This window comes from Vombatus ursinus, unplaced genomic scaffold, assembly GCF_900497805.2.
Source record: "Vombatus ursinus unplaced genomic scaffold, bare-nosed wombat genome assembly UNPS02014807.1, whole genome shotgun sequence".
NCBI lineage: Eukaryota > Metazoa > Chordata > Mammalia > Diprotodontia > Vombatidae > Vombatus > Vombatus ursinus.
Window position 1 is genome coordinate 34,775,238 of NW_020954585.1, and position 282,955 is coordinate 35,058,192.

The 282,955-nt window shown below is 36.5% G+C and overlaps 1 protein-coding gene and 1 non-coding gene across 5 annotated transcripts; one reads left to right on the top strand and one right to left on the bottom strand.

Moving 5' to 3' along the window:
• Window positions 1-13,014: 13,014 nt before the first annotated feature.
• On the bottom strand, window positions 13,015-13,120 carry LOC114052513. The gene has a single exon (XR_003570255.1). It is a non-coding gene; the product is annotated as a U6 spliceosomal RNA (small nuclear RNA).
• Window positions 13,121-98,046: 84,926 nt separating this feature from the next.
• SPIN1 (spindlin 1) lies at window positions 98,047-224,244 on the top strand. Of its 4 annotated transcripts, XM_027874848.1 has the most exons (8): window positions 98,047-98,184; window positions 167,898-168,104; window positions 173,974-174,074; window positions 192,696-192,744; window positions 201,698-201,736; window positions 209,071-209,324; window positions 211,692-211,925; window positions 220,492-224,244. In XM_027874848.1, the coding sequence occupies exons 4-8, from the start codon at window positions 192,719-192,721 to the stop codon at window positions 220,689-220,691; spliced, it is 753 nt and encodes a 250-aa protein (XP_027730649.1). In that variant the 5' UTR covers window positions 98,047-98,184; window positions 167,898-168,104; window positions 173,974-174,074; window positions 192,696-192,718; the 3' UTR covers window positions 220,692-224,244. The 4 variants fall into 4 exon arrangements, with proteins under 4 accessions (XP_027730649.1, XP_027730647.1, XP_027730650.1 ...); XM_027874846.1 differs by lacking the exon at window positions 173,974-174,074; XM_027874849.1 differs by lacking the exon at window positions 201,698-201,736 and having other exon boundaries at window positions 98,049-98,184.
• Window positions 224,245-282,955: the final 58,711 nt, after the last annotated feature.

The window sequence follows — 282,955 nt, forward strand, 5'->3', positions numbered from 1 at the left end:
CTTAACAGAAAACTTTTGGAACAAACAGACATCATTCCACCAAGGAACAATGAAGGCTAACAATAAGTAAGACAATATTGGACTTGTTAAATGTAGCTAAAAGTAGTTTACCCTTGGATGGAGACTAAACAATGGTTCAAAAGTTTTTAGAAAAGGAAGAGCCTATAATGACAATTCTAGATCAGATTATTACCACCAGAAATTATAGCAGGATTATTCTTAAGAAGGCCATGCTTATTGATCCAAGCAGGTTACACACTCAAATAGTGCAAATATTGCAACACATTAGTGAAAGTTCCAAAAATTTAGTGCCTACCAAATACCTAGAAAGAAATTACCTGATAGCTAGAATTATAAATTCTATAAATATAAATGAGATCATGTAACATAAATTTATAGTGGACCCAATCTGCACGTTTTCATCATTTTCTCTAGTTTCACTGAGCACCACATAGATAAGAGCAATGGCAGCAGATAATCCAAATAATCCAAGGGAGTAATCCAAGGCTGAGACTTGGAAGGGCAAAATTGGTGATGAAATAATGGAACAATAGTCTCAAGAGAAGAGGCTACTATAGGATCAAATTAGTTTACAAAGGGGTCAATCTGAGGAAGGGAGGAGAATGTAGCCAGGACAGGGTGATGGCCTGGAAAAGAATTGACAAGTGAAGGATTGGTGATTGCCTTGAGAATGAAGTACATGGTTAAGGGTTGTTGATGTTGTTTGTCCTTTGTTTTTGAAGAAGACCAATGACATCACAAAATGATGTCTTGACCTGCACTTGAGTTGGGTTTAAGTGAGGCAGAGTTGTACAAGTCATCCGCCTCATTCTCTCTTCCAGAATCATCAAAGTCCAGTGACAAGACAAGAGTCAAAATGACTGGTCATGGCACAGGATGCAGTGGAAGACCCCGGCATCTTTGACATCTGACCAAGCTCTAAGTGCTCCACAGTTCCTGCTTTAGCCACTCTGATGGCCATTGGAACAAATTTTTCTCCTTCATGCATTCCACCAGGAGAAGTCTTCACATGCTTGGAGTTGGCATCCCCCTAACTCACCGATAAATTTGAGGACATTGACTACCATCAACCTGGTTTAGCCTCTCTGCCAAAATGGTATTACAGGGGTGTAATAGAACATCACTTTATCAGTTGTATGGAGGATGGAGGAGAGGTTTGAGGCAGGAAGAGATCAATTAGGAAACTATTACAATATTTCAGGTGAAAGGTAATGAGAACCTGAACCAGGGCAATTTTCATGAAATCTCAAAAAAGGCAATATAGAAACATGTTATGCTAGAAACAAATGCCAGAATTTGGTGATTTATTAGATCTGTGGGATTAATAGGAGAGAGTTGTTAAACTATGAATTTGTGAGTATGGGTGACTAGGAGACTGGTGGTATCTTCAACATTAATTGACAAGCTAAGAGCAATAGGTTCTCTGGAAAGATAATGTGTTTCTCTCTCGTATGTTGAGTTGGCTATGAGATATCTAGTTCAAAATGTCAAACAGATTGTTGTTGTAGCTCAAGAGATAGAATGGGGCTCAGAATATAGATCTAAGAATCATCTGCAGAGTTAATAATCCTAAGAGCAGATGAGATCACCAAGTAAGGAAATAGAAGATTACTTCTTCTTGGGGATAGAGCCTTGGGGAAAATCAAATTAGTGAGAGTAACCTGAATGAAGATCCAGCAAAAGAGCCTAAGGAATGATCAAACAAAGGGGAGGAGAATCAGGCATGAACAATGTCACAAAAACCCATGGAATAGAGAAAGTGGCCAGGAGGAGAAAAGAGTCAACAATGTTTAGAAAAATAAAGAAGTATGAAAAAAAGGCTATTCAATTTGGCAATTAAGGATCATTAATTACTTAAGATTGCAAAATGTCAGCTAAATTATGAAATTGGAAGTCAGATTAAAGATGACTTAGTTGAGAGTGAGAGGAGAAAAAATGGAGACACCGAGAATAGTTGACTTTTTCAAGGAGTTTAGCTGAGAACAAAGGAAAGATATAGGTTAATCATTAACAGGGATGGTAATATTTAGTAATATTTTTTTAAGAATGAGAGAAACTTGGCATGTACATATGTAACAGGGAAGGAACCATAAAATAGAGATTAGCAATTAGAAAGAATGAGGATGATAGAGGGGCTAATCTGCTGAAGAAGAAAAGAGATGGGTCACAATTATAGGTAGAGGTGTTGGCTTTGGCAAAAAGAAGGGTCACCTCTTTTTAGAGACTATAATAAATGAGAAGCTAGTGGGCCATACATCAGATATGAGAAGGAAAGAGAAGAGAACTCTTGGCAAAATAATTCAATTTGGGGGATTGTTTATCTTATTAAGGAAAGGTTCATTTAATCCTATACTGTTCAATATTTTTAACATAAAGAGTATTACCCTTTGTCTTAAGATTTTTCTACATCTATTCACTTAATCATTTAATTTATTCATTTAATTTTATTTTGTTATTATTTTAGTAAATATTACGCTATATTAAACCATCGAGTATTACCTGCAAATATTAAACCAACCTTATATTCCTGATATAAACCTAATCATAGTGTATAATGTTTTGTTTTGGTTTTTTGGGGGAGGCAATTGGGGTTAAGTGACTTGCCCAGAGTCACACAGTTTGTATAATGTTTTAATATATTGTTCTTTGCTAATACAGGATGTTTACAAAGTGTTTGAAACTCTTATTTGTTTTAAAATATTATGGCATGGGGGCAGCTAGGTGGCGCAGTGGATAGAGCACTGGCCCTGGATTCAGGAGGACCTGAGTCCAAATCCGGCCTCAGACACAAAACACTCACTAACTGTGTGACCCTGGACAAGTCACTTAACTCCATTGCCTAGCCAAAAAAAAATTTTTTTTAATTACAAAAATTAAATATTATGGCATAAACTACACTAAGATTTTTGGGATATCTTGTATTTTTTTCAGTATTTCTTTGCATCAGTTTTCATTAATGATATTGATTTATCATTTTCTATCTCTGTTTTATCTCTCCCTGTCTTAGTACCAGAAATACATCTACCCCCTCAAAAGATTTTGATAGTGTGCTTCATTTCCAATTTTTTCAAATAATTTATTTAATATTAGAATTAATTCTTCTTTGAATTAATTTGATGGAATTCATTTGCAAATCCATCTGGTTCAGGTTATTTTTTTTCCTTTGGGAGTTCTTTATTGGCTTATTAAATTTCCTTGTCTGAGACTGGATTATTATTTAGATCTCTATTTCTGGATCTGCCAATGTATTTTTTTGCATCTTCATTTACTTCACTTCAAAAATTTCATTTTTCATTTTAAAAATTTTGACCATTTATTTTCCTTCTCTCTTGTTATCAAACTAGTTAACAGATTCTTTATTTTACTAGTTTTCTAAAAACTCCTTGTTTTATTTACCAATTTAATGAATTTTTTGTTGTTCTTATTTTAGTCTATCATTTCTTTGATTTTCTTTTTTTGTGTGTGTTTAGCTGGACTTTTTCCATTTGTTACTTTTTTAGGCCTTTTTTCAGTTGCATTGGCAACTCATTGATCTGTTCTTTCTTACTTTCATTAATGAAAATCTTTAAAGATATAAAATTTCCCCTAAAGACTGCTTTGGCTACATCCCAAAAGTGTTATTTGGTTGTTGTCATTTTCTATGATGGCATTAACTACTATTCCTATGATTAATTTTGTAACCGACCAATTCTTTTTTGAAGTTTTAATATTTTTTTTTTCCGATTACCTGTAAAGACAATTTTAACTTTTGTTTTTTACAATTTTGTGCTCCAAATTCTCTTCCATACTCCCTCCCCTGCTCTCTCCTTGAAAAAGCAAGTAATTTGACAAAGGTTACATATGTGCAGTTATGCAAAATATATTTCCATATTAGTCTTGTTGTGAAAGAAAATAGACAAAAAAAAACAAGAAAAATAAAGAAAAATTTTAAAACAGAAGGATTTGATCTACATTCAGATTCCATCAGTTCTTTCTCTGAAGATGAATAGGATTTTTCATCATATATCCTTCAGAATTGTCTTGGATCTTTGTATTGCTGAGAATAGCTAAACCATTCACAGTTGATCATTGTACAATATTACTATTTGTACAATGTTCTCCTGGTTCTACTCACTTCACTTTGCATCAGTTCATGTAAGTCTTTCCAGTTTTTTTTCTGCAATCATCCTACTCATCATTTCTTATCACACAATAGCATTCCAGCATAATCATGTACCACAACTTGTTCTGGTATTCCCCAATTAATGGGTTTCCCCTCAATTTCCAATTCTTTGCCACTACAAAAAGAGGTGCTATAAATACTTTATACAAATAAGTCCTTTTCCCTTTTTAAAAAATCTCTTTGGGATATAAACCTAATAGTGGTATTACTGAGTCAAAGGGTATGCACAGTTTGATAGCCCTTTAGGCATAGTTCCAATTGTTTTCCAAAAGGTTTGGATCAGTTCACAACTCAAACAACAATGTATCAGTATCCCAATTTTCCCACATCCCATCCAATGTTTGTCATTTTCCTTTTCTGTAATATTAGCTAATTTAATAGGTGTGAGGCGGTACCGCAGAGTTGTTTTAATTTGTATTTCTCTAATCAATAGTAATTTAGAGCATTTTTTCATATGTCTATAGATAGCTTTGGTTTCTTCATCCAAAAACTGCCTGTTCATATCCTTTGATCACTTATCACTTGGGAAATGATTCATATTCTTATAAATTTGACTTATTTCTCTCTATGTTGGAGAGATGAAACCTTTATCAGAGAAATTTGCTGTAAAATTTTTTTTTCACAGTTTTCTGCTTTCCTTCAATCTTGACTATATTGGTTTTGCTTGTTCAAAACCTTTATAATTTAATGTAATCAAAGTTATCCATTTTATAACCCATAATGTTCTCTATCTCTTTTTTGGTAAGAACTTCTTCTATCCATAACTTTGACAGGTAAACTATTCCACATTCCCCTAGTTTGCTTATAATATCACCCTTTATTTCTAAATCATGTACCCAATTTGACTTTATTTTGATATGCTATATGAGGTATTGTATGGGTGGTCTATACTTATTTTCTGCAAAATTGCTTTATGATTTTCCCAACAGTTTTTGTCAAATCATGAATTCTTGTTTCAAAAGTTTGGGTCTTAAAACCAAGAATTACCTACCCAGCAACACTGAGTGTAATCAATGAGGGGGGGGGGATTGATATTCAATGATGTAGAAGAATTTAATGCATTCTTGAAAAGCCAGAGCTAAATAGAAAGTCTGACTTTCAAATACAAGACTCAAGAGAAGCACGAAAAGGTGAACAGGAAAGATAAATCACAATGAACTTATTAAAGTTGAACTGTTTACATTCTGATGTGGAAAGATTTTTGTAATTCATGAGACCTTTCTCATTATTAGGGTAGTTGGAGGGAATATATATAGACAGAGGGCACAGGATGAGTTGAATATGAAGGGATGATATCTAAAAAATAAAATTAAGGGGTGAGAGAGGAATGTACTAGAAGAAGGAGAAAGGGAGAGGTAGAATGGGGTAAATTATCTCACATAAAAGAGGCAAGAAAAAGCTTTTACAGCAGAGGGGAAGAGGGGGGAGGTAAGAGAGAATGAATGAACCTTACTCTCATTAGATTTGACTTAAGGAGGGAATAGCATACACACTCAATTGGGTATGGAAATCTATCTTACCCTACAGGAAAGTAGGGGGAAAAGGGATAAGGGGGGGTAACAGAAGGGAGGGTTGATTTGGGGGAAGGAGTAATCAGAAGCAAACACTTTTGAGGAGGGACAATGTCAAAGGAGAGAATAGAATAAATGGGAGACAAGATAGGATGGAGAGAAATATAGTCTTTCACAACATGACATTTTGCATGACTACACATGTATAACTTGTATTGAATTGCTTACCTTTGGGGCAGCAAGGTGGTGCAGTAGATAGAAAACTGGCCCTGGAGTCATGAGGACTTGAATTCAAATCCAACTTCAGACACATAATACTATCTGTGTGACTCTAGGCAAGTCACTTCAACCCAATTGCCTCAGGGGGAAAAAAAAGAATTACTAACCTTCTTAATGAGGGTGGGTGGGGAGGGAAGAAGGGAGAGAATTTGGAACTCAAAGTTTTAAAAATGAATGTTATAAATTGTTTTTACATGCAACTGAGAAATAAGATACACAGGCAGTGGGCATAGAAATCTATCTTACCCTACAGGAAAATAAAAGGGGAAGGGGATAAGAGAAAGGGGGGTGGTGATAAAAGGGAGGACAGAGGGGTAATCAGAATGTATGCTGTCTTGGGGCAGAGTAGGGGAGAGATGGGGAGAAAATTTGGAACTCAAATTCTTGCGGAAGTGAATGTTGAAAACCAAAAATAAATTAATTTAAAAAAATCATTCTGTTTATCAAATACAAGATTACTATGGTCATTCCCTAATGCATATTGCGTACTTAATCTATTCCACTAACCCACCAATCTATTTCTTAGCCAGTAAGAGATTGCTTTATCACCACTTTATTATACAGTTTAAAATTTGGTACAGGAAGGAAGCCTTCCTTCATATTTTTTTTATTAATTCCCTCAATATTTGTGATCTTTTGTTCTTCCAAATGAATTTTGTTATTTTTCTAGTGCTATAAAACAATTTTAGGTAGTTAGATTGATATGTCTATGAATAAATATAGTAATTGAGGTGGAATTGTTATTTTTATTATATTGGTTCAGCCTACCCATGAGCAATTAATATTTTTCCAGTTGTTTAGATCTGACTTTATTTGTTTGGTAAGTGTTTTGTAATTGACCTCACATAATTTTTGTGTTTGTCTTGGCAGGTAAACTCCCAAATATTTTATATTGCCCACAGTTATTCTAAATGAAATTTCTCTTTCAATCTCTTACTGCTGGATTTTGTTGGTAATATATAGAAATGCTAATGATTTGTGTCGGTTTATTTTATATCCTATGATTTTGCTGAAGTTGTTAAATCTTTCAACTGGTTTTTTAGTTGATTCCCTGGGATTCTCCAAGTATATTATCATATCATCTGCAAAGAGTGATAGTGTTGTTTCCTCATTACCTATTCTAATTCCTTCAATTTCTTTTTCTTCTTTTATTGCTATAGCTAGCATTTCTAGTACAATATTGAATAATAGTTGTGATAACAAGCATCTTTGCTTCAGCCCTGATCTAACTGAAAAGGCTCCTAGCTTATCCCTGCTACAAATAATATTTGCTGTTGGTTTTAGGTAAATATTACTTATCATTTTAAGGAAAGCTACATTTATTCCTATGCTTTCTAGAGTTTTTAATAGCAATGAGGAGTGTATTTTGTCAATTTTTTTCCTCATCTATTAAGATAATCATATGATTTTTGTTGGTTTTGTTGTTGATATGGTCAATTATGCTGATGCTTTTTCTAATATTGAACCAACCTTGCATTCCTAGTATAAATTCCACTTGTTCATAGTGTATGGTCTTTGTGATAAAATGCTGTAATCTCCTTGCTGGTATTTTATTTAAAATTTTTGCATCAATATTCATTTGAAAAATTGATCTATAGTTTCTTTCTCTGTTTTCACTCTTCCAGGTTTAGGTATCAGCACCATATTTGTGTCATAAAAGGAATTTGGTAGGACTCCTTTGCCTATTTTCACAAATTATAGATATAATATTGGAATTAATTGCTCTTTAAATGTTTGGTAGAATTCACTTGTGAATCCATTTGGTCTTTGGGAATTTTTCTTAGGTAGTCCATTGATGGATTTTTCAATCTCTTTTTCTAAAATAGGGTTGTTTAAACACTCTACTTCCTCCTCTGTTAACCTGGGCAACTTATATTTTTGTAAATATTCATCCATTTCACTTATATTATCAGATTTATTGGCATATAAATGAACAAAATAGATTCTAATAACTGCTTTAATTTCCTCTTCATTGGTAATAGATTCATACTTTTCATTTTTTGAAACTGGAAATTTGGTTTTCTTCTTTCTTTTTTAAATCAAATTAGCCAATTTTTTATCTGTTTTTATTGTTTTTTCCCACAAAACCAACTCCTAGTTTTATTTATTAATTCAATGATGCCCTTACTTTCAATTTTACTAATCTTTCTTTTGATTTTCAGGATTTCCAATTTGATGTTTAATTGGAGATTTTAATTTTTTTCTAATTTTTTAACTGCATGCACAATTAATTGGTCTGCTCTTTCTCTATTTTGTTGATTTAAGTGTTTAGAGATATAAAATTTCCCCTAAGTACTGCTTTGGTTGCATCCCATAAATTTTGGAATGTTGTGTCATTTTTGTCATTCTCTTTAATTAAATTACTTATCATTTCTATAATTTGTACTTTGACCCACTTATTCTTTAGGATTAGATTATTTAGTTTCCAATTAATTTTCTATCTATGTTTCTACAGCCCTTTATTGAATTTTATTTTTATTGCTTTATAACCAGAAAAGGATTAATTTAAAATTTCTACTTTTCTGTGTTTGGCTGTGAAGTTTTTATACCTTAATACATGGTCAATTTTTGTGTTATGTTCCATGTACCACTGAGAAAAAAAAATATTCATTTCTATTTCCATTCAATTTTCTCCAGAGACATAACTTTTCTAAAATTCTATTTATCTGCTTCACTTCTTTCTTTTTTATTTTTTGGTTAGATTTATCTGCTTCTGAGAAGGAAAAGTTGATGCCCCCCACTAGTATAATTTATTGTCTCTTTCATCCTACAACTCATTTAACTTTTCCTTTAAGAATCTGGATGCTGTGCCATTTGGTGCATATATGTTTAATATTAACATTACTTCATTGTTTATGATACATTTTAGTAAGATGTAATTTACTTCCTTATCTCTTTTTTTACTTTTACTCTGTGTGTATCTCTCTGCTTCAAGTGTGTTTCTTATAAACAATATATTGTGGGATTCTGATTTTTAATCCACTCTGCTGTTTGATTCTGTTTTATGGATGAGTTCATCTCATTCACATTCACAATTTGATTATTAACTGAATATTTCCTTCTATCCTTTTACCCCCCCTTGTTTATCCTACTCTCTCTCTCCTTTCACCCTGTCCATCCTCAAAAGTGTTTTGCTTCTGACATTGCCTCTCCTAATCCACCCTCCCCTTCATCAACCAACCCCTTTTGTTGTCCCCATCCCCTCCTACTTCCCTATAGAGTAAATAAGGTTTCTATACCCAACTGATTGTGAATGTTACTCCTTCTTTCAACTAATTCTGATAAGAGTGAGGTTCAAGGCTTGCCCACCCCCCCTTATCATCCCCTCCACTGTAAAAGCTCTTTCATGCCTCTTTTATATGAGATAATTTATGTCATTCCACCTCTCTCTTCTCCCTTCTCCCATGCATCTCTTTATATCATCCCATTATAATCAATTCATACCTGTGTCCTCTGTCTATGTATACTCCTTTTAACTGTCCTAATAATGAGAAAGTTCTTAGAAATTACACATATCATCTTCCCATATAGGAATGTAAACAGTTTAACTCTATTGAGTCCCTTATGATTACTCTTTCTTGTTTACCTTTTTATGATTTTCCTGAGTCTTATATCTGAAAGTCAAATTTTCTATTCAGCACTGGTCTTTTATTAGGAATGTTTATAAGTTCTCTATTTCACTAAATATCCATTTTCCTGCTAAAGGATTATACTTAGTTTTGTTGGGATCTCACTGCTGGCTTGTGCCGTGGCCTGGGGTCTTGCTGTTGATTTGCCAGGTGCAGTGTGTGTGTTGGACTGTGTTCCTCTCTTGCCCTAGTGAGACAGACCTTCCTGACCAAACCTCTAATTTGTCTTGGGTTGGAGTGTTGTTTCGCCAGACTTTTTGTTGATTTTGCCACTCCAGAATTCATTTTGAGGTGTTATTTTAAAGTTGTTTGAAGGGGAATTTGTGAGAGGTCAGGTGAGTCCCTGACTTTACTCTGCTATCTTGGCTCCACCAACCCACTAATTCTTTAGGAGGTAATTATTGAGTCTACATTTAAGATTGAATCCTTTCCTCAAATTCCACTTATTGTTTATAAATTTCACATTATCTTGTGATATGTATAGGATGTATTTAAATTTTACATCTTCCTACATTTATTAATAGGTTTTTATATACTAGCACATGGTTAATTTTTTAAAGGTGCTTTGCACAGCTGAAAAAAAAATGTACACATTTGATTCTTATTCAGTAATTGCCAGAGATCTATAATATATAACTTTTTTCTAAAATTTGATTCATGTACTTAACTCTTTTTGTTAGATTTGTCTACTTCTGTGGTTGTACCATCTCACAGGAACTGTGAGTCTCTAGGGCCTCTGTTTAAAAAGGTGTTCCAGAACAGTCTTCTCTGCATTTCCTACCAGATAAATTTTTGGGGGGCTTCTCCATCATGCCATTTTTATGGGCATCTTCTTTCCCCACTTCCAGCTTTTCTGCTGTCTTTTGTTTGTTGTATTCCCTCATTTCATTGGAAATTTCTTGACAGCAGGCACTGTTTTTCTTCTTATTTTTATTTGCATTCCAAGCACTTAGCACATTGCCTGACAAATAGTACGTACTTAAAAAAATGTTTATTGATTGATTGAGTTCTGAAAAGGAGACAATGATGTTCCCAATTATCATATTTTTGTGTGCTAATTTCTCTTGGTAATTAAATTATGTTTTCTTTGAAGTACTTAAAAACTATGCCAAGTATTGACATTATTCCATTATCTATAGTAAGGATAATATAGTTTCCCTTTTTATTTCTTTTAACCATGTTTAATTTTATTATTGTCTTTCTAGATCATTAATGCTACACTTATCTTTTTAATTCACCTAAGGCATAATAAATTCCTCTCCAACACTTTATTTTAACTTCATGAATGTTTGTGTTTCAAATATGTTCTTTTAAACAATTGTTGGATTCTACTTTCTAATTCATTCTGCTAAACTCTTCTATTTTATAGTGGGACCCACACCATTCACACTTTATGATTGTCAATTGAGTTTTTCCTTTCATAATATCCTCTTATACTCTATTCTTTTTGCCTTGATTTCCCTCTTTTCCAAGATGAAAAAGGTTGTGAAAGAAAATAAATGTGATTAACACTAGTAATCTATAATTGAATTGCCTTTTCCTATCCTTGTGCCCCTTCTCTTTTCACTTAGATCAAACCCTAATCATTGGTTCTTATTTCTTTCTCTCCTCTTAATCCCACTTTTCTGACCAGCTTTTGAAGTTGAAGGCTGTTTTACTTGTGACTATTCCCTCCCAAACTCTACCTTTCTTCTTAAATCCCTCTTTCTCTTTCCCTCTTGCTTCATCAGTTGAATGCTATATATGTATATATATATATAGATATAAATAAAGATGTATATACATATATGTACTATGTATGTGTATATCTGTGTGTATATATCTATATCTATTTATCTATCTATGATCTGTCTATCTATCTATCTTTGTGTATATATGTTTAACCTACCTTTTCCCTAGTTCAGATAAGAATGAAGTTCAGGATGTGCCCCTTCCCCAACCCATCTTCCATATTTTATATAATCTTCTTATGTTCTCCAATTATGAAAAAATAATTTCCTCTCCTTTCTTTTTCTTTATTCCTTTGTATATTCCTTTCTCTTTCCCTTTTCTCTAATAAAGGGCACAAGATATTAAAAAAAAAAAACACCATCCAGGTCCTGTGTTTTACTTTATTTTCTCCCTGTCTGACCTTTAAAAACAGTAGGATTCAGAAGCACCACTTATCTATTCACTCCCATTAGAATATAATCACTTGATCATCATTTAGCTCCTTCTAATTGCTCAAATGTATTCATCTTCCTAGATTTCTTTTATGCTGTATTTGCATTTCAAAAACTATACTCAGTTCTGATATTTTAATCAAAAATGCTCAAAAGTTTTCTCTTCTACATATTAAAGGTACATTTTTTTCTTTGTAATATTATACTCAGCATTACTAGATAAGTGATTCTTAGCTGGAACCTTGTTTCTTTTTACTTCAGGTAAATCATATTTCAAATATTTCTTTTTCTTTTTAGTAGTTGTACTATGGTATTGTACAATCCGTACTGTGATTCCTTGGTATATAACCACTTTCTTACTAGCTGCTTGTAGTATTTTTTTTTCTTTGATCTGGAAGTTCTGGATTTTGGCTATGCTATTTCAGGGCATTTTCAAATTAAGGTTTATTTCAGAGATGACAGGTGACTACTTTCAATTTTCACTTTTCCCTAGATCAAACTAGTTTTATTACATGATTTCTTTAAATATGGCTACCTATTTTTTTTTGTTTGATCACAGTTTTCAGGAAATCAAATGAATTTTAAGTTCTCTTTCTTCAACCTGTTTTCCAGTTCAATGGTTTTAAAATAGATGCCTTGGGTTTTTTTTATTTTCCATCTATTTTTTCTAATATTTCTTGTTGTATCATGTTTGCTTTATTCCACTTTTCAAGGAAGTCCACTATTTTGATAAGTTTTCTACCTTTTTTCTAAGCTATTTATTCTCATTTTTCCCTCGAAAGCTCTAATTTCATTTTTTTATTTATTACTTCATTTCTTTTATCTATTTTTGAGATCCTTGTTATTTTATCAGAAGCTCTACTTGTGCTTGTGGAAATACTATGGAATTACTAACTTCTGAGTTTATGTTTTGGACTTTTCTTAATGCATAACACTGTGACAACAGAAAAAAAAAGGTCACTGTATAATTCTCTTTATTATTTCTTTTTTGCACTGAATGTGGTGCCTTTATTGATGATACCCAACATAGGACTCTAGGCTTCTCCCAACTACAGGTGCTTTGGGACAAGGATGTGAATGGGATATGGGATTCCCAGTATAGGAACATAGGTTAGGAATGAAGGCTCCCCAGTGGTGGAACTCCTTTTTTGGCTGGGGATGAAGGTCCATAGCTTTCCACTTTACTCCTTGGAGGCCATGTAGGTCACAAGGTCCATTACATGGTTGCTATAACAAAACTCATTGTCATAAAAAATATGGAACACTTCATGAATTGGCGTGTCATCCTTGTGCAAGGGCCATGCTATCTTCTCTGTATCATTCCAATTTTAGTATAGGTGCTGCCGAAGCAAGCACTATATTTCTCTTTCTTGACATTAATGATGGCTTTTTTTAGTTTCAATCTAAGTGAGCAGTCACAGCTAATCCTATATTTCGCCTTCTTTACTGTAGTTCTTTTGTACTGTATCAGTCCATCAAAAAATAAATAAATAACTGTCTCAGGTCCTTGAGGCCAACATCAGATTATCAGATTAATTATCTCTGTATTGTCTCCCTGAAATATAACCATTTTCCTCAAGGCCAGTGACTTACTGATAGTGAAGCCAGCATGACTATGTGTTATCTGTATGTGTTAACTACCTGCGGGAAATGATACATATAAAGAAGCCTATTTGGCCCATACTGTGAATTTCTCTTTCTCCTCCCTTCCTATGTGTATAACACTGTCTTGAATATACTTTTTTTTTCTTATTTCTGTGTTCTAATTTATAATTATGTGGGTTTTCTCATCACTACAGTTTGTTATTAGAGTTTAGATATCTTGAACACAGAGAGGCTTGAATTTCCCCTGTTTGTTTATGCTTTTCACATAAGTAAAAACCTTAACTTCCATTATTCTGTTTATGTTCTAAGTCTGGCTGACTCAAGGACTTTTCTGTTTTGTGCCAGCAAGAGTTTGGGATCTTGTAAGAAGGAAATCTAGCTTATCACCTCTTTTAACTGTTGCATGAGGATTGGCATGCTTAATTACCAGTCTATCCTCAGACTATGCACATAGGTTTCTTTCAAGTTGGAAAATAGCTGCACACTGTTGCAGACATTCTGGCAAGAATGAGTCCATTGTTTATCTCTTCCCCTTTTTTTCCTTGTGTGTCTCTGGGTTTACCTTATCAGCTGAACCATCCCACCTGTTATAGGAATAACCACTCTCACAATCCCAACAGACGTGGCTACAAGTCTCTTACATATATGTATACACACACACATATATGTATCTATCTTCTTTGTATGAGTCTATGAAGGGGACAAATCTGTTTAAGTAAATTCCAGTCAGAGAACTCCAGGACCTATGTGATTTATTATTCCCTTGAGATTTAACTGGTATTATAATAGACATAAACAGAAAAAGAAATGGAGATTGGCAAATATGATAGAGTAAGAGGAAGCAGTACAATACCCCACAACTACTTCAACAAAGATTGAAAAAAGATCACTAGATGGAGTTGTTCTTGAAAGACAGAAGTAACCATAATGGGGCATTTCTTCCAGCCCATTTCAGCACAGAGATAGAGCCAGAGACATGCAAGTACTAGAAAGGGGACCCAGCAAAGAAGGTACAATGCAGAGCTTTCTAGCAAAATGACTAGTCTGGGGCCTCCAGTTCTATATAGGATAAGGAGTAGTAATAGCAAAAGGCCAGCAACTAGAGCAGGATCACAAATTCAAACCATAGACCTAGTCTGGGGACTAAAGCCCCAAGTCAAGGAATTTGGATCAAGGACAAACTTATAGTGCTATCATTCTGACCACATTCTAATCACAGAGCAAGACTGTGAATTAAAACTCACAGACCTGGGCTAGAACCTGCAGCTGAATAATCAGGGTAGGAGGGCAGACCAGAGACATAAATTGCAATTCTGTCACTCTAAACCCACACAGCCTTTCAACTAGCTGATAAGGTCTGAGCCAGGAACTGTCTACTGGGGCTCCAATGATGGGCAATCCATCAGTTGTGCTGCCTAGACAAAAAATAGAGTCGGAAACCTTCAAAGCTCAGAGCAGAAGGGTTATTCTATAGATTAGATCATTCTATAGATCAGATTGTTTAGGATGTGCTAAAAGTTTGAAACTCCCTGCCTTGATCTGCAGATCCTTGACTAACATAGCATTCAAAACCAATTGAAAGCCATGAGAGGATCTCAGATAACACAGATAAGAACACATAAAGACCCAATATTTCTTCCAGGAATGTATAGGACCTAACTCTAACATAAAATTCCAGTTTAAAAAGGCTGGAAAATTGAGTAAACAAAAATAAGACACCAACATTATTTTTGTTCCTCAAAAGCTATATTTTCACTTTTTATTTATTACTTTACTTCTTTTATCTATTCTTGGGGTTTTTGCCATTATTTTATCAGAAACCCTACTTGTGCTTGTGGAGTTATTATGAAATTACTATCTTCTGAGTTTAACTTTTGGTTATAATGTAATAATATACAATAAAATATTTAAAGGCCTATTAAAAATAGATCTCTGCAGACAGATGTCTTCAGAACTAACTGCAAGAGTCTATGGGAAATGCGGTCCAGTGTTATTTCTATGAATAGTATGCTACATTGGGAACGGCCTACAGAAGATTGATCTCTGCAGGTAGAAGTTCTTTAGGAACAAGCTGTGAGAGCTTGTGGGAAACGTAGTTCAATGTTGTTTCTTCCTGTTTTGGGAGGGACTGAGACTATCAAGAGCTCTGAAAGGAGTGCCCAGTGGCTTCATAAGTTTCATTTTCATTTTCTTATCCATTTGAAAGGATGAAACAAGGAAAGTTGAGCAAATGAAAGTGAGGAGACAAATGAAAGCTGGATCAAAGATTAGAGATTGATGTTACTGAGGACCCAGATGGATGTGGCTACACTATTTTTTTTTTTTGCTTTTTGGTGAAGCAATCAGGGTTAAGTGACTTGCCTAGTCACGCAGCTAGTATGTGTCAAGTGTCTGAGGCCAGATTTGAACTCAGGTCCCCCGACTCCAAGGCCGGAGCTCTATCTACTGCGCCACGTAGCTGCCCCTAAACTATTTCTCTTTAGGAAAATATAAAGGAGGTGACATGATTTCTTCTCCCCTCTCTCTTCCTCTACCCAGGATAAATAGAGATTTGCTTTTAAATTTCTCTTAAGATTTGCTCATAACTATGGATTATTGTATTACTTTTAAAACCAGTTTCTTATAGATAAAATCTGACCTATTTTAATTGCTTTTGATTAGTGTATGTTCTTAATTGCAAACAAAATTTGTAAGAGGGAGAAAAAAGCTTTGGTATTGGTATATATAGAGTGGTAGAGAACAGATACTTTATCTGGATTGTTGGGGCAGTAAATGACACCTATTTCCAAACTCTACCTAACTGGGGATATGAGCCATATGAAAAAGAATCTTGTAGTTTTATTAATAACTTATATAACCCTCTCAATAGTAGAGAAAAAATAAATCATATAACTCAGGACTATCAGCCTAGATACTCACTTTTCTCTATGTTTTCATAATACTGCTCTGTCCTTTTTCTCTTACTTATGTACCTGCTCCTTCTCAGTCTTCTTTGCTATATCTTCATCCAGGTCATTCCTGGATGACTTTGGGTGTCTCCCAAGGCTCTGCCTTAGGCCCTCTTCTCCTTCTATACTATTTCACTTGGTGAAATAGTTCCCTTTGGATCTGTTCTCTTTGGATGCAACTATCATCTCTATGCAAATGATTCTGAGATTTATATGTCCAGCCTTAACATCTCTGCTGACCTCCAGCTTCACATCTCCAATTGCCTAATGGATATTTCAAACTGAATGTCTAATAGGCATCTTAAACTCAACATGTCCAAAAGTGAATTGATCATGTTTTCCCTAAACCCTCTCCTCTTCCTTCTTTCTGAAACCTTAAGCCCAAATTGTTTGGTCAACAATAGGTCCCAGCCCAAGCCTCGCTTGGTCATTGTTTGGGCCCTGATGGCTCAGAGTTGAGTGTAAATAGCAATTTTTTTCTGTTTTGGCCAGCAACTCTGGGATCTTCCCCTCTCAGATTGATTTTTTTTAAAAAGTAGGTAAAATAAGCCTTTCTTTGCCTCATTTCTTACCAAGCCTTAATCATTGAATTGGCCTTGCCTTAGCCAAACAGAGACCAGGGAAATACCTTAACTTAAAAAGCCCAAGGTCTCCCCACTCCATCTGGAGCATCTCCAATTATCCTGATCTATATCTTGCTACCGGACCCAGATGGCTCTGGAGGAAAGAGTGAGACTTGTGACTTTGCACGGCTCTCCCTCACTTCAATCCAATTCACTTGCAAGTCATGGCACCACCTTCCTAATGTAACGGTCCTCTTCAAGAAGGAAGGAAAAGCAACAACAGTTCCTCTTCCTAATTTCCCTATTACTGTGGCCAATTGCCATCCTCCCAAGCACCCAGGCTCAGAAACTTGGTGACACCCTCCTCTTCACTCTCTCACACTCCTTCATATCCAATCTGTTGCCAAGTCCTGTCATTTTTACCTTCAGGACATCTCTTGCATACACCCTACCTCTCTTCTAACACTGCCAAACCATCAGTACAGACCCTTATTACCTTACAACTGGACTATTGCAATAATCTCCTGATGAGTCTCACTCCCCCAAGTCTCTTCCTATTCAGAAGAGATTCCCTGTTGTAGTTCAAACAGACCCTAATCACATTTTGATGAGCAAACTCTTCTCGGGTCTCCTGCAAAGCTCCCTGGCAAATGGACCAGTTGTTGAGCCAACTCTATCTCTGGCAGTAGATTCAAGGTGTGCATTGGCCAATTCTGCCTCCCTGTACAGCATAAAGATCTGGTTCTACTTCCTGTATCTATTCACATAGGCCAGAGCCAAGATCCCATTGGTTTCAGGTCCCATTTAGAAGAGCTCACATTGATAGTGTCCCCAGCTCATAATGTATTAGTCCCAGAATCCCTGTTTTCTGGAGCTAATGTTGGCTTCTGTCTCCCCTGGCTTGATCCTTCTTTGAGTTTGCTTTGGCTTGTGGTTATCATCTTGTGCAGTCCTGAACTTCTTGCTGTTTCTCTTTGGATTTCTTGATCACTATTCCATCTGATTCCCCTTTAGAATTTTGCTGAGGTTTTTTTTATGGGAAACTTGGGCTCCTTTAAAAACTTTTTCACATCACCATCTTTAACCAGATAGCTACCAATATATACATTTTGAAGGCTTTTAATTGACATTCACTTTGGGCTTAAAATCTTCAGTGTTTTCACAGAATCTCAGAGTTGGGAGGGACCTCAAAAAACATTCACCTTCACATATTCTAAGCCACATTGCTCTCTACAATACAACTGACAAGAAGTTGCACAACCTTTTCTTTAAGACCTCCATCATACAGCCCATTTCACTTTTGAAAAGTTCTGTTAGGAAGTTTTCCTTGCCTCATGCCTGAATTTTCTCTTTCTAACTGCCACCTATTTTTATCTCATGCTGCCCTCTGTATCCAAGCAGAACAACAATAATGATAGCTAACATTTATTAAATACCTACTGTGTGCAAATCAGTGTGCTAATCACTAAGGATAAAAAAAGAAGCAAAAGACTTCCCTCAAAGAGCTTACAATCTGAAAGAGGTGACATGCTAATAAATATATGCAAAGCAAACTATATACAGGATAAATGGGAAATAACAGAGAAAAGGCACTAGAATTAGGGAAAGCTTCCTGTAGAAGGTGGAATTTTAAATAAAACTTAAAGGAAGCCAGGGAGGTCAGAGGGAGAGCATCCCAAGCAGGAGGGACAGCCAGAGAAAATATCTGAAGACAAAAGATGGAGTGCCCTCTTCATGAAATAACTAAGTGGCTACTGTCATTGGATCTAAGAGTTTGCAGTGGGGAATAAGGTATAAAAAAGACTGGAGAGATCTATGGCCTAGGTTATGAAGAATTTGGAATGTAAATAGAGTATTTTGTATTTGATCCTGGAGGTATCTGGGAATCACTGAAGTTTATTGAGTAGAGGGAGACATGATCAGATCTGTACTTTAGAAAATCACTTTAGAGACTGAATGGAGGAAGGATTGAGTGGGGAGAGAGTTGAGAAAGGCAGGGCAATAGTAGATTATTGCAATAGTTGAGGCATGAGGTGATAAGGGCCTGTACAAGAGCTTTGGTGGTATCATGATAGTATTGGAGAGATATTGCAGATACAGGCTTATAATTAAATTATGTGTGATGAGTTTGGATCCAAGGATATAGCCTCCCAGTTTCTTTTTGAATCTGACTCTGTCATCCAGTGTCTTTATTTTTCTATTTCTCCCAGGTCTGTGTCAATTTCATAAGCAATTCAGTTTCAGAAAAAGATTCTATTTTGTTGCATTTGAAATGTTGCATGAAAACAGAATTGCTAACTAATGTCATACCTATGCTATTCAAAGTTATTTCCAAAATAAATTTCGGGGCAGCTAGGTGGTGTGGTGGATAGAGCACTGGCCCTGGAGTCAGGAGGACCTGAGTTCAAATCTGACCTCAGACACATAACACTCACTAGCTGTGTGACCCTGGGCAAGTCACTTAACCCCATTGCCTAACAAAAAACAAAAACAAACAAACAAACAAAAATAAATCTCAATGAATTCATTCTGTGGTATACTGAAATGTCTAAATGTAAAATTATAAGGCCCTAAACCACACCTAAATATCTTTGCACAGAATCTAACATAATGCTTAGGAAAGATGAACACTTGATACTTAGGAATGGAAATTATATAATATGCTAATTAGAATAGAAGCCAGAAGACCTGAATTCTAATTGTGGCACTGATACTAACTTTGTGTAGCTAGTCACTAAATCTCTGGACCTCAGTTTCCTCAGTGGTAAAATAAAGAAGATAGATTATGATTTCTCAGGTCCACCCCAATTCTAAAATTCTGTGAATATGCAACCATCAGAGGAAACTAATGGAAAATATGTTTGTTAGTAAAGAGAAATAGTCTGTAGTTACATCACTTTATGAGAATAAAAATTGAATGATATATTAAAGAAGATGCTCTTTAGAGCTATATCACCTAAAAATTGGTGATTTCTCAAATCTGGAGCATATTTGAAGGGTAACAAAACATAGAACCACATTGAAAGTAAAACATTTGTCAGAATGTTCACTGGTCCCAATAGGACATTAACTTTAGTGTCAATATATAATAGACAAAAAGATTCTTTGTTTCTTTGTCTCTCTGTCTGTTTCTGTCTCTGTTTTTCTTTGTCTAAAAATGAATCACCTAAGTGCTTTTATGTAAATTTAATATAACATGAGAAAATTATTTTTCTTTTCAGGTTCTTTAAGTCAACAAACTCACTACTTAGTAAGGAATGCCAATACTGTGTAAATTAGATAAAAGTTGCCAACATGGGATTTCTCTTTAATAGAAATTGGGCCATAGAAGAAATAGCTAAATTAAAAGTAATGCAAGTCCTTAGTCTCCTTCTTGTGGCCAGTCAGACCTACACATATACGTCTTTTGGTTTAACCCTGGGACCAATATATCAGAAGTAAGGTGGGGCTTGACTCCACTTACAGTAATGTGGTTCTTTCTATATATGGGTGATATGGTAATCCATCTGGGAGATAACAAAGATACTCCCCACTCTTTTTCCTGACTACAACATTTTATGACTTCACAGGGCTTCAACACTTGATCTTATTTCAAATGTAATGAGTCTTTCTCCCAGGTTCAAGTAACTATCATAGATTTCCTTTTTTTTATTATTCATTTTTAATTTAAATACAAAAAAGGAAAAAAAAGAGAATATTTCCATGCACACAGCACAGCATAAAAAGAGGATTCAATATAAACCATGACTTTTAATTTCACATTATTTACTTCAAAAAAAAACACTGTGTAATAAATACTATACATCATTTTCAAAACTACCTTGTTTTTCTGTTCCTCTTCAGTTTTCTTTTGCTCTCTGCTGTGCACTTTTTTTTTCTCCCTCCCTCCCACCTCACCCTAAAGAAGGCTACCGTTAGATACATATAGGTACACACACACACACACTCACACACACACACATATATGTAAAACCATACTATACATACTTGTATTTATCGGTTCTTTCTCTGAACATACATAGCATTTTCCTTATTGGTCCTTTGAGGTTGATTTGAATATTTATGTCATTTAAGTAATTTCAAAATGATTGAGTCGGGGCAGCTAGGTGGAGCAGTGGATAGAACACAGGTCCTGGAGTCAGGAGGACCTGAGTTCAGTCAGACACTTGACACTTAATAGCTGTGTGACCCTGGGCAAGTCACTTAACCCCAATTGCCTCACCAAAAAGCAAAAAACAAAAAAAAACAAAAAAACCCAACAACAACAAAATGACTGAGTCATTCAGAGGTGTTCTTAGAACAATATTGCTGTTACTGTATACAAAGTTCTCTTGGTTCTGCTCATTTATCTCTTTATTATTTCATGCAAATCTTTCCATGTTTTTCCAAAATCAACCAGCTCATCATTTCTTATAGCACAGTTGTATTCCATCACAATCATATACCACAATTTGTTTACCCATTCCCCAATTGATGGGCATCTTCTCAATTTCCAGTTCTTTGCCACCACAAAAAGAGCTGCTTTAAATATTTTAGAACATATAAGTTCTATATGTTCCTTTTTCCATAATCACTTTGGGAAACAGACCTAATAGTGGTATTGCTGAGCCAAAAGATATACAGTTTTATAACTCTTTGGGCACAATTCCAGATCGCTCTTCAAAATAGTTGGATCAGTTCTAAGTTCCACTAACAGTAAATTAGTGTCCTCATTTTTCCACATTTCCACATCTTCCAACATTTGTCACTTTCCTCTTCTATCATTTGAGCCAATCTGATAGGTGCAAGAGGGTATCTCAAAGTTGTTTTAATTTGCATTTCTCTAATCAATAGTGATTTAGAGCATTTTTTCATCTGACTATATATAGTTTTGATTTCTTTATTGAAAAACTGCCTATTCATATCTTTTGATCATTCATCAATTGGGAAATGATTCATATTCTTATAAATTTGACAAAGTCCTTTATGTATTTGAGATATGGATCTTTTATCTGAAAAACTGTCTATAAAAATTTCCTCCCAATTTTGTTTCCCTTCTAATCTTGGCTACACTGGTTTTATTTGTACAAAACCTTTTTAATTTAATGTAATCAAAATTATCCATTTTATACCTCACAATGCTCTCTATCTTTTGTTTTTTCATAAATTATTCTCCTATCCATAAGTCTGATATATGTTACATGAAATGTTCCATGTTTTTCTAATTTTCTTATGCTATCTCTGTCATACATCCATTTTGACCTTATCTTGGTAAATTGTGATAGTGGTTTATGCCCAATTTCTGTTAGACTGCTTTCTAGCTTTCTCAACAATTTTTGCCAAATAAAGAATTCTTATCCCAAAAGCTTAAATTTTTACCTTTGTCAAAGACAGGATTATTATAACATTTGCTATTGTATATTGCATGTTCTGTTCTACAAATCTACCTTTCTATTTCTTAGCCAGTACCAGACAGTTCTAATAATTACTCCCTTATTGTATAATTTAAGATATGGTACTGGTAAACCTCCTTCTTTTACATTTTTAAAAATTAATTCCTTTAATATTCTTGACCTTTTCCTCCAAATAAATTTTGTTGTTTTTTTTCTAGTTCACTAAAATAATTTTTTGGTAATTTAATTAGGATAACATTGAAACAACAGATTAGATTAAGTAGAATTGTCATTTTTATTGTATTGGCCTTGCCCACTCATGAATAATTAATATTTTTCCAATTATTTAAATCTGACTTTATTTGTATAAAAAGTGTTTTATAATTATGTTCATGTAGTTCCTAGTTTGGTAGGTATACTCCCAGGTATTTTATATTGTCTACAATTATTTTAAATGGGGTATCTCTTACTATCTCTTCTTGAAGGGTTTTGTTTGTGATATATAGGAATGCTAATGATTTATGTAGGTTTATTTTATATTCTGCTACCTTGCTAAAATTATTCATTGTTTCTACTAACTTTAGAGTTGAATATTTAGGATTTTCCAAGTATGTCATCATATAATCTGCAAAAAGAGATAGTTTTATTACCTCATTGCCAATTCTGATTTCTTCAATTTCTTTTTCTTCACTTATTGCTATTACTAGCATTTCTAATACAATAAGGAGTAACATTGGTGACAATGGGCATCCTTGTTTCACTCCTGATCTTATTGGAAAGACTTTTAGTTTATCCCCATTATAAATAATGCTTCCTGGTAGTCTTTGGTAGATGCTTCTTATCATTTTAAGGAAAAATCCCTTTATACCTGTGCTTTCAAATGTTTTTTAATAGGAATGAGTGTTGTATTTGGTCAAAAACTTTTTCTGCATCTATAGATATAATCATGTGTTTTTTGCTACTTTTGTTATTGATATAATCAATTATGTTAATAGTTAAACAATCCCTGCATTTCTGGTATAAATTCCACATAGTCACAACGTATAATCTTTGTAATATATTGTTGTAGTCTTCTGGACAGTATTTTATTTAGAATGTTTGCATCCATATTCATTAATGAAATTGGCCTATGATTTTCTTTCTCTGTTTTTGTTCTTCCTGGTTTAGATATCAGTACCATATTTGTTTCATAAAAGGAGTTTGGTAGGACCCCTTTGCCTATTATTCCAAATAATTTATTTAATATTGGAATTAGTTGATCTTTAAATGTTTGGTAGAATTCACTTGTAAATCCATCTGATTCTGATGCTTTTTTTTTGGAGAGGCAATTGGGATTAAGTGACTTGCCCAGGGTCACACAGTTAGTAAGTGTCAAGTGTCTGAGGTAGGATTTGAAGTCAGGTCCTCCTGACTCCAGGGCTGATGCTCTATCCATTGCACCACCTAGCTGCCTCTGATGCTTTTCTTTCTTTTTTTTTTTTTTTTTGTTTGTTTGTTTGTTTTTGCTTTTTGGCTAGGCAATGGGGTAAAGTGGCTTGCCCAGGGTCACACAGCTAGTAAGTGTCAAGTGTCTGAGGTCAGATTTGAAGTCAGGTCCTCCTGACTCCAAGGCTGGAGCTCTATCCACTGTGTCACCTAGCTGCCCCTCCTCTGATGCTTTTCTTAAGAAGCTCATTGATAGCCTATTCAATTTCTTTTTCTAAAATAGGTTTATTTAGATACTCTATTTCCTCTTCTGTTCATCAGGGCAGTTTATGTTTTTGTAAGAATTCTTCCATATCACTTAATTTGTTAAATTTATTGGCATATAATTGAGCAAAATGGCTGCTAATAATCGCTTTAATTTCATCTTCACTAATAGTATATTCACCCTTCTCATTTTTAATACTGGTGATTTGGCTTTCTTCTCCCTTTTTTAAAAATCATACAAACCAATGGTGTGTCTATTTTATTTTTTTATAAAACCAACTCCTAGTTTTATTTATTAATTCAATGGTTTTCTTATATTCAATTTTATTACTCTTACCTTTAATTTTCAGGATTTTCAATTTTGTGTTTAATTGGGGATTTTTAATTTGTTCTTTTCTAGTTTTTTTAATTGCATACTAATTCTTTGATCTGCTTGTTCTCTCTCTCTTTTTATAAGCATTTAGAAATATAAATTTTTTTGATTGCCACTTTTGTTACTTCCCGTAAGTTTTGATATGTTCCTATTATTGTCAATCTTTTTAATGAAATTATTGATTGTTTCCATGATTTGTTCTTTAACCCACTCATTCTTTAAGACTAAGTTGTTTAGTCTCCAGTTAGTGTTTAATCTGTGTTTCCATGGTCCTTTATTGAATATAATTTTATTGCATTATGATCTGAAAGGGGCTCATTTAATATTTATGCCTTTCTACATTTAACTCTAAAGCTTTTATACCCTAACATATGGTCAATTTTTGTAAAGGCACCCTGTACCTCTGAGAGAAAGGTATATTCCTTTCTAGTCTCATTCAATTCTCTCCAGATGTGTACCGTATCAAGCTTAACTAAGATTATATTCATCTCTTTAACTTTTTTATTTATTTTTTGGTTAGATTCATCTAATTCTGAGAGGGCAAGGTTAAAGTCCCCCACTATTATAGTATTACTATCTATTTCCACTATTTAAATAATTAAAAGTTAAAAGTTCTGGTGTTTTTGTCACAAATAGTCACTAATAGTCTTTCAATTCACTATCCATTTTTTTTTTCATTCAGGATTATACTCAGCTTTGCTGGATAAGTCATTCTTGGTTGCAAATCCAGCTTATTTGGTCTTTGAAATAAAGCCTTTTGGTCTTTTAATGTTGAAACTGCTAAATCTTGTGTTTTCCTAACTCTAGCTCCACAGTATTTAAATTGTTTTATTTTCTTCTTATTTGTGGTATTTTCTCCTTAACCTAGGAGATTCAAAACTCAGCTAGACGTTCCTATGAATTTTCATCTTGGGATCTCTTTCCGGTGATTGATGGATTTTTTCTATATCTATTTTACCCTCTTGTTCTAGAACTTTATGGCAATTTTCCTTAATAATGTCTTGTAATATCGTATCTAGACTTTTTATCACAAATTTTGGGTAGTCCAACAATTCTTATATTGTCTCTTCTCAATCTTTTCTCTAGATCAATTGATTTTCTAATGAGATGTCACATTCTCTTCTATTTTTTCATTCTTTTGATTTTGTTTTTATTATTTTTGGTGTCTTATAACATCATTAGCTTCCATTTGCTTAATTCTAGTTTTTAAGGAGTTATTTTCTTCCTCAAGTTTTTAAAACTCTTTCTCCAATTGGATGACTTTGTTCTCATAATTTTCTTGATTTTCTTGAATAGCTCCCATTTTTTTTTTCCCTCAATCTCTCTTATTTGATTTTTAAAGTCCTTTCTAAGCTGTTTCAAGAACGTTTTTTGGACTTGTGACCATTTGACATTCTTCTTTGAAATAGGAGTGGCTTTTTAACTTCAATATCTTCTGAATATGAACCTAAATATTCTCTATCCACATAGTAACTATCTATGGGCAGGTTCTTTCTCCTTTGCTTATTCATTATTTTCCTTTAGTGGCTTATTATTATAGTCAGGTTCTGCTCTCAAGGTATGGGAGATGATGCCTCAGGCTTCAAGTCTTTTACACTGTTGTTTCTTGAAATCTGTCTGGAGGCTTGATCTTGGACATTTCTCTCTGCCCCTGACCCACAGGTAGCCAAAATAAATAAACCAAAAAAGGAAATTAAGTTCATCTGTCAAGACAGAAGCCATCTTTTTAAATATCAGTTTTAATCTTGTTCAGATATTCCCCAGGGGTTCCTTCATGATTACAGAATTTGGTGTTTTGGTTAATCAAAATTCAGTTTAGAGGAATTTTTACATATGTATCACAATACTTCATCTATTTTCAAAATCAGCCAGTCAATAAGTATTTATTAAGTGCCTACTTTGTTCCAGGCATTGTGCTAAGCATTGGGGATCTAAAGAAAGGCAAAAGACAGTACCTGACCTCAAATATAATGGATATTATAAATATTATGAGAGCAGCTAGGTGGCACAGTGGGTATAGTGGCAGGCCTGGAGTCAAGAAGATTCATCTTCCTAAGTTCAAATCTGGCCTCAGACACTTAGTAGCTGTGTGACCCTGGGCAAGTCACTTAACCCTCCTTGCCTCAGTTTCCTTATCTGTAAAAAGAACTGGAGAAGAAAATAGTAAATCCCTCCAGTATCTTTGCCAAGGCATGACTGAAACAACTGAGTATTATAAAAAATATAATCTAAATATTATAAAGAATATTATTAACATATATTAATTATGTACATCTTATTAATTAATTTTACATTAGTAATAATAATTAATTATATACTATTAACATATATTAATTTTCAAATCATTTATCATGAACTTGATACTAAAAATAACTATACCTTACTTTTCTGAATTGAAAGACCTTTCAGCATTTTGTAGTGACTCATCATTATAATTTTGAATAAGTACCCCACCCAAGTCACCCAGGCTCATGATGTAGGATTATCTTCAACTCTTCCGCTCTTTCTCTTACCTCCCCTATTCAATCTATTGCCAAGTGTTGTTAATTCTACCTTCACAACAATCCTTTTTCTCCTCTGATACTACCACCACCCTTGTGTAGGCCCTTATTACCTTATATCTGGATTATCACAATAGTCTTCTTTTGGGCCTCCCTGCCTCAAGTTTCTCCTCACTCCCATCTAACTTCCACTTAGCTATCAAAGAATCTTCCAAAAGTGCAAGTCTAACCATATAACATCCCTCTCTCTCCTCCCTTCTGCCCTCGGCCTCAGTACTCAGTAAACCCTTGTGACTCCATATTGGTTCCAGGACCCAAAAAAAATCTTCTATTTGGCTGTTAAAATCCTTCACGATCTGTTCCCTTCTTACCTTCCCAATCTTGTTAAATCTCATTCACCTCTATGTACTCTATAATCCAATGACTGGCCTCCTTGCTTTTCCTAAAAACAAACAAACAAACAAAAAAACCACTCCATCTCCTGTGCATTTTTAATGGTTGTCCTTCATGCCTAAAATTCTCTTCCTCTTCACCTTTACCTCCTGACTTCCCAGGTTTCCTTCAAGTTTCAGCTAAAATCACACCTCCTGAAAGAATCTCTTCTCAACCCTATTAAAAGTTAGTGCTTCCTGTTTGAAATTATCTCCAATTTAACTTGCATATATTTTATGTGTACACAGTTGTTTGCAGAATATTGTCTCCCATTTGATTATTAGCTCTTTGAAAGCAAAGATTGGTGGTTGTTGTTTTCTTTGAACCCTGGTGCTTAGAGCAATGTCTGGTATCATGATTTGATTTGTATTATCTATGTACTAGTTATTTGAATTTTCCATTTGATAGAATGCCAGATAAATCAAATTTGACTTACACTCAGCAAAATTGTCTTAGATGACAAAAAATGGAAATAGCTTTGGAGGAACTTCAGGAAGATACTGTTCATGGAGCTGTGAAATAGTCTAACCAAACTGGAAAGCAAATTTGAAATTATATTAAAAATGTTACTAAAATGTCCTCAGAATGGGACCCACAAATCCCATTGCAAGACATATATTCCAACAGGATCAAAGACAGAAAAGTCTTTTACATACCAAAATATTCATAATTGCACTTTTATTATAGTAAAAAACTAGAAACAGGTTGCTATAGATGCTTATCAATTGGGCTGGGCAGGGAGGGAGATACATATACATGAATTGTAGTACATGAATCTAATGAAATATTTCTGTTCTATAAGAAAAATAACTTGAAGAATTAAGAAAAACATGGAAAAAATTATGAACTAATGCAGAGATAAGAAGAACTAGGAAACAAATATATACAGTGGCTACAACAATGTGCAGCTAGGTGCAGATTAGTATGAATAATAAATCTCTTTAAGTGGTAATATGCATTCAATTTTGAAATTTTAATTTTAAAATTAAATTTTTTAAAAAGTATTTGGTTCCAGCTTAATAGAAATATATAGTGCAAATTCAAATAATGTGACCACTTCTGGAGATATATTATTCATACTACTTGAAACCTAGCTATAAACATAAAGGGGGAAAAAAACAATAAAATTAAACAGGATGTTCTGCAATTATAAGGTCCAAGCTTGATCCTAGAGAATCAATTAATTAATCAAAATGCATTTATTTAAGTGTTTCATATATGTGGGGAGGAAGGAACTGGAAGTAATGAAGAAGTAAAAAACAGGTTCAGGAGAGGTGAGACATAGAGAGAAATATAATAAGAGGAGTTTATGGTCACATGGACACATGTCAGAGTTTTTATTAAGAAAGTTGAACACTTAGAAGTAATTGTGAAATTCAGGCCATGATCAGCCCCATATGTGGCTGTGGTTGAATGGATTTGGGTAATGGGATTTAAGGAGACTAAGGAGTTCAGTGATTGGGAAGTTTGAAGGAACATTATTATGACTATTTAGAGAGGAGAGGAAAATGGTTAAGCAGGTACTGAATACTTTGAGAAAAGCAGTATATCCTGGGAGCCAGTATATAGCAACCAACATAATTTGGATTGAGTGGAAAATTTTAAATGAGTGAACTTCACAGGAGAAGTTGCTTAATGATTGCAGTAAGGTAAGAGTCTGGACATAGGAGTGGGGAGCAGAGTATTCTGATTCCCCCTTGAGGACCAGTGTGTCAAATGTGAGTAAAAATACAGTTAGTGCTGGACAGGATGGCTAAGGGTATATTGCTGTCAGGATTGAGTTATGTCTCAGTGAGGAATAGTAGGTAGTAGTGTAAGAGGAAAAGGTACCTAATGAAGGGAAGTTTGTTTACTGTGGAATGGGAATTCCAAATGGCATAGTGGAAGGGTTGGGCAGGATTGAAGTGAGACATAAGTAGAGTAGGGTTAAGGAAGATGGAGATGAAAGACTAGGAAGTGGGGGTTGGGAATAATTTGTTCTTTTGTGTCCAGTGATTCAGTAATACAAGGATAAGGAGAGAAACAGATGGTGGAAGATTGTTAGACATAGATGTAGTAGTGGTTAGAAGATAGATAATAATGCCCAATCTTGAAGGGACATTTTTGCTGGGCAAAGGCCAAGCATATGTGATCTTTGTTACTCTCACCTGGTCCCCCTGCATGGTTTTGGAGGGTAAGCATGGGGAACAGGGGGTACTGCAATTGGGTCTCCTCAGCTTGGCAGAGGGCTCTAGGCAGAACTTAGATATGAATCATCACCAGCTTGCTTCTCTTCTCATTCCTACTAATTTGCATATTTGTTTTACTGTTCTTTCCTTTCTGTCATTTGTTTAAAACATTGCTTTATTGGTATAATATTGAAATTTGATTTTGATTCTATATTGTGGTTTATTGAATACTATTATCATGGATCAATTATTCAAACTGATGAGGTGTAATTTGCTTGAAAAATGTAAGAAGATGTTGGACACATGGGTTCCACAGTGGACAAGAACTCCTCAATGTTTGTCTACTTGAGCCCCTGGGGAATGTTACTAGAAGGTTAGGCTTTTTCCATCCTAAGAGAGGAAAAAGTACCACTACATAAGTGAGAACCAAAGGAATAGATCTGGAATAAAGACAGGACTCCTAGATGGAGCAAAGAGAAGAGAAAGACACCAGCAGCCTAGACAGCCTGGGTGTGGGACTGTTATCCTACCGCAACCACACTCTCAGCCATACCGCAACCACACTCTCAGCCACAGCCACTAATATTGCTGCTGCTGCTACCTCTACCCCAAGTAAACTGGCAGGGAAGTGAGTGCTGAGATGTTAAGAGTTTGTGGGACAATTACAGTGTTGTTGGAGCCATTCATGACGCTCAGAATAGAACCGATGAATTTGTACTTTGCAGTCCTTTGCTTTACTCTCACGATTATTCTCTTTGGAGAGAAATATATTAGCTTCTTGATCCTTGTTTCTTGGGGGCTTTTTTTTTCTTTCTGTTTCATAGTTACTCTAAAATAAAGTGGTTAACTATAACTATTGCATTGTTAATATATGTGCTAATCTATCCTGGGCAAATGTTAGCAAAATAAGAGGTAATAGGGTAAAGTATCCAGGATAAAGAGAGAATGATTGTTTTTTATAACTGTTAGCAGCTTTCCTGCCACAATGGCATCTCAGAGCTACACAGAAAAAAAAAAGAGCTTTTATTGATTCATATTTTATAGCTTCCCCAAAGCAGAGAAATAGAAAGTAGAAGCTGACCAGCCCTATCTAGACACAAAATGCTTAAATATGGATTGGGGTGGGGGTATAGGGAGGATGTAGGGAGATTATAAGATCCTGGAGTTGGTATTTCTGAAACACTAGCCTCAGCACCTCCTACTGCTCCTCCCAAAGCAGGTTTGAAAGGAAATCCCCCAAATTATGGAGCCAAGGAGCTTGACTAGGGAGAAAGTCACACCTAAGGAGAAGAGCTAGGAACTGGTGGTGCTGTCCACACAAGGGCAGGGCCCAGAGAGACAGAGGGAGTAACTAGACTTCTGCTCACTAGCCTAGTGTCCCCAACTATACACAGTAGTGCTAGCATAGTTAAACCAGTATCGTGACACTTATTAACCAGAAATGCATAGGAGTCTCTATGTTAAAAGTAGACCCAGATATTAAATTGGGGACATTGTAAAAAATGGAAAGAACTGGGAGATTACAATGTAGTTTATAATAGGGTCAGTGCTGGGGAAACTCTATATTATTATCTAATCCATTTGATCATTCAGAATTGCCAGATATAAAGACAGAAATACTGAAAACTGAGCTACTTACGCCATGCTGAGTAAGAGGCATTTGTCAAGAGAGAAGTTGGGTACATAAGTAAATATATATATATAATTTACCTGAGAATAAAGCAGAGAATACAATAGGTTCCCTGTGCCAGAAAAAAACAGTTCACTTCTGGGTAGGTCTGAAACTAGGTCTCCTAAACCAGACCGAGAAACTGCCTGAGGGAAAGACCAAGGTTTGATATCTCAGAGCAGAGTGATGTTAATGGACTAAGTTGGGAATCCTCACCAGATAGGAACCATGTCCTCCTGAGAATTTACCCTGGGAAACTCGTATTACCCATGTGTCAGAATCATTATATAATTAGTGTTATATAATGCCAATGATATTTCTGACCTAGAAAGAAAAAAAATTAATGGAAAGCTTCAGAGAATTGGCTTTGAGATTTGTACAGGGCCTGAATGCTGCCAAGTCTAAAATCATATGACAGATTGGTTTTCAGAAATCAGAAAGGCACTTTGGTGGCAACGAGATACCATGCCAAGCATATGCTACATTCACTGACTTTTCACTGTAGTACAGTAGGGAAAAAGTCCTCCAAATTTGTAATTTATGTGATCTCCATATTACAGACACTGAAAGAGATAGATTCAGTAAGTCCTAAAAAAAAGACCATGGTCAAATTGGACCTACTGCACAGTGGCATAATACATAACCAAATTTTTTTTAACAGCTTAAGTAGTTGAGACCTTCTACAGAATCTATCAGATTTCAGTGAGTTGATGGAAACAGTATGGTTATGGAAAACAATCAGAAAGCTTCTAAAAAGGGATCTCATTGTGAAGGCCCAACTGCAAATAACTCTGCAACATCTTCTGGTGTATGGGCCATGGGAAAAAGCAAGAAAGGCATATTGGAGATGCAGCTTCGAAGGCAGAAGCTCTTGGGAAACATTCTGAGAAGAGAATGATGGAAAATTAATAGGAAAAGGAAATGAGAATCACATTAGCTCACCAGTAAAGGCAGAGAAGTTGGATACTCCTTGTCCCCCATTGCAACTCCCGGGTTCTCCCCCACCACAGTCACTTTCTTCCTTTGAGATTTACACAGTTCACATCTTCCATGCAATCAAAGTCCTGGCAGTTCTTGTTTACTCACCTGCAGAACACTCCCTTGAGTTCCTCAAGGAGATCAGTACCTGGCTTATAATCTTTCCCTCCTCCCCAACTCCTGCCCTCATAATAGGGGACTTCAATAACTATATTGACACTCTCTCTAACACCCTAACCATGCAGTTCCACAAACTACTCACTTCCCATGAACCATTCCTCCATCCCACAAAGATGATTATACTCTTGATTTTACATCACCCACAAATACACCACCTCCATGTTCAAGAACTCTAAAATCCCCTTATCTGACCATAATCTATTGACTTTCCACCTCTCCCTCTTCCTTCTCATACCAAATCTTCTTCATCCACTCTGGTGACTCTCTATCACTTCCAGGATTCAAATGCAAAATTGTCTGTTTGGTGTTCAAAGTCTGTACACAACCTCCGTCCTCACCCCTTTTCAGTCTTTTTATTCCTTACTCCTCTACACATACTTTTCAGTCTAGACACTGGCCTCCTTGCTGTACCATGAGTAAGATACTCAACTCTAGGCTCTGGGCAGTTTCTCTAACCGTGTCCCATTCCTGGAATGCTCTGCTTCTTCATCTCTGCCTTCTGGTTTCCCTGGCTTCCTTCAAGTCCCAACTAAAATCTCACCTTCAACAACAAGCTTTTCTGAAACCCTCCTATTTCTGGTGCTTTCCCTCCTTTAATCATTTCTTATTTATCCTTTAGATTGTTTGTACATATATATATTTGGTTTTTGGTTCCCCTATTAGACTGTGAAATCCTTGAGGACAGGGATTGTGTTTTGCCTCTTCTTGTATCCCCAGTGCCTAACACAGTAAGCACTTAATAAATGCTTGTTGACTGACTGACTGATACACAAATATAGCCATAGAGACAATCAGAAAGGCATATCTAGCTTCTGTTGCAACTCCAAATGATATGGCCATTTGCAGGTTAGATGTGCTCCTAAGAAGGGTGTTTGTTGGTGTTTTCTTGCTGCAAAAGCTGAGGTTTATAAGAACAGCATCAGGAAAAAGAGATAGGGTCAGGGAAGATTTTCCTAGACCCTGAAAACAATATGGATTACTTTGGATGGATTCATTGTTTATGGATCCCATCCCATCTAGAATCATGGGACTCCACAAAGAAATAATAGTAAAAATGGAGAATGTGGAATATGCTGCTGTCTTAGACAGTGGATCAAAAGTTACCGTCATATTTCAGCCATTCCATCAGAGATCTCTGAAGCAAATACTTTTATAGCCTATTAAATGGATATTAAATGGATAGAACTTAGTGGACTGAGGAACAAAGACTACTTATATCTGGGATACAGAATAAATTTGAACTTTTCTAAAGTAGTTTCTTTTTTCTGTTGTTGTTGTTTTTTTGCTTTTTGATAAGGCAATTGGGGTTAAGTGACTTGCCCAGTGTCAGAAAGCTAGTAAGTGTCAAGTGGTGTCTGAGGCTGGATTTGAACTCAGGTCCTTCTGACTCCAAGGCGGGGGCTCCATCCACTGTGCCACCTTGCTGCCCCTGTAGTTAGTTTCAACAGGAAGGTCAACTAGAGTGTGTTGTGCAGGCCTGACTGAGACCAATATCTTGATAGTTTAGGTCTGATACTGAAACAAAATGAGATTATCATAGGCCATTCAACAATTAACAAGAGGAGGCCATAACATGGCTTAACCATAACATAGAAAGGACTCTCAAAAAGGATATAACACTTGGATTGTAGCCTTCCTCACCTCAATATGAAAATGGTCAACAGGGCAGGGTGTAGTTATTTGTAAGACCTTAGGAGGTCTTAGACCACCAAGACTGAAAGGCCATAGTCCCATGTGGTTCACCCTTTTTTTGCCCTTAAGTGACCAGGAAACTATGTCATTTAGGCCTGAGGCCACCAGGAAGTTAAATGTTGAAGTGACTGGAGCCTTGGTCCTCTGGCTTTTCCCAATAAAGTTTTGGGATCTTTTAGGGGAAGAACTAGTCTAACTACCCTAATATACATAGGGAGGAGAAAGGACAAATATGGTAGTTATTGAACCAATCACATTGTGGATCTAGTATGTTTAGATTCACCAGTTATTTCTGGAGTGTCAGCACTGATTGGAACTATGTCTAGTCTATTCAGAATTCTAGCAGTAAGCAACAAACTGGGACCCAATACCTACACATTTTAACCATCCATAAAGTCAGTGCAGAAGCTTACAGGAGCATTGAGAGAAGTAAATCATGAAATCACTATCCTCCTAAACTCAGAAGTGCATCCCAAGAAGTTCGACTTTGGTGACTCTCCGGTATGGATCGTTTGAAGAAGAAACTTAGCAAGAGGACAAGATTTTTAGTACTCTCACTGCAGAAGTGAGATATTGGATGTGCCTGGGGAGCAACCTACAGAACTCTTCAACTCATTGACTTTCAGTCATTCTGGGAATGTTCTTGGGAGATTCCTTTATCCATAATGGAACACTTCAGAAGAAATCTCAAAGTATTGCTGGCAAATAGCATCATCAGCAACCTATATCTATAACCCATAATAGTAGTACCAAAGAAGAGTGAAAAAATGCAATTGTGTGCAGACTACCAAACCTTGGACAAAATGAATTAAAATATACAATTCAAAGAATTCAACATGCCCCAGACTGCTAAGCAGACAGTAGTTCTCAATGTTGGATTTATGCTATGGCTACTGCCAGATTCTTATGACAGAGAAAGAAAAGTAGAAAACTGCTATCATCTGCCCAGCTGAATTTTAATACTTGTGTACATGCCACAAGACATTTCAGAGGTACTACTTTCCAACAGCTGATAAAGAATATATTTGGAGACATAAACTATCTGGAAGCATTGGTATACCTTGATGGCCTCGTTATCTTTGGGAAGACTCTGGAATAACATGTGAAGATATTCATTAAAGTGTTGAATGTGCTAGATAAAAATGTATGTATCTTTCAATTGACAATTGCCAGTTTTGTAGAGCCTTGTCCAGTATATGAGTCACACAATATTTCAACAAGGTGTGAGCACTGACTCAAAGAATAGAGAAGTACTCCTGACTTGACCACATTCCTATAATCTTCAAGATCTAAAATCTTTTTTAGGACTTGGTAATTATTATTATTGCACATATTGGCTTACACAGATCCAAGCAAATCTTTTGTTCTGCATCCTAATGTTAGCTTGGAGAGCTTATAAGTACCAAGTACCAAGAGAGTGATTGTCCCCAGAAAGTAGTTGCATTTGTGAGCAGAGAGCTTACTGAGGCTCATTTTCCTTACATAAGCTAGACTTCTAAGCTTTGAAGTGAGCAGTCACTGAGAAGTTCAAAGACTATATGCACAGAGGAAAGTTTTAATTGTGAATTGACAACAATCCATGGACATATTCTGACAAGGTGCCAAGATATATACTGTTTACCAAAGATGGGAAATAGCACTAGTCATGTTTGAATTCAGCATATACTACCTGCAAGAGCGATACCTAAGGAAGGAGTGAAGGGTATATGTGAAACCCATGAAGCAAGGCTATAAGCAAATAGTGGTATAGCTGAGAGTTGAGACTTCAACCAGACAACACACTAGTAACATATTTAAACCTTTTTTTCCTCACTAAACCAACCCTCTTTGCTCAAATTGTCTCTGGATGACTGGCAATCAAAGCGCACGACTGTTGAAGGATTATAAGAAGTGGTACAAGCCAAAAATCAACACAGTGATGCTAAGAGACTCAAGTTTCAGTTCCTAGAAGGCATCATATTTTGAGACATTGGAAGAAATTACAGTTATATAATGGAGTTCTGTAGTTGTAATTGATCCCACATAAGGTATCAGAAAGCAACACTTTACTCTATGGCCATGAAAGCTTTGTATGATGGCTTTTGACATAAGGATAAAGATAGGATCTTAGAGATAGTAAGAAAGATTTTACTGGTCCCAGATGGTTATAGATATCACTAAAAGGTATCAGACATGCTCATTGTGTGCAAAGAAGCATATTTCCAACTCATGCTGAATATTTGAATACTATAGGCACTAGAAAACCTTTGGAACTTTCCTACATTGACTCTAGAAAGAGATAGTAAAAACATAAACCATAGCTTGGTGGCAAATGACTATCTCATCTGGTATACACAAACTTCCTCAACTAGAAGCAACAAAGTTCCATAAGGTCAAAGATAGAAAGAAAAGTTATAAATAGAGAGAGAGAGAGAGAGAGATACACTATATACTAATAACAGCACTTTTTGATAGCAAAGAACTAGAAACAGAGTAGATGCTAATAGAATGGGAATGTGTAAGCAAATTAAAGTACGTGAATCTAATGTAATAGGACTGGCCTATAGGAAACAACAAATAGGAAGTCTTCAAAGAAACAAGATAAGATTTATATGAACTGATATAAAGTAAAATAAGCAGAGCCAAGAACCCAATACACACAATATCTATAATGTGTAAGGTATTGACCCTTTAGTATGTCAATAGTTTGGTTGTTGAAGTGGACAGAAAAATAACTTTTGTGTATGAAAAATTGATAAAATTTATGTATGAGGAAACAGTTTCTCCAATAAAATGTCAAGGAGAAAAACAGACTAGAAAACCATATAGAGAACTGCCGCTCATATGAATGTACTGAGAGAACTTGTATGAGGGTAGAGAAATGAGTGGGGCAATAATTAATGTCAGCTCATATGCAGTAACTGATTCTAGAGTTTGAAAAGTTAAAGCTGACAAAATGATAACTCAGGTAACTAGAGACTGTAAGATTAAATAAGAACTGTTATGTTCATAACTGACAGAAAAGTGAATTTCATGAGTTTTATCTCATAAGGAACAGATGAATCACTGACTGCCAGCAGGCTCTGATTTGAGGCATGAGAGGGAGTTAACAATGTAGCAGGAGTGGTTCAGAAGCCAGCAGGAGCAGTCAGCTAACAAGAGTGCTTCAGCCACTGTGCCAGAACCTGTTGATTGGAAGAGAGATATTAATTTGTGAATTGGTTAAAGACTGAGAGTCTGCTGATTAGAAGAAAGCTGAATTATGCTCCAGTTTGAGCTATTGCCTTCCAGTGCCACCTATACCTTGAGAGAGGAAGCCTCTCAGTGGTGCCTGGTTGCTCTCTATTATCCTCTTTTGACAGATGGGCTCTAAGGGGTTAAGTGACTTGCCCAGGATCTCATAGCAAGTAAGTGTCTGAAATCAGATTTTTAACTCTGGTCTTTCTGAATCTAAGCCCAGTGCTCTACCCACTGTGCCACTTAGCTGCCCCATATTGAATAACTATTATGTTATAATTAATCTATTTTTGCCTTATGTTTAAGCAAATATTTTATATTTAAGAGTTAATAGTGTAATGGAGACTTTTTTTGTGTAAATTGGAAACACACCCATGGAGACTCAAGAATTATAAAAATAAGTAGTAGGATATATGTCCTCACAACAGAGGGTTACCCTAGAACTCAGAGAGCTTGAGTCATAGGCACAACATGGTGGTTTTTCTCCGGGAACCTTATACCTGCTGGTGTGAAAAAAGATTGAGTTAGCAAGCCAGCCCAGAAAGTGATCATGTAAGTCACTACATTTCTGAGTATGGTGCTACAAATGTAAGCAGAACAGACAATAAAATGAAGGCACACCCAGCCCACACTCTTATATGTTTATGGCTAGACAGTTTATGGCTAGTTAGGCTCCAGTTGTTAGCGGCCTTCCCTTCATTATGGTTTTGTTGTTGTTGTTGTTGTTGTTGTTGTTGTTGTATAAATCCTGTATTTACTTGTCTCTGAGCCATATTATATCCCCCTGGTAAAATATAAATTCCTTAAGGTTGGGAACTCTTTCCATTTTGTGTTTTATACAAAATGTACTGTCCCCAGTTTCTAGAACATAATAGGCACTTAACATATACAAATGAGGTGACTGATTGATTACTTACTCTTAATTATATTAATTATATAGATATATAATTTTAAAGCAGCATTTTTTATCATCTTATTAAAGCATGTATATTTTTACTAGTTAATATTAGATAAGAAGGAGATAGTTAAAGGATAATAAAGAGAGTAGCAATTGATAAAATCAGTCAAGGAGTCAATACTCTCTATATCTTCAACAATTCTCCAACAAAACCTTAACAAAGGAGGCAATCTGTGCTAATAGAAAGAGTAAAGGACTATTAGTTAAACAATCTAGGTTTGAGTCCTGACTTTCGATATAGAAATGCATTCAGATTTAACTCATTCATGTATATTTTTTTGCCTACCTTCTAGCTTACTTTCTAGCTTTAGTTCATTTTGTAGTTCACTTACCCTCCCTAAGCTTCCATTCTCTCATGCACGAAAAGAAAATATTTGCAGTGCCTAGCTCATAGGGTTGTTCTAATTAAAGAGCTATTTAGTAGTGATAAATGACATCATGGGTTTTATGAATCAGATGAGTTTGCCTACTCTACCTCTTGAGCTCTTTCTCTTGTTCTTTCCCAAACTTCAAGATCAAATTACTTCAGTGCATCATTTGTACTGTGTTAATTTAGGCTGGTTTCTTTGTTCTTTTTTCGTATGTTCTTTTTCTTCTAGTTTCCTTGAAGGTGAGAAATATATATATCCTTAAAGTGCATTTTATAGTATTATGCACATAGTAGCTGTTCAACAATTGTTACTGATTTTAGTATAGACCTGAAAGTGGAGAATCAGTATTGCCTTACTGGGGCATGCATATGGGATGTAGAAACTCTATTAAAACATCAAACTTATTTGTTAATATTATTTATGCTGGGATAATTGGATTTCAGAGAATGTAAGCTCCTTGAGGTCAAGGGATATTTTGTTTTTTCTGTGTCTTTGTTTCCTTAGTGATTTTTACAGTGGGTACTTAATAAATTTTTTAAGTTAAAAAAATCATATGGTGTTATATGAACATCAGCTGTTATTAATATAGAACATTAGATACTTCTATGTATTGAAGATTTCAGCTGTTTGTACTCCCTCTGCTGGTGGACATCACACCTCCATATGTGACTTCTCACCTTGTGTAATTATTGCTCATACCCTTTAACTGATTTTCCATAAAGGATTACTGGGCTGTCCTCCTGAGTCTTTTCACATTTCAAATGTTCTAGTAGTCTCCCTGTGGAATATTTAATATTTTGAAGCTAATGGTGCATCACTTCTATGCAGCTGTTGCCTCTTACCATTGCTAAATGATCTGCCCATACCCTTTTCTGGTCATATATATCCTTGATGTCTTTTATGCATCATCTTGCAGGCCTTAGTTCATCCTCTTTCTTCCCCACATTTATTACAATCAGTCCTATAAGTAATTTATCATACTCCATCTCCTGGGAACCTCTCTATTCACCTTTTACCCCATGCAAAGGTTTAAAATTTTTCTTAAATATATGGCCATTTTGCCACCTGGGGTGTTTTTCCTGCTGCTTGTACATTTCTAGCCCTTGGAACTATGGGAATACATTAGCGTGGTAGGGCTTAGAGAATTCCCTACAAATACCCTGAGAAAAACTCTAAAAATGCCACTAAAGGAATAAGATAAAAAAGAAAGAGACAGAGGGACAGAGACAGAGACAGAGACAGAGACAGAGAGAGAGAGCACTATTTGATCCTTCATGCAGACTCGGATTGCACAAAAAGACTGCCAAAATCCTGCAGAAGCTCTTTGAAGAGACAAGCCCAGGGAGACAGAGGCCAAGGCATGGACCCAAAGGAATCAGGGTCATATCAACACCCAGGTAACTCATTGCCTAGGCATATCAGTACCTAGGCAACCTGCCAACAATGACACAAAAATATTAAACAAATTATTAGCAAAGGGGTTACAATGACATATTTTTTAAAATTATGTGTTTTGATCAAGTTGGATTTAGATCAGAAACACTGGGTAGATTCAGTAGAGTTATGACTATAAATATAGAGAACACATTAATAACAAAAATAAAACCACAAGATTACATTAATAGATGATGAAAAAGATTTTGACAAAACCCATCTTCCATTTCTGTTTAAAAAAAAACAATAGAAAGCATAGAAATAAATAGACTTTTCCTTACTAAAATCAAGAGGAAGCATTGTTATATTATATGTTATATTATATGTTATATTATATGTAAAAGCTAGAGATCTTTCTGGTAAGGTTAAGGGTAAAGCAAGCATGTCTTTTATCATCACTACTATTTAAGATGGTACTCGAAATGCTAGCTATAACAATAAGACAAAAAAAATCATGTTAATAAACACAGGCAAAGAGCTAACAGAACTATCATGTTTGGCAAATCATATTATGGTTTATCTAGAGTTTCCCAAATAGTTGACTAAAAATTAGTTGAAACAAGAATTTGAGCAAATATACTGAAATAAATAAATGATCAGCATTCTTTAAATGACCAGCAAAACCCAACAGGTAGAGATTGAAAGAGAAATCCATTCAAAATAACTGCAAAATGTATTTTTTAAAATAGGATTTTATCTACCAAGACACACATATTAATTATTTTAATACAACTAACTACTATTTACAGAAATAAAGACAGACTTAAATAATTGGAGAAATACTAATTGTCCAGGAATAGGTCATTCTAGCTTAATAAAAATGACAATGTTACCTAAATCAATTTACTTATTCTGTATTATGCCAAACTACCAAAGAATTATTTTATAGAACCAGAAAAAAAATTAAATGTTTTGATCTTACTCTCATTGCAATTTTCAAATGCATATTTAAAAAGTTAGTGCCTGAATTTTTCTTATCTTGGGGAGAGGAGTTTTTATCTCTTTTTCTAAGTCTACATATGGTATGTGGCAAAAAAAAAATCCAAGCATTTTGCAATCAAGATTAGGAGGGAAGCAGAAAACTGGGAAAGAATTTTTACAACCAGTGTCTCTGATAATGGCCTCATTTCTAAAATATATAGAGAACTAAGTCAAATTTATAAGATTACAAGTCATTCCCCAATTGATAAATGGTCAAAGGATATGAACAGGCAGTTTTCAGATGAAGAAATTAAATCTATCTATAGTCATATGGAAAAAATGCTCGAAATCACTATTGATTAGAGAAGTACAAATCAATACAACTCTGAGGTACCACATCACACTTATCAGATTAGCTAACATGACAAAACAGGAAAATTATTAATGTTGGAGAAGATTTGGGAAAATTGGAACACTAATGCATTGTTGGTGGATCCAACCATTTTGGAGAGCAATTTGAAACTATGCCCAAATAAAAAATGTGCATACTCTTTGACCCAGCAATAGCATTTCTAAGTCTGTATCCCAAAGAGATCATTAAAATGAGGAAAGGACCCACATGTACAAAAATATTTATAGCAGCTTTTTTTGTGGTGGCAAAGAATTGGAAATTGAGGGGATGCCCATCAATTGGGGAATGGCTGAACAAGTTGTAGCATATGAATATAATGGAATATTATTGGGCTAAAAGAAATGATAAGCAAGTGGACTTCAGAAAAACCTAGAAAGACTTGTATGGACTGATACTGAGTGAAGTGAGCAGAACCAGGAGAAGATTGTACACAGTAACAGGCATGTTGTGTGATGACTGACTTGGATAGACTTGGCTCTTCTCAGCAATGCAAGGATCTAAGACATCTCCAAAAGTTTCATGATGGAAAATGCTATCCACATCCAGAGGAAGAACTATGGAGTTTGAATGTAGATTGAAGCATATTATTTGCTCTTTTTTTAATTCTGTTTTGTTTTGTTTCTTCTTTCTTGTGGTGCCTCCTAAAGGTTCTAATTCTTCTTTACAACATGACTAAGGTGAAAATATGTTTCAGAAGAATGTAGATGTAGAACCTATATCACATTGCATGCTGTCTTGGGAGGGAGATGAGGAGGGAGGGGGAGAAAATTTAAAACTCAAAATCTTATGGAAGTGAATGTTGAAAACTAAAAATTAATTAATTAATTAAAAAATAAAAATAAAATTAAAATATGTACTTCAAAAAAAATCCAAGCATTTAAAAAAAAAAGCTATCTTTTTTCCAAATTCTTCTTCAAAAGGAAATTTAGGATGAACATTTTCCCCAGTTAGCAAAGGTCATTTATGAGCAGGATGATAGATGCAAATTATTTGAAGAATATGCACCTGTTATATACCTATTAATTGGAGAATACGATGAAAGTTTCACTGACTTTGAGAATCATGACATCACACTCAAATTAACATTTCAGCCTCACCTAGTTGATATCCTCAAGGCACCTAAAGAACTACAGATGGAATTGATTGAGATCTCAATAGATGACATTTTAAAGTCATTGTTTGATGCTAAAAAAGATCCAACTGAAATATGGAAAAATGCAGTAGAACACCCATGCCTTTGGCAACATGCCCAAAAAATGCTTTTCATCCACTTATTGCTGTGTGGCAATTCTCCTCCCTAACCCAAATCAAGATGCCCTTAATGTCACAAATGACTAATACCCAGCTAGAAAATCAACTGAAACGGCTGACCTCTTTGTTGCAACCAAATATTCAAATGCTTTCCAACAAAAAGCAGACAGAACAAAGTCATTAAAAGGTTAGTTAACTTTAAAATTAACAAATAGCTTTCACTTTTTGAAATTAAGTACATAGTAGTTGGATTTTTAAAAATAATGTATATTTTGAAGTATATCTAATTGAAATTTCTTGAATGCAGCCTTATTTGATTACAACTAAATATTAGTGCAGCCTTCCAACATGAAAACGTTCTCTACCCATGGTATAAGTTGACCATTGTCATCATTATAGATTTGTTTCTCTACATCTGAACTTATAGCAGTCAGATTAACTGTCAGCATTTTGTGCTCTATAGCAATGGCGTCAAAACTCAAGTAGAAGTGGGAACCACTAATCCATGCACTAGGATCCCTGCAGGTCTTATACTGACTTAGTTTTAAAATGTAATATTATCTATGTTTTATTATTTATTTTTTAAATATTTCCCAATGACATTTTAATCTGAGTCAGGCCACACTTGGGTGTGTTGTGGGATGCATATTTGACACCTCTGTTCTATGGGTTGTGTTTGTATCCTAGGAATCTCTAGTTGGGGCAGCTAGGTGGCCCAGTAGATAGAGTGCTGGGCCGGGAGTCAGGAAGACTCATTTTCCTGAGTTCAAGTCTGGCCTCAATCACTTACTAGCTATGCAGCCCTTGTCAAGTCACTTACCCTGTTTGCTTTAGTTTCCTCATGTCTAAAAAGAGCTGGAGAAGGAAATGGCAAACAACTCCAATATAATTGCCAAAGGGAAAAAAACCTAATAGGTTCATTAAGAGTCAGACACAACTGAAACAACTGAACAACACCTACAACAAAAAGTCTCTAGGTGGGGCAGCTACATGGTGCAGTAGATAGAGCACCAGCCCTGAAGCCAGAAGGACCTGAGTTCAAATCTGGCCTCAGACCAAACACTTGACACTTTCTAGCTGTGTGACCCTGGGCAAGTCACTTAACCCCAGTTGCCTAAAAAAGAAAGAAAGAAAAAAAAAATGTTTCTAGGTGCTGGTCTCAGCAAGAATAGTTTCTTTTGGGTTTGGTTCTCCTGCTCTGTCTGAACTGAGTTTGGGAAAATAGTAATCAATAACTCCTTTACTGGAAATGTCATTTTCAGAGTCCATATATAGCTCAGATATCATTTGGGCAACTGGTAGAAAGTCTCTTTTACTCAGCATTTGCTGAATTAAGTGTTCATCACTTCTCTCCCCCTGTTTATCAGGAAGTCCAACTAACTCTCCTAAGAACAATAAGTTTTGGTGAAGTGTTTTAATAGGGCCCCCTCCACTTTCTGGGGCTATTTCATAAACCGACAAGTTACCTAGTCTCTCAACAACATTGTATGTTATAGCTTTCCAATGATCAGCTAACTTAAGAGGTCTTTGAACATCAAGACTTCTTAACAGAATTTGATTGCATGTTGAAAGTCTTGACAATGTACTCTCACATTATATCATCTTTTATTTCTGTCATAGTTCTTCTGAGATGAAGTATGGACAATTGGTAAGCTTTCAGTTTCTCTCATAGCTGAGAGATATACAGATTGGGAGTATTTTTGCATCACCTGCTACCTCTGAAATTCCAAAACACAAATCAATAGAAAAGCAAGGCTCTTGCCCACAAGTATGGTATAAAGCCTATAGCATCATTCCTTGTGGAACAAGAAATGGTACACGTTGAATCTGCTTAGATTTTTGTTCGTGTCTCAGAGTTCCCAATATGTTCAATAGCTTCAGGCTATGGCTTGACTTGCAAATGATCAGACATAGCTCTTTATATGGGCTAAAGCCAACATTTCTCAGAGTATTTTGCTCTCAAAGTCTCTACCTGTGGATCCTGAGAGGGAATCAATCACCAAGAAATCCTTTTCCCATGATAGTTTAGCAACCATGGATGCTTTCTGGTTTCTGGAAGGGTATACTTGCTTATACCCAGTGAAACGATCACCACTAAGAGATGATTTATGTTTACTATGTCTTTCCTTCCAGAGATAAAAAGTCAATAAAGACAAGTTCCAAAGGTGGTGGTGGTTGTTGTTGTCGTGTCATTTCAGTCATGTCTGAATCTCTGTGACTCCATTCGAGATTTTCTTGGCAAAGATACTGCAGTATTTTGCATTTCTTCTCCAGCTCATTTTACAGATGAGGAATTAAAGTCAACAGAGTTTAGTGATTTTCCCAGGGTCACACAGTTAGTAAGTGTCTGAGGACAGATTTGAACTCAGGAAAATGAGTCCTCCTGACTCCAGGCCTGACATTCCATCTACTGTGCCTCTAAGTGGCCAACTCCAAAGGCTTACTGGGACTTAAATTCTCCAAATATGTGGCACAAGTTGGTAATGTTTTTATTTGCACACACCAGGCATAAGTTTCATATTTTAGTGACATCTGTAGTCATTTTGGACAAGTAAAATCTGTTTCTTACTCAATATTGAATCCTTTCTTGACTCTTTCTTCACATTTTATGTCCAAAGTCTCTTGTAGAACTTTCATGGCCATGGAGCTATATGCTCTGGTAGTACCAACCACTTCCTGATTCCATGTGTGGGATCAGTCACAGTCTGGTACAGTACTCCATTACAAAACTCCAACTTCTGTCATTGTTGTCATACAACAGGAAAATACCTTCTACTCATTGGAACATGAGTCTTTCTGCATCACTTCCTTGTTTAGTTTTTCCTTTTCTTTGTTCTTCAGCTATCTGATCTTGTTGCCTGTCATCCAGAGACAACTGTGGAAAGTAAGATTCAGTGAAATAAGGTTCATATATGCACCTAGCATGACATCTGATGGAAGGCCCAAACTCTCAGATATACTTCCATTTTATTATTGTCCAGATCCCTGGATATCACATATACTTCCCAAACCTTCACTATCATTATAGTTTTGTTGTTCTGGGACCTTCAAGATAAAGCATCTGGGGGCAGCTAGGTGGCACAGTGGATAGAGCACTGGCCTGGGATTCAGGAGGACCTGAGTTCAAATCCGGTCTCAGACACATAACACTAACTAGCTGTGTGACCCTGGGCAAGTCACTTAACCCCATTGCCTAGCCAAAAAAAAAAAAAAAGACAAGGCATCTGCATCCTTGTGACTCTTTATTGGCCTATAGTGTATGCTGAAATCATAATCTAGAAATTTAGATAGTATTGCTATCCATTTCTGGCATGCAGCATCCAACTTGGCACTAGTCGAAATATGTCAATGAATTGTCAGTACACACTTGGAATTTTGCTCCATACAGTCTTTGACTTTTCAGAGACAGGTCCCTTGAAAGCCAAGAACTTGAGCTCATGGATGGGGTAATGAGTCTTACTGTCAAACCTCTGCTGATGAATGAAATTGGTCATTAAGGTCTTTGACCTCTTGGAACAAGACCATTGCCTTACCTGCCAACTGCGCAAAGCATAAAAGGATTACTTAAATCTGCAGGGGTCAACACTAGTCCATGTGTAAAGCAATTGATTAAGTGTGAAGTTTTCCACATTTGTCCATCTCAGGGTCCTTTGGGCTTTGTGGGTTTTAAGTCAATTTTGCATTTCTTACCTAGTTTTGAATTTTTAATTATATATGCTTTATTCAAATACAATAGACCTCTGAATAAAGATCAAAAGGAGTAAACATATGTCTCAGCTGACCACAACAGCTTTACAAACTTTGACATGGGCTAGAGAAGAAAAACTCATAAACATAGAAAAATAGAAATATTAAACACCTGTTTTGCTAAACCACAACACTAATTAAATTATAATCAATAAAAAATATTTAAAGTAAGGATTCAAACTAAATGATATAATGCAAAGAGGTATGTCTCAACACAATAAATAATTTTATTGAAGAAAATGATAATAAGACAATATACTAAAACTTTGAGGATACAGCCAAAGCTGTCTGCCTACTTTCCCTTCTAAGTCATTAATGTGATAAAAATTTTATTAAGAAAATTTCTGTTGTATCTTTACTGGATATTCATGCATACAAGGAATCCTAAAGTCTCAGTAAAGGTTTAAATTTTAATAAGCTTAAAATCTGCACTAAGACTTTTGGGACACCCTACACATATATGGTGAATGGGAGAGAGCTGAACCAGGAAACTGTAACCAACAGTGAGAGGACTGGTGTTAAATTGTCATTAATCTGACAAAAAGTCTTGAAAATATCTGAACCTGAACTATCCCTAGATATCTGCCTAGTCTTTATTTGAACAAAGGAGATTATGAGATGGCTACAGCTGAAAGGCTGGAAATGAACTTTTGGTCTCAAAGGCACCGGTTGCTTATTCGTTTTCCAGGCTTCTAATTGCACTTCATGAAACAGAAGACAAGTGAGTTCTCAAGGTATGCCAAGAAGGCCCCAGTCTCTGGAGTAATTGACATCTGGCCAACTTTGTTTTCCCATACCACCTGTTGTGTTTTTTTTTTGTTTCGTTTTTAACATTTACTTCATTTTTAGTGGGATATGTAGTGTAGTAATAACCAAGAATATCTCACTTTGCAAAAGTATTCCTTCTTTCATTTTTCTTCTTTCTAATTTGAGCAGAATAGTAGCCCAGCATTTCTAGATGTCTTTTAGAAGAATGTTTTCTCTTCCACCTCCTCCAACCCCACTTCCTCTTTCTACTTTCTTCAAACAGTCATATTTTTTTAAACTCCATTTTTAACCACCAAATTTTTTCAGGTCTTAAAATTTTCAAAATAATTATTCTATTTTTATTTTGAATTTTGTCTCTATTATTGTTTCATTTTTCTTTAATTTTGACATTTTAAATCCCATTTAAAATTTTGCTTTGTTTTAGTCTCTGTAAGTTGATTCTCTCTTTCTTTGATGAGAAATCTACTACATTCATAAACTGCTTATACCTGCAAAGTACCTGATTTCAGTGCTGCTAAACAAAGCTAGAGAAAATCACAAAACTGTGCTGATTGGGTTCACTACAAATTAATGTTATCAAATATCAACAGGGCTCCCACAGCAAAAAGGCAATCATCCTACTCCTCCCTAATTGACTCATTATCTCATCTTCCGTAGGAACTGTTCTAAATTTTCTCACCTCTCCTCAAACCTTGAATAGCATCCTCTCTCCTCCCCTCCTACCTTTGCTGAGGACCTCACCTCATACTTCATTCAAAAAGATTTAGCCTATTCACCAAAAGGTCTGTCTTCTTCCTTCTTCCTCATCTCACATCACTCTGACATCTTATCCTAAAATATTTTCTTTCACTCCAATCTCAGATGAAGAGTCAGTCAGTCAATAGGTAATAAACACTTCATGCCCATCCCATGCCAGGCATTATGCTAAGTTCCCGAGGCTCCAAAAAAAAAAAGGCAAAAGGCTGCTCCTCCTCTTAAGGATCTCTCAATCCAATGGGGGAGAAAACATGCAAACAACCATGTACAAAGAAGATACATGCAGAATATATTGGAGATAATCAACAAAGAATGGTCCTTTAGGGAGATCAGGAAAGGCTTCTTGTAAAACATGGGATTTTAGCTGGAATTTGAAGGAAGTCAGGAAAGCTAGGAGGTGGAAATGAGGAGGGAGAGAATTCCAGTCATGGAGGATAGCTAGTGAAAAAGACCAGAGTAGGGAGATGGAGAATTCTATTTGAGGAATGGGCCAGTGTCACTAGATTGTAGAGTACATGGAAAGGAGTAAGGTGTAGGAACACTTCAAAGGTGATGAAATATTTATAGCAGCTCTTTTTGTGGTGGCAAAGATTTGGAAATCTTATCAACTGGGGAATGGCTGACCAAGATGTGGCATATGATTGTGATGGAGTACTATTGTGCTTTGGAAAATGACAAGAGAGTAATTTCAGAAAAACATGGCAACACCTATATGAACTGATGCAAAGTGAAATGAGAAGAACTGTAAGCTCCTTGTGCACAATGTTGTAATGATGATTAATTGTGAAAGACTTGGCTACTCTGATTGATACAATGATCCAAAACAGGACTTATGTTAAAAAAAAAAAAATTATCCACCTCCAGAGAAGGAATTGATGAACTCTGAGTGCAAACTGAAGTATAATTTTCTCAATTTCTTTATTTTTCTTGCTTTTAAAAAATATATAGTAAATCTATAAATATATTTTACATGATTTCACATGTATAATTGATACCATATTGCTTGGCTTCTCAGTATGAGAGGGAAAGAAAATTTGGAACTCAAATTTTCAGAAGAAAAGAATGCTAAAATAAATAATAAATTAAAATTATTTTTTTAAAAAATATTATCTCCAGTTTAGCTTGTATGTAAATTGTTTTACATAGTTATTTCCAAGTTGTTCCCCACCCTCCCATCAGACTGTGAATTCCTTGAGAGCAGCGACTGGTTTTGCCTTTTTTTCCTCAGCATTTAGCACAATGCCTGGCACATCTTAGACATTTAATAAATGCTTGTTGACTTGACTTTACAATGCATTTGCATATTCATTAGTGATATTCATATATAGTTCTCTTTCCCTGTAATGTTCTTCAGTGATATCAGCCTATGTTTTTTCCCCCCTGCTTGTTGTAGGATCATAGGATAATACATTTAGAGTTTGGAGAGGTCACAGATATCACTGAGTCTAATTTCTTTATTTTATAGAGGAGGAACCTGAAGCCGAGAAAGGGTAAATGACTTATTCTGAATCATCTTCTACATCCAATAACTTACCAAGACACTTTGATAGCTCTTACACTTTTCCCCTTATTTCTATTTACACCACAAATACAATGGTTTAGACCCTCATCAACTCTCACCTGGACTATTGCAATAGCATCCTAATTTTATCTGGTATCTATCCTTACAATCTGTCCTCCATGCTGCTGCCAAATTGATATTCCTAAAATACAAGATTAACCATGTCACTCCTCTATTCAAGAACCTTCAGTGGCTCCACATTGCCATTATGAAAAAGTGTAAACTTCTCTCTTTGGCATTTGAAGCCCTTCATAAAATGTCTGTAGTCTAAAATTTTCAGGATAATTACATATTCCTTCCCCTAATGTACTCTTTGCCTGAACTAAACTGGTCTGCTTGCTATTTACTGTATATAGTTCTCCATCTACTTCCATGTCTTTGTACATGTCTTTCATGCCTGGAATGCTTTGCCACCTGACTCCTACCTTTTAGAAACCCTAAACTCAACTCCAGTATCACCTCCTTTAGAGAGCCTTTTCAGTTTCCACCAGATGTTAATCTCTCCTGACCAATTTTTTTTTTAAATTCTTTAATCCTTTAGTAGTGAAAATGCATCCCTCTCCATTAGAATATAAGCCCCTTGGGGCAGCTAGGTGGCACAGTGGATAGAGCACTGGCCAGGGAGTCAGGAGGAGGACCTGAGTTCAAATCCGGCCTCAGACACTTGACACATACTAGCTGTGTGATGCTGAGCAAGTCACTTAACTCCATTGCTTAGCAAAAATTAAAAAAAAAATTATATATATATAAGCTCCTTGAAGGCAAGAATTGTCTCCTTTTTTTTATTTGTATCTTCAGTGACTCGAAAAATATTGGTACTTTAAAAATGGTTGATGATTGATTGACCTATAATTGAGTGCAGCTGCTTCAGAAAATTTTTCTTCATTTCCTCTATTCATTGTAAATTATTTTTCATATTTATTTTTAAATTTTAGCATTGTGGCTTCATTCTCTTTTGATCAAATTAGTTAATTTTTTAGTGTTTTAAAAGAAATCAATTTTAAATACTTACAGTGGCAGAACTACAAGTTAGGGTATAGCAGCAATAGCAGTGGCAAGACAAAATTGCTAGAGTAAAGATGAGGATGAATGGTGCCATGGAGGGCAGAGCTGTGTGGATTATCTGATCCCCTTTCATAAACTTTACTGATAGATGTTCTCTCTGTTCTCTTAATGATATGCAAGCAAAACGAATCTTCTAGAATATAATATGGACTCTTCCTTTACTTGGCTCAGATAAGAAGTGGTTCCAGATTCCTCCTGCTCCCTCCTCCCCTTTCTTTGAAAGGGATTCATCAGTGAAACTCCATTTCCAGAAATGTTAATTCTTTTTTTTTTTTTTGTCTAGGCAATAAGGTTAAGTGACTTGCCCAGGGTCACACAGCTACTAAGTGTCTGAGGCCAAATTTCAACTCAGGTCCGATGCTCTATCCACTATGCCACCTAGCTGCCCTTAGAAATGTTAATTCTTGAAGGAGGTGTCCAGAAACAGGAGATTCTGGCTAAATCCAGGTTCTACTATTCATCACTTTTTTTATTCTTGCCAAGAGGAATTTCCATCCCCTGGGTATATTCCACCTCCTGATTCCCCCACCCCAGTCTCCCTAGGGGCAAAATAAAAAGTTTGAACCAATAATTTTCAGAGTCCTCTCCTCCATTCTCCCCTACTGATACAATCTCATAATCTTATTCTCTTATTAACTTTTTTTTCCCATTTCCAACCTTTTTGTTGGAATGAGTCTCAAAATCAGCACTCCATCCCAGGAAAATGAAATTTTAATTTTCTTTTTATGCTTCCCTTCCCCTTTCTCTCTATTAAAGAGAAACACCCTGTTATAACAATTAGTTCAATTTAAGCCTGGGGGGACAATTTAATCATCCCTAAGGTCCACTTGTTTTTTTTTTTTCTTTTCGGCTTCAGCCACAATCACTTCATATCCCCTAGTTAGAAAAAGTTCCTAACATTTAGACCTCTGCCTGAATTGAATTCTCTAACCTTACATTTATGTCTTCTAGTTAACCCTGGGCCTCACTGTGGTTGAGGCAAAATTCAGTTTATTGGAAACATTCAGTTAATGAAACAGCAGATTATATTATGGTGTCCATGGATAGAGAGGCACTAGGATGAGGAAAGAGCTGAATTTTTTTATTGGATCTTCCTTAATCTGAGTCTTGCTCTCTGTGATGGCCGTAGAGACAAGTATTCTCCTCAATATTTGTCTTCTCTGCCACAACTTAGTCCTCTCTTTCTCCATTCTTGCTTCAACCTACCAAACCCAAATGTTCAGAATCTCTCCTTTCCCCCACTCTGAGACAAAACCACCCTATTACACAAAATGCTCAGAGCATTATCTAGTCTCTCTCACAATGGTTTTGATTGATTAAGGTAGTGTCCAGGCCCTGCTTGTTCTCAGTTGGGATTCAATTTTTTTAAAAGTGTTCCTAGTAAAAGCATCAGAGCTAAATGGGGTGGTTTTGACCTCACCCTTATACTCCCCCTCCCCAGTTTTAATATTTATTGTTCTCAACATTTGTTGCTTTAGAGTTTGTTTGGCAGAGGTCAAATCTTGGATAGCTCTTTAATAACTAGACAAAGTTATGAAACGTCTTCCCTCTCCAGAAAATATCAAACTCTCACTGCTGCAGAAAATTCTTCTCTCTAGTTTGTATCCCAAAACAGCTTTCTCTTTTCCTGAGCTCAGAAGAAACATAACTCCCAGGTTCTTCAGTGATAGCCCTTCCTCTCAAGGCGGCCTTGTTGCATGCCACATAAAATGACCGGATTAATTTACTAACAACAAATTAAGCATAAATAACAAGTTACAATGCATGCATGATGCTAATATAAAACAAATAAACAATAAAGAAAAATAACAAAACAAAAGCATGTATTAATGTGTACATCAGTGAATACATTTTCATGCATGATGCCCATCACATGGGTAGGCATTGGCATTATCATCAAGCATGTATAACTGTTTCCCAAATTTCACCCCGGACATCCTAAGTTATTTTGATTACTGGTGGGGTATTCTTTGCTCTTCTGTAGCCTGCTGACCTATCTACCCCTATACCAGTTTTAGTTAATGGTATCAGTTGATTATCATCCTACATGATTATCAGAACTATAGTCCTAAAATTGAGTTTATAGAGGGATCAGTCTGCTTAACACTGTTATTAGTTCTTTATTTAGTTCATTTGAAATATCTGTTTCTGAACCACTGTCTGAGTCAGGGAAATTTTGTGTGACTGGAAGACAGTCTCTGGTTTGGAGTCAGCCAAGACAAATGGCCATTAGTCTTAACATGCTCATCAGAAACTCCAACTAACTCACCTATTAGCAATAAGTGACTGTGATGGATCATCTTTGTAAGGACCCCAGCAGACTCTGGGACTATTTTGTAAATAGGCAAATTGCCCATTCTCTCTACTGCCAAGTACAGAATAGCTTTCCAGTGATCTGCTAACTTGGGCATCATGACCACTGAGATTTCTTAGTAGAACTTTACTGCTTTGTTGAAGATCTTCACAATGTATTCAGGCATCATTTTATTTCTTTCCAATTTCTTATTGACTGAAATAGTAGCTACACAGGCAGCTAGGTGGCCCAGTGAATAGATTGTCAGATCCAAAGTCAGGAAGATTCATCTTCCTGGGTTCAAATCTGGCCTTAGTGTGAGCCTGGGCAAGTCACTTAAACCTGTTTGCTTCAGTTCCTTATCTATAAAATGAACTGGAGAAGGAAATAGCAAATCACTCCAGTGTCTTTGCCAAGAAAATCCCAAATGGGATCACAAAAAGTCAGACACCTTAAACAACTGAATAATAAAAGTACTGACGTAATGAGCTTCTTTTAGCTTTTCTCTTGTTTGAAAGGCATACTGGGTGTGGGATTCTGCAGTGTCTTCATCTCCAAAGGCTCCAAAGCACAAATCAATAGGTAGGCATAGCTCATATCCAACCATCAGTAAATAGAATATAAAGTAAATGGTCTCATTACTGGTGGAATTACATGCATGTACTAGAAAAGTCACATGTTAACTCCACTGATATTTTTGTTCTTTCTCAATATACCTAACATGTTTGTTGGTGTGCAGTTCAAATGTTCAAGTTGTGGGTCTCCTACAGAATGGTAAACCATTGTTCTGTACTTCTTTATGCCAGCCAAAGTTAACAAAAAGAAATGTTGAAAGAAGAGCAGGATACCTTCAAAACCTCTTCCATGGTCCTAGTGGGACCTAGCAGGAAATACATATATGAAGAAGTGCTTTTCCCACAATAAGTTAGTAACTGTTGAAGTTTTCTGGTTCCTGATTGGGTACACCCATGCATACCTTGAGAACTGGTCAGTCATCAATAATATGTGATGTGTTCTTGCTCTCTCCTAGCAGAGATGAAAAAGTCAATCAATTCTGAAATTTTACCAGTGCTAATATTCTCCAAATATGCAGGATGAATTAGTAATACTTTTCTTTGCACACATTGAACAAATGTCTCACTCTACTTGGTGATATCTATAGTCATCTTGGGCCAGTAAAATCTGATCCTTAACAACTCTAGGCTCCTTTCTTGAGCCATACATCCAGAGTCATTGTGTAAAATCTTGATGATCACAGAGAAATATGTTTTGGTCAGTGCCAACAGCTTTTTCCTACTTTGTGTGGGATCAGTGATGGCCCAATATAGATTTCTATTGCACAACTCCAACTTCTACCATTGTCTTAAAAATCAAGTGTCTTCAAGGGATTGGCATTTGAGCCACATAATTCCCGGGACTTTCAGCCAGTCTTTGGCCTGATGGAGGCTGTGAGATATGATCTTTCAATTAACATCTACCTGGGTATAGAGATGATAAAATCTAGTCCTATGAATATGCTAATTGCAGTTAAGCAATAGTTTTTGTCGAATTTGTCAATAAGTGGGTCAATATAATCTATCTGCCAGGCTTTTTCTGGGGTCCAGCCTTTAGTGATGATGGATTTCAGTATCAGTTTCAATAATGGTCTAGCCTTTAGGCAAATGGGGCAAAGTAGTATCATGAATCATATGATTTTCTCTTATTTTCAGTCCCACTTTATCCTCAATCCAAGATTTGTTGGGCTGAAGGCCCAAATGTTCAATTTTCTCATGTGTCCATTTTACTTTAACTCAGTGTCTTTCCCTATCTTCCTTGACCTCTGTCTTTCTCAATTTACTAACCACCTTCTCATTCCATTTTACCTCTTCTCATTTCCCTTTAGTGTGTGCTGAGACATGTCTAATCTTAATATCTTAAAATATGAATTAGTTTTTTTGTCTTATACCTCCTTGCCCCAACTGCTTCAAGCAAGGTCCTTTGAAGCAACTGCCTTAACTTGCCCCACTGTTATGTCCAGTTGCCATTTCTCTACTTAGCTGACCATATTACTAGTTCATTAGCTATTGCTAAAGGTTTTCTCTAGCAGCCTTAGTGACAACTAGCTACATTATCCTTAATTCAATTGGGCCAACATTTTATTCCCCTCCCTCCCTTTTTTTTTTACAATTTGGTCACAGGTGTATGGGCTGAGAATGGCCATTCACCATTTTATGCCCTAAAAGCTGAGAATAGTACTTCCATCCCTGAGCAATTTTATCTTGCAGCCCTTCCCATGTTTGAGACTATTCTACAAGGGTGAAATTCCTTTCCGGTAGTTTGGGTGTCATGTCTACACTCTATCTGCTATCTCATCATGAAGATAGCTCGCCCCTGTTTCTGTGGCATTGGTTTTGTTGGTTATAAGCCATCTTCACTTCAGTACCAACTGAACTGTAGCATTTTTAACATGGAGTAATTTTGACACATGCCAATATAGGACTCATTGTTTATAGGGTCAGTAGTGGGCATTCAATTAAATCTTCAGTTTCTATAATAGCATGATGTACCACTAGGATCATTTCCCACCTACCCATCCCCATAATAGTATATCTAATCTAAGGGCTAGTCATCTTTTTGTACCAAAACTGTGCTAGCATGTAAGCTTTCTCATACCTATTTGGCTTGGCCTGCAAGGACCAAATCATAAAATATCCTTCATAACTTACTTCTAGCCTACAAAATGGGTCTGAGACATAGCATGCTGCACTGATTCTTTTACTTGTTCTAATGCATGCTGCTGGGTCAAGTCCTATCTAAAGTTTTTTTTTTCCTTGTGACCTCATATTTTGGTGCTAGCATCATACATAAATAAGAATGTGGTTTCTCCAGAAACCAAGTTATCCTGCTAATTTTTGTACTTCCTTTTTGTCTTATGCAGGCTTTAAGGGCAATTTTTTTTTTTACTGTTGATTGAGGAATAGATATTCCTTCTGAAATCCAAATCACCCCTAAGAACTTAACTGATGGTTGCTCTTTTGTGGGACAGCTTCTTTGTTCAAATAATTCTTGCTGTGACCTCTAATACCTCCTCCTTATCATATCCTCCAATATAACAAGTCATCTATATAATGCTATAAAAGACAAGAATCTGTGTCAATTTCATTCAAATCTTGTCTGCATAGACTGTGGCCTACAACTCTTGACATAACCCTGTGGCAATCTACAAAAGGTATACAGTGCTCCCTACTATGTGAGGGCAAACGGTTCCTAGCTTCCTTTGGCCTCTAGAACTAAAAAGAACATATTGCTTAAATTAATAACAAAAAACCAATGTTTATCATGTCTTTTAATTTCATCAGTCATTCTGAAATATTTGGAAAGGATTCCTTGATAAGTTCATTCTCAGCATTAACTTTACCATAGTCTACTATAAATCTCCTCTCACTACTTGTCTTTTTCACTGGCCAAACTGGAGAATGATGGCTAATTGTTTTCCTAATTATGAATTCTTGTTCTAGGCCTTTTATTTTTTTTTTAATTTTTCATTTTTTTATTAATTTATTTTGATTTATCAACAATCACGTCCATATACTTTTGAGTTTAAAATTTTTCTCCCCCTTCCTCCCCCCACCCTCCCCAAGACAGTGCACAATCTGATATAGGCTGTACATATACATTCCCATTAAACATTTTCACATTAGTGATGTTGTAAGTAAGAATTAGAACTAATAGCAGGAACCACCAGAAAGAGGAAACAAAACTCAACAGAAGAGAAATAAAAATAGCAAATAGTATGCTTCCATCTGCATTCAAATTCCATAGTTCTTTCTTTGGATGTGGTTAGTATTTTCCATCACGAGGCCTTTGAAGATGTCTTAGATCTTTGTATTGCCAGGAAGGGTTAAGTTTATCAATAGTCATCGCACAACGTGGTTGTTATTGTGTACAACATTCTCTTGGTTCTGCTCACTTCGCTCAGCATCAGACATACAAGTCTTTCCAGGTTTTTCTGAAGTCAGCCTGTTCATCATTTCTTATAGCACAATAGTATTCCATTACATTCATATATCACAACTTGCTCAGTCTAGCCCTTTTAAGATGGCAATAATTTCCTTATCTTCTCATTTGATTTTATACTACAGAGTGTTTATAATTCATTTGGGGGCATTTAAGACTACTGGGTACTATAGAGGCTTTCCAACTAATAATCTAGCATTAATTTTTGTTTTTTGCTATAAGGCAAGGTTTTGCTTAGCACATCCATCCCAATTAAGTCATTATTTGAGTCTGGGATGGATACTACTCTATATAATTCCCCTGTACAATCTGTAATTTTTAAGTCTTCTATTTACTTCCCAAACTGGGGTCTGGGGAAATCTCCAACAGCATTTACCCAGGTTTGATTTTAAGGGTTTTTTTCTCATTTTCTCTTACTGTATCTTTAGTGTATGGTTACATGTGAGCCAATGTCTAATAGAGCCAACATGTGGTAGTTTCAACCCTTATAATGTTGATTTAATGATAATAAATAATAATTTAATAATAATAAAATAATAATTAATAATAATAATGCTAGTTCCAGATGGAGATGATTTTCCCTGTGTCAGAACTTAACAAGGGGACTGCTGAATTCATATGGCAATATTAAATCCCAATCTATAGGGCTCGAATATTAACTTTGGCCTGATTAGTTCTATTCAAGGTTGAGGAGGTTGGAAATGTTCACTTTTTTCTTTGATTTGGAGGAGAAATCAGGTATTCTTTTCAATGTCCATCAATTTTGATAATGATTTGCCACAAACAACTTCCATCTGTATTCTTCTTTGAGGGATTTTTGAGTTTAATACATATATCTCCTTTTTTTGTATTTTCTTTTTTTTATTAATATATTTTGATTTATCAACAATCACTTTCATAAGCTTTTCGGTTTTAAATTTTTCTCCTCCTCCCTCCCCACCTCCTTCCCCAAGACAGCACACAATCTGATATAGGCTATACATATGCATTGCTATTAAACACATTTTCACATTAGTGATGTTGTAAGTAGGGATTAGAACCAATAGGAGGAACCCCCAGAAAGAGGAAACAAAACACAACAGAAGAAAAAAAATAGCAAATAGTATGCTTTGATCTGCATTCAAATTCCATAATTCTTTCTTTGGATGTGGATAGCATTTTCCATCATGAGGCCTTTAGAGACGTCTTAGATCCTTGTGTTGTTGAGAAGGGTTAAGTCTATCAATGCTAGTCATCACACAATGTGACTGTTACTGTATACACGTTCTCCTGGTTCTGCTCACTTCACTCAGCATCAGACCATACAACTCTTTACAGGTTTTTCTGAAGTCTGCCTGCTCATCATTTCTTATAGCAGAATAGTATTCCATTACATTCATATACCACAACTTGTTCAGCTATTCCCCAATTGATGGGCATCCACTCAATTTCCAATTCTTTGCCACCTCAAAAAGAGCTGCTACAAATATTTTTGTACATGTGGGTCCTTTTCACATTTGTATGATCTCTTTGGGATATAGCCCTAGAAGTGCTATTGCTGGGTCAAAGGGTATGCACATTTTTATAGCCCTTTGGGCACAGTTCCAAATTGTGATTGTTGATAATGGTCAAAGGATATGAACAGGCAGTTCTCAGATGAAGAAATTTAAGCCAAATCTCCAAATTCTCCAGTGGGAGCACATATCTGTTCCATGAGATAACATTCTTCACTCTGTTTTGTGGGTGTTATGGTATTCTCTACAATCTCCACTCCTCCAAAGAGGAAAAGCAGTGTAGTTTTGTCACTGAGGCCCTGCCTTAATTAATGACTTCTCTATTTGCTCAATATAATCCATTACTCCTAAACTTTCTATATCTTTATTCAAATACAAATAAATCCATTGTTTCATGACCATTTTTAATAGCAATCCATCCCAGACTCAATAGCAATATTGCTTCAGAAATAGTTTTCTATTCCATTTGTATGAGGAGTGTGCCACTGCCTCTCCCAATCACAAAGGATCCAGGGCAAAGAGTATCTTCTGCTAGTCCTCTACTTTTCATTGCTATAGCCTTAATAGTATAAGCCAACTTTTCATCTCTACAAATCATTCCTAGACTTCTAACCTCATGTTGCTCTAGACTGACAGATTCACCACCCATTTGGTCAACTCTCAACAGCCAGGACACATCTGTTTCCTCTGGTTTTTGAATGGTCTTTATATATTTAACCTAACTCAGGTTATCTGTTAATTATTCTTACATTTCTTCAACTTCATTTCTATTTGGAGAAATATACTTTCCTCTTCAGAATCAAGTCTGTTCTTTTTCCCAATTTTTTTTAACAAGAATTCCTCTATACCTTGAAAGAATGCAGTTTTCAGGTAGATAGCATTTTTCATCATAAGTCCTTTGGAATTATTTTAGATCTTTGTATTGCTGAGAATAGCTAAGTCATTCACAGTTTATCGTTGTATAATATTGCTATTACTGTATACAGTGTTCTCCTAGTTCTTCTTACTTCATTTTACATCACATCATGTAAGTTCCTTCAGGTACTTCTGAAAGCATCCAGCTCATCAGAAATGTCCTTTTGTAACATTCTTTACAAGCAAAGCTCCAAACCTATTTTCAAACCTAAACTGCAGTTTGTGTGCTGAGTCATCCATTCATAATTGCTGTACCTTTATTACATAACTTCTCCCCTTCAAATGGAGGACTGAGATTTATTTGAGTGTTTAACAATTGGCTCTAGGGTGGGGGAATTCATATGGATGACACACTTTTAAATTTAATTTGCATTTTAACAGTTTTTCCATCCTTTTCCCTTTCTTAAGTCTAGAAAATCAACAAAACAAAAAATCAAGCCCTGATTTACAATGTTGGCTGATTTTGCTACCTTGTTCAAGCCAGCTCTAGCACACCCAATTGTTTCAGGTATTCTTGAATGAACAAATGGCTCTGGTAATTCACAGAATTCATTCTTTGTGGATGACCCTGACCTCACTCCCATGTTTACTTTTCTACAGTTTCCCAATTCTGTTACTCTGATCTTGAAATCTATAACATCCTCCTCATTAAACATATGCTACCCCACATTAGTAGTTTCTTGAGAATATCAATCTCCATAAACTGACATTATTTTTCCAATACTTTTCCATGGACTCTCAGTTCTGATTGATTCAATTTTTTTAAGTGTTTGGAAGTAGTCAAGGTACTGAAATGAAATGGCTCTGGCCAACATCTTCCATCAACTTAGCCTTCACATTTACAAGATTCCCTTTACAGAATTTCTCCCTTCTCCCTTTGCTCTCTCTGAGAATCAGTAACACAAGGCTAAAAAAGGAAAGCTTTATCTCCTGCTTTATATGATACTTCTTTATATGCAATGTAGACTTATTCACTTTTTAACAATTTCTTTGTTTGACCACTTCACATATCAAATACCCTACCCAATTGGTTCTTAGTAAGAATGGTTCTTAGTAGGAATGATTCAAATGTCATCTCCCTACTGAAAATCCATCCTTTTTCTTTTTAAAGAGTTAATAATTTTTATGCCTTAAAAAAAATCACCTCCTAATATACCAACTCCCATTGAATTCAGTCTTGTAAAAAAGAAAATTTCAAGCAAAAAAAAAAAAAGCTGTCAGTATGGGAAAAAATTGGCACCTATAGTCTCCCCACCTTTCTCTTGAGACAAAGGAGACTGGCCATTATATGTTATGGTTGTCCTTTTGTACTTTGTTTTCTTGTTTCTATTCTCTTTGTTTTTTACTTCATACAAGGCCTCCTATATTTCTCAGAATCCCTCATCTTCATAATTCAGTATAGGGCAACAATATACCATTACATTCATGTAATGCATTCAGCCATTGCCTGACAAAAAGAAACTTGGTTTCCAGTTTTCTGTTACCATTCACAGTGTTGCTATGGCAGACCAGGGGAAAGGGTATTCAGAACGCATGCCATCTTGGGGTGGGGGGAGGGGCGAGATGGGGTGAAAATTTGAAACTCAAAATCTTGTGGAAGTAAATGTTGAAAACTAAAAATTAAAAAAAAGAATTAAAAAAAGAGAAAAAAAAGAGTGTTGCTACGAATGTTTCACTATCTTGGTGTATATACTTAGTTGTGTGGGATGGTTGATTTAAAGAGTTTGGATAATTTAGTTACTTTTCTTGCATAATTCCAAGTTACTTTACAGAATGGCTGACCCAACTCCAAATCCAAAAATAGTGTATTATTTGTTTATTTCTTCCATCGTCCCACCAACAAGAACCGTGGCCTGTAGCCTGGCACAATGCCTGGTACACAGAAGGTGGTTGTTAAATGAATAAATGAATGAATGAGTGAGTGAGTGAATGAATTGATTATTTGGTTGTGAAGTAAAGCCTAAGAGTTACTTCAGTATCAGTCCTGCCCCCTAGGTTCTAGTGCCTTCTCCTATATGTTACCCTTCTTGTTCAGAATGTATCTTGTATGTGCAGTACCTATTTATGTACATATTGTCTTCCTTATTAGAATTCAAAGTCAGACCGTTTTTTTCTTTGTATCCCCAGAACTTAATACAATGCTTGGTATATAGTAAACACAATACATTCTTGTTGTTTAATTGATTGCTTGAATGTTTTATTAGTGAAAACTTACAATGAAAATTATTTATTTGAAATATATATGCATGTATGCGTGTATGTGTATATATATACATATTATATATATATAATATATATATATTATATATATATAATATATATACACATGGGAGGGATCAAGGAGCGGCCAAGTAGTCTGAGGTAATAGAACTCCAGGGGTGGCCAAGGGAGGATGGAGCCTAGGTAAGAGGGCCAGACTAGGTTAAAGGTAACTGAGATTGGGCATAGCGACAATGAAAGGCCAGTTGATGGGATTATAGCCTCAGGCAGACACCAGAGATTTGGACATATGGGAAAATCCAGGGCTTTTCATTTTTGGGATTTAGCTCCTATCCTCATCAATTCCTTTCCTAAAAGTGAAAAGATTGGGGCAGCTGGGTGGTGCACCACCAGCTAGATAGAGCACTAGCTCTGGAGTCAGGAAAACCTGAGTTCAAATCCAGCCTCAGACTTGACACTTATTAGTTGTGTGATCCTGGGCAAATCACTTAATACCATTGCCTAACAAAAGCAAAACAAAACAAAAAAGTGAAAAGACTCTGCTTGAATTGTAAAGCAACCCTAGCCATTGACTGGTCAAATACTGGATATGTCTTGGGTGACCCTTAAAAGAGAAACCTGCCAGCCTTGTACAACAACTCAGAGTTAGGTTTGAATAAGAAACAGAAAAAAAAACTCTCTAGACAAAGGCACAGAGAGAGGCAGCATTTAAGTCAGGAAGCAATTTCAAGGATTGAAATCTCTGCCAGAAGAATAGAGTGCTGACTCTGGATTCAAGAGAGTACTAGCTCTGGCAGACAGGAATTATATATGAATGGCTCATCCAGTAGAGATGCCTCACCCAGAGATGAACATCATGAGGACACTGCAAGAAAAGACAAAATATTGGAGCACTGCTGTACCAAAGGCATAAGTTCCCTTGGTCACATTATTTTCTACGTGTGCACCTCACTGAAGGAATCTTAATAAAGCTGCCTCTAGCCCCAATATTCTAACTTCCTTATGAGCCTCAGTAAACAGTAGGCATGCTCTGATTTGACCACATAACCTAGCTTTAACCACACCACAGCCCCCCAGACTCAGTATAGCCACTGCCCCCAGATCCAATTCAAACATTTGGACAGGTGTATTCTTGTACTCAACCACAATCACATCACCCATTTAGCCCAAGACAGGACCACAATACCTAACTTATCCATCTTGATCAGACAGGACTACAATAGCTAGCCAATCAGAAGGCAGCATGACCAGGATGTTTGACCACTGAATCATAGAAGGGACTCCTCCCCATTACCCAATCCCTTAACAAACCCCTTGTGCCTTTTTAATATTCATAATTACTGTTGTGTAATCATTATCATTACACTATAAATTTGCCTTTGTTGTCTTACTAAGTTACTGGTTCCTTTAGGAATCTAGCCTGCTTCTGAGGGGTGTCAAACCTCAATACAGGCCTGTACTTGGATTAGAGGTGGTCTGGCTCTGAATTCTTTGAGAAGGTGCTGCCACAACACACACCATGAAACCACAACATCACTACCAATGTATGTGCCTATTCTTCCCATTTAGGAGAGTGCACTCCAGGTTTATGAGGGAAAAGTTTTATAGCAACTATTATTACCATGCTATTTTTGTGTGTCAGGGGTGGGGTAAGTGCCTCTCCCCCCCTTCCTAGCTACAGATCTTTGGGCCACTTCTGGTTGTTCACGTGTGGGACAAAGTGCTACAGATCTTTGCACTTTGGGATTATAGAAAAGTTCACCGGTGCCCTGCCAGTGGCTAAAGAGTCACAGAAGCATGAAGAGAAGAAGTGGCTTTTTTCCTTTTCCTCTCCTCAATGAGTGGTACATAGCATTTTTTTTCTAGAACATCCTGTGAAGGGTGGGAAAAGGGCATCCTCACCTAACCCAGCAGATATGTGGCCACTACAGCAGGCTCTTCTGGTGAACATGGGTCAGAATCTTCACCCTTTAGATGCCCCTTCTACTTTGTGCTTCTTTGCTTGAGTGAAAATAACTGAACAGCAATACTGAGAAGAATGTTTCCAACCTTGAAGGAAAGCCTATGAGTTCAAGATGATGAAAGCTTCTAGGTCCCTCAGTCAGTGCCAGTTACAATAAGCAATGTGCCCCCATACAGTTACTCACAGAGCTTCTTAGAGAAGATGACAACTGAAAGAGAGATAACAAGTCTAGGCTGGGCATCCCTCAAGATGATCTGGGATTGCTGCCCTCATCATTCCTCTTAAGATTTTCAGATATTTTCCAAAGGAAAGGCTACAGTTTTGCCACTCTGAACCCTCCAAACATGGACTTTGAAGGAATTGTTCTGATAGTATAGAACCAATATTAAATACTTACATAGCAGCAACCAGTTAAATATTCTTTCTTTTACTATCAAGTTAAGCATTTATTAAGTACTTATTTTGTATCAGGGACTTACTGAGAATGCAAATGCAAATAGAAAGAAAAATTTTAGGAATTAACTTTCTGGGAACACATAATAAGAGGAATACATTGTTTTTTAATTTTATTCATTTTATCCTGAACTTAAGAAATAAAATAAGCTTTTTCATAATATAGTAGAATTTTTTAAAAAATGATTGTACATAAAACTGCAAATCTTATTGCTTCATATTAAATTCTTGTCAATTCTCCCTTGTGAATCTCTGTGTCTTAAGTATTCCTTCTTTGTGGAAGAGATACACAGCTACTTTATACCTGATATTCATTGTATGGAAATTACTTGGGGCCAAGAATAATTTTGGCATGATTTCCTTTTGTGACAGCAATAGTTATATATGTGTACTTCTACTGACAACTAGGCTGACTCAGAATGTCTGACCTTGACCAGATGAAACCAGTTGGTTTTATCCAGCTTTAGTTAATTTCTTTGTCAGTTGAATGCTGGACTTCTTGCCAAATTCATGTTTTATTATTCTTTTACTGAATTTTTAAGAACAGATATTACTCCAAAGAAATGCACAAAAGTTGTAGCTCTTAAAAAGCTGACTGTTAAGAGATGTTGCAGTGGGTTTTGAGATGGGGAATTAAAGCAATTCAAAGATCATTCAAGCCCACAGTGATACAAGATCAGTCCCATTAAAGTCTAAAGGAAAACTCATTCAAAAACAAAGACACAAAAATAACATTAAGCCCTGAAAAAACTCTAGCTTAAAAAAAAAAGTTTAATTAATCCTAAGAAAATAAGCAAAGACTTTCAGGGAGAGATAGCAAGTAGAAGGGTTCTTAGTAATTCCTCTCGAGTGTGATATAAGCTTCTTGAATTTGGATAAACACAGAGAAGACCATTAAAAAAAGTTATGAATCGCTGTTATGGGGAAAAATGTGTAATGGGCAAGAAAATACAAAGACTAGAGTCATGAAAATTGGAAAAAGGTAATTTTTGCTAATCAAACTCATTTTTTCATTCAAGGCTATACACTAAAACACTTGTCAGAAGTTCAGGGCGGATGCTAGGTGGCTCAATGGGGCAGCAAGGTGGCACAATAGGGCAGCTAGGTGGCGCTGTGGATAGAGCACTGGCCCTGGAGTCAGGAGGACCTGAGTCCAAATCCGACCTCAGACATTTGACACTTAATAGGTGTGTGACCCTGGGCAAGTCACTTGACCCCATTGCCTAGCCAAAAAAAGAAAAAAAGAAATCCAGGTAAGACTATGGCCATCTTCATCAGGCTGTAAGATATTAATCCCACATCCCACACATACCCCAAATATTTTATGGATTGTTTACTTCCAGCTAAAAATCTTGTGCCCATTGGGGAAATGATAAATTTTAATAAATATATTGAAATTCTGGGAATCTAAAGTTACAGAAGTTCTTAAATATATAATACTGCAACATAGTCTTGTACAATGCCAGATATCACTTAAAGTTAATAAGTATATACAAGAGATAGAGATTAACATACTTCTATGGGAACTCACTTGATTTAATACCTATTGAAAACTCATGGATAGCAGAGCCAAAATGACAGAATAGCCAGAAGCAGTACAGCTGAGCTCTCTTCTACAAAATTCTTCCAAACAGACCTGAAAAATGCACCAGATTGAATTCTGACAGGGAAATCTCGAAAAGGTCACCATGAGTCATTCGTCCAGCCCAGGCTATCGTAAAGAGACAGACAGAGAGGTCTGCAGATACTAGAAACAGGGTCAGTCCAGGAGTATGTGCCCCGCAGAGCATTTCAGGGACCAGGGAGAAATTAACAGTTCATGAGGGTAAGAGGAGGTCCCAGACATATCAGGGCATATCCAAACTCATACTGGGGCACCACAATGGGAATAGGTGCCAACTGGCAGCTTTGTCTCCCACTATCCAGTTTTTGATCACAGACCCAGGGTGGACTGCACCCAGGGCTGTGGTTCACAGGTAGGGAAGCACTGGGTGGTGTGCTGAGAAAGGAAGAAGTTCAGAAGCAAGCCCAGTAACTGTGTGGCTCATACCCTAGGAGTAAAGCAGTGTCTTAGTTCCATCTTCTAGCTCAATCTGAAGCCTGCAAAGGAATAGTCAGGGAAAGAATCCCAGACCAAAGGGAAGTGTATACAATTATTCTTTCCACAACATGGGGACTAGGGGCACAGCACCCCCACAATCTGAAAATCCACACAAAAATTTTTGGCCCTCCCTTTGTACCAGAGAAGAAGTCTGAATTTTTTCTTTCTCTTTTATGGGGTGTTTACAGTATCTCATTGCAAAATGTGGGTTAAGTATTTGATCATAGCTATATGTAGGTCAATGTTAAATAAAAATACTGTCAATATTAAGTAAAAAATAAAGTTAAACAAAAATCTTTTGTGTCATCTGCTGGTCTTCACATGTCATCTGTGGCTTCTGCAAAACTCCCCCAAAATTCCCATTAATTTCTTATGTCTACTCACACTATATTGAAACCACTATGGGTAAAGTCATGATGTAGAAGGGATAACTGTAATTCTGTCACTCTGAACCAACAGAATTTTCTAGCTGAGTGACACAGTCGGAATCCAGCAGCAGTCTACTTTTGCTGAGACCAAAACCCAAGTTAGGAACTTACAAAATGTGAACTAGGAGGATGGGAAAAAAAAATCAAACTTTGAGAGCCCTGAAAGCTTGCAAGTCCCAGATTGTCTCCTAGAATAATATGAAACTCAGTACCCCAAGAAAGCAGCAACTGGATCAACTAGACCTTCCTCCAGAAGTATGGCAAAGCCCAGCCCTAACATCAACTCCTAAGTTAGGAAGTATACTGAAAGAATAGCAAAAAAACAAAAAAAATAATAATCCTTAAAGAGTTGTGTATGATGTCAAGGAAACTCAGCACAAACCCAGAAGAAATTGACTCTAAAATATTTACAATCAAAGCCTCAAAGAAAAACATAGGTTGGCAACAAATTCACTGTAATTCCTAAGAGATATAAAGTAAGAATTAAATTTTTTAAAAATATTTTTATAAATAAAATGAGAGAGTGTAAGGAAAATTGGAAAATAAATAAAATCTATGGAAAAAAGAATTGGAAAGGGAATTAATAACTTGACACAAGAGGTACAAAAATTTGCCTAAATGACAAACTCTCTGAAAATTAGAATAAACCAAATTGAAGCCAATGACTCCATGAGACAACAAGAAATATTAAGACAAAGTCAAAAGACTTGGGGGAAAAAAAGAAATAAGAAACAAAAGAAAAAAAATAGAAGAAAATGTAAGATATCTCATGATAAAAATACTCTTCTGAAATATATATTGAGGAGAAAAAAAATTTAAGAATGATTTCCACGACTAAAAAAAGAGGACTGAACCTAGAGAACTGAACCTAGTCTGCATGCAAACTACAGGACTGAACCTAGAGAACTGAACCTAGTCTGCATGCAAACTACAGTCAAAAACTAGGGGCCCCGTTAGAAGAAAAAGGAAAACACCACAGGCCCTTTGTGACAAACTACAGTTATGTGTTACATTTTAGTAAATGCCTCTGTTTTGAGCTAATTATGTCCACTGCCTGACTCTTAAGACTCCCTGAAGGTAGCACATGTGCTATGGATTTTGGAACGTGAACCCATAATGTACCTTTGGATGTGAGGAAGCAGTAATTCTTCCAGGGGACGCATCCCACAAATGGGGATAGTTGGCCAGAAAAGATGTTACATCCATCTGTCATTGAGGTCATAGATTTAACAAAGTATGGAAATATAAATTTGTTCAGTAGGCAGAAATAATATAGTAATAATTCCCAAAGCGTCCTAGAGTTAATAGTAGGAGTTTCAGCACAACAAAATAACATCGATTAATAGTTCTTAATCCTTCTATGTCTCTATTTCAGTCATCTAACTGTTGAGATTCAGTTTAGGGGTGCTAGGTCCCCAAAATCATGACATGTGGGTCCTGCCCAAAAGAATTCAACCCACACCTTCTTTCAGTCAAAGACAAAGTTTATTAGAACATCCCTCATATTGGCCAGACTTTTAAGGAATCTAAGCATTTGTATAGCTAATGAAAGCCAGATCCTAAGAATATGAGCCTTTGGCTAGATTTTAAGAATCTGAGCACCTTAATGGAGACAAGATGGACCTTATATACAGAAAGACTGAGGGAGGGATCTAGGAGTGGCCAAGTAGTTTAAAGTGACTGGAGGAGGGGTCTAAGGAAGATCTGGATGGGAGTGGCTAGTAAACTGGGGTGAATAGACAGTCAGAGACTTGGACCACGTGGCCAAGGGAGAAAGGAGTCTAGATAGGATTAAGGGTGGGAAGTGACCAGGGGCAATTGGAAGGTAATAAAACAGAATTGGGAGATTGGGCAAAGCCACAATGGGAGGCCAGTTGATAGGATTATAGCCTCAGGTGAACGCCAGAGATTTGGCCAGGTGGGAACATCCAGGGTTTTTCCTTTTTGGGGTCCAGATCCCAAAGACATGGTTTTTTCCTTTTAGGGGTTTAGATCCTATCCCTATCATAACCACTCAGCAGTAAATACAGTGAGATGCCATGTCTCTCCAGGTGTGAAGGGAGGGCCTTCAGAATGTTACCTTAGGCTCAGCTTAATTTATTGTGAAGACATCAGCTATTTCACTAATGTAAGGAATTCCCTCTACAATTTTGGGCCTTGAGAGATAAGTGACTTGCCCATGGTCACAAAATGGATATAAAAAATATAAGTTTTATCATCATATCCAGACACTGGAATTTGGAATTTGGAATTTCTCTTTTTCTGCATTTCCTGTGTGCTTCCTGCTCAGAGCATATTGGTAGACAGCAAGGATTAGAGACTTAATTTTGACTGATTAAATTTTTAACACCTGTATTTTTATACCTGATTTATCTGATAGACCAAGAATGCTTTGCCATAGGTGTTGTATTTTCTTTCATGATTATTTTGGTTGTTTAATTTGTATTATGTACTTCCAGTATATAGAAAAGAAGTAGAAAATTTTCTCTCAGAAGAGAAATCTAAGAAACATTTAGGAGAATCTAGCAAACACCTAGACAACTATAGTGTTATCTGAGGATAACAGCATTCAATGCTGCTCTAAGTTTAATTGAAAGGATCCAAGAGATGTAGGAATAGGATCAGGAACAAATCACTTGAGTTTTGGGCCCATGACAATAAGCATTGTCTTTAGCTTAGGATATATGATGGTTTTTCAAAGGAGAAAATTCACAATGACTCACATTTATATAATCTTTATGTTTTATAAAGTACTTTATTTTCAACAATCTTGTGAGGCACTTCAATATTTCAATGATCTATGTGGATGGACAGTTCTTGCACATATCCAAATGTCTGTAATACAGGAAGTCATTTCCAGTTTTACTAGTTGCTGGTGTTCTTCCTCCTCACGTAATTTTGTATTTATTTGTCTGTCTGCATCTTGCAACTTCCAGTAGAATATTCACTACTGGAAAGCATGAACTTTTTTTCCTCTTGTAGCCCCAGAACCTAGCATAGTACATATACTAGAGTACATTGCCTTGCATGTAGTAGCTACTTAATAAAAGCTTGTTAAAGCAAATTAAAGATGACTTTGATGAAATGGAATTGATGTAGGCATTTTGTGCCAGGGTTGCGGCAAAACACAAAAGATTCACAAGTATAAATTGACAAACACTTAAATACAAAGCAATAATCCATAACTCCTATTATACTTCCCTGGGTATTGATGCTTAACACATTTAGAGGGACTATTGAGTAGGCTTTTCACCTTTAAATTCACTTCTGCATTGTCTGAAAAACTCCCTCAAAATCTGTATTTGCTGACAAACTAGGACAGGTCTTAGGCTCCTCCTCCTGTGAAGGGTCATCTTCTCTTTTGAGAAGTGCAGTAATAGGGGGCAGCTAGGTGGCTTGGTGGATAGAGCACAGGTCCTGGAGTCAGGAGGACCTGAGTTCAAATCCGACCTCAGACACATAACAGTCACTTAACTGTGTGACTCTGGGCAAGTCACATAACCCCAATTGCCTCACACACACACACACACACACACACAAAAACAACCTGCTGGAAGTTGGTTGAAGCTAATAAAATAATAGAGAGAGAGAGAGAGAGAGAGAAGTGCAGTAATAGTTGCTAGGATCACCTATCACATTGCAAGCTGAGGGACCCAAGAGCTTCCAATCTCTCAAAATTACACCTCCCAGACTAGAAATATCCATCTCAGGAAAAGAAATTCCAAGCAGAAGCAGCAGCCAGTGGCCCAAGGCTGAGGCTCAAGCTTGCCTAAGCAACACCATGTTCTAGTAGTCTTGTGCAAGGCTAGTACCAGAGGTACTAGGGTTGGGGGAAGTGGCATTTCTCTTCCTCTTCCTCCCATCATGGGAGTCCCTAAGAGAATTGGATGACACAAGTTTCAGAAAGAAGAAGAAAAGAGAAGAAGGAAAGACAGAAAGTTGTCTCCCTAAAATCTATTGAGTGGGTGACACTTCCTGGCTTGGTGGCCAATTCTCTTGATTTACTCCCCTCCTCCTGTTGGCCTCAGAAAGACCACAGAATTTCTGCATCATTCCAAAGCACCAAGTCCTTAACACTGAGCCCCACATGTGAGAAACCAGAAGTGGGCTATCACTTATAAACTCTTGGAATAGTGCCTAATACTTTATGGGCCTTGAAAATTCATTAACAACTTTAAATCTTCTCTGTAGAAGGTTGTTACTCTTATGCCTTCAGGAAGTCTTCTGATGTTCTCTAGTGTCTCTTTACTTTGTAGTCTATCAGCAATCATGGATGTAGTTTGTATTGTATAATTTTGTTATAATTGTTAAATTGCTTTTTTTGTTCAATTCAACAAGCCTTTATTAAATGACTACTTTCAGGCACTAGGTTAATAAATCTGATAAAGTAAAGGGACTGCTATACATAGGGCTATCAAAAGGCAGATTTTTATTTTTATTTTTTTTTTTTGCCTACACAATATGCTCACCTGCCCAGTGTATGGGCAAATTTCTATTTTCATCCCACATTTTCCCATTCTTGCCCAACTATTGCCAGGTGTGAGGAGCTAGGTAATAAATAGTTTTTCTAATAAATGAGCAATTCACATGGTCTGTTAGGGAAAAAAATGCTACATTACCATCAGTTACATTGGTAAGAGGTTTTTTTGTTTATTTATAGGCTAGTGAACTCATTGGCTACAATTGAAAAATAATATCTGGATAGACTTCTAGATGATAAAGCACAAATTGCTACACACGAAACAAGGGATTTGTAAACTAGAACAAACATGGGATAAAAGGATATATTTTTTTTCTATATTAAATGAAAGGCAAGAATTGGCTATAATAAAATAATTATCTTTAAATGGAGATAGAATTTAGAATAAGTCTTACCTGCTGTGCTGTAACTGTTCCACATAAAGGTATAATTCCTATTTGGTGTAATTCAGGTACTTAAGAACACGGCTGACAGTATAATATGTGTTTTTAAGATACTGTCTGCATCTTACCATGAAAAACCTCAAATTTCAATAAATTTGGGCATTCTTCCAATTATGTACTTTTAAGGGAACTTTTCAGAAGATCTTTGCTTATGGACAGTAATTCCATATTCAAATGTTTCTTCAAAAACAATGTGTGATTATGTTAATACTCTTTCTGACTGTTCTCATTGGGGTTATTTTATTGGCTTGACACCAGTCTAAATACTAAAAAGAGGGAAGTCATTTTTAATAACAAATAAACTGCTAAATGTAGGTTCAAATTATAATTGGGGGCAGCTAGGTGGCACAATGGATAGAGCGCAGGCCTTGGAGTCTGGAGGACCCGAGTTCAAATCCAGCCTCAGACAATGGACACTTACTAGCTGTGTGACCCTGGGCAAATCACTTAACCCCATTACCTCGCTGAAAAAAAAATCTAATTGGGAAAAAAACCAGTCTTTTAAGTCAATTTCCTCATTAATCTCTAGGATTGTTAATCTTGTCTGTGCTGGCATTTGAATTTTCTAAAGAAAGCAATTAGAGAACCAGAGCTGGGAATAAGAATGGGCAGTCTTTAAGGATGTTGACTTGGAAGAGTGCCATAACAGAGTTTCTGGAGTCAGAGGATGTGTGTTCATAATTCTACCTTTGATACTTACTACCAATGTGACTTGGAAAAGTTACTCAACTTCCCTGAGTCTCAGTTTCCTCATCTAGAAAATGAGGGGATGGCCACTAAGTTCCTTTGTACTAATAAATGTAAGATGGTGAAAAAAATGCTGAGAAACAATGTTAGCAATTAATTCATTACAAAGTTTATGAGAATTCTGTTACATAAGGTAGAAGGTTCCTTAAAATCATTTTTGAATTTTTTACTGACTTTTTAAAAAAATAAATAATCTAGCTACAGGTGATAGTGGTAGTTCAAACCTGTAATCCCAGTTATGTGAAGCAGAGGCTGTATCTCTTGACCTCAGGAATTCTAACTAAGGTGATTAGCATAAAATCCACACCAGGTTTGGCATTGATATAATGAGGCCACAAGAGCAGGGGTGGGACACTGGGTTGCCTTAAGTAGAAGGGAATCAGTCCAGGTTGGAAATGGAGCTGGGCAAATGACTATCATAAGGGACCTGTGAGGTGAGTAGCTCCTGTACTTTCAAGATAGGAAGATCCTCAAAAATAATTTGTTGAGGTTTAGAGGTGCTAGTGGTACTGAGACCCCAAAAGAGTGACACATGGGTCTTGACTGAATGAATTCAACTCAAGCCTTCTTTCAGCCAAAGATAAAATTTATTAGAACACAGAGCTAAAAATCCACCATATTGGCCAGACTATTAAGGAATCTAAGCATAATGCAAGTGGGCCAGATTTTAAGAATCTGAGCATCTTAATGGAGACAAGATGGATCTTACATACAGAAAGACTGTGGGTGGGATCTAGGAGTGGCCAATAGTCTGGGATGACTGTGAGGTAACAGAGAAGGGCCAGAATACCAGGGATCTGGAGCACATATCCAAGAGAGAAATGGGGTCTAGATAGGATCTAGGAATGGAAGTCTAAGGTGAGGCTGATGCAGTTTAGGGCTTCACAGGTGCTGGGACCCCAAAATCACAACACATGGGTCCTGCCCAAAAGAATTCGACCCAAGCCTTTTTTCAGCCAAAGACAAGGTTTATTAGAACATCCATCATATTGGGCAGACCCTTAAGGAGTCTGAATATTAGTAAGACATTGGCTTATTGGCTAGATTATAAGAATCTAAGCAGTGGCTAGATTTTAGGAATCTGAGCATCTTAATGGAGACAAGATGGACTTTATATACAGAAAGACTATGGGAGGGATCTAGGAGTTGCCAAGTAGTCTATGAGGTAATAGAACTCCAGGGGTAGCCAAGGGAGTATGGAGCCTAGATAGGATTAAGGGTGGGAAGTGGCCTAGGTCATAGGGAGGTATGGAATTATAACCTCAGGAGAATGCCAGAGATTTGGCCATATGGGAAAGTCCAGGGTTTCCTTTTTTGGGGTCTAGATCCCATCCTCATCAGGGCCAGGTACAGACTATGAAATAGCAGGTAATTAACTGGGAAGGGTTGATGCCTCAGGCAAACACTAGAGATGAGACTAGTGGGGAAATTCAAGGAGAGTTGGGAGGGGAGAAAGGGGGGGTCTTTCCAGAGCCTGTATCCCCATCATTCCCCCCTCAAACAAATGGGACCCAAATTCTTTTGGGATACGGGGCAAAGGTCTGGGCTTGGGCCTGTACCCCATCAAATAGACAATAAAATGAAAAATGAGTGAGTGGATCATAGACCTGCATGACAGATCTCAGATCTATATTTTACACTTAGATGATAAAACATTTGCAATTTACTTTTGAATGAAAAAAAAATTCTATGACAACAGATACAGGATCACTTTCTCAACCTTTAAGCTAGTGGTCCTCAAACTTTTTTGATCATATTCCTGTTGGTAAAAGATTTTTGAGCTTCTTCTCTTAATAGATATGAATATATTCACTTATAAGTTACACAAAGTAATTTGTTTTTGTTCAATTGCGTCCAATTCTTCATGATTCCATTTGAGTTTTTTTTGGCAAAGATAATGGAGTAGTTTGCCATTTCCTTCTCTAGTTCATTTTACAGATGAGGAAACTGAGGCAAACAGGTTTAGGTGATTGATGCCTAGGGTCACCTTAGTAGTGTCTGAAGCTGTATTTGAACTCAGGTCTTCTTGACTCCAGGTCCAGTGTTCCATCTACTGTGCCACCTAGCTGCCCCACATAAAGTAATACTTCAGTAATATATTATATACATTATAAAAACAGGTGTAGAAATTAAAAGGGTGAGATAGGGCAATTCTGGCTCAAAAATGAATGAATTAACAAATAATTTAATTAATGAACAAATAAATAAGCAAATAAATAATGACTGATCTGAATAATATACCTCAGCTCTGTATTTTATACTTAGATAACAAAACATTTGTAAATAAATAATATTTTTATAAGAATGAAGCCAAAACTTCCCCATTTGGTTCAGATGCCTTCACTAGGTACAAATGTGTATTTTTTTTAATTGAATCAAATCATACAAGCTAAGTGTAAATAAGACCTATATTCCTTCTTGAATTAATCAAAGCCAATGTGTGAGAGGTCATACCCTAAGCATTTTGAATAAAAAAGAAGCTCTCTCAGAATGGTGGAATGAAGAGATTCTGATATCTGGTTTTGAGAAGTTGAAGCAAGCATAGAGAAAAGAGAGGACTGAGCTGTGGTAGAAATGGAAGATTTTAAGGAAAGTTTTTGTCAAGAAGACTCTATTTCAAATGTGGCTTCAGACATTTATTAGTTGTGTGAACCTGGACAAGTTACTTAACTTCTGTTTGCCTCAGTTTCCTCATTTGTAAAGTATGTGTAATAATAGCTACAATCTTAAAAGGTTGTTATGAGTATCCAATGAGATAATAATTGTAAAGTACTTAACAGTGCCTGGCACTAGTAAATGCTCTATAAATGTTAGCTATTATCATTATTATTATTATTGATATTATTATTACCTATGGGCATCACAGAGAGCAGTTTCCATGCTGAGGATACTTTCTGAGCAGAATCTCAGCTCTTTCTAACTTCCCCTCCAGAGGCTTGTCTATCTATAGACACTATAACATAATCTGCTGTTTTCTTACCCAAATGTTTCCAGTAAACTGAATTTTGCCTCAACCACAAAGAAGCCAAGGGTTAACTAGAAATAGACATAAATGTAAGTTTAGTCCCCAACATCTACCTATTGTTGATGTTCAGTTGTGTCCAACTCTTCATGACCCCATTTGGGGTTTTCTTGGCAAAGATATTGGAGTAGTTCGCCAATTCCTTCTCCAGCTTATTTCACAGATGAGGAAATTGAGGCAAATAGTGCTAAGTCCAAGGTCACACAACTAGTGTTTGAGGCCATTTCAACTCAGGTCTTCCTGACTCCACTCCTACTATTCTATCTACTGCACCACCTAGTTGCCCCTACATAACTAGGTATTAGGAATTTTTCCTACCTGGAAGCTTGGAAAGATTGTGACTGATTTCAGAACTTTTCATCTAAAATAAACTCACTAAAGCTAAAGAGAAGGAAACTAATTGGACCTTAAGGGCCATTATATTGCTCCTTAGGCTTAAAATGAACTAATTATGAGTTTTTTAATTCTATTAATAGTACCAAAACTTTCTTGCTTTTACTAAAATATATATTTTAAAGAGAGCAAATTGATTGAATATGCTTCATTATTTTTGAAAAGCTTAGTTTCATGTTTTGTAATACAGCAGATTAAAGGTGGGCTATAAGTTCAGTTTATTTTAGTACTTGGTTTTAATGACTATCCTAGCTGAAAAAGATACCTCAAAAAGAACCAGAGGTCCAACTGAAATATGTCCATCATTACATTACACTTATTTAATCATAATAGTCATTTTTCAATCCCATCCACCAATTATGCAAAGGTTGCTGTTTTTTTTTTCTAATCAAAATTCAGCCAGGAAATTTCAATTTTTCCTGATGTTGGTGGAGGAGGTGATTTCTGCAGATCACATTCTTTCCTGGACAGTGGCTGTTGCAGATAATGAGAAGAGGTCAGCAGCAGCTGGTCAGAGGGTAAAATGTTGCATATTAACTAATCCATCTATTTCCAAGGGCCTAGATGGTCTTGGTGGCAGGGTTGCAGATCTGTGAGAATGATGTGTGCAGGTACCAGAACCTCTAGCCCACTGGTACAGTATAGCTATTCCAAACCATTTCCATGTTTCTAACAACTGTAGACTCACCATTTCTATTTATCACTTTGAGCAGATGATCTTTCCTCTTTCCTCCTTCCTCCTTTATATGGAACATTGAAGCTACCTGAAACAAACTATTTCACTTGCTAAAAAATAGAAAAGCAGATCAGTGGGAAATACTAGATAAAGAAGAATAAGAAACAACAGTCTTTGAAAAATCAGAGAACAGAAATTACTTGGAGAAAAACTCTCATGTTGGAAAGAACTTCTGAGAAAACTGGAAAACAGACCAGTAGAAATTATGAACAAGAAACAGCATCTTATACATAAAATAACCTCAAAATGGATGTGAAATCTATGAAATTAATGAATTTAAATGAAATCATGAAATTAAAAAACTAAGAGACTCAGATCAGTTACTTGTCACATATTATTGGGAAAGAATTCTTAACCAAACAGGGGATAGCAGTGATTACAAAAGATAAAATAGATAACATTATGTGAAAATGAAAATTTTTGCAAACAAAATCAATATGTTTGCAATATGATCTAAGAAGGGAAGTTGTCAATTGGGGAAAATATTTGCATTACAAATATCTGATAAAGTCTGATATCTAATATACGTAAGAAAACCACATTAATCAATAATACCAAGAACCATTCACCAATGAATAAGTGGTCAATGTATATGAACAGAGAGTTTTCCAAAGAAGAATTACAAATTAATATTAATATGAAAGATTGTTCCAAACCAATAATAAGAGTATGCAAATCAAAACAACTCCAAGGTTTTTCCTCACACTCGGCAAATTGGCAAAGATGACAAAATGTAGGAATAGTCAGTATTGCAGGGGAGGTAGAAAAACAGGTGCACTATGACACTTAACAGAACTGGGAATGGGTGCAACCATTCTAGAAAGCAAGTTGGAATTATGCTAAAATACTGACTAAAATATCATCTTTTGACCCAGAGATTACACTGATACGCATCCAAGGATGTCCATGACACAAAGAAAGGCTCAATAGTTACTAAAATTCTTTTAGAAGCACTGTTTATAGTAGCAAAAAACTCAAAACAAAATAGATGCCCATCAGGGAGAGGATTAAGTAAATTGTGGTATGTGAACATAATGGACAATATGTTAGCATAGATGCTGAATATGAATTATACAGTGAAGCATGAAAAGACTTGCATGAATTGATGTATAATGACTGTACAATGTAAATGAAAAGAATAGTGATGATAATAATAATAACAACAACAACAAAAATTAATGGTTTGAAATCGCAATGTCCAAGCTTGGTCCAAAAGAAGAAATGAGAAGATGTACTTCTTTCTACGCAAAAGTAAGAGACTATGGAAGCAGAACATTGCATTATTTTAAAATTATTTTTACATTGGTTAGTTTTGTTGCACTGGTTATTTTTTCTTTTTCTTTTTCTTTCTTATTCTTTGTTCAAGATATGGTTCCCTTAGTAGGGGAGGGAGTTGGCATGCATTTGGAAATGAAGATGGCGTGGAAATAGAAGATAGCAATAATAATTAAAGTAAATGTTTAACTAGGTGAATTTCTTCAACTTTCAAGCACTCCACCTCAAAAATTCTAAGTATCTTCTCTAATACTCACCTGTCTCTTATAATTTTTATTCTATACTTAATGTCCTAAAAATGAATGTTTCCATATATAAAGTAGAACAGAAAAAGATTGCTGATATGCAACTGTGAAAATTTACCTACATACAGTTTGCTTTTTAAGAAAAGTATGTAATAAATTTAACATGCGACTTTAAAAGCTGTTCTTGTCTGTGCCTCCTTCTGAGCTTCCTTTTGCTCTCTTTTATTCATTAAATTATTTTCCCAGTGATCCTCTTTTTTAAAAAAAAAATGTTTTGGCGGTACAATTGCTGTTTCTTCTCTGCCCCCACCCCCTGCATTTCTTCCCTTTCCCCTTGTATACCACTTGAAATAAAAATAAAATTTCTGTAATGAACACAGTTTTGCAAAACAAGCCTTCACATTGGCCATGGCTGAACATATGTATCATTGTGCACTTTTACTCTGTCATTTCTTTGTGAGAAATTGGGTAGCTCACTTCATTAGTCCTCTGGAGTCATGGTTGGTCACTGTATTTTTTTTTTTAAGTCTTGTGTCTCCCCATCTTACAAAGGCTAGAAATACAGAGGCTACTCATGGGCCTGATCCCACTCTGATTGTCACAGGAAATTTGGCATGTTCCATTTCCAACTTAAGCTGGTTCTCCCCTCCTTAGTCAACCTTGTGGCTCTGCTGCGCTAACATTCTGCTTCCCACAGCCCCACAGCATTCATCATACTAATGCTGAATTTACTATGAACACCACAGCAGCATAGCCCACTGCAGTTTAGAAGTCCAGAGCTCAAGAGATCCATCAGCCTTGGTCTCCCTGGTAGCTAGGGTTACAGATATGTGCTGCCATGTTGTTGTTATTGTTTGTCCTTTGTTCTCAAAGAGGGCCAGGACATCAGGAAGGGGATGCCATGACTTGCAAATAAATTGGATTTCAATAAGGTAGAGTTGTGCAAAGTCACCAGCCTCACTTTCTCCTCAGGAGCCATCTGGAACCAGTGGCAAAATATAGATCAGGATGACTGGAGATGGCCCCCTCGTGCTGCCATGCCTTGCTGGTCATTGCATTTACAACCCTTTTTCCAAAGTCCGTTGGTATGAGACTCTCTCCTGATCAGTGGAGATGGTGGCCCTGTCCTGGGTGAGGGACAAGGTGGAGTTGATGAGAGGTGAGGTTCTTGGTCAGTGAAGACTTGAAAGAGGTTTCATACTCTTCAAGCACCAATCCCTTTAGGGACTCTTGAACACTGAGTCATGTCAGAAGCTTCTGGCTTGTAGCTTTGAGAGGGAAGATAGGTGAGGCTGATCTCTCTTCAGGTTGCTGAAAAAAAAGACTCTGGGAAGACGTGAGAGGATATAGCAGTCTCTATCAATTCCCTATCTCCAGCTTGCTATATTAGAGACTGAGAGGAATTCCCCATCTCCAGCTTGCTATATCAGAGACTGAGAGGAATTCCCCCTTGGATGAGATCAAGCACTCTTGGTTGAGCTAAGTTATCTCATTCCTCCTAATGGGAGAGCTCCTTCATCCTGCACATTCTCTTATGTGTACCATCTATGATTTCTGTTTTGCTATGATTTGGATAAATGAGTTTCTTTGCTCTTCACTACGTGGGTTCATTGTGGAACTGGTATTTGGTGGGAAAGAGATTAAGCCTTGGTTATAGAGCCTGGGGTCCTCCTTATCCCCAGAAATGACAAAACAATCAGAAGTTACATGGAACTGATCATATCCTGTAGACTAACAATATTTAAGGGAGAAGATAGATTTAAGCAGAGCCATTAGATAGTTCAGTAGATAGAGCACTGGACCTGGAGTCATGAAGACATAAATTCAAATCCAGCCTCAGACCCTTATAAGGTATGTGACTCTGGGCAAGTCACTTCACTTCTGTTTGCTTTAATCCATTGGAGAAGGAAATGGTAAGCCACTCTAGGACACCACTGAAAAACACAATAGATATAATTCTAGCCTGGTGCCCCCTCTCCCCAAGGACAGCAAAGTGGCAATCTGTCTCAAAATTCTGCTTCCTCTCCTGAAAGAATGAAAATCTCTGTTGGAAAAAGATGGGGAAGAAGATGGTAGAGATATCTATTCTGCCTCCCTTCAAGCCACATAACAGCCTCCTTGCCACGCATGGGCCTCACTATACATGTGGGGCCTACTCTGGTTATACATTGATAAGAGTGTGAAAGTCTTCCAAAATCATTTTTATTTGCAATGTTTTTATTATTGTATAAAGTGTTCTGGTTTTGCTTATGTCACTCTGTATCAGTTTATGCAAGTTTACCTAGTTTTCTCTGAGACCTAACCCTTTTATCATTTCTTTTGTCATAATGTTTTATTACATTTATATTCTGATATGTTCAGTGATTTCCCTATTGTTGGGCACTTCCCCTTAATTTCTACTTCTTTGCTATAACAAAAAAGAGGGGCTGTTAAAAAAAATTGCACGTGGAGGTAATTTTTTCCCCTTCCTTTGATCTCTTTTGGAGTATATATTATATGTTATTTGATTTTACAATTTTTACTTTGGTGTTTAATTGTTTTTTTTTTAATTGTAGCTGCTCTGTTTTTGTTTTTTTTGTTTTTTTTAGTTGAATGCCTAATTCATTGGTGTATTCTTTGTCTCTTTTGTTGATGAAAGTATTTAAAGATAAACGTTTTCTCCTCTGGCCTGCTTTGACTCTATACCTAAAGTTTTGATATGTTGTCTCATTTATATCATTTTCTATGATTAAATTCTCAATTGTAGTTTCTGTAACTTGTTCTTTGACCCACCACCTTTTAGGATTAATTGGTTTAGTCTAATACATTTTAACCCTTTCTTCAAAGGTCCTTTATTAAATATAATTTTTATTGTCTTATCTTTAGTGTTCATTATTTTATCTTTAGATGTGTTTGATATTTTTGCTTTTCTGCAATTGTAAAGTGTTATACTCTAATATATTGTGAATTTTTAAAGGTTCCATGCAAGATTGAGAAATACTATATATGTATGTATATATGTATACATGTATGTATACTCCTATTTCCATTTAGCAATCATCAGAAATCACATCTAACTTCTCTAAAATTCCGTACAGTTCTTTGATTTCTTACCTATGTATCTTTTTGTTAGATTTGTCTAGATCTGAATAGGGTCCAATAAGGTCCCCAATAATTAATGCTTTTACCATCTGTTCCTTCCTGTAATTAACTTATCCTTTATTTATTTAGATGCTATGTTATTTGATGCATGTATGTTAAATATTGATATTGTCTAGGATCTAGGGTACATAACATGGTTTCTCTGTTTTTCACTTTTTTCAAATTTATTTTTACTGTTGCTTTGCTTGAGATCATAATTTCTACTCCTGTTTTTTTTTTAGTTCAGCTTAAGTATAATAGATTTTACTCTAGATCCTTATTTTAACTTCATGAATCTTAATGTTTCAAGGATGCTTCTTATTGGATTCCACTTTGAATACATTCTACTATCCTCAGTTTTATGGGTGAGTCCATCCCATTCATGTTTGCAGTTATGATTATATGTTGTCCTCCCTTATATTTTTTCCTTTCTTTGAATCCCACCCCACTCTCAATACAAAGAAGAAAAGGGTAAGAGAGGAGAGTCCTTAATACTAATGATCTTTAATTGATGTAATCTGCTTCCACACCACTACTTCACCTTTTGTTCCTTCACCCAGGCCCTGATCACAGTTTCTTAACTTTCTTTCTTTCCCAGTAATCCTCATAAAAAAAAGTTAGAAAACCTAGTAATCCTCATAATTGGAGGGGTAATTTCGCGTGTGACTAATGCCTCCCTGAATTTATCCTTCCTCTTAATCTCCTCTCCTCCCTCTCCCTGTTCTTACATGTTTCCCTTTTGAGTTTATGTATTTTCCTCATTGAGTGTGATGACTGTAAATGTTTGCATCTAGGTACACCATGGTTAGAGCACTGGACTGAAGTCAGAAAGAACCGAGTTCTAATTTAACCTCTGACACTTAACAGTGGTGTGATTCTAGGCAAGTCACTTAACTCTGTCTCAGTTTCCTTATTTATGAAATGGGGATAAAAAGAGTACCTACCTCCCAGTGTTGTTATGAGCTGATGCTCACAAAATGGGATAATATTTATAAAGTGCTTTGTAAACCTTAAAGTGCTACATAAATGCTAACTATTGTTATGATTGTAATTGCTATTATTTCTGCACCCATCTTTTTGTATGCTATGTGTGTATGTGTGTGTTCAATCTTCCTTTGTCCTGCTCAGATGAAAATAAGATTGATAAGACTGACATTCTAATGAAGTAGACAAAACAATTATCCCTTTAGAACTTTAATATCACCAAATAGAACTGAGGGAGTTACATAAGAAAAACAGAGGACTTGGGGAGTGAATTGGTTAGTTCTGAGAGTTTTTAGGGGGTGAAAAAAGCAAAGGTAAAAAGGAAGAAGGGGTGGAACTTATTTTTTTTTTCAATAATTAGGTAAATAAGTAACATTCAAACATGGACAAAAGAGTCTGGGGAATAGACCCAGATGAACTGAACTATGCAAAGTACCAAAACTTTGTGTAATCTTAATAAAAAAAGTTTTTATTTTTCATGTGAAAGGAAAAATCAAATCAATTAGTGATATGTACTAAGAAGTTACAATAAGACTAGAAGCACACCATGCTACTTTGATGACTGAGGAAAGTGGACTCAAACTTAAAATGTTTGCTGAAAAGTCTTTGCACTACCAAGCTCATTTCCAAATTTGGCATAGCTGAAGTCACTCCAAAAAATGAAGTTGGTAGATTGGCTGCCAGATTGTATTTACTGCTGGGCTGGCTCCTGCAGTTTGCTCCTCGTTGGGGCTTGACTATCAGTATGTGCTTGGACCTTTGATGACTCTAGACATTTGAAGCTCACATTTTCAGCCATCTCCAATACTCTACCTAAGAGAAGGAAAGAACAGATAGAACAGAGAGAGAAGGAACCCCAGGAGAGTGTGCTCATGACTTCATGACTCTTTGAGTAGAGAGAATAAGTTGTTAGAGCTGTCATTACTCCTCTCCCCACCTAGAAGCTTACATCAGTTATTGCCAGGATCATCCCAAGGAAAGCGAGATCATGTTGTCTCCATTGTAGTCTTTTGAATGCATAGTCAGTTCTGGCTTAGTAGTCAATTGTAGAGGTCTTTTCTTCCCCACTAAGTAAGTGGACAGGAAAAAGTTACAGAATGATTATCACAGTAAGAAGTGGAGAGCTAAATCCCTGAATTCCAAGTCCTCAGGCACTTCTAGAAGCAGGTTTAACCAATATACATACTCCCAGGATTGAGTCCTCATTGGCAAGTTCCCCATTACAGGTGACACAGTTCATTTCCTTTTCCTGTTCCTTTACACTGGCTATTCTCCATGCCTGAAATTCACTCCTTCTGCCTCAGAGTCCCTCTCTTCCTCCAAGATTCAGCTCAAGCACCATCCTCTCCACAAAGCCTTTTCTGATCCTCTCAACTATAGTGACTTCCCTCCCAACCAAGCTTATAAATAACTACTTTGCATGGACTTGTATTTAGAATATAATTTCTGGTTGCTTATTTTTGCAAGATATTTGGGGAAGTGGGGAGAGGGAGGCTGGTTTGTTTCTTCCCTAAGAGCTGTAACAATTTTCTACCTATCTTGATTTTCTCAGGATCAGCCCATTGTGTGTGTGTGTGTGTGTGTGTGTGTGTGTGTGTGTTTCATAAGTATTAGACAGAATATTACTGTGAGTTCAGCAGAGGAGAGAGTCAGGAAAGGTGTAGCTCCCTCCTCATTCTCTGTAAGTTTCAAATTATATAGAATTCACACAAGGGTTCAAGGACAAGCAGTTGGTTGGCCAGTACATAGGCAGTTAGGTAGTTTCCAGGTAAGGTTTCTTGAGATATACATCAGCAGGTAAGTATTCAATATAATTTGGATGAAGCCAAAATTTGGAATCTAACCTTCTTTGAAGTGGTCTTTGGCTTTGCTGGAGTATCTCTAAGGTCAGCCTGACCTCTATGCTAAACTTTGGGTTAGACAGTTTCTAGTAACATAAATCTGGTTCAAACAAAATTAATAAATAAAAAACAAAATTAATGAACAATAAACAATATTAATAAATAAATAATAAATAAAACAAAATTAATAAATAATTAAAAATAAATAAGCAATATTAATAAATAATTAACAAAAATAAATAAATAAATTTTCCTCACAATTCTCACCTGGTTAAGCTACCAGGGAATAGCATTTTATCATTTATTTAAAATGGGGAGAGGAGTAATTTGATTTATTTGCTCAATTGACTCCCACCTTTACATATATTTAAAGATTTAATAACAATAATTTATATAATGCTTTAAAGTTTTCCAAACACTTAACATATATTATCTCATTTAATCAATATAAATTTTATCTCTATCAAAAGCAAGTATATCTATATTTAGGTGGTTGATCTCTGGCGTTCCATGATCAACTTGGTTATAATGAGCCTTTGTTTGGGACTTTGATTTTATCTTCCTATGGAAGGTAGAGGCATTTTCACTATCAGCTTCACTGAGAGGACAAGAACATATCCTATACATTAGACACGATTTGGTTTTCTGAAATTGCCTTGAATCAGAGCTGCAACTTTGCGGCACTCCTATAAAAGGAAGATCAATTACAAAGTTGGTCCTTTTTTGCTCTTTTCCTCCCTTTTCCCCCTTTTTTGGGAAATCCAGGGAAGTTGAGCAAAGATTAGAGACTGGGAGACTTGAGAGCGGACTTTGGTCCCAAGAGGATGTCTTGTAATATTTTAAATGGAGCTACTTTGACTACACTTTCAACTCAGAATTGTTTCAGGTTTTATTGAATTACCCATCCCCCTATTCCTCACCCCCAGCCTCAGAAAACTCCTGAGGTTAGATTCTGATAGCTTGAAATGAGTTAAATGGCAATTAGCAATTGTTTGTTTGTTTACAAACAACTTGGTTTACATAAAGGACTCCTCTGTGAATATGTGTGTGTGTTGGTAAACCCTAAGGCCATATTCTTTGGTCTCAATTCTCACCTAGCTTTTAGTTTTTGAATGAGAATTGCCTCAAATTAGCAAACTGAAGCTTGGGAAATAATATTTTGTTTGTCATTAATTTTGTTTCAAAAGCAGGATTTTGTCTTCCCATTATAGAAGTCATTATTTGCATTTTTTTCTTCTATTTTTCCCTTCATAGGAAGTAGAATTGTTATTTTTAGAATAGATAATTTGATAATATCATAGATAATATCATTATAATAGATAATTTGGTTCCTGGTTGTATCCTGGAATTGATTTTATGTAATTTTGATATTGTTTTATTGATGTGGTTTTTTTTTTTTTGGTGATATAACAAGCTTATCTTGGCTTGGCTTCATTCTACTGTTATGTAATTATTGCATTTACTGATATAGTATATTTTTTAAAGTCTGAATGCTACTAACTGTATAATTAGTTTTGTGATATGTTGATAACTTGAAAATTCATTGATATTGTTTTCAAATCCAAAGATATGAAATTTAAATTTAAATTCATATCTTTTGTTGTACTATTGTATTGCTTAAGCACTACATGTTAACCCAATAGACCACTTTTGCTACTAAAAGGTATATTTGTTAATTGCATTAATATTTGTGTATTAATGTGGACACACATGGAGCAATCTCTAGAAAAGATGAGGGCTAAGATAATTGATGGGTATTGTCTTGCTTTTGCAGTTGAAAAGCATTGAGTTCTCCTAATGTGAGGAAAAGATTTAGACCTTAAGAATGAGGATATTTTATAAGGGTCTCATTTCTAAAATACTTAGAGAATTAAGTCAAATTTATAAGAATACAAGTCATTCCCCAATTGATAAATGGTCAAAGGATATGAACAGGCAGTTCTCAGATGAAGAAATTAAAGCCATCTATAGTCATATGAAAAAATGCTCTAAATCACTATTGATTAGAGAAATGCAAATCAAAACAACTCTGAGGTACCACATCACACCTATCAGATTGGCCAACATGACAAAACAGGAAAATGAGAAATGTTGGAGAAGATGTGGGAAAATTGGAATACTAATGCATTGTTGGTGGAGTTGTGAAATGATCCAACCATTTTGGAGAGCAATCTGGAACTATGCCCAAAGGGCTATAAAAATGTGCATACCCTTTGACCTAGCAACAGCACTTCTAGGGCTATACCCCAAAGAGATCATACAAATGGGAAAAGGACTCACATGTACAAAAATATTTATAGCAGCTCTTTTTGAGGTGGCAAAGAATTGGAAATTGAGAGGATGCCCATCAATTGGGGAATGGCTGAATGTGGTATATGAATGTAATGGAATACTATTGTGCTATAAGAAATGATGAACAGGCTGACTTCAGAAAAACCTGGAAAGACTTATATGGTCTGACGCTAAGTGAAGTGAGCAGAACCAGAAGAATGTTGTACACAGTAACAGTCACATTGTGCAATGACTAATATTGATAGACTTAGCCCTGCTCAGCAATACAAGGATCTAAGACATCCCCAAAGGCCTCATGAGGAAAAATGCTATCCACATCCAAAGAAAGAACTATGGAGTTTGAATGCAAATCGATGCATACTATTTGTTATTTTTTGTTCTTCTGTTGTGTTTTGTCTCCTCTTTCTGGTGGTTCCTCCTATTGGTTCTAATTCTTACCTACAACATCACTAATGTGAAAATATGTTTAATAGGAATATATATATATATAGCCTCTATCAGATTGCGCGCTGTCTTGGGGAGGGAGTTGGGGAGGGAGGGAGAGAAAAATTTAAAACTCAAAAGTTTATGGAAGTGATTGTTGATAATTCAAAATAAATTAATTAAAAATTTTTAAAAATGACATTTTAAGGATACTGGGAAGGAAAGTGAAAGGATTGAAAGAGTATACAATTAAGGTCACTGATATTAAGGCAACTAAGTCAACTCAGGAAGTTTTTCTAATCTTGCCTGAGAATTTTGACCATGGAGATGTATGTGAGGAATTAATAGTAGGTAGGAATTTCAGACTTGTCCATCCTCTGAGGGTAAGGAACTCCTCAAAGAAGTTCCTTCTAATCAGAAGAGGTATTCTTACAAAGGGAATGAATGTTACAACTATGTGCAAGAACTCCACTCCATCTGTGGCTAAGGCTACTATAAAAATACCATAGGCCCCAAATTGGCATTTTCTTTGGATAGGAACCATGTCCCCCAGAAGAATAATCATTGGAGTCTTGAAATAAACAATCAAGAATGCACACTGGAAAGCCCCTTAGGCAGTCAGAGTGATGAAACTGTCAGATAGCCAAAGAGGGATACCTGCAAAGGCAGTAGAAACCCTCTTAGAGGCATAACCAGATGTTGTCTGGCAGGAATGTATACAAATTTTAGCTCAGATGTTTGAGGGGGGTGGATCAGAAGACCTTTATGCTAATTTTGTCTCTAATACTGTACAGCAAGAAGGGGAAAGCCTGATACAGATATGCATTGTGGATCCTTAGATTCAGGAAAAACGACACTGTAGACACTATTTTAGGGCTTGGTACATTACCCTTGTATAGTTGATAGCATCAGATCTATACAGACACAGAAACCATTGCCAACAATGGCTGAGGTGAGACAGGTACTCCTGAGCTTCAGAGATTGATATTGTCCACAAAGCTAAGCCACAGCAAGCTTCAGGCCTTTTCTAGTGTGAAACACAAGAGCCAAGCAGGACAACAGCACTACCCGTGATGAGCTACAGTCACAGAAAGTGAGACAATCAGGTAAAAGATGGAGCAGTGTTCAATTCTATTCTCTTTAGAGAGGTAAAGGACACAGAAAATGGAAGGCATAAAGGCCCGGCACAAGACTGCATGTCCAAACCCTCTAAAACTCACTGGAGTGTCAGCACTGATTGGAACTAATTCTGTTCACCCCCTCCCCAATTCTAGCAGGATACTGTAAGAAACAAGTTAGCACCCAACACCTGCATACTTTGGCCATCCAAAGAAAATAAAGGCAAGAGGTTCCAGTGAACACCACAGGTGCCTCAACTGTTAACTCTCCATGATTAATCCTGACATATTTAAATTTGAGGACTCCCAAGTACCACAAAAGTGGAAGGCTAGGTTGAGGTTGCAAGAGGACAGGCATGTTCTCATTTCATGAGTGGGATGTAGGATGTGTTCCAAGTGCAATCCACAGATTCTGGGTCACTAATTCCTGACCACTAAATCCTGAAAGATCTAGGATTCCTCTGTCTATGATAAAAGACCTCAGAAATCATCTCAAAGAAATGTTGGCTAATGGCATCATCATAGAATCCAGCAGCCCTTATGCATCGCCCACAGTAGTGGTACCTAAGAAAAATGGAAAGATATGGATTTGTATTAATTACCAAACCTTGAACAAAAAGACTAAAGTGGACCAGTACACTATGCCAGGAGAGGAAGATGCTCCTAATTGTCTGCTAGGTAGCAAGTGGTTTTCAGCCTTGGACTTTTTAGTGTTAGTGTATACTACAAGATTTCTATTCTGAGGAAGACAAGGATGGGACCGCTTTCATCATTCCAGGGACTCACAAGATGGAAAGCTAACTGATGTAAAGTAATTGAGAGACTGAGTAACTTGCCTATTTACAAAATAGACCCAAGGGAATGGAGGGGGACCCTATCAAGAATATTCACTGCAACCATCTATTACCCATAGGAGAGTTAGTTGTACTTTCTAATGAGCAGGTGGACAGAACTAATGGACACTCACCTAGGAAGAGGCTGAGAAAAAGAAACTGTACACAAACTGTATAAAAACTTTCTGACCCAGATATGGGCACTGAAAGTGATGCATACAGTGAAGGAAACTGTTATTACAGGGCAGGAGAACTGAACCCAAAGGCAACTCCCTTCCTAAGAAAAACAGCTATAGAGACTGAGAGAGTACAGATTCAACCCACAGAGCTTGAAAATACTGATAGCCAATGGTTGCCAGTCCAGGTACAGACATGCAAATCTTCAATGATCTTGATGGTCAGCCCATACCAACTACTACCCAAGACATGGGAATTGAGATTTCAGTCAGTGACAAGAGAACCAGGCCTATTAGATCAGTCACTAGGCTCAATTATGATGTTACCAGTAAACCTGAAGACACAGTTACACATCTCTAGCCAACAATACTAGAGATTGTTTATGTGAAAAGCACTGTGCATATAATTGCATGTTTACTGCTGTATATTTGAATTATTGCATGTTTGAGAAGGCTTGTTTTTATTTTGCTGTTATGTTCATTCGACTACGTTTTGTTATGTTCATGCAATAGTAATTGCATTGTTTGTGGATTGTTCTGCGTATTTGCTGCTCCTTATTGTTAGATTGCATAATATATGTGCCTATTATCATCACTGCAGGTAGCCAGGTTTGCTTTGTTATTTAGCCACGATTATTGCTTTTGATTATTTGCTGCATGCTATGGATATACATCTACTTCTGAAATGTGTATGTGTTACATATCTTATATGTAGGCATTTTTTTTTTTTTGCTGTAGTACCCTAAAAGGTGATCCTTCATATCATGCCATATCTACTGCATGTGTTGTTAATGAGTTTTATTTCACTTTCAACAGTAACAAAGGTTGGTTGCTTGGTACATCAGGAAAATCATCCTTGTAGTTTTAAAAAAGCAGTGACATTTGTATTTATGCTGCACATTTATGGGTTTTAGACCTGCCCCCAGATAATTTTTGCAAGGACTGCAAATAATTTCAGCTCCAGGGAGAAATGTAACCCCTATCTCAAAGCCCATTGGTATGGGACTCTCTCCTTATTATTGAAGATGAAGGCCCTGCCCTGTCCTTTGTGTGGGGTGAGGAGAAGTTGATGAAAGCTCCAGCCTTCTACAGCTTTTTGAGACTCATCAAGGTTCAAGTCCTATTTGGGATTCCTCAAACTTTGAATCAATTCAGGAGCTTCTGGCTTCCATCTTTAATAGAGAAGATGGAAGAGGACAACCCCACTTTAGATTGTGGAAGAAAAAGACTCTTGGAAGACATGAGAGAAGGTAGCAGTCTTCATCAAGTCCCTGTCTCCAGCTTGTTCTCCTAGAGACTGAGGTGAGTTCTACCTTGAGATGAAGGACAGTCTTTCTTAATTGAGCTGAGTTATTCTCACTCCCAATGAGAGACCTCCTTCATTCTGTATTGTCTGGTATATATTCTCCTATATATACCCGCTCTTATTTCTGTTTTGCTATGATTTGGATGTATGGGTTTCTTTGCTATTCACCATGTGTGTTCATTGTGGAACCAGTATTTGGTAGGAAATGTATATAGAGCTTAGGGTCCTCCTTTCCTCCAGAACTGAGAAAGTAATAAATTAAGTTAAACCCAATTGTATCCCCTAGACTAATAATATTTAAGAGACAGGTAGATACAATTCTAGCCTATCTCTAAGGAGAGCAGAGCGGTCTTTGGACCCAACCTCCCACTTCCCCTCTTGGAAGGAATGAATGTCTCTTTTGGAGAAGAATGGAAAAAGAAGAGGCTAGAAGTGTCTATTCTACCTCCCTTGGAGCCACACAGTGATAGCCCCCTCAGTATGATGAGGACCTCACTAAGCAAATGGGGCCCGTCTCTCACCCTATTTTTACTTCATATATTTTTACTGCTGTTGTTGCGTTGTTTCAATTATGTCTGACTCTCTGTGACCCCATTTTGGGGTTTTCTTAGCCAAGATAATGGAGTGGTCTGCCTTTTCCTTCTCCAGCTGTATTTTACAGATGAGGAACTGAGGCAAACCGAGTTAAGTGATTTGCCCAGGGTGACACGACTATTAAGTGTCTAGCAGACCTGTATAACCTGTAGCACGCCAAAGGATTTCAGAGTGTGCCAGCAAAAAACGTAGAGGATGTTTTCCTCTACATTTTTCCTGGATGGTCTGAAATCCTTTGGCGTGCCTGTGGGCCCTAATCAGCCTATGGGCTGCAGGTTGTTTAGGCCTGGTCTAAGGTCACATTTGAACTCAAGTCATCCTGGTTAGAGAGCCAGTGGTGCTCTACCTAGCTAACCCTCTACTTTATATTTATGGTGTACATTTCTATATTTACTGTATTTGTTTCCTTCCATTAAGGAAACAAATAATACAGTAAGTTTCTTATCAGGAGGGATGCTTTCATTCTTTATATTTATATCCCCAACGCCAAGCATAATGCCTGGCACATAGTAGGCACTTAATCACTCAAGTATTTATTAAGCACCTACTGCCTGCTGGGCATAGTGCTAGGTACTGGAGACACAAATGTAAAGAAACAATCCCTATATATAAGCTTTCAGTAAAATGTGGGGGTCGGGGAGAGAAGTATCTTTATAAATACATCTGTATCTATCTATATATAGCATAAACACAAAGTTAATAAATAAAAATATTTACAAAGTAGTTAAATACAATCTTTATTCAGGTAAGACTTGCCAATTGTGGTCTGCGGTCTGTCCTGGGCCCTCTTTTCTTCTCTGTCTATACTAGCTCGGTAATCTTATTAGATCCCATGCACTGGATTAGTATCTCTATGCAGATGATTTTCAGATCAATTTATCCAGCCCTAAATTCCTCTCCTAACCTCCAGTCTCACATTACTAATGGCTTGTTAGACATCTTGAGCTGGATATGCTGGAGATATTTTGAACTCATCAAAGCCAATAAAGAACTCCCCCAGCCCCCAACCCTTCCTTCTTCTGAATTTCCTTATTATTGTTGAGGGCACCACCACGTTCTCAGTCATCCAGGCTTGCAATTTCAGAATCATTCTGCATTCCTCACTCACATTCGTACCACACATACAGTATGTTCCCAAGTCTTCTCATTTCTACCTTTACAACATTTCTCATATAGTTTCCCCTTTCTTGACTCACATGGCCACTACTACCTTGGTACAGGTCCTCATCACTTCACACCTTTACTCTGCAATAATTTGTTGGTAGGTTTTTCTAACTCAATTCTCTCCCACTCCAATCCATCCTCCATTCAACTTCCAAAGTAATTTTCCTTAAGAGTAGGTCTCACTCAATCACCCCTTATTCAATAAATTCCAGGGGCTCCCTATTACTTCCAGGTTCAAATCTGAAATACTTTGTCTTTTAAAGCCTTTTACAATCTAAGCCCTTACAAGCTTTCTAGGCTTCTTACATACTTTACACTCTACATTCTAAGATACAGAGATCCTGGTCTTCTTGCTGTTCTTGCACAGGACAATCCTACCCAGTTTCCAATTTGGTGCCTTTTCATTGGCTATCTCTCATACCTGGAATTTTCTCCCAGCTCATCTTGGCCTCCTAATTTTTTTTTTTTGTTTGTTTGTTTTTAGGACTCAGCTCAATATCAATATCAGAGAGGAGAGATGTCAGTGAGGAACAAAGAGGCCAATTTGGCTGGTTCAGAGAGTATGGAATGGGGAGTAATGTCCAATGTAAGTGTAAAAATTAGTTAGGACAGACTTGTGAAAGTCTTTTAAAACTCAACAATGGAGTTTATATTTTATCCTAGAGGCAACAGGAAGTTATTGTAATTTTTTAGAAGCTAAGTGGCACAGTGGATAGAGCACTGGGAAGTCAGGAAGACCTGAGTTCAAATGTAGCCTAAGATACTTACTAGCTGTGACCCTGGGCAATTAAGTTAACCTTTCTTTGCCTCAGTTTCCTCAACCGTAAAAGGGAGTTAATAACAACATCTATCTTGCAGGGTTATTGGGAAGAACAAATGAAATAATATTTGTAAAGCACATAGCATATTACATGGCACATTGTAGGCTCTATCAAAATGCTTATTCCTTTCCCTTTCTCTTGCCTTCCTTAAGTAGAGGGGCCATATGGTCAGATCTGAAAAATTACTTTGCCAGCAGCATATAGAATGGACTGGAGTCAAGAGAGACTTGAGGCAGGGAGGCATTGCAAAAATCTAGGTGAGAGGTAGTGAGAGCCTGAACTAATGTGGTAGACGTGTGAGTGGAGAAAATGTGAAGGTAGAAATGACAAGAATTGAAAACAGATTAGATATGTGATATAAAGGAGAGTGAACTGTACAGGATAATGCAGAGGTTACTGAAGTGGAGTGTAACTAACTTTAAAACTAAGTAAGTGCATCTTGGTTTTAACAGGTCTCACGAGTTTGCTAAATAAACAAAAAAGTATGATAATACTTATCTGTGAAAAACTCCCTAAAACTTATCTCCTGTTTGAACAGATATTTCTTAACTATAGTTAATTGCCCATATTATTTATCACCTGTATCCTGCTTTAATTATTTGAATCAAATATCACCTATATTTTTTTTAAGGAGGTTTCTTAAATGTGAGCTTGTTTTTCTTTATTTTCATGTATTTTGGGACCTTGCTGGTATAGCACAGAGGAATCATACTCTGTGACAAGCAGCTGGAAAACTCCTGAGTGCCCCAAATCAGATTAAAATGTAATTGAGAAAATGTTTAACATAAATAAGAATATACAGTACAACAGAGATGATGTTAATTTTTGGTTTTCTAATTCAATGCAAGACTGCAGGGATCTGTTTCTATTTGAGCTTGATACACTAGTGAAGCCAATCAATAGAGGAAGGAATTCCCTTTTTTTCTTTATAAAGTAAGCCTTACAGTAAAATCAAATTGAATTTTTTATTCAGAAATATCTCTTTCTATGCATCTCCCTTGCATTTTGAGTGAAAAACATCTATTGACTAGAGACTGAAACTTGTAATTTCTCTTAGGTACCAATCAGTCAATAAGCCTATGTTAAGAGCCAACTGTATGCCAGGCACTGTGCTAAGCTGGAATACAAATATTTTAAGAGGCAAAAGACAGTCCCTACCCTTAAGGAGCTAATAATATAATGGGGGAGACAAAAAGCAAACAAATATATACAAACAAGCAATAAACTGGACAAATAGGAAACAAACAACAGAGGAAAGACAGTAGAATTAAAAGGCCTTGTGGAAAGGCCTGAAGAAACTGGATTTTAGATAGGACTTGAAGCAACCAGGGAAGCCAGAAGTCAGAGACAAGGAGGGAGAGCATTCCGGGAAGACAGAGAAAATAACTGTAGCCTAGGTATAAAGTGCTTTGTTCATGGAAGAGCAAGAAGGCTAGTATCAATGGATTGAAGAGTACACGTGGGTGGGAATAAAGTGTGAGAAGACTGAGATTGGGGAAGAGGGCTAGGTTATACAAGTCTTTAAACACCAAACAAAGGATTTGTATCTGATTCCTTTGGCTGATAGGGAGCCACTGGAGTTTATTGAGTAGGGGAGTGCCATGATCATACCTACACTTTAGGAAAATAATTTTGATGACTAAATGGAGGATGGATTGGAGTGGGAGAGACTTAAGGCAAGCAAAAGCAGGCTATTGCAATAGTCCAAGTATTAGATAATGAGGGCCTATTCCAGGGTGGTGGCAGTATCAGAGGAGAGGTAGCATATTTGCTCAATGTGGCAAAGTGAAGTTGACGGGCCCTGGCAACAGGTTGGATATGAAGAGTAAGAGAATGAAGAGTTAAGGATGACACCAAAACAAGCTTAGAGGACTGGAAGGATGGTGGTACCCTTGACAGTAATAGGGAAGTTTGGAAGGGAGAAGGTTTAGGGGGAAAGAGAATGAGTTATGTTTCAGACATGTTTAATTTAAGATATCTGTCTACTAGACAATCACTTCTATATGTCTGAAAGGCAATTGGAGATATGAAATTGGAGGTTAGCAGAGAGGTTAGGGATGATTTGAGAATCATCAGTATAGAGATGATAATTAAATTCATGGGAGCTGACGAGATCACCAAGTGAAGTAGAATAGAGGGAGAACAGAAAAGGGTCCAAGACAGAGCCCTACAGGACACCCATGATTACAGGGCATGGTCTGGATGAGAATCCAGCAGAGACCAAGAAGGAGCAGTCTTATAGGTAGGAGAAACAGGAAAGAGTGATGTCCTGAAAAACCTAAGGAGAAATGAGTAACAAGGAAGAGGGAATGATTGACAATGTGAAAGGCTGCAGTGAGGTAATGAAGAATGAGGATTGAGAAAAGAACACTGGATTTTGCAACTAAGAGATCACTGGTAACTTTGGAGGGAGCAGTTTCAGTGGAATGATGAGGTTGAAAGCTGATGTAAGGGGTTAGTTAAGAGAGTCTGTAAAGAGGAAGTGGAGACATTTATTGTAGAAGGCCTTCTCAAGGAGCTTAGCCACAAATGACAGAAGACATCTAAGATGATAATTATGGGGATGAAAAGATCAAGTGAGGGCTTTTTGAGAATGAGGGTAAAATTTTTGTAGACAGTAGGGAAACAGCCAGTAGACAAGGTGAAATTGAAGACAAGTGAGAGAGTGAGGATGTCAGAGGGGCAATCTATTGTAGGAGAAGGGATGAAATGGGATTGCTTGTACAGGTAGATAGTTTGCCTAGTTGAGGAATAAAGCCATCTTCTCTTGTGATACAAGGGTTAAAGAGGAGATAATGACAGAAGATATCTGTGTGATATTGGATGAGGAAAAAAGGAGGAACTCTTTGAGAATGGCCTCAATTTTTTTTCCTGTAAAATAAGAGTCTAAATTTTCAGCTGAGAGGATGGGGGTGAGGGGGAGCCATGGGAGGCTTAAGGAGGGATGAAAAGATTTGGAATAGGTTCTGTGAAGAGTTAGATAGTGAGTTGATAAGGCAGATGTAGAACATTGTGTAGGAGCAGTGAGGGTTCAGTTTAGGTTATATAACAGTTGCAGTGGATCTAGTAAGAATGGTTGCATGGTGTGTGTGTGTGTGTGTGTGTGTGTGTGTGTGTGTGTGTATAAAGGCAGATGTGGTTCTAGGTAGAAGTGGTTCTAGGCTAGGGCATGGCAGGGCTCAATCATGATAAGGGGGATAGGGACTCAAGAGAAAAGGATAGTGTAGAGTTGAACTGGTTCACCAATGGGTCAAGATGAATAAGAGAGAGTGGCTAGTATAGAAGTGATGGCCTGAGAAAGAAATGAAAGGTCAAGAGATTTTGAGGTCATGATCTAGACTGAGTAGAGTTTGGTAAGGGAAGGCAGTGGGAGAAGTGGTAAACCAAAATATTACAGTTAGATAAGGAGATTTTTGAATTCTTGAAAATGGAAGTGGAACATTTATGGCTGATGGTAAGATCAAGGGTATGACTTTATCTTTATATGTGGCTGAGGTGAGGTGGAGGAATAGGTCACTGGAAGTGAGAAGATTGAGGAATTGAGTGGTTAGGGTGAGGGAGTCATTATGCATGTTGAAGTCCCTTAGGATGAGGGCAGGAGTTGGGCAAGAAAAAAATTAGGAGCCAGGTAATGAACTTACTGAGGAATGAAGGGAAGAGTGACCTGGAGGACTGTAGACAACAGCTATCAGGATTTTAATTGGGTGGTAGACAGGGATTGCATGAACCTCAAGGTAGGGGAGTTTACTGGGTGAAGGAAATAGGAGAAACTGGAAGTAGAAATTGGCTGCAAAAAGTATTCCAATTCCTCCATCTTGAATGAGGGGAATGAGTGATAATTAAGCAAGTACTGGAAAGGGTTACCGGGGGGCCACGTCATTAGTAATGGGGAATCAGATTTCTTTGATTGCAAGAAGATGGAAGGAGAGAGAAAGGAAAAAATTTAGGATGAAGGGATTTTTTCCCCCTATGGAGTAGGCATTCTAGAGGATGGAATAACACTGGTGGAAAGGTGGGTAGCACTGGGTAGAGATTTTGGGGTGGAAGGGTGAGGAATGGGGTTTGGGTGATGGCCTACAGGGGTTCAGAATCAGAGACCATAACATTACAAAACTGGGAAACTTTCAGAATGGCTCCAGACCTAGACAGAAATAGGAAAGCTTCGAAAAGGAGAAGGTTTAGGAGAAATATAATGAGTTCAGTTTTAGACATAATGAGTTTCAGATGTCTCCAGAGCATCCAGTTTGAAATGTCCAATAGGCATTGAGGCAGAACTGAAACTCAGAGGAGATACTGGGACTTAATGTAAAGATATGAGTTATATAGATAAGTCATATGCATAAAGATGATAATTAAATCATTGGAAGCTGATGGGGTTACCAAGAGAAGGAACAGAGAGGAAAAAGAGAATAAGAACCATTTTGTGTTTGACTGATTGTTTTGGAGAGGACAGTAATAGCACAATAGTTGTAAAATAAAACATGATTACAAACCTAAGGTGTGATTTACTGGTCTAATGCTTTCCGGGTTGGTCTTATAGCCAGAGTAAAATCAAACAAAACACCCCCTCTGCTTGATGTGAAAGTGTTAAATCTCAAAATTGTGGAGAGGAGGCAATGTATGGTTAGCTGAGAAGAAAAGATTGTTTTAGTGAACACCTTAGAATGGAATAGCTGGAATGGTCCATCATAGTGGGAATACTTAATAGCTTAGAAGACCTACTTCAGCAAAAGATATTTCATAGATTAAAATCTCTAAAAATGAAGCTTAAATTGAGTGGAACAAAGCAAATCTGTTCTCTGCCATCCAAGATTCATCTTTTTGCCTGTGGTTGTCTTAGTCCTAGCCAGAGTTTCATAAATGAAATTACCTTTGTATTCTGATTTGGTAGAGGTTTATATTCGAACTAAAACAACAGAGACCAGTATCTTTTTAAATTTTGGATTTAAAGAGAACATCTGCAAATCACCTTTCGACTAGCCCCTGGATTTTAGGAAAACCAGCTTGCACAATTCCTTCACCTCCTAAAGCCCTGGAGCATGAATGACATTCCTCCAGTTCTCCGCAGCGGTATCACTCCTCCCCCATCTTCCAGTTTCCCTCTAATTCCTTCGGCCACTCCCTCCTCCCACCAGGTAGCAAGGGCATGGAAAGAAAAAAAAAATCCTGCTGCTTTCTCTTTGCGGCTGCGCAGCTCGATCCCGGCCAGACTGGCGAGGCTGTTGGTTTCCTACGCTCTCCCTGTCGCATTTCGGTGGGCTGAATGCGCCTGCGCTCTAGAAGGCTGGCGACTGGGGAGGGAGGGGGGAGGGGAGCTGTGTGTGGGAAGTAGAAGGTGGGGGAGGGGAAGGCTGGGTGTCTGGCTTTGGTTTTTGGGAAGGGGAGGAGGGGCCGTGGGTATGGGTGAGCGTGTTTTGAACAGCTCGATGCGGGCGGCTCACTATTTGGCAGGAAGGTGAGGCCTCTATCCTGGCAGGGACGCCAGAGCAGAGAGTAAGACACGGAAGGAGGGGAGGAGGAGGAGGAGGAGGAGGAGAAGGAGGAGGGGGGTGGGTGGGGTGGGGATCCAAATGTGGCAGAGAAGCCGCCGTGGAGACGGAGGCGGAGGGGGGGCGAGAAGCGAGCTGGAGCCGCCGCCACCGTCGCCGCCGCCGCGGACAGGCAGCAGCAGCAGCAGCAGCAGGAGCAGCGCGGCTAAGAGGCCGAGTTGGGAAGTTTGAGCCCCGGGAGCAGGGGTGGGTGAGGGCAGCGGCGGCGGCGTCCGGGGGCGGAGGCGGGAAGCCCCCCCAAACCGCCCCTGGGCAGCCTCGGGGGGGCAGTTTGTAAAGCTGCAGCCGCTCCTAGCCCGGCTCTTCCCGCACCGAGGACGGAGACCCGACTCGGGGGACTCGCTCCTCCAGCCCGCACCGGCCCAGGTAAGAAAGGAGGCGGCCCCGGGGGAGGGCGGGAGCGAGCCGGGGTGGAGACCGCGGCGGCCCCGGGGGCTGCTCCTCCGTAGCCTGGGGAACAGTTCCGGAGGGAGCCGCGGCGTCGTTGTTCCGCCCCCTGCGCCCGCAGGGAGGCGCTGTCCTGCCTCCTCCACCCCCACCGCCACCCCACCCCCACGCCTCGGGGACCTCTCTGCCCCGCCGCCTCCGCTGTCCTGCGCTGCGCTCAGAAGCACCCCCACGCCCCCCCTCGTCCGGGTCTCGGTTCTTTGTCCCACACACTCCGCCCCAATCCTTCTCCGCTTTCCTTCCCCTTACCTGCATCCCACCAGCTCCCCCTTGTGGTGATGCTCTAGCTCCCCTGCTCTTAGGCCCCCGTGAGCCCTGCGGGGGATTGGTTCGAGCTGGGGGAGGGGGGCTGGTTGGAAGAATTTGTGTTTGTCGTCTTTTCTTTCCCCTGAAAGTCGGAGTGGGGGAAGGGGAGTGGGATTTTTTTAAGTGGGGGGCAGGCGGATCTGGCAGAATGGGGCTGCATTGCAGCAGGGGCGGGGTGTTGTGCGTTGTCGGAGCTGTGGCGTCGGTGCTGTGAGAGGTTGAGACTGGAGAGGGAGCTGGTGTTGACGCCGCTCCCGGCTCTGGAGTTCACACACACTGATTGCGGGGCTTGAAGTTGCTGGAGCAAAGGGGGAGGGGAGTGTGTGTGTGTGTGTGTGTGTGTGTGTGGAAAGGCAGGCAGGCATTGCTGGGTTCCTTTGTCTGCTGCTGCTTCTCCTCCGCCGTCCCCTTCTTTCCTTCTCCCTCTTGTCTGCACCCCCTCCCCTTTTCCTACCCCTCCCTCAGCCCATCTCTTCTCTCCCCGCCCCCCGCTGGCCCCCTTCTCCCCCTTTCCTGTACCAAGACTCGAAAGCGCTATTGCAGCCGTAGCTTTGTAAATACCGGACCGACACACACACAGACACACATACACACACACACAACATGGCTGACGCGGTTCCCTCGACTCCACCAGCCTCGACGCCTCCCTCTGTCTCAGCTTCTTAGGCTCCATTCCCTCCTGCTTTTGTTTCCTTTTCCTACTTCCTTTCGTCTAGCATCTCCTCCCCCTCTCCCCCTTCTCCTCTCCTCCCCCCTTTCCAGGAGGAAGGAGATTCGCCCTCTTTATTGCGTGCATGGCGGGATTTCAAGGGTAAGGTCCTTGCTTTGGAGCATTCGCCTTTCGCTTGTTTGCAAACAAAATAAATCGGAAACGAAAGAGGCTTTGGATTATGTGCAAGGCTACGGAAGCAGTGGGGTATGAGGTTAGCTCTATAATTAAGGGTAGATTGCTGTCTGCGTATTTTTTTGGGGGGGAGGGAGGAGAGGGTGGAGAATGATGCACCAAAATTGTTGGCAAAGATAAAATATTCTAGTATTGCAAAATACCATGGGGCCATTTTTCTTTTCATGATGCGACTCATTCATTGCAAGGGATCAGTTGCAAAAATAACGATCAATTCCATCATAAGTGTTTGGAGGATAAAATTATGACGACTCTTCCAGTATACCTGTTTTTCCCTCCCTGATACTATGTCTTCACTGTTTAGGGGACTGTCAGGACCGTATTATTCAGGGACTGATTTTAAAGCTTGCCAAATCTTTTTTGCAGTGTCGATTTTTTTTTTATGGATGGACCTGCTCTGGTGACTATTATTACATCAAATCTGAGATGTATTGTGTTAGTTAATCAGATTTCGAAGCCTCCACCCCAGTGAGATTGTTAAATGTAACTACCAAAGGCATGTTTTCTGTTGCTTCCAATAAAATAGACTAGCTTGTATCTCTTGCTCTGGGAACGTTGGGCATTCATAGCACCCTCTCCTGGTTTCACTGAGATCTAAGCAGTCCTTTGCTCACTTCATTACTACGTTAATGGTGGTTAAAGTAAATTTCATTTTTATATACACTTATCTGATTTAAAATGACCTTGAGCATATTTTGCTAAAAGAGTGAGAGAGAGAGTGTGTGTGTGTGTATGTGTGTGTGTGTGTGTGTGTGTGTGTGTGTGTGTGTTTTAAGGGGAGGAAGAGGCTGGACCTGTGATTTTATTGACACAGGAAACTCCCCATGAGGAAACAGATTGGCACCTGCTTTGCAACTTGGTCTTAGTTCTTAACCTGAGGTCTGTGAACTTAAAATTTTTTTAAAAAAATCTTCATGCTGATATAATTGGTTTCCTTTGTGATCCTATATATTGTATTTTATGCATTTAAAACATTGAGGGAGGGGGTTGTCCATGACACACAAAGAAGGTTAAGAACCCCTGTTTTGGAGAATTGCTTGGGATGACACTGGAGGCCAGACTTGAACCCAAGTTTTCCTAACTTTGAGACTGACTCTGTATTCACTTATGTCTTAGCTACTCATATCTGTTTCTCTATTTGTCTATTTAATATTATAAATAATAAAATAACTTAAAGTGAATTGTAACGCTGGCAATAAATGTCATCATGAATGTTTTAAGAGTTTGGGTCATAAGGCTGAAAAGTAACATTAGAAACTGTCACTCCAGGTTGCCTCACTTTACCATGTGATACAAATGTAGTCTAAAGTTTCATTGTGTGGTAGTATGTGAGCTATAAAAAGAGTAAATGAAATACTATGTAACTTTTGTTAGAAGTTTATAGAAGGAACTATGCTGTTAATATAGGGAGAGATGCTGTAATTGGTTTTTACAAAGCCTTGGTTGTTGAGTAAACTCTGATCTTGGCTTTGGGGTTAACATTTAGATACAGTGTTTATAAGTACTCATTTAAAGGTTGTAGAAGTTTCACAAAGAGGTCATAAAATATTTAGCTTTGTGTGGATATTTAATAATGGACAAAAATAGTAATTCATAGTAGAATTTTCATTACCCAATATAGTGATCATTTTATACTAGTAAAAGGATATGTGTCAAGTTAGGTCATTTCCTCATTAATCCTTATTTAAGTCTTAAAGTTAAATTTTTGATTTTTGTTTCTTTGCTATTATAACAATTGCCCTTTTGAGCAGAGTGATAGCTGAAAGGAAGTGTCATGTAAACAAACCTACAGTACTGTGGAACTATGGACAGAGCATATTAGTAGAATCACTTTTACTCATAATTAAATGTCTGGAAGAGAAGTAGCTAGACAAAATTAAGGTAGAAGTAACTAAATTTACCACATTTAAAGCTGGTTTTTTAGATCTTATAGTTCTGGAATGTAGTGAGTGTTTCACGTAATGTTTTTAATCTCAATTCATAAGAAAATATTAGTGCTTTGTGTCCTTGCTTATTAACTAATTTTTTTTTTTTTTTTGTCTAGGATGTTCTTGTACTTTGAAAAATTGAGAGAGGCTTCACTGATGGTGTGGTTTGGAAATTTATGGAGATTGCTCCTGATTTGGCTCTTTGTTTGATGAAAAGAGCTGTTAAAGTTTGGATCTGGTTGATCTGATATCTTAAGAAATAATACCAACTATCATTTTTATGTTGGCAATAGGGTGTGTTCCACAAATTCCTTTGTAAGTTGGTTGTAAAAAGGAATGAATTCTCAGAAACCATATATATGGTGGTTAGGTTCCTTAGGCATCTCATGAAGCTGAACTTGAGTATGAGATTGGTCAAACTTAGCATCATAGAGCAGCAGAGAGAAAATAGGAGTGAAAGGCTGTTACCCTTGACTTGGACTTAGAAGATTTGGAGTCAAGTCCCAGCTCTAGCATTTATTAAACATGTTGCTGGGGGTGCTGGTCACTTAACCTTTCTGACCCTCACTTTCCCATCTAAAAGATAGAGATAATCATTTGAGTACTACATACCAGTCTTTGTTTTTCTCATTTATAATCCCCCCCCCCCATGTTGTGATCTGGTGGTATCTTGATGCTGAAATATCTGTCAAAAGTTTAGATAAAGTAATTTTTCCCACAGGCTGTCATTAAATTTCCACTGATGTGACCAAATGGAATGGCATTTAAAGCACTTAGACTGAGCCACAGCTATCTTTAACTTTGTAAAGCATGTATTTTAAATTCACTTTTGCCAGTTTTTCTACAGTTATCCACATATAGTAGAAGAGGAGACAAACCTCTAGCTAAACCTCTTACTTCTCTTGTCAATCTGGGAGATTCCTGGATCCAGTTGCCTAATTTTGTTTACAGTCTCCACAGCATCTCCATCTCCGTGCATATATAGCTCTCATGCAGGGAATATTGGAAGAGCCTCCTCTTTAGCCTCCTAGCTAGTCCTACCTAATCTCTGTGTTCCAATCTATCTTCCATCTAGCTACCAAAGGGATTTTCTTAAAAGCGTAGGTCTGACCATGTTATCCAACCCCATTCAGTAAACAGTAATGTCTCCTCTTTCTTATCTGTAAGATAAAAAACTCTTCTCTTTGGCTCTTCACAGCTAGGCTCCTTATCTTTGCATTCTTCTTGCGAGGATTCTAGAACTAGGGAAATAGAAATCAAAATAATCCTGAGTGAGCCTGTCATAACCATGGTTTCATAGCGTCCGCTGCTTTCCTTGTGTAGAGCCTTTTTCATTGCCTAGCTTCTATTTTTGAAATTATCTCTTGCTTCTTTTCTTATTCCCTCCTTGGAATCCCTGATTTCCTTCAAAACTAAGTTTCACTGCCACCTTCTACATAAATCCTTTCCTGATCCTCCAGCTAATAGTGCCTTCCTTCCCAAAACTGCCCTGAGCATGCATATATATTTACATTTTTTGAACATGTTATCACCTCCATTAGAATGTAAGCTCCTTGAGAGCAGAGCCTGTTTCACCTTTGTCTTTGTATCTCTAGTGCTTAAACAGTATAGGAGGTGTTTAATAGATGCTTGTCAGTTGTTTGAATGAAATATTCATCCTTGTGGTCATTTTTCTAATGGTACCTTTTGGTTTGCCTCTTTAACCTCCCTCAGAAAAATTTATCATGCTGAGATTGTGACAATTAATGTAAGAGAGGTAGCATATCTAATGGAAAAGAACACTGGACTTGGAGTCAGACCAGTCGGATTCTTAGGCTTAGCCCAGTGCCTGGCACATAGTAGGTACTTAATAAGTATTTATTGAATTGAATAGCTTCTGATATTGATACTACCACTTATTAGTCCTATGACCTTGGGCAAGTCATATAACACTAGAGAATGAAGGCTGAGAATAAATAATAGGTTCAAATTAAATAGTATTTGTAAGGTTATTTTTGACAATCCATAAAGTCTTACATAAATGTAAGTTATATTATTGCTTTATTTCTCCTCACATATAGAGTATCTCTGCCTCTCATGGTTTCTTTCTGTCTTCCAGTCTGATATCTTTCTTTGTTCTTTTCTTCAGCATCCTTCACTCTGGATACAAACTATTTTTCCTTTTGTCTCCAGTGAATCCTAATTTGTCCTACTTATGGCACCCACTTTTCCTTTTCACTGAACTTTTAGTGTGCAATTTGTTTATAAAATTCTGTGGCTTTTTTATGCCCATCATGTAATCTCTTCATTACCCTTTGGGTAACACTTATTTCTTGAAGATTGTAGTATTTCATTGTAAGTTTGTTGAAGTTGTGAAGATTTTTTCGTTTGTTTCAGTGATAAGCTTGTTGTGGTCATTGAAAGCATTCCAATGTAATTAAGCCAGTTCTCTTCCTTTTTACTTTTTTGGTTAGGCAGTCAGGGTTAAGTGACTTGCCCAGGGTGGTCACACAGTAAGTGTCAAGTGGCTGAGACTGAATTTGAACTGAGGTCCTCCTGACTCCAAGGCTCTATCCACTGTGCCACTTAGCTGCCCTTCTCTTCCTCTTTTTCAATTCTGGATGAAGTTTATTGTTTATCCAATTTTATATTATAGTCCTGATAACTGTAAATCATAGTGCTTTGTTTTCCCTGTGTGAGTAGTTGGGTCAAATTGAGCAGTTTGAAAGGAGAATCTGCAACATTCCAGGACTTGCACAGTTAATATCAGTTTCAACTGGCAGCTGGAGGACAGACCTCACTATTGGGAATCCATCTTTCATTTGGATCTTGTATAGGCCTTCTTCCATGATGGTGACAAATATCTTTGTCAAGCACGTGGGTTCTTTTTTATGTGTTTCTTAATACTATTAATCTCATGCTTATTTAAAAAGTTTCTGCTATTTGCCACATAAGTAAATATTTACTAAGCACCTACTATGTGTAATCTACTGTTTTAAAGCTGTTTTCATCAAGAAATCACATCAAGGCATTGTTGTTTTATAGCCACTTGACTTCATTGTGGTACTCAAGTTGTTATTAACCTGAAGTAGACTATGTTGGGACCATACCTCTTGTCTCAGGACACTTTCTTTTGATTCTCCCACTTCCTCTACTTTTAAAATCTTTTACTTGTCAGAGCTCTATTGAATCTGTCCTTCAGAATTTTCCAATTTAAGAGTCTCTTAGTTCTTCCACATGGAATACTCTTTAAGTTTGCTTAATTCAACCAAGCTTTACCTTTAACATTCTTTGGATATATGTAGATTTAATGAGAGTCTTTTACATACAAGGTATTCTAGACCAGGGGATCTTAACTTTTTGGGAATTTGGGGGTAAACTTTGCACTAGATAACTGATAAATATCTGATATTCAAAATCTATAAGGAATTGACAGAGCTGTTAATGAACTCCGTTAGCAGTCTAGTGATACATATGGACTCAGATTTTTTTTAAGTGCATAAAATAAAATATGTAGAATTATGAAAGTGGATTTAAGACAAGATAGGTAGGATCTAGGGAAAAAATATGTGCAGCAGCATGGTGTTAAAAAAACAAGAACAAATTATTGACTAAAGGAACTCGATTCTATAATAAGTGCTTGAAAAACTGGAAAGTAGTTCACTGAAAAATAAGTTTAGACAAGAATGTTATAACTTGTATTATTACAAAAATTCCAAATAGATAATGGTCTGAATATAGAAAGTTATGTCAAAAAATTTAGAGAGTAGTTTAACTATCACAGTTAAACATAATGTTGATTACATGAAGTAAAAATGCTTTTGCATAAATCAAATCAGCTCAGAAGTACAAGAAAAGGTAGGATTTGGAAAGAAACTTTGCATTAAACAACTGATAAATATGTGACATTGAGAACCTAGAAGGGATTGACAGACCTATAAGATTAAGAACCATTTCCCTCCAGTGTGACGATTTGCAAAAGAAGAACCAATCCATCATTAAACACCTGAAAAAATATCCAAAATCGCTAATTAGAGAAATAAAAATCAAAACAATCCTAAGCTAGCATAACTATCAAATTAGCAAAGATGAGCAAACTGTCCTCTAAAGTTTCTGTTCTCACCAGTGGTGTCAGTCTCAAATAGAAACAGATCTCTATAGCCACATACTGACTTAGTTAGAAAACCACAAATTAACATTATCTATGTTTTATTTTTATGTATTTTGTTAAACATTTCTCAGTTACTTTGTAATATGATTTGGGCCTCAAGTTTTACATCACTTGGTGATGTCAACTCCTATGGTTTCAATGATCATTTCTAATTCTGATGATTCTCAGATCCACTTATCCAGCCTTAACTTTTTTCCTAACTTCCAGACTCACATCTGCAATTGCCTATTTATGAGACAGCTTAAACTCGATATCCTATTCCTATAGACATCTTACATCCAGCATGTCCAAAACTGAAATCATCATCTTTTTCCCCAAGCCATCTCCCTTCCTAAGCTCCTCTATTACTGTCTATTGCTACTGCCATCCTCTCACTCCCTCAGGCCATCCTTCATTAATCATTCTCACCCCTTTATCCCCTTCTCCCTCCATTCAATCTGTTGCCAGTCTGTCAGTTTTACCTGTGTAGCATCTCTCATATTCCCCTTTCTTTTCTATGACACTGCTACCACTACCCTGGTGAAGGCCCTCATTATCTTACACCTGGATATTTCAGTAGCCTGATGCTTGCTCTCCCTGCCTGAAATCTCTTTCCACTTGGGGCTATCCAATAAGCTATCAAATCAATCTTCCTAAAGTGCAGATCTGATTATGTCATCTTTTGTTTAGTACATTCCAATGACTGCCTTTCACCCCCAGTATCAAATATATAAAAACTTGTTTGACATTCAAACCTGGCTCCCTCCTACTTTTACAGTATTTTGTACCTGATTCCTCTCCACATACTATATAATCCAGTGACAATGGTCTCATTGCTGGTCCTTAAATAATACACTGCATCTCCTGACTCGACATTTTCTTTTTTTCTTTTCCTTTTTTTGGAGGCAATTGGGGTTAATTGACTTGCCCAGAGTCACATGGCTAGTGTATATTATGTGTCTGAGGCCGGATTTGAACTCAGGTCCTCCTGACTCCAGGGCTGTTGCTCTATTCACTGTGTCACATGGCTGCCCCTATTCCAGACATTTTCAGAGGCTGTTCCTCATGCCTAGAATACTCTTCATCTTCATCTCTGCCTCCTGGCTTCTTTCAAGTCCCAGCTAAAAAACCTTGTGTTTTAGAAGAAGCCTTTCCTCATCTACTTTAATGCTAATGCCTTTCTTCTATTCATTATCTCCAGTTTATCCTGTTTATCTCTTGTTTGTGCATAGTTATTTTCATGTTGTCTTTCCTGTTAGACTGAGCTAACATTGTTCGTGCTGTCTTGTGCCTTTCTTTGTATCCCCCACACAGAGCACTGTGCCTGGTGCATGAGTAGGTGCTTAATAAATGCTTGTTGACTGGTTTGAAGAGATTGTGGAAAGACAGGTTTGCTAATTCGTTGCAGGTGAAATTGTAAAATTATTCACATCCTTTTAATTTAGGTATTCTACTAGTGGAATTTACAGTCTCAACAAAGTTATTGATGGCTAGAAAAGACTGATAAAGAGTTACTGATTGCAAGAGGAGATAAGTGCTTCCATAATATTATTTTTGATAATAAAAGTGGGAAACAAAATCATGTCATTTATTGAAGGATGGCTGAACATAGTATGGTATGAAGATCACGACAGTGTAAACCAAGATGAATATGAAAAATTCAGAGTATATCTGGAAGAGAACTTAGATATCATCTTCATCCAATCCCATCATTTTACATATGTGTGTGTGTGTATGTGTATGTATATATATATATGTATATGTATATAAACCCTGAAGTCTAGAGAGAAAATATTTGCCTATCATCTCCACTGACATGTGCTAGATCTGAGACTTAAACCCATGTTCTCTCACTCTCAAGTCCAGTGCTATTTCTCCTGCATCAGACTATCTTCCTATTTGTGTGAAGTGAAGCAGTGTGGGGGAAGAAGGGGAGGGGGCACAGAATCAGATCCAAAAGAACAATGTACACAGTGACTGCAACAGTGTAGATAAAATCATCTCACGGAGATGATACCTGTCATTAAATACATTAAAGGACTATCCTTTTTGTATGCAATTTTTGTACTTGTGAGATTGTAACCATTCTAGAAAACAGTTTAGAGTTTACTGGTTTTATACTCTAAATAGGTGAAAATATTTATTGTATCACTTTTTGTGGTTATGTGAAATTGGAAACAAAATGGACACTTGGTAGTTGAAGAAAGTTTGGACAACTTAGAGTATGAGTGCAATGGAATAATATTTTACAGGAAAGAATGTTAAAAAATTGTTTTTACCTGTAACTGGGGAAAAATAAAATACTAAATGAAAATAAATTTTAAAAAAGTTTTGCAGGAATTCAGAGAAACTTTGGAAGAATCCTATGAGATGCAGAGTGAAGCAAGGGAACAAACATTTATTAAGTGCCTCCTATGTGCCGGGCACTATGCTAAATGCTTTATAAATATTATCTCATTTGATCTTCACAACAGTCCTGGGAAGTAGGTGCTATTATTACTATCCCCATTTTACAGTTGAGGAAACTGATGCAGACTGGTTAAGTGACTTGCCCAGGTTCTTACATCTAGTAAAGTGGCTGAGGCTGGATTTGAATTCAGGTCTTTCTCACTCCAGGCCCAACAGTCTATGTACTGTGCCACTTACTTGCTTTAAATGGTATAATACTATATACAGCTACTGTAATATAGATAAAAACAGCATTAAAAAGGCACAGCCTAACTCAGACTGGTTTCCCAGACTGATCTTGGTCCCAAAGAACAGAGGTTGAAGCTTATATTTGCTATCAGATCTAAGCCTTTTTTTTGGTCAGTTTTGCTTTCATTGTTACAAGAGCTGGTTCAAAAGAGTGTATGTGGGAGGTGGGAAAAGGCTAGTAAAGCTTAACAATATAAAAGGCACATCATTTCTCTTAACAACAGACTCTTTTCCAGTAATGTACTTAATAAGTTTATTTGAATGTTGGAAAATGTCTGTTTCAAAACCATATCAATTAAAAAAAGTTGTCCATGCAACTGGTAAAAATCCCATCTCTACCTGAGAAAAGAAATGTTTTCCTATTGAGTATATCTTGTGTTTTGTGGCTGGATGAATGCTTGTCTAAGAATAACTTCTAGAGATTATAGTAAATATTTTGAACTGAAGAGGCCCAAAAGTCACATTTGTTCTAAAATGTGGTTTTGGACATAATAGGGTCTATCAGTGTACACATGTCTTTACTGTATGTAGATTGTTATACTTTGGATCCATGACCTCATGAATAACCTACGTTACTCCCTTCAAGATGCAGATTGTAACCCTCCCATTCTTTCTCATCTTGTGTCATTCTTATTCAGGTTTTTATATAAATCTACAGTAGATGGTCTTCCCAATATGACTGAGGCTTTTCACTGGTTCTTTTAGTATCTTGGTGTTATCATTGTAGTAATTGTGTTTTCATTTGTCTCTCATTTTTACTGCATGACCACACTACCTCCTGATCATAAATGTCCTCAGCATTTTCTTTGTATACCACTTTTTATGTAAAAAGCCATCATTGGAAATACACCATACTTTCCCTATGTCCAGTAATCATCTTTCAATTGCCCCCTTCAACATTTATGATTTCAAGTCTTCCAAAATTTTCGTGTTGAGTGTTTAATTTGTAGCTAAAAATAAGAGTACCACATACATCTATCCATTAAAATAGAATATTAATAATTGACATGTATATATGCTTTTAATGGTTGCAAAAATACTTTACATATATGTTCTCACTAGCCCCAGGACAACACTTTTATTGAGGAGGAAGCTAAGCTGAGGCTCAGAGAGGTTCAATGACTTGCCCATGGTCACAGAGCTGGTAAGCCTAAGAAGTGGATTTGGAACCCAGGCAAAAATTTTCTTGTTTGAGGGTAGGGTGTGATGTTTTAATCTATGTTTTTAGTACTGAACATCCAGGTACTAAATTGTTTTTTTTATAATGCCTTATTTTCCTAGTTTGGCTCTAAATGAAGCTTGATTTAGAAGGTGGCTAATAATAAATGTAAATGAAGGATTGATATGTATTGTTGCAGTCATGTACAACTTGTTTCTTTATATTGGAATAGAAAATTGCTGCTTTCTAGAGTACTTTGGCTCAATGGATAAAGTGCCAGGCCTGATGTCAGGAAAATTCATCTTTCTGAGTTCAAATCTGGCCTCAGATATGGACTAGCTGTGTGACCCTTGGCAAGTCACTTAATCCTGTTTGCCTCAGTTCCTCATCTGTAAAATTAGTTGATGAAGGAAAGAGCAAACCATTCCATTATCTTTAATAAGAAAACCCCAGATGGGGTCATGAAGAGTGGGACATGATTGAAATGGCAGAATAACAAAGAATACTTTAGCTTTTCTTTTCCTTTTTTTTTGTTGTTGTTGTTGTTGTTGTTGTTGTTTGGGCAATGGGGGTTAAGTGACTTGCCCAGGGTCACACAGCTAGTAAGTGTTATGTGTCTGAGGCCGGATTTGAACTCATGTCCTTCTGAATCCAGGACTGGTGCTCTATCCACTGCGCCACCTAGCTGCCCCCAGCTTTTATTTTCAAAAATGGCACTGTGGAATTTTATTTCTATCACTTGGAAATACCTTAAGTAATGCTTTGGAAATGGATGCTAAGGTTTTTTAAAACAAAGTTGGTAACTTTTTAAAAATAATTTATTTTAAATTTTCAGCATTCACTTCCATAAAATTTTGAGTTTTTAATTTTCTCCCTCTCCCTCTCTACCCCCCCAGATGGCATGCAATCTGTTGATATAGGCTGTACTTATAGCATGTTTTCCCATTAGTCATGATGTAAAGAACAATTAGAACTAATGGGAGGAACCATGAGAATGAAGCAATAAAACAAAACAAAGGAAAAGGAGAGCAAATAGTATGCTTCCATCTGCATTCAGACTCCATATTTCTTTCTCTGGATGTGGACAGCATTTTCCATCATGAGTCTTTTGGAATTGTCTTAAATCCTTGCATTGCTTGAGAAGAGTCAAGTCTATCAAAGTTAGTCATCACACAACATGGCTGTTACTGTGTGCAAAGTTCTCCTGGTTCTGCTTATTTCACTCAGCATCAGTTCATTTAAGTCTTTCCAGGATTTTCTGAAATCTGCCTGCTCATCATTTCTTTCTTTAAGTTTTTTTCTCCCCATCTCATTGCTCCCTCCACCCCAAAATGGCATGCATTCTGAATACCCCTTCCTCTAATCTGCCCTCACTTCTATCTCTGCCCCCCTCCTTCTCTTATCTCCTTCCCCTTCAATTTTCCTGTAGGGCAGGATAGATTTCTATACCCCATTGCCTGTGTATCTTATTTCCCAGTTGCATGTGAAAACAATTTTTTTTTAACATTTGTTTTTAAAACTTTGGGTTCCAGATTTTCTCCCTTTCTCCCTCCCCACCTACCCTCATTGCGAAGGTAAGCAATTAGATACAGGTTATACATGTGTGGTCATGCAAAATACTTCCATGGTAGTCATGCTGTGGAGAACTAACTATATTTCCCTTCATCCTATCCCACCCTATTTATTCTGTTATCTCTTTTGACCCTGTCCCTCCTTAGGAGTGTTTGCTTTTGATTACCCCCTCCTCCAATTTGCCCTTCCCTCTATCATCCCCCTGCTGTCTTGTCCCCTTTCCCCCCCCATTTTCCTGTCCTGTAAGATAGATTTCCATACCCAATTGAATGTGTTTGTTATTTCCTCTTTAAGCCAAATCCTGTGAGAATAAGATTTACTCATTCCCTCTCACCTTCTCATCCGCTATAAAAGGCTTTTCTTGTCTGTTTTATGTGAGATGATTTACCCCATTCTACCTCTCCCTTTCTCTTTCTCTCAGTATAATCCTCTCTCACCCCTTAATTTTATTCTCCAGATATCACCCCTTCATCTTCAACTCACCCTGTGCCCTCTATTTCTCTGTCTATATACATATAATTTTTTTCCCTCCAACTACCCTAATACTGACAAAGGCCTCATGAGTTACAAATATTATCTTTCCATGCAGGAATGTAAACAACTCAACCTTAATAAGTCCCTTATGATTTCTCTTTCTTGTTTACCTCTTCATGTTTCTCTTGAGTCTTGTATTTGAAAGTCAAATTTTCTGTTTAGCTCTGGTCTTTTCATCAAGAATGCTTGAAATCCTCTATTTCACTGAATGTTCATTTTTTCCCCTGAAGGTTTATACTCGGTTTTGCTGGGCAGGTGATTCTTGGTTGTAATCCTATCTGTTTTGCCCTCCTGGAATACTATATTTCAAGCCCTTCGGTCCCTTAATATAGAAGCTGCTTCTTCTTGTGTTATCCTGATTGTGTTTCCACAGTACTTGAAGTTTCTTTCTGGCTGCTTGCAAGATTTTCTCCTTGACCTGGGAACTCTGGAATTTGGCTACAATATTCCTAGGAGTTTTCCTTTGGGGATCTCTTTCAGGAAGTGATTGGTATATTCTTTCCATTTCTATTTTACCCTCTGGTTCTAGAATATCAGGGCAGTTTTCCTTGATAATTTATTGAAAGATGATGTCCAGGCTCTTTTTTGATCATGGCTTTCAAATAGTTCACTAATTTTTAAGTTATATCTCCTGGATCTATTTTCTAGGTCAGTTGTTTTTTCCAATGAGATATTTCACACTATCTTCTATTTTTTCATTCTTTTGGTTTTGTTTTACAATGTCTTGATTTCTCATAAAGTCACTAGCTTCCAATTGCTCTATTATAATTTTTAAGGAACTATTTTCTTCAGTGAGCTTTTGGACTTCCTTTTCCATTTGGCCCATTCCACTTTTTAAGGCATTCTTCTCCTCATTGGCTTTTTGGACCTCTTTTGCCATTTGGGTTAGGCTATTTTTTAAGGTACTATTTTCTTTAGTTTTTTTGGGGGGGGGTCTCCTTTAGCAAGCTATGTTGACTATTTTTGATGATTTTCTTTCATCATTCTCATTTCTCTTCCCAGTTTTTCCTCTGCTTCTCATACTTCCTTCTCAAAATCCTTTTTGAGTTCTTCCCTAGCCTGGGACCAATTCATATTTTTCTTGGAGGCTTTGGATATAGGGGCTTTGACTTTGTTGTCTTCTTCTGGTTGTATGTTTTGATCTCCTTTATTACCAAAGAAAGATTCTGTGGTCTGACTTTTTTTGCGCCTTTGTTTGATCATGATCCCAACCAATTACTTGAGTTATACACTCTTTGTTAAGGTAGGGGTCTGCTTCCGATGTGGAGAATGTACTGTCCCAAGCTTTGGGGGTTTTGTGCAGCTGTTTCAGAGATACTTCTAGGGACCTGTAAGTTTTCAGTTCTCCCAAGGTGGTATGATCAAGGGTGAGGTGTGTTTCCTCCTTTCCTGTCCTTTGCTCTGGTCTGTGAGTGACCACAAGCACTCTTTTCTGCTTTGGAACTGGGAGGAGGATTCCCTCTCCACCACCACTCTGAACTCCACCATGCAAGTGCTTTTCCTCACCCCAGGTTCGCCATCCAGAACTGTGACCCAGATCCAAGCACAGGCAAAGCAAGAGAATCCTGCCTCAACACCAGCAAAAGATCCCTGCAATCCTCCTCTGATCAGCCACTCAGTTCCCCCTCAGTCTGTGGTCTGGAAGCTCTGGAACCAGCTGCCGCCCCGGGCTGCAGTTGGGGCTGGGACTGAGCTTCTCTCTCACCGCAGTCATAGACTTTTTTCTACTGACCTTCTAAGTTGTCTTTGGTGTTTGTGAGTTGAGAAGTCTGGAAGCCTCCACAGCTGCCTGTGATTCAGTCCTCTGAGGCCTGCTCCAGGATCGCTGAGGCCTGTTTTGCCTGCATGCCTAAGCCAAACTGTGTTCCTCTCCCAGCTGGGCACAATAGACCTTTCTAATCACCCATCCAGGTTGTCTTGGCTGGAAATTTGTTTCACTCTGTCTTTTTGTGGGTTCTGCTGCTCTAGAATTTGTTTAGAGCTAGTTTTTACAGGTATTTGGAGTGGTTTGGGGGAGAGCTCAAGCGAGTCACTACTTTCATTCTGCCATCTTGGCTGTGCCTCTTCATCATTTCTTATAGCACAGTAGTATTCCATTACATTCATATACCACAACTTGTTCAGCCATTCCCCAATTGATGGGCATCCCCTCAGTTTCCAATTCTTTGCCACCACAATAAGAGCTGCTATAAATATTTCTGTACGTGTAGGTCCTTTTCCCATTTTTATGATCTCTTTGGGATACAGATCTAGAAGTGGTATTGCAATTATATAGCCCTTTGGGCATAGTTCCAAATTGCTCTCCAAAATGGTTGGATCACTTCACAACTCCACCAACAATGCATTAGGGTCCCAATTTTCCCATATCTTCTCCAACATTTACCATTGTCCTATTTTGTCATGTTAGCCAATCTGATAGCTGTGATGTGGTACTTTAGAGTCATTTTGATTTGCATTTCTCTAATCAGTAGTGATTTAGAAAATTTTTTCATGTGACTAAAGATAGCTTGAGTTTCTTCCTCTGAAAACTGCCTGTTCATATCCTTTGACCATTTATCCCAAGTTGGTAAATTAAAAAAAAAAATAAAACTTTACAAAAACACATCATGTTGTTAGTAGTAAGTCGTAGAGTTCAATAGTAGACAAATTGCTGTTTGTTGCTTTTAAAAAGCAGATTTTGAATTTAGTTAATAGTAACTTAGATTTAACAATTGATCCTTTTTATTATCAAATATATTCTTTCTCTGTTCTTCCCCTTCCTTGTAAGAAAGATGAGAAAATGAGCAGTTTAACAAAATTGCATCAACTGTGGTCTTGACTTTGAGTCAAAGCTGGGCATATGAGGAGAAACCTCAGTGTTACTTTGATTTGCCTTGAAAAAAAATTTGGTTTTGAAGCAGTTTTTCAAAACCATGTTTTTTTTAATTGTAGTTCTTTTGAGTGTCATTTGTTTATATCCTTTTACAACATGTATTTTATGATGGCTCTTGGTCTTAGATGCATTTCTCTTATTTCTTATCCATGATATTTTTGATATCAGACCCAGCAATTCATATTTATGTAGTATTTCAAAAAATATTTTCCTCACTGCTAGTGGGTAGCAATCATTTTCTTCATTTTACAGATGAGGAAATTGAAACTCAGAAAGGACCAGATAACTTCTGAGGCCTTTTCTAGCTCTGTAATTGTGTTCCTATATTAAATGACTTAACCAGAGTCACACAGCTGGTAAATCTTAGAATTTGAACCCTAGTGTCCCCTCACTCCTAGGCTAGTGTTCATTCTAGTAATCTGCAGCCATAGGAGCCATTGTCAGAAATTCTGTCAGTATAGAGGAGCATGTACACAGTAGAGGTATAGGCCTTATTGAGAGGTATAGGCCTTATTGAGAACAGCAACAGGAAAATTAATATGTATAATGTTATCTTAATAGAACTTCAGTAAGACTTGACTCTGATCATTCAGTGCATCCTTAACACTTCCTATGTTATTTTTGTCCCTTAGTAATAAATTTTCTGATGGTAGTCATATCTTGATTTTTATGATTTTTTACAAATTTTGCAAGGTGAATCATTTCTTTAGCACTTTTAAATATTTTGTTCTATTTACTACTTGACTATAGAAATGAAAAAGTGAAGTGAGGAAAAGTAGAGTAATACAGTCTATTGCCTTTAGGTTTGCCATCCCTGTGCTTAAATTTGAGAAAATATAGGTGAAAAGGTAAGGACTTGACCCCAAACCTAGATTAGCCCTTTAAGGCATTTAGATCAAAGATCATTTTAAAATTGCCCATTAAGAAGTAGTTTTCTTAACCAGCCCTTCTTTTCTATCCTAGCTATCCATAGAGAAGGTGGTACCCTGGTCCATGCTTCAGTGCCTGGTGTGCCTTAGCCTCCATGATTAGATGCTTCATCTGTCTCTGGAGTGAGGAGAGATTAGAGGCAGGGAGACCAACTAGTAGGCAGTAGTCCAGGAGTGGGGTGATGAGGGCCATGGGCCCTGCACTGGGGTTGTGGCAGTGTCAGAAAAGGGGACATTATAAGAGCGGTTGTGAAGGTCAAAGTGACAGGACTTGACAACTGATTAGATATGGGGACATGAGAGAGGGTGAGGAATTGAGTGTGACACTTAGGTTTTACGCCTAGATGTTTGGGAGGAGAGCAGCACATTTAACAGTAATAGGGAAGTTAGGAAGAGGGGAGGAGTTTGGGGGAAAGATAATGAGTTCATTTTGGGTCATATTGAGTTTAAGATGTCTACAGGACTTCCAGTTTGAAATGTCCAAGTTGGAGGTGTGAGGAGTGGAAGTCAGCTGACGAGAATTGATCAGATCTATGCAGCTGAACTCTGTGGATGCTGATGACAGCACCAGATGAAATAGTATAAGGAGAGAACAGAAGCTGAACCAGCACAGAACCCTATGGGTCATCCTGATCTGGATGAAGATCAAGCAAAGGAGACTGAGGAGCAGTGTGACAGGTAGGAGGAGCCATGAGGGAGCAGTGTTGAACTAGAAAAAAGAAAATATAAGGAGAAGAGAGTAATTTCCAATGTTACTGGCTACAGAAAACTCAAGAAGAATGAGTGTTGAGAAAATAGATTTGGCATTTAAGAGACTGTTTGAAGCTTTTGGAGACAGCAGTTTTGGCTGAATGATAGAAGTCAGAGGCCAGATTGTGGAGAGTTAAGAGAGTGAGAAATAAGTGAGTGAAGGCAGCTATTGTAGAGACCTTCTTTAGGAATTTAGTCATGAATGGCAGGGAAAATGTAAGAATGATAGCTGTCAGAAATGGATGGATCAGGTATGGGGCTTTTTTTCCCTTTTTTTGTATTTTTAGAGAATGGAGGAAATATTGGCATGTTACAGTAGGCAGTAGGGAAGTAGCTAGTAGACAGGGAAAGATTGAATATTAGTGAGTGTCCATAATGGAAGAATCATTTTTCTAGAAGACTGGATGGAGAGAGAAGATACTAGAAGGATTTTGATTTTTTTGAACCAGCTGACTGGGAGGATGATGGTGCCCTCAAGAGAAATAAGGACATTTTGGAAGATGAATGCATTTTTGGATAAATATAGGTTTATGTCTTTGAGCATATTGTGTTTTTTTTTTAGGTCCACAAGATTTCCAATTTGAGCTATCTGGCATGTGTTGATAATGTGAGATTGGAATTCAGGGGAATAGGACCAGGTGTATTGATTTGGGAATGGTTTACAGAGATTATAATTGAGCCTATGGGAGCTAATGAAATCAAGAGTGAGAGTATAAAGAGAAAAGGACTAAAGATAGGACCTTCTGGATGCCCACAGAATGATCAAGTAGAGAAGACTGAGAAGAAACTGATAGGTAGGAGGAGAACCAGAGAGTAGTATCATTGGAAGCCTAGGGATAACAGTGTGTTTAAGAGGAGGAGATTGATTGACAATGTCAGTAGAGAAGTCAAAAACAGTAAGGACGGAAAAAGATTTTACAACCAGAGACAAGGTTTATTAAAGATCTGCTATATTGGCCAGACTCTTAAGGAAATCTGAACATTTGTGAGCTACTGACTAGGTTCTTAAGGAATCTGAGCCAACTTTAGCTCATTTTTAATTGTTCAGAGAATGCTTCTATGGTGGTGGTGGTGGTGGTGGTGGTAGGGTTAGAAGTCAGATGGCAAGGGATTGGGAAGTGGGTAACAGATAAGGACTATATATAGTGGTGATGAGTGCAGAAAATTCTTTCTAGGAATTTGGCTATAAAAGTGAGAAGAAATAGCATGATAACTTGAAGAAATAGCCATCAGGTGAAGCATCCTCTCCCAACATCCTCACATCTACAAGTTTATTGATGGTTAATTGTACACATAGTTGAGTATGCAACATTCTTAAGTATGTCTTACACATGGATGACAGTATCTTCTAAAATTGTTGATAACTTTATTTCCACTTTAATTTTTTTTATATCCCTTCACACGCCTTGTAACAAAGAATAAAAGAGAAAAACAATTTAACTTAGCAAAGTTAACATATCAACCAAATCTGACAGTGTATGAATTGTTCCATGCCCAGGGTCAAGCTTGGTCATACACATTCAGTTTTGTTTTGTTCTTTCCATTTACATTGTTGTAGGCATGCATGTTGTTTTCCTGGTTCTGTTTACTTCTCAGTTCACATGGGGTCTTACGTGTTTCTCTGAATTCTTCATATTCATTATATCATGGTGAGCAATAACATTCTGATCCATTTATGTACCACAATTTGTTAGCCATTCCCTAATTGATGGTTACTTTGTTTCAAAGTTTTTAGTTGTTGGTGTATGTGGCATATTTTTCTGTCTTTGATCTCCATAGGGTCTATTCTAATAGCTGGATCTTTGGGGCCAAAAAATTCTCCTCTGATTTCCCTCTTCTAAACCTGTTCTTCTAAACCTTTTCCTACCAGCTATAAAGGAACTCTTCTCAGATATATTAGAGAGCCTGAATGGTATGGGGTATGTGTAGGGTAAATGTATTTATACATCACGTATGGAAGCAGGAGATGGGTTGGAATCCTGACTCAGATCCTTAGTTTGTGATCATGGCTAAATCACGTAATTTCTTTCTTTGTCAGTTTCTTTACCTGTAAAGTAGGATAATACTGTTTTCAATACCTGTCTTAGAGGGTGGTTGAGACATTCAGTTTGCTCTGCGAATGTGAGTTATAGTTTGTTTAGACTTCTCTTGTAACAGGCTTACTACTTTGTTTTTGACTTATTTTTTCATCTTTGTAAACCCAGGGCCTTGACTTAGTGCATTGCTTTGCATATATAGAGTGGTCACTTAATAAATGTGGAATTGAACTTTTGTTGGTGGTCATTAAAGTTTAGTGATGAAAGCACCACTTAACGTTTTAGAGCATTGAGATGCTAAGTTACATGCTCAGAGTCTAACAGTATGTATCAGTTGTGGGACTTGAACCTAGGTCTTCCTGGGGTTTGAGGCCATCTTTCTACTATATATGTGTCTGTGTATGTATGTATATATACGTACGTTGGTATTTTTATATATATGTATTTCCTTCCAAATATCTTAAAGGTAAATTTTTTTAAAAAAGTGAACTTACTGTTTACCCCTTTCCTCTCTGCTTCCCCAGTTGAGAATAGTGAAAGACATATCGGTGAAAAAAAATGGACAAAAAGTTACTGGTCAGAGTATGGTTTGAAAGTAAATGTCTGTCTGTTACTTGTCAATCCACTGTACTGTAAGCTCTTTAAGGGCTTGTGCCACACCTTTAATATCTTTACATTCTCATCAAAATCAATGTTAGCATAGTGCCTTGCTCATAGTAGGCACTTAATATTTGTTGGATGAATGGCTTAATTGAATTCCTCTGATGAACCCTAGTTAGAATAACATTTATTTTTATGTAGTAAGGGTTGTTTCTGGAAGATTTTAGATTCTTGTAGAATTGTTGTCTACATGTTCCCTTAGTAAGTGAAACTGATTGGTTGGGTCAAACCAAGAGCCCTGGGAATAGCAGGATTATAGAAGGATACCTTCAGACCACCAGCCCTGCTTTCAGCCCAGACCCTGCAGCCATCTCCAGTGGAGCAATTCCCGACATCTCAGCCATCTCCAGAACCAACCCCTGATCTCCTGCCATAGAAAAGCAGGGAGGTCATACTAGTCAAAGAAGCAATGTGCTAGTTAGGCCAAACCGCTCTTAATACCTCAGTTCCCCTTTTACTCCCCACCCTTATAGAAGGAGTGCAGGACCCTGTATCTAAGAGTCCTGGGAATTGCAGGACTTCTGACTTCCAGTCCTGCTTGTAGCCTGATACTTAAAGCCATCCACAAGAACAACCCTTGTGGAGCATGCTTGACTTGGCCCAACTACTTCTGTATGTGTTACAGCCCTTGCCTCCTCAGCAGCTACTAAAGACCTAGAAAAGAAAGTTTGTACTGCTCCCAAAGTCACTTAAGTGTGCTTATCTTTTTACTCAGTTGATATCATTGCCTTAAGAAATTTTTTAAAAAGTATTCCTATGTATAGAAATATTTATAGCAATTCTCTTTATTATAGCTAAGAACTGGAAGTCAAGGGGGTATTCATCAATTGGGAAATGACTAAAGAAATTATGTGAATGTAATGGAATATTTTGGTGCCGTAACAAAAGACATGAGATAGTTTTGGAGAAACATGAAAAATTTGTATGAACTGATGCAGAGTCAAATTAGCAGAACTAAGAGAACAGTTTATACAATAAAAACATTATAAAAGCAAACAACTTTGGAAGACTTACTCAATCAGAGCAGTGACCAACAATTCTAAAAGTTGCAGGATGAAATGTACCAAACCCAGCCAATGTGGGAATTTGTTTTGCTTCATTATGCATGTTTTTACCTCTCCACTTTCTCCCATCAGTTGAACTGGCTCACAATCAGAAATGGATATGGTTTTATCACTGGAAATGACATCACAGGTGTGTTACCCTCTGCCTTGTTGTGACATCCCTGTGGTCTCCACTGGGCCTTTCCATCTACTTGTCTATATGTTGTTTCCTCTCTGAGCCCTTTGAAAGCAGGAATCATCTTGCTTATCTCTAGTGCTTGGCACAGTGCTTCGAACGTATTCAAACACTTAATAAGTGCTTTTTCATTCATTCTGTTTTGTATGTAAGATCATAGATCCAGGATTTTGTAAGAATGAGGGGAAAAGGCTAATGATCCACTTGATTTCTTCTGTGGAGTAACATGCTTTGATTATTAGGACCGATGAATCCAGTTATTTGGCTGTTTTCTTTTTAAAACCAAAGAAACTTCCCTCATTATTTTTAATTGGAATAATGTTCAGAGACCTTGAGACTTGTATGAGGATCAGTTGAAGGAACTGGAGTGTTTAGCTGGAAAAGGGAGTATATGATAGTTACCATCAAATATAGACATGCCTCATTTATTGTGCTTTACTTCATTGATCTTTGCAGATATTGTTTTTTTGTTTTTTTTGTTTTTTTTTTAACAGATTGAAGGTTGGTCGCAACCCTGTGTCAAACAAGTCTATTGTTGCTATTTTAGAAGTTTATGGTACCATTTTTCCAACAGCACATGCTCATATGTCTGTGGGTCACATTTTGGTAATTCTCACAATATTTCAAACATTTTCAACATTATTATATCTGTCACGGTGATCTACGATCAATGATCTTTGACATTACTATCGTAACTGTTTTGGGGTACCATGAGCTGTGCCCATAGAAGATGGTGAACTTAATAAATGTGTGTTTTGATTGCTCTGCTGACCTATTGTTCCCTGTCTTCCTCTGCTCAGGCCTCCCTGTTCCCTGAGACACAACAGTGATTGAAATTAGGCCAGTTTCTAACCCTATAATGGCCTTGATAAGTGTTCTGTTGAAAGGAAGAATCAATTGATGAGGCAAATTTCATTGTTATCTTATTTTAAGAAATTGCCCCAGCCACCCCACCCTTCAGCAGTCACCACCTTGATCAGTCAGCAGCCATCAACATCATGGCAAGACTCTGTACCAGCAAAAAGATTATTACTCACTAAAGGCTCAAATGATGGTTAGCATTTTTTAGCAATGAAGTATTTTTTTACATTAAGATATTTAAATTTTTTTAGACACAATACTATTGCACATTTAATAGACTACATGATTGTATAACTTTTATATGTACTGGGAAACCAAAAGAAATTGGTGTGACTCACTTTATTGCATGCTTGCTTAATTGTGGTGATGTGGAACTGAACCTGCAATATCTTTGAAGTATACCTGTATTTGAAGATTTGCTTTTTGGAAGAAGATTAGACTATTTCTTCTTGCCTCTAAAAGGCAGAATGAGGAGCTGTGAAGGTTGCAAGAGGAAGCTTTTAGTTCTATATAAGGAAAGTCTTTATAACAATTAGAGCTATCCAAAAGTGGAATGAGCTGCCTCAGGAAGTGATAGATTCCTTCTGACTAGATGTCTTCAAGTGAAGGCTGATAGACCTTTTGTCATTATTTGGATTCTTGTATCAGATGGTCAAGGTGGCTTCTGAAGTCTCTTCCGAGCAAGGACTGGTCCCTGAGATTCAACAAAGTTTGTTATTTTTATGGTGTGTTAATATGTAATTATGGGTTAGATTCTTATAGTAAATTTTTTGGTTTCTAAACTGAGTTCATTATGTAATTTGTCAACAAGCATTTATTAAACACTTATTGTAAGTGCCAAAAATATAAATAGAAGCAGAAAGAAAGACCCTTAAGGTGTCTTGGGGGAAGATGACACATAAAACAAAGCTGAAAGTTGTGGGGGGCAACATGGTGGAGAACATCTAGAGCATCAGGAGGGCAGCCCTGAAAGGAAGGAAGACATGACTGGCCTGGGCATCCTCCTTAAATTTTAGGTTGTTGGAGGAACCAGCCAAGTAGAGGAAGAGGCTGTAGGGCAGAGAGTACTTCAATCTCCTGAGAAGCCCAAGGGGGGAGTGAATTTGTAGGATGAAGAGGTTTCCATGGCATGCATGGTAGAGAAAACCTGGAGAGGGATGAAGACATGACTGTACTGGGCATTCTTCTTAATTTGTACCTGTCTTCACTCAGCTCATTGAAAAAATTATAGGATAGGTCAGTAAATACCATCCCTAAAACATTCAGTATAATAAAATTATCCTGAGTTCAGTCTGATGGCCAATATTGATTCAGAGTGAAATTCCCTAAAATGAATGAATGGCCCCAAAATGATCAATAAATCTTCTCCATTTAAATGTGTCTTAATTTCTGTAAGAAGTGTTGAATTCATATAAATCTTGAGTAGATAGCTGTTGATAAGTATCATTAAGGCCTCTGTCCTTTTAAATTTGTTTTTGGTGAAGACTTTTTTACTATAAATTTTTTGTCATCTCTTGTTTATTGATCTTTTGTTTCAATAGGACAATTTCTTATTGTTCTTAAGCTGGTTTTAGAGAGTTAGGTCTAGTCTTTCACATTGCCATTATTTTTTCCCTTTATTCCTTTAGTCAGGCAAGTTAAACATGAACAGAAGACACACGCTATTAAAAATGATTTTTTTCCTGGACTACCAATTTGAATTAATTGTGGCCTTCATGAGGGGCTGCAGGACTATTTATTTTTAATTTGTTTAGTAAACAAGGTTTATCCATCAATATTCTTAGATCACCTGTTTGAATGGTTGCTAAATTCTTTCATTACAACAGCATGCAAATATACCTTGCTTTGGTACAACAATTATGTTGGAAGAAAATTCAAGGGGACTCCAGTATTTAAAGAAGCCTTCTAGTTGAAGGCTTCCATTTAATTACATGGGTCTAATTTTAAAAAATTCATTTCTGCACCTCAGCATGGTCTCTTATCCTTTACTCTTTGTTCTGTTCTTGGGGGGTAAAGTGGCCTTTCTATTTTCTAGTGCTAATCTCTCTACTTATGCCTTTCATCTCATGCCCTCTGTTCTCATCCAGCAGCTTTCCTCTTCAATTATCCCCTTTCTCTCCCTAATATTTGTCCTACCTTATCCACTGGCTCCTTCCCTGGTAGCTAAGAATATTTCCTGATTTTTATCCTCAAAAATTCTTCACTTGAAGTTACCATCCCCTCTAGCTGTCTTCCTATCTCTCTTCTTTTTCACAGACAGTTTCTGGGAAAGAGCTATGTCTATATTCCATTTTATCATCTCTCCCACAATTTTCAACTAGGCTTAAAGATTTAGAGCTAGAAGAGTCCTTAGAGGTCATTGAATTTAATTCTCTCACTTTCTAGATGAGCAGACTGAGCCCAAAAGAAGATTAATTGACTTGCCCAAGCTCACACAGACAGTGACAGAGCTGGGATTTGAATCTTGGAGGTCACTTGTCTCCAAATTTTGTGCCTTTTCCACTACAACATATTGCTTTCCTCAGCTAGATTCCTTATCTAACTTCTTGTCCCCAGTACTGGACTGGAACTATTCTTGGCAAGGTTACCAGTAATCTCTTTATTGATAAATCCTATAGCTTTTTTTTTTTTCCAAAGGCTTCTTCATTCTGACCTCTCTTTTCTGTAGTGTTTGGCACTATTGGCTACTTTCTCAGTCTTTTCTGGAGTTTTGTGATTCTGCTCTTAGTCTTTTTTGAAGGTTCATTTATACCCTGTCCCCTATTTGTAAGCATATTCCAGAACTATGTCCTGGGCCTTTTCTCTCTGGACCTTTTACATTCTGTGATTTTATTAGCTTCCATGGGTTCAATTGTCTCTTTAAAAGTATTGTTTTATTTTTATATCAACTACATTTTCCAATCTACTCTTCCTCCTCTATTCCCAGAATGCTATCCCTTATAAAAAGGAATAAAAAGAGAAGGAAAAAAAGTTGTTTAGCAATACTAAATAACATATCAACATAACACTATATGTAGTGTTCTACACCTCTTGTCCCCTACTTCTGCAAAGAAGAAAAGGAGGTTCATTCTCTTTACTTCATTGGTACCAGACTTGGCTGTGTTATTTCCAAGAATTGTTGCAGGGTGGGGTTTTTTTTTTTATTCTTTTTATTTAGAACAACTATCATTGTTTTTGCAGGCGACTTCCAAATCTTCAAATCCAGCCCTTATTTCTCTTTAGTTCTTTAACTCCAGTTGCCTTCTTGATATCTCAACCTAGGTGTTCCATAGTCATCTCACATTGAAAATATCCAAAATAGTATTCATCTTTTCCTCAAATCTCCTGCTCCTCTTAATTTACCTATTTCTTTCTCACCATCGTCCTTCCATTCACCCAGGATTGGAACCTAGGAGTTATCCTTGATTCTTCACATCTCTCCTCCCCAACCCCAAATATCCAATGAGTTGCTGTGTCTTGTTGATTGTATCTTCTTAGCATCTCTTTCATCCTCTTCCTCTCTTCTACTCACACCATAAAACCATAATTCAGGCTCGACCTCATTACCTCTATCCTGAGCTGTTTCAGTGGCCTTCTAATTGGTCTCCTAGCATTTCAGGAACATAAATGACTGACTCCACAGGCCTTGCACTCTATCCACTGCACCACCTAGCTGCCACAGATTCAGGAAGACCTGTGCAAATGTAGCTTTAGATTCTTATTAGCCCTGTGACCTTGGGCAAGTTGCTTAACTTCTGTCACAGTTTCGTCGTCTATTAAAAGGGGATAATAATAGCACCTGCCTCCCAAGATTGTTGTGAAGATCAAATGGGATATTTGCAAAGTGCTTAGCTTTATGTCTGTTATATAGTGGGTGCCACATAAGTGCTAGTTACTATTATTATTGTTATAGTTAGTGAGATAAGCTACAACTTGGAAGATGTTTAACATAATATAATCATATATAAACTTTATTTCAACATTGGATGTTTTTATTTGAACAAAAGTTTTGCAATATTTGGCTCCACACCAAACAGTCTTAAATCTGGCTGTGCATTGCATTTTTTTCTGTAATTTGATTTAAAACAACAGAGTGAAAATACTTGCTTTCACATATGTGATAGAAAATTGTAAGGGAATTTTACAAGCTTTCTTGCTGAGATACGGAAATTCCATTTTTTAATTTTTAGCCACTTAACCAGTTGATTAAAATAAATAATTAGTTGCAATGTGAATTATTTGCTTTTCTACTGACTAATGGCAAGCTGTGTAAAATGATAAATGTACTTAAGATACAGTTGCATCTCTTGCTTCATTTTTAACAATATTTTACATGCATCTTTATAAGGAAAGAATCTGTTGAGATGTGATGTTCTTCTCTTCTGCCATTGCCACACTGGCTACTCTGACAGAAACTACTGGGTGACTGACCACAGTTGCCAAACAGCTCATTTGGATATCTGCCAAATTAAAGAATAGTAATGTAAGTGGGGGATAGGTTTAAATGGCAAAATACCCTTAATACTTCAATGAGACAGAAACAGTTTAATGTTTGTTTCTGCAGAATGTTTGTGATGGTCCATAATGGTTTTGAGATGGCTTATAATGCACATACTCGGTGATCTTGGTTTTCAGACAATCTGACACTTGTGCTGCAAGAGTGAAAACTGTTCTTAACGTTTTTATCACATGATTACCTAGTGGATGACATACTATTACAAAGTAACAAAAGGAAGCAAGGGAGCTAGTCTGGTGTATGGTATAGAACAAAAATGGGGTTATACATTCGTGTAGGTTGAGAAAAATTTGATGACAGGTTGAGAAACTGCAAGAACTTATTACTAAGCATCACTTTGATGGAATCACTGCATGAACACCAAAATTGTGTGCATGATCATGACAATTTAGAATTGCTGCAGAAACAAGCCTATAATGTTTCTTTCAAACATACATATGCTTGTTATGACACCAGGAAAATATATTTGTAAAATAAAATTTTCAATTATTTACTGCTTAAGGTATGTTAAAAAATTTTTAGCATTGACTTCTTATTCCATCATTTCCCTCCTTTGGGGTTGGAGAACCACTAAGTGGGAAACACTGCTAGGCCCTTTAAGGACCAAGAGTAAAAAGGAGAGTAGGAATGAGGGAAGGACAGAAAATATAAATATAAAATACATACAGAGCAACTGGAAGAATCGAGAAAGACCATCATGTAAAAGATGGTACCTGATCTTGAAGCTAGGGATTCTCATATTTAGAGTTGGAGGTGAAAAGATACATTCTAGGTATGGTAGTGGTGAGGATAGCATATGGAAAGGCAGAGAGAGAGAGGAGAATGGAGTATTTGTAAATGGGGAAACAGTTTGGCCGGAGCTTAGAGTATGAGGGAAAATGTGAAATCAGTTTGTAAGGATAGGTTGAAGGCAGAATGTGAAGAGATTTGAATGCAAAGCAGAAGTTTAAATTTAGTTTTATTGGTGTAGTTACTTGATCCAGTGCAGATTCTAAAGCTTTAGTAGACAATTTTCCATGAGTTGCTGAGGCAAAAAAAAAAAAATCATTTGATGGCAAGCCTTTTGGTTGTGGACCTCTCAGCATTAACAGAAGTCAGAAGATCTGACTTGTGAGTTCCTATGTGGCTGTGGGCAAGTAATTTAACCTGCATCTCAGTTTTTCATCTATAAAATAAGAGGATTTGGCACATTTACAGGGTTGTTGTGAGGATCAAATGAATTAATAATGTATATGAAAGTGTGTAATGCTAATAAATCTAAGCTGCTGTTAAGTAAATCATCAGTCAAAATCAGGCTTGGGCAGGGACCTATTACTGGCCAATCAGTGAGAACCAGAATGGTTGGGATTTAAAGGTAGCTCCTTTGAATCCCAATGGGCTTTATCAAAACCTGGTTTTTTAGAGTCAGGTTTCAAGAAATGAAAACTGCATAAGACAAGAGTTAATTGTCTCCGTTTTTCAGGAAAAAAGTTGATAGAGTAAGTAGGGGAAAAAAAATCTAGCCCCCCAAGCCCCAAGATATCTTGTGAAGTATAAGTGATCAAAATTTATATTCTTTTGGACAGAGCACCCACATGTATTACTCCCGTGGACAGAGGGAGAAGAGGAAGAGAAAGTACTGGGAGGAGGAGGAGGAGAAAATAGTAGCATTGCCCAACTGAAACTGGCCAGTTGGGTCTCCAGGGGGTCAGTTACTACTCACAGATTGTTTTCCCACACATAATTATCATTAACCTAAGAATTACATTTTAAATCACATTTATAAATTATAATTCATCTTTATTTCTGACTTCACCTTCTTCATGCTCTGTGCCCTGTCCCCTGCCATTAACCTAAGAATTACATTTTAAATCACATTTATAAACTATTCTTCATCTTTATTTCTGACTTCACCTTTTTCATGCTCTATGCCCTGTCCTCTGCCATTCCCTTAGTGGTAACATGAAAAATGTGTGAATTACTTAGGATGTAAAAATTTTAATATTGTTTCATTGTGACAGCAGTTGTCCTGCTTGTACTTGTACTGATGCTGTCTGACTTTTGCCCATATTAAAGCATATTGGGCTGGTTTTCCCTCCTTTAGTTAATTCTCTTTTCGTTAAATGTTCTCAGTGGATTTTGTGCCATCCCCACTCTATTTCATGTTTCATTGTTCTTTTTTGTTGTCTTTTTAAAGAATAGATGTTACTCCTAGGAAATGTGTAATAGCTTTTAAAGAGCTCACTTCAATGACTGTTAGGTGTGGGAAATTTAAGCATTTCTAGAATCATTCAAGCCCAAGATGAAATAGGATGGGTTTTACTGAACCACAAAATAAAGTAAGGTCAAAAAGGGAGGAAGATGGGGGCAGCTAGGTGGCCCACTGGATGGAGCACCAGTCCTGGAGTCAGGAGGACCTGATTTCAAATCTAGCCTCAGGCATCTGACCCTTGCTAGCTGTGTGACCCTGGGCAAGTCACTTAACTCCAATTGCCTTGGGAAAAAAAGGGGGGTAGGGGACAGATGCAAAGAACTGGTCAGTCCTTGCTGTAAATAGCCTAATCCATAGAAAACAAGCAAAAAGCTTCAGATAAAAGTGGTTTCATAATGAAGAATTAAAGAATATGTCTTATGAACATGTATAAAACAAGTGTTTGCAGAAAAGGATGTTTGCTGTTGCTTGGTCAATGCAATCGTATCCAACTGTCTGATCCCATTTGGGGTTTTCTTGGCAAAGATACTGGAGGAGTTTGCCATTTCCTTCTCCATCACATTTTACAGATGAGGAACTGAGATAAACAGGGTTAAGTGACAGCTACTAAAGTGTTTGAGGCTGGATTTGAACTTAGGCCCTCCTGACTCCAAGGCCAGTGTTCCATGCACTACAACACATAGCTGCCCAGCAAAAGGGCATAGTGCATACTGAAAGTTTTTTTTAAAGATATAAACAATTGTAAGGTTTATTGTGTAAGTCGATGTATTTTACTTTGTTCCCTTAATTCACATACTACTGTAGGTGACTGTCTTAATTGTGAGTCATTTGTGACACCTTCCTCTATTTTACTCTCCTTTTCTTTTTTTATAATGGAAAAGTACATAGATATTGTAGTAATTCTGCCACTAACTAGTTTTGTAACATATGTCACTTGACCTAACCTCTTTTTTGTAATATTAACTTTAATAGCTGGTATTTATATAGCTCTTTAAAGTTTGCAAAATGCTTAATGCCTTATCTTCTTTTATTTTCATAGCAATTATGTGACAATAATAGGTGCTGTTATCCCCATATGACTAATAAGTGTCTGAAGTAGGATTTGAACTTAGGTCTTCCTGACTCCAAGTCTACTAGCTTTACCTAAATACAGGTACTTTATTAAACTTAAAAGAAATCTTTAACAGAGATGAACTGATAGTTAAGTATTGCTAAAAGTATCTTATACAGGATGTCTGATTCAAATAAAATGTATCCTCACCAGGAAAACAGTGTCATTATGTGATTTCTGCCTCTTTCATTTTTCAACTGAGAAAAATCCTGACTTCCTGGAAAGGGAAGGAAGGAGCTAGGATCATGCATTTTTTATAATTTACAAGGTATACTTTAGTGTGAAACATCCCCATCTTGTGGTTTTTTGAGATATGACTACTAAAGAACAAATTAATATGTTGTTTTCATAACTTGGGTTCCAAGTTGATTCTTATTTAACCACCACATCTTTTTCCTTCATAAGATCTCAGAATGTATTTGACCATTTGGCAAGTTCATGCTAAGTGCTTTGATCCTACTGGGAAAGTGTAACCTAGAGACCCTCCTTGCACTCATCAAATTATTTACTGATTTAAAGAATGATAACATTCCTGGCTGATCAGTAGTAGGAAAACAAGGCCTTTAGTAACTATGCAAATTTGCTTCCTTCAAACTTTTAGAAAAATGAATGAATGATAGAATGAAATGATTTTATAATTCCTCTAAACTGTATTTTGGTGAAAATACTCTCATATTGTCTGTTCCATTTCTCTTTTGTTTTAGATCAATTATTTCTGAATTGAAGATAACTATAAAAGCTGCCAGAGTTTAGCTCAGAAATCAAATAAGTTTACTGTACATTAAATTTTATCTGCTATATGATATATTTATTAAGTTTTCTTACAAATACATCAAGTTAAGAGTTGGAAGGAGTCTCAGATGTCCAGTGCAATCCTTTGATTTTATAGAAAAGGAAAACCAGACTTGGTAACTTGTATAGTAAGTGGCAGAACCAATTTGAACCCAAGCCGTGTGATTCCACGCCTAGCTCTCTTTCTGTTATTCCATGCTACTGTTTCCTTTGCAATAAAGATAAAATTTGTCATGTTAGGTAGGAAGAAGATGCACACTAACAAACTCTTCACACTTAGTAGATGGTCTACTTGGCCTGTTTCCTGTCTGTAAAAAGTAACCCCTACCTCACCGGTTTGTGAGGACCAAATGAGAAGACATGTAAAACTCTTTGCAGACCTTGAAGCAGTATAGAAATGTTTATTTCTATTATTACTACTACCCACCACTACCACTAACTACTATTTGGGTTTCTATGACCAAAAAAGAATTCATCACCAGGGACCTGACCTTCTGGTGATGAGCATTTACTAACTGAGTTGAGTGGCCCTGAGTTGTAAAACCCTCCAGTTCTGTCATCAGTGGATCCATTGATTGGACACAGCCTTTCAGAGTTTGTAAACCTTATTGTTTTAGCCCTTAATAACCTGTTAATAGAAGGTATTAATGGAGAATTTTAGTGGATTTGGTGTTTGTATTTTTTTTCTTAAGAATTACATTCATGGGGCAGCTAGGTGGCACAGTGGATAGAGCACCTACCCTGGATTTAGGAGGACCTGAGTTCAAATGCGGCCTCAGATACATAACACTTACTAGCCTAGCTGTGTGACCCTGGGCAAGTCACTTAACGCCTAACCAAAAAAAAAAAAAAAGAATTACATTCAGTTAGATTGAAATAAGTTAACCCAACTTACTTTGTATTTATATATAAGTTTGTTTTTTTCTGGTGGTATTTTGAGAATGATTTTCTTTCAAAAGGCTTGTAAAGATGGTGGGGTCTCAGGCAGTTTTTTTTTTTTTTTTTAAGAATCACATCTCTGATTTTATAATTGAAATTAGTTGGAGAACTGTATTCAATATCCAGCAATTAATATGTGCTTCTACTTTGCCTGTGGTTAAATAGGGTGAGTATTCTTTTCACATTCAAGTTTCAAAATTCAGATGTCACCATTATTATATCTGAGAGCTAAGAAGTATGCTGCCCCACTTCCTTCCAGATTCCCTGACATTACTAAATTTGGTTGAGTTGTTTGTAAATGGTACAAAGAAAGTCTTGGGATTTGACCACTTGAGAGCAGAAGAGAGAAAGAGAATAGAAGTAATTAAAAACTGACTAATTTGTAGGATTCATATGATCAGAATTTTTGAATGTTCTTAGGGACTTTTCAGGACTGAATCAATTCAGAGGAAAAACTAATGATGAAAGAAATCATATATCTGAAACATCATGTTTTGTCAATGGAAGTCAAAATATGAGTTTGCACAAATCCCTTTTTTCCTTTTCTCATTTTACTTATCATTTGTTAAAACTTCCCTGTTTTAATTTTCTTGAGGAAATAGGTTTCAGTAGTTTTCATATTCTTCAAACACAGAGATTCATCCTTTTTGCCTCCTTAGTTCAAAGTCCCCCAGTTATCAGATTTTAGTGAAGTTTCATTGCATAAAAACTTTTGTTTTTTGTTTTTTGTTTTTCTTTTTGGTGGGGAGGAATTTGTTCCTTATGGTTTGATATACTTGATTTTAAATATTTTAAGAAGTACCGATGAACTGGTAAGGGCAGCAGAGTGGAATGTATGATTCTCAGATCTTCCTATTTTTAAAATAATCATGCATTGTTGGTGTTGCCTGCTCTGTTTTACCGCCTAGGGCTAGTTCATCCCTTCTTAGGTAGGCTAGTGGTTCTCTGTTCTTGTGAGGTCAACATACTGAGGCAGTGCTTAGTGGGTACACCCTCCTGCAACTCAGAACTCCTAAACTCAAGAAATCCACCAGTCTTAGTCTCCCCAGGAACAGAGACTACAGGCATGTTTTGCCATATTCAGCCATTTCTCTGTTTCTAATGTTGGTTAAATGTATTTAATATAAAGGGGTGTTGTATTTTATCAAAAACATTTTATCTGTATCTATTGATATCATAATTTTAATTATTTTGTTGTTAATATGGTCTGATACATTTATCATTTTCCTAATATTAGACAAACTTTGCATCCTTGGTGGAAGGCCAAACTGTTGTTCATAGTGTATCAGGGACATATTTGTCTCACAGAAAGAGATCAGTAGGATTCCTTTGACTGTTTATGCAAACGATTTATGTCATTCAACTACATTTATTTTCAATGACTGTCTTTCATGCCTGGTTTCTCTGGCTTCCATCAAGACTCAGTTAAAGCCTTACCTTCTGCAAGAAACCTTTCTAAGTCATCTTTAATCTTAGTGCCTTGCCTCTGAAATTATCTCCAGTTTAATCCTGTATATATCTTCTTTGCATATAGTTCTTTGAATGCTGTCTCATCTATTTGATTGAACTTCTTGAGAACACTTAGTGTATTGCCTAGGACCTAGTAGGAGCTTAAATGCTTATTGACTTAATAGTCACAAGAAAGAGACTAGAGCTGTGAATTCATTGATATAGGTACCTCTCAAAGGAGCATACATCCTCTTTTAGTACCTTCCCTGCAGATTAAAAGTTTTAGAAGCAGTTAGGTGGTACATTTGATAAGAGTGCTGAACTTTGATGCAGGAGTACATGGGTTTTGAATTCTGCCTTAGAAGACTATACTAACTGTGTGACCCCGGGCAAGTCACTAAACTTCTTTCCACTTTAGTTTCTTTATCTGTAAAATGAGACCCTATCTTACTGAGTTGATGTGGAGATCAGTAAGATGATACATGTAAAATCACTTTACAAATGTTGGCTCTCATGTTTATTTTTGTTGTTGTTCAGTCATTCAGTTGTGTCTGACTGTTTGGGGACCACATGGACCATATATATCCATGGAGTTTTCTTGGCAAGGATACTGGAGTGGTTTACCATTTCCTTCTCCGTTGGATCCTTTTGTCAAGCAAACAGATTAAGATCCTGCTTGCCTAGGATCACACAGCCAGGAAGTATCAGAGGCTGCGGTTCAGGTCTTTCTGACTCCATCATCATCATCGGCATCATCAGTTTGCCTAGAGCACTGACAGGTAGAGTGACTAGCCCAGGATCACACAGCTAGCATATGTCAGAGGCAAGGTTTGAATATAGGTCATTGTGATTCCAAAGCTAGCCCTACATATCCACAACACCATGCTGTCTCTCAGTTTACCTTATCTAATTAGTTTGACTTTGAATGTTTGATAGAATTCATTTGTAAATCCAGTTGGTTCTGTTCCCCCTTGCACCTCCAAGTTTGTTTCTTTATGGCTTGTTCATTTTCTTCCCCCAAGGCTGTGTTATATGAATTCTCTCTTGACCTATTATTTTGAGTATTTTATGGTTTTGTAAATATCCATTTTATTTGTTATTAGCTTTATTGGCATGTAACTGAGCAAAAATTTCTAATAATATTCTTTACTAGGAAATTATTTGTTCCATTTGAATGAATGAAAGAAACACTTACTAAATACTTACTAAGTGCCAGGAGATGTGCTAGGCATTAGAGGTAGAAATACAAAAAAATGGGGAGGGAGTAGGCAGTTGAGGCCCCCAAGGACCTTACATTCTAATAGGGAAGAAAATGCATCTAGGAAAGTAGTGGCCAAGAAGAGATACTTTTCATTCTGGAAAGTCACAGAGATGGTCATTGGAACTATAGAACAACTGATTGAACATGTACTTTACAGGAATGATAATCAGTAAACATTTATTAAGCTCTTATATGCCAGGAAGTGTGCTAAGTCCTGGTGGTACAAAAAGAAAGAACAGAATGCCCTTGCCCTCAGGGGCCTCACAATCTAATAGAGAAGATTTCTTACAAACAAATAGGAAATAATTAAAGAAGCAAGGCAGTAAAATTAAGAGGGGTTGGGAATGGCTTCCTATAGTTGGAATTTTAGTTGGAATTTGAAGGAAGCAAGGGAACCTAGTGAGTGGAGATAAAGAGAGTGAGCATTCAGGGACTGCCAGAGAAAGTGCCTGGAGCCAAAAGATGGAATACCTTGTTTGTGCAACAGCCAGAAGGCCAATGTGTTGGGCAGTAAGTTGTAAGAAGATTAGAAAGGTGCAAATATAGGAGGGTTAAATTATGAGAGGACTTTGAAGGACAAACAGAATTTTATATTTGATCCAGAAGGAAATAGGGAGTTACTGGAGTCTAAGTTGGGGGGGGTGGGGGCGTGGTATGATTGGATTTGCACCTTAGGAAAATCACATTGGTGGCCTAATGGATGATGGTTTGGAATAGGGAGAAACTTGAGGCAGACAAACCCACCAGTAGGTTATTATAGTAGTCCAAGTGTGAGGTGATGAAGGCCTGTACTGCTATGGTGGCAGTGTCAGAGAAGAAAAGGCGGATATTTGAGAGCTCTTGTAAAGGTGAAATTGATAGGCTTTGGCAATAAATTGGATAGGTGGGTCAATGTGAGAGATAGTGAGGAGTTGAGGATGATACCTGCATTGTGAGCCTGGGAGACTGGGATGATGGTGTTGCCATCTAAAGTAATAGGGAAGGTAGGAAGCAGGCAGAGTTTAGTTTTGAACATGTTGACTTTGTGTCTACTAGATGTCAAGTTTGAGATGTCTGAAAGGCAGTTCAAGATCAACAGAGAAGTTAGGGCAGAATAGGTCATTTTGAGAATCATTTATATAGAGATGATAATTAAATCCATGAAAGCTGAGGAGATTACCAAGTAAAATAGTATAGGGTGAGAAGAGAAGAGGAAATAGGACGAACCCTGGTAGTACTGATTTGATTACTCTTCCTAAAGCCTAGAGCGAGAGAGAGAGTAGCAAGCATATATACATGTAGTCACATGGCATGAAAATAGGGAGTATCATGATTGAGTTAGATAACGGACAACTCTTACTAATCAGAAGCCTAGGGTTCCCAGGGAGAGTTAGAGTACTGAGTGGGAGGTCAGAGCCTAGAGTAGGGAGGAGATACGGCATGTAGATGGCAAAGAGAGTGGAGTGGGGAATCAAGGTTGAACTAGATAGGAATTATACTCAACTAGTCAAGAGGTGGTTATGAAGTAGTATTAGGTGCAAAGCAGAGGCTGGAGTGGGAAGGAGGTGTGGCATGAAATGGCCAGTCATTTTTCTTTTTGGCAATTTGACTTTCCTTCCCCCCCCCCCTTTTTTTTCCTCTTTCAGTTAATAAGCATTTATTAATCTTTATGTACCAGACACTAGGCTAAGAGATACAAAAAAAGGCAGAACATGACCTTTCCCTCAAGAACCTCACATTCTGATGCTCTGTTATCTAGGAGTTATTTATTTTACTGATTTAAAAAAAAACTACTACTTTTATTTGTCATTTCATTGTTCTTTTAAATCTTGTTTCTTAAATTTTTCAGAATTTCTGTTTTTGTGTTTAGTTGAGATCTTTTGATTAGTTGTTTTCCTACTTTTTAAAAGTTGTATCCCCAGTTAAAGTATTTAAAGAGCTACATTTTCCTTTAAGTAATAAGTGTTGGTATATCATCTCCTTGTCATTTTCTTGGATAAAATTACCTGTTTCTATGATTTTTTTTTTACCCACTAATTTTTGAGTTTTAATTATTTCATTTTGATTTAAGGTTGAAGCCATATCTTCTTAACTTCTTTCTTTATTGCTATAGCTCACATTTCTAAAGCTATGTCAAATAACAGTGATGACATCATAGTGGATATCCTCGCTTTATCCCTGAACTTCTTGGAAAGACCTCTCGTGCTTTTTCTCCATTATAATAATTCTGCTTTTAAAAATTACTCAGCAACAGCATGTTGCGGTTTCATGTTCTCCTCAAAGTCTGCAGGGTGCTTTGTTTCGTTACATGTTGGATCTTTTTCCTCTATTTTGCAGTATTTATTCATAAATGGCTGAATTGGTTTACTAGATTTGGAGGCCATATTTCCTTCTGTTGTTGCTATTTTTCCTGTTGATGTATCTTTTATGTTCATGGACTTTGAAATTTCTTCTTGCTGGAATCTTTGGTACTTTCAGGGTCTCCCCCTGCCCAATTGTGGTTTCCTTAGTGGCTGGATCTCAAAGTGTCTCAGCCTCCTCCTAAGACACTTGTTTTCACCAGTCCACGGTCTCTGCCCCAACTGAATTTTGGGTGGTTAAAATTGGCCTCAGCTGGTCTTGTGCCCTTTTCCCTTAGGCTTGGTGGAGTGTTGCATGCACTGTCTCATGCCCTTAGTTTCTCAGTTCTTTGGCCTGGCACTGGCAGAGCCTGCTTACCCTCACTTTGTAGTTCAGAGCTTTGTAGTACTGGTGCTTCTGGGGTTATAGGCCCTGGCAGGTTTTTGCTCCTGAAGCCTTGTGGCCATGCTGGTTGTCTAGGCCCAAAAGAACTTCTGCAGTCTGGAGCCAAAAGTGCTGGAAAGAGAGAGGCATACAGGGTATAGTGATAGGTTTTGATGCAAATCTGTGTCTTGTCTTTGGATTTAAGGCTAATAGCATATGATGGGGACAAGGGGGCAGAAAGTGGAGGGGAGTGGGGAGATATTTATGGGAGGCTGAATTAGTTCAGGGTCAATGACTTTCTTAGTTCCTGGTTTGGGTGTTTTGTTTGTTTTTACTTTCTTTTGAATTCCAGGTGTCCTAGACCATGAAAACAGTGGAAGTTGCTTTGTCTTTGGTGCATCATTTTTGTTCTGGAGAGGTTTGAGAGGTTGTGGAAATCAGCGAAAATTTCTAGTCTTCCATCTTGTTGCTCCTAAGACCCAGAAAACCTCACTATAATTAATTCTAGCTTTTGGTTTTAGATAGATGTTCTTTTTTTTCCCCCCAGCCAAAGACAAGGTTTATTAAAGATCCGCCATATTGGCCAGACTATTAAGGAATCTTGAGACCTGTGAGCTGTTAGCTAGATTATATGAATCCGAGCCTAGATAGATGTTCTTGACCACATTAAGGAATGGTCCATTTTATTTCTATGCTTTTTTAATTTTTTTTTTTGGTAAAACAAATGAGAATTGTATTTTTCAAAAGCATTTCCTATATTTCTTGATATAATTGTGATTTTTATTATTTTTGTTTTTAAGATGTTGCATGTGTTTCTAGTTCTCCTGCATTCCAATCCTGCATTCTTGGTATAAATCTAACCTGATAATAATATATGATCTCTGTATATGTTGTTTTAGCCATTTTGCCAATATTCAGTATTTTTGCTTGGAAAATAGTGGTCTATAGTTTTCATTCTCTGCTTCACCTGTCTCCGGTTTAGGTATGAAGACCATATTTGTTTCATAGAAGCAATTTGGTAGTGTTTCTTTTTTTGGTAAACAATTTATGTAGTATTGGAACTAATTGTACTTTGAAATTTTGATAAGATTTGTCAGGTTCTGCAGATTTTTTTACAGGGTGGAGGGGAGAGTTAATTTAAAAATTACTACACTTGTTTTTCTGAGATAGGGTTTTTCAAAATTCTTTTTCTCTTTGTTAAATAGTAAATCATTTAATTTGTTTTTGATTTGTTGCTTCTTTAGTTTTTGTTTAAAGTTGCTTGTCCATTCATTTATTAATATATATATATTTTTTTTGGTTGATGAAAGTGTTTAGAGATCTAGATTTTCTCCTAAGGACTCTGGCTAGATCCCCAAAAGTTTTGTTGTGTTATTGCCTTGTCATTTTCTTTGAAATTATCTGTTGTCTCTGATTTTTTTTTTTAAGGCAGTTGGGGTTAAGTGACTTGCCCAGGGTCGCACAGCTAATAAATGTCAAGTGTTTGGTCTCAGTCCAGATTTGAACTCGGATCCTCCTGACTTCAGGGTTGGGTCTCTATCCACTGTGCCACCTAGCTGCCCCTGATGTTTGTTTTTTAATCCACTAATTCTTTAGTATTAAATTATTGAGAGAACAGAGACAAATTATTGAGAGAACAGAGATATACAAAAAGATTGAGATTTAAGTGGATACTGTGTGCTAAGTAGTGGTTGGAGATATAAATACAAAAGCAAAGATAGTTCCTGCCCATAGGTAGCTGGCTGTGTGTGGTCAGCAAAGGATGAGTTTAATATTTCTATTTTGTCTTTCTTTGAATATTTTTTTAAAAGAAAAAACCAGTTTGTTAGTATTTGACATACATTCATATTTAACTTGTGATCCTGAGAGAAAATATAGTATTTTGTAGGGTAATTCATTTATTCTTAGACTCAATTGTGCATAATTTATTATGATATTCTTTGAGGTTAAAAACTCAAGGGGAAATTATCTTATTCTAAAGCATGCCTGTCAGCCAGTTCCCAGTGAAAGGGATTGTTTCCTTAAATGTCATATAATTTTCAGTCAGTTTCTTATGATGAAATTCACATACATAGATATGAGACAGTTTTAACAGTCGAGTGTTTTTCGTTTTAGCTGAAAATTAAAAAAAAAAATTTAATGATATACCTTCCTGCTTTAATAGACAGTCACAGGTGGCCACTGCTCTGTATATCAGTTATCATTGTACAGTATGTACAAGTATATCTTAGTAGGTTTTAAAAATAAATTATTACTATTGCCTCTTTTAGTGATGATGCCTTCAGTTAGTATAAAACAGTGGAGTTTTCCTGGTTTCTTGTTTTTTAAGTTTGAGGCCTGATCTCTTTTCCTAATTTTGAAATTGAACAGTTGTAACTAAACTATTGTTATAAATAGGTGTTCCAGATTGGTTTTTATTTTTTTTTAATGGTAATTTTTTTTTATTTTTTTGTTTTCAACATTTACTTCCACAAGATTTTGAGTTCCAAATTTTCACCCCATCTCACCCCTCCCCCCACCCCAAGATGGCATGCATTCTTCTAAATACCCCTTCCCCTAGTCTGCCTTCCCTTCTATCTCTCCCCTGCTTCTCTTATCCCCTTTGCCTTCAGTTTTCCCATAGGGCATGATGGATTTCTGTACCCCATTTCTTATATTTCTTATTTCCCAGTTGCATGTGAAAACATTTTTTTAAACATGTGTTTTTAAAACTTTGGGTTCCAAATTTTCTCCCTTCCTCCCTCCCCACCCACCCTCATTGATGAGGCAAGCAACTAAATATAGGTTATATATGTGCAGTTATGCGAAACACTTCCATAGTAGACATGCTGTGAAAAACTCTGTTTCCCTTAATCCTATCCCGCCTACCCGTTTATTCTTTCTTTTGACCCTGTACCTCCTCAGAAGTATTTCCTTGCGATTACTCCCTTTCCCAATCTGCCCTCCTCTCTATCATTCCCCTACTCTCTTGTCTCCTTCCCCCCCATTTTCCTGTAGGGTAAGACAGATTTCCACACCCAATTGAGTGTGTATGTTATTCCCTCCTTAAGTCAAATCCTATGAGAATAAGATTCACTCGTTCCCTCTCACCTTCCCCCTTTTCCCCTCCACTGTAAGAGCCTTTTCTTTTCTGGTTTTTTTTTTTTGTAGGATAATTTACCCCATTGTACTTCTCCCTTTCTCCTTGTCCTAGTATATTCCTCTCTCACCCCTTAATTTTATTCTCGAGATATGACCCCTTCATCTTCAACTCACCCTGTGCCCTCTATCTATCTATCTATATATACATAACTTATAATTCTTTCCCTCCAACTACCCTAATACTGACAGAGGTCTCATGAGTTACAAATATCATCTTTCCATGCAGGAATGTAAACAGTTCAACCTTAATAAGTCTTTTATGATTTTCTCTCTCCTGTTTACCTCTTCATGTTCCACTTGAGTCTTGTATTTGAAAATCAAATTTTCTATTCAACTCTGGTCTTTTCATCAAGAGTGCTTGAAAGCCCTCTATTTCACTGAATGACCACTTTTTCCCCTGCACGATGATACTCAGTTTTGCTGGGTAGGTGATTCTTGGTTGTAATCCTAGCTCCTTTGCCCTCCGGAATATTATATTCCATGCCCTGTGGTCCCTTAACGTAGAAGCAGCTAAATCTTGTGTTATCCTGATTGTGTTTCCATAATACTTGAATTGTTTCTTTCTGGCTGCTTGTGATATTTTCTCCTTGACCTGGGAACTCTGGAATTTGGCTACAATATTCCTAGGAGTTTTCCTTTGGGGATCTCTTTCAGGAGGAGATCGGTGGATTCTTTCCATTTCTATTTTGCCCTCTGGTTCTAAAATATCAGGGCAGTTTTCTTTGATAATTTCTTGAAAGATGATGTCTAGGCTCTTTTTTTGATCATGGCTTTCAGATAGTCCAATAATTTTTAAATTCTCTCTCCTGGATCTATTTTCCAGGTCAGTTGTTTTTCCAATGAGATATTTCACATTGTTTTCTAATTTTTGATTCTTTTGGATTTGTTTTACAGTGTCTTGATTTCTTATAAAGTCACTAGCTTCCAATTGCTCTATTCTAATTTTTAAGGAAGTATTTTCTTCAGTAATCTTTTGGACTTCCTTTTCTATTTGGCCAATTTTGCTTTTTAGGGCAGTCTTCTCCTCATTGGCTTTTTGGACCTCTTTTGCCATTTGGGTTAGGCTATTTTTTAAGGTGTTATTTTCTTCAGTATTTTTTGGGGTCTCCTTTAGCAAGCTGTTGACTTGTTTTTCATTCTTGCATCACTCTCAGTTTTTCCTCTACTTCTCTTACTTGCTTCTCAAAATCCCTTTTGAGCTCTTCCAAGTCCTGGGACTGATTGATATTTTTCTTGGAAGTTTTGGATGTAGGAGCTTTGGCTTTGTTTCTTCTTCTGGTTGTATGTTTTGATCTTCTTTGTCATCAAAGTAAGATAATATAGTCCGACACTTTTTTTGCGCTGCTTACTCATGATCCCGGCCGATTACGTGAGTTTTAAACTCTCTGTTAGGGCAAAAGTCTGCTTCCAGTGTGAAGAGTGTACTGTCCAGAGCTTTGGGAGTTTGTACAGCTGTTTTCAGAAATACTTCTAGGGACCTGTAAATTTTCATTTCTTCCAAGGTGCTATGATAAGGAGCGAGGTGTTTCCTCTCCACCTCGGCAACAAGCTCCACCGCACCAGCGTTCCTCCTAGCCCCAGGACCACCCCTCAGAACTGTGACCCAGATCCAAGTACTGGTAAAGCAAGAGCTTCTTGCCTTAGAGATCCGTGTAATCCTCTGATCAGCCACTGGATTCCCCCTCAGTCTGTGGGCCGGAAGCTCAGGAAACAGTCGCTGCCCCGAGGGCACGCTCAGGGCTTGTGGCTGAAACCTAGCTCCTCTCTCACTACAGTCACAGACTTTTCCCACTGACCTTCCACGTCGTCTTTGGCATTCCTGGTTTGAGAAGTCTGGAAACCACCACAGCTGCCCGTGATTCAGTCCTCTGAGGCCTGCTCCAGGGTAGCTGCGGCCTGCGCATCCACGCCGCACTGCGCTCCTCTCCCAGCCCGGTGCGATATACCTTTCCGATCCACCATCCAGGCTGTCTTTGGCTGGAAATTTGTTTCACTCTGTCTTTTTGTGGGTTCTGCTGCTTTACAATTTGTTTAGAGCCATTTTTTTTAGGTATTTGGAGGGGTTTGGGGGAGAGCTCAAGACAGTCACTGCTTTCCCTCTCCCATCTTGGCCCCGCCCTCCCAGATTGGTTTTTAAAAGGAAAATTAAATTAAGGTGCTTAAATTTAAATGAGCAAATTTGAGGTAGTTAAAATTCTGTTTCTCTATTTGCTCTTTTACTGTTTTTATTATTGCATGTTGCTTTACATGAAGCAGCATTTTACATATTTACATATTTGAAATCTAATAGCACTAATGAAAAGAATCATATGAAAACCCTTTTCTCAAATAAGTGAATGAATATTGCATTCTGCAGAAATTAAGTAGATTTGGATAAATTGATACTGGCATAGAATAACAACACATTTTGAAGTAGTAAGTATTTTGTCTCTCTCCAAATGACTGGTTTGGACTCGTTGCATATTGAAGAACTTTTGTCCAAATGAATGTGAAATTCAAGAGAAATACCTGGTCGTGGTTTTCTTGTAAAATTTTTAATTTGTAAAGTTTAAACTTTAATTTGTTAATTTGTTTACCAACATCCTTTATTAGCATTTTAATCAGTTTTTTAAGTTTCATAAGCAGTCTTATTATATGAACGATGGAAAATCTAGTCTTTTTAAAATTTGTTTTTAACTTCTGAAAGAGCCCTGTCCCTGAAGCTTTAAACTTTAGGTTGATAGGGAGATGTCAGGACAGGAAGGATGAAACAATTGAAATCCAGGAATATGCTCTGATGACTTTTTTTTTAACTTATTCTTTTTTTAAAATAATTTATTTTGATTTATGAACAATCACTTCCATATGCTTTTGAATTTAAAATTTTTCTCCCTCTTCCTCCCCACCACCTTCCCCACAACAGTACACAATCTGATATAGGCTATACATATACATTCCTATTAAACATATTTTCACATTAGTGATGTTGTAAGTAAGAATTAGAACCAATAGGAGGAACCACCAGAAAGAAGAAATAAAACTCAACAGAAGAAAAAAAAAGTAGCAAATAGTATGCTTCGATCTGCATTCAAACTCCATAGTTCTTTCTTTGGGTGTGGATAGCATTATCCATCACGAGGCCTTTGGAGATGTCTTAGATCCTTGTATTGCTGGGAAGGGTTAAGTTTATCAATATTAGTCATTCTACAATGTGGCTGTTATTGTGTACAATGTTCTCCTGGGGTCTGCTCATCAAACCATACAAGTCTTTCCAGGTTTTTCTGAAGTCTGTCTGTTCATCATTTCTTGAAGCACAATAGTATTCCATTACATTAATATAATTCATATACCACAACTTGTTCTGCCATTCAGCCTTTGCCACCACAAAAAGAGCTGCTATAAATATTTTTGTACATGTGGGTCCTTTTCTCATTTGTATGATCTCTTTGGGATATAGCTCTAGAAGTGCTATTGCTGGGTCAAAGGGTATGCACATTTTTATAGCCCTTTGAGCATAGTTATGATGACATTTTTAAATATATGAATTTTTATTCAATAAAAATTAAATATTTTTGTAAAAGAAAGTTTTATTGATGCCTTTTGTTTTTACACATGGTTTGGGGCTACTAGTCCCTACTCCAAATAATAAAGTAACAAAGTAAAACAGTTAAGCAAAAGCAGAAAGAGGGAGATACTTCCTCATTTCTCCTAGAGGGCCAGTGCTTGTCATTACAAATATGCATACTAAATGTGCATTTTCATTTATATTATTATAGTCATTGTGTTTTATTTTCTTAATCTTGCTTACTTTACTCTATCCCGTTTTGTGTTTTCATGGTTGTCCAAATCACGTTCATTGTTTTTTTTTTTAAATCGTACTTAATTTTAATGCTCATTTAAAAAATTCTCAGTTCCCAATTCTCTCTCTCCCTTCAGCCCCTCCCCCATCTATTGAGAAGAGTAGCATTATGATATCTATTATACTTGTGAAGTCATTCAAGACATGCTTCCATATTACTCGTGTTGCAAAATAGAAAAAAGGCAAGAAAAATAAAGTAAGTGAAAAAAGTATGTTTTAATCTGCTTTTCTCTCTAAATGTAGATAGCATTTTTCTTTTGATTTCTTTAGAATTGTTTTGGATCGTTATATTGATTAGAGTAGCTGAGACTTTCATAGTTGATCAATGTTTCAGTATTGCTGTTAAAATATTGATCTGTTTTTGTTACTTCACTTTGCATCAGGTCATATAAATCTTCCCAAGTTTTTCTGAGACCATCCTGCTGATCATTTCTTATACCACAGTAATATTTTATTATAGTCATGGATCACAACTTGTTCAACTGTTCTCTAGTAAATGGGTATCCCCTTATTTTCCAGTGCTTTGTCACCACCAAAAGAGCTGCTATAAATATTTTTGTACATATAAATCCTTTCCCTTTTTCTTTGATCTCTTTGGGATAGTAGTCATATTGCTGGATCAAAAGGTATGCATATTTCGATAGCCCTTTGGATATAGTTCCAAATTCTTCTGAATGGTTGGACCAGTTCACAGCTCCAATATTATGGAAGTGTTCAGCCCATCTCTAGGATCATGACCTTATCACTAATCAATGTGGCTCTATCAGCACTGAGTACTTGAGTTGTTCCATAGGTCTTTGGCCCATAAATAGCCTTCAGGGCATCATAAAAGTGCTTTGGATTGTTAATATCAGCGGATAACTGAATTTCATCTGCCTTCTAACTGAGCCAAGAATCCTGCATCTCTCTAAGCTTTGCTTGTACTTTTTTTTTTTGATGGAATTAAATGCTGCCTTTTTTTTTTTTTTTTTTTTTTTTGCTTTTTGGTGAGGTGATCAGGGTTAAATGACTTGCCCAGGGTCACACAGCTAGTGTTAAGTGTCTGAGTGAGGCTGGATTTGAACTCAGGTCCTCCTGACTCCAAGGCCAGAGTTCTGTTCACTGAGCCACCTAGCTGCCCCTTAAATGCTGCCTTCTTAGAGATGAATGAACTATTCTGCTGGTAAACCCTTTGGAGTTCTTGTTTTTCATTTAGCAGCTTCTGAATTTCCCGATCATTTTCATCAAACCAGTCTTGAGGTTTTTGAGTGTTCTGACCCAGATGAACAAATGCAGTGCTGTACACCAAATCTCTGAAAGTTGCCCACTCCTTTTCTGCTCCACTGTTGCCAGCTGTGTGTTGGCTCAACTTTCCTTCCAAGTTAGCAACAAACGGTTCCCTCTCAGAGAAGAATTCTAATCTGTTGACATTAATTCTTGTGGTACTCATTTTGCCTTGGAGACACGGCTTCTGTTGAATCTGAATATTTAGCTTAAAGAGCATAAGTCTGTGATCATTCTAGCAGTCTGTACACCCTCAAATTTAGAGAATCCACCCCAAAGGTTCGCAGGGACTATTTGTGCCCGACCTGTGGCAGAGTATTTGGAGCTCGCATTGGTCTGAGCAGCCACAGTCACACTAAAACTTTACTCCAGCATAGTGATTCATTTTGGTCCAACAACAAAAAGGTGAGTTCCAGCCCTAAAAGAATTAGGCTCACCAATCCCTGTGTGTGTCCCCCACAGGCCCCTTCAAAATGAGTAGTCTGGATGGAGATGGATTCTTTTGTCTATGTTGCCTGAGGCAGGAGGGCTGTGGGTGGAGATATATTCTTTTGTCTGGAATGATAAAGGTAGTCTTTGATAAAGGAGTCTTCCCTTCCTGTCCCAGCTGGGAGAGGCTGAGGGCTTTTAGCTGACCCTGTCATTAGAAAAAACCCACCTACTCTGTTGCTGTTAACTAATCAGGGTTGATTTTCATCTGTCAGTAGCATCTCCTTTCCCAAAGATATTTAAGCATTTAGTGAGCATTCAGTGATCTCTATGCCTTTGTCTTTGGTTACTGAGACCCCTGACCATCAATTTATTGATTGTTTGCTAGCCTGTTTAATAAATTGATTATTAGTTACCTAGAAACTCTGTCTCCTGGGCTTTTCATTCATCATATAACTAATCTGATGAGGTGAGAGGTGGTACCCCAGAGTTATTTTATTTTGCATTTTTCTAATTATTGATTTAGAGCTTTTTTTCATGACTAGCTTTGATTTCTCCTGAAAACTGCCTGTTCAAATGACTGTTTATTAATTGTGGAATGGCTTTTGTTTTTATAAATTTGGCTCAGTTCATTCATATTTGAGAAATGTGGTCTTTATTTGAGAAACTTGCAGTGTAAAAAAAATCCCCTTCCCCCCAAGTTTCCTGCTTACCTTCTAATTTTGGCTACATTGATTTTGTTTGTGCAAAGACCTTTAAATTTCATGTAATCAGAATTATCCATTTTACTTTCTTGTGATTTTCTTTCTTATTTGGTTATAAACTCTTCCCTTTTCCATAGGTCCTATAGACAAAATTTTCCATGCTCCCCAAACTTGCTTATGATAACACCCTTTATAGTCTAAATCATGTACCCATTTTGAGCCTATCTTGGTATATGGGTATGAGAATTGGCCTATGCCTAGTTTCTGCTAGACTGCTTTCTAGTTTCCCCAGCAGTTTTTTTTTCAGATAGTGAGTTCTTGCCCCTAAAAATTGGGTCTTACTATTTATAAAGCACTAGATTACTATGGTCATTTACTGTGTGTATTATGTACATAATCTATTCCATAGATCCACCACCTTGTTTCTTAGCCAGTACCAGATTGTTTTGATGATTACTACTTTGTAATACAGTTTAAAATCTGCTAGGCTATCTTCCTTCGATGACAATGGTCATCTTGACCATTTGTTTTTTCCAGATGAATTTTTGTTATTTTTCTACCTTTTGAAAATAATTCTTTGATAATTTGATTGGTATGGCACTTCTGGGGACCCACTTCTTCCCAGCAACTCATTTTACTTTTTTATAGCTCTGATTGTTAGGAAGGAAGTTTTTCCTTAAGACTAGGGGAAATCTACCTTTTTGCAACTTCTCATTGCTCTTGATTTGGCCTCTGTGGAGCAAAACAAGTCTGCTTCATGACAGTACTTTGTTACAGGCTTAATATCCCAACTTCTTCAATCAATTCTCATGGAATGTAATTGAATTTCTTTCCATCCTGATTTCAACTTAACATCATTTCCAGCTTACCAGTGTCCTTCCTAAAATGTGATGCCCACAACTAATTATAATACATTAGCTATTGTCTGACCAGAACAAAATAAAGCAGAAGATTCCATCAGAATTATCTAGTCTTTACCTTGTTTAGCGGACGAGGAAAGTGAGTTCCAGAGGAATTGTGAATTTGTTATTATTTATTCTTTCAGTTCTTTTTCTTAAATGTCACCTCATTTCCCTGGGCATAAGTCCAGTGAAGTCTTCCCATGTTTCTGGAATCCATCTCTTCATTCTTTTTTACATTCATATTCTAGCTATTCATCAGATAATGACTACACCCTACAGTCAAAAAATGTGCTCAAAAGTGTTTTTGTGCATGGGTTTCCTTTTGTCTTTGATCTCTTTGGGGTATAAATCAAATAGTTGATAGCTCTGGGTCAAAATTTAATGACCTCTGGGGAGTAGTTCCAAATAGCTTTCTTAGAATAGCTAGACCTTTTCATAGTTGTATGAATGGGTGCATTAGTATGTTTATCTTGCCACATTTGCTCCAATAATGACCATTTTCCTTTTTTTTTTTGTCAGCTTTGCCCACATCTGTGAGGTAGAACCTCAAGAGTTTTTTTAATTTGCATTTCTCTTGATTAGTGATTTTTTTTTTTGGCCTTTTTTTAGGTGAGGCAATCAGGGTTAAGTGACTTGCCCAGGATCACACAGCTAGTGTCAAGTGTCTGGTCTGAGATCAGATTCGAACTCAGGTCCTCCAGACTCCAAGGCTAGAGCTCTATCTACTGCTCCACATAGCTGCCCCATCTTGGTGAGGGATTTGCAGCATTGTTACATGATTATTATTAGCTGGGCTTCTTCCTTTGAGAATTTCCTTTTCTTACTCTTACCTTTTTGAACAAGTTCTCTATGTCTTAGATTTAATAGGCTGATAAATATTTGAGAAATTTACTACACAAATTTCCCCCTGCCTTAACTGTTTTCCTTCTAACTTTTCCTTTAATGAATTTTTTTCTGAAGAAATATTTAAATTTCATATAATTATAATTGTTTATTATATCACCTGTAATCCTTTCTGTTAGTCAAGAATTCATCTTGGACTTGTCCATTGGGAAAGGCATCTCATTCCCTATTTCTAATTTGTTTGTGTTGTGATCTTTTTTTTTTTAATTAAACATGAATTTATTTATTTTTAGTTTTCAGTATTCACTTCCATGAGATTTTGAGTTCCAAAATTTCTCCCCATCTCACCCCTCCCACACCCCAAGACAGCATGCATTCTGAATACCTCTTCCCTTAATCTGCCCTCCCTTCTGTCACCGCCCCCCTTTCCCCTTCTGTTTTCCTGTAGGGCAGGATAGATTTCTATACCCCATTGCCTGTATATCTTATTTCCCAGTTGTATGTAGAAACAATTTTTGTTTTTGTTTTGGTTTTGTTTTGGTTTTTTTGGGCAATTGGGGTTAAGTGACTTGCCCAGGGTCACACAGCTAGTAAGTGTCAAGTGTGTGGTCTGAGGCCGGATTTGAACTCAGGTCCTCCTGACTTAAGGGCCAGTGCTCTATCCACTGCGAGAAACAATTTTTAACATTCATTTTTAAAACTTTGAGTTCCAAATTCTCTTTTTTCTCTCCCCACCCACCCTCATTGAGAAGGCAAGCATCTAGATACAGGTTATACTTGTGTAGGCATGCAAAACACTTCATGGTAGTCATGCTGTGAAAAACTAACTATTTTTCCCTTCATCCTATCCACCCCTCCCCTTATTCTATTCTCTCTTTTGACCCTATCCTTCCTCAGAAGTGTTTGCTTCTGATTATCCCTTCCCCCAGTCTGCCCTCCCTTCTGTCATCCCCTAGCTCTCTTATCCCCTTACCCCCTATTTTCCTATAGGGTAAGATAGATTTCCATACCCAATTGAGTATGTATGTTATTCCCTCCTTAAGCCAAATCCACTGGGAATAAGATTCACTCATTCCCTCTCACCTTGCCCCATTTCCCCTCCACTGTAAAAGCCTTTTCTTGACTGTTTTATGTGAGATAATTTACCCCATCCTACCTCACCCTTTCTCCTTCTCCCAGTATAATCCTCTCTCACCCCTTAATTTTATTCTCCAGATATCACCCCTTCATCTTCAACTCACCCTGTGCCATCTATTTATCTATCTATATATATACATATAATTTTTTCCCTCCAACTACCCTAGTACTGACAAAGGTCTCATGAGTTACATGTATCATCTTTCCATGCAGGAATGTAAACAGTTCAACCATAATAAGTCCCTTATGATTTCTCTTTCCTGTTTACCTTTTCATGCTTCTCTTGAGTCTTGTATTTGAAAGTCATATTTTCTATTCAACTCTGGTCTTTTCATCAAGAATGCTTGAAAATCCTCTGTTTCACAGAATGACCATTTTTTCCCCTGAAGGATTATGCTCAGTTTTGCTGGGTAGGTGATTTTTGGTTGTAGTTCTATCTCCTTTGCCCTCCTGGAATATTATATTCCAAGCCCTTTGGTCCCTTAATGTAGAAGGTACTTCTTGTGTTATCCTGATTGTGTTTCCACAGTACTTGAATTGTTTCTTTCTGTCTGCTTGTAATATTTTCTCCTTGACCTGGGAACTCTGGAATTTGACTACTGTATTCCTAGGAGTTTTCCTTTTGGGATTTCTTTTTTTTTTTTTTTTCAGCCAAAGACAAGGTTTATTAGAACATCCGTCATATTGGGCAGACTGTTAAGGAGTCTGAACATGGGTAAGCAGTGGCTAGATTATAAGAATCTCAGCAGTGGCTAGATTTTAAGAATCTAAGCCTCTGAATAGAGACAAGATGGACCTTGTGTACAGAAAACCTATGGGAGGGATCCTAGGAGTGGCCAAGTAGTATATGAGGTAATAGAATTCCAGGGACCTGGATCACATGGCCAAGGGAGAATGGAGAAGAGCCTGAGGTCATAGGGAAGTCCACAGTGAAAGGCCAGTTGATGGGATTATAGCCTCAGGCGAATGCCAGAGATTTGGCTATGTGGGAAAGTCCAGGGTTTTTCCTTTCTGGGGTCTAGATCTCAACCCCATCATTTCCCCCTCAAACAAATGGGGCCCAAATTCTTTTGGAGTAAGGGGCGAAGGTCTCGGCTTCTGAAACTGCTTCCTGCTGGCAAGGGGCGTAGAGCTGTCCCTGCCTCGAGGGGATCCCCAAGAGGAAGTTGAGCATACACTTCCGGATAGAGAATCCATCCTTGTCCTCTGTGCTGTGGAAGGTATACCCAGGTCCATCGCCTTGAACCGACCCAGTGGACGGAGAACCTGAGAGTGTCAGGCTGAATGCGAGACAGCCTCGTAACTGTCTGCCTGAAAAGCACCTCTAAGCCTTGATGCTTGGAGAGGGACCCCAACTGCAGAGCAAGAAAGGAGGAGAGGGGGGAGGCTTACATACCTTTCAGTCTTGGCTGGAGAACTTGGGTTAGGCAGTTTCCCCATTAGGGCCACCAAAATGATGCAGTTTAGGGGTTCAGGGGTGTTGGGACCCCAAAATCACAACATGCAGGTCCTGTCCGAAAGAATTTGACCCAAGCCTTCTTTCAGCCAAAGACAAGGTTTATTAGAACATCTGTCATATTGGGCAGGCTCTTAAGGAGTCTGAACATGGTTAAGAAGTGGCTGGATTATAAGAATCAGAGCTGTGGCTAGATTATAAGAATCTAAGCTCTGGGGATTTCTTTCAGGAGGTGATTGGTGGATTCTTTCCATATTGATTTTACCCTCTGGTTCTAGAGTATCAGGGAAGTTTTCCTTGATAATTTCTTGAAAGATGGTATCTGAGCTCTTTTTTTGATCATGGCTTTCAGATAGTCCACTAATTTTTAAATTATCTCTCCTGGATCTATTTTCCAGGTCATTTGTTTTTTCCAGTGAGATATTTCACATTGTCTTTTATTTTTTCATTCTTTTGGTTTTGTTTTACAATGTCTTGATTTCTCATAAAGTCACTAGTTTCCAGTTGCTTCATTCTAATTTTTAAGGAACTATTGTCTTCAGTGAGCTTTTGGACTTCCTTTTCCATCTGGCCAATTCTGCTTCTTAAGGTATTCTCCTCGTTGGCTTTTTGGACCTCTTTTGCCATTTGGATTAGTCCATTTTTTAAGGTGTTATTTTCTGCAGTTTTTTTTGGGGGGGTCTCCTTTAGCTAACTGTTAACTTGTTTTTGATGATTTTCTTGTGTCACTCTCATTTATCTTCCCAGTTTTTCCTCTACTTCTCTTACTTCTCAAAATCCTTTTTGAGCTCTTCCATGGCCTGGGACCAATTCATATTTTTCTTAGAGGCTTTGGATGTATAAGCTTTGACTTTGTTGTCTTCTTCTGGTTATATATTTTGATCTTCTTTGTCACCAAAGTAAGATTCTGTGGTCTGACTTTTTTTACACAGTTTGCTCATGTTTCCAGCCAATCAATTACTTAAGTTTTGAATTCTTTGTTAAAGTAGGAGTCTGCATCCAGTGGGGAGAATGTACTATCCCAAGCTTTGGGGGTTTTGTGCAGCTGTTTCCAAAGATACTTCTAGGGACCTGTAAATTTTCAGTTCTTCCAAGGTGGTAAGATGAAAGGTGAGGTGTGTTTACTCCTTTCCTCGCCTGTGCTCTGGTCTGTGAGTGACCACAAGCACTCTTTTCTGCCTTTCATTGGTGAGAAGGAGTCCCTCTCCACCACCACTCTGAGCTCTACCATGCAAGTGCTCCTTCTCACCCCAGGACTGCCACCCAGGATTGAGACTCAGATCTAAGCACAGGCAAAGCAAGAGAGTCCTGCCTCAGCACCAGCCAAGAGATCTCTGCAATCCCTCTCTGATCAGCAGCTTGATCCCCCCTCTGTCTGTGGGCTGAGAGCCCTGGAAGCACCTGTCACCCTGGGGCTGTGCCTGGACTGGAGCTGGGACTGAGCTCCTTTCTCACACATGGTAGACTCTCCTTTCCTACTGACCTTCTAAGTTGTCTTTGGTGTTTGTGGGTTGAGCAGTCTGGAAACTGCCACAACTCCACTTGATTTAATCCCCTGAGCACTGCTCCAGGTTTGCTGAGGCCTGGTCTTTGCCTATGTGCCCATGCTGAATTGTGTTCCTCTCCCAGCCAGAGTAATAGACCTTTCCAATCAACCATCTAGGTTATCTTGGGCTGGAAATTTGTTTCACTCTGTCTTTTTGTGGGTTCTGCTGCTCTAGAATTTGTTTAGAGCCATTTTTTTTAACAGGTATTTGGAAGGGTTTGGGGGAGAGCTCAAGTCACTGCTTTTACTCTGCCATCTTGGCTCTGCCCCCTCATTGTGATCTTTTATAGCTAAGTGACATATCCATTTGGAGTTTGATGTGTTTTATGGAACGAAATGTTGGTCTAAATCTAGTTTTTATCCTTCTGCTTTCTAGGTTTCCTAACTTTTGTCTTACCTCAGTAATAGAGGTTCTTTAGGTTTATTGAGAACCCTGCCCTTATTTGTTTGCTTTATTATTTATATTGATATTCTTGAACTTTTTGTTCTTCCAGATGGATTTTTTTTACCTGTAACATTCACTCTGTAATCAGTCCTTTTGGCAGTTTGATTGTTACGTCATTGAAAAAGGAGATTAGATTAGGGAATATTGTTGTTTTTTGTTATATTGGCATGACCTGGATATAAAAAATATCTTTTTCTAATAACTTAGGTTTATTTCTGTAATGCATATAGTTCCTTTGTATGTCTTGGTAGGTGCCAATATATTTTTATTCTTTATTTTCTATTGAATTTCTATTTAAATCTCTTCTTGCTGAGTTTTGGTGATGGTATACAATTGATGTGGTTTATTTTGTAATCTACTACTTTGCCAATTTTATTGCTTAACTTAATTTTTAGTTGAATGTTTAGGGCACTCTAAATAAATTATTGCGTACAAAACATGACAGTTTTGTCCTTTTTACCTATCCACATTTCCTCAATTTCCTTTTTTTTTTCTTTTTGTACCTACTGTTTCTAGTATTCTGCTAAACAACATTGATGATGAGAACCCCTGCACTACCCAGATCCTATTGGGAAGTTCTCTAACACTTTTTTCTCTACTAGAATGTTGGCTTCTGGTTTTTTGTTGTTCAGTTGTTTCAGACTCTTTGTGACCCCATTTGGGTTTTTCTTGGCCAAGATACTGGAGTGACTCAATTTACATATGAACTGAGGCAAACAGGGTTAAGTGATGTACAGGCTCACATAGCTAACAAGTGTCTGAGGCCAATTTTAAATTCAGTCTTCCTGACTTCATGCCTGGTTTATCTATCCACTGTGCCACCTAGTTGCCCTTCTTGGTTTTTGCAATATTAAGGAAATTTGCCGTATTAAGGAAAGGTCAGTTTTCTTCCAGTGCTTTTAATGTTTTTAGCAGAAATGGGAGTTATGTTTTGTTAAATACTCAGCATCTATTGATGTGATTGTGTGTGTGTGTGTGTGTGTGTGTGTTTAGAGGGGTTTATTAAAAGAGTATGTTTATAGTTTTCTTTATATTAAACTAATCTGGTATTCCTTGTATAAATCCAGTCTATTTCATTTAACTATTTCTGGTCAATAATCATTAAGGATATTGTTCTATAGTTTTCTTTTTCTACTTTTTCCCTGCTTTTTATGTACTGATAACATATTTGTTCCACAGAAACATTTTTGTAGGATCCCTTTTTCAATTTGCGGTCAGTTCGTGCAATATTGCAGCTGTTTGTTCTTTGAATGAATGAGTTAAGGGAGTTTCCTTATCTGGGAGTTAGTTCTTATCAGTAAGATCATGGGTTCATTCTCTCCCTCTGTTTACTTATATATGTCTCCATTGTCTTCCCTTCTTGATAATAGGGATCATTAATTTTTGATTTTAATATGTACTTGTTTTCCATTCTTGAGAGGTAGGATTCCTTCCTTCCTTCTTTCCTCCCTTCCTTCGTTCTTCCTGGAGTCTAGTGTTAAGACCTGTAACATTGATACTTAGTGAATACTTTTTGATACATAGATTGAAAGGTGGAACGCATTGTCTTTTACTATTTTCTAGGTAAAATTGTAAATTTTTCATATGATACAGTGTGATTAATGTCATTCATCTGTATCTTCCCATAAGTTTGCCCTAGAGGAGCAAACCAAATGAATCATTTATTACTTTCCATCATCTGGTTGCCAGTGGAATACCTAGGCTCTACCAGTGGTCTCTTTCCCTCTCATTCTCACCATGTAATCAACCCATCACCTTTTTTTGATGGAAATTATGTATACCTGTAAGGTCCAGAATTCCCCTGCACAGGAATATTCACGGTCCCCTGCCAAAGAGTGGGGCAAGTTCGATACCAAAGAAAGAGGCCAGAAGGTCCATGATGATTATAAGAGAAGTTTAATAATTATATGAGTTAATAATCATATCACATTAGGGGCAGTTTGGGGGGCACATGGTGGATCCCTGTCAAGAGTTTAATAACCATCTGTGTGAGGTGGCGGTCAGAGGAAAGATTGGATATTTACGAATACCCAGAAAAATCCCTGTGGTAATTGTGGAAGTAAGACAAAGGGAGGAGGAGTTATGAAGCATCATTACATGTGTCATTGTGGTTTAGCTAATGTTTTTGTTTACTGCTTAGTACTGGGCTTGAGTCCCAGAACCCTGGGTGTCAAGGCCAGTGCTGTTGGGTAGATGTCCAGACACACACAAGGTGGTATACTGGTCACTGTATCCCTGTTATGGCTTTCACTTATATGGCTTTTTCCAGTAGGGACCCCACAATACAGTTTCTACAAAACTACTTGATTTCAATGATAATACCCAGGATGCTCTCTATTGCTATTTTTTTGATCCTTAGTTTCATTTCTTCAGCTATTGAGTCATGAGTTATCTGGGATTTCCTTATATCCATGACTTCACAGATGCAGACCGTATCTCTGTTGTGATAATAACAGTTTGTGTGGGCTAAAAGAGATAAAGAAGCATCTCCTTGGTTCTGCTCATTTCACTCAGCATCAGACCATACAAGTCTTTCCAGGTTTTTCTGAAGTTGGCCTGTTCGTCATTTCTTATAGTACAATAGTATTCCATTACATTCATATACCACATCTTGTTCAGCCATTCCCCAATTGATGGGCATCCCCTCAATTTCCAATTCTTGGCTACCGCAAAAAGAGCTGCTGTAAATATTTTTGTACATGTGGGTCCTTTTCCCATTTGTATGATCTCTAGGATATAGCCCTAGAAGTGCTATTGCTGCTTTTTATTAAGAAAAAGCTGATCATAATTTCATATTCCACCCTTCCATAGTGTATATTTTATTTGTTTCTGGATCTCTTCTCTCACCCTTAATCAGGAAATTAATTCACCCTCTCTCTAGCCTGGGAAAAGAAACAAAAGCAGTAATTTCTTTAAACAAAGCGTGAGACATTTTGCTGTCATAGCACTTCCATCTTTCTACAGAGGGAGATCTGTTTCATCATTTGTTTTCTAGGACTGCATTGATTTTTTGTTACTCAATTTGGTTTCCTTTTAGTGATCATTTCACTTAACTTATGGTCATTTGTGTATGTTCTAGTTTTGCTTTATTCTGAATCTGTTCACATATCTTCATGTTTCTCTGTATTCGTCTTATTTGTCATTTCTTACTACAAAATAATAAAATAACTATACCATATACTCCAGTTTGTTTAGACATTCACTAGTTGATGATTACTCACTTTGTTTTCATGTCTTTGATACTAAAAAAAATTATTGCTATGAATAATGAATATTTTGGCATATATTATCCCTTTCTGGTTTTAATTTTAATATGTAGGCAGACCTCCCTAATGGTTATCAATTTACAGTGCCATCAACAGTATGTCTGTCTTTCTATAGCTCTTTCAATATTGACTTTTTTTGTCATATTTATCTATTTTACTCAGCATGAAATCTCCAGAGAGGTTTTACTTTTTTAAAATACAAATTTTATTGGAGCATTGAAGCATTCTTTCATATGATTGTTGACAGTTTACAGTGCTTTTTGGAACTTCTTGTTTAATCTGTTATCCACTTATCTATTAGGGCTTGTGGTCTCCTGATATTTTTGTCAATTTCTATATATCTTGGCTATCAGGTTTTTATCAGTGAAATTTGATGCAAAAATTTTTCCCATATGACGAGTTTTTCTTCTCTCTGCATCTTTTTTGTTCATAAGAAAGGTTTTTTTTCTTCTTATGCCGTCATATGATTAGACATTTAGAGATGTCAGGGACTAAGAAGCTGCCAGTTAAACACCTTCATTTTATGAAGAGACTGAGGCCCAGAAGCTTGGGCCCCAATATTACACAGTAAACATCAGAAGTGGGGTTTTGAGCCTGTTACCTGACTCTACAGCCCTTACTGTTTCCATTGTACCATGTTTTGACTCTTGTAAATACTTATTTCTCTCTCTCTTTCTCCTCTTTTTTTTCTTTTGTTGCTTTTTTTGCTTTTTGGCAAGGCAGTTGGGGGTTAAGTGACTTGCCCAGGGTCACACAGCTAAGTATCTGAGGCTGAATTTGAACACTTAAGGCCCAGTGATATATCCACTAAGCTATTTAGCTGTCCTGTTGGCACTTTGTGGGAGCAAAGACCTGGAAATAGGCTCTTTAATTGGCAGATGACTAAACTGAGATATGAATTATTAGAATATTATTGGGAATTTAGAAACTTAGACATTTGAAAAATTAATAGAAACATGGAAAGTCTTAAATGAAATAAACAGAGGAAAACAATAGTTCCCACAATGAGTGGTGCCCACTTTGTTTTCAGTTCTTTGGGTTGATAAGAACATTTTGTTATATGTCAGACTTGTTAGAAATTGTTTTTGACCTCCTTAGATTATATTGACAAAATAATATGGAGTATTTCAAAAGTGATTAAGATATTAAAGCTTAAAACTGAACTAAGATTTTTAAAACACTTATTCTAAGGGTCAAACAAGCAGTACGTATCCGAGGCTAGACTTGAACCCTTGTCTCCTTGAATCTTAGGCCATAACTCAGTGCGCTATGCCAAGCTGTTTCTCTTTTATTGAGCTTATTAATAATAAGGTCTCACCACTGATCTTCTGGAATTTTCCAAGTCAACAGTTATGGTGACTGTAATTAGGGAGTGGTGTTTCTTTTTGACATTGTTTTTAGTGTTGATTTCTTGTCTTACTGTTATTTCAAGTACTGTAGGGAAAGAGACAACCTTTGGTTATGACAATTTGTACTGGGGAAATTTCAAAGTCTGGCCTCCAACACTTACTAGCTGTGTCACCTTGGGCAAATCATTTAACCTCTGTCTGCTTCGTTTTCCTCATCTGTAAATCAGAGATAGTTAGTACTTACTTCCCAGGGTTATTATGAGAATAAAATGAGATAATATTTATAAAGCATTTAGCTCAGTTCCTCAAACTTAATAGTCACTATATAAATGTTAGCACTGTTATTATCAAACATGATTACTTTGTTGATTTTCTTTAACTGTTTTTTTCCTATTCTGTTCACGTTGGGGAGCATATATGGAACTGATGGTGAAATCAAAAGACATCAAGAAAATTAAAAAAAAATTCTTCTCCTAGCCATTGTGGTGAAATGTACCTCCTTTGTAGTTCTTTTGTTTACTTTACATATTCATTTGGAGCTTATGTGGTCTCTAGTGCAAGATGTTGATTTAAGCCAAACTGCCTCCAATTCTTCCTGGCAATTCCTGTGAAATAGGATGTCCTTTCTCATATAATTTATATTTTTGAGTTTATCAAACACTAGGCTGCTGTTTTCAGTGGTTCTGTTATTGGTTAACTAATCAATTCCACTGACATATTTTTCTCTTTTAAAAATCAGTACAAAATAGGGGATTTTTTTTCTTACAGTGTAGTTTGAGACCTGAAAATGCTGTCTTTTTCATTTCCTAACTTATTTTCCTTAAGATCCTCGAATTTTTGCTATTCTTTTGTCTATTTCTATAAGATAATTGGGCAGTTGGATGATTGCAATGAATGAAGCACTGACTGGAGTCAGGAAGACCTTAGTTCAAATATGAGCTCAGACACCAGCTTTGTGACTCTGTACATCACTTAACCCTGTTTGTCTTAAATTTCTTATCTGTAAAATGAGCTGGGGAAGGAAATGGCAAAGCGCTCTAGTGTCTTCATCAAAAAAACCCTAAAAGGTTGGACACGACTGAAAAAACAACAATAAAATAATCCCTTGTAAGCCTGTTATAGTATTCATTCTGTAAATTAATTTAGTTAGAATAATTAATATATTGATGTGGCCCGGTCACAAATAATGATTCTCCAGTAAATTTTTTTTAAATTTGTAATAACATATTTCATAGTTTTCTGCATTTAATTCCTGTATGGGTCTTGGTAGGCCCATGAATGTTACGGACTTGTAGTTCTTTGGAAAGGAATTTCCCTTACATTTTCTGCTCGAATTTATTTTAGACCTGAATAGAAATCCTGATGACTTTTGTGAATTTATTTATTTTGTCTTGCTACCTTTTGGGGGTGGGGTGGGAAAGGATTGTATTGGGGTTGATAGATTGTATAGGGCATCCTCTCTACCAATGCATATTGGTAGTTGCTTTGCAGCTTAGTCTTGTGGAGTTCCCTGGAAGCCCTGAAAGGTTAAATGACTTGCCAGGGTCATATAGCCAGTATGTATCAGAGGCTGGACTTGAATCTAGCTTTTCCTGACCCTTAAGACCATCTCTCTATCCATTGTGCTAGTCTGTCTCCCTTCCTTTGCTGATTCTTTGGGGTTTTCTAAGCAAACAATTATGTTGACTTGTACAGAGGAATAATTTTCTGTCACCTTTAATGTTACTTGTTGCTCTGGTTAGTATTTCAAGAGTTATGTAAAGTAACAGGAGGAGATAATCCTTGCTTTATATTTGTATTGAGAAAATTTTCATTCTTTCTCTATTGCAAATAATGCTTATTCTTGTTTTAAGTTGTAAAGATCATTTTGACCTTTTATATTAAAGAAGGTTTTTTTTTTCATGCCTGTTATTTTTAGGGTTTTTAACATAAATGAGAAAGAATTGTATTTTTTAAAGACTATTTATAGATATTGAAATAATCATGTTATTTGATGGGTGTGTGATTAATTATACTAATTATTTTCCAATTTGAACCATCTTTATATTCTTGGTGTGGTTCCTACTAGGCCTTAGTGAATTTTCTGGATATATTGCTCTAGTTTTCTTGCTAGGATTTTATTGAAAATTGCTTTACAAAATAGCATATATTCTGAATGAGTGCTGCCTTTGGCTGCTGTCAATTCCTTTTGACACAGAAGTTAAGTATTTACTGTCTAACTGCTAATTTACCTTAATCAAATACAGTTTTAAAATATGTTTAGTGAATTTTGTTGGTGTTTGAGGTTGAGGTCATAATGTCATTGAAAAAGGAAAAAAAAGTATTATAGATAAAATTTTGTACACACTTAAAAAAGGAAGAAACCCTGATCTGTGATTTCATCTGTGTAAGGAGCTGGGGTAAGAAACTTCCTCTTCCTGTGCAGATGAGCTACTGTCTTAGGAGGTTAACTAGGACATTGAGAAATTGACTTGCCCTAGGGTCAGAAAGCTAACCTGGTCTTCCTGTTGTTGAGATCAGTTCTGTATCCACCTCCTGGCCACAAAAACCCCATATATTATTCCTATCACTAGGAATTTTCCAAGTTGTGTATACTGAATGTTAGATTCCTGTGAGTTTACTACATATTTACTCAGTTTTATAATTTATAAAAGAAATGCCAAACAAATTATTCAGAGTCTAGGTTTAAAAGAGGGCAAGGGTCCTTATCGAACCCTAGGAGAGACTGAGGATGGTGCTGGTATTTATATGGAAAAGGAATGCCAGGGATACTAAGTAGATAACCTAAGAGTCTAGTTGTATTTGGGAGCTATGGATGGAAAAGTGTAGGGACAATACCAGACATTGAGGGAGTTGTCAGAGGCATGGTTTTTGGTGATCTGCCAGGAGGAAGAGTCCTTGGGCCAGCTAGGGATAAAAATTCTTGGTCCAGGCACCCCTCTGTTTGTTCTGATAAGAGAATGTGTTCTGCAACAAGTGAAAATTTTCTCACAGGAGAGGAACCTACCAAGAAATTGGGCAACTTATAGAGGCATGATCTTGGGTCTGGGGCCCCAGCACCCCATCTCTCCTATCTATCTAATCTCTGCTTTGCAGTCTCCTTTGCATGAATCCTCATCCAGTTTACATCCTCTAAGGAAGGCGTGTAGCCCCAGGGTTCTGTCCCGGGACACCTTCTCTTCTTCCCTAAACTAGTTGGCTTGGTGATCTTGTCAGCTCTCATGGATTCAATTATCATATGTATGTAGATGATTCTTAAGTTCTATCTATCTAGCCCCAACCTCACTGCTGACTTCAGGCTTTCAGACTTCCAGCTGCCTTTCAAACACCTTAGCCTTGGATATTTTACACTCAGCATGTCCTCAACCAAACTAATTTTCTTTCCCTCTAAACCCTCTCCATTTCCAAACTTCCTTATTAATGTTGTGAGTACTACCATCCTCTCAGTTTTTTAGGCTCACAACCTAGGAGCCATCCTCAACTCCTTTCTCATCCTCCTTAACCAATCTTTTGTTAAGGCCTGTATATTTCATCTTTGCAACATTTCTCAAAGACACCTACTTGCCTCTCTCTTCTCTTTGATACTGCTACCAGCCTGGTGAAGGCCCTTATCACCTCATTCTTGGGCTGTTGCAGTTGACCCACTCCAGTCTATCTTACATTCGGTCACCAAAGTAATTTTCCTAAAGTGCAAGTCTGACCATGTCATCCCCCTCCTCCACCCCACTCAAATTCTCATGGCTTCCTCTAATCTCTAGGTTCAAATATAAAACCCCCATTTGGCATTCAAAGTCTTTAGTAACCCATTCTGAGTCCTCTTCCCCCCCCCAATTTGAGTGCTTTCTCTCTATTAATTATTTCCTATTTAAACCTGTATGTAGCTTATTTGCACATATTTGTTTACTTAATGTCTCCCTGATTAGATTATGAACTCCTCAAGAGCAGGAACTATCTTTTGCCTTTCTTTGAATCCTGGGCACTTAGCACAGTGCCTGGTATATAGTAGGTGCTTAATAGATGCTATTGACTGACTTACATTTAAGATGAATTATAGTGCTACCTCCTCTAAAGAAAGTTGGAGAAAATTATTAAGCTAATTAATAAAATAATGAGGTAGTATAAAAAGTTTCTTCTGTTCATGTTTAACTTGCTTGACTAAAGGAGTAAAGGAAAAATATGACAACATGAAAGGTTAGACCCAACTCTCTAAAACCAGCTTTGAGAACACTAATAAATTATCCTGTTAAAGATCAGCAAACAAAAGAGATGACAAAAACTATATAGTAAAATGAAACTTCACCAAAAACATTTAAGAGGACAGAGGCCTTGGTGGTATTAGTATCACCAGCTGTATATTCAAGGTTTATGTCAGTTCAACAATTATTACAGGAATAAAGGCAGATTTAATTGGAGATTTATTGATCAATTTGGGGCCATGCCATTACAATAAAAATGATACTACTACCTGAGTTATAAATAGTGTCATACTAATCCAACTGCAGAGTCATTGGTAGTACTTGATGGAACAAAAATAAAATTAATCTAAAGAATCAAAAAGGCCAAACATCTAAAGAGAAATAATGAAAAAAGTAATGAAGGGACTCTTAACATTCCCATATCTCAGATTATATTATAATTGAAACTCTGGTTGTGGTTAAACATTTTTTAAAAATAACTTGAAGAGACTAAGTGAGATGCAAAGCAATTGAACATAACAGCTAGAAGTTCAATTTAATTCAAGTTAAAAGACACAAACTGCTGGGATCCTGACTCCTTGTTTGATAAAAACTTGTGAGACAACTGTAAACCAGTTTGGCAGTAATAAGGTTTAGAGCAGATAGATTATAACAGGTCATATCATAAATTAGGGAAGAATGGAAGAATGTAACTTTTGTAGCAGTGGCTAGAGGGAGAATTCTTAACCAAAGAATGTTATAACAATCATAAAAAAGTCCTTAAAGTCAAGACTACTCTCTTGTTGGCAAAGTTTTTATTACACAACTAGATGACTGATAGGGAAACTACTTCTGAAAAATGCAGGAGTTGCTCTGGTATTATAAACTCGGAAAGGGGTATGGGGGAACATCAAAATGTCTAGCAGTCAGACCTCCTGAGTATAGAAATTGGGACATTTTCCAAACCCTGACTCCTTGGACTGCCCTTCTACTTCTTTCCCAGCAGCCTTATCCTGCTGTCAATATCTCCACCCCTGTGGCCTCCTTTCTTCCAGCTCAGCCCAGTTTCTGAATCTCTGCCATGTGGTAGTATGGTTTTCCCCTTCTCATCCTTTCAGTTCTCTTTTATGTTTTGCCTCACTTCATTAGAAGAACTTCTTGAAGGCAGTCTTTCTTTTCTTGTGTTTTGTATTCCCAGGGCTTAGCACCTTTGCTGTCACGTAGTAAGTGCTTAATAAATGTTTTCTCTATCTTGCCATTGCTTCAGTACAAGAAAAATTGCTGAATCAGGTATTTAACTTACTAAGTTAGCTTCTATAATTGGGCAAAATCTCTTAGCAGCCTATGATGATTACCAAAAAATGGAGCTACTTGCAATTAGCAATTGCTTTCGCAGGTGAGGAGAAAGATTCCATTGCTTCAAGTGTGATAGAGAACAGTGTTCAAAATGGAAATATTAGGACTGGCTTCTACAATAGATAATATCGATTATATTAAGTTCAAAAGCTTTTGCATAGATAAAATGAAACTATAATGGGAAGAGAAACTGTTGAGTGGGAAAAAAGTCTATATCAAATGACATAGGTCATTTTCATATTCAACAAGTCATTCTGCAGAATAAAAAAATACGTAATTGATACAAAAGATAAACTATTATTAAATAGGGGTGTAGTCAAAGGATATAAACAAGCAGTTTTCAGAAGAAGAAATGAAAATTATTGACAATCATAGAATCATTCACATCATATATAATTAATAAACTTATTGTTTAACATTTACATTTTAAAATTTCAATGATTAAGATAAATGTACACAAATACTTTTGAGGTTTCAGTTTGCTTTCATTAAATTTATAAAGATGTCAAAAGTTGAAAGGCCACTGTTAAAGTATGGAAAGACATAAGCTAGTGACACTTAGTGGAGATGTGAATTGGTCTACCGATTTTAGAAAGCAAATTAGAATTATAATTAGAAAATTCACTCACTTGGACATAGCTTTTGACTCAGCAGTACCACTATAGTACACATGTCTTAAAGAAAGAAGGGAAGATCCCATTTATAGCAGCATTTTGTGTGTGTGTGTGTGTGTGTTTGTGTGTGATAGTAAAGAACTGAAGGAAAAATAAGTCTAGTGATGAGAATGTGTCTGAACAATTGGTAGTTTTTGAATGTAATGATATTACATAAAAACAATATGGTGAATTCAGACCTAATGAAGATAAAATTATATGAAATGATGCAGAGTGAACCAAGCAGAATCAAGAGGCTATTTTGCACAATAGTCACAATGTTGTAAAGGAGAAGTAACATGAAAGACATCAGAACAATCTTCTCTGTGCAGTGACCAGTTGTAAATTCCCAGGAGTGATGATGATGTATGCCTCCCTTATCTCAGAAGAGAGGTAGTGGACTTTTAGGTACAGAATATGAAACAAATATTGTCAGATGTGGCAAATGTGAGACTGTCTTTTGCTATTCCCTCTGTTCTTCAGCTTTGTGTGTTTTTCCTGTCTCATTAGCCTATGTAAGGGCAGGTAGGTGGTGCAGTGGATAAAGCTTGGAATCAGAAAGACTCATTTTCAATGAGTTCAAATCCGCCTTCAGACAATTATTAGCTGTGTGACCCTGGGGCAAGTCATTTAGCCCTGTTTGCCCCAGTTCCCAATAATTTGTAAAATGAGCTGAACAAGAAGCAAGTTAGTGTATGTATATGTTCTTTTCCTGTGTCACACTTTTTTATAAGTAACTTTTATGGATGCCTTTGTTTCAGCATCATAGTATTTTCATATATCCATCTGCTCCTATCCTCCCCACCCTCCATGAGGTTTCATAACTGGGGAAAAACAGCTAAGCAAAACCAGGTGACTGACAGTATATGCAATGCTTTGCACACCTATAGCATTTATCTCTCTGAGATAACCATTTCTTTAAAGAGTTCTGCATTTCAAGTCAGAAGACCTGGGGCATGAATGCCTGTTGCCCTATACTACCAGTGTGACCTAAAACTAGTCGTTTACCTTTTTGGATTCAGTTTGCTCACCTCTAATTTGAAAGGACTGGGCTAGATTAGTTCTCAAGTGTTGCAGTTTTAGGAACCATTTATACTCTTAAAAATTATTGAGGAAATCAAAGAGCTTTTATTTATTAAACTTTGGTAAAATTCTAAAGTATTATTTTATTATTAATTTAATTTATTATTTTAATTTAAAATTAAAAAACCCATTACATGTTAATGTAAATAACATTTTTTAGTGGAAATAATTTTTCCAAAGCAAAAAAAAAATTGGTGAGAAAAGTGGCATTGCTTTACATTTTTCAAATCTCAGATGTCTAGAAGACAGTTGGATTCTCATATCTGCTTCTGTATTTGGTCCATTGCAATATATTGGTTTGGTTGAAGTGTTAAGAACAAAATCTAGTCTCATATGGATAATGTAGTTGGAAAGTGAGGAGTATTTTAATAGCTTTTTCAGATGATTATGGATAGTCTTCTTTGATATGAGATTGAAACTTGACAAGTGGTAGTTTCTGAAAGGTTAATTCCAGTATGAAATCTGAAATTATGTCAGTGACTTTTTTGCATTGTTAGAGTAAAATCCATTGATTTATCTTGCACGTGAATGAATCTTTTACCCAGGCATGGTTTTATAATGTCATACACACTGATCATTTGGAAAGCATTGAGTTATACAAATTTCCACATTTAGACATTTTGTTATATGATACCAAAAAAAATCACATTCATTAATAGCTGCACTGATCTCAATAGAAGTATCTTTGCGTATTGAAACTTAACAAACTCACTGGTGGCAGATAAAAGTTTTCCAAAATTTTAATTTTCACTTGAAGTGACAAGCTTATTTTTGTTAATTTTTTGTGAAAATATCTGTCAGATACCCACATCTGAGTCACCATGGTTTTGGTTTATTTTTTTTAGATAAAAAGTATGTTCCATGAAAAAAAAAGTTTAACTTGAAAATCAAACAGTTATGTTAAGTGCTTTTTCTCAGGATAACCATACATACATATGAACATAAATACTTCAGTACATAGTATAAATACTGTATATATACTTCTCAATTCTTTAAATAGAATATCGAACAGATGTGTACTCAAGAGTCAGTATTTAATACAATTAATATTGCTTCATCAAGGGCATTCTTAAGTGAAACCAGCTTTTTAAAAAAATTATTAATTTGCTTGCTCATTTATTTACTTAATTATCTGTTCATTCATTTACTTATTTACTCACCTACTTATTCATTCATTCATTTATTTATATTGAGTGCATGGCAGTGAAGAATATTATCATCATTAGTGATATAGTCTGGTGCCTGCCACTCCCTTTATTGGTGCTAAGGCCTCAGCAAGTTTTACCTACCATTATATTTGCACCATTACTGCAGATATCAACAGAGTTGTTCTGGGACCGACCATGAGGTTAAAAAAAATTATTAAACACTTTTAATATTTCAACACCACTTGTGTGTTGTTGCCAAGCATGTTTTTAGATGAAGATCTTCCATGATTTGTTGGTGCTGATACCAGGTTAAAACAACAAAAAAGAAAAACAGCAAGGCCAGCCTTATCTATAGATTCATTCATTTGTAAAGCAAAATTATAATTCTGCAGACAAGATATTAACATATTCGTGTTTGTAGCTCAATCTTTATTTTCATAGGTCATATAGCCTCTGGAAAGCTCCAGTGTGTAAATGTGAAAGAATGAGAGTGATAAAGGCAAATAATGTCTTAATACATTGTGAAAGTAATTTTGAACATGTGGATCTAGGACATCCCCAGTGGTTTGTGGACCGTACTTTGAGAATCATTGGGTGAGATCTTAGGATCTTTCAGCTCAAAACTGATTATGTAATCCTCCCCCCCCCTTTAAAATATTTTTACCTTCTCACCCTATCTGAATCCTATCCATATTTTAGAACTAGCTGATTTTACCAACTTCTGAACTCCTCTAGCACTCATTGTATGTGCTATTCATATTAACTATTAATAATGCTCAGTAGTGGTGTCAAACTGAAATAGGAAGGGTTCTCTAATACTGACTTAGAAAACTACAAATTAGCAATTATCTCTTTTGATTTTATTTTTATTTTGTTAAACATTTCTCAGTTACATCTGGTTTGGGCAGTGCTTAAGCAGCACAGGATTTGACACCTTTGATATAAATTATTGTCTCATGACATTTATTTTAGTGCTTAATTGTTTTTTGTTTTATCTTTGCAGCTGGATTGTAAGGTTATTTTGGGATGTCACTTAAGAAGTGTCCTATCAGCACTATTTTGCTAGAAAACAAATCTATATTTCTTCAGTTATATTTTATAACTGCCTTTGCAAAAATTCTGCTGATGCCTTTTTAGAATATATGATGGATGGGTACAATCAAGCTTAATATCAGACTATGTCCTATGTTTGCTCACCAGCTTAGATCAGGAGAGGCTCACCTATCAAATTTTTTCAGATATAACATCTCATTAAGCCTGTAATAGAGTGGAGAAAGGGCCTATACTATCTTTAAAAATGAATCTTGGATATTTTAAAGTATTATATAGCTGAGAGTTTCTCCTTTTCCTCTTGTCATGACTTAATTTTAAAAAAAACAAACCTTTTTACACAGAAATATTTACTTCAGAAGCTATAATCACAAATATAGAAACAAATATAGAAACACAAATATAGATACTCCCCCCAAATGTGGGAGACATAATCTTCCCATGTACCACTTTAGTTTCTGGAGGGAGGAAGAGGATTAGATTTATAGTTTAGCTTGATTCTTATAGAACACAGTCCCAGTTCTAAGTGCAAAACCCTCCTTGAACTCAATCTTGGCTTCTCAGGGCAGGTTGATTGGCTTGTACCACTCTGATTGAAATCCTGCCCCTAAGGTTGCTCTGGCTCTAACTGCTGGGTTCAGGGTTGTCTCTGGCATTTGCACCTGAAACTGAGGAGGAAAAACAACAGAAATCATTTCTTGGAGTGGAGCCAAATCACTAGTATCAAAAATGAGAAGAGTGAATATGCCACTAACGAAGATGAAATTCAAGCAGTTATAATGAATTATTTTGCCCAATTATATGTCAGTAATTTTAGCAATTTAAGTGAAATTGAAGAATATTTACAAAAATATAAAATGCCTAGATTAACAGAAGAAGATGTAGGATATCTAAATAGACCTATTTTAGAAAAAGAAATTGAACAGACCATAAATGAGCTTCCTAAGGAAAAAGCACCAGGACTAGATGGATTTACAAGTGAATTCTATCAAACATTTAAAGATCAACTAATTCTAATAAATCAGTTATTTGGAATAATAGGCAAAGAAGGGATCCTACCAAACTCCTTTTATGAAACAAATATAATACTAACACCTAAACTAGGAAGAGTGAAAACAGAGAAAGAAAATTATAGACCACTTTCATTAATGAATATGGATGCAAAAATCCTAAATAAAATACTAGCTAAGAGATTACAACAGTATATTACAAAGATTAAATGTTATAATCAGGTGGGATTTATATCAGGAATGTAGGGATTGTTTAATACAAGGAAAACAATTTTATCAGTAGATGCAGAAAAAGCTTTTGATAAAGTACAGAGCCTATTTCTGTTAAAAAAAAAAAACACTTGAAAGTATTGGTATAAATGGATTTTTCCTTTAATTTGTTTAAAAAAAAAAATTTACCTGAAACCATCAGCAGGGATTATTCATAATGGAGATAAGTTAGAAGCCTTCCCAGTAAGATCAGGTATAAAACAAGGATGCCTACTGTCACCATTATTATTCAATATTGTATTGGAAATCAGCAACAAGAGAAGAAAAAGACATAGAAGGAGTCAGAATAGGGAATGAAGTAATAAGACATCTCTTTTTGCAGACAATATGAAGATATACTTGGAAAATCCCAAAGACTCAACTAAAAAGTTTGATAGCATTTTACCCACAGTAGAACTTCTTTCAAAATTGGAGTCAATCCTCTCAAACCCTGCTGCTGCTTTATCAACTAAGTTTATGTAATATTCTTCTTCAATATTGTTGTGTCTGAGGGAATAGAGTGGCCTGCCAAGAGGGAGAGAAACAGGGGAACAGCTGGTTAAGGGGGAATGGCTGGTTAGTGGAGCAGTCAGAAAACCTACAACATTTATTAAGTTCCTCACCTTATATGGGTTTGTGGTGCCCCAAAAAAATTAGAATTGTAACATCAAAGATCATTTATCACATATCACTTAAAAGATATAATAATGAAAAATTTGTAATGTGAGAATTATCAAAATGTTACGGAGACATGATGTGAGTACATGAAATGGTGCTGATAGACTTGCAAGGTTGCCACATACCTTCAGTTTGTTTTAAAACACACAAGTACCTGTGAAGTGCAATAAAATGAAATATGTCTGCACACTATACGCTGCTTATTTCACCCCATGCCCCTAGGTTCTGGAGGGTTAGGAGTATTTCTGGAAAAACCTGGAAATTGTGCTTTAGGAAATAATTCATATAATTTTATTTTAAATTTGATCTTATATATATTTTTTTGATTATTTGTCTTATTTTTGCTTTTTCTCTTTGTTCCTGGGTAATGAATTGTTCTTTCATTGTTTTACAGAGTATTATAATTTCAAGTATTTCTTCTGAGCTTGAAGAAGAAATTCACGCTTGGATGGTGGATTAACAAGAACATTGAAATTCAGGAGAAAAAAATTAAAGTATTAGATTTTCACCCTAGTCTGGCAGCTTTGCTGCTCACTTAAACACAGATGAATGAAGACCCCATTTGGAAAAACAGCAGGTCAGCGATCCAGAGCTGATGCAGGTAAGACAATTTGTGTTTATGGTTTCTGAGTTGCATTGAGTGCTACATATTATATACTTTATTTATGGCTAATCAGATTCTCATAGGTCTTCAGTCATGTCTTTCAGGTACTATATAAATTTTTGTTTTAAAAGACACAATGGAATAGTAGGTTTAAAATTACCCGTTGAGCTGTTACTCTTAAAGTTCAGAATAAGTCAGAAGTACAGTGTTTTAGATATGACTCAACCAGTAATCATTGTTACCACAATGCTGGTGATAAAGTTTGGGGTGGTAGTCCAAGTAGTCCATGGACTATAGAATTGTGTCTTATATTTGTTTTACAGTCCTCTTATAACTTTGCATACTGCTATTCATGTAGTAAGTACTTAATATGTACTTGAATGAAACAACCAAAGGTAGAGGGCCACTGTTGCTTTTGGATAACGAGAGAGAGAATGTAGAAATGGAAAGGAAGGTGTACAGTAGTTTAGTGTGAATGAAAATAATTCAAGTTCTGTGACTCCAGAAGTTTAGGAAGAAAATAAAGTGGGAGTAATTAGCCCAAGATGATTGTTGTGAGGGAATATGTGTTTGATTATTTTCATGTGGTAAATTCCTGGTGTTGGTGGGAAATAACTATACCCTGCTCCTCTGGGGAAAGGATACAAAACCACACACACACACACACACACACACACACACACACACACACACACACACATGTGCATGCCAGAAATCCCTGGTCTGTCTTTCTTTCCCATGTGCATACAATAGCCATTTCCTCTGGGCTCTCTTCAGAGGATCCCTGATGTGCATTCTCTCATAGTTGAGGTTTGTCTTGCCACCTTTCAGTATCTGGCTATGTCTGTGTAAAATCATAGGACTTGAGTATAGCTGCTTCAGTTGCATTGTCATTTCCAAAAAGCCATTCAAAACCTAACAGTTTATACAAATGTGATTCCTTCAAAGCTGAGAGGGGCCTTTCCAAGGAGACACTCCCCATCCTCCCTGTAAAGGAGCTGGGTGATGGTGACCAAGTGCAATACAAAGGTATCAGGGCTCAGCAAGGGCTGAGCACAGCTAGTCCTCTTCTGAGTTTTTCATTTTCTAATGAAGGGGGAACATTTCTTTCTCCATATGACTTCTGTCAGTGTCTCTAGACTGCTTTAAAGGTAAACTAAGTTCTGAAGTGACTTACCCCTCAGATAGACCTTGGAGGTTTAAATTCCCAACCTAGAGTACCCAGCAAAACTAAAACAGTCTACCACAATTATCTTCTGTCTATCCAAGGACAGTTTTTTAAGGATGTAGGACGCATTTCCATTTTCTTCTTGTTGAATAATCACAGGCAATTTACTCTATAATTTTCCAGGATTAGGAAGTGTTTCACAGCAATAATTGCTGATCACTAGCATTTATATAGTGCTTTAAGGTGTACAAAGCTTTTTATAAATATTTCATTTTATTCTTGTGATGAGGCAGTCGTTGTTTAGTCATTTTTCAGTCATGTCCAACTCTTCATGACCCTATTTGGGGTTTTCTTGGCAAAAATACTGCAGTGATTTGCCATTTCCTTCTCCAGCTCATTTTACAGATGAGGAAACTGAGGCAAAGAGGGTTAAGTGATTTGCCCAGGGTCATACAGCTGGTAAGTGTCTGAGGCCAGATTTGAACTCAGGAAGATGAGTCTTACTGCCATCATGTCCAGTACTCTGATGCTGTGCCACCTAGCTGCCCAGATGAGGAAGTAGGTGCTGTTGTTATTCTCATTTTATAGATGAAGTGACTGAGGCTTAGAGAGATCAAGTTATTATGTTTGAAAATTAAGGTAAACTGAAGCAATAAAGTTCTGAGCATATTTACTTTATTGGTGAGACTAGCAGTCAACAACAAAATGGGTCTTGGATTCCTCAGCAAGCCATGAGGTGGAGCTTCACATGATCCTCATGTAGTTTTGGGAAGTATAGGAAAACAAAGAACAGGAACCATCACAGATGGCAGATAGTATGATTGGTGACAAAGTCTAAAGTATCATAGGCAACAAAACAATATAATTGGAGCCAGCAACAACCCCTCCTTTCATCCTGCTGTCAGGAAAGGTTGATTGATAGAGTTTGATATCTGCTGGTTAGTTGCACAGAGGTAACAGACTTTTTGGTGCCCACCTGCATTCTGAATGTAGGGCTTTTTAGTAGGATAAAAAAAAAATCTCACTTAATTGCGCAGTGTATGCAAGGTTGTATAGAGAGAACATATTTCTTTGAGTTAAGTGACTTATAGAACAATTGAATTTTTCTTTTTCTTTTTTTTGGCTGGGCAATGGGGTTAAGTGACTTGCCCAGGGTTACACAGCTAGTAAGTGTTATGTGTCTGAGGCCGGATTTGAACTCAGGTCTTCCTGAATCCAGGGTTGGTGCTCTACCCGCTGCGCCACCTAGGTGCCCCCGAACAATGGAATTTTAAACAAACTCAGAGGGAAAACTGAACTTCTGAGCTTAACTCAGAGGCAAAGAAACATGTCTCAGGCAGTTACTTAATAGAATCAATTACAGAATGGAATCCAATACAATACAGAATTTGATCTTCTCAGTGATTTACAAATTGAGGGTCACATAGCTAATAAGTAATGTAGAATTTGAATTGCAGTCTTCATGACTTCAGGTCTAGCCCTATTCACTACATCCTCGGTAAGTAAATTCTATTTCTAGAGATGTCACCAAAAGGAACACAGGAACATTGAAAGCAATCTCAAGGGCTCACCTTCCCTTGTCCTGCTCTTTTCTCACTTCAAGGAGCTCACTGTGTTTGGATCTTGTTGACAATGCCAGTTGGGTTGGGCTGGCCCAGACTGAGGTCAGACGCCTGGTAGTTCAGGTTTGATATTGGAACAAAATGAGACATGAGTGGTGATTCCACTGTTATCGAAAAGAGATTTACTTACCCTTAACTGGAGAAGGATAATCAGTGTGGATAGGCATTAAGAACAGCTCCAATTAATTCAGCCACATTAAATTCCCATCTTGATCTACTAGTCAAGTATCTGAGGATCCTTCTAGTTTCTTGTGACTGTTTTGTACTCAGGTTATGGGAAGTGATGATGTCAGCAGTCTGAGTCCTCAGTCCCCTGAGCCAATCAAGTCTCCAGGAATGACTCAGTATTTTTAAGGAAAAACCAGATTAACCTGATTGGAGGGAGTGGTTAGGATATTTCTCCAAATACAAGGGTGCATAAAGAACTCAAGGGTGCATAAACACATAAACAATAAAAATAACATGCAGAAAATTTTATCAGGGCAACATTTCCCCCTTCTCTTCTTTACTCACTCTTATCCTTTGCCTCTGGTCAAATTTTTTTTCCCATTCTCCTTGCCGCCCCCTTCCCCCCAGTCTGTCATATGAGGGCTTCCAAGTCTGTAATTGTAAATGAAGTGGTTGAACTGGATGATTCCTAAGGAACCTCAGAAATTTTAAGTATAATATTCCTTGAAGCTCATTAAGTTGATTTACCACATCAAATCTTATGGGGAAGTCTGTGAAGTGAACTTTTAAATCATGATGATAATCTTAGCACTTCTCTTGCCAAAGTATATCACATTTTTTCCTCTTTCAGCAAAGTCACAATGTTAAGTACATCAGTAGATTTGACATTTGTGACTAACCTTTTGAGTGTAAACTGTTACAGAAAAGTAAAATGTGTGTTATATACTTCAATAATTGTCACAGTTAAAGCATATAGCACACTTCACACTTCACTTTTTTTGTTTTGTTTTGTTTTGATAAGATTGGGCTTTAGAATAGATTGGTCGAACTCAAGGCTCTCATGAACATAGGCAAAACTCTAAACCTTCACGTGAAAGTTTAGATTAAAATGTAATTGGGAAATGTTTAATAAAATAAATAAAAATATAATACAACATAGATAATGTTAATTTGTGGTTTTCTAAAACAGTATACTCCTACAGGGATCCATTTCTCTTTTTCTATTGACCACCACTGTTCTAGACTACATATTCTTTCCATATACTGATATGAGTCTTTTTGGTAAAAATGGAGACAGCCTCAGAAGATGCTGTTTTACTTTGGGAGACAAAGATTTGGCTACTGGCTGCTTGTTATAATAGTGAGTGTTGGATCTGGATCAGAGGACCCAGGTTTGAATCTTAACTTTTCCATTTAATACTAGCTCTGTGTATGACCTTGGACAAGTAACTTCCTCTCTCTTACCCTTTATTTCTTCATGCAATGTAAGCTCCTTTTTAGTAATGACAGACAGTTCTCAGTGTATCACTTTGGGTTCTCCTGTCTTAGATTTATAGACACAGAATTTCAGAGTTTGAAAGGAACTCAGTGGCCACCAGTCCAACCTATATCTGTAGAGAGTCTCTCTTTTGTAGCATGTGGTCATCCTTACTTTGCCTGAGGGACTTTGTTGGCCCAGACCTGAGATTTTACTGTTACAGGGAATACCAGATGACCTGCTGTACAGATAATAATAGCTTTATGACTTGCTTAGGGCCACTCCATCAATTACTGTCAGAAATGGAATTTTAACTTACTTTTTCAGATTCTGGTATATGTTATCTCTCTTATGTCATGTGGTCTCTCAAAGTTTTTTTTTCTTATGTCAACTTAAATTTGCCTCTTTGCAGCCTCCATCAGTTAATCCTAGTTCTACCTTCTAGGTCTAAGCAAGAAAAAAGTCTAATCTCTTTTCTGAGAATTAGAGATAGTTACTAGGTATTACTTAATAATTTCTTCTCAGTACCAAGCATGCCAGGTTCCTTCAACCCATACTTGTATTGCATGAACCAGTGGCTCTTCACCATCTTGATTACCCTCTTCTAGATACTATTTAACTTATCAGTTCTTCTTCTGGATTTTTTGGAGAAAGAACAAAAAGAGGGACAGGAGCTGAAAAGAGACAAATGTTTGTAGAAATGATTTGAAAGATTTTAGAAGAAAACTAGAGGTTGAATTTTGGAGAGAAAATTTGGGAAGAATTGATGATAAGCTGAAGGAAGTGAAGGCAATTTTAAAAAAAATTTATTTAACTTTGGTTTTCAACGTTTACTTCCATAAGATTTTAAGTCCCAAATTTTCTCCCCACCCCTCCCCTCCTTCCACCCCAAGATGGCATGCAATTTGATATAGCATGTACATATACATTGATATTAAACCTGTTTTCACATTAGTTATATTGTAAAGAAGAATTAGAACCAATGGGAGGAAGCACAAGAAAAAAGATTTAAAAAAAAAGAGCAAATAATATGCTTTAATCTGCATTCAGACTCCATGGTTCTTTTTTTTAGATGTAGATAGCATTTTCCATCATGAGTCTTTTGGAGTTGTCTTAGATCCTTGCATTGCTAAGAAGAGATACGTCTATCAAAGTCATCATATGGTGTGGCTGTTACTGTGTACAATGTTCTCCTGGTTCAGCTCACTTCATTTAGCATCAGTTCATATAAGTCTTTCCCGGTTTTTCTGAAGTCTGCCTGCTCATCATTTCTTACAGCACAATAGTATTCCATTACATTCATACACCACAACTTGTTTAGCCATCCTGAAGGGAATCTTCTGAAGAAGGGTTAAGAGCCAAAGCTGAAAGAGAGGAGCAGAGAAGTAGGAGAAGGCAGAGAGCTGAGGGGGAGAAAGAAGCAAGAAAGCCTGGGCCAGAGCTAGAAACTGTAAGTAATAGGAGCAGGAGGATTCGGGGTGCCATGGTCGGAGACACTGAGGGGAAGAATAACAAGAAAGCTGTCTCAGTATTGGAGGAGGGGCCACCATTCAGGTCAGAGCAGAAGCTCTGGGAGGAGGAGCTAGGAGGCAGGGCGCTGAGGTGGGAGAGATAAAAACACGGGGATGAAAGTCATCTCATTTCCTTTAGGAGCTTGCTTGCTGTTGTGGAAGATATCAAAAGAAACTTGACACAGCAGTTCTCCAGGGGAACTAATAAGAAGAAAAGCAAGAACTAAAGAGCTTACTTTAGTAAGTGCTGACATTAGGGAGAAGTTTGTGTTAATTTGCAATAATGGTCTTCTAATACTTGTGAGAAATAGGGTTTTTCCCCCCATTGAAGGAACTTTTGTTTTTTTAAGACTACAATTTAGATTCTATAGCTTATTACCTATTAACATGATGGTAGAGGATTTGAGGGGGCAGGCTGGGCATGGGTATAATTTGCATGCACATACACACGTATAAAAGGTTTGCATAGCTTTTATATGTGATTTCATTTGAGCCTCATAAAAACTCTTTGAGGAAGGTACTACAGGTAGTATTATTTCCATTTTACATATATGGAAACTGAAATTCAGAGAGGTTCCTTATGGTTACACAACTATTAAGTGTCTGAAGTGGGGTTGGAACCCAGGTCTTAAAAACTCCCAAATCCATCAATCTCTCCACTGAGTACAATGTTCTTTCAGGGTATAGTTGAGGTAGGTATCATAATTTGTAGTAGTTGAGATGACTTTATTCAGAAGTATTCAGAAGCCCTAGAAATAGAGGAGGAATTGAATTGTGGGGATTACCTAGAGATTAGGTTTGTAGGTTGTAAATATCAAAAAGTCAAGCAAAGTTTCAAGGGATTCTTGGGAATAATTAAGTTAGGGAAATGCTATTGTTGTATATTTGTATTTTTTTTAAGTTATTTCATAAATCTGGCTATTGGCTCAAGGAGATTAGTTTTAGTAAAATATCTAGAGTGGGTCTTAATTAGCCATTTGATTTTTGCTGTAGTACGTGGTGCTCCTATTATAAGCACAAATGCCAGAAACTTTCAGATAGGAATATTTGTTGGCCTTAGGGAGTAATTTAGGAGAGAGTACTTGTCTATTAAGACTTTGTGGTTGTCCACCTCATGCAAGGGAATATCTTAAACAGCTCTAAATACATGTTTTTTATTGTCTATATTGAGAAACATTTTTCTTTGTATGTCTGGAAAGTGGACTTTTTTTCCTCCTTTGTACCTTTCTCAAGTTGAAATGCAGTTACAACTCTTAAAATATTTATGATGAATCCTATGCATTTATGTTCTTTATCAGATGGTAGTATCAAAGGAAAATAACTCTTTAAGGCGTTTAGGCAAACCATTAAAAGAGGACTGAGACATTTAGAGCTACTGGCAAAATCATTTAGTATGTCACACTAGTAGGCCTAAGTTGTCTATTTTCTTTGTAATCTGCCTGGAATCTTAGAAACCATCACTGGACTTTTCTGTAATTTAGTTTCTTCATCTGTTAAGTGAATTATTATTTAATTTTCCTTGGAGCAAGAAAAGAGGTATAATATAAAAGTTACTTTGTTGATAAATGCTTTATAAATGTTTCCTCATAGTCAAATGAGTAAACATTTTATGCAATTGGTGACTATTTGTTAAATCTTTTTTAATGAAATGTTCTAATTTCTGGATGTTAAAATGTGTATTAACATAAGTGTGAGAAATGATTATTAATAACTTATGATTTGGGAAATTGAGTTCTCCTTTCTCTATCATTTCAAGACCTCAGTCTCTGAAGGTTGAATTAACCTTCTCCTCTATCCAGTCCCACCCAGCTTTACTTGAAAGGGCTAGTCTAAGGTTAATTCATTTCAGTAAAGCTTGGGTGGAGACAGACTCTTTTGTCTAAATTGCCCAAGGCTGGGGGTGGTCTAGTTATAGAGATAGTCTGTACTAAGGTGACTTGATGTCACTCTCTGCCCCACACCTCTCATTAATTGTTAGCCAGAGTTGATTGCCATACTGTTGAACACTCTTCCAAAAGAATATATAAGCCTTAAGCCACAGCCAGGATTGTCTTTGGTCTAAAAGAGATGGCTATATGGCCATCTTTTTATAATACTGGCATTATTAATAATGGGTAACTTAGTCTACCCAGAAATTATGTCTCTCAAACCTTTTAAAATGCCACACTTCCAAAATAATTTCTTTTTTTTTTTAATCTGTTTTTGCTTTATATTTTGGAGCACCATTTAGGGGTATTAATAAGTGTTGACTTGTCTCAGGAATGTTAACTTTATTTTAGATTTTAAAGAGTCAACAAATTAACAGCCCTCTTTCATACCAAATTCTATCACAAAAGGTTGTTTTAGCAGTTGGGAGGTCATTAGACCTGGAACCTGGGTTTGAAGATTGCCTATGTGACCCTGGTTAAAAGGCTTAAATACTTAGTTTACCCATCAGTAAAACAGCAGTATCAATATTAACATCTTCCAAGCCATCCTTTCTCTATGAAACCTTTCCTAATTCAACTGAGTTCCTAGTGCTTCTTCTACCCCATATATAATATTTATTTTGTGTGTATATGTGTGTGCGCATGCATATATTTATATACATATACATATATAATGTCTTCCTCAACAGAATGTGAGTTCTTATGAGGGCATGGATTTTTTTTGTTTTTTGGTTATTGTATAGGGTTTTTACACAGTGCCTGGCACATAGTAGGTACTTTAATGCTTGTTGATAGTATGAAAAATGATTTTTCTTAGTAATCATTATCTTGGAAACTAAGAGCTTCCCTGTGCCCCTTTAAGATGTAATCTAAATGGGTCTATTCCTGCTCCTTATGTTGCCTAGACAGGTCTGGAAAAATGTTGATTCCATCCTATTGTCAAGACAGGTGATACGGAAATTGCTGTCTCTATGACCTGGATTGAGTGACTGGGGTCTCCTACTGCAAGACCCTCATTTTAATATGGGCCACCTCCCAGAGTTGATTGGCATCCCTTGGGAATACCTACTCTTCAAAGGGCATATAAGGCTGTACCCCCAAAATCCCAATTTGAGCCAGTTCTGAACTGACTCCCTGGTGGGGGGGGACTAGTTTTGGACTGAACTCCCATGTAATGCTTGTCATAATGATGGCATTGGGATCTGGGCCCCAGAAAGGAAAAACCCTGGACTTTCCCACATGGCCAAATCTCTGGTGTTCCCCTGAGGCTATAATCCCATCAATTGGCCTTTCATTGTGGCTACACCCAATCTCCCCTCCATTTTCTTACCTCCCTATGGCCACTGCACCACCCCCCCCCATTTCCCACCCTTAATCCTAGCTAGACTCCATTCTCCCTTGGCCATGAGGTCCAGGTCCCAGGAGTTCTGTTCACCCCAGTTTACTAGCCACTCCCATCCAGATCTCCGTACGCCCTTCCTCTTGTCACCCCAAACTACTTGGCCACTCCTAGATCCCCCTCCCACAATCTTTCTGTATATAAGGTCCATGTTGTCTCTATTAAGATGCTCTGATTCTTAGAATCTAGCCAATAGCCAATAGATGCTCAAGATTCCTTAAGAGTCTAGCTAATATGGCGAATCTTCAATAAACCTTGTTTTTGGCTGCAAGAAGGCTTGGGTTGAATTCTTTCAGGCAGGATCTGGCTGTCATTTTGGGGTTCCAGGACCCCTAGCCTCTAGACCACATCAGTGCCACCTCGAGAGAAAATTAAACTGAACACACACACCCCAATTTTGTTTGTCTCTTTCTTAGAGCTGACTTTGGTTCAAAATTGGGTTTTTTTGGGGGGGTTTATGGAAGATATGAGGAAAGCCCTTTTCAGACTTTCATATTACACCTTTGTCTGTAAATTATTCTACAAATATTTTGTATTTACTTATATATGCACATGTTGTTCCCTCCATGCCTTTCCCTGTAGCTCTGCCTAACCCCATATAAGCTACTTCTGGACAGGAATTGAAAAACTAGTCAGTCATTCCTTAATTAGCTCCTCCTTAGTAATCCTGTCTCCTTTCCAGTGATTTTAAACATCTATTATCATTCAGACCCTGATATGTTGTCTCCCACTCCCTTATTCCTTATTTTCATTCCTTGAACCCAGCCCCCAACCCCAGTACACCATTCTAAAGCTACTTACTCTTTCCCTTCTCTGTCTGGAACACTAGCTTCATAGGTAACACACTTTCATCTTAAATCTTTTCCATACCCATTCCTTCGATATTCTGTTTCTCACTGATGACATAATCTTGCTGAATTTCCTGTTCATCTCTGACTGTACTTTCATTCCTCCTGATTAAAAGTGGTGATGGGGGGGCAAAATGAGAATTTTTCTTGCTCCCCTTTGCTATTTCCAGGTCCTTTACCACCGTCATTCAGTAATCTTTTCTCTGGGGTTCATGCAATTCCACATCTACCATTCAATCAAAATTCTGGTAACTCTTGTCTACCGTCTTCCAGAGCGCTCCTTTTTTTCTATGAGTCCAATGCCTTGTTGATAATCTTTCTCTTTGCTTCAATTCCTGTCTTCATATCATACATATGTTTTTTGGTCATTGTATCCCTGGGGTTTTTACACAGTGCCTGGCACATAGTAGATACTTTAATGCTTGTTGATAGTATGAAAAATGATTTTTCTTAGTAATCATTATCTTGGAAACTAGGAGCTTCCCTATGCCCCTTTAAGATGTAATCTAAATGGGTCTATGTATGTACATAATGATACTCCCTCAAATACCCAACCCTCAGTTCCTCAACTTACTCATTTTCCATGACCTCTGCCCCATGTTAGCCACACACAGAGATGGACATATTGCCCTTGAATTTGCCATCACCCACGAATGTACCACTTCCATATTTGTGAACCTCTGAAATTCTGTTATCTGATCATAATATATTGACTTTCAACCTCTTTTTGTGCCTTCTAATACCAAAAGCTCACACCATGATCTCCAGTCCCTTGACCCTTCATTTCTCTTCCCAGGCATCACTTCTACACAAACGACATTCTCCTTCCCCCCATTTTGACCTCTTAGTGAACCATTTCAATTCTGTCTTCCTGAGTCCTTTGCCCCCTTATATATTGCCGATTGTACCCTGTCAAGACTCAGCTTGGCTCACGGAGTCCCATCATCTGCCTTTGCTCCTACATACTTTCTGCTGAACAAAGGTAAAGTAAACCATGCAACTGTTCTGACTGGGTCCACTACAGATTTATGTTATAAATTCTCAACTGGACCCTCAGTGCTGCTATGCAATTTTTCTGCTTTTCCCTAATTAACTCATCCCACTCACTGCAGTGGCTCTGATGCAGTTTAGGGGTTCAGGGGTGCTGGGACCCCAATATCACAACACACAGGTCCTGCCTGAAAGAATTCGACTCAAGCCTTCTTTCAGCCAAAGACAAGGTTTATTAGAACATTTGTCTTATTGGGCAAACTCTTAAGGAGTCTGAACATTAGTAAGCTATTGGCTAGATTATAAGAATCTGACCAGTGGCTAGATTTTAAGAATCTAAGCAGTGGCTAGATTATAAGAATCTGAGCATCTTAATGGTGACCAGATGGACCTTATATGCAGAAAGACTGTAGGAGGGATCTGGGAGTGGCCAAGTAGTCTATGAGGTAATAGAATTCCAGGGAACTGGAGAGGGAGGCAAGACCATGGAGGGGAGATTGGGTGTAGCCACAATGAAAGGCCAGTTGATGGGATTATAGCCCCCATATGGGAAAGTCCAGGGTTTTTCCTTTCTAGGGTCCAGATCCCAACCCCATGAGCTCTTCCGAATTTTTTTATACCTCCTCAAACTTTCCATGGCCCTTCTCTTCCTCCCCACATGCCCAGTTGGAAAGCTTGCCTCATATTTTACTGAAAAAGCCAAAAACTGAGAACATTCACTGAGAACTTCTTCCTTCTCATATCATACCACTTTTAATGCCTTCTGCATTATCTCCTCCTTCACCTCTTAAGAGGTAGCCCTTCTTTTTGTCAAGGCAAACCTCTGTATAATGTGCAAATGATCCTGTTCTATCATGTCTTCTCCAGATTTCTCTCCTATCATCCCCAGTCTCACTGATCTTCAGTCTCTCTCGGTCTACTGGCTGCTTCCCTACCGCCTCTAAACATGATCGGATCTCCCCTCAGAAAATCTCACTGTATCTGATGGGGATGGGATCTGGGCCCCAGAAAGGAAAAACCCTGGACTTTCCCCCCATGGCCAAATCTGGCATTCCCCTGAGGCAATAATCCCATCAACTGATCTTTCATTGTTGGACCTCCCTATGGCCTCAGGCCACTTCCCCATTCTCCCTTGGCCAAGTGGTCCAGGTCCCTGGAATTTTATTCCTTCATGGACTACTTGGCCACTCCTAGATCCCTCCCATAGTCTTTCTGTATATAAGGTCCATCTTGTCTCCATTAAGATGCTTAGATTCTTAAAATCTAGTCACTGCTGAGATTCTTATAATCTAGCCATGGCTTAGATTCTTCAAATCTCTCCATGGCTTAGATTCTTATAATCTATCCAATAACTTACTAATGTTCAGACTCCTTAAGAGTCTGCCCAATATGACGAATGTTCTAATAAGCCTTGTCTGTGGCTGAAAGAAGGCGTGGGTCGAATTCTTTCAGGCAGGACCTGCATGTTGTGATTTTGGGGTCCCAGGATCTCTGAACCCCTAAACCGCATCATATCCATCCATCCCCAATAACTTTTGCCCCATACCTCTAATGCCTTTAGTGGCTAAAGTTCTTGAGAAGGCTGTCTACAGTTGATTTCTCCACTTTCTCTCCTCTCACTTTCTTATTTCCGATTTCTGGCATCATTCAACCAAAATTGCTCTCTTCCAAGTTACTAATGATCTCTTAATTGCCATAGCTAATGGCTTTTTCTCAATCCTCATCTTTCTTTATCCTTTGACATCTCTTCAGCTTTTGACACTGTTAATTACCTTCTCCTTGATATTATCTCTGTTTTCATGATATTGCTTTCTCCTGGTTCTTCTCTTGCAATTTGACTTCTCTTTCTCAGTTTCCTTTGCTGGATCTTCATCGAGGTTAACCTACTAATCATGGGTGTCTCAGAGCTTTGTTGTAGGCCTTCTTCTCTTCTCCCTCTAAAGTGTTTCACTTGTTGATCTCAGCTCCCAAGGATTCAATTATTATCTCCATGCTGATGATTCTCAGATATCCTTATTCAAATCTACTCTGCTGACCTCTAGTCATTCCATATCCAACTATTGGACATCTTGAATTGGATGTCCTGTACACATATTAAACTTATATTAAACTCAACATGTCCAAAACTTTAATCTCTCCCCCTAACTAAATCCTGTCCTCTTTCTTAACTTCCCTATTAATAGCCGTTGAGGCTACAATTGTTCTCCCAGTTCTCCGGGTGTCATTCTTGACTTCTCACTCTCTCTAGCCTCCCATATCTAATCTGTGGTCCAATTACCTTCATAACATATCTCATATATGTCCTATTGCCACCACCCTGGTGTAGGCCTTTATCACCTCATTCCTGGATTATTACAGTAGCCTCTGGTGGGTCTGTCTATCCTCATTCCTGTTTATCCTCTAGCTGCCAGTGATTTTCCTAAAATGTCAGTCTGACCGTGATACCTCTCTACTCAGCAAACTCCAGTGGCCCTCAGGATCAAGTATAAAATCCTGCTTGACTTTAAAATCTCTTCACAACCTGTCTCCAAACCCCTTTCCCCCCCATCCCCACACCTTTCTAGTCTTCTCATATCTTACATCCCTCCCTTCTGCTTTCTACTCAGTGATCCAGTGATACTGGCCTTCTTGTTGTTCTAGGAACAAGTCACTCCATCTTCAGATTTCAGGCATTTTCACTGGCTTTCTTCCATGCCTGGAATGCTCTCCTCATCTTTTCTTCTTGGCCTTTCTGGATTTCCTTTAATGCTAGTCCCTTTCCTTTGTTGATTATTTCCATTTTATCTTGTATATAGTTTGTACATGATTGCTTGCATATTATCTCCACGTTAAAATGTGAGCTACATGAAAGCAGGGTCTATTTTTTTGCCTTTCTTTGTATCTCCACAGTGTTTAGCACAATATCTGGCACATGAAGAACATTTGCAGTAGAGACTGTCTGACAATGTATACTTCATTTTCTTCTAGTAATCCCCACCTCTCAGGTGTGATATTGGAGGTATATTCCATTATTTTTTTCTTTGGCACCTTCATTGACCTCCCCACTTCAGTTTGGTTTTAATGACCTACTTATTTCACCATCCATCAAATCATGCATCTTATTTTAAGTCCTCTGAATTTTTAAAGTCTTTATTTCTTAGCACAATAATATTTTTTTTCATAAAGTATTTTCAGCTACTTCCTCTATTTATAGTTCATTGCTAACCACAAATAATGCTATTATGAATATCTTGGTAAATATTTAATCTTGGGATATGGGCCCAGTAGTGACTTTATTGGATCAAAGAATAGAGAGTTGAATTCTTACATATTTCCAAATTGAAATTCAGAATTGTCAGAATACGTCACAACTCTGCCAATAGTATTTCATCTTTTCTTCCCACAGCTTCTCTAATGTTGACTGCTACCACCTTTACTACCCACGTGTCCCACCCCCCACAAGTCCCACCTCTTCTCCTTGCCTATTTAAGTAGAATAATATAAAACCTCAGTTTTTGAAATTTGAATTTCTCTCATTGTTAGTCATTTGAATTGTGTTTTGGTGTGGTCATTCTTAGTGTATTAGTCTTTAGAAAACTCTTGTTTATGTCTTTTGATCAGTTTTCTATTGAAGAATGGTTCTCAGAGTTACATATTTGTGTGTCAATCACCTCCCTGTGTATTTGGGGTATCAGACTTTAATTGGTAGTGGTACTTGATGAGATTTTTTTTTTCCCCACATTCTAACATTTTCTTCTAATTTTGCATTCATTGATTTTATTTGCACAAGCTTCTTTTTTGTAGTCATGTTATCTGTTTTATCTTTTATGATCTCATTTGTTTTGTGCTAAGAATTCTCCTTGCCTTCATTAAATTGCTCAGTCTTAAAATCTGGCCTGCTTCTATTGGCAACACAATAAACCTTGTTTGTAACTGAAAGAAGGCTTGAGTTGTTGAATTCTTTCAAGGCAGATGTATGCCCTGTACTCTTGAATTTTGGGGTTTCTAGCACCCCTAGACCTCAACACTTCTGCCAGGAATTTCTTCTAGCAATTTATGGTCTTGATTATATTAAATGCCCGCTGGATTGCTGTTTTTGATTGCGTCTAATTTCTTTCTTATCTAGTTTGTTCTGCTTCTAATGGCTACTATATAGTACAGTTTGAAGTCATATATTACTAAAATACTTCCTTCAGTGGTATTTTCCCCTCAGTAGTTTCTCTGAGATTCAAGAATTTTGTTCTTTGCTAATGAATTTTATTTTATTTTTTGCCTAGTTCTAAAAAATGTCCTGATTAATTTGGTATAACAATAAACCTGCAAATTAGTTTAAATAGTGTGGTTATTTTATATGTCTTAGTGGATTAACTCCCAGATATTTTCTTTATTTTGTAGTGTATTTTGGTATTTTGAATGGAATTTTTCTTTATAGTTTTTATTAGTACTGTAGAAATGCTAATTTTTGTAGATTTATTATTTTGTAATCTTTAAGTTAGCTATTAATGATTTCAGTTAGTTTTTCTGATTCTGCATTTCTATATAATATCAATAAAACCCAGCAGAAATAAATAGAAAGAGAATTCCTCTTAAAAATAAATGCAGAAGGTACACATACATGGAAATTCACCTATCAAGAGTTACACAAGAACTATATAATTACAACTACAAACTACTCTTTATAGAAATACAGTCCTAAATAATTGAAAATATTTTAATTGTTCATGTATAGTATGAGTCAATATAATCAGTGAAAATGCAACCTAAAATTCCTTCTTTAGTGAAAATTAACCTAGTTATTTTTAATTGTATTGATATGAGTCTGACAATGAGTATTGAATGTCTTGCTGATTATTTGTTTCCCTTTTATTTCTGTAAAGAATATTTTGTAATTATGTTTGTATACCAGTCAATGCCAGAGAATTACTTTACAAAATTTAAAAAAATTATGAAATTCATGTGAACATTAAAATGGTATAGAATCTAATGGTAGATAATTTTTAAAAAATAAGAAGGAAGAGCATCTCGCATTATATTCTAAGCACTAATTCGCAAAACAATTTGGTGTTCTTTTGAAAATAGAGATTAATAGGTAGAACAGATTGAGTATACAAAATGCAGAAGAATCAGTTTGGTACTCTAGTATTCAGTAAACATAAACATCTTGATATATACTGGTATAAGAACTCACTGTATGACAAAAACTGCTGGGAAAATTGGAAAACAATATAGAAGAAATTAGATTTAAACCAATACCTTATACCAAGATAAGCTCCATCTTTATAATAATATTTATTCCCCAATAGATAAATGGTCAAAGATATAACCAGGCAGTTTTCTGAGGAAGAAATCCAAACTAACTGTAACTATTAAAATTTTTAAAATCACAAATAATTAAATATAAATTAAAAGTTAAAACAATTCTGAGATATTGCATACCCATAAAATTGAGAAAGATAACAAAAGAAGGAAAATTATAAATGTTGTAGGAATAGAGAAAAAACAGGTACCCTGCACGCTTTTGGTGGATTTATGAATTCTGGAAAGAAATTTGAAATTGTACATAAAATTTATGTTTGTACCAATTATACCACTGCTAGGTCTATACTTAAAAGAGATCAAGGAAATAGGAAAATTTCCCAATGTGCACAAAAATATTATAACAGTTCTTTTTTTTTTTTGGTGGCCAAAATCTAGAAACTATAGAGATTCGTATTATTTGAGAAATGGCTAAGTTGTAGTATATGAATGTGATTGAACACTAGTGTTGTGTAAGAGATAAGGAAATTTAAAAGAGACAATGTGGAAGAAGAGAAAAAGAATTAAGAGCTGACTATGTGCCAGGCACTATGCTAAGTGCTTTACATAAATTATCTCATTTGATATTCACTATAACCCTGTGAGGTGTAGGAGCTATTATTATCCTCATTTTGCTCTTGAGGAAACTGAAGCAGACAGAGAAGTTATGTGACTTATCCACAATCACACAACTAGAAAGTGTCTGAGGATAGATTTGAGCTTAAGTCTTCCTGACTCCAAACCTGTACTCTATCCATTATGCCATATGTGCAAAGACTTAATAAACTCAATGTAAAATGTAGTGGGCAGAGTCAGAAGGACAGTTTATATTATAACATCAATATTGTAAAAACGAACAATTTAAATGTTTATGAATTGATATAAAAATTGTCCAAGGAGTTGTTGATAGGTACTGCTGCCAGTCGCACTGTTAATTCATAGACACATGTAAAAACTAGTTTATGATATGCTCATAGACTCATGTTATAGTTTCCACAAGATTCTAAAGGTCTTAGTTACCTGAAATGGGTGCTATGATGTAATTGTGCAGAAGGGGAAGGTAAAGATTTACACAGCAAAGAACAGATCACAGAAGGGGGTGATCTACATCAGGTAAAATGATGATCTGGTTAGCAAACTCTAGGCATATCTCTGGAATTTTCACTCTAACCGTTAAAACTGAGCTCCAGCTAGTTTTTTGACATGCTCATTTTAAGTAAATAGAGGTGATAGAGCTGAACCAAAAGCTCTTTTATCACTAACCAGTTAAACACCTGTACTCAAATTTGATGTTTCAGCTAAATTCTGAAATTCTCTTATCACAAAACTGATGAAGGATGAAATGAGCAGAAAGGAAAATAATTTATACAATAACAACACTGTAAAGACAAACAACTTTGAAAACTGTATATCCTATTATCAATACAGTGACCATCTATGATTCTAGAGGACCAATGCTGAAATGTAAAATCCATTTCCTGATAAAGACCACAGATTTAGTGTGGAGAGCTGTCACACCCACCCACAATACACACCCCAACACACACCCAGTGAGGGAATTTGTTTTGCTTGACTTTGCATGTTTGTTACAAAGAATTTCTTCTTCCTTCTCTCTCTTTCTCCAAAGGGGAAAGAAAATAGGTTTTTGTTTATTTAAAAAAAAATTTTTTTTATAGCAGTGGCGGAGTGCTACAGCTGTAGAATAGAGTATACATTTCCAGAAGATGTTACTATGTTGTTCATTTTACTTACTTGTTTTACTTTGTTATGGGAGTTTTACTTTCTGTTACATATTTGTAATGTAGACACAGAACAAACAGATCAGCAAAACCCATAGTAATGTTTTCTGTGATCCTGTCCACTAGTAGAGATTGTTCTGTCTATGTAATGCTCTTTATTTGGTCTCTTATTGCTGTAACCGGAATTTCTAGGGATATATCAAATAAAATTAGGATAGTATGCTCTACATCCTGTTTATAGTGGCAAAGCCCTTAATATTTTTCTATTGCTTAAAATTCTATATCTTGATTTTTTTTTCTTGCTTTTTTTTGGTGAGGCGATTGGGGTTAAGTGACTTGCTCAGAGTCACACAGCTAGTAAATGTTAGTGTTTGAGGCTGGATTTGAACTCAGGTCCTCCTGACTCCAAGGCCAGAGCTCTATTCACTGTGCCACCTAGCTGCCCCCTTGATTTTAAATATATGCTTTTGATCAGTGTTGTAAAACACATTTCCATGCCAATTTTTTTTTCTTTAGGATTTTCAGAGTCAATGAATGCTATGTTTTGTCAAAGGCTTTCCCAAGAGATATTTACATTTAAAAGAGTAACTTACTATTAACAGTTTTTCAGTTTACATAATGTCACAAAGTATTTTACTCACAAAAACAACTGAAAAGGTGTGTGAGAAATGAAAGAGTTAAGTTTCCACTTAAGTAGATAAGAAATCAGCACAGATAGGCTAACTTTTCTGTGGGGGGGAGGGAGAGAGGAGTGATAACACAATTCTAGGCACATAATGTATGTTAAGGGTGGGGCATATAAGGAAAATTGTAACCCAGAAGGATTAGGACCAATCCTAATCCAGAAGGGAGGAGTTAGGCAGTTACTAACTATAAAGCTTGCTCTGGCTTCTTTTATGAGCCCATTTCTCCCCTTCTAAGGACATGTGCTGGCTTCTCCGGAGAATCCAAAGGATGCAGTTCAAGCTCTTTAACAAAAAGTCTTTGAAACACCAGTCTTCCAAACTGAGTCTGGGATCATCTTTATAACAGGTGGAAGGGACCTTAGATTCTATCTAGTCTAATCCGAATCTGAGCAAGAATCTCCTCTTCACCACTTGCTAGTGACCCAACTAGTAGTCAAGCAGTCTTTGCTTAAAGATTTTCAATGAGGGAGAACCTACTTTTTGACTGAGTTACTATTCTTGCAGTCTGCAATGCATCCTATAACACTTTAGAGTAGTTCTAGTTGTAGTGTAATGGATAGAGTGCTGGGCCTGGAGTCTTGAACACTCATCTTCCTGAGGTCAAATCCAGCCTCAGATTACTAGGTGTGTGGCCCTGAGCAAGTCACTTCACCCTGTTTGCCTCAATTTCTTCATCTGTAAAATTAGCTGGAGAAGGAAATGGCAAACTACTCCAATATCTCTGCCAAGAAAACCTCAGATGGGGTCACAGAGTTGGACATGACTCAACAGCAACAAACCCCCAAAATCTAGCATTGATTTGTATTCTACTTTATTTTGTACATTATTATTATTAACTAGGGTAGGCATTTAAAGGCTGGAATAATTCACCCACACTTAGTAGATATTGATGATCTTCCTAAGCAAAATAGGCACTGACTATGAGTCTGGCCACATATTCAGATATTGTCTGTTATTTATCACTAGCCTGTTCTTGTTGGGAGGGGCTGGAACTGTTCACCATAGCTCATCACACTCATGCTGTGGAGTGATCCTGTGTTTGTCAAAGAAATAACTCATACTAATGGATATTGGAGTAATTTAAAGGTTTAAAAAGCAAAACACTATCTGAATCATGCTGAAGATTCAGAGGTGAGATTATAGCAGTATTTGATATTATGACAGCAGTGAGATTTTACAAAGACTAGACCAGATTGGTAAGCGTATACTGTACATACAGTTGATTCTTAATGTTAGTTGATGAAATGACTTGATGACTTTTTGTGTGTGGGGCGGGCAGTTGGGGTTAAGTGACTTGCTTAGGGTCACACAACTAGTGTCAAGTGTCTGAGGCAGGATTTGAACTCAGGTCCTCTACACAGGGCCAGTGCTGTATCTACTGTGCCACCTAGCTGCCCCTTGATGACTTTTTTTAAAAACAAAAAGGCAGTTTGGAATATTATGAATACAATGATGATATCAGCTATTATAAGTGTAAGGAATAAAGTGAAATATAGAAATCAGGAAATTATCTAGCTAAAATCCAATGTTTAACCCACCTGTAATATTTGTGGATGTGCCTTTTTTATTTTAGATAAAACCAGTAAATTTTTTCATAGTTTGTTAGTTTTGCTTACTGCTCAGATATGAAACTGTGGACATGTGTGTAAACATAAACTGTGATTTATTGTAGAGGCAGTGTGGTGAAGTGCCAAGAGTCAGAAAAGCTGGGATTGATTCCTCACTTCAACACACACACACACACACTCACACAAAACAATTCTGAACAAATCACTTATCTCGCTGAGCTTCATTTCCTTCACCTTTAAAATGGAAGATAACCATCTTTGTGCAGTGTTTCTCACGGAGGAGTTAGCTGGGTGGCACAGTAGGTGCTGGATCAAATCTGGTCTCACATAACTTTATTAGCTGTGTGACCCTGGGAAAGTCATTTGATCTCTCCACCTCATTTTCCTGAATTATAAAATGGGAATTAAAAAATAGAACTTAACTCCCAGGGTTGATAGAAAGACTAAATGAAATATTTGTAAAATGTTTAGTGTAGCTCCTTGGCACATAGTAGACACTTAGTAAATGCTTATTCCCTCCTTCTCGGGGTTTTTGCAAGATAGCACTTAAAAATTTTTATAAATGCAATTTTTACTATATTTTTCTGTGTTCTAGGCAGCCTCAAAGCAAAGTATAAAATGAGGAGGCTAGAACAAATGATCCTTTTCAACTTTCAAGGCCCCTTCAACTCCCTATCTATTAATACAATAGAAAGTAGCCTTTTGCATCACAACTACTTGTTTTCTACCCTATGTGCTGTTAGTCCTCCTTCTTTTATTTACTTCATCTAGCTATTTGGCAGTGACATTGTGTTATAGAATCCTCATAAATTGGTAGACTAGGAAGGGACTCTAGGGATGAAGTAATCCAACCCTCTGCTTTTAGAGATGAGGAAGATGAGTTAGGGAGAGATTGTGGTTTACAAAGATCTGTAGCTGTATGGGAGAAGTAAAAGGCATAGTTTCTGCCCTTTGAGAAGCTTAAAACTGTACTTGTTTATATAGGACCATCAGTTCTTAATTCCAGGGAGGATTATCCTGTGACCTGGAGATAACTCGGTGGTTCTCAAAACGTGTACCCAGTTTCAATTTGGTGTGCTACAAAGTTCCACTTGTATGGAACTTATACTTGCAATCACTTGAACATCACTGAGACTCTGAGAATTCATTATGCGAAGAATAGTGGTGTAAAGAAATAATTCTTAGATAAATTCAGATATCCTCTGGACAGTGATGTCAAACTTACACATAAGGATCCTTGTGGGCCTCATTGACTTAGAAAACCACATGTTAACATTATGTTTTATTTTTTGTTTTGCTAAATATTTCCTAATTACATTTTAATCTTGTTCTGTGGGTCACATATGCATGACAGTTGAGTGTCTACTGTGACAAGATAGGCATCCTTTTTTCCAAACATGAATCTGTTCATTGAGTGATAAACTTTGTTAATGTTGGAAATTCCTGAGGCTGGTGAAGTACCAAAACCTTTTCCCCCTTTCTTTCTGATAGGATAGATGTTTAATCCAGAGTTTTATTCTTTAAAAGGTCAGCTTACTCTCAATAATAAGGAAATGGATTTTTTTTAGAAGAAAGGAATAAAATAATACTATGACATAACTAGAAAAATGTTTGAAAAACACTGGTCTAGTAAGCTTAGTTTTAGGTCTGACTTTTAGAGGGGAGCTTGTGAATGCTGAAACTCAATATATTTCATTTTCCTGTGGAAGCCTGACACAGGTCAAAGGCATGTATATCCTACAGTAGTACATTCTAGCATGCGGTATTATTGCAGGGGAGGATTTTAAAGATAGGAAAATTAGAAAGCCTTATAACCTCAGACTTAAGCGATGGAAAGAAATTTAAAAGGTCCCTTATTTATTACAAAGAGGTTAAATGACTTGTCCGAGGTTATAGAGTAGTGATAAGTGGCAGAGTCAGAATTCCAAGTCTAGATCATGTATCTGTGTGCATGTGTCCTTTTTCTTTGAAAAGAATTCCTCACCCTCAGGTGTGTATGTGTGTACACAAAATCATTTCAAGGTCAAATAGGAAAAGGAGGTATTTTTTTTTCTTATTCTTCAACTTACTGCTTTATCATATGCTGCTTTAGTGTAAATGAACTTCTTTTCACTTTTTTTAGGAGGAAAAATCATTGTCTGAGATATAGGATCTAGACCTGGAAAGATAGGATCTAGACCTGGAAAGATAGGATCTAGACCTGGAAAGAAGCTAAGTAATTTTCTAGTTCTGCTACCTCCTCACTTTACAGATGAGACAATTGAATTACAGATAACATAAAGTAGTTTGGTCTAGGTCTCATTGTTCACAAGTGACCAGGGTGGTGTTCTAAGTCAGTTCACTGAGTAGCCTCTATTGGGACAGTATTCATTCTTTTCTTTGCTCCTTTGATGTTCTGTATCTTCTTTATTTTCTTGTAGAGTGGAAACTCCTTGAGTGTAGGGATAATATCTTATACATACATGAACATGCAGTTTCTTTGATTAAGGAACTCCATTTTGTTAATTTCTTCCACTTATTCTGACATTTCCTGTCTATATTAGGTGCATTGAGGTGAAATGACTTACATGGAGATTGCAGTATTGGAATCCAGCTTGTGATTTCAAGAACAGCATTTTATATATTGCTTCTTTATCTCCATAGTGTCTTTATCAGTGGATTGGGACAAGATAAGCCTCAGTTACTGATATAATGTTTGCTGTAAATTTTACAATAGTGATTTTGGCTTTTTTTCCAGATTAATTTTGCATCCTTACTAGAAAACACAATACTATTTAAAAAAAAAAAACTGAAGCAAACTGTCTGTATAATTCAGTGAGTATATGTATTGAGATAGGAAATATACTTTGTTACTTGGAGAGTGCATTTTGCAGATTTTTTCTTATAAAACTTGTAATTGCTTTAACTAGGGATTTAAAGAAAAGTATTTGAGGAGAAATGTGTATCTGTTAATTGATACCTTCCCTTTCTTCAGTAGTCCATTTACTTGTACCACGCATGATGCACACTTGAAGTGGTAAATAGAAGAGAAGGCAAGCACATTGGTGATAGGGAAAGTAGCGGCAAAGACAAAAACAAGAAAACTATAAAAAGCAGACACAGAAAGTTAAATAATACAGCAGTTTGGGATATTTACTGTGGGAGAAAAACAAGCTTGTACACTAATGTGAAGCCTTAAAATTACCCCTGGAAATGCATCCTTTAATAAAAATTGTTTTAAATTTTAAAAAACTTTTTATAAAGGAAAAAAATTGTGTTTGGTTTACTGTTTAAGGAAACAGACTTTTTAATTTTTGAAAGGTATTTACCCATAATAATTAAAATGTGTTTATAACTTAAAAGTTTTATAATTCAGCCATCTGCAAAAAATTGTCTTCGAAGAATAGAAAACCTTTCAGGTAACCCAGGTTTTCTCATAAATTGAATCAACACTGTTAAGTAGCAAGCAGTTGTCACCTAGTAACAAGCCCTTCTTGCATTATAAATGACTCTCTACTACCCTGGACCAAGTAAATACAAAGTTACCATTTGACAAAAGTCTTGATTGGCTTAGGCCAACAACATTGTACATGAAAAGTGTCAAATGATTATAAAAGCAAAATCCATGATAGAGGTTCAGAGTAAGGAAACATGATTATGGTCTAGAGTGATTAAGGGGGGAATGATAAAAGCCAAGGAACAGTGATAGAAATGAACAAGGTAAGCACTGAAGAACATTCACAATTCCTGGCACATAGTAGACACTATATAAATGTTTATTTCCTTTCCTTCTTCCTTCTGACATTTGGAGGGCACCAGTAAGCAGTCTAGGTGTCATCCCTTGCTCTTGCCATGTGACCAGCTCTTTTCATCTTTTACTCCTGCTTCAGTTTCTCAAGCGTTTTATGGTGTAGCCTTCACATATGAACTATGTACTTTTAAACAGTTGTAATCTATATCTGATTCCATTTAACAACATAGTTAATGGGCTTATTTTTTCACTACCTCTTTACAATTCCTAGTTATACCATATTTTTTGCCAGTAGAACTTTACTTTTAAGATATCCTCTGTATCAGAATATACTTTTCTAAAGTTCCAGGTTAATATATAGCTTTTAACTTCTCCCTTTTACTTATGGTTGATTTTTTTTTTCTTATTTACCACTTCTCTTTCTCAGTTTTAGAAAAGAAACAAGTATCATCTTTAGTGTAGATACAGATGGCCATTGTTAAAGATTTAAAATTATTTATAGGTATCATTATTACTTTTAAGAAATGAGAAAATAAATATATTCCATATTAAATTTAGCTAATAAGTTTTAACAAGCCATCTTTATCAACTTTTGGAGAATTAAATGTTGTGCTTTTGTTTGTAGTTTAACTTGTGAATTAGTTTTAGCTACTCATGCGATTTAGTCATTTCTCATTTCCTTTTTATGTGTCTTTTCAGGACATGCAGGTGTATCTGCCAGCATGATGAAGAAGAGGACTTCCCACAAGTAAGCATTTTATTTGATTTTCATTTTTATGTTATTATTATATGTATGGTACATGCTGCTGCTTATAACATATTTACATTCCATCTTGTTCAGGGACACTCAAATATCTATTCACTTTTATAAGAATGTTACAAAAGTAACATGTATGCCCTAATATGAACCTAAAACAGCACCATAGTACCAGAATTAATTTTCAAATATTGCCTCTGATTTTCTTAATGACCTTGGGCAAGTTACTAGCCTTTTCGTTTTGATGTTATCTGCTTCCTGTTTCACAGAGATGTTGCAGGTTAACCAGGTGATTAAACTAGTTTATTAGAATTATTTTTAAATTACTGAGAGAAAGTGTTATATTGACTTTAAATATTGGAATTTCACTCATGGAGCTATTTGACATAGGGATTTAGTTATGAAAGTCCCGTATGTACCTTGTCTCATAGATACTCAGCCAGATTATAATGAGGCACAATTACACTGAATATGTTACATGTTACTAATCTTTTTCATAGGTGACATAAAGTTTAACTTTTCTTATTGCAATGAAAGAACATTCTTTTTGTAATAATAAAGTTTGAGACTTTTTATTTTGTACTTTATCTGTATTGAAAATGTTAGTAACATTCATATCTTATTATTTTTTCTTCATAAAGATTCTAATGCTGTTACTTTTTTTTATTTTTGTGTTTTATGTTTTTGCAGGCTTATATTGTGTGCTAGACCTAGAAAATATATAGGAATCAAAATATATATATATTCAACAGAATGTCTTAATTTTATAATATCTTTCATTTCTATTCCCCTAGAATTAAATTTTCATATTTTGTTTCTTATTCTTTTCATATTTTTGTTCACATTTTGCCATTTCATAATTTAGTTCATATTTAATGCCATTTCCCCCTTTTTATGTAAATTTTTTTATTCTCAACTTAATAAACATTAGCTAAAATGAGCACTTCCACATATATTGTAGAAGAGAGGTTTATACGTGAAACTGAATCTCTCTTATGTGATAGCTTACTTTTCTTTTAAAGTATACAATCAATTCAGTATATCTTTCAAAGCTGTCCTGTCCTACTATTCCTTTTATTCTCTTCTGTGCATTTTAAAAAAATATTTCAGTGAAGCTTCTTTTTGGAGGTGGGGTGGGGGGACAACAGCTTGTTCCCCTTTACCTGTGCAGTCCAACAGTGAATCTAAAAGAAGGAAAAAAGCAGTTCAGCAAGATCAACCAATGTATGACCAGAGTCTTTTTAACAGGCGTAATATAATCCATGCTCCCATATATTCCCCAGTCACTGCAAAGAAAGGAGTAAACTGCAGATTTTTATCTCCTCTTTGAGGTTATTATAATTATACAGCAAGAATTATGTTTTTGTTTTGGTAGAAGGACTTCAAACACGGTATGAAAGTGAAATGCCTTTATCATATCATAGTTATGAATTTGGAGGTATACTTCACCTAGGATCATAGATTTAGAACTGGAAAGGACCTCAGAGGCAGCTGTCTAATCTGTTGTGTTTACTGATGAGAATACTGAAACCTGAGGTTACACAGAGTAAGGTGTTGAAGTGCAGCTAGAGTTAACTTAGAGAAAAATAGGCCCCTGCTCTACCAGAGCTCCAAGGGAGATTTCCTTTATTTTCTTCTTGTCATTTTCAGTCAGTCCACACCTACTGAGGATAATGTACTACTCAGTGTATTAGTGAGTACTGAGTACAGATGGATTTAATGACCTATCAAGCCTCTTCTATCACTCACTAAATCTATGCATATGTTATCCTGAAATCTCCAAAACATGTTGACTTTTTCCCCCTCACAGCTCTGATGTCTGTCAGTGAAAACTCGTTAACAGATGATCAAGCAGCTAACACAGAGGTGAAGTTGGGCATAGAATTCAGAGAACTATTTACTGGTAATGCTGTAGCATTATGTGCCAGCCTTTCTCCACTAACCTAAAATGGGTTTTCTGCATTTGAATGGTAAAAAGTTTCTCACCTTTGAGCATTTTGTACTACATATTCAATAAATATTGATTAAGTGCCTCTTCTATTTAAGGCATAGTGCTAGGCACTGAGGATTCAAAGATGAAAAATGACCATCCCTGCCCTAAGAAGTTTATGGCTAAGCAGAGTTAAAATGGTGAAAACAGAGAAGGGACGTGCTGTATAAGTTAGGAAAAGGCTAAGTACAGAGGAGAAAGGTCAGACAGTGAGTGGCTTGAGGAGACTGTGTGGAAATGAATATATACATTGTACAAATGTGTAACATATTTTCTGTAAATATAGAGCTTTTAAAACTGTCATTAATATAACAAACATTTATTTAAAAAGCATTTGACTTTAATCTCAGAAAAGCTCTTCTCACTTCTGTACATGCACATGTAAAATCTAGTGGTCTGCAATGTACTGTGCTAGGTTTTAGGGGGGATATAAATATATGTTAAGATGTAATCCCCATCCTTAAGTAATTGGAATCTACTAGTGCTACATAAAACAGACATATAAATAACAATAAGTGTATATATGCCAAGTGTAAAATGTATTTTTATAATTTATTCATTGTTTCACTGATGCCATTTTTACCTGTTTCTGGCCAAAAAAACAAACCACATTTTGTATCAGAAAATATATATATATACACACATATGTGTGCAATTATAGCATATGTAACTTTTTATGAGATTGTCTTAAGTTCATGTCATTAGTATTTAGCTTTATATCCATGATACCAGAAAATGTTTTTCAGAGGTATTATCTATTATGATTTTGAATTTGCATTTTATTACTGGCAGCATATTTCAAAAATAGTAATAGCATATGTAAGTAAGACAAATATTCAGTATATAGGCGGTGTGACTATTTATATTGAGTCACACTGCATGTTTTGTTATTGAAATAGCAAAACGCCAATGGTTAGTATGCACATGGAATCGTAGGCCCCTTGCAGTAATGTTTAAACCTGCCAGGAAGGCTCAAAGCCCACTGATTGGCAGCCATTTCAGAGGATGGAAGCTTCCATTGCCCCCATCCTTGAACCCTGACCTTTTTTTTTGTCACAGCTGTATCAGAAAATAAAATTCAAAGGGCAGCCATCAACTTCAGTGTTAGCTACCAGTTAGCTCCGGATTGATGGGTGTATTCCAAAATTAACAGGTCATAACCTGCTTAGGGGAATATCCTCTGCATCACTACTGAATTTCATATTCTTGCAACTATGAGCCTAAAATGAAGAAATAAAGTTTTTCTTTTTCCTTATATTTTAAGAATGCTTTTTCCTTATGGGCCTCCTCAAGTGAGTGGTAGAATGTCTAACCTAATCCTTGGAGAATTCAAGCAGGGGAAGTGTGGGAGCAATTAATTCATTTTTATTAATCCCTTTTCATGCTTCACTCTACCTTAGAGATGATCTTGACCTTGCCATCTTTCCCAAGTGTTCCACTTCCATGTTCGTGCAAAATTCATTTATCTGATCAGAACCTTTTATTCCGTCTTTCTTTTGCTTTATGACCACTAACTGTCTTCTTCACTATGACCTCCAATCCTTTACCTGTCCATTGTTTTCCTGACTGTCACCCTATGCACTGTCTCATCTTGTTCTCGCTTCCAGCGTTAACCTTTTGGTGACTCACTTCAACCTTACACCATCTTCTACTCTCAAATCCCTTTCATTCTTTGTCCTTTGGCCAATCATACCTTACCAAAACTTGGTCTTGTAATTCTTTCACCATTTATCTCTCCAGGGACCTCAAAGGAGAAGAGGTCGCTGTGAGTGAGTTTGGTAAAGGAAGAATTTGAAAGTGGCGGTAAGGGACAAAGGCTCAAGAGTCAATATGATCAGTAGATTTAGACACTGCTGAATTGAGCTTGAAAAAAGTCATCAATCCAGGCTAAGAGTGCTCTGTATTTGTAACATAGTCTCAACTGGAAATTTCCACTACAACCTGGAAATCTGCTAGCTTATTACAGAAGCACTTCCCAGAATTCTCATTTGTCATAACACCTTCCCCCTCACTCTCTCACTTGAGGACTTTACATCGTACTTCATAGAAAAAAAAATAGATGGTTTGCTAAGAGCTCTCATTCTGATCCACTTACCATTCATCTTCAGCTGACATCATCACTCAGTAATTTTCCCTATCCCTTCCTTTGCTCTGTTTCACATGAAGATATGTAGCCCTTTTTCCTGCCAAGGCAAAACTTTCTAGATTAAGTCAAGTCAGTTCAAGTCACTTAGCGTTTATTAAGTACCTGCTGTGTTCTAGATACTATGCTAGGCTCACAATCTAATGGGAGACAACATGTAAACAAATAATGTAAAAACAAGCTTATATATAGGATAAATTGGCGGCAGTTTCAGTGGGAAGACACTTAAGAAGGAAAGGCTTCTTGCAGGAAGTAGAACTTTAGCTGAGGCTTAAAGGAAACCAAGGAAGGTAGGGCATGGAGATGAGAAGGGATAGAGTGAGTTCCAGGCGTGGGCACAGCCAGTGATAATGCTTGGAGTTAGATGGTGGATTATTTTGTGCAAGGAACAGCAAAGAGGCCAATGTCACTATATCATAGAGTATACTGGGAGATGAAGGGGGCAGGGAATGAGGTATGAGGTGACTGGAAAGGTAGGTAGGGACCAGGTTATAAAGGGCTTTAAAAGCCAAACAGAGGATTTTATATTTGATCCTCTCTCCTGGAGAGCCACAAGAGTTTGCTGAATAGAGAAGTGATATAGTCAGACCTGTATTTTAGGAAGATCAGTTTGACAGTCAAGTGAAAAATAGATTGGAGTAGGGAGACACGAGGCAGAGTAACCTACCAGCAGACCATTGCAAAAGACTAGGCATCAGGTGACAAGGGCTTAAACCAAGATGGTGGCAGAGTCAGAGGAGGGAAGGTTGTAAGAGATACTAGGATGATAGGATATGGAAGAGTGAAAGAGTAAGGATTTGAGAATGATGCCTAGGTTGTAAGCCAAGGTGACTAAAAGGATTGTGTGGTAGGTATTCTTGACATTAACAGAGGTTTGGGATATGTTATAGTACCAGTGTTTCCCTGACCCAACTTGTTTCTTCCTACCCACAATGTGCGGAGGCTTCACCTAAAAGAAGACAAAGCTACCTCTAGTACTGAATTGACCTTGGCTTCCCTGATGTAACTTCCTTCTCCCTATCCACTTCACCTCTTAGCAACATGGAGTAGAACAAAGCTAACTCTGGGACATTATTGGCTCTGGCACTTCTGACACAGTTTTCTGGTCATCTAAGGGCATTAAAAAGTACCCACTGTGTAGAATGTAAGCTACCTAGACATGGATTTTCGAAGCCCACAGGAGTCACCCTACCCTGCTGACTAGGCATGTTTCCATATGTAAAGGAGGGGTGGTGGTCCAGAGAAACTGAAGGCCAACTATATCCTTGCTGTGTTAGGGCAAAGTAAACCCCTTTCTGTTAAATGTTCAGTGACTTGCAAGTGTCTCATTTTGTCTTAATATCAGATCTGAACTAAGAGAGGATAAGCACGAGAGCCTCAACTACAATAGGATGAAGTTAAGGAGTTGATAATAAAGTGCTGGAAAGCATAGGAATAAATGGATCTTTTCCTTAAAAATTATAAGCGGTATTTATCTAAAACCATGAGCTTGCATTCTATGTTATAGTGATAAACTAGAAACCATCAGGGATAAAGCACTAATGTCAATAATCACAGTTATTATTTGATTCAGTACTAGAAATGCTAGTTATAGCAATAAGATGTGAAAGAGAAATTGAGGGAATAAGCATTTGTAAAGAAGAAACAAAGATTATCACATTTGCAAATGAATGGTGTACTTAGAGAATCTTATGGAGTCAAGTAAAAAATTAATTGAAACAATAACTTCAGCAAAGTTGCAGGACATAAAGTAAGCCCATATAAATCATCAACATTTTAAAAAATATTACCAACAAAATCCATTAGGAAGAGAAAAATTAAATTGAAAATAATATAGAAAGTAAATAATTGGGAGTCTACACTCAAAAAGATTATAAGAAAAAATTATAAAATATTCATTACACATATAAAGATAGCTGATAATTGGAGAAATATTAATTGTTCCTGGAGAGATTGAGCCAATGCAATGTTTCTAAATTTACTTAGTTCCATTTCTGTCAAAATACCAATGTAGAGCTAGGAGAAAGAAAAAAATGATTCATTTAGAGCAGCAAATTCTTCAAGGGAATTTAATGGGAAAAACTTGGGAAAGAAAGGGGCCTAGCAGTACCAGATCTCAAATTAATGTAAAAAACAGAAATCATTAAAACAGTTTGGTACTGGTTAAGAACTGAAGAGGTCAATCAGTGGAATAGATTTGGTATATTATATACAGAAGCAAATGAGCACAGTAGCCTAGTGCTTGATAAATCCAAAGATCCCAACTCTTGTTTGTATAAAATCTTGCATTTCTACAAAAACTGGAGGGGGAAATGGGAATGCAGTCTGACAGACCAACAGCTCATAAAAAGATAAGCTCCAAATAGAAATGTAACTGACATAAGGGGATAACATCTTAAACAAATTAGCAGAACGATGGAGAAATTATCTTTCAAATCTCTGAATAGAGAAAGAGTTTATGAACAGATAGCAAAAGAGATCACAGAAGGTAAAATGAACAGTTTTAATTAGATAAAGTTAAGTTTTTGCACAAACAAATCTAGTTTAGGAAATTTGAAGAGAAACAGAAAACTTGGAAAAATCTTTGTAACAAGTTGCTGTGGTACAGTCTTATTTCTAAGATTTATAAGGAATTGATTCAAATGTATAATAATAAGAACCATTTCCTTATATCCCTTAGTCAAGGGATATAAGCAAGCACTTTTAAGAGGAAGCAATCCAAGTTCTCAGTAGCCATGTTTAAAAAAAAAACAAAGCTCCAAATCTCTAATGGTTAGAGAAATACAAATTAAAGGAATTCTGAGTTTTCACCTCACATCAGTCAGACTGGCAAAATTGACAAAAAAAAAAAGTGACAAATTCTGAAAGGAGCGGTGAGAAAAAAAGACATTAATCCTATGATAGTAGAACTATGAACTGGACTGGCCATCTGGAAAGCAATTTTGAATTATATCCCCAAGGTTACTAAATTATACATACTGATTGACCCTAGTGTATCACTACTAAGTCTATACCCCAAAGAGGAAAAAGATCCATGTGTATTAAAGTATAATAGTTCTTTTTATGGAGGCAAAGACCTGAGAACTAAGGGTATGTCCACCAATTGGGGAATGGTTGAGCAAATTATAGCATATAAATGTGATAGAATACTTCTCTACTGTAAAAAAAAAATGAAGGGAATGTTTTCAGAGAAACTTGGAAAGACTTGTATGAACCGATGCAGAAGGAATTAAGTAGAACAAGAAAAGCATTTTATACAGCAACAATATTGTAAAGATAAACAATTTTGAGAGACTTAAGAATGAAATACTTAGAGCAGTCTCCAAATTCCAAAGGATTCTTTATTAAGCATGCTACCCACATCCTGACAGAAGTGATGGACTCAAGGTAGAGATTGAGACATATATTTTGAATTGCACTTTGAACTGCAATTGAATTGAATTCATGATTTTATTTTAATTATGCATATTTGTTACAATGGTTTTGCCTTCCCCCCCCCCCCCACTTGGGGGTGGGTACAAGACAAGGTGGATTTTCAGCCATTAAAAAATAAAATAAAATTTAAAATGTACATATGTGCACATGATTATGCATTTATGTGCGTGAATATATACAACATAATAGCTAACATTTATATATTGGTTTTTGTAATCTGTACAGGTAAGGCCTTTTTTTATATCGTTGGTTTTAGCTATTCAGCATTTGAACACTAAAAGATTATTAAGGTATATAGTGAGGACTTTAAGGTTTAAGTATATTTAAATAACATCTGCACCTATCTTATAATTAAAAAGAAGCTTCAGATCACAACTCTAATCATAGAGCTCTGGACAGTAGTTGGAAGCCTCATTTTTCTCCTTTTCTCTTAAACTTGTGACTGCATAGTACCATAAGGTGAAATGAGTGATTATACATAATTCTGATTGAGGCATAGGAGTTAGTCTAGTTTACCTCCATTCTGTCATAAGAGAATATCCTCTGCGGTAGATTGCCATCTGATTTCTTAAACTTTTTGATAATTTCACGTTGCCAATTTTGCCCTGATTTTTAGCATTTTGGAAGAAGTTCTGATAAAATTTGATATTTGTCTTAATTTTCTTAGTTTGAAAAATGAAATTTCTTGAAAATGTAAAGCTGTAGATGATGTGGCAAAAATATTGTCAGTTATTCATCAAGAATTAAACTTTTCTTAACAAGTCCTGGTCTTAAACACCAAGTGCAGGTTTACTAGGAGCCTGGTTATATTTCCACTTTTCTTAATGTATAGTTGGTTCTTAAACTCAAGATGTTTAGTTTTTCTAATACCCAAAAGACACTCTTCAAGAGAGGCACATTTGTCTATGAATCAATATGAACCTTGAGAAAAACACTTACAGTGTAAATGCGTAAAATATTATGTTAGGATTTTTTTAAAATTCTGAATAATAAAACTTTGCTTGTATTGTTAGAAATTATGTTCAAAGTATGATTAGTTATGAAAAAGAGAGTAGAAGGTTAAAATGTGAATTGTAAACTTTATTATATCCTTTTGGTATTTTTTAATTGCCGTGTTCACAGAGCCCTTGCTTTAAAGGCATTCTAAGCTTGAAGTTTCATTCAAGAAAAGCTTTATACATCAATGTGATAAAATCACACTCATTTGGAGGTCATTTTTCTGACACCATCAACTACCTTTCAAATATAAGTAACAATGAAAAAGGCCACTAAGCTGTCAAAATTGGTATCCCAAAGGTGGAAGCCCTTGCCATGTATAGAGTTACTCATATCTTCCTTCGGAATTTATTTAATGTTTTATATATTATTTTTGACAGATTTGGTTATCTGGCTCTCCAGCCTACAACAAATAAGAGGTGAGGTTTTGGGGGAGTGGATAACATGGGATTTTGAGACAGAGACACATTGATAACATCAAGAAGCTGAGGGTAAGAGAAGGAAAAGAAAAAAACAGTTAAAAGGATGTGTAGTATGGAGGCAGTTTGTATATCAGTAATCCTTGGGATCATCATTTTTATATTTCAGATTGATGCTATTAAACAGCAACCCTGAATATCAAGTAGTTGTTAAATTAATTTCAATATACTGTTTTGAGAAGGCAGAGAAATACATAATACATTTTAGGAAGATTTCTATCAAAAATGATTAAGATTAGAAGGCAGTTTTGTAAATTGTATACAGGAATGTAATGGAATATTGCCACACTATAAGAATTGGTTACAATGAAAAATTTAAAGATGTCTAGGGAAAAAATTAGCATAAGTTCATAAGGCTAGAAGGGCCATCCTGTCTCCTTATTCCCTTTATGAAGATGAGGCCAGTATGGTTAAGTGATTTACTCAAGGTGATATAGGTAGTATGTGTGAGAGATGAGGTTTGAACTCAGGTCCCCAGACTTCAGAGCCATTGCTCTTTTTCACATGCTGCCTTTTAATAAAGTTCATTATAAAATAAACAAAACCAGGAAAATATTATACACAGTGACAATAAATATGAATGGAAAGAACCATGCAAAAATGAATGTAAATGCTATCTTGCATTATTTATGGCAACCTTGATTAAGGTTGGTCTTGGAGAAAAGATGAAAAAAATTACCTTCCTCTCTTCTTTGCAGAAGTTAGTGTAACTGTAATCTGAAGCAAAGAGAAACTGAGGCTCAAAGTCCCAAGCACAGTGATTTATTTGCAAGGCTAGCAGTTGCCAACAAATCAGGTCATCTGATTCCTCAGGAGTTGGAGACAAGCAAGGGTTTGGTTTTGTTTTTTTTTTAAAGGCAGTTGGTGTTAAGTGACTTGCCCAGGGTCACACAGCTAGTAAGTGTCAAGTGTTTGGTCTGAGGCTGGGTTTGAACTCGGGTCCTCCTGACTCCAGGGCCGGTGCTCTATCAGCTGCCCCACAAACAAGGGTTTTACAGAGCTTATTTTATACTAGTCAAAGAGGAACTAAGAAGTTACAAGATCTTGAGAAACTTATTTTGATTGGATGGGACAGGTCATTTGAATTACAGTTAGGCTAGGTACATCCTGGAACAGTGTGGATGTAATTTGTCACTATTGCCAACATTCTAAGTGTAGGCAGGTTGGGAATTTAATAAGTCATTTGGAGGAGGGACACTCATTGGTCTGTTTCTCTAATTGGTTCAGATACCACGTCAATTAGTCTGTCCATCAAGGGAGTATTATGCTAACTGAAATGTCCTGTTACTGTGGTAAGTTTGGTCAAAATGTTAATTGAACATAGAGTTAAACACGGGGTAACTTAGACTTGAAAAGTGAGGAAACATGGTAATGATAATATGGAGAAGCCATAACAAGAGAAACACTCCTTAGTTAGCTCTGTTTTATTCAAGGCAAAAGGGATAGTTAAGAGTTAATTAAAGCTCCACTTTGTTCACAGGATATCAAAAGCCAGGTTCAGAATTATCTGGGAGGGAAAATTTCCTGTTGAAAAACGAAGTAGTTCAATGGGAAACCAAGTCAAGAGAATCCTACCTTTACCTTCGTAAGGTCTCCCTCTCAACTTTTTCCCAAAGACAAATATCCACCTGTAGCAGTCTTCAGACCATAAGACATGGCAGCCCCTGGAATGGTGGATAATTGGCTTTACAATCTTATGAGTATGCCTAAAATCAAAAACTCTGAAGTATATCAAATTAACGTCCCATGTACAAGACTGCCTTTGATATCAAAATTTCATTAATCATATGTTAGGGCAGGATATAATTATTGTGTTTGTGTGACAATAGCATTAACAGCATTGGTTCAAATTTATACAGTGTTCACTGACAGAAATTTTCATGTGTTCATTATAGTTGTTGGAGGCAAAATTCACCGTATGCACATAATGTTCTAAAGTATACCTAAGTAAATATGTGATAGGCTTTAGTATTTAGATATGCAACTCCACCCTTGATCTGCTCTGTAGATAGGATAAAGGAAGGGAAAGTACACCTGGCCACTTTAGGTGAGCTTTCAGAATACAATTTGCCAATTGGAGTTACAAGTTTTAGAAAAAGCTTTAGCCCTGTGAGTAAGTTGAAGGGAGACTTTATAGTGACCAGTCTTAGGCATACTTATAAAAATCAATGTGCAGATGTTAAGGGCAACTACCACAGGAAATGATAGAGAAGCAAGCTACTTGGATACACACACATACATATATACATATACATATGCATATGCACACACACATACATATACATATATATATATATATATAAAGTTAAATGTTAATATATATTGTATATAATAATATAAATTGGATAAACAGCACAAATACTACATTCTGGAGTTTTAACATTAATACAGTGAACACTGTATACGCAGTGAATAGTTGGTTCAAAAATGTAACTTTACCACATACTAATTATTAACAGATATAATTATGTGATTTTCTAAATGATCTCAAGTGAAGCTCACTTATTATTTAAAGTTTATCTCAGAAATTTCCCTACTTTGGCTGGGAGAGATCATATTTCCTTAAACTACAGCCCTTCAGTATTTGACAACACACTGAGCAGGGCTGGGTAAGATCTTCTGATTTAGCTCAAGTAGGAAGTCTTAAGGAACTTCACAGACAAAGATCTATTTAAGAAGATTTTGCCATGCTTTTCTCTCAAATGTAAGTCATTTATCATTTTTATTTTAACTTAAAATATATGTCATTAAATATTAAGTTTTCAAACATTTTTTCACATTCTATAACATACATTTATGATCTAACAGCCTTCAGATCAAAAGGGGAAGTAACCTGCCCTAACAGCTTTTCTTAGATTTTATAATGCAAAAGAAAAACAGTTTAATAGAATGTATCTTAAAATTGTTACAGGGAAATCATTCGTCATGTCTCCTTTGGTATTAATCACATCCAGTGATATCTAAAACCCAGTGTAGAATTTATCCAGTGTAGAATAATTACAGTCAATTATAGAGGCAACAATGATTCGTTTATATAGTGTTTACCACATGCCAGGCTTTTTTCTAGTTCTTAAAGATTACTTTAAAGAATTTCAGAGGCCTGCTTTCTGTAGTACTTTAGACTGTTTAGCTTTTCATTTCTCAGTTATTACTTGAGCTACTTGCTGACTTACATTTCATGGCAGTCTTTCCCTTTAGGAGGCTAGTTTAGAGGAAAATATAACCCATTGAATAGTTAATAGTTTTTTAAACAATCCTTTTTAGCAGTCCAATTTATAAGATAATAAAATTACTTTAGCCAAAGGACATCAATTTAGTCCATTTCAAAGTAACTTTACCCAGGCATTTACAAATTTAAAACACAACTCTGGTTGGGAGGTCCTCAAACCTCTTATGAAATCATAAGAATTTAAGGCAAAAGGTACGTCATCATTACAGTTTTTTCACAGATTTTTATCATATTCATTTTCATAACTCAAAATAGGGAAGTGGCTTCTCTAACAGCACTTTACAGTATTTTAGAAAAATTTCAAAGGCATATTCTCTTAATTAAAAGAGAACTCACATTTCTAATCATGTCTAATATTCTTCAGAATTCCAGAATACAAGAAAAACTAGAAATCTAAAGAATATTATGTTTGTTTTTTAAAAAATATAACATCAAACTTCTCAAGTCAAATTTCATCTTTTCAGCTAGATAAAATTTTAATTTTTCCTTCTCATAAAATTACTCATGTTATTATTTTTGATATGTTATTTAATCCAAACCCCATAGTCAGCATTTTTACACTGCTCACTATACTAAGCCCTTAGGAATCATTTAATTCCTCCAGCTACCCCAGGAGGTAGGTGGTATTATTATCACCACATTACACACAAAGAAGATTGATTAAATCATGTATTATACCAAAATCAATCTTTTTTATATGTAAAATGGGCATAATGTCCCAGGTGCAAAACAAAATTGATTTACAATTTGCTAATTTTGATTTAAAGTTACTAATGACTGTATTTTAATCTAATTTTCCCTCAGGGTCCCCTGTTTCTAGTTAGCTCATATTCAGAAATTTGTGGTGGCACTCCCAATTCCCCATAACTGTTTATTTCCTTAAGTCACTCAAAGAGCCAAATTGATTCTTTTATTTTCCTAAACTATACTTTAATTTTAAAAAATACAGTGTTTTAAATATATATTACAAAGTTTCTTAAGCTCACAAATTGAAGTGATGCTAATAATTGCTGAGATGCAGTGAACAGTAAACATCACATTGGATCTAATTAAAACAATTAAATGTAAATGAAACAACAGTACCTTTGACATATACTAGTATACTTATACAAATTCTGTAACTTTTAAAAAAGACTATATCAGTTTTACCAGCTCTTTGACAGTGAAGCAGATTGTTCTCTCTCAGGATACTGGGACTAGTATTATACATTTTTACTTTGGAAAATGTACTATTGTGATAAAAATTTGTTTTCCATTGTAAGCTTCCTAAGTTGATTTTAGCAAATGTTTATTTGTTTTAGTACCCAAGACGATGAAGCAAGGAACACTCTGAAATAATTTGCAAAAAAAAATTTTTTCAGAAATTTTGTATTTTGTTCAAAATTATATTTATAAATAATATACTCCTTTTAATTTGATCTTTTTTTTAAATATGAGCACCTTCCACATTAGGTGAGCTGACAGTTAATTGATTCCTATGTTCTTCTATATAGTTTTGGCAGCAGTTGATTTGAGCCACCTCCATAAGCTAAAAGAACTGTCTGATTTGTAAAGTGTTTCCTTTTCACACTGGTTTTGGGAATCATATTGAATCTTTAAAGACAGACTGATCTTACAAAGTAGTGGTTCCTGGTGAACAATAGCAAATTCACTGTGGTTCAAGAGTTTCAGATTGTATTTTACTTCTGCCAAGTTTAGTAATAACAAAGTTAAATGCTTTTGAATATTCCAAGAATCATTTCAAAGGAGGTAATGGAGTTAATTTAATAGCCATTTGTCCTAAGGATTTTCCTTACCTATGTTAATAAAACCTTAGAATGTGTCACAAGAATTGAATGAATAGTCTTGAACTATTTATCTAAACTTCCATAGTAGCCAAATTGTTGAGCTGTAATAACTATTTCACTATTCACTATTTCATCTATTTCAGTTGGTAGACTTTTAATCAGCATCACATAAAACTTAGTTTTCATCTAAGGCTCATTGGGTTTTAACAGTATTACTTATCATTTAAGGATTCTTTAAGACATGCTGCTTAGTTTTCTGGTTTTGCTAGCATTTATTGATATTAGGAAAAAAAACCCAGTGTTTACCTTACAGTAGGCCTGAGGAAAAGTAATGCTATACAGAGATAGTCAGTACTTTTTATCTCAATACTTTCTGAGTTTTAAATGTTACTTCATAGTGAAACAATTTATGTAAAATTTACACAGTTCATTACTGCATTTTTTATGCTCAGTTATCTTTTATTCAGAGAAGCAGCACCTCCAGAGAGGAGCTTTAGTCATGTAAAAATGGGGAGAAGAAAGTTTTCCTGCTCTGTTAGACGCAAAGTTATATTTGAAGCTTGAAACTGAAGCCTGGACTAGACAACCACTGTTAAGATTCTTAGGTTTGTGGGGATATTAGAAGCTACTAGACTTTGCCTTAGACTGTGCATGGTTTTCTAACATTTTAGTTGATTTTTCCCTCTAGGAGTTGTGTATGTATGAATACACATATGTATAGCTGTTTAGATTTTTCATATTAAATGTCTGGTGCTGATGTAGTATGTAACTGGTCTTATATTCTCATGTGAAGTGTCAGTAAAGCTTGGAGTCAACAAAACCTGGACTTAGATCTCAACTTTGGCACTTCATATCTTTGGCTATGGGTAGGCCTTGTTACCCTCTGAGCTTTTTATATCAACTATAAAATAGGAATAATAATGCTTGCATTATCTGCCTCATGGGGTTGTTATTACTCAGATCAGATAATTTATGGATAATGTTTTGCAAATCTTCAAGCATTATAAATATTACTATTATAAGTGACTCCTGAGAAAATACAAATACCTTCATATTTCTTTCCAGTTCTTTGTTGCTTTGTCAGCTACCCTTTTCTGCTTTCATAATAAAACTCAGTGCTCTTCTCTCCCCCCCCACCCCCGTTCCAACTTCCCCTCATGCTGTCTTTACTCCATCTCCCTTCTTGATCCAATCTTAATCCTGTGCACCAAACAGAGGAACCTGAGGAGTACTTTGTATAGATGTTTTAGGGAGGTGATAACGTTATGCGATGAAAATATAGGCAATCTCAAGATTCTTTCAGTTTTGTTTGGGTTTTATTACTTTTCTCTTCTTAAGAACTTCTACATTTTAATGTAATTTGGAGCTTGATGTAAGGTTTGCAAAGTTCTTTACATATATTATCTCATTTGATCCTTGCAACAACCATGTAAGGTAAGTGTTGTTATTACCCCCCTTTTTATAGATGAGAAAACCAAGACTGAGAGAAATTAAGTGCCTTGCTCAGGGTCACATAGTCACGTTGTCTGGGAACTCGTGTTTCTGACTCCTTATCCAGTGCTCTATCCACTGCTAAGTTGCCCTGCGTCCCCTCTCTCCCTCTCTTCATGGGCGTGGGTGTAGATATGTGTACACATACACATATATGTATAAAATTGAATACAGTAAACTACCTTGCATTGTTACCAGTTCTGCAGAATACTCTGAAAAAAGGGGTAACTAGGTGTGGCTCAGTGGATAAGAGTACAGGGCCTGGAGTCAGGTAGACTTGAATTTAAATTTGACCTCAGAAACATACTAGCTGCGTAACCCAGGGCAAGTAACTTAACCCTGTTTACCTCAGTTTCCTCATCTGTAAAATGAACTGGGGAAGGAAATGACAAACCACTCCAGTGTCTTTGCCAAGAAAATTCCAAGTGGGGGACACAGAGAGTTAAATATGACTGAAACAACTGAACAGATTCTCAGAAATGAGTAGTTTCTTTAAGTCGGAATGTTTGAGTACCTCCTCAACCCTGTTGAAGCTAAGCTAGCAACTATAAAAGCCTTAAAGATAAGGTATTAGTTGTTTTGATTTGTGGTGTAACACGTTAAAATTTTTCATGCTACGTGAATAAATTAAATTGGCAAAATTTAGCTGTGTAGACTATGTATGTCACTGCCTAGAGGGGGTATGTAATAAAAACTTTGCTGTGTAAAAAATGCTTATTCCTGAAGTGGTATATTATGTGTATATATGTGTATGTATATGTATACAGAAAACATCGAAGCAACGTGGGACCCAGCAAACCTATTTCTCAGCCCCGGAGAAACATTGTAGGATGTAGAATTCAACATGGATGGAAGGAAGGGAGTGGACCTGTAACTCAGTGGAAAGGGACAGTTCTGGATCAGGTTCCTGTAAATCCTTCTCTCTATCTTATAAAATATGATGGATTTGACTGTGTTTATGGACTAGAACTTCACAAAGATGAACGAGTTTCAGCACTTGAAGTCCTTCCTGACAGAGTTGGTAAGTTATTTTGGTGTGTGGGTGTGTGTGGTGTACTTTGAAAGTGGACGTTTAGGTAAATAATTTGAGGAATATACCTCCAACCGTACTTATGCATTCTTACTCCTTGAACTCTTTAAAAAATTAAGCACTCCTGTTCTGAGCAAAGGGCAAGTCCCATGGTTTTAGCTTCCTTTCTATTTTCCTGTAGTCTTTATTAGTTTAATGCTCTGAGCAATTTAATTAGAATCTTCAGGTCGTTTAAAAAATGGCCAATTCAGTAGTAAAGGAGTATTTATTGAATGAATCAAACAAATAAATAAAGACTTCAGGAATTTATTAAGTACTATAAGACATAAAATATTTTAGAGCTGCAGTGAACAACTGAAAAACAATCTTAACACACAAAAGAGCTTGCTTTCTTACTGGATTTGAGGCTAGAAAAGAACAGTTTTACTCCAGATTAAAGTAATATTTAGTTTTGAAAAATTTCCAAGAGTCTTTAGATTTTGATGAATCATTTGAAACTTAGTTGATCTAATCTAATGGATGATTCTGTCATCCACTCATTTAATGTTGGTCTCTGTGTTAGAGAATAGTCAGCATCTAAAGACAATGTCTTTACTATTTATTTTGGTATTTTTGAGAACTGAGTCTTTTGATGTTTTATTTAATAGGTTTTCCCTTAAAGATAATTGATAATTGACAGTAAAGGTATTTAGAAAATTAGACTTAAGGTGTTCATAGTATGTTTGTATAAAATGAAAGCCCTTTTGCAATAACCTAATAGAGAAAAAATATTTTATTATGACTTTTCAAAAAAGCCTTCCTACATCAATAGAATTTGTAAATGTATAAAATCTGTAAAGTAATGAATGACTGATTTGTTAAAGAATACAATGTACACCTAAAAGTGAGTATTGTTTCATTTTTAGCATAAGTCTCTTGTTCTGTGGTAGCTATGTTGTATTCTTTTGAACTTTCAGGGGTAATAAATCTCTATTACTGAGTTGGATTAGAAATAAAGTCATTCAGTTGTAAGTCTGCTGAATAAGAAAGATGGGTAATAGCATTTTTAATTAAATTACTTCCAGAAAGTCAGCGCATTGTCTAAAGTAACTCCTTTGACATTGTGCAGGTATTAAACAGGCAGAATTTCAGTATAAACCTCATTTGCTTCTTTCTTTTGATATGTAACCTCTCCTGAACATAGACTTAATAGCTTTTTTTCTTTGGCAGTTACACCCACTTCTCTACCTTACTGGGTGGTAAAGTGCTTAAAGAATTTGATAAATTTGAATTATTACTACTAAGACTACTGCTGAAGACTTTGAGGAGATTTTTCAAAACATCTTGGAAATTCCATGTTCCTTAACTACTTTATCAGAAATGTAATTTGTATATTATTACAGACTATCTTACATGTCAAGAGTTGACCTTACCTTGTTTTCATAATCTTAATTTACTCTATTTTTAACTTGATTTTTCTAACTTTATAACAAATGTGACATTCTTCGCTTTAGATAATAGTGACTATTTTCACTGACAGGAAAGATTATGTATTTCTCTTCACCCAGGCTGCTAGCGCAAGACTGACTGAAAATACTGTCGCAATATAAGATCTGTGGTACAGATGATGCCTGCTGTGATTACTCTTTCTTTTGCTTCTCAAAGCTTTATATGAGTCTTATTATTTTATAGTCACATAAACACAAAGAAGATAAATCTGTCTTATACAGATTAAAATATACTGTCTTAATTCTTTGATCATTGTTTGAAAATCGTAGCACTTATATTGTCTGTAATTCAAAAAGTACAACGAATTGTCAGTTCTTTGCAGTCAATGAAAGAGTAGTCATGTAGGTTATATATTGTTGCATGTTGCTTACATTAATCTTTGGAATACATTATAATTTGGGGAAGAGAAAGGGAAGAGAAGGAAATGTATTTTCCTTAGGTCCTATATTAAAATTAATGTCAAGACAAGAAAAAAGGAAGTTAGGCATTCTAGGATCTAGCATTTCAAGCCACTGGGAAAGTAGAATTAGATTAATTTTTGGTAACATGTGAACTTAAAAAATCCTTAAAATTCCCTGTTTGAATTGTTCTAACAGCACTGAAAGCAGTTAATTTGCCAAGTAATTTTGAATTTAATTTAATTTATCAAGTAATTTACATTTTTCCCCTATAACACAACAAAATTTAGAAGTATTTGAAGTAGTATTTTAAACTAAGTGCTGTTTTAAAAACAGTTGAATCTGTGGCTGAAAGAATGTTTGAAATTCAGAACTGAATAGAGAAGACATTACAGCTTCAGGTAGACTCTTAATAGGACAGACTCAAAAAGTATTCATTAAACATATATTATAAAATATTTATATTTTTCAGCATCTTCTCGAATCAGTGATGCTCATTTGGCAGATACAATGATTGGAAAAGCAGTGGAACATATGTTTGAGACAGAGGATGGCTCAAAGGACGAATGGAGGGGAATGGTCTTAGCTAGAGCTCCTATAATGAACACGTGGTTTTATATTACCTATGAGAAAGATCCTGTCTTGTACATGTACCAGCTTTTAGATGATTATAAAGAAGGTGACCTCCGTATCATGCCAGATTCTAGTAAGTATCTTGTGGGGGAGAAGGGGTTGTTTATTTTTCTTGATAGGCTAAGAAAAAAGAAGAAATTATTAAAAAATAAATCAGTTTGGGTATCAGATATGTTTTGTTTTGAAAAGATAAAGACTTTCAAACCCCTCCTGTAAAAAAAAAGTTAAGTACATTGTGAAAAAACATTTAAACAAACTTAAACTTATTAACATGATTGTTGCTATTATACATGTCACTTTTGACTTTTGTAATTTAACAGTTATTAACGAAAAGGACTATGCTTTAACTTTGATAGCATAATACCAACAATTTCTGTTGTATTTGACTTTGTACTTGAGTTTTATTGCCTTTTAGCATTGTCTTTTTTTATTATGTTGTGCATATTATTCTTTCTGCTTTACTTTCTTCTTAACCCATTACTTCAATAATCTGTTACATTTCTATACATTTCTGTTTATTTGTTCAGTCACTTCCCTATAGTCAGGCACTTATTTTGTTTCTGACTTTTTTAAAAATCACAAATATGCTACTATGAGTATTTATCTTCTTTGGGTATAATCCAGGAGTGAGATCTCTGCATTAAAGGGAGTGGGCAATTTAATAAGTTTGAAACTTGATTTTTATTTGCATTTAGCTAACACATTTCCTAATTTTTATATGAATTATTCTCCTAGTTTAATAATAAATACTTTGATAGCCAGGGCTTTTGGATCTATCTGGTTTTGGGGACACAAAAAAATCTGCAGATCATGTGAATGTCATAGCAAGAAAAGATTGATTGTAGGAAATCTTGTCATCTCACTATTCAAGGCACCATTAAAATTAGGGGTCATCCTTTGAGCCTGGGGTCACAGGGGTCTCAAGTATGATATGATTTCATTCATAGTTAACCTTTCTTGTAAGTCACCCTTCGTTTTTTCATAATTAGATATCAGAATCTCATTTCAAGGCTGGATCCCTGAGGATTTGTTTGGGGGAGCAGGGGAAAGGATTGTTTTCTTTTCAAATACTCTGAGACAGCAGTGGAGCACAGATTAATAGTTAAAGGCATTAAATAAAAGATTCTGCCAACCAGCACAGCTGATGATAAATTAATAGCCTAACAATGTCATAGCTACTGAAAATGAACTGTAATTCTGCATTTAAACTTTACCAGATTTCTGAAGTAAAGTAAGAGCTAATGTTTTAAAGTAACATTTCAGCTTTCTTTTTTTTTTTTTTTTTAGCTATATCTCTCTTTTGGCATCTGATTAAACTTAAGAGTATTCCCTCTTTTTAATATACATTTTTGTTCTTTTGTGTCCACAGGCAGTTAGTCAGAAAATCTACCTCTAATTTTTGTCTCGTATATACTGTTTCTTTTGCTTAATACCTGTGTGACCGTAAGTCATTTATCCTCCTTGGGCCTCAGTTTTTTCATCTCTAAGATGAGGATTGGACTAGATGTCCTCTGAGATTCCAGTTCCAGATCTGTGATCCTATGGAAAAAATAAGTCCACTTCTTAACAGACCACAACCATAGTCCCTGATATCTCTATGCTTTCCAAACCATCATCTTCATCTTCAAACCTGTAGATTCTTGCTTGAACCAGTGTTTCAGGTTAGGCAACAATCATTTCCAGAACTGTTTATTCAAAGCTTTCATTACTAGTTTGGCAGCAAAATCAGTATTTAGTGAGATACTACAAAATTCTGCCATTGGTTCCCACTTTGATGTAATTTAAGAATTTTTTACATTTAATTTTTTTCCCTCCTATCTCTTGCTTTCCTCACTGGGGAAAAACGAAGAAAAACAAAACCATTGTAACAAATAATCATAGTCGACAAAAACAAATTCCTACATGTTCATGTCCAAAAATACATGCTTTACTTTGCATATTAATCCATCACCACTCTCTCATGAGGTAGGTAGTATTTTTCAACATTGGTCCTTTGAAATCATAGTTGATCATTGCATTGATCAGAGTTCTTAAGTCATTTTTGCAATGTTGATATTGTAATATCAGCTCATAATTCTTCCCAGGTTTCTCTGCAATTATGCCTTCATTTCTTACATATCACATTTATATTTCATTACATTTATATCATAATTTGTGCAGCTATACCCCAATTGATGGGTACCCCCTTATAAGGTTTCCAGCAATTTGCCACCACAAAAAAAGCTGTTATAAATACTTTTGTATACATAGGACTTTTTTCTCTTTGATTTCTCTTTTTTTTTCTTCAGCTTCACTTTCTGTATCTGACCTTCCGGTGAATAGCCTGAATCAATTTCTTTTTTTATTAATTTATTTTGATTTATCAACAATCGCTTCCATAAACTTTTGAGTTTTAAATTTTCCTCTCCTCCTCCCTCCCCAAGATGGCGTGCAATCTGATATAGGCTATAAATACACATTCCTATTAAACATATTTTCACATTAGTGGTGTTGTAAGGAAGAATTAAGAAATAATAGGAGGAACCACAAGAAAGAGAAAACCCAACAGAAGGAAAAAAATAGCAAATAGTATGCTTCAATCTGCATTCAAACTCCATAGTCCTTCTTTGGATATGGATAGCATTTTCCATCATGAGACCTTTGGAGATGTCTTAGATCCTTGCATTGCTGAGAAGGGCTAAGTCTGTTGATTTTAGTCATCACACAACATGCCTGGTACTGTGTACAGAGTTCTCCTGGTTCTGCTCACTTCACTCAGCATCAGTCCATACAAGCCTTCTCCAGGTTTTTCTGAAGACCTCTTGCTCATCATTTCTTATAGCACAATAGTATTCCATTACGTTCATATACCACAACTTGTTCAGCCATTCCCTAGTTGATGGACATCCTCTCAATTTCCAACTCTTTGCCACCACAAAATGGGCTGCTATAAATATTTTTGTACATGTGGGTCCTTTTCCCATTTTTATGATCTCTGGGATATAGCCCTGGAAGTGCTATTGCTGGGTCAAAGGGTATGCACAAGGCAAGAAAAATGAAGTTGTTAGGAATTTGATAAAAGTGGGGGCCACATGACTTAACATAAAGAATGCTGGATTTGAAGTCAGAGCACCTGAGTTTAAATCCTAGCACTTTTGTCTTACCAGCTGTATGACCTTGAGCAAATCACTTTCCTTTTGCTGATCTGTTTTATGAAGTTATTTGACTAAATGATGTCCAGCCTTCTAGCTCTCTTATGATTCTGTGATAATATATCATTTCCAATATGTTGAGTCTCTTATTTTAAGGTCCAGTGATATATTAAATCACTATTCTGAACTTTGACGCTGAGACTGAACTTAATGATGATAAGAATCAGGAGTGGTCTAGTTTCTAATAATAACCTAGATTGTATGTCATGACAACAGTAATTGACAAGGTTTTAAAGTGTTTTGTAGAGTGCTTTCACCATTCTTATTTGAGTCTCAGCAAACCTGAGATAGTTACTTAAGCTGTTGCTGATTCTCATTTTTAGATGAGGAAACTGAGGATGAGGTTGTTGCTTCCCAGCAGTCACACATCTGGTAAATATCAGAAGCAGGGTTGGAACCTAAGTCTCCTTACTTCAAGCGCAGCATTATAGCAACTAGATTGATGCTGATCCTGTCATGCTAAATACCCTTTGCATAAATAATTGATTTAACAGTACCACTCATTTCACCAAAATGTTTTCAAGCTTCTGACTTGTCTAACTGTATCCATGTCCATTTTTTCCAGTACAATTTGTGCCCTCTTTCAAAAAACATACTAGTTGTAAAGGCAATTGGCGGAATCAGCGTGCTCCTTTTTCACATTAAAACTTTCCAACCTTCTCTCAGCTGCATTCACTCGCCAATTTTTTCCTCCTTTTTTTTTCCCTCTATCAAGATATATCACCTAATTCAGATTCTAGTGGCAGATAGCTCTTGGCCACCAGCTCTTTCTTCCTCCGTAATTGTCTGTGATCATTCCTCCTAAACTTATTCCTTGTTCTCACTATGTCCCTAATCTCTCCACCCCCTCACTACTCACCTGGGCTATCACTCCTGTCATCCCCTTTATTGTGGCTTCACTTGGCTCTTCATCTCTGTCCAGTATTGATGCTATAGTTAGCCAGATCATTTTATACTGTTCTCTATTGAATTGCTTGCCCCCTTTCTCCTTGTCATGCGTTTTCAAATCCTGAATTTCTTTCGTCATCAGTCTCCTTGGTTCGTACATGCTGTTGAATGATGCTTTAGAGAGTCATGAAACCATGATCACTGGATCCTTCACTTAAGCAAGGCAATCCTTTTGCTCCCTGATTGATTGACTTATTTTTGCATACCTGAAGAGGCTGTTTCAAACTTGGTCTTTTTGTCTCCCACATCATTTCCTTCCCCATTGCAATCATTAGATAAATTTCACTCATTCATTACTTTAAAAAAAAAAAAAAAAGCTATTCACCATGATCTCCCTATTCTCCCATACTCAAAACCTCTACCTAAAAAACTCCCTCTTGACCCTACCCTCCCTTCTAGATTTTATTATTCTATGTCTTTATTCCCTTTCTTATCCAAAATCCTAGAAAACAAAACAGTATATAATTATTGCCTCCATTTCGTCTCTCATTTACTTTTTAACCCTTTAAATCTGGCTTCTGACCTCATCGCTCAATTGAACCTACCCTCTCCAAAGTTACCAATGATCAAAATCTGATTACTTTTTTGAAATACTCATTTTTAGCATTTGCCACTGTTGACTGCTTGCCTTCTTTTGTATACTTTTTCTTCTGCTCTTTTTTTTCCCCCTACTGTTTTCTTCCTGCCTGGCCAATCCTTTTGAATCTTCTTTGTCAGATCATCAACTGTATCATAATCCTTTGGTATATTCCAAGGCTCAGTCCTGGACCTTCTCTTCTTGCTGCATTCTCTTTTGTTAACTTCACAGACTTCCTGTGTTCATTAATTGTGTATTTGCTGATGACTCCCAGATATCCAGCCCTAGTTTCTTTCCTGTGTTCTAATCCTGCTTCAGCATTGTTGGATATTTCTAAGTTCAAAATGTCTGAAACAGAAACTAATTTTATTTCTCCCAAAACTCATTACTCTTCTATATTTGCCATTTCTGTCACATACTGTGTTGCCAGGTTCCACCACCTCAGTGTCATCCTTACTTCTTTATTCTCCCACACCCCACATAGTTGCCTCTTATGGATTAATTATGTCTTTATAGCATTTGTCCCAAATTCTCCACCCACATAGTCATCACTTCAGGTCTGACCCTCGTTACCTCTAGCCAGAATTATTTTAATAGTCCTAAATACCTCATCTCCAATCCCCCCAACTGCTGTCCATTCTTCATATAGCTGATGAAGTTATTTTCCTAATGCACTATGTAACGGTATTACTTCCCTGTTCAATAAACTACAGAGATTCTTTACTGCTTTTAGTATCCAATATAAATTCCTCAGACTGGAGTGTAAAACCCTTCAAAACCTGGCTTCAGCCTTTGTTTCCAGCCTATTATATGCATTACTCCTTCATGCATTCTGTTGTCCAGCCAAACTGCCTTCTTGCTCTTCAGATTCTTCATCTCCTGTTGCCCTTCAGTGCTATCATCTGTGCTTGGAATGTACTCCCTCCTCAAGTCTCTAGTTTTCCTTCAATCTGTCAGTAAACATTTATTAAACGCCAATGTGCCAGGTATTGTGATAAGCAATGAGGATACAAAAACAGGCAAAAGACATCCCCTGCACACAGGAAGCTCGCAATCTAATGGGGGTGGGACAATAAACAAATATATACAAACTATATAAAGCCATATAAAAGATTAAGAGGAAATAGCAGAGTGAAGGCAGTAGGATTAGGAAGGAATGGGAAAGGCTTCCTATAGAGGTTGGGATTTTAGTTGGGACTTAAAGGAAGCCAGGAAAGCCAGTAGGCAGAGATGAAGAAGGACAGTATTCCAGGCACAGGAGACAGCTGGAGAACATACCTGGAGCCAGGAGATGGAGTGCCTTTTTCAAGGAAGAGCAAGGAGGCCAGTGTCACTGAATTGAAGATTAAGTGGCAGGGAGTATGGTGTAAGAAGAATGGAAAGGTAGGAAGAGGCTAGCCGGGTAGGGGCCGGGGGAACCTGTGGCCTTGAGGCCACATGTGGCCTTTGAGGCCCTTGGGTGTGCCCTTTTGACTGAGTCCAAGTTTTACAGAATAAATCCTATTAAGGGGATTTGTTCTTTGAAGTTAAAAAGAACTTTTGAATGACAAGCAGAGGATTTTGTATTTCAAAGTCCAGATCACATACCAACTCCTACAAGAAGCCTTTCTTGATTCCCTCCAGTCTTTCCCACTCTAAATTACTTTGTATTTGTTTTTTATATACTTTTTTTTGGCTAGGCAATGGGGTTAAGTGACTTGCCCAGGGTCACACAGCTAGTAAATGTTATGTGTCTGAGATTGGATTTGAACTTGGGTCCGCCTGAATCCACTCTATCCACTGTGCCACCTAGCTGCCGTTATGTTTTTTTATATACTTTTGTGCACGTTGTCTTTTCCAATGGAATATAAACTTCTTGAAGACAAGGAACATCTCATTTTTGTCTTTGTATCCTAGATGTCTAACATAAATATGTTCATGAATTAAACAAAATTTCTTATAAGGAAAAAAATCCATATATATTCACTTATGGCAAAACACAATTTTCCTGAATTGGCAAAACCAGTAAACTAAAGTGTATTTATAATAAAATTCAAAAAGTTATTTTGGATACATAATTGTGTACGTGTGTGTGTGTGTGTGTATGAGATATATATTTTAAACAAGACATACTTTAGATTGTTGCTTTGGAAGTATATGGCAGCATTGGTTTAGTGAAAAGGGCAGCCAGCTGGGGACTCCTACATCTAGGTTCTAGTCCTTACTTGGTTCCTAAGTAGCTGTATCATCTTGGCCATAAAACTTCACATTTCAGGCTCTCATCTGTAAAATTGAATGAATGCAAACTTCTTTCTGGTACATGATGAATTGTGGTTGAATAAATCATTGAATGGTTTTATTGTGTTTGTGAGTATGATATTTCCGAGAAAGTTCCAGATGGATCTTGTAGATGAAACATGACAATTGTTTTGACTAGTTTATCAGCATATAATTTGTCTTCTCCCATATATGGCAGTGTTCTTTACCTTTATTGTATTAACTATTGAACACATGGCTGTCTTTTACAGATACAGGTTATAATAAGGCTTCTTTTTAGATATGTTATACTAAATGTGTTCTATTCCAACTCTGAAGTTCTTTAATTCTGAGAACATTGTGAAAATATGTTCGCAGTCTATAAGAAACTGTCTTTTTACAGACAAGTAGGAAATGAAACAAATACTTTTAATCCTGTAAGAAGGATAAGAGGTGATCTACATCCACTGTCTTCCTTCTCCCTCCTTATTCCTTTCTTTGACTGAGCTCCTAATTTTATTTGCATGGTTTGGTATGTTGTTTACAAAGTTTGATTAGCAGCTTCTAATGTTTTGAGAGGAGTGTGGGCAATTGTTGACAGAATGATAGAATCTCATAGAGCGATTTTCATTTTACTTACAATGCAAATAGCGTAGAATTAGGCATTTTGAGAATCTCTATTCCTTGATGTTGGTACCCAGAAATATTGAAATATCTCTACATGTAGTGAATGGTAGATAGCCTGTAGAGATTAATTATTCATAGAGGTGAAAATCTCACCTTGTTAATAGTAATACACCCTGGATATTTAGGAGGTGATCTATACCACATTAGGTATAGAATATGTATGTAATTGTTTTCATTCCTTCTGATCCTAACTATGAACTTTTTGTCACAGTTGTTGCTTTTTGAACATAATTTTGCCTATAGGAAGCTCTACCATTTTCTTCTTGGGTTCAAGACTGTTTCTCTTGTCTACCACATTTTTAGAGTTACCTTATCAGCCATTCAGCCAAATGCAGGCTCTAAATAAATAATATGAATGAATAAACAAATGAAAAATAGTTTAATAAGTTCTTACTATGTATGAAACACTGCTTCCTGCTAGGGTTACAGATAAGATCAGCTCTGCCTTCAAAGAGCTTCCATTCTTATGGAGGAGATATAGTCATGGTCAGAGATAGTTTGAAAAGGTACAGTGATGGAGCCCTGAGGTAGTAGATTGACATCTCCTTTCCAGTATCAACGATAAAGTTTTGTTTGATTATGGGTGGGATGGTGGTGGAGGAAATAGGGGAGACATGAATGCCAATTTTGGCACTGTTGAGATGGAATGATGTGAAGCATGATTGGAGTCTGTCTTAAGATGTACTAGGCTACTGTAGCAGCCACTAATCAGAAGTCATTCCCAGGGAGGCAGTTCCAGACATGAAATGTGAAGTCTTTCTTGACTTGGTTGCTGGTCTCAGCAGCATGGTAGCTGATTAATCAGCTCAGATTCTGTTTTAAAGTTGTCTTCTTTAGTTTTCTACTTTGAAAAATTACTTCTACTATTTCCCTTCAATAGTATAATCAGTATTTTTGTACTTTGCTACATTTGGGGATTTTGCTTAAAATTTTAAAATATATGAAATATCTGATTTCTACAAAGGCGCCTAACTCTTTCTTTTCCCCCCTTATAAATATAGATGATTCACCTCCAGCTGAACGGGAACCAGGAGAAGTTGTAGACAGCCTGGTAGGCAAACAAGTGGAATATGCCAAAGAAGATGGCTCCAAAAGGACTGGCATGGTCATTCATCAAGTAGAAGCCAAACCCTCCGTCTATTTCATCAAGTTTGATGATGATTTCCATATTTATGTCTACGATTTGGTGAAAACATCCTAGATGTCATCATGAACTTTGCCAAATTTGTGGAACTATTAAGTGTAAAATTTGTAGACACAAAGACTTGACTGCTTTCCAGTTTAATGAAAGCTTAAATGTCCCTGCGAACCCACAATCTCTGCCAGCAAAACTGTTTTGTTCGGAATAGTAGATTTATGTGAACATGACACATTTTGTGTAAGGAACTCCTCCCCTTGTAAGAAGTCAGTCTATTTGGTAGAGGGGGAGTCAAAGGAAAGAACAGCTACAAATTCAGGCTGTGGAAAAAGTTAAGCTAGTATCATAATAACCTAAAAATGTAATAGGTCTTAACCATTTTTCCCCTTCAAATCTCGTACTCACATGCAAGTGTAGTTTGGTATTTTTTATATTGCCTTCTGTGATATTAAATATAATTTTTTGGCTATTGGCAGTCCTTGTTCTGAGGTTTGAGTCAAAGCTAAAAGATAAGCCTAAAGATTCTCCCAGTTTAATAGGAATGCCTCACCTGAGCAGCATCAAACTATTTACTGTGTTTCTACTTCTTATTTAAAGTTAACTTTTGTAAAACAAAGAGCACATGGAAATATTCTGTGTGTGCATTTTAGAAACCCAGTGGTCATATGCAAGTGTTTGTTTATGCACCTTTTTATTCTGGAGGCTTGAAGCTATAAAAGAGGATGTTAATCAACCAAATGAACAGTTGGAAATGAAATGCACACATTGCTAATCCATGTTTATAAGTTGTAGCAACCAGTCAATACATGGTAAAAGGCTGCCTTTAATTCTAAGCATTATTTGAGGGCAAGAGTGGCATTTTTATTCATTAATACTTTCTAGCAAACCTCAGTAATTGGTGCCACAGAAGCCCAATGCTACACAATACTACTACATTTTAATTTTTGATGATATATTTGGCCCATTATTTGATGTTAAAATTAGCAGCCTGGATTTGATTGTGCTAAAAGGCTAAGAATATACCTGCTGTTTCCAAAAGTTCCTTGAACAACACAGTTCTTTTTTATTAGACATTTAGGTTTTAGGGAAAGAGAAGCATGTTTTGCCTTCTTTATAGGTTCTCTGGGATTCCCTTTATTTTTATTACTATTATTGTTATTATTTTTATTACTGTTATAATTATGGTCCAAGAAGGCATTTATTAATATTTTTATTTCTGGCTTTTCCCCCCACAAGGAATGTCCTAACAAATAGCCTACAGCTTAAATCTGTTGTAGCCTTTTGTGGTGTTGTATGTACTCGCTTAAGGTATGCTGTTAATGTGAATTCCATTCAATGGACACTAGAATTCTGCATGCCAGTGGTGTACTACTATATAATGAAAGCTATCGGCAGTCTTTCAGTGGTTCAATCATCTGCATTAGATTGTGGATGTAAATAATAGCAGCCCATAGCAGCAGAATCCTTTCACAGTTTTAATCTTGCAAGATAGTTTAAAAACCAAGGTAGTTATAATGTGGAGCTTTAAAGAGTAATCAGAATTGTAAAAATGGTCAATGCAATAGCAAAATTGTCATTTCACATTATAGTGGCAGAGCTTTGCAAATTGAAAAGCACTGCTTCATAGAAGTATGGTGTACAAAGCCAATCATCAGTTTAGGGGAAGGAATACCCAGAAATCCAATCTTAGTCTGTGAAAGGCCAGAGGTGATGTTCAACTATCGAAATTTCGGAGGTCCAGATGACCTTTGTTGTGGGTATTCTTGATATTGAAGACTCAGTGGTTTAAGCCCCTTTCTATCCATTTTTTGCCTGATTCATATTTTAGCCTTAAGGCTTGTGCCTCATTATGCTGTTGAATGGTAACAAGTACTCATCATATAAATACAGTACCTTAATTATTTGCCCATTGCTACAATTGCATTTTGTCCAGTATTTCATCTTGGGCAACCAAAGGCAGGCTATTTTGTCTTTTCAGTAAATAGCTTCTCAATGCAGTCCTTAAGCACTAAGTACCTAAGTCGTAAATGTTTTTTGTGTTTTTGAACAAAGTGAGCAGATTTGCAACACAGTGTTTCATCCTGCAGATCTGTTAAGTGTTTTTCTATTGACTCTTAAGAGTCCTGCATGTAAATCTCAAAGCTGAGCCTGGCTCCATGAGCCCAAGTTGATATTTGTGGCACAAGAATGAATGAGTGTATTAAATATACACAGAATATGTGCATACATATGTAATACAGTGAATTTGGGGCTATACATCTGAAGAATAAAGTGTTCATTTTGAAATATTTGTTGACGTTTGGGTCTACTGAAACATTTTTAGCATTACTTATGGCTTGTATTTGTGGTTTTTCTGCAAGCCACTTTAATATACCATATAATCTGCCAATCTAAGGATGACTAGCTATACTATGTAAATTATGGTTCTGTTTTTAAATAATTGTCCCACTTGTTGCTTTTAGGGTTTTGGGGGGAGGGTTCCCCTCTTTGGTAGCTTAAACCACCTTTACTGAGGCTGAAACTAATCCCACTCCCTGCCCATCTACTTTGGGCTTCGTTTTAGGCTCATGTTTCAGATCTGCATGCAGTGCTTGCGTTACTCTGGTAACCAAAATGTTGGTTCCTTGTTCTAGGGGTTCAACATTGCTTTCCAAAATTATCATGGGGCTTGTGACAACACAAGCAATGGATCTGTGTATAAAATTTATTGGCCTTTCTCATTTACCTGCTGTAGTATTGTTGTATTGTGTGTGTGATATCAGGCTGCCATGTAAAACTTTAAAAAACAAAAAAAATTTAAATGCAGACCATCCTTTTTGCATGCTTAGAAGTAGAATGTTCAGCGTAACAAACAAAAGTTGCATGTTAAAATGTTAGGTTTTTTCGTTTTCTTTTTTTGATTTTCTTTTTAGTTTTGTGTGAATTTGCTTACTGTGCTGTTTTAATGGTTGTTGATAGAATTAAAAAAGCACTGGTGAGGCGAGCATAGTGCCAACGGAAAGTGATTTCCAGTTATGTGTCATGCAGCATTTGAAGGGACCATGCATTGTTAAAATATGTATACATATATAAAATCATAGTTACATATAAAAAAACCTACTTTTTTTTTCTTTTGTGTGCCAAACCCTAAAGTGCACTGGAGAATAGATTTTTTTTTTTTTGATAAAACGATGGACATAATAGAAAATTAGCTTTTTCATTGTCATAAATGGCAGTGCCCCAAAGCCTTCTTAAGCTAATTATCCTTAAAAATGAAGGTTCTCCTAAGATAAAATAATTTAAATCACTTCAGGGAAAACAATTACGATTAAAGCAGTTTGTGGTTCCTTGGAAATGCTGTGCTTTTTGTACTTTACATCAGTAGTGCAATTTGGATTGTTCTTGGTATGTGTATAGTTCAAAGGTCTTCGTGTTCACATTTAAAATTAGGTAAATGACTTCATCTTTAGAATTTGGTTTCATTTTTAATTTCATTTTATTTTAAACAATGTAGACAGTTCCCTGTTCTCTGCATTTAGAAGTATAAACACTTTAAATCTGTTACTTAATTCTGTAAGTAATTTTTATAATTATGATGTAACTCTATCCTTAAAACATTTAAAATAAACCCTTTATGTGCAACTTATGACTGTAAATTTTGTTCTCATGAGCAAAATGTGACATTAAAACTGTGAAGATAGTTTCTTCAATTAATATAATTAAAGTATGACTTGGTTCTAATATTGAACAATTTATAATCGTACAATACTTTGGAAATAATTGCTTATATGAAGCAAGTAATCAATTTTTCTTTTATTTTTAACCAAGCAAGTATGAATGTCAATTTTTAAAAGTACAAGCATGGGAAGGAATTGGCTTTTGATCTGGAGGCATGGTATTTAAGTTGTTCTTTGGAAAAAATTCTTTTCTATTCTGTCTCTCCCCATTAAAAAAAATAGAATACTGAAACATCTGAGTGAACCTATAAACATAAATCTAAAAATTAACATTCACCTTTTAAAAATAAACATAAATAGGATGTTATACTCCACAGTACTTTAATGATATGTTTAGACATTGACATCTATACCTGCTTTAAGTCAATATTTATATCATAAATCTTGAATATTTTTACTCACTTAAATTCTGACCAGTTAAAAGGGAAAATCGTTCAGTACTTCTCAAATGCTGAATAAATGTAAAGACAAGAAGAAACATTTGTGAAAGTAATTGTAGCACTTTCCCATGTAAGTGTATTCTTAAGTTTTGCATTTCAATGATTACTTTAGATTTAGCATGTTTTGCCATGGTGCAGTCAACAGAATTTAGAGTTGACTTTATGTGCCTTTAGTAGTTAAATACTTTTGTCCACACATCAGCTTTTACTGCCCAGCATTGTCATAGGAGTTCATGGTTGTGCTTTTTTTTTTTTTGCATAGAATATTAGTGGTTTTATGTTACATAAGATTTTTTAATGTGATTTATTTGTGGAAAGAGCACAGAGTGTAGGATAACTGAGTTCCTAGCCTTGCTGCTAGCGTTGGGCCTTCAAAATGAGTTAATTTCTCTGGGTCCCAGTTTCCTCAGCTATAAAATGAGAACTTGATCTCTATGCCTTTGCCGTCTCTAAAATTAAGTGATTCAGTGAGATAGTTGGAAAAATTCTTATAAGAAAGCACAGGAAATCAGGCAGATCTTAGGTTTGTAGGGTTTTTTCCTTTTTTTTTAAACATAAAAAGGTTTTTGTTTTGTCTTTTTTAATCCTAGCTTACAAAGAACTCAATCACATTAAAAATGATAAACAGGAATTTTAGGGATCAATGACTGATAACAGATCTAGAACAGGGGTTCTTAAAATTTGGAGTCTTAACTTTTGAAAAAATATTTTGATAACTGTATTTCAGTAGAATTGATTTCCTTTGGAATCCTATGTATTTTTTCATTTAAAAACATTCCAAGAGAGAGACCACAGGCTTTTTACCCACTGCCAGAGGAGTCCGTGAAACAAAAAAGTCAAAATCCCCTGATCATGAAGATCGAAAGGCTTGAATCAAATAAGATGAAATTTAGCATAAACAAATGGAGTCTTATGCTAGACATTTTAAAAATCAACTTCACAAATACATGACAAAGTAAGCTTGTTTAGATAGTAGTTTGAAAATTTGTTTTAGAATTTTAGTGGGATTAGATGCATAAACCAACACTGTGATTTAGCAACCAAAAAAATCTTATGGGCTCTTAGGGTGTATTAAGTTGTTCGTTTTTGAATACTACATTTTATGAAGGATGAGAATATGAAAATTTAATAGTGTTGAGTCTTGAGAAGGTACCACATGTGGATCTGTTGTGAGACTAAACTACTTGGGATTTCCTGGTAGAATGTAAGCAGTGTAAATGTTTTTCATTTTTGTCTTGGCATCCCAACCTGTTAGCCCTTGCTTTGTACATTTTCGGCACTTAGTTAATATTTATTGAATGTTTATTATTCAATACTGAGCCTGGAGAAGATCTTGGAATTTTGGGAGAAGATGGATAAGAGGCATAATTTCTGTTTTCAAATATTTGAAAATCATGTGGAAGAGGGAGTGGGCATTTTCTAGTTGGCTCCATGGGCTATACTACTTGGAGAAGTTGGTGAAAATTAGAAAATGATTTAGATTCCATGTTAAAAAAAAAAAACAAAAAATTTCTAATAGAGCTGTATAAAAGTTATTCTAGTCTCTGGCTGTGATTGCTACCTTAGAATCTGGTGAAGTCCCTTCTAGCAATGATTGGATGATAATTATCAAATATTTTTGAGAATTCTTGAATAGGTACAGATTGGATTAAATGGCTATAGAGAGTCATGGAATCTTAGAGTTCTAGTAATCTAGAGTTGTTTTTTTTCAATATAGGAGTGTCTGATAGTATTCTTACATCTTAAATTTAGAGTTAAGTTTCCTTTGAAATGTGAATGTCTGATTTTTCTTCAGGGAAAAAGAGTGGAGAAATGAAATAAATGAGACCATTTCAAGAATCAGTCTTAATCCTGAATCAATTAAGAAGGCAGAGTAGTTGTAGCTCTAATAGATTCTTTAATTTCTACTTGCACATTAAAAGATTACATTAATGTCTTTTTTTCATGTATACAAATGAACAGATGAAGCATATTACATAACCCATAGTATTTCCATGCTGAGTGCATTCTATGGCCAGTCAATTGGTTATAAATGGGCCCTGTTGTTAATCAATGATAGATATAGCTATGTTTTAGGGTTTTTAGTTTCTTGGTGTTAACATCATTTCTCCAGCTATTTATTTAACCAATCTGGACATATAACTTTCATATTGGTGAATTGACTACAATCCAATATTTCATTTGTTTGAGTGTTGTCATTTGACAACTTTGACACATTTTGATGGTACTGATTTTTTTCCCCTCTCATTTGCTAAATGACAGGTTTGAAGTAGATGATGTAAGTACTTTCCAGTAGTAACATTTTATGACTGATAGAATTGTTGGAACTGAATTTGTCATCTGTGGTAAGTAAGAGTAAAGAGTTAAGGAATAAAGCATTTTTTTAAACCTTTGTATTCAGAAATGACTAATACTGCAGTGCAGTCTATACTTTAACATTGTTTTCATAAATTGCATTTACAAACTGAGGCTGTTAAAATATCATTAAAAATATTGATCCAGAATGAAGGAGATTAAAGGTACCCATACTTACACACACACACACACACACCAATTAAAAAAAAGAGAAACTCAAAGTGAACAGCTAAAAGACCACACCAAAAAAATTAAAACAACCCCGAAATTTTTAAATAAGCAAACCTAGAAGGATATTGATAAAGTTTTATAATATTGTAGAGTACCTGAACAAGTTAATGTACTTGAAACAACAGAGGAAGAAAAAGAAACTACTTACAATCTCAAGATTAGCTCTCAAATGGGTGAAAAAGATATTAAAAGAATTGAGGAGTTGTTAATGTGAAGAAAAACATGAGCAAATAAAAGTATTTGAGGAATTTTTTTTGAAATCTAAATAAAAATAAATGATAATATAGAAATGAAGAAAGGAATAATGACTAAAATATTAAAATGTTCCCCATCCCTGACACTACTTATTTTACTTGAGGTTTGTCATTAACTTGATAGTCAGTGTTTCATTCTCACTCTTTCCTGTTATATATTATCACTGAAGAAATTCATTCAGTTGGTAAAATAGGAAGGAAAGGGCAACTGTCATTATAGACACTGTCTATGAAGAGTAGCCATTTTAAAAATCCCACTTTTCATTTCACTGGAGGCAGTGTGGTATAGTGGCTAGAAAGCTGACCAGAGTTAGGAAGATTTGGGTTCAGTTCCTGTCTCTACCACATAATGGCTATTTCACCATGGATAACTCATGATCTTTTATCTCAGTGGTCTAGTCAGTTTCTCTTTTTTTCCTGAAAAATTTAAAGCCCTTCAGCTAACATAGTTCAAATCTTAACCAGGAATGCATAGGTAAAGCATTTATTAAGCATCTGCTGTGCATTAGGCACTAAGCATGGGGGATACAAAGACAGAAGTGGAATAGTCCTTGCCCTCAAGTTGCTTCCAGTCTTAACTGGGGGAGACTGCATGTAAAAATAGAGGTATTTACAAAATTTGGTCTCCCTGCCTCATGTCTCTCCCCATTCTCCTCTATACAGATGCCAAAATGATTTTCCTAAAGCACCAATATATGTCCCTTTCCCCTCCCCCCAACAACTTTAATAGTTTCCTGTTAAGGATTAAATACAGACTCCTGTTATTTAAAGCCCTTCCTACCTCTCCAGTCTTCTTACACATTCCCTCAACACCCCCAGTCCAGCCATGCTGCTTGATGCTCACACAGATAAAGCGCCATCTTCCATCTCCATTTCTATATGTTAGCTGCCCCCAGGCTAGGATCCTTCTCTCTTCTTAACCTCTATCAGCTGGCATCTGGTTTACTTAAAGAGTCAGCTCAAGCACTATCTTCTGCAGGAATCCTTTCCTGACCCATGTAGGTATGGGTGCCCAGCCTGTCTTGTTTCTGCTTTGTGTGCCTTGTAAATTATTTTTATACATACGTGTCATCTCCCGTATTAGAATATAAGCTCCTTGGTGTCAGGGACTTTTGTGTTTGTATTTGTTACCCTGGAGTTGAGCATAGCTTCCTGGCACACAGTAACTACTTGATAAATGTTTGTTGATTGATCAAAGATAGATTTAAGGTGTTATTGAAGACTAAGGTACTACCAGTTAAAGATGTCAGTAAAAACCCTTCCTGTGTAAGGTGATACTTAAACTGAGAAAGAAGTGAAGGATTCTTAAACCCAGAGATGAGGAAGGAATATATTCCCAAGTATGGGAGAGTTAGCATTTACAATAACAAAGATCTTAAAACTCATAATGAGTTGCATTCCAGTGTGACATATCAGCATTTGTAGGTATCTGAAACATGATGCCAAGAAAATCTATAACATTTAATATTGGTTAAATTTTTATTTATCTATTTTTGTTGACTTAACACTTTGATAAAATTTCCCATTTACATGGTTTTATCCAAAATTTCATCTTCTATCTTCAAACTAATGAAGCTATTCATTTTATGGTCCATCAAAGCTTATTTCTAACATTGCATTTTCTTGGGATTTTTCTTTAGATCATGTCTAATTTTCTTCAATTTTGATTTTAGTATTAAAAAAAATTCTTCCCAAGAGATTTTTAAATTCGGAATAGAAAACTGAACTCTTACAATTTTGAATGAAATGACTTGTGTGTAGTCTGTTTTTTTTTTTTAAATACTTATATTTGTAAAATCTAGTAACATTCTTTGTGGCGAATTTCTCCCTCATTTTCATCATTGACTCGTCATTTATGAATAATTCTGTAGCCTCAGATCCTAAAGTCTTTTCTTTCTACATTTGATTAGTTACATAAAATCTGAAAAACTTTACATTTTAAAGCCAATATCATACACATGCCAAAATCAGTTTTAATTAATCCAATACATTGATTCTCACTTTATGCTGAATGAATGTTAACATAGTGTTCATTATATACATACATACACACATTAAAATATTGGAGTTCTCATGTTTTTCTTTAGAAAACTGCCTTTAAGAAAATATCCGCGTAATTATACTAAAACAATTGCTTGTTTTTAAATTGTATTCAAAATAGCTGTTAGAAAGATGTCCTTAGAAGTTGTCATATATATAACATAATCCAGTATTACAGTCTTCCAGGTAGTGTTTTGAAGTTTTATCATTGCCTAGTGGTGGTGATGTCACTTTTAGATCAGGTTAAAAAACAGACTCACTTTTTCTTTATGGAAGAAATGCCATAGTACAGGCACTACTGTCCCCCAAACTTGCCAATTTCAGTGGAAAATTAGAGAGAAAATGTACACACTTGGAATTTTCGAATAAAGTCATATTATGTAGTATCTGATACCTTGTGAATAACCAGTAAATGTTAGCAGGCATGATGACTTAAAACTTTTCCGTAGAAAATTGTGTTAGAGTAGAATTTCATAACTTAGTACCCTAAAATGGAATAATCTTAAAATCAAGCTATAATGTAAGTTTTTGAACCCAAGTAATTTCAAGATTTATGCCAATTAAGAGACAACAGAAATCATTAATTCTCACCATCTTCTGTGATGAAATAACATTTATATGGTTGTAAATAGCATTAATTTTTTTTTTTACCTCAGAAGTTACTCATAAGCTTTAAAATCCTTTTCCAGTTTTCCAGCTGTTTTTTCCCCCAGATAAGAGGAAATTTTGACCATACCTCTGTAATAGTCTCCTGCCCTCTGAAGAGTTAAATTTCTGTTCCTGAAATTTTATAGCACTACATTGTAGTTTTCTAGAAAACCTTGCAAAGTAGCCATTAATTTTAGCCTCTCTGTACCTCAGTTTTCTCATTTTAAGTAATATCATGGAATTCCATCCCTTCCAAAATAAGAATATGCTAACATATTTGATTCAGTCCTTGAATTTTGATTTGAAAAGTGGTTTTTTTGTTTGTTTCGTTTAAATTTGTTACCAGAAAGTTCAGGTCAGCACTGGTATTGGCTAAAACTTTAAGATCACTACATATGTGTTTTGAAGTATTAAAAGATGTAGGTCATTAGAATTGTCTTTTCGTTGAGTGGGTAGCCTAAACACTGCCATAAATAATTAAAATTATGAAAGAACTTTCTTTTGTTATTGTTGTTATTGTTGTTGTTGTTGTTGGCTAGGCAGTGGGGTTAAGTGACTTGCCCAGGATCACACAGCTAGTAAGTGTTATGTGTCTGAGGCCGGATTTGTTGAAGAACTTTCTTAAAGAGAAATATAATTGTATCACATGTATTAAGAAAGTAAAATGGCAATCTGCTTACTGTCAAATACTTGGGGTCTAAGAAATGTATCCTCATCCTGGTTCTCCCAACTTACTAGACATTTGACAAATCGGCTCTCAGAACCTCCCTTTCTTCACCTGTTTAATTAATATGCATTAAGATGTACTTGACAGCCTTGTAAAAGTCAAATGTAGTAATAAATGAGACATTTTTGTAACCTCCAGAACACCATACAAATTTAGTTCTTTGCCCTCAAATCAAAAGTACATGTTATTTATACACTACTTGCTGAGTTCTTTAAGTTGTGGTGAGATACTCACTCTTTGCATATTTTCATATCCTTATTCTCAGAGTATGTGGCTAATATACCTTGACAAATTGTAAATTGATCACCTGACCCATCTGGTCTTTTCAGGATCAGATTTTAAATTTTATTTTTGTTATTATAGGACATACTTAAAAGTTTTTTTCATAATCTCCATAATGCTGGAGAGTTTGATAATATTGATTATTAAAATCATTTTTCATGTGTCCCTGTTAGAAAGCTCTGCAAAACACTGGAGTAACCATAAGATCCAAATTTTAGTTTGGACTCTGGCTCACTTTCTGGTAGAAATATATACATATACTCATAATAACCAAAATTTTTTTACCTTTGTAATTCACTAAGCCAAATTAAGCAATTGACTTTAAGAAACTAGAAGTTTTGCTTTTATCACCCACCATTTGGGTTTTATAATTGGTTGGAGTTTTTTTTTAATGTACCACAACATACTTTTTTTGGGGGGTGGTGTGAGGCAATTGGGGTTAAGTGACTTGCCTAGGGTCACACAGCTAATAGGTGTTAAGTATCTGAGGCCAGATTTGAACTCAGGTCCTCCTGACTCCAGAGCTGGTGCCCTATCCACTGCACCACCTAGCTACCACTTGTAGGAATAGTTTTAGATCTGAGCTATTACAGAGTTAGTATTTTCTCTTTAAAAAAAAAAAAGAAAGAAGAAATACAGCTTATAATTGATTTTTTTGCATCAGTATATCACCAGATTGACAGTAAATCTTGATTTCAGGCAAGTTTTCTACCACCTTATCCATGGAGACCTATATTTTGATTCTAAATCTCATTAAGCTAAAAATAGTAACTTAGTCATTAAATCGCTTAACTCCCAGGTGAGTCTAACAAGGTCTCTTAGGAAGGAAATCAACTCTAATCCTAAAAAGTAGTCAAGGCATTCAAATCCAGGTTATAATAAAAATTTATAAAACTTTTATTATACTACATCCTTATGAGTATGTTACGTAGCAGTTTGAAATACTGGAATAGCTCTGTCAATGGTTCGCCGTTGTACATGATCACTCCATAGGATCTATACTTTGCAATCTCAGGAATTGAAGCATAATAGTTTACAGACAGTTCTGTTGGGAGAAAAAAGTAGTAAAATAAATACAAATATAACTCACTAGAAGAATTACTTTCTAGTGTGCAATTATCCATGCAGAAAGAATGCCAGAAAATGAACCATTTGGGGAGACAGGGAAGCAGAATTGGCTCCTTTAGGTCAAGGAAATGTTACCTTATTTGATTCTTTTTTAATCTCTAGAGCCCTTGCATTTGGTAAATATTTGTTGAATTAAAATGATTTGAATTGCCTGGATTGGGGAGAGCATTCTGATGTGCAATGCCTTGTTACCAGACAGAGTATCTCTGTAAGTGCTTAGCTGATTTACAAAAATCATAAAATAAAAGCAAGAACTAAACATACAACACTGGAGATAACAGTCATGGTAATCAATCAAACTCATATATATTCTGGCAGATTTTGCCATTAATCAGGGATTGGTCTATTGAGAGATGCATATTTATGTGAATTGGCATCAAGAAAATCTTTTTTTCAACTGCCAAAACCAGAGTTAATTTCATTTATATGTGATATATAGGTGTTGTCAAAGGATCTAGTTCTTTTATCAGAGGTTTTCTTCATTAACTTAAGAGTAGGGATAGAGACAAAGGCCATTCATGATCTACCACTTCTATTATCTTAAAAGCCAGATGGAGAAAAATGGTGTAGTAGTAGACAGAAAGAACAGTGACTCATCCAGAGCACAATGTAAGCCCCGGCTTTGCCATTGCTATGACTTCGGGTAAGCTCTTTCTGGGCTTTGTTTTCTTTGTCTATAAATTGAAGGGGTTGGACTAGATAATCTCTAAAATCCCTTCCAGGTCTAATAGTCTTTGATTCTGAGAGGAGGAGAATTTAGAACATAATTCATTGATTAGTGTTTCTAACATAAATCAGTGGTTGAATTGTGGGAGGGCATTCCCTAAGATGCTAGCCAATTTGTTTTTCTGCTCTTTCATAAACTCACTTTTCACTTTGACCTCTATTTCTTTTTCTATCATCTTCCACAAGTAATCTCAAGAATAATGAACTATACAAGTCAAATCCTTTTTAGAAAATTTAATCACTATTTTACAGTCTTTATAGGGGGTATTGATAAGTTTCCCACACATACACCCCCATCCTCAGTCTGCAAATTTTTGTAGAACTAGCTTTCAGAGATGATTCTTTAATCCAACTTATAGCAGAAGTGAATTTTACCCTATATTTATATTCATGGTTCCATTTTGTCAATTGTCAACTATAGGTAGAGTTATCTAAAACTTTTTAACCATCAATAGGACTAGGCTAGTGCATGCAATCTTCAGACCATTTCACGGGCAAGAGAAGGTTATGGTTCAAGAATTGTTTATTTTTTTAAAAGAATATATCAACAACTTTTCTCTTTACATCTCCTTCAGTTCCAAATATATTCTTCCTCCCTCCAGAGAACCATCTTTTAAAACAAAATATAAAATATATGGGGGGAAAAACAGTTCAGTAAAACAAACACATCAATAAAATCCAGCAGTATCAATGCCCCACTCCCTCAGTCCCCCACCTCTAAAATAAGGGAAGAGGGCAGAACATTTATCTCTTCTTTAGACCAAACATATCTGTTCATGTCTTCCTGTGCTTCTGTACTATATTTTTTAATAGCACAATAATACTCAATTTCATTCACGCACCATAATTTGCTTAATCATTCCCCAAACAATGGACACATCTACTTTACTAGTTCTTAGCTACTGCAAAAAAATATTGTTATGACTCTTTTGGTGTATCTGGGACCTTTCTGTTTCACTTCCTTAGGGTATATACCTGTTAATGAGTTCCTTAGTTCTAGGAATGTGCACATTTTAGTCATTTGCTTAGAGTCATTTAAAATTGCTTTCCAGAATGATTGGACAAATTTATAATTCCCTTAACATTGTTTTGGTGTACTTATCTTTCTATGATCCCTCTAACACTGTTTCCATCATTTTTTGTCCTTGCCTGTTTGTTAGGTGAGAGATGAAACCCCAAAGTTGTGTGTATTTTTGCCTGTTATTCCTACTATTGTTTATCCTATTATTTTTTCCTATTATTTCCCCATTATTTCTTATTATTCCTATTATCCTTTTTCTTATTATTCCTATTATTATTATTTGAGGCTAATTCCTATTACAGTAATCCCATGAGTAATTAATAATAATCTTCTATATGGTTATTAATAGTTTGCAGTTCTTTGGAGAACTGTATGTTCATCATCTCTGACTGCTTACCCATATGTAGATGAATTCCTGTATTTCAAATGTGACTAGAAAAGACTTTAATCATTTGGTTGAAACAGCATGGTATGGTAGAATGGGCACTAAAGTCAGAAAACCTGTCTTGGAATCCTATCTCTGCTACTTCACTTTGTGTCAACTTGGGTAAAAAGAAATGCCATAGGACAAACAACTGAAGAATTATCATAAGAAAATAAATTTAAGATATGCCATATTAATAGTGTGAATTGCCATCTCATATAATTTGAATAACATTAAGTGCCTATAGCATATTTTATTTCTCAGTTGTAATTTTGATACTTAACTGTAAAATCTTCCTTTACTTACTCATTCTAACTTACTTATTTGCATCTTTTAAAACTGTCAAACATTGGCTCTGGAGTTAGAAGACCTGGGTTCAAATCCAACCTCTGATGTGACTTAGGCAAGGCTCTCACTTTCCTAGGCCTTTGTTTCCTCATCTGCAAAATGAAAGAAGTTGGACTAGATGACTTCTGAGGTCACTTCCAGCTCCAGATCTATGATCTCTTTCTATAAGATATATTCTCCTTTCCTTGTTTTAATGGCACTTTTCCCTCGGAACTCTTTATTATTCCTTTTAAGGCTCCTTTGCTTTATCACCATTCTCCTGCCCACTAAGGGTGGACATATGCCAATATTCTTTTCTCTACTTTCTTATTTCTTTTGTGATATCAGCTCCTCTGGGTTAATTTACTTCTATGCAAATGACACATTTATTTATCTAGTCCTAATTTCTCTTGAACTACCATCTCAAATTACCAGCTCCCTGCCAAATAACTCTGCCAGGGTGACTGATAAGCATTTCAAACTCAGCAAATCTAAGACGTAGTTTCCTACCACACCTTTTCTCTTCCTATTGTTGGAACAGTCATCCTTCCATTCACCTAGGGTCACAGCCTTGGATTCATTCTTAATTTCTTTTATCTAACTTCTTCTATGTAATCAGTTGTCTAGTCTTGTCAATCCACCTTCTACAGCATCTCTTGCATCTCTGTCCCCTCTTTCCTCTCACAGCTTCTACATTAGTTCATTTACACACTACTTCTTGCCTAGACTGTTGTAATATTGCAACTTCTTAATTAGTTGTTTAGTCTCTTCCCATAGCAATCTATCTTCCACACAGCTACCAAACTGATATTCCTAAAACACAGATCTAAACATGTCAATCTCACTACTCAAAAAATGGTCCCCTGTTGTTTCTGGTGTAAAAAACAAAGTTCTCAACCTGGTATGGAAAATATTATATAACTTTTTTTTTCTGTTTTATTTCATATAACTTCTCCTTCATGCACTCTTCTGTCTAGTTAAGTTGGCTTGCTCATTATATTGTCTGTAACCAGTATTGCATTTACCCCCTTGTAGTTAGTCCCTCTTGTCTGGATTCCATTCACTCTTCACCTTTGCCCCTTAGAATCCTAATTTCCTTCAAAATATAGCTCAGAGGCACTTTTCTATAGAAGATCTTTGCTAATTCCTCTAGTTGTTAGCCCTCTCTCTCTCCTGAAATTACTTTGAATGTACTATGCTTGATTACTTACAAACACATATCTTTCTGCTAGAATATAAGCATTTTGAGGACGGGGCTGTTTCATTTTTATCTAGCACCATCTAACACAGTCTGTTGCACACAGTGGATAAAAAAATGAATGTTGGTTGGATTAAATTGAATTGATATGGCAGCTTTGAACCATGATAGCATTATTCACTTTCAGTCCTGCAACAAGTGCTCCATCAACCTGCTAGATTGTGGTCTATTTCTTGGTAGATGTGTTATCATTTTGTGTCTTTGAAAGATGGTTATGCTTCATCACAGAAAACCATCAGTTTTCCAAAGGCACAAATATCTGTGATCAGCCCACAGATTGCTAGCTATTCCATAGAAATCATTGTCTTTGAGGAAATGCTTATTTTGCCATCTATCCCTTTCAAGTATTTTTCATCTGCATGCGTGGGATTGACTTGATGTCAAAGCAGTGTATTTGTCACTCCTGGATACCTCCGTTGGGTCTGGTAGAGAAAGAACTATTATTCCATCAGGCTTACCAAGGCTCTTGGTCAGATTTTCATTACTAAAAACTATTGTTTAGAATCAGAATTTAGAACCTTAATTTCCTCAGATAATTAATCTATATTTTGTAATATTCATCATGAAGGAGTATGACTTTATGAAATCTAATGCAGTAAGTAATCACTGAAAGGGTTTTCTTAAGGGAAAAAAATAATTATTTTTTAATAACTAGAACTTGCTAAATTTTTTCCACAGAAAAATCACTCCTTTTCTTTGGTGCCTAAGCAACATAATAGAAACTAAATTGACTTGGGATATCTAAAGCTTTGAAAGGTGCATTGCAGCCTTTTCTGAGCTTACTACACTGAATCTTCAATAAAATGTAATGTACAGCCATAAGCCTGTGACTTTAGAGACCATTTATTCAGGATCTCATCATACTGTAAGTAATATAGCATTTTTATTGCTCTTACATACTTTACTTTTGTTAAGCCAACCTAGAGGTTTAGTTTGTATTATCATGCCAGAACGGAATCTGTTGTTTAATGCATTGCATGAGACTTCTATTTTGTGGTAAATTTAGTAATTCAGAAGTCAATATTATTGAAATTACTCAGAGAAATGCAAGGCAAATATGAGGGTAAACAAGTATTATATACTCTAGCAACATTAGTGAAGTACATTAGGTGCAGGATCTGATTAAATTAATTTGAACTTGCAAGAATTTTTATGCATTCAGTTAAAATTGTATATAAAATTTTAAATTATAAATCAAGTAAATTTTACTGTTTTGTTTCCTTTCTATGTACTTGTGTAGCCTTCTTCTGTAGTTACTATAATAAAAACATCCTCCTTATAAAGAAATTGATTTTTAATTGAAGGATGACTCACAATGGTTGCTTCTAGAGGTTTACATAACATTTAGTACAGAAGAGATGGACCAGTTCACAGCTGTACCAATAACACCCAGTGTAGCTGTTTTCTTACAGCCTCTCCAGTATTTGCCATTTTCCTCTTTTGTCATCTTTGTCAGTCCTAAGGTATGTAAAGGAGTTTCAAAATTGCTTTAATTTGCATTTTCCCAGTCATTAGTGATTTAGAGCATTTTTAAATATGATTGTTAATAGCTAGACTTTCTTCCTTTAAAAAAATTCCTGTTCATGTCCTTTGACCTATTCATATAATTTTCCTATTGGAGAATGGCTTTTAGTCTTGTAATTTTGAATCAGTTCCTTATATATCTTAGATCTGAGACCTTTATTAGAGAAACTTGCTGCAAAGATTTTTTTTTCATTGTCTATTTTGCTTATAATTTTAACTTAATTAGTTTTGTTTATGCAAAGACTTTAAAATTTTATATAATCAAAATTGTCTTTTACCTTGTGTGATCCTCTTTTCAGTTTGTTTAGCCATAAACTCTTCCCTTGCCTTCTAAACTTCTTGCTCTTCTAATATGTGTGTGTGTGTGTGTGTGTGTGTGTGTGTGTGATGTGATCTTACATATCTGTGTAGCTCAGTGTATATTTGCAGCTTATTTTGCTTGAAGTGCAGTCTTAAAACATGTAATGGATAAAAATAATAGATTTCATTGTATGCCGGTGTATATTGTATTTCAGCTAGTGAATACATAATATTAGATTAGTAAATTCAGATAGTATATTACTCCCACACCTCCAACAAGGGAAAGAGGCCTTTGTCCTGTGTTTTGTGCGCTGATGATGCCCAAAGATGGAGTTGTGGAAAAACATAAGGCTCTAAAAAATGGTGGAGGCAAAGAGAAGCCAAGATGAGTTATTTTAGTGTACAGGGATTGGAATAATAACCCTCTAGAGAGAGAAAAGAAACACAAAGGCCAGAACTTTTAGTTACAGAACCCAAGAAGTTTGGAACGAGATAGGTTACTTATTTCAGTGAAACCAAAAAGACTAAATCATTTAAATGGGACAATGTTTTCAGTCAGACATTACTTATAGAAAGAACCCAGGAAGCTGTCCATTGAATGAGAAAAGTGAGTGGCTCTCAGAGCAGTGCTTTCAACTTGCAACCAAAGTGGACATAAAACATGGGACCTAGAAGGGAAAGGATTTTACAAGTGTAAATTTCTACAATTTTGGGATTTCTCTAAAGACCAAAAGAGTAAAAGCCTTCATTCATGTTTAATAGGCTTTTTTCTTTTTCACATGTCCAAATCCTATTTATGTCAGTTGAGTGCTTGATTAAGTAAACTGGAAGAAATTAATCTACCAGATAATAATTTTAATTTATTCAATGTGACTATTTCTAGTATTTCCTACTAAAATAATTTATATAGTAACAAGAGGGTATATGCATTTAAATTATTAAATGATAAAGATTTGGAGGAAAACTACTCAGAGTTGGTTGTTTCATTGACAAGAGAATTAGATAAAATATTTCAGAACTGCTTGGGGATCAAAATACAAAAACGTAAAAGCAGACTTCTTTTCTATAATTCCATCTTAACTGTATGGGATACTATTAACATTGATAAGCAAATCTTAAAAGTTTTTAGTCTAAGTCATTTCTGCCAATAGTTATTTGGATATAATGTTGGACAAGCAGACTAATTAACATAGGAAATTAATGCATGGACTGAATTATTAAGTAGCCGAATTTAGAAGTATTGTGTGCATGCACCAGGCCCCCAGTACACCAGTACATTAAGGGTCTTGAGAAAATCAGCTAATTGATAGTTGTCTGTCCTGATTTAGGACAGTGAGGAAAGATACTCCTGACTCTTATAACCTGAGAAATAGATATGGTGGCATCAGATAGCTTTTATACATTTTTTTCTAGTAGCTCTTTATCATTATTTGTTTCTTTGAAGACTTTGTCTGAGACTCAGAAGATGAGGAAGTTTAGTTACTTTTCTCATCCTGTTTTGACTTTTATTTTGTTTGAATCATAACATCTTTTTATTCATAAAAGGTAGCATTTTAAGAATTCAGTGACCATGGATTATTTTGAGGACTGTTCTCTAGTGTAGCTATCCTGAGCAGGCTCTTGCTGACTATTACATAATGTCAGTAAATGGAGTGTCTAGCTGATTTACAGAAGGAAAAAAGTGATGATAATAGCTAGGCATTTATAGGTTTTCAAAGTGTTTTACATATTTTATTTCATTTGATCATCACAACAGCCCTAAAAGGAAGGTGCTATTATTATCCTTTTTTTCCAGATGAGGAAACTGAGGCAGAAAGAGTAGTTAAGGTCACACAGCTAAGTGTCTGAGGTAGTACTTGAACTCAGGTTGTCTTCTTGATTTCAAGTCCATTACAGGAAACTGAAAGTACATGCAACATTTGTTAGTCTAGCTAGCTTTCTTTAACTCAAGAGCCATCAAAAGTTGCGCATTATACTTCTTTGTAATTTATTAGTTCTTTTAAGACCCTTCCCATGAGTACAATAGAAATGAAACTTTTCCTCAGATACCTCTGTACAGCCATATATATATCTATATCTATATCTATATGTATACACACATATGTATGTGTACGTATGTGTATATATATGGAGAGAGAGAGAGGGAATGAATGAGAACATATCCAGCTCTACTGGCCCTATCTGTTATGCCTTCTGAAGCTCCTGTACTATTGTTAACAAACTCCCCTTCATTCTACACCTCTTCATCTTGTTACTCCTTCTATCTTCTTGTGTTCTGAGAAACTTGGCTATATCCCTGACCAACCTCTTCAATGCTAAGTACTCCTTTACCCATGTCCCTGAGCACCATGGATCAGGGGAAGGATTATGCATTTTTGTTACTCTTTACTGCCATTTGCAGACCATCTTGGTCACTGTCACCAACCATCTGTCCTCTTTTGAAGTTCATTCCATTCATCCATATCACCCAGGTCAAATATTTTTTCAGTCACCTACTGGCCTTCAGATCATTCTTCTTTTTCAAAGAGTTTAGGAAATAGCTCACAAATCATAAAGATATAGAAATGAGTCTTCACCAAAATCCCTTCCCTTATATTCAGGACCTTTAAAGGAACATCATCGTGTATATTGAGCACCAGAGCCTCCCAGTCCATTGACTCTCCTTCTTCGCAATTCCATGAATGACTTGAACTCTGAAATTTTTCTTTTTGATCATAACCACTCATTGTGATTTGTTGAAGATTCGCCGTATTAGCTAGACTCTTAAGGAATCTGAGCATCTGTGGGCTCTTGCTAGCTTGTGAAAATCTGCACAGTGGCTAGATTTTAAGAATCAGAGCCTGCCACATTCTTTCTAAACCAGTCCTTTGTCCTTATCCTGACATCCCGTTGTCCTCACAGTGTATCACCCCCTGCTGTGGCCTCACTTGAATCTCTTGCCCAGCTTTATGGTTGATCAATTCAGCTAATTTTTTGTCCCCCTTTTCTCTAGTCCTCTCGCTGCTCACAGCTTGACAAACAAACCCCAACCCAAAGGTAACCCTACCACCTGCCTAATGTGGCCTGTTCTTTTATGTCATGAACTTGCAGACCTTCACTATCTTGGTTGTCCTTCTTGTGATATTTTCTAGCTTAATACTCTCCTTTTTAAAATTCATTACCCAAAACTGAACACAAAGCTCTAAATGTGGTCATGTATGTTGCAGAGGCAATTTTTATTCAGGTATGAGTTGAATTAGGTCTCTAGACCAACTAGAAGTTGGGTTCCTTCCAATTCTGAGAATGAATGAATAATAAAAGTATTTAATAAAGGCTTAAACCACACCAAGCAGAGTAAGGACATAATTTTAAGCACATGAAACAATCAATGCCCTCCAAGAGCTTAAATTCTTGTTGTGAGTATGATGACCAAGAAAGGGAGTTTTGGTCTGAGAAATGGTAAATGGAACCAGAGTAGAGTTTTTTAGCATATCCTTTCTAAAGGTCTATAATTTGATTACAGTTAGCTAGAAAAAGAAGTTGAAGGGGGAGGGGGTACCAAGACCTAGCTTGTGTGGCAGAGCAAAAATTAGTTGGAGTGAAGATGAGGATACATGGTCACAAGGCGTGCGGAATCTATGACTTAGCTCTTCCCAAGCATGACCTTTGGTAGTCCATTTTAGAGAATGGAGCAACAGCAGTAGGAGGAATTGTGATTATATTAAATTGGAAATATCAGCAAGAACATCCTAGAAAATTAGCAGGCTAGGAAGTTTGACAACAAGGTACACCTATTAAAAAAAACACTTAACCATTGTAAACCAGTGGCATTTTAAGTAATGTGACTGACTATAGGCACCTGTAATTTACTTCAAGTATATGTAACTAGTACCCTGAAATTTCTTCCCACCATAGACAAAATCAGCTGAGTAGTAGAGAGATGTACTTGCAGTGTCCTTAAGTACTGCTTGGAGAAGATCAAGTGTGGAAAACCTCTGAATCTAGGCATATAGTTTTTTTTTGTTTGTTTTTTGTTTTTTTTTTAATTTATTTTTTTTATTTTTAAGTTTTCAACATTTACTTCCACAAGATTTTGAGTTCCAAATTTTCACCTCACCTTGCCCCTCCCCCCACCCCAAGATGGCATGCATTCTGAATACCCCTTCCCTAGTCTGCTATCCCTGCTATCTCTCCCCGCCTTCCCCTTCTGTTTTCTAGGGCAGGATAGATTTCTATACCCCGTTTCCTGTATTTCTTATTTCCCAGTTGCATGTGAAAACATTTTTTTAAATGTGTTTTTTTAAACTTTGGGTTCCAAATTTTCTCCCTTCCTCCCTCCCCACCCAGCCTCATTGAAAAGGCAAGTAACTCAATATAGGCTATACTTGTGCAGTTATGCAAAACACTTCCATAATAGACATGCTGTGGAAAAACTAATTCTATTTCCCTTAATCCTATCCCACCCTCCCCCATTTATTCTATTCTTTCTTTTGACCCTGTCCCTCCTCAGAAGTATTTGCTTCTGATTACCCCCCTTTCCCAATCTGCCGTCCTCTCTATCATCCCCCTACTCTCTTGTCCCCTTCCCCTCCTATTTTCCTGTAGGGTAAGACAGATTTCCATACCCAATTGAGTGTGTATGTTATACCCTCCTCAAGTCAAATCCTATGAGAATAAGATTCATTCATTTCCTCTTACCTTCCCCCTTTTCCCCTCCACTGTAAGAGCCTTTTCTGTTTTTTTGTGAGATAATTTACTCCATTCTACCTTTCCCTTTCTTCCTTCTCCTAGTATAATCCTCTCTCACCCCTTAATTTTATTCTCCAGATATGACCCCTTCATCTTCAGCTCACCCTGTGCCTTCTATCTATCCATCCATCCATCCATCTATCTATCTATCTATCTATCTATCTATATGCACATATAATTTTTTCCCTCCAACTACCCTAATACTGACAAAGGACTCATGAGTTACAAATATCATCTTTCCCTGCAGGAATGTAAATAGTTCAACCTTAATAAGTGTCTTATGATTTCTGTTTCCTGTTTACCTCTTCATTTTCCACTTGAGTCTTGTATTGGAAAGTCAGATTTTCTATTCAGCTCTGGTCTTTTCATCAAGAATGCTTGAAAGTCCTCTCTTTCACTGAATGACCACTTTTTCCCCTGAAGGATTATACTCAGCTTTGCTGGGTAGGTGATTCTTGGTTGTAATCCTAGCTCCTTTGCCCTCTGGAATATTATATTCCATGCCCTGTGGTCCCTTAACGTAGAAGCAGCTAAATCTTGTGTTATCCTGATTGTGTTTCCATAATACTTGAATTGTTTCTTTCTGGCTGCTTGTGATATTTTCTCCTTGACCTGGGAACTCTGGAATTTGGCTACAATATTCCTAGGAGTTTTCCTTTGGGGATCTCTTTCAGGAGGAGATCGGTGGATTCTTTCCATTTCTATTTTGCCCTCTGGTTCTAACATATCAGGGCAGTTTTCTTTGATAATTTCTTGAAAGATGATGTCTAGGCTCTTTTTTTGATCATGGCTTTCAGATAGTCCAATAATTTTTAAATTCTCTCTCCTGGATCTATTTTCCAGGTCAGTTGTTTTTCCAATGAGATATTTCACATTGTTTTCTAATTTTTGATTCTTTTGGATTTGTTTTACAGTGTCTTGATTTCTCATAAAGTCACTAGCTTCCAATTGCTCTATTCTAATTTTTAAGGAAGTATTTTCTTCAGTAATCTTTTGGACTTCCTTTTCCATTTGTCCAGTTTTGCTCTTTAGGGCATTCTTTTCTTCATTGGCTTTTTGGACCTCTTTTGCCATTTGGGTTAGGCTATTTTTTAAGGTGTTATTTTCTTCAGTATTTTTTTGGGTCTCCTTTAGCAAGCTGTTAACTTGCTTTTCATGATTTTCTTGCATCACTCTCATTTCTCTTCCCAGTTTTTCCTCTGCTTCTCTTACTCGCTTCTCATAATTCCTTTTGAGCTCTTCAAGGCCTGGGACTGATTCATATTTTTCTTGGAAGTTTTGAAGGTAGGAGCTTTGACTTTGTTTTCCTCTTCTGGTTGTATGTTTTGATCTTCTTTGTTACCAAAGTAAGATAATATAGTCTGACTCTTTTTGCGCTGCTTGCTCATGATCCCAACCAATTACTTGAGTTTTAAACTCTTTGTTAAGAGTCTGTTTCCAATGTGGAGAATACACTGTCCCAAGCTTTGGGGGTTTGTACAGCTGTTTTCAGAGATACTTCTAGAGACCTGAAAAGTGTCAGTTCTTCCAAGGTGCTATGATAAGGGGCAAGGTGTTTTCTCTCCACCGCCACAAGCTCCACCACGCCAGCACTCCTCCTCACCCCAGGACCGCCCCTCAGAACTGTAACCCAGATCTAAGCACAGGTAAAGCAAGAGATTCCTTCCTTAGCCCTGGCAAAGAGATCCTTGCAATCCTGCTCTGATCAGCCACTCGATTCTGCCTCAGTCTGTGAGCCTGAAGCTCAGAAGCCAGCCGCTGCCCTCAGGGCGGCTGGGATCTAGCTTCTTCTCTCACTGCAGTAACAGACTTTTCCCACTGACCTTCTAAGTTGTCTTTGGCGTTTGTTCATGGGTTGAGAAGTCTGGAAACTGCCACAGCTGCCCGTGATTCAGTCCTCTGAGACCTGCTCCAGGGTTGCTGCGGCCTGCGCGCCCACGCCGAACTGCGCTCCTCTTCCAGCCTGGTGCAATATACCTTTCCAATCAGCCATCCAGGTTGTCTTGGGCTGGAAATTTGTTTTACTTCGTTTTTTTGTGGGTTCTGCTGCTTTAGAATTTGTTTAGAGCTATTTTTTTGTGGGTATTTGGAGGGGTTTGGGGGAGAGCTCTAGCAGGTCACTGCTTTCCCTCTGCCATCTTGGCTCCGCCCTGGCATATAGTTTTTAAAAGAGAAATCTTCCCTTAAATTTTCACTGGTTGTTTTTCTTCATTCAAGAACAGTGAAGAACTGTAGAACCTGGGATTGGGAAGCTGCTTTTGATTTGGACTCTGCTTTATGGTCTGGAGGTTCCAGTTTTATCATAAGCACAGCTAATTGAATTACAGAATACAAGCTTTCTTTGTGTGTACACACACACATTCACAACATGCAACACACATAAAACATATACTTTGTTTAACCCTTCAGTGTCAACTCAAACAGTTGAAAGTATTTATTAATAACTATCATACTAGCTATATACTAAATAAATAATTATTTCTTTTATTCTAGAAGTTTTCTACAGGTAAGTGTAAAATGTAGTTTAGTAGACAAATATATCATATTGAAAAGCTAGTAACTAAATCTTAGGAAAGTTATCATTTAACTGTAGTTTTTTTTTTTAAACCAAGTGTCTTACATGTTAACAGTTTGATCTTTTTTTCAATTAGACCTATCAAATACTACCTATGGAAAGAAACAAGGGGATCATGCATGATATAAAACAATCACTTTAGAAAAAGGCTTAGGGCCTTAGTGTGTTATAATATATAAAGAAATAATATTTTTGCCATGTGCAAGTCTGAAACCCTTGGACTCTCTTGAATTAAAAATACCAGGGAGGGATCTAGAATATTAGAGTTTGTCTTCTTTATGGAGACCCAGCTAAAAGTGGAATGGCTTTTTTTTTAATCTACTTTAACTTGATTGAAAGGAAAGTGGTTAAAGAGCTTTTTTCCTCCTTGGGTACACCAGCATTCACATTATTATTGATCTGATTAAGTAAATTAAAATACTAAACTCAAACTACTAACTTTTTTCTTATTTTGCTGTGGAATTTTGTCTTTTGTCTCAGGATTACTATAAAACATAAGTAGAAATTGCTTGGGGAAGAGAGAATTCCAATGGGAGGGAAGTGCAGAACTGTGGACTTCTCTACACAGGAATGCTTATATGTTAATAACTTTGGATAAAACAGAGAGTATAGACATTTTCTTCCATCATATTATAGAAATAGATAGGGTTGCTTAAAATTTTGCTATCTTTTCTCGGTTTAGATCAGTTAGAGATGGAAAAGTGGAGTGGCTTAATGATGGTTTTTTTTAGGAAAAGATAAAATATTTTAAGGTCTGTGCATATAGGTAAACTTGTATCTGAACCATTCTGTCACTTCAGTTTTGTTCTTTTAAGTTATTTACAAAGCTTTCCCATTAAATAAATCTAACCCAAACAAGTTGACAGAGTGTAGGCTGCATTAACAAAAACAGTGTACCATGTAACATTTTAATCTGATTGCTCCTTTAAACTCTGTGAGATTTTAGACAGTATTGTAATTAAAGTACACACACACACACACACACACACACTTAGAGTCATGTTTAATATAGTCACCAGGATAAAAAAATGTAATTGTAATTTATCTTTTCTGTCTTGAAAAATAATACTGAAAATAGAAAGAAGGGTAGAAGGAAACAGACAAGCAGGACATCTTTGAAAATTACTTCATGAATTTATTATATATGTACTTTAAAGGAAAAGTAAGCTATATGTAATAGAAATTTGAAGATTCATGTACGAATCCTCTTTTTGTGTTCTACTTTGTATGTGAAAATGCTCATTGTATTTGATGTTAGTTAAGGTTAGGATGGGGTAAAAATAAAAGAAAAATAATACAGAATATGAGAGCTTAATGCCTAAGAAGTTAAGGTTATTTTTGTCTAGGATCACTATGTCTTCCAGATATATTGGCTATAGGGATTGGGATAAGGAATGAGCCTGTGGCTTCCTTGTCATAAGGAATTCCCAGATGAGAAATCTCTCTACCAAAGCAGGTCAGAACCTTCTCAGCAGTTCACAGCACTGAGAGGTTGACTTGCCCACCTCTTGCACAGGTTGTCTGGCTCAGATGCCTGACTCAAACACACATCTTTGTTACTCCAAAGCCAATCCTCTTTACATTTTACCATGCTGCTTCTCGTTAAAGTATGTCACTTTATATTTGCCTTTCCTTACTCAAACACTATTTAAAAATAGTTCTATGAAAGACAAGTGGTTGACTGAAAATGTTCTGGTAACCTCAGATAATTCTAAGCCTTTTAATAGGTCATCTCATGGATAGGAATGGAGAAGTTTTGTGGTTTTGTTCTTTGCTGGTTTAAGTCCAGTTTTAACATTTGGAATAGTTCAAAATGAAATGGATGCTAAGAATTTGAAGACATGACAAGCTCTTCAATATAAACTTTACCACTAGACTCTCTAGACACAGTTAGAAAGCTGTTAGAGGGGCAGCTAGGTGGCACAGTGGTTAGAGCTCCAGCTTTGGAGTCAGGAGGACCTGAGTTCAAATCTGGCCTTAGACACTTGACACTTACTAGCTGTGTGACCCTGGGCAAGTCACTTAACCCTTACCAAAAAGCAAAAAAAGAAAGAAAGAAAGAAAGTTGTTAGAGCAGCTATGCAGATTAGCATATGGGCCTGACTCACAAAAAAAGAAAACAAAAAAAAACCACCCAAAAAGCCCCCAAAAAGCAAAACTGATAAACCTCAATGAAACATTATTTGCCTATGTTCACCCTGTATCCTTGATATATAGGATGCTGTCAAATGAAATAATTCTTTACAAAAGTAATTACCTTTAAATGTTTTGTTATCTGGACCAAAATTAATGTGGGTAACTGTGTATAGATTGTTGATTGGCGCTTTCCTTCCTGTTGACCCTGTTAAGAATGAATACATGAATGAAATAGTAGAAATGTATTTATTGTGTTTACTATGTGCCAAACATTGTACTAGGTATTGGATATATAAATATAAAATTGAGAATGGTCCCTGTGCTCCGGGCACTTTCTTATGAGTAGTTAAGACAGCACATATAGGGGATGCCCCAGAGATAGAGGAATGCAGTCCTTTACCTCTGTGTCATGGAATCCATGATTTAGCTTAAACATCACTTTCTGCATGAGACTTTTCGAGTGTGTGTGTGTGTGTGTGTGTGTCCCAACCAGCTCTAGTGCATTCTCCTATAAGTTTACCTTATATCTGCTTTGTGTGTATTTTCTGTATACCTCCATATGTGTATGTTTTCTTCCCCATTAAAAGATAAACTCTTTGACCGGGAGACTTTTGCTTTTGTTTTGTATCCCTGGTGCCTAGCTCAGTGCCTGAGGCAAAGCAGGTACTTAATGAATGTTTATTGATTAATGCTAAAGGAGTTGATTGGCATATGCTTTCCAGTAGCAATGGCAACATTGATTTAATTGGTTGTTGCTTCCAGAGTAAAAGGTGGAAAACAGTAGAGAGAAGAGGAAAGGGAAGTGACAGGAGAGCTGGAGTGTATACGAAACGTGGCTGTGGCCAACTTACTATAGTGGGCCATGTGAGTTGCTGCCCATCCCCTACCCAGTCAGGATAGCCTGAGCCCAGGGCAACAGTTCCAAAACTCAGTGGAACTTTGTGTTTGTGAGGGCCCCTTGAGTATATCTAGCTGTATATGTTTACTCTCTTGGCCTTTTGAAATGGGAGGCAAAAATGACTAAGGAATATGAGGATAGATTAGCTAACGTTGAGTGTGCCAGTGGGGGGAAAATGGCCATTTGTTCTTATATTTTACAAATTTATAAAGACCTCTTGACCAGGCTATATAAATGGTCATCTAAAACCACTTAAAAAGTAGTTTTAAGTATAAGCACAAATTCAGATTGTACATTTTTTGAGAAATACCATCCACAAACTTTTCCAAAGAGAGCTTCGTTGCAAAACTCAGATAATGAGTTTAACTCAGATGTTGGCAACAGTGGAGCCAGGAGCAAGGTGGCGTCATTATAGAATAATTTGCTTTTTAATGCTTTGGTCTTCTGCCAAACTGTCAACATTTTTGTCTTTATGAATTCTGTTTTTTCACTATTTCTGAATTGATACACAGCATATAGAGGAATTGTTTTTGATCCCAAATTGACAATTTCCTCACCTCTTTTGAAGGGCATAAACTGAAAAAGAAAACAAAAAATTATTTAGGTGCCTGAATACTAGAGCTAGATAAATGTTACATACTTAATTGTTTTAGAGCTGTGTGTATGTATGTGTGTTCATGAATTTATATGAAGACCCATGATCAGCAATGATCTCTAGCAGGAATGGAGTGCGTAAAAAGAAATGGATAATTTTGAGGTTAGGTTTCAGGAAGAGATCTTATGAAAGGATGCTTGGGAAAAAAAATCTGTGGAGAAAGCTCAAAATATTTCAAGATTTGAACAAATAACGTACAGTTGGAAGAATTAGGATAACACCAAAAAAAGAAGAAGTTGTATTATCTTTAAATGCAAGGGAAGAGACAAAAGTGAATTACAAGAATTAAAAGTGGAAGAGAACTATTGTCTTAGTTCCACACCAATCTGGAAATGTTTCCTAGAAGGGGGCAATCCTGTGAAATAAAATTTGCAACTTTTAGGAGTCTCTTCAAGACCACTATCACATTTTAATTGTTTTTTGCTATGTAGAATTTTTTTTTCTTCACAATTTTCCCTTTGAGTTTTTAGTTTTAGGTCTTCATTCCTTGAGGGGAGAAGTGAAGATAGAGGTTAGGAAACTAATCTTCTTTCTCAGTGTTTGCCAGTGTGAAAACTTTTGATAACATTCTTTAATTGCCATCTCGATAAGATCTTTCAAGCTGTTCTATAGGCCTTCCCATTATTTTTTTATTTTGTGACTTTCTTTTCCATGCCATCAGTGCCATATGGAGACACTGTAACCGTCCTGTCCTGTGAAGTTATGCTTCTACATTCATATGCTTTCCTGGAATATAAACCAGAATCACTATGGAAAAAAGTTACTATTTGGGGATTTTTTGAAGACAAGGAAAAATGGTATTCACTGAAGGTGATGGGAGTCAGATAAAAATGATCTTTGTGTTCAGTGATCCCATTAATGAAACAGGCAGCTTCTTATAACTATAGTTAGCCCTCCTTTGTGTTAATTGTCTGTGTAATTCAAGATTAAAATTATGCAAAGGCATAAACTACACTTCTGTTACAAGATTTTTGCTTCTCTAGTATGCTGTGTGCACAACTGAAAAGTGTATCATTACATAAAATTTCAAGTACTTGAAGTTGGGGATGTTTAAGAAATGTTTAAGAAATCGGTTATTTTATTTGTACAGGTCATAAGAGTTATAAGAAAGTATTAGTAGAAGTGGATTAGATGAGGCAACCAAAAAAGTCTCCACTTGGTTACAGCAATCTCATTTCAAATTCATTGTGTCTAGATAATTCCCTCCCTTTGCACCTTAATCCTTAAATTAATTAAGGGATATACAAGTTTCAGACTTTTGACTATTTGATTTGTTATTCACAAATGTTCCTGTTATATGCTAGCTGAATATCAATGATACTCGAATGAATTATGTACAAAAAAACCCAACTAAATGTTTGTCCAGAGTCTTATGTGTTATTCTATTCTATTTCACAGAAATTGTATGGTTACAACTAAAATGAATAAAAAGAACAACCACTAAAAGGATGCTGTTTCTTTCACTTCTGACATACTGGTATCCAATATAGTTGGGTGCGTAGTTGCAGTATATTGTGATTTAGATTCCTGAGTAAGGCAGCACACTTAGAGCCTTGGGACTTAGTGGCTCAGTAACAGTTTGACCCTACTTGATCTAGCCAGTGGTGGAGATGCAGGTAGAAACTTGGACGGCATTGATCAAGTGGGAAAAATAAATGTGCTTACAAAGGAAGGTCCTCTAACTTAGAAGAGAATTTGTTAAGAGCCAAGGTTTTAAGGACTTCAAGATAGTTTAAAACTAAGGAAGGAGATAGTCTATCCAGGGACCTGCAGGGAAAGCCCTGATTCAGAAACTTATTTTCAAACAGCACAAAAAGTACAGTTATCATGGTTTCATACTGCATTATATTAAGCTAATTCAGTTCCTAGATACTAATGGGAAAATAAGGAACTTAAATGCTAAGCAAGGAGGAAAGATAATCTTGTTTATTAGAAAGTGGAAGAACCATGATCTTAGAGGTAGAAAGAAGATGATAGAGGGAAGATCTGCCTGGGTCAGAGAGAATTCTTTAAAATGTCGGGGAATATCTACCCTTGTTCTTTGCAATAAAGACTTTGCATTGTGGGGAAGGACTGCATAAGTGACTAATTTAAATCACAGTGAATACAAGAAAAATGGTATATTGTTTTGTCATCACTTAATGCACCAGAAACAGAGGTTCCATATAGTTTATTTTCATTTTCTGTGAATTTGATGCATATCACTTCTAGTCTCATCAATTTAAATAAACATCAATTTAACTGGCTACAGAATTCATTAGCAGTGTAACAAACAACATAAAGACATTTAAATATTTTAACAATGTAACAGCTGTGAGAAAGTTCACAGCTAGAATTACCTCTAACCATGTATTACAACTGGGGACTTCTCCACAACTAGGGAAATAAATGCTGGAATCATAGTCCCACCTTTCACTTCTCTCAGGATGGCAGCTGAAGTCTCTTAAGAACTCTCTTCAGAATATTTTACCCTTCTTCATAGAATAAGTGTTAACTTTAGTTCTCTCAGAATGCTTTTTCAACCTCCTTATCCTTAAGTTTACTCAGTCTCTCAGGAAAATTCTCTTTGTCCTTTCTGTGTGTCTCATTCAATTTCTCTCTAGCCATGAGCATTAACTCTCTCCTGAACAGTCAATTAAATTGTAACTTCCAAACATTTTATTACAAAGTCTCTGTGAGAAGATGCCAGAGGACAGATAATGAAGCATGCTACCCACCTCTTGATGGGGAGTTTATGGACTCAGTTTGAAGAATGAGATTTTGGGGGGGGGGTGAGGCAATTGGGGTTAAGTGACTTGGCCAGGGTCACACAGCTAGTAAGTGTCAAGTGTCTGAGGCCAGATTTGAACTCAAGTTATACTGACTACAGGGCCAATGCTTTCCACCTAGCTGCCCTGAGATTTTTCTTTAGGACATTACCAGTTCAGGAATTTATTGGACTTCTTTTGTTTGCTTGGTTTTTTTTTTTTGTTCGTTTGTTTTGTTTTTGCCTGTGCGTAATTGTTACAGGAGTTCTTCCCTCCCCAAGTAAGAGTAAGAGAAAATAATTTTTTGTTCATTGAAAAAAAATTTAAGAAAATCTTTGTGAGAGGCTGCTTAAAGTAGAGATATATACATATATATGTACATACATACATATACACACACACTTTCATTTGAGTTTCAAAACAACTCTTTGAGGCAGGAAATACAAGCATTATTTTTCTCTTAAAGTTCAACTTTCACTAAACAAATATTTCAACATTAAATGCAACTAAATTGTACATTTTTAAAAATTTTTCACTTTTATAGTTCTTTATCCCAGAGTGTCATTTTTGTTGTTGTTGTTGATGTTTTTAATTTTAGAATTTTGATGGGTTGCCTAGTAATCAAGAGAGTGGAAGCTAAGAGCTTGTTGCATGTGCAGGGTATCTTGTGGTTGTGCCACATTTCCTCCCATCTTGGTGCTATGTGAAGTCAGTCTGGCGTAAGGGACCCCACACATCATTTGTCTTAATCCAGTTATTCATTTTCCCCAAATGCAAATTCAGGATCTGAAGATTGAATCAATGGAACAAATTTGAGAAAACTTGAAAACACAAAGTAGATATAAACATTCAACAAGGATATACAGGTACAGCTCTCTCTGTCCCCACCCTCGAGGATACACCCATGTCAAGAACAGCCTATTTAGGAATAGTTTGCCAAAGCCTTTCCTTCTTGCTATTAGTTTTATTATGAATCTCCCAGAAGCAAGCATTAGTGCACAGAAACCCAAATCTGGGTTTCCATGACTCAATTCTATATATATACTTTAAATCATTAATGCTATGTAATCTGTCAATCCTTTAGGCTCCAAGGCTTGGGCAGAATAACATCTAACACATTCCATCCCTTGCTCTCTGTCTTCTTGTGGACACACCTGGACAGAGACTATATTCCATATCTAGTGGTAAATAACCCTGACTTCTATTCTGAGTAATAATAGATAAAACACCCAAGGATAGCAATATATAAGGGGAACTCAACCAAAGGGTGAGGATTGGGAGAATTCAGCTGCCAAAGACAAAATTACAACCACTTCCCAAATACAAAACAAACTATTCTGTCATCAGATCATAAACTGGGAGGAGGATCACAGTTGAGCCAGAGGAAAATCAAAAATAGCACCAGGAGTTTAGCAACCAGAAATAGAAAGTTGGCAACCAGAACCAGAAGAACTCAAAGAGTATCTCTCCTCCAAAATATATGCAGAAATACTATTTAAAAGCAGAAACCAAGTGTTTATAATCTCTTTGCTAGCAGCTTATTCTATGGCCCCTTGTTTTACTACCCATTTTGTGTTCCCTGGTCCATTTACTGTTAACTATCCATCACAGATCCTTCCATCTCTGGAAGAATAGAACCACAGTCTCTGGCCCAGAGTATGATAATCCCCAAGTTTCTCTAGGGGTCTCATTGTCCAACCCCTATCTTTATACATAGGATAGGCAAAAGGGATTAATTGGGCAACACCTTCTTGATCTCCTTTCTATTCCCCAACCTCTCTCCTACTAAGCTTTCCTTGGCTTTTAAGGGAGATGATTTGCTCAAACCATCCAGAGGAAAATATAACCGTAAGATTGAAGAAAACATCTCAGTTTTTTCTCCAGGAGTATCTGCATCTGTTACTTTCAACCCAAGGCCCCAAATAAAGCCATACTACTATTTTTTCCTTGCAATCGTAGTGGTTTGTGATGAATAGTGATATCCATCTCTATCCTTTCACTCCTATAACTGATATATTTTAAAAATTCTGATCTTACTAAACTGAGAATTATTGAAGACAGCCATTGGGTGAAAGTATGGGCCGAAAACCAAAGCTATTCTTTAAGACCATTGAAATCCTCAAGTGATAGAATAAGATTTAACCCAATCTTATAGGATGCTTGAAGTGAAATGGTTGATTGAAGACAATGACAGAAATGGCTATAAAGAAGGAATCTGTGCACAGCATTATTTTATACATCAGCAAAGTTCCCTCATTACTCCTGTTCCCAAAAAGGTTCTCCATTCTTGATATTTCAGTCTTTCCTCTTCAAGGCACACAACTATACAGTGAAGTCTAATGCACAATCCTACCGAAAGGACTGTCTAGGTCCCTACCCCTTAGGACTCATCAGAAACCTGAGTTGAGCTCCAGAGTAGCAAACTTTAGACCCAGAGTCAGTAGAGTTGATCTAAAATCTGGGACTAGATCAGTTCAAGGTGTTCAAATCCTTACAAGGAGGCATCTCAAGGGCCAGAGCTGACACTGTCAGGGGCTATCATGCTGAAGATCAATCTTTTCATGGAGGGTGCTAACATTGCCCAAGTTTAGCATATTCCTGAACCCGGGCCAACACATTAAAGTTCACTTCTTCTCTGAGGGTGAAAATCTCAGCCGTACCCCTAGGGATGCAGCACTATATGATGTTAGTAATTTAGAATGGTTTGGACATATCAAAGGGCTTCCAACAAACTTTCACCATGAAAATGGGCTGAGTTGATGAAACAATGGCATGTACTTAATCCTGTACAAAGCCAATAAATCCATCTCCACTATGTATTCAGGCTGAATTATAACTATGATAGAGTTAAGTACTATTGATTGTCCTCCAGTTTTTATTCACCAGAGTGGCCTTTTTCTTTTACTTGGTTATACCCCCAAAGCCTATGTCCATAGAAGTTCTATTTCTATTACAAGTGGTGCAGTGAAGGATAATAGTCACCTGACCTGCTGTATGCAGCAAACCTCTCAAGGGTCTGAATTCTACCTTCCATTAAATATGCTGTTAACCATGCACAGCACCTGATCCTGTTTTGGTCTGATGTTAAGAACCAAATGAATTTGAGGAGCTTGATCCCATTTCTGACAATCTCTAAATTCCATAATGTCAGGGTTAAAAAAAAAAAAAAGATGTTGGAGGCAGAGTAGTTAGTGGTGCCTAGTGACCTCATTTGCCTCTTCTGGTATTTTCCAACCAGGGTGCTAACAGGCTGATTTTCGGTCTTCCCTCTTATCTACCCTGTGTTTTAATAATCAAATCCACAATTCCCTTCTACATAAGGCCTTCTGTCTCTCCTTAGGGCAGGCCACCTGAGAAGTTTTCAGGACTGAGTAACGATCAAGGAAGGGTCCCTTGACCCCTAAATTCTCCCAGGCCATTTCCCTTATGCTGTTCAGACTCCTTAGTGAACCAATTCAACTCTATGCTTTTTGTCTTGAATCCCTAGTCCCCTAATCATATTGTTGATAACCCTTAGCCTGGGTCACTCCCATCGTTTTGCAAGCATTGTTCCTAAACACAGTGTTGCTGAATGCAACTGTTCTAAACTGGGTTCACTATATATTTATGTTACAGAACTTCAACCAGGCCCTCACTGCTGCTAGGCAATCCTACTATACTTCCCTTATTAACTGATGATTGCATTCTTCACAACAGCCCATCCAAATCTCTTTAACCCTCTTTAAGCCTCCCATAGCTTCCTTTCCCCCCATCCTCTCAGCTGAGGACCTTGCCTCCTATTTTACAGGAGAAATTAATGCCATTCACTGTGAGCTTCCTCTCTTCCCCTTTTCTTCATCTCCCATAACCCAGAAGGCATCTGCCCTTCTGCCACCATCTCCTACTTCACCCCTCTTCCACATGATGAGCCTACTCCTCCAGGTGCACTAGTGATCTTATTCCATCCAATCTACTCCAACCAATTGCCCCCGACTCTGTCACTTACTTTCAGTCTCTCCTTACCAGCAAGCTTCTTCCTTACTGCCTACAAACATGGATACATGATCCTTCTATTCCCATGAATTATTATCCTATATCTTTTCTACCCTTTGTAGCTAAATTTCTCAAAAAGCCCATCTATAATAGGTGACTAACTTCTTACACTCCAGTTTTTGATTTCATCATTTTACTGAAGCTTATCTCTCCAAAGTTATCCATGATCTTTTAGTTGCTAAATTCAGTGGTGTTTTATTGATCCTCATTCTCCTTGACTCTTTGTGGCTTTTGAGTGTTGATCACCCTCTCCTCCTTGATACTCTCTTCTCTTTAAAGATGCCATTCTCTTATGGTTCTACTTATCTGATCACTCCCTCTCAGTCTCTTTTTCTGGATCCTTATTTAGGTCATGCCCTCTAACCATAGGGATCCCTCAGACTTCTGTCCTGGGCCCTCTTCTCTTCTTCTTTACTATGTCACTTGGTGATCTCATCAGCTACTGTGGATTTAATTACCATCTCTAAACTGATGATTCTCATATCAACTTATCCTGCTCTAAACTCTGTTACTTCCAATCTTACATTTCCAATTGTTTTATAGACATCTCAAATTGAATATCTAGTAGACATCTTAATCTTTTTGTTGTTCAGTTGTTTCAGTCATGTCTGACTCTGTGGCTTTATTTGGGGTTTTCTTGACAGGGGTACTGGAGTGGTTTACCATTTCCATCAGCTCACTTTACAGATGAGGAAATGCAAACAGGGTTAAGTGACTTGCCAAGGTTCACAGACCTAGTAAGTGTCTGAGGCCAGATTTGAACTCAGGAAGATGTCTTCCTGACTTTAGGCCCAGCACTCTATCCACTTTGACACCTAGCTGTGTCATCTTAATCTAAGTCCCTTATGGCTTCTCTTTCCTCTACCTTTTTATGGTTTTCTTGAGTCTTGTATTTGAAAGTCAAAATTTCTATTCAGTTCTGGCCTTTTCATCAGAAATGCTTGAAAGTCCTCTATTTCATTGAATGTCTATTTCCTACCCCCCGCAAAAGAATTATACTCAGTTTTGCTGGGTAAGTGATTTTTGGTTGTAATCCTAGCTCCTTTGCCCTCCAGAATATCATATTCCAAGCACCATGATTCTAAATCCTGTGTTATCCTGAATGTGGCTCCATGATATGTGAATTGTTTCTTTCTGGCTGCTTGCAATATTTTCTCCTGGGAGTTCTGGAGTTTTCATTCTGGGATCTCTTTCAGGAGGTGATTGGTAGATTCTTTCAATTTCTGTTTTACCCTGTGGTCCTAGAATATCAGGCAGTTTTCCTTGATAATTCCTTGAAAGGTGTTGACTAGGCTCTTCATTTGATCATGGCTTTCAGGTAGACCAATACTGCTTAAATTATCTCTCCAGGATCAATTTCTAGGCCAGTTCTTTTTTCCAATGAGAGATTTCACATTTTCTTCTATTTTTTCATTCTTTTGATATTGTTTTATTATTTCTTGATGTCTCATAAAGTTGTTAGCTTCCACTTGCCCAATTCTAATTTTTAAGAAATTCTTTTCTTCAGTGAGCTTTTTACCTCCTCTTCCAAAAGTAGAATTGGCTACTTTTTAAGGACTTCAGTAAATTTTTGTGCCTCCTTTTCCATTTGGCTAATTCTGCTTTTTAAGGCATTGTTCTTTTCATTAGCTTTTTTTCCTCTCTTACCATTTGGCCTATGCTATTGTTAAGGTGTTGTTTTCTTCAATATTTTTTTTCTTCAGCATTTTTTGTGCCTCCTTTACCAAGCTGTTGATTCTTTTTTCATGATTTTCTTGCATCACTCTCATTTCTCTTCCCAATTTTTTCCCTACCTTTCTTACTTGATTTTAAAAATCCTTTTTGAGCTCTTCCATGGCCTGAAAGCAATTTGTATTTTTCTTTGAGGCTTCGGATATAGGAGTTTTGACTTTGTTGTCTTCTTCTGAGTATGTGTCTTGATCTTCCTTGTCACCATAGTAACTTTCTACAGTCAGAATTTTTTTCTGTTTGCTCATTTTTGCAGCCTATTTCTTGACTTTCCCCTCTTTGTTAAAGGGAGGCTCTGCTTCTGAGGTGGAGGGGGCACTGTCCCAAGCCCCAGTGGTTTTGTGCAGCTGTTTTCAGAGATACTTCTAGGGACCTGTAAGTTTTCAGTTCTAACAAGATGGTGTGATCTAAGGAGAGGTGTTTACTATTCTCCTGGCTTGTGCTCTGCTCTGTGTGATACCACTAGTACTCTTTTCTGCCCTAGAACTGTGATGAAAGTCCCTGCTCCACTGCAGCCACAAGTTCTGGTCTGTTAGTGCTCCTCTTCCCCCTGGGACTGCCCCCAGTGCCAGCAAAGAGACCCCAGTAATCTCCTTCTGACCAGGTGTTCGACCTCTTTGCCATCTGTGGGTTGAGAGCTGTGGAAACAGCTGCTGCCATTGCTGATTCAGTCACTCCCAAGCCTACTCCTGGTTTGCTGGGGCCTGGTCTATTCTGGCAGGACCTGCACTGGACTGTGCTCCACTCTCACCCCAGTGTATCAGACATTTTCTGCCCACCTGAGTTGTTGTGGGCTGGAAAATTTTGAGACATTATTTAAAGGTATTTGGAGGGGTTTGGAGGAAAGTTCCAGGGAGTCCCTCCCTTTTCTCTACCATCTTGGCTCCAGCACCCCCCATCTTAAACTAAACAAGTATAAAACTGAATTCATCATCTTTCCCTTTAAGCCCTCTTTCCCCACGCCTCCTGCCTTTTTTATTGCTGTCTTTATAGCATCACCATCCTCCCAGGCCCTCAGTCTCACAACTTAGGAGTCATCCTCAACTCCTCACTATCTTAGCCCCAACATTTAATCTGTTGCCAAGACCTGTTAATTTCACCTTTGCCACATCTCTCAAATATATGTCCTTGTATCTTTTTGATGCTGCTACCACTCTGGCCACCTCATCACCTCACACCTTGACTACTGCAGTAGCCTACCTGTCTCAGTAGAATTCTGCCTGTCTCAAATCTCTCTCCACTTCAATCTATTCTCCATTCAGTCACTAAAGTAATTTTCTTAAAGAGTCGATCTGACTATGTCATCCCCCTACTCAGTAAGTTCCAGTGGCTCCCTGTCACCTCCGGAATCAAATACAAAATGCTCTGTTTAGCATTTGGAGGCCTTCATAACTTAGTGCCCTCCTATCTTCCTAGACTTCTTACTTCTTTTTGCCACATTCTCTTTGAGGCAGTGATACTGGTTTCTTTACTTTTCCACAAAGGGGAGGGACATTTCATCTTGGCTCTAGGCATTTTTCTTGTCTGTCCCTTGTGCCTGGAATATCCTACCACCTCAACTCTGCCTACTGACTTTCCTGACTTCCTTTAAGTCCTAACTAAAATCCCATCTTTTACAGGAAGCCTTTCCTAACCCCTCTCAATTCTAATATCTTCCCTCTCTTAATTATTTCCTACTTAGCCTGAATATAGCTTGTTTGTATATATTTGTTTGCATGTTGCCTCCTCCATTAGAATATAAGCTCCTTGAGGACAGGAACTGTCTTTTGCTTCTTTTTGTATCCACAATGCTTAGCACAGTGCCTGGTGTACAATAGGGGCTTAATAAATGTTTAGTGATTGATTGATTGAAGTCAACTGTACAGTCATTTCTGCTATTATGTTTGTTTTGAAAATGTAAATTTGTTTCATCCCAATTGATATATTAGGAAACTACTTGAATATAACACCAGTTTCTAATTTACTCGTGCAAGAATTCATCCTCTAGAAATAGCAAGAACCCAGAAAGCTCTACCACTTCACAATGACTCACAAGCTTCAACCCTTCTTTATATATACAAGTAAACTTTAGGTCTTTTTTCAAGATAAAGTACCATATTTTAAAATAAGTAGGAGCTGTGCATGAGGACAGCTGGTCTGTACCTATACTTTACATCCCTCACCTTCTGTCATGGCTGCAGCCTAAAACTATTTCAGCCCAAGTGAGACACAGGCCAAGCAGCAGCCAGAGGCTGTGGGTGACTGCATTAGGGGCAGAGCATTGATCTCCATCAATGAGAAGAGAGTCCTTTATTAATGGGCATTCGGACTGTAATTACATAGTTTTTATGTATTTCTTAACCATTTGACAGGTATAAAATTGTGTTAACCACTTTTATTAAGTGCCTATCTCTTTTGTGTATCACTAATGAAGTTTTTGAGTGTTGTTCCCCTAATCCCATTTCCCCCGTATGCCCTTTGGTTTTTATTGTATAATTTTGCAAAACTTAGTGATTTTTAGGAAAGCATAGGTTGAGTTATAGCAAAACAGATTCCAGAAGAATATCCACCGCCTATTAACAGTAACAAAAAGTGTAAGGCTTTAGAAGCAAGTGATTGCTTCTAGATAGGAACACATATGGGTAAAGTTCTCAATTTCTAGCGACTTGTAGCCATATTGTTGTTGTTGTTCTTAATGAGTCTTTATTTCAAGGACAACCTTGGCATCATTAAAAGCAATGCTCAGTTTCCCCCAAACAATCCAGTTCCCTCTTTTTCTAGTAAATTTCAGGCCCAACTCATTGATCATCTCTAATATCTATCCAAGATACGTATATATTGATTAACCAGCTCTGTGGTTTATCCATCTAACTGCAAATTGAAGCCTGAACAATAGATATTTATTATCCATTTTCTCTTTTTTTCTCTTATCTGGATAATTAGGTCCAATTCTTTTGAGTGAATGTGGATGTCATTTAGGAGACTAAGACTTGACACACATAATGTACTGTTCTCTGCTCATTGGAGCATTAGGACCTCACCATCATTAAAGAGATGAGTCTTCAATTCAGATCACTGCTCTAGTCATCTTCCATAGGCAAAACACCTTTGGTGAGCATAAATCTCCCTGATGTATGCCTCATTTGAAAACAATTAAAGGGTCATTGATTACATTCTCTTTATTAAATCTTTCAAGGAATGTTTTGTAAGTTTGACAAATTCAAGGGAAACACAATGGGTTGGAAAATAGCCTTTAGCTACTGTTTTGTTCCACCTAATCAGAAAATATATTTTATACTCAATAGATAGATAATAAGCATATTGGGATCTTGTATTCTCTTCATCTTTCAGTTATTTTTGTTACTCTAAAGATGTTGTTGTTTTTAGAATATTGCTTCTGAAAACCTTTTCCCCTTCTCAAAGCTTCATCTAGTAAGCTCTCAGTATGTGTGTGTGTGTGGGTGTGTGTGTAGAATCTCATAAAGATTCTGTAGAGATGGGAAGGTAGTTGGGTTGGTAAAGCTATTTTCTTAATCATCTTTTTCAGTAATAATAATGTTTACAAATTTCTCAAGGTGTTTGGGATCATCCCTTCTTAAAGCTTCTTAAGCTTTGACCCCTAGTGTGGTAGGAGTAATCTCTCAACCCATTCTGCCATGCAGGTTAGATTAGTTTTTGTTTTTGTTTTTGTTTTGTTTTGTTTTCATTAAAAAGGTATTGATACATACTTTGAGACTTGATGAGCTCAAGTAAAAGCTCAAGCCTTTGACATCAGTTCCTCACTCTCTGAATACAAAGCAGCCATAGCTGCAGGACCTTTCAGATGCTTCACAGGTGGATAGTATTGGGAGCTTTGCTAAGCTGAATCAGCTCAAGAAGTACTCAATGTCTATCCTTGTTGAATATCTTTTTTTTTTTGTTTTATCTGTGTCTAAGCTTTCCTTATAGTCCAACTCTTACAGCCATACAATGCTAGTGGAAAACCATAGCTTTGGCTATACAGATCTTTGTCAGCAAAGTCATATCTCTGGTTTTTTGTGTGCTGTCCAGATTTTTCATAGCTTTCTTTCCATAGCTTTTCCTTTCCTTTCCTTTCCTTTTAATTTCATGGCTGTAGTTGCCATCTGCAGTGATCTTTGAGCCCAAGAATATAAAATTTCATACTGTTTCCATTTTTTCTCCCTCTGTTTGCCAGGAAGTGATGGGACCAGTTGCCCAGATCTTAGTTTGTTTTTTTTTTTATATTAAGTTTCAAGCCAGCTTTTACCATCTCTTCTTTCATGCTCATCAAGAGATTTCTTAATTCTTTTTCTGCCATAAGAGTGGCATCATCTTTATGTCTGAGATTATTGCTATTTCTCTCAACAACCTTAATTCTGGCTTTTGATTCATCCAGCCTAGCATTTCACACGATATAATCTACATATGAGTTAAATAAATAAATTGACAATATACAGCCTTGTCATACTCCTTTTCCAATCTTACTGGAACTCCCTTGCTTTCTTCATAATCCATTGAATGTTGGCAATTTGATCTCTGGTTTGTCTACCTCTGAAAAGCAGCCTGCTCTCCAGGTAATTCTTGGTTCACATATTGCTGAAGCCAGCTTGCAGAATCTTAAATATAATCCTGCTGGCATGTGAAATGAGTGCAATTGTTTGGTAACTTGAATGTTCCTTGGCGTAAGATTGGGATGCAAAGTAAACTTTTCCAATCCAGTGGCCACTGTTGAGTTTTCAGAAATTGCTGGCATATTGAGTACAGCATTTTAACAACATTATCTTTTAAGATTTAAAAATAGCTTAGCTGGAATTCCATCACTTTCACTAGCCTTATTGTTAGCAATGCTTCCCAAAGCCCACGTGACTTCATTCTCCAAGATGTCTGGCTTTGTGGTTATCTATAGGTGATATTAAGATCTTTCTTATATAGTTCTTTTGTGTATTCTTGCCACCTCCTCTTAATCTCTTCTGCTTCTGTTAAGTCCCTACCATTTTTGTCTTTTATCATGCCCATTTTTGCCTGGAATGTTCCCTTGATATCTCCAATTTTCTTGAAGAGATCTCATGTCATTCTCATTCTAATTTTTTTTCCCTACTGTCTTTGCATTGCTTATTTAAGAAAACCTTATTTCTGCTTCCTATTCTCTGGAATTCTATATTTAGTTTCTCTTTCTCCTTTACCTTTCTGTTCCTTTCTTTCCTCAGCTATTGGTAAAACCTCATCAGACTGCCATTTTGCTTTCTTGCTCTTTTTCTTTTGAATGTTTTTTATTGCAATATTCTCACTGTTTGGGAGAATGCTTGAAAATAAATACTGCTCCATGCTGATGGTCCACTATCTCAGCACCTGTAATGCTACATTATTCCTCTAAGTTATTTCTAAGTTAATCAAATTGTTTTTGATGTCACCTTTTATGTCTAAGTCATATCCCCATTTGAAGTTCATTTTGTTATATGGTATGAGATGTTCTATATCTAGTTTCTAACAGATTGGTTTTGAGTTTTTCCTGACATCTTCCAATTCTGCTGATTCACTGAACTTAAAGATTATGTTAGTAGAGCACAAGTTTGACAGGGCCTAAGAAATTGGAAATGCATCAAGCACAGGCCCATCAATGAATCTATTATCCAAGGAGTTGCCTATCTAAATTACAGTCTTCAGTAAGATGACTTCATAATGGTAACCTCTTTAGCCATTGTCTGTTTTCTCAAAGCCCCTCCAACATCCAACATTTTCCTCTTCTGTCAGCTTTGCCAATCTGATAGGTGTAAAGGAGACCCCAAGAGTTGTTTTGATATGTATGTTTGTAATTATTAGTGATTGGAATTCTTTTTTTTCTATTGATATTTTCTATTGATATTCTATTGGCTGTTGGTTTTTGGATTTCTTCCTCTGAAAAATAACTATTCCTATCCTTTGACCATTTATCAAGTGGAGAGTGAATGGTTCTTACTTCTATTAATTTGTTTTGTGCTCATCTGCCCTTAGGTATGATCTAAATAACATCCCTTATGAATATGAAATAGAGGTGATGAATAGATTTAAGGGATTTGATCTGGTAGATAAAGTGCCTGAAGAACTATGGATAGATGTTCACAATATTGTGCTATATTGTATTGTTCATATACTCTGTTGTCTATACAAACAGCCCTTATTGTTACTCATGCACATCATTCCATCTCCTGTCTCTTTCACTTTATACTGACTTTCTCTCTGACCCCTCCTCCCCCTGCTCCTGCCCCTCCCCCCACACACACACTTACATCCACACTCATACCTGAAATGACCTTTCTACTCACTTTCCCCTTTTAGGATTCTGAGGTTTCTTCAAGGCTTATCTCAAGTGCCACCTACAAGAAGTCCAGCCTAATCCCTCCAAATGCTCGTGCCAGTGCCTTCCTCCTTACAAATTACATATCTATTTTGTGTCTATTTTATATACACCTATATATGAAAGTATTTGTTCTCCTTGTGAGAATATAAACTACTTAAGGGCGGGGATGCTTTCACTTTTCTCTTTGTATCCCCAGTGCCTAGTATAGTGCCTGGCACAGAGTAGGTCATTCATAAATGCTTGGTAATTCACTAGAAGAGAAATAGACTTGCTTTGTGTCCAAAGTGTAGAACTAAGCTTTAATGAATTTCCTTAGAATTTCATGAATTCCTCTTTAACAGAAGTCTCCAAGCAGAGGTTGGATAACTACTCATTGAGGATATTATAGAGAGGGTTCCCACCTAGATACTGATTGGACAAAAATGCCTCTAAGGTCCCTTCTAATGACTGAAAGTTCATGCTTTTATAATTCTGTCTACTAGGGTGTATTAGAATGGTCTTGGATCCTCACAAAAAGAAGTAGGATTATATCCAGCCACTGGACGAGAAACCTGGGTACTTTCTTTAGAAATGAAATGTTGGAGAGGAATAATTTAGCATTGTAGGTGCTGAGATAGTGGACCATCAGCATGGAGCCGGACTTATTTTCAAGCATTCTCCCAGACAGTGTAAAGGCTCTTCATGTAAATTAAAAGTTCTTTCTGTTCCCATGGGGAGCAGCTGATAGCCCATTGCAGCAGAAAAATGATGTGTACAAGAAAAAAAAAAGATGCCAGATTAGACAGTCAAGAATATAAGGATTTAAAGTTGAAGTTTACATTATATCTGGAGGCAATGTAGTAGGAAAGGAAGAGTAATGAATGATGAATTAGGAGAATGGAGTTCCAGACTTCGTTCTGTCATTTTTGGGTCTCAGGTGCTTCAGTTCTCCCTTCTAGCTTCTGAAATTCTATAATTTGACAGTTTTTGTACTTCCTAACTTCAAGCCTCCAGTGTAACAATGCTTTTTGTTTTTACGAAGTCTCCAGCCTTTTTCTGGAAAAAGCTCAACAAGCATCTTTGAACTGATATGAAACACAAGCTGCTAATGCATCATTTATGCCAGGATACTATTTTAAACTTTCTTATCCCCAAAATACAGCTGCAGCAGTGAATCTGAAATGAAAAAGTGTAATCTCATATTCATATTTTGTTGTATTAGAAAAGCACATAAACCTCCACAGCTTATTGTTAATATAACAAGAATCTCCTTTCTGTTGACTACACTATTTAAGCAGGTGAATTTATTTATTTATTGAGTCCTGTTAAAACAATGACAATTCGTTGGTGAGAGGGAAGGGCAGAATGGAAGAAGGTGGTATTTCACTAACAAAGCTATCTTTGCAAATTTCAGATCCTGATGACATCTGTATCCACAGCTAAGGAAAAAGCATGTATATAATTATTTCCTGAAGGTCTGAATAGAGGAGAGACCTATAGTAAGCAATTCTGTACTTTTTTTTAAAAAGATGGTAATTTAAATAGTCCTGGAGGAACTTTGCTATATTGACAAATACCCCAGAAAAAATGTAAAAGGGCACCAGATGAAGTAATGAGCAAGAAAATCAAAGAGAAGCAACAGTAAGTGCCTATGTAAGTCCAGGATTGGGCGAAAAGATGACCAGAAGTCTATAAGAGCTGGAAGAGGTGATGCTGGATGGAGATACAGGGGAGAGAGAGAGAAGGCAGTGAAGAAGCCAACACCAACTCTGATAAATGGGTCCTGAAACCCTCAGTATTTCCATTTCCAACATGACCTGTCAAGGCTACAAGAGGAGTAGATTCATTCCCTGGAAGGCTATTGTACAAGGAGACAGAGGCTGTTGGTGTGCACATGCCTTAGAGCCCTCCAAGACGACTGGAACCAGTGGGATTGGCAATATCCTGTCAGGGATGCAAGGGACAGAGCCTACTTCTGGTTGGTGATATTGAAAGAAAAGGAGAATAATTGAGCTGTAACCAGTATCCAAGTTGGGCAACCAGGGGACAAAGACAGAAACTAGATATTATAACAGATAGAAGAACTAGTTCTATCCACTTCATCAATAACTTTAGCAGTGACGTCTAGATTACAGAGAGGACAGGACCAAAATAGGCCTTGTCCTCCCATGCAAGAGCACAGCAGAAACAACCTAAACTTGGCATAAAGTCTGTTAAGGATTACAAAGTATGAGTAAACAGAAGAAAACTCCAAATACTATGAAGAAATACTTTAAGTTAAGAGCTTAAACCCAGAAGACAGTAACTCTACAGTAAGTACAGAAAGATCCTCATGAAAAGAATGTGTTGGCCACAAGGACTGTAGGAATGGCTGGAAGAAATGAAGCAATAGATTAAAAAACAAACAAAATTGGAGTTCTTGAGAAAAGACATATAAAGAGAATAAATTTCTAGAATAAAAAAGTGGAAAATGTGACTCACATATTAGACTATCAGAAAAATAGAATGAAGCATACAGAACAAAATCATTCCATGGGATAATTAATATTAGAACAAAGTCAAAAGACTGAAAAATTCCAACATACAAGATCTCTGCAATTAAAGACAATTGACCAACCTGGATAATAGGGTGGGGAGAGAAGAGATAATTTATGAGTCATTGAACTCAAATTTGGAACTAGGTACTCAAAGTTACTAAATTATGCATACCCTTTGATACAGAGATTTCACTAGTACTAGTCAAAAAAAGAGGAAAAAGACCTAGATGTACAAAAATATTTAGAACAGCTCTTTCTGTAATGGCAAAGAATTAGAAACTAAGGATCTACCCATCATTTAGGGACTGAATGAATAAATAATGGTATGTATAGTATTTAAACACAATGTAATATATTGTACCATTAGCAATGATGAAATAAAAGTTTCAGAAACATCTGCAAAGACATAAACTGATGTAGAGTAAGTGAACAGAAGCATTAGAAAAATTTATATGATAACAACAACATTGCAATGACACACAACTTTCAAAGTCTTAACTCAGATTAATGCATTCCACAATGATTCCAGAAGAGGTATAAAATCCTGGTGAGTCAGGAAAGAGCATGCAAAATAAAGATAAAAAAAAAAAACAAAACAGCTCCATAAAACCAACAAATCAAAACCTGTCAGCTAAACACAAGAAATGAAATTCTGAAAGTCAAAGAAGGGATCAATAAAATTGAAAACAACAACAACAACAAAAAAGCCACTAAATAAATAAACTGGGAGCTTTGGTGGTGGTGGTAGTAAGTAATAAAATATAGTTTTTTTTTTACTTTCCACATCCCCCTTAATGCTAGTGCCTTCACTCTATTGATTATCTTTGATTTATCCTATATATATCTTGTTTATACATAGCTGATTTACATATTATCTCCCCCATTTAACTGTCAGCTCCTTAAAAGCAGGGACTATTAATTGCTTTTCCTTGTGTTTCTAGAATTTGTCACAATTAGTGGCACAAAGTAGGTGCTTAATAAATGTCTAATGATTAACTGCAAGTGACTAAACTACACAAAAGCATGAGATAATCTGATTATTTTAACAGAGAGGAAAACCAAAATACCAAAATCCAAGATGAAAATAAAGATTTCACAGTAGATGAAGAGAACAACTGTGCTAGAGGTCCTGGCACTCTGGCTGCTCCACTCAACCAACGGACCATTTTCCTGGTTCACCAAAGATTCAGGAGAAAAAAATCAAGATGTCAAATAAGGAAATAGGAAAAAAAACAGACATTAAAAGTGATTTTTAAAAAGGGAACCACATTTATTAAAGGCACATTAGATAATGAAAGAGTATCAATACTTAGTATATATGAACTAAAGAGGATAGCATCTAAGTAATTGATTTGCTGAGTGAAATAGACAGTAAAATGATAATGGATAGAGACTTCAATATATTCCCTTCAGACTTAGACAAATCTAACAAAAACATGAACATGAAAGAAATTGAGGACGAATAGAATTTTAGAAAAGTTACAAAATATTCATTTCTGTTGATTACTGAATGAAAGTAGAAATGAATATACATATTCTCAGCTGTGCATCACAACTTTAGAAAAAACAAACATGCTAGAACATAAAAACCTTATAAACAAATGCAAATAAAATATTTTACTGATGATAATACATAATTATAATCAGCAATATACCTTCATTGAAGACTAAATAATAAAATTATAAGGAATTGGTGACAGATAATTTCATCAAAGAAAATAACAAAAGGAGACAATACACCAATACTTCTTAGATTCAGCCAACTCAGTCTTTAGGAGAATAAATGCGTAACATTTCATCACTAGAGAAAAAACTAATTCATGAATTGGGAATAACAACAACAACAACAAAACTAGGAAATCAATAAAATGCAATGTTCCACTTAATTACAAAAATAGAAATTCTGAAAATCAAAAAGATTAGCAAATTTGAAAGCAAAAATCCCACTAAATTGAAAAAAAATCTCAGAAGGAACTTTTTTTTAAAAAAAAAATAACAAAATAAGGCATTAGCTAATCTGATTAAGAGAGAGGAAAACCAAATTACAAATTTATAAAAAAAAATGAAAAGGGAGACATTGCATCTAATGAAGAGCAAATAACGGAAATTATTATATTTTGCCCAATTATATGCAGTAAAATAAATATCTTAAAGGAAATTAATAAATATCTACCAAAATTTAATATATGCAAACTATCAGAACAAGAAATAGAGTATCTAAATAATCCAGTATCAGAAAAAGAAATTAAACCTAAAAGGATCACCCATGAAAAAATGTAAAACACTCAGAACCAGTTGAATTTACCACTGAATTCTGTCAAATATTCAAAGAGTAATTACAATATAATATAAACTATAAAAATAGCAAAAGAAAGGAACCTATCAAGTTCCTTTTATGATGTAAATATGATCTTTATACCTAAACTAGGGAGAGACAAAGAATAGAAAACTATAGAACAATATTCCTCAAGAAAAAGAATTCAAACCTTTTGAATAAGATATTTGCAAAGACATTATAGAAACATATTAAAGAGATTATACTATATGGACAGTTGTATTTAAACCAAAAATGCAAGGCTGGTCCATATTAGGAAAATTATAACAATGTTAATAACAACAAAAAATAAAAATCACATGATTGTATCAATAGATGTAATACTATCTGATATATTCTTATCTTTGTAATTTATCTGATTTTTCTTAATTATTAGCTTAGATAAATGAGTTTATTTGCTATTCTCCATGTGTAGTAATCTTTTTTTAACTGGCATTTGGTGGGAAGTGAGTCAAACTTTTGAATTTGTAGTTTGGAGGCACTCATTTGGTGTTAAAAGGATAGCAAAAAGGAGCCCAGATTGAACTTAAAATTTATTACCCATAGACTAGCAATGTTTAGTGGAGGGTAGGAATGGGAGGGGCAAAGTTAGTCTGCCCCCCTCGCCCCAGGACAGCAAAGTGATAATCTATTGGGTCCAACTTCCTGCTCCTCTCAGGGCAGAAATCAAAGTCTCTCAGAAAAAGGTGAATGGAGATTTTAGAGATGTAAGCCAAATTTAAAGAAATCCTTGTAGACACACATATAACTTAAAGGGGGAACACAGACACATCCTACACCGGAAATATTTTCTTCTTACTTCCCATTTTTTTTTAAGGCAGTTGGAGTTAAGTGACTTGCCCAGGTTCACACAGCTAGTAAGTGTCAAGTGTTTTGGTCTCAGGCTGGATTTGAACTCTGGTCCTCCTGATTTCAGGGCCAGTGCTCTATCCACTGCACCACTTAGCTGCCCCCAAAATATTTTCTTCTTAATGGAGCCCAAGAATGAATTAACTTTTTCTCCCAGAACAATAATTGTCATTAATTTCTTTATATAACAGAATGTGTATAGCTACAATGCATACTGCTTATATGATCATGAATATAGAGAGTCATGAATAAGAAAAGGGAACTTCTGAAATCAGGGAGGAGTTTTCAAGAACAGAGAGAAGAGAGTTCTCTATTTTAATATTTTGGGTAATTATCGTGCTCCTACATCACTACTGACCCTCAAGTTAATGTTGCTGGCTTGTAATTTGAGATGCTGGGAGGAAGAGGAGTTTGAGTTTCTAGGTTGAACACACTTTGGTTAGCTATGAAGATACTATAGACTTTGGGAAAACCAGTACAGGCACTCACAATGCCTGGCACTGTGAAGTTAGTCTGAAGATAATGCCACCTGGTGGCAAAATCATAAACTATACTCCCTTGCTGGTTACTTCATTAACTGAAAGCCCGCTTTTTTGGAGATAACAGAAAGTAGAAAGAAGCTTGGTGTGGACAGGTAGGTTTCTGGCAGGATCCACCAATTTTACACTTAGCCCTCACCACTTTACTATTTAAATAACATATACTCACTCAAAGTCATATTTGAAAGAGTCAGTATGGCACAGCAGATAGGTTCTGGACTTAGAATCAAGAAACTCTGGCTTCAAATCCTACCTCAAATATTTACTATGTGCTTTGAGAAGGCAACCTAACATGCGTTCATGCGTTAGGAGCAACATTTACTAAAGTACCTTGCCATGTAGCCTGGACTAGTTTTCCCCTAAAAGACAGGGCAGTCATCTCTAAGACTTAGTTGGTCCAGGGGACTAGAGCTTGAGTCATTAAAGTGGCTTCTAAGTTTCAAAAGGCATAAAAAGCCAAGCCTATGAGGAATTAGTCCCCTTAAACTTGATGGATGTCACACTGCTATGTAAGCCAACACACATTTCTTACTCAACATATCTTTCTAATTAAATGTTTCCATATGGAGATGAGGGAGGCACTGCTTCTACTCAAATCTATCCTTGCTGAGTATTCTTTCTATTTCTATTGTGTAGAAAAAGTTTTTGCTTGAATGTTGACTCATTTTATTCCAGTTCTGAGCTTGAACCACTAGACTTGCTTGAATAAGGCCTGACTTAGAACATTTGCTATTAGTTTGCAGGACTGGATCAGTCAACATCAACTGGATTATCAACATCACCAACACTTCTCCACCCCCATGTCCCCCCCTTCCCCATTCCTGTGGTTGAAACTAATAAGGAGCAGTTTGCTGTCAGCTAGGAAGGAGTGTACAATATGTTTACCATCCTTCTCTAGGGCTGCCTGAATTTTCCCACATACTGCCACAGTCTGATGGGCAAAAACTTGAAAGAGATCCTTTCTTCTAAGGGAATTGCTGTCCACCACTAAATTGATGATATAATGATTAGTCTGGATAAAGCTATGGTCACAGATGTGCTAAATTGTTCAGTGGCCAATAGGCCATTTTATTTTACTTTATTTTATTGTGGCAGTTGGGGTTAAGTGACTTGCCCAGAGTCACACAGCTAATAAGTGTCAGGTGTCTGAAGTCAGATTGGAACTCAGGTCCTCCTGACTCCAAAGCTGGAGCTCTATTCACTGTGACTCCTACCTGCCCCTCCAATAGGCCATTTTAAATGGAAATGGCACATTAATGTTTACATTCATTCACATCCCACCAGTGTTAGTGTTCATGAACAGGCCGCAACTGTGCTAGAGGTCCTGGGACCCTAGCTGCTCCACTCAACCAATGGACCATTTTCCTGGTTCACCAATGGTTCACTCCACTATGAGAGAGGCATGTACAACTAGACTTCAACAGCCATTAGTACTTTAACTGAGGATACTCATTGTATGTGTACATATTCACACATATGTATGCATATACACATAATACATGCACATATGTGCATATGTGTATCTATATATATATAATATCCTTTTTCTTGTTATTTTATTTTTAAGGGGTATAGGGCTTGTAGTAATAGCACTGTGTCAAAGGACATGGCAGGACCAGATTATAACTCCACCAACAGTGTGTTAGTGTACCCATTTTTCTGCAGCACTCTGAGGGTTGACCACTCCATAGAGACTACAGATGAGACTGGTTAGCCTCAAATTCATGCTGTAATCTGATCTCCCTAAGGTCAAGACTACTTCATGCCAATGTCCACTTCTGAAAGACCTGTATGGCATGATTACGTTGTTTTTCAACCTTCCTTCAACTGATAAAGTGATCATATTAGCCTGGTTTCCTTATGTCAGGGCAAGAAATCTGCCTCTTTAATGGAATAGATACTTATTCTAGATATTCTGTTTCAGTACCAGTCAAGGTATCCACCATCAACACTTTCCCTGACTATATCCTTCCACCCCCATTGCCTCTGTTCAGAGCACCTGTTTCACTGTGAAGGAACTCTGAAATTATGCCCACTATCATTATGCTTGCTGGGTTTCCATCTCCTGCACCATTCTCAAACCCTTGGCATTATTGATCTTTGGAATGGACTTTTAAAATGTTAACTTTGTGATCATTACCCTGACTATCTGAATTTACTAGCTTGCCTCCCAGAAGCCATGTCTGTAACAAATTGACCTGGGAAGAAGAAGGATTCTCTAATCTAGAAGTTTCATGGAACAATCCTCTAGGAAGATTTACCTGATAAGGATTGAGTACTTTTAAACATAGTCCCAGTTTACCCTCTCCTGTCCTTTCCTTCTTTCCCAATATAGAGTTACCTGGATCTCAAAGTTCCTGTCCTTTCAAGGGCCTCCATACACCCTAGGATAGTGACCCAGGTGTCCCTCAATTGCTAGGTCTACTTTCTTCTGGGATCAGTCAGGTGGCTTTTTCATAAAGGGCTTGGGAGAACCAGAGGTAAAAATGTTGGGAGATACCTTGCTTCATCACAATCCTAATTGTCTGGATGAAGGTGGGAGAGGGTTCTTACCAAGGCTCAACACAAGAAGAGGATAGACCCTTAGCAGAGGCACGAAGGGAATCAATGATTAGGCATCATCCTCCTGACAGGGTTCCTGTGGAGAGGAAAGTTATGATTGATGGGTTGGGAAAGACCTAATGGGTGTTGGTATGGGGCAAATCTTGGTACCAAATCAGATCTCAGGATAGGTTTCATACAAGAGACTTATGACCTATTATCTACCTTAATACAGATTACCTTGACTTATGGTGAGGATTAGTTACTGTCCCAGAAGTACTATCTGTGAGCTGATATTTCTGGTGTTTCCCTACTTTGCAGCAGATATTATCCACCACATGGAATATCTGACATGCAGTCCTTTTAAAGGCAGAATGAAGCCTAGGATTTCTGTTATAATGCCATTTAGTTAAGGTGGTGGAAAGACTCAAATAAATATAGAAACCACTCATTGTGTCACAAGGATCCCTGATGGCCACATATTTTAATTAGCTTTAAAATGTAAATTGGGAAAAAGCTGACCCAGAACCTACACAGATGAAATACCAGTGGTGGGACTAAGAGGTGGTGACAGAAACAGCAGCAGCTTCAGGAGCTTTCAAGCCAGAGATGGTAAGGGGACCTGGCAATTGGTCAGAAGGAGATTACAGGCTACCCTTATGATAGCAATAGGACCAGATTCTGTTTGGAAATTCTTGCTCACAGCTCAAGGCTGGAGAGAAGCACTTTTGGTCAAGAGGGAGTGAAAGTCTGGAGGAGCAGTATCACCTAGTCCCTTGGAAGAAGGGGCCCTCAGGAGCAGTAATGATTGTAAGGGACAAAAGCCTTTTCCTGGATGAGGACCAGAGTGCAGACAAAGAAAGCAGTGACCATGTCTCTTCCAAACCCAAAGAACTAGCTCTGAAATCAGTAGTTCAAGAAAGCCTGAAGATTGAGACAGTGCCCCTCCAACCCCAATGCTGAGAACAGAGCCCAACATTAACATGAAATTCCAAATAAAAAAAAAGGAAGATGAGCAAACAAAAACAAAACAAAACAAAACAAAAAAGAACCTCATTATAAAAATCTACTATGGCGACATGGACAATCAAGACACAAACTCAAAAGACAATGAAGTCAAAACAGCTACAAGCAAAGCCACAAAGGAAAAAAAAGTGAATTGGACACAAGCCAAACAAGAATTCCTAGAAGAGCTAAAAAATGATTTTCAAAATCAAGTATGAATGGTAGAGGAAAAATTAGAAATATAAAAATTAATATAGAAACATATTCATATACATATGTATATGATATGAAAGCAAAGGGAAAAAATTATGAAAAGACAATTAACAGCTTGGAAAAAGGCACAAGAAAATAACACCTTAAAAAACTGAATTGACCAAATGGAAAAAAGAGATGCAAAAGCTCACTAAAGAAAATAATTCCTTAAAAATTAGACTTGCGGGGCAGCTAGGTAGCACAGTGGATAGAGCACTGGCCCTAAGTCAGGAGGATCTGAGTTCAAATCCGGCCTTAGACCAAACACTTGACACTTACTAGCTGTGTGACCCTGGGCAAGTCACTTAACCCCAATTGCCTAAAAAAATTTTAAAAAAAAGTTTAAAAAATATTAGAATTGAGCAAGTGGAAGCTAATGACTCCTGAGACATCAAGAAACAATAAAACAAAGTCAAAAGAATGAAAAAAAGTAGAAGAAAATGTGAAATCTCATAGGAAAAACAACTGACCTGGAAAATAGGTCAAGGAGAAATAATTTAAGAATTATTGGATTACCTGTGAGGCAACTGAGGGAAATAAGGGGATTAGAACACCAAGTGGTAGTGGAAATTGAATGAACCACACTGACTCCATGTTTTGACTCAGTTCTGCAGCTAGCTCAGTTCCCTTGCTATTCAGTTATGGGTTTAGTTCAGTTTCTGTCCTGTGAAAAAACTATTAAATAGTGAGAAAACTTTATTGCCTTGTTTGAACCTAGCCCTGCATGGCTGAGAAGCTGGACCACCGCTACTGTTGCTTAGAGACTTTTAACTAAGGTGTTCAGTTAGGTGATGCAAGGAGTCTTCTTACAATTATATATCTCAAGCAACCCATATGTCAATCAATTATTGTTTCCATGTTCCTTTGATTGTTCACAGACACTTGGGGGAGTGGGACACCTCTCTTTCTGATTTCAGGGAATTGCACCTGTTCATTCTCCCCCTTCTGACTTGGAAAGTCCCTAATCTTTCCATCAATTAGAAAGCAGATTACCTAATTTTGTATCCTGGTTAATTGTTTTCTTTTAATTAATTAGTCTTATTTAATTAATTGTTTTTAAATGCATAAAAGTCTGTCCCAGTGCCAAAGCTGAGGAAAGTGAGTAATCCTGATTTGTTAGGCAATTGGCATGCATTGTTTCATAAATTGATATGCTTGGAAGCTCAGACATTTGTTTCTTTAGTCATTTTATCTTTTATCTACTACACATGAAAGCCATGATTAAAGAAAGAGCTTAGACACTGTATTTAAAGAAATTATAAAAGAAAACTGTCCTGATATCCTAGGACCAGAGGGTAAAATAGAAATTGAAAGAGTCTACCACTTGAAGGAGAACCCAAAATGAAAACTGCCAGGAATATTATAGCCAAATTCCAGAGCTCCCAGGTAAAAGAGAAAATGCTTCAAGCAGCCAGAAAGAAACAGTTAATCTATTGGGGAGCCATAGTCAGTATCACACAAGATTTAGAAGCTACCACATTAGAGGAGCAGAGGCTTGGAATACGATATTCTAGAAAGCAAATGAGCTGGGATTACAACCAAGAATATCCCACCTAGCAAAACTGAGCATAATCCTTTATGGGGAAAAAATGGATATATAATGAAATAGAGGAATTTAAAGCATTCCTGATGTAAAGATCAAAGCTGAATAGAAAATTTGACATTCAAATATAATACTCAAGAGAAGCATAAAAAGGTAAATATGAAGGAGAAATCAAAAGGACTCAATAAGGTTAAACTGTTTACCTTTCCATATGAAAACATAATACATGTATCTTCTAAGATCCTTATCATTACTAGGGCAGTTAAAAGGATTCTACATAAAAAGAGGGTGTGGGAGGGAGTCAGATATGTTGGGATGATGCAAAAAAAAATGGATAGGTGAGAAAGAGGGATGCCTTAGGAGAAGGGAGCAGGAAGAGAAAGAATGAGGAAAATTATCTCACATAAAAGAGGCATGGAAGAACGAACTTTTACAGCAGAGGGGAAAATGGGGGGGGCAAGGTTTGAACTTCATTCAGATCTACATATACATATGATAAAATACATATACATATGATAATAGAAATCTATATTACCCAGAAAGGAAGTACAAGAAGGGGTAAGAGAAAAGGGGAGTCATAAAAGAGAAGGCAGATAAAAGAAAGCAGGGATCAGAAGCAAAACATACTTTAGAGAAGGGACAGGATAAAAGGAGAGAGAGAAAAATAAACAGAAGAAAATAAGATGGAGGAAAATGCCCAGTTAGTAATAATAATTGTAAATGTGAATAGGATGAAATCACTCATAAAACTGAAGTGCATAGCAGAATCAATTAAAAACAAGAACCCAACAGTATGTTGTTTATAATAAACACACTTGAAATAGAGAAACACAGAGTTAAAATAGGGGGCTGGAACAGAATATGTTATGTTTCAGCAGAAGTAAAAAAAAGTCAGGATTGTAATCATGATCTCAGACAAACAAAAGCAAAAATAGACCTAATGAAAAGGGATAAGCAGAGAAATCACAACTTGCTAAAAATGAAACTATAGACAATGAAATGATATCAATACTGAACACATATGCACCAAATGGCATAGCATCCATTTTTCTGGGGCAAAAGTTTAATGAATTAAAGGAGGAAATAGTAAAACAATACTGTTGGAGGACCTCAACTTTCCCAGCTAGATAAACCTAACCATAAAATAAATAAGAAAAAAGTCAAGGAGATGAAAAGAACCTTAGAATAGTTAGATATGATAGACCTCTGGAGAAAATTGAATGGGAATAGAAAGGAACATACCTTTAAACAGGAGCATACCTGTATATGACACCTTCACAAAAAGTTGACCAAGTATTAGGGTATAAAAATCTCACAATTAAATGCAGAAAAGCAGAAATATTAAATGAACCCTTTTTAGATCTAAATGCAATAAAAATTATATTCAATGAAGGCCCATGGAAAGATACATTAAAAATTAATTGGAAACTAAATAATCTAATTCCTTTTTTTTTTTGGCTAGGCAATGGGGTTAAGTGACTTGCCCAGGGTCACACAGCTAGTAAGTGTTATATATCTGAGGCCAGATTACTGTGCCACCTACCTGCCCCCTAAATAATCTAATTCTCAAGAATGAGCAGGTCAAAGACCAAATCATAGAAACAATCAGTAATTTCATTAAAGAGAATGGAGACAATGAGTCAATATTCCAAAATTTGTGGGATTCAGTCAAAGCAGTAGGGGAAAATTTGTATCTCTAAATGCATACATCAATAAAAGAGAAAAAGATCAGGTCAATGAATTAGGGAAGCAACTAAAAATACTAGAAAAAGAATAAATAAAAAATTGCCAATTAAACAACAAAATGGAAATCCTGAAAAATCAAAGAAAAGATTAATAAAATTGAAATAAAAAGTAAACCATTCAACTAATAAATAAAACTAAGAGCTGGTTTTATGAAAAAAATCAATAAGACAGATAAGCCATTGATTAATTTGGTTAAGATAAAGAAAAAACCAAATTACTAGTATAAGAAATGAAAGGTAATTCACCACCAAGGAAGATGAAATTAAAACAGTTATTAGGAGTTTTTCCCCCAATTATATACCAGTAAAACTGACAATTTAAGTGAAATAGGCAAAAATTTACAAAAATATAAACTGTCTGTAGAATACTTAAATAGTTCTGTCTTAGAAAAAGAAATTCAAGAAGCCATCAGTGAGTTCCTTAAAAAAATCCCTATAACAAGGTGGATTTACAAGTGAATTCTACTAAATATTTAAGGAATGATTAATACCAATACTATTTAAATTATTTGAAAAAAATAGAAAAATGAGTCCTACCAAATTCCTTTTACAACACAAATATGCTTTTGATACCAAAATTAGGGAGAGCAAAAACAGAGAAAGAAAACTATTGACCAATTTCCTTAATGAATATTGAACAAATTTTTAAAATAAAATACTAGCAAGGAGACTACAGCAGTGTATCACAAGGATCATGCATTATGACAAGGAATGTAGGGATGGTTCAATTTTAGGGAAACAATCAGCATAGCTGACCACATCAATAAAAAAGACAACAAAAATCATATGATTAAATTAATAGACACAGAAAATAAATACAATACAGTCGATACAAAAGTAAAATGTAACACCCATTCTTATTTAAACAACAACTAGCAAGCATAGTAATAAATGAAACTTTCCTCAAAATGATCAGTAGTATCTACCTAAAACCAACAGCAAGCATTATCTGTAATGGGGATAAACTTAAAGCCTTCTATCAATAAGATCAGGATTGAGGCAAGGATGCCCATTATCAGCACTATTTTTCAGTATTATGCTAGAAATCCTAGATACAGCAATAAGACTGAAAAAAGAACCAGAAGGAATAAAAATAGAAAACAAGAAAATAAAACTATTATTCTTTGCATGTGATATGATAGTATACTTAGAGAGGGACAGTTAGGTGGTGCAGTGGATACAGTGCAGAGCCTAGAGAAGACTTATCTTCCTGAATTCAAATCTGGCTTCACAGCACTTGCTAGCTGTGTGACTCTGGGTACAAAATCACTTAACCTTGTTTGCCTCAGTTTCTTCATCTGTAAAATGAGCTAGAGAAGGAAATGGCAAACCACTTCAGTATCTGCTAAGAAAATCCCAAATGGGATCATGAAAAATTGGACATGGCTAAAATGACTGAACAACAAAATACTTAGAGAACCCTAGATAATCAATTAAAAAAAATAATTTTGGGGTATGAATTCACCATCTGACAAAAATTGCTTGGAAAACTAGAAAGCAATTTCACAAAAACTAGGCATAAAACAACATCTCACACCACATACCAAAATAATGTCAAAATGGATAAATGATTTGGACTTAAAAGGTGATATCATAAGTAAATTAGAGGAGCATTGAAAAATGTATTTTTCCAATCTATGGATAAGGAAAGAATTAATGACCAACTTTGAGATAGAGAGGATTACGGGAAATAAAATAGATCATTCTGATTACATGAAATTAAAAATAATTGCACAAACAACACCAGTATAGCCAAGATTAGAAGGAAATCAGGAAACTGTCTCTGTGTGTTTCCCCACACACAGCAAGTATTTCTAATAAAGTCCTCATTTCTCAAATATATGGGGAACTGAGCCAAATTTATAATACAAATCATTCCCCAGTTGATAAAAGGTAAAATGTTGTGAACAGGAAGTTTTAAGAAGAAATCGAAGCTATCAACAATCACATGAAAAAATGGTCTAAATCATTACTGATTCAAGAAATGCAAATTAAAATAATTCTGAGATGTCACCTCATGCCTATCAGATTGGCTAACATGACAGAAAAGGAAATTGACAAATGCTGGAGAGGATGTGGAAAAATTGGGACACTAATGCACCATTGGAAGAGGTGTACATGAGTCCAACTATTCTTTTTTTAATTAATTTATTTTTAGTTTTCAACATTCACTTTGACAAGATTTTGAGTTCTAAATTTTCTCCCTATCTTGCCCCTCCCCTCACCCGAGTCCATCTATTCTTGAGAACAATTTTAGAACTATGTCCAAAAAGTTATCAAATAGTGCATACCACAGTTTTACCCAGGAATACCAACACAAAGTGTGGATCCCAAAGGGATCAAAGGGAAAAGGACCTATTTGTACAAAATATTTATAGCAGGGTTTTTTTTTTTTTTGTGGTGGCAAAGAATTGGAAATTTAGGGGATGACCATCCATTGGGGAATGGCTGAACAAGTTGTGGTCTATGATTGTGATGGAATACTATTGTCCTATAAGAAATGATAAGGATGGTTTCAGAAAAACCTGGGAAAACTTACATGAACTCATGCAAAGTGAAGTGAACAGAATCAGGAGAACATTGCACACAGCAGCAATAATACTATAAGGGTGGTTAATTGTGAAAGATTTAGCTATTCTGATGAAGACAATTCTAAAGAGTCCATGATGAAAAATGTGAGCCACTTCCAGAGAGAGAAATGAATGATGAAAGGAGATTGAAGCAGATTTTTAACTTTATTTTTGTTGTTTTATTTTGTTTGCCTTTTCTTTTGCGACATGGCTAATATGAAAATATGTTTTGCATGACTTCACATGTATAGTCAATATCAAATTGCTTGCTTCTCAAGGAAGGGGGAAGGGCAGCAAGGAAGGAGATTATTCAGAACTCACAATTTTTAAAAAAAGATTATCAAAGTTTTAGATATAATTAGGGAACATTTGACAAAACAAAAATAATTTTTAAAATAATGTAATGTTATCTATGTATTATTGTGTTTTATTATTTTTTGAATATTTTGTTTTTCCTAATTACATATAAAAACAATTTTTAACATTAATTTTTTTAAAAATTTGAGTTCTAAATTCTCTCTCTTTCCTTCTTCTCTCCCTGAAATAGTTATACATGTGCAACCATGCAAAACATATTTCCGTATTCATCATGTTTTGAAAGAAAACACAGACCAAGGAAAAAAAACACAAAAAATAAAGTGAAAAATAGTATACTTCCATCTACATTCAGACTCCATCAGTTCTTTCTCTGAAGGTGGATAGCATTTTTCATTAGGAGTCCTTTGGAATTGTCTTGGATCATTGTATTTATGAGAATAGCTAAGTCATTCATAATTGATCATCATACAATATTGCTGTTACCGTGTACAATTTTCTCCTGGTTCTGCTCATTTCACTTGTATCAGTTTATCATCCTGCTCAATATATTTTATAGCACAACAGTATTTCATTACAATCATATACCACAACTTGTTCAGCTATTCCCCAACTGATGGACAGCCCCTCAATTTCCCATTCTTTGCTATCACAAAAAGCACTGCTATAAATATTTTTGTACAAATAGATCCTTTTCCCTTTTTTAAAATTTTTTTTTGGGAAACAAACCTAGTAGTGATATTGCTGGATCAAAGGTATGCGCAGTTTTATAGCCCTTTGGGCATAGTTCCAAATTGCTCTCCAGAATGGTTGGATCAATTCACAACTTCAAGAAGAGTGCATGTGTTTCAATTTTCCCACATACCCTTGGACACTTACCATTTTTCATCATGTTATCCAATCTGCTAGATGTGAGGTATATCTCAGAGTTGTTTTAATTTAATTTCTATAACCAACAGTGATTTAGAACATTTTTCATATGATTATTGATAGCTTTGATTTCTTCTGAAAACTATCCTTTGATCATTTATCAATTGGGGAATGAATTGTATTTTTATAAATTTGACTCAGTTTTCTATATATTTGAGAAATGAGGCTTTTATCATAGACACTTGCTACAACTTCCCTCCCCTTCCTCACCCCAGCTTTCTGCTTTCCTTCTAATCTTGGTTGCATTAATTTGTTTTCTTATGCTTTCTTTGGTCATAAATTCTACTCTTATCCATAGATCTGACAGGTAAACTATTAATGCTCCCTTAATTTGCTATGTTTAAAGTGCATACCCATTTTGACCTTGTCTTGGCATATGGTGTAAAATGTTGGTCTATACCAGGCCTGTACAACCTGCAACCTGCTTACAGCCCATGAGCTGCTTGCAGCACACCGAAGGATTTTGGGCAGCCCGCAAAAAAAAAAAAAACCCTCTACATTTTTCATGGGCTGCCCAAAATCCTTTGGCATGTTGCAAGTGGTCCATGGGCTGCAGGTTGTGCAGGCCTGCTCTATATCTAGTTTCTGTCATACCATTTTCTACTCTTCCCAGCAGTTTTTTTTTGTTGTTGTTGTTTTTGTTTTCCTCTTCTGAGTTTGTTTCGATTTTCCCTGTCAACCGAATAACTTTCTATGGTCAGATTCTTTTTTAATGTGTGCTCATTTTCTTTCCTTTTTTTTTCCCCCCAACAGTAATACTACAGTGGAGCCTCTATTTCATGACTTTTAACTTTATGTTAAAGTTGGGCTCTGCTTCTGGGGTGGAGGAGGCATTGTCCCAAGCTTCTTGCCCTGGAGGTCTGGGGCCTCCTTTCTGGCCTGTGCTGGGGTATCAGGCTTTGCTGCTGGCTTGCTGGGGCATGTCCTGCTGCTGGTTTGCCTGGATACCACTTGCACTGGACTGTGCTCCCCTTTTATTCTGTCAAACAAACCTTTCCTTCTGACTTTCTAAGTTGTTGTAGGTTGGAAAATTGTTTCACCCTGTCATTTTGTTTGTTCTTCCACTCCAGAATTAATTTTGAAGAGTTATAGTTGTTTGGAGGTGAATTTCTGAGAGTTCAGGCAAATTCTTGCATTCTTCTTCCATCCTGGCTCAGGCCTTTTAAAATTTATTTTGTTAAATGTTTCCCAATTACATTTTAATCTGGCTCAGGCCTCACTTAGGTGTGGTGGGTAGCATGTATTTACCCTGTTCTCTAGAAGAACTTAGGACCTTGCCACCAAAGTGATGGAATCCTAATAAACTTGCCTCCAGCCTCAATATTCTAACTTCCTTATGGGCCCCACTGAACCGCAGGCATGCCCTGATTTAACCATACAATCTGACTTTAACCACATCACAGGCCTCCAAACTCAATCATAAGCCTCACTGAAGAGCAGGCCCACTGCCTCTAGCTAGCCACTGCCCCTAGATCCAATTCACATATTTCCCACTGAAACAAATGCATCCATGCATTCAGCCACAACTGCATCATCCATTTAGCCCAAGATAGGACCACAATACCTAACTACCTATCTTGACCAGAAAGAACCAACATAGCTAGTCAAAAAGAAAGCAGCACCACCTGGAAGCAAACTAGGATACTTGACCACTAAACCATAGAAGGGACCCCCCCCCCCCAAGATAGCACCTGTGCAGTAATAGTAAAGAACTGACCTAGAGTAAACTCATGACATAGAGAGACTTATTATAATATCATTATCATATATAAATGCCCCCTCTTTGGGTTTTTCTGTATGCATTGTGGGTAGCTGCATGCACAATTCTACTGAGGCTTTGACCCATGCCTATTACCTAATCCCTTAACAAACTCCTCCTGCCTTTTTAATATTAATCATATTCCTATATTCTATGTAAATTTGATTGTATAATCAGCATCATATACTCTATCCATTTGTCTATTTTGCCTT

Coding starts and splice junctions, on each gene's coding strand:
- SPIN1 (XM_027874846.1), top strand. CDS start 168,053: ATGAAGACCCCATTTGGAAAAACAGCAGGTCAGCGATCCAGAGCTGAT. Junction 192,745..201,697: donor AAGAAGAGGACTTCCCACAA/GTAAGCATTTTA, acceptor TATTTTTGACAG/ATTTGGTTATCTGGCTCTCC. Junction 211,926..220,491: donor CCGTATCATGCCAGATTCTA/GTAAGTATCTTG, acceptor TTATAAATATAG/ATGATTCACCTCCAGCTGAA.